The following is a 288,358-nucleotide window of genomic DNA, read 5'->3' as shown; positions in this document are numbered from 1 at the left end:
TTTTGCAAGGGATAACATATAAATTTATGTTTATAAATCAACCTAGCTTCAGCTTTGAGAACTTTACCCCCCAGGGGTGGGGAATGATTTCTTAAAGAAGATACAAAGAAACACATGAATAGATGATAACAGTGATTAATTCATCTACATGAAATTAACATTTTTATATGCAAAAAGCATCATAAAAAAAAGAGGCAAGGAGTGATGGTATTATGGTGGAATAAAACGTTCCTGGTTTTTGCCCTCCCCCACAACAAAAATAATTTGGTACCCATCCACAGACAAAAGTGTCTTTGTGGGAACTATGGGATCCAGCAACATATACCAAGGGACCCTGGAGGAGTCTCACCCACCTGTGCATTAGGTAATAGGCATAAAGACCTCGGTCCTGACTGTGGACCTGGCAGTGTCCCGTGAACCAGCTCCAGCCCCTCTCAGCCACAGTCCAAAAGCCCCTGGAAAATACTGCCCTAGATAATAACCCACAGATGGGAGAACCTTTGTGGAAGTCCAGGTTTACAGAGGAGAAGTTCCAGCACACCACTGGAGCAAAAAAAAAAAAAAAAAAAAAAATTGAGTTTGGACACATTGGAGAGGGTAAAAGGAGCAGCTTGACTTAACCCACATCACCCCTCCCCCAAAGCGGCGCAGCTTAGGGCCAAAAGACACATTCTTGGCCCATGATTTCTCTCAAAGGGAAAAGTGAGAGCATGTGAGTGAGCACCTGACTTCCCCAGCTGTGCGGGAAGTTGACAAAGAGGCTGATTACTCTCTTACCGCATCCAGAGTGCGGAATTATGAGATGCATGACTGGGGAGCAGGAAGAGGCTGGGAGAGTGGCAGATAGGACTCTTAGAGGGCATTAAAGGGATGCAGATCCTACTAACTACATCACAGACTCCACCAAGAAGCCTACCAATGAGCCTCTGGAAACACCTCACCCACAGATCCCCCAATAAGCCCATGGTATTCCCAGTGCTCAGAGCACCTAATCCAAAACCACCCCCACCCTGTGGCTAGCTCCCTGTGTGCATTCCCAACCGAGACAGTGAGAGAGAGCTTTGGCAGATGGCTAGTGAGCATGCACAGAAAGCTGACCCAAATCTGCAAGCCAAGAAGAGATGGCAAACTTGAGCTTTAGCGCCACCTTTGGGAAAACAAAAAGGAGGCTGTCAGCATCCAGGTTGGTGAATTTCAGGATTGAGAAGGCATAAAGCGTAGGAATTCTGCCACAAGAGGGAGCAAGAAGCATGGAACAGATCTGAGAAGAAGGTCTGAGAAAGCCTTAGAATCCCTAACAGGGCTGGCAGAGGTGTTTCTCTCCCGAAGGCAGTAAGTGAAAACTGGAGGAGGTGACTGCTATTTCAAATGCTAAGACAGCAACACAAAACTTCAAGGAATATTAACAATCAAGGGTACATTACACCACCAAAGGATCACAATAATCTTCCAGTAACCAACCCCAAAGACATAGAGTTCTGAGATTTATCTGATAAAGAATTCAAAATAACTGTTTTAAGGAAACTCAGTGAACTACGAGAAAACACAGAAAGACAGTTTAAAGAAATAAGGAAAACAATTCATGAACAAAATGAGAAGTTTAACAAAGGGATAGAAATCATAAAAGAGAACTGAACACAAATTCTGGAGCTGAAGGACACAATGAATGAAATGAAAAATGCAATAGAGGGCAACAACAGCAAAATAGATCTAACAGAAGACAGAATCTGTGATATAGAAGTAAGGAACACTGAAATTATCCAACAGAGGAAAACAAAACAAACAAACAAAAAAGAATGGAAAAGAGTGAAGAAAGCCTACTTGATCTATGGGATACAATCAAAATAACCAATTTTTGTGAATTATTGGAGCTCCAGAAGGAGAAAAGAAGGAGAAGGGGTCAAAAGGCTTTTTCAAAGAAATAATGGATGAGACTTTCCAAAATCTGGGGATAGATTTTGATATTCAAGTTTGCAAATCTCATGGGTCACCAAACAAACTTGACATAAAGATATCCTCTCTGGGAGTGCACCTAACCACTGGTTCAAATCAATTTTTGTTCAAGTAAACTCTTAGGAAAAAAAAAAGACAGAAAGATCCTCTCCAAGACACATTATAATAAAACTGTCAGAAATAAAAAGCAAAAAGAGATTTTAAGCAGCAAAAGATTAAAAAGCTTGAAACTTACAAGGGAACCCCATAAGATTATCAGCATATTCCTCAGTAGAAACCTTTGAAGGCCAGAGTGGGATGATATATTCAAAGTGCTGAAAGAAAAGAAACTTCCAGTCAGGAATATTCTATCTGGCAAAGTTATTCTTCAGAAATGAAGGACTTTCCAAGATAAGCAAAGCTGATGGAATTCATCTCAACTGGACCTGCCTTACATGAAATGCTGAAAGGAATCATTCAAGTTGAAATGAAAGGATACTAGTTAGTAATATTAAAACATATAAAAACATACAACACACTGGTAAAGGTAAGTATATAGTCAAATTCAGAATACTCTAATATTGTAATATGGTGGCATATTAATACTTAATTCTAGTATAAAGGTTAAAGGATAAATATTAAATTTAACTATACCTACAGTTATTTGTTAATGAATATTCAATTTAAAAAGAGGTAAATTGTGAAATAAAATACATAAAATGGTTGAGCGTAAAAGGGTAGAGTTTTTGCATTCGTCAAAGTTAAGTTATCAACATAAGATAGATTATTATACTTATAAGATGTTTTATGTAAGCCTCATGGTACCCACAAGGCAAAAACCTATAAGAGATTCACCAAAGATAAAAGAAGGGAATCTAGGCATATCACTATAAAAAATCATCAACTCAAAAAGGAAGGTAACAAGAGAGGAAGAAAGAAACAAGGGAACTACAGAACAGCAAAAAATAATTAATAAGATGGCATTAGGAAGTCCTCACCTATCAACAATTACCCCAAATGAAAATGGGTTAAATTCTCCTATCAAATGGATAGTGTGGCTGGAATGGAAAAAGAAACAAGAACCAATTAGATGCTGCCTACAAGAGTTTCCCTTCAGATTTATCGATACAGATAGGCTCCAAGTGAAGGGATGAAAAAACATATTTCATGCAAGTGGAAACTAAAAGAGAGCTGAGTAGCTATCCTTATATCAGACAAAATAGACTTTAAGCAGAAAATAGTAACAAGAGACAAAGAAGGCTATTACATAATGATAAAGGAATCAATTCATCAAAAAGATATAACAACTGTAAATGTATTTGCACCCAATACTGGGGTACCTAAATATATTAAGCAAATATTAACAGATCTGAAGAGAGAAGTAGACAACAATACAATAATAGTAAGAGACTTCAATATCCCACTTTCAATATCCTGGCAGGAAGTATGGACTTGAACCATACTTTAGATCAAATGGACCAAACAGACATATCCAGAGAATTCCATCAAATAGCTTCAGAATATACATTCTTCTCAAGCACATATAGAACATTCTCCAAGACAGAACATAAGTAGGTCACAAAATAAGTCTTAGCAAATTTCAGAAGATTGAAATCACACCAAGTATCTTTTCTAACCACAGTGGTACAAAACTAGAAATCAATAACGTGAGGAGACCTGGAAAATTCATAAATATGTAGAAATTAAACAAAACAATCCTAAACAATCATTGGGTCAAAGGAGAAACCAAAAGACAAAAGAAATTATAAACAACTTGAAAATACAGTATATCAAAACCTATGGGATGTAGCAAAAGCAGTTCTAAGAGGGAATCTTATAGTGATGAATGCCCCTACATTAAAAAAAAGAGAGATATCTCAAATAAACAACCTTACACATCTTGGCTATTGAAAATAGTGCTGCTATGAACATTGGGGTGCATGTATCCTTTTTAATTAGTGTTTTCCTTTTTTCCAGATATATACCCAGGAGTGGAATTGCTGTATCATATGGTAGTTCTATTTTAGTTCTTTGAGGGAACCTCCGTACTGTTTTCATAGTAGCTGCACCAATTTACATTCCCACCAACAGTGTAGGAGGGTTCCCTTTTCTCCACATCCTTGCCAGCATTTGGTATTTGTAGACTTTTTGATGATAGCCATTCTGACAAGTGTGAGGTGATACTTCATTGTAGTTTTGATTTGCATTTCTCTAATAATTAGCAATGTTGAGTATCTTTTCATGTGCCTGTTAGCCATCTCTATGTCTTCTTTGGAAAAATGTCTATTTAGGTCTTCTGCCCATTTTTTGATTGGGTTGTCTTTTTGATATTGAGTTATATGAGCTGTTTATATATTTTGGCTATTAATCCCTTGTCAGTCATATCATTTGCAAATATTTTCTCCTGTTCTGTAAGTTTTCTTTTCATTTTGTTGATGGTTTCCTTTGCTGTGAAAAAGATTTTAAGTTTAATAAACTCCCATTTTTAAATTTTTTCTTTTATTTCTTTTGCCTTAGGAGACAGAGCAAAACAATATTGCTATGATTTACATCAAAGAGCATTCTGCCCATTTCCTCGTTTAGGAATTTTATGGTTTCAGGTCTTACATTTAGTTCTTTAATCCATTTTGACTTTGTTTTTTTTTTTATATGGTGTGAGGAAATGTTCTAATCTCATTGTTTTACATGTAGCTGTCCAGTAGATATGGAAGTAGCCCAAGCGTTCAATCACAGATGAATGGATAAAGAAGATGTGGTGTGTGTGTGTGTGTGTGTGTGTGTGTGTGTGAACGTACACATGCACACAATGGAATATTACTCAGCCATAAAAAAGAATGAAATCTTGCCATTTGCAGCAACATGGATGGACCTAGAGAATATTATGCCTAGTGAAATAAGTCAGACAAAGAAAGACAAATGCTGCAGGATATCATTTATATGTGGAATCTACAAAATAATACAAATGAATGTATATAGCAGAACAGAAACAGACTTACAGGTATAAAAAACAAATTAGTGGTTACCCAAGAGAAGAGGGAAGGGGGGAGGGACAAGTTAGGGGTATGGAATTAAGAAGTACAAACTACTATGTACAAAATAGATAAACAACAAGGATATATTGTATAGTACAGGGAATTATAGCCATTATCTTATAATAACTTTTAATGGAGTATAATCTGTAAAAATACTGAATCACTATGCTGTACACCTAAAACTAATATAATATTGTAAATCAGCTATACTTCAATAAAAACACTACCTTTATACCTCAAGGAACTAGAGAACAAGAACAAACTAAGTCCAAAGTGAGCATAAGGAAAGAAATAACAAAGATCAGAGCAGAAATAAATTAAATACAAAAGGAAAACAAAAGGAAACAAAAGGAAATACAAAAGGAAAATACAAAAGGAAATACAAAAGGAAATATTGACAAAACTAAGAACTGGTTTTTTTAAAGATAAACGAATTTGACAACTCAATAGCAAGACTAATTAGGAAAACTAATTGAGACTAAATAAATAAAATCAGAAATGAAAGAGAAGATAAAATTCAACGTCTATTTATGATAAAAACTCTCAGCAAATTGGATATAGAAGGAACATACCTCAACATAATGAAGTCCATACATGAGAAACACACAAATGACACCATACTCAAGGTGAAAGACTGAAAGCTTTCCCTCTAAGATCAGGAATAAGACAAGGGTTCCAACTTTCGCCACTCAGGTTCAACATAGTCCTGGGAGTCCTAGCTAGAGAAATTAGGCAAGAGAAAGGAATAAGGCATCCAAATTGGAAAGGATGAAGTAAAATTGTCTCTGTTTGCAGATGATATGACCTTATATAGAGGAAATCCTAACGAATCCACTAAGAAAAACATTAGCACTAATCAACAAATTTAGTAAAGTTGCAGGATATAAAGTCAACATACAGAATTCAGTTGTGTTCTATACACTAACAATGAAATATCTGAAATAGAAATAAAGAAAACAATCCCATTCACAATAGCATCAAAAAGTATAAAATACTTAGGAATAAATTCAACCAAGGAAATGAAATATCTGTACACAGAAAACTACCAGACTTTGATGAAAGAAATTGAAGATACAAACAATAAAAAAAGATCCCATGTTCACGGATAAGAATTAGTTTTTGTTAAAATGTCCATGCTACTCAAAATCATCTATAGATTCAATGCAATCTTCATCAGAATTCCAATGATTTTTTAGCAGAAATAGAAAAAGTTCTTCTAAAATTTGTATGGAACCCCAAAAGACTGAATAGCCAAAGCAATCCTGAGAAAGAAGAACAAATATGGAGTCCTCACACTTCCTGGTTTCAAACTATGCTGCAAAACTAAAATAATCAAAACAGTATGGTTTTGGCATAAAGTAGACACATAGACCAATGGAACAGAATCAAGACCCTAGAATTAAACCCTTGCATATACAGTCAACTAATTTTACAAGGGAGTCAAGAATACTTAATGGGGAAAGAATATTCTCTTCAATAAATTATGTTGAGAAAACTGGATAACCACAAGCAGAAGAATGAAATTGTACCTCTAACTTATGCCACTCACAAAAATTAACTCAAAATGGATTAAAGACTTAAACATAAGACCTCAAATTATAAAAATCTTAGAAAAAAATTTAGGGGGAAAGTTCCCTGGCATTTGTCTTGGCAATAACTTTTTTGAATATGAGACCAAGAGTATGAGCAACAAAAGCAAAATTTAATGTTAGCCTGCCTCAAAAGAAAAATCTTCTGTACAGCAAAATAAACAACCAACAAAATGAAAAGGCAACCTACAGAATGGGAGAATATATTTGTGACCCATGTGTCTGAAAAGGGGGTAATATCCAAAATATATAAATAACTCATATACTCAATAGCAAAAAAAAAAAAAAAAAAAAATCCCAATTTAAAAATGGGCAAAGTACTGGAATAGACATTTTTCCAAAGGAGACATACAAATGGCCAACAGGTGCATGAAAAGATGCTTTATATCATTAATATCATGGCAATGCAAATCAAAACTTCAGTGAGGTATCACCTCACACCACTTAGAAGGCTATTATCAAAAAGACAAGTGATAGGGCTTCCCTGGTGGTGCAGTGGTTGACAGTCCACCTGCTAATGCGGCGGTCATGGGTTCGATCCCTGGTCCGGGAAGATCCCGCATGCCATGAAGCCTAGAAAAAAAAAAAGCCCTCGCGCAGCAACGAAGACCCAATGCAAGCATAAATAAATTAATTAATTAAAAAAAAAAAGACAAGTGATAACAAGTAATGACAAGGATGTGGAAAAGATGGAACGCTTGTACCCCGTTGGTGGGAATGTAGACTGGTGCAGCCACAATGGAAAACAGTATGGACATACCTCAAAAAATAAAAATAGAACTACCATATGATCCAGCAATCTAACTTAGGGGTATTTATCTGAAGGAAATAAAATCACTATCTCAAAGAGATATCTGCACTACTGTGTTTGTTGCAGCATTATTTACAATAACCAAGACATGGAAACAACCCTAGTGTCTATTGACAGGTGAAGGGATAAAGAAAACGTGATATACATATATATACACGGATATATATATATATATATATATATATATATATACACTTGAAAGTTTCTAAGAGAGTAGATCTTAAATGTTCTCACCTCAAAAGAGAAATGTTAATCATATGATGTAATGGAGGTGTTAGGTTATCCTACATTGGTAATCGTTACAATATATGTGTGTCAAATCAACAACACCTTTGTACCTTAAACTCAAATAACGTTATGTGTCAATTATAGCTTAATAAAGCTAAAATAAAAATAAAGGCAAGGAAGTGACAGCGAATAGAAACATATTTGCTGCATTTATGCATGGAAAGGATACATATCAAGTATATATAAACAATTCTTTCAAATACATAAGAGATAAATAACAAAAGAAAAAGGGGCAAAGTCTATGAACAGGCAATTCACAAAAGGGGAAATACAGTTGATTCTTGTTATTTGTGGTATTTATGTCCTATGAAGCTGACGCAAACACTGCATTAGTGAACAGTGATTACAGGGTTAGGCTCTTTCAAGCCTCTGGTCACAACATTTTATCAACTGATCAACACATAACCTTGTTATACGTGTGTCTCCATTTAAAGATTAATTTGATATATATGCTTCTTACAAATAATTTATTCACTATTTCTTTTTTTTTCACATCTTTATGGGAGTATAAATGCTTTACAATGTTGTGTTAGTTTCTGCTGTACAGCAAAGTGAATCAGCTATATGTATACATATATCCCCATATCCCCTCCCTTCACTATTTCTTTATAATAAAATACTAGCCAAAGGGTTTAACATTTTCCTGACCCTGGGTAACATGACTGTAAATTTGTTTGGTCTTCAGCCTTAAAATAATGCTGTGCACTATGCTTTTATTTCATCAGACGTCACATGATGAATCTACAAATTTAGCAATTTTTTCATCTTTTCCATAACTTCATCATTCATAAAAGATATTGTTTAGGGCATGTTTGAGTCTAGTTCAGTGCCTGAAATTAGTAGGCATTCAATAATTATTTTATTGATTTTATAAATATATATATATTTTAAAGCAAGTAACTAAACAGTCATAAACACGTCTTACTCTTATAAAATTACTACCTGGCTATCCCACTGTATCCTTACCATGATCACTGGATACCTGAGTGTTCACTGGTTAGAGTAATTAAGTGAAACCCTCACAAGATGATGAAATTTTAGGAATGCGCACCTGAGCTATACGCACACAATATATATACACATATATGGGCGTGCACACACACACAGTAGTTGACCTTGGATACCAAGAGTATGAGTGATTTTTCCCATTATTTTACTCTTCTGTATGTTCTAAATATTCATGTACAATAATGATATCTAACATGTAAAAGGTTTCTATGTGCCAGATCTTGTTCAGTGTTACATGTGCATTATCTTATTTAATCTTCCCCTGAACTCATAAGGTAATATTTTTTTTTTGCTATTTTATACATCAATGAAACTGAGGCACAGAGAAGTTAATTAATTTTCCAATGTTCACACAAACATTATGTGCCAGAGATGGGCAGATTTCACTTCAAAATCCATGCTCCCAAACTCTACATTATGCTTTTTTTCTAAAGAACACAAAGTTTTAGAAAAACTACAACAACTAATAAACTTGTTACAATGCTTACATTTTATACATTGCTGGAATCTCATTTACATTTCCAGGTATTTATCAGAGAATCTAGCTTTGATTGGACTTCTCTACAGAATGAAATCTTTGATGTTTTTATAAACATTGTAGAAAAGGGCTGTTTATTTGTGTCCAATGAATGTCTCTATGACAGAGGAGGAAACTAAAACTCCAGATGGGTCTGGGAGGAATACTCTAAAGTAAGAGGTTTCTTTTATGTCTTCTATTTTATCTTTAACATTCTTGTGTATTTTATATTCCACGAAAACTTGCACCTTTAAAAATATAAATTTATTTTAAATTACCCATGAAATTGCTTTAAAACATCTCCCCCCTGAAAGGTTCAAGGAAACTGACTCAAAGAAGTCACTTCTTTGTATGTGTATCCTGTGGCTTTGCAATCGACATGCTGTATGGCACAAGTTTGAAATTTGAAAAGAGTGTTTGAAAGGATTCCTAAAGTTTCCATTCCTTTATGCTTTCTAAGTATAATGATTATTTGCTTTCAGGGTAACTTGCTCAGAGAAGGGACAGAGGTGGTGACAGAAAACCCTTGGGCTCAATAAGAAGGATGATCCCCTGCCCACCGGCCTGCTCCCCGAACACCCACAACTCTCTTCTATGGCCTTTGCTTTTGATGGGTCAATAAAAGAAATGGCTTTTAAAATATTGCATCTGCATATTCCATGGTAAGACTAATTTATCCAAAGTCCTATACTTATGTATATATATATATATGAACAGGCTACCCTATAAAATATTTCTAGAGTTTAGAATAAGGAAAATGCTTACCTTTTGGGGGGGAAAAGGATTTTTTTTAATCAGATAATGAGAACTCTATGGTACACTTATGAGTTCTTCTCAAAGAGCTCACAGTCTGAAACTTACTTGCCTATATGCCTAACTTTAAACCAGACTTAATATAAAAACAAAGAAAATTTCCATTTAGTTTGAAGACTTTCAAGTTATACTGCATTGTGTTTCCAGGTTTCCTATTCCTGAATGAATGAGGGTTTGGTGACCATGTTCTCTCTCTGCATGGAATAGGAAAAGGGAGCAAAGATGCTGGAACCTGACAAATTTCTTGGCATCTGACAATAAAAAACTTTATATCAACATGTCAATAGACAGGGACTACCCTGGTGGTCCAGTGGTAAAGAATCCGCCTTCCAATGCAGGGGACGCGGGTCCGATCCCTGTTCGGGGAACTAAGCTCCCACATGCCATGGGGCAACTAAGCCTGCACGCCACAACTACTGAGCTCTCGCACCTCAATGAGAGAGCCCGTGTGCCGCAAACTACAGAGCCCACGCACCACAACTACAGAGACGCCCGCACGCCACAAAGAAGAGCCCACGCTGCAACTAAGACCTGAAGCAGCCAAAAACATAAAATAAATAAATATTAAAAAAAAGTGTCAAGAGACAAAATAAACTTTTCTCCTACATTAACCCCCACAACTAAGAGACTAGTTTGATTCTGACAATATCAGATCTTGTTTGTAGAGAAAGTTTACTTTACCATTAGCAAGGCAATTCAATGGGGCCACTCGTTTATGTTGATAATATCATTAATACATAGCTCTTCATTTTAACACCTTCTATCTTAGAAGGATCAATTGAACTGTATAGATATTAGTCCAATAAGACCACAAATGAATAAATGTGAATTGTACTTGATAGTCTCTCTAATAAGTAATTTGATTTCTCTAAAACTATAAAGTCATTAAAGTTATCTCTAGGATAAGAACCTAAGTTTTTCTGACTACTATTTCCCTTGACTAAAACACAATAAAACATTGAATTAAAGCACTGATTCTCCATTGTTTTTCATTTACCATAGTTGTATCAGTAAGTATAGCTCAGTAAAAGATCCCTCTAGGCTTCCACTATACCCTCATCTCTTTGCCCCTGTACACACACACACCCAGCTATGTCGTTTACATGTTGAAAAGCTATGTTTGCTTATTAATGTGACTTTTTTTTAACGTGACTGTTGTTAATTGATAAGCTAGGGCCATACACTTTTCTCTCTTTCGTGTTACTTCAAGGAATATATCACTAAATGTATAAATGAATAACACTATAGGTAAGAAGTAAGGATAGCAGCAGTGTCAGGCAGGGTATCTGGTTAGATTTATTTCTTCGTTGATTGTTTAAGGTAATGTATATGGTAAAATATAATGAAGAATCACTTCAACTTTCCATTTATAATTTTTCCCATTTTATTTTTATGTACAAAAAATGCCAAAAACTGCTTGGACTGGTATGTTTCTATTCTCCTAAGCACCAGTCAATGTTCTAGGTGCTAGAGAGACACCTGTAAATAAAACACATAAGAATCTTTGTATTTGTGAAGTTTATATTGTAGTAGAAGATATAGAAAATTAAAAATATAAATACAGTTGACCCTTGAACAAAACAGGTTTGAACTGTGTGGGTACACTTAAAGACAGATTTTTTTCAACAGTAAATACTACAGTACTACACGGTCTGCAGTTGGTTGAATCCTCAGACGTGGAACCACAGACATGGAAGAACCACGGATACAGAGGGCCAACTATAAGCTAGATTACACAGAGGGTTGGCACCGCTAACCCTGCATTGTTCAAGGGTCAACTGTAAGTAAAATATATAGTGTACTAGATAATGATAAGTGATCAAGAGGAAAAAATAAGGAAAGGGATATGAATGAGTAGGCACATTTTAGTTACGGTGGCCAAGGATATCCTCACTGAAAAGGTAAAATGTGAGTTAAGACTTGAAAGAAGTGAGGGATTGAGCCATGCACGTATCTAAGGGAACAGCATCTCAGGCGGAAGAAACAGTAAGTGCAAACATAGAGGCAAGATGATGGCAGCTTCCAGGAATAACCAGTAGGGCAGTGTGTCTATGGAAAAGTGAATGAGAGGTAGCCGTGGGAGTTCAAGCCAAGGAGAAACTGGGAGAGAAGTCAGGCTGGGCCTCGAGGGACAGTGTATGGATTTGTATTATATTCTGAATGAGATCAGAAGCCATTATAAGGCTTTGAGAAGTGTAATTACATGATCTGACTTACATTTTAATAAATCACTCATTGCTATATTGATATAGATTGAAGGAGGCTAGGGAAGAAGCTTATGAAACCAATTAGGAGATTATTGCAATGAGATGATAGTTGTTTGGAACTGAACTACAGGGGTGTGGACAGTAAAAAGTGGTAGGATTCTGGATATATTTTGATGGAATTTACTGATGACATGAGGCATGAGAGGAAGAGAGAAGTCAAGAACGACCTCTACATATGTATCCTGAGCTACTGGAAGAATGAAGCTGCTATTTGTTGACATATGAAAGACTATGGGAAAAGCAGGTTTGAGGGATGGAAATCAAGATTTTGCTACTGAGACATGTTAAGTTCAAGCTGCCTATAAGACATCTCAGTAAAGATGTTTAGTAGGTATTTGAGTATATGAGTCTAGGGTTCTTGAGAGGGGCCTGAATTGACAATACGAATTTTATAATCATAAACATAAAGACGGTATTTAGATCCACAGGACTGGAAGAGATACAAATTAGTAAGTAAGTATCAAAGACTGAGAACTGAGCCCTGAGTCACTGTTACATTAAAAGTCTGAAGACAAATGAAAGATCCGACACAGGAGACTAAGAAAGAGCAGCCAGTTATGTAAGAGAAAAATGAAGTGTGTGGCATCCTGGAGCCCAAGTGAAGACAGTGTATCCAAAAGAGGATATGAGTCAAATGCTACTGATGGGCCAAGAAAGGTGAAGACTGAGAAATGATCAGTGATTTTAGAAACATTAAGGTCATTAGGGTTGTTGATAAGAGCCATTTTGGTGAAGTGGTTCTAAGAGACAATGGAGAAGGGCTAATGGAAACAGTGAATATAGACTTTGGTTAGATATGAAGTCATTGGAGGATTTTGATCATATAAGTGACATAATCTGGCTCTTATTTTATTAGTATTCCTGGGGTTTCTCTGTAGAAAATAAACTAAAGAGAGGCAATTGTGGAAGCAGGAAGTCTAGTTAAGAGGCTTATTAAAATAATCCAGGTGAGAGAAGATCGTGGTTCCGACCAGGATACTAGCAGTGAAGGTGGTGAGGAGTGGTTGGATTCTGGATGTATTTTGAAAGTAGAAACCCCAGGATTTGCTGATGGGTTGGATGAAGAATATGAAAGAAATAGAGGAGTCAACTGGAATGAAGGAGTTACCATCAACTGAGGTGGAGAAGATTTGGGCAGAAGGTTGTGGGGAAATGTCAATATAATATAATTAGCAGAGGTATGAATGTGAGAAAATATAAAGACCACACAGGGAATTATAAGTACTAGCGGTACCATAGGGTAGTAACAAATAATGGTCTTCAGAGTGACAAGACAAAACTGGATTCAAATCCAACTTGGTAATGTTCTGTTTAATTATTTGAAATATATTCCAGACAAAAGAAGAGAAGATTGTTACGATGTGAGGCAGGAGTAGCCCCGGTGTCTCAGCGAAAAAGCCCAGAAACCTGTGTTGCTGGAGCAAAGTGAATAAGAGTGAGAAGGGTAGGAGATGCAATCAAAGAGGTAATAAGAGGCCCTTCCAAGGAAACACAAGCTCCAAGTTGGCTGGTACAGCTGCAGTATAAGAAAAGTACAGGGAAGGGTATAGTGATGTTCAGAATTATACATAATTATGTATTATGTATACATAATTAATAGCTATCAGAAATTTTCTTCAGAGGAACCACAAAATCAAGTTTGCTGTTTTAGGTTGATCAACTGGCCTCATTGGAAAGGATAAGATAGGGATGAGAATAAATTCCAAGGGTCTACATTCAGATTCAACAACTATTTAACATATATGATAATACTTTCCTATACTCATTTAATCTTCACAGTATGTCCTCAACCTATTTGCTCTCTTTCCCTTCCCTGTACCAGATGGTAAAACTATACTTTGGTAAAATCATTAGATCGTATGCCCTGTTTTGTCATTCAAGGTCTCTCTCAATTGCTTCTCAACCAAATTCACCAATTGTTCCTTACCCTGCCTGCCACAAATCCACATTCCACCCATTCAATGAACATACCATGCAATGCCATGCCTCTTTGTTTTTGTTTCTGCTATTGCTATTTCAAAATGTACCTGGGATTTGTTTTAATCAGGGATAGTAAGACACACAGACATGGAAATGACTGTCATGAAGGAATAAGGTTTTATTCACAGTTCCCTAGAAATAAGAGGCATGGTACACCATCTAGGGCTATATGGGGAAGCATCTGGGCCACTCAGGAGCAGAGGGAGTGGGGAAAACACAGGCAAGAACCTTTATGGTGGCTTCTGTGAGAAAGGCAAGACAAGGCAGGGTAAGGAAGTTTAGGATTGGCTAGTTTGAATAATTTCAGTGGGTTCTAGGGTACAGGGGCTTTCTCTAATTGATACCTGGCCCTGGAGTGATTAAGAAAGATGGATAGTGACCTAGAGTATAAGAACTAGATAAAGGAGGTAGTTGGAGAGTATAGGTTTGGGATTTGTTGGTTTGCATACAAAAGGCATGCTTCTGGGTGAGCTGTCTGATCTGTAGGAATTAGCTAACCTTGGGAGGGGCAGTCCCTCCTCAGTGGTCAGCAAGGTCCCAGATACCAGAGCATCAGAATATAGAAAATAAGGAAATATAGTTAATACAATTTCCTCAGCTACTCTTTTTTTTATTTTTTTATTTTTTACTATGAATGAATTGATTCTTGATTCAAGGTTCAATTCAGATGTGTCAACTTCTGTCAAGTCCTTCCCAATGCTGCAGTCAAAATTAATCACACTCCCCTCCTCATTGCTAAAGTCTTTGTTTAAAGTTCTCTTTAAGTACATACAACAGTTCTGATCTAATAATTAAGGTCTATATGGGTTACCATCCCCCATGTTTTTGAGAAAATAGAAAAGGTATCTTTGGTAACAAATATTTCTAGTAAGAAGTAATGTGACATTATCAAGTCCATTAAAATTATTTTTAAAGTAAACTCAGAATGAGAAATAACTGTTGGCAGTTTCTTATCAACAAAGCAGGATATTAACTTTACAGAGAAAGAGTACAGTTTTCTTTAGATCTATAAGTGTAAATGGAAAAATCAAAGCAAACAATGATATAGTCAATGAAATGCTTAACTGAAAATATAATGCCTACCTAGGAGTAAAAAATTAACTAATAAGGTTTTCAGCAACTATGACATCCAACTACTGACTCCACAGTTGTTTGTTTGCTTGTTAATTACTGAACTGAGTGATTTTGGCATTAAACAGACACAACATTACCTGTTGACCACACTACACTTGAGATGTGGTCAACACTTAGAGCAATGAATTGAACATATCTAGTAAGCTTGATTTAAAGAGACTTAATAGTATTTACTAGCTGTGATTCTAGTCGGGGATTACAGTTATTTTCATACTATTGAATAAGGAATATTCCTTCATGATGTGGGAAAGCTGTCCTCTTTGATAACATGGCTTCAGAAGGGATGTACATAGAATAGTGCTCAACAGTGTGACACATGTGGAAGACATCTGCCTGCCCAGAATCTGACCAGTGCTTTCTAATGAACAAGTATATGGCACTAAAATAATAATAATAGTAATAAGCCCCATATACATCAATCTGGTTAGCTATAAGGATAGAAACTTTCTATAAATACTGAAGATTTACTAGATGTTAAGCCAAACCCTGTCTTACACATAGTTATATTTGATCTGTAAATTCATATTAGTAGTGTACATTTATAATGAGGTTTTTAACTTTTACAATCATTTTCACCACCTATTATTTTCCTTTTCAGTTGGCTACATATAACAGTTTAGAATTTATGCCAATTAGCCACGATCCATACGGATGTCTTGATGTGCCATGTTTGTAAGCAAGTAGGGATCGTAAATGATATACCTCCTGTGTCACTGCAAGACATTTAATGCTAAATATCATCTGCCATTATGGCAATGGCTTGTTCTTGGTCAGGAGATAGTTAGCTGAATTATTTATTCTTTCCTAATTCAAGGTGGTACAGAAGAGGCTATTGCCAAGGGACAGACTTAGCATGAAAACATGTGTAGGGGAAGCAAAGATCTATGACATGAGTTTTTTCATTAGTATTGGAAGCACAAGTGATTCTTGGCCTGAAGGTGAGTCACAGATGGACAGGGCTCAGATGGCACATGAAGACACAGAACTGAGTAAGATTCCCTAGTGAGAATTGAAAGTGCATTTTGGCAAGAGATGAACTTGTCCCCTATATAGTAGGGTCATTACACACAACCATTGCTCATTCCTCCATCTGGTTTCTATGTCAAATAGCATTAATTCAGTTTTTAGTGGTCTGATTCTCAACCAGTTCAAATATAGCAAGTATCCCAGACATCTCCTGAAATGTACATGCATATGGTTCCATTTTTATGTAATTATTTGAGAATGGGTAAGGGGTAATGCTCACATCAATGAAAACAATAAATGTGTCATAGAAAAATTCAAATTACTGTAGTGACAATTTTCCAATGACAAGTGTAAAAAGAAAGTTCATTCTTTAGAAGCCTTTTCCAATTTCCTTGTTATTTTATTTTCAACATTGAACTCTTGTCATTGAAAGAATTACCAGCTTTAGTGAAAAATGCTTAGATAAGAAAGAGAAATTAAGAAGTGACTCAGTGTTTACAAAAATACTGGCTGATGAATCACTGTTTAAAGGAAGAACAGTTTACTTTCCTCAAAGAGAATAAGCACCCAGAACTTAATGGTGACCATACTTTATGTTCTCTGGATTGTTCGACAATTGATATATAGCCATTCTAACCAAGGAATAATATCAAGGTCATGTTACCATTAGTGCTCCTAGATCATTAAGAAATGGAAGGTGATAAACTCAAAGTAATGTACTTTATTGAATTGTTTTCAGTCTCTGCTTAACTTTGTGCTTCATTGTTGGATCAGTTAAAAATGAGGGACAAATCCACTGAGAGAATCCTCGGACCTAGGTTTCTCCCAAAGAAATAAGCAGCTACTTTAAAGTTAGCTTTATATGCTGATCAACCTGAAGGGGAAAATCAGCCCAACAAGATTTTGTACATTTAATTAATCACTTTGAAATTTTGGAGACAGACTAATAATTGCAAATTATTATTAAGGTTTCAGTTCATTGACTATAGAAAGCTGTCCTTTGATAGTATCTCTACGACCTAAGCAAATTACTCTCCACAACAAAAAAAAAAACAAAAAACCCTGTAGCAGTTGCACTCAGAGACTAAGTATATACTGGGAAAAATTGGCTGACAGAATGCGTATTCACAGTATACTGTGAACATACATGGGCTGACAGGCAACTGTGTTTGTTGAGTTCCTATTGTATGTAAAGCATTGTGCTAGTTACTATGGGGAGATACATGACACAGAAAATGTACTTCCTCTTCTTTGCACTTTCAGTCTCATTGAGTTTCATAAGAATATATATTCATGGGGAAAATAGACTTTGGAATTAGTATCAAGCAAAATACTAATAAGCACTATAGAAATGGTCCAAAGTAAGAAGGAAAATGGTGAGATGTAAGGAATGATCAGGAGTGACTCACCTTTTATTGACAGAACTAAACCCTAAATGGAGTACAGTACACCTCCATCAATACTTTTGAGCTAACGGAAAGGAACAGCAGAGAGCTACGCTGGCAGTCCTTCAAACGAAAATGTGTTCACTGATGACATGGTCCACCTCGTATCTAATGTGAACAGACTGTGGAAGGTCAGAGGAAAAAAAAGAATGATGGCAAATAACATGGATAGAACTAGCTAGAGACCTTAATTAAAGCAACTCTACTTGGCTTTCTATTTCAAAAAGTAAGAAGCTACCTAAAAGAAAGAAAAAATGTTTCTATAACGAAGGTCCCTTTAAACAATAACAACTTTACCAAGAATGTAATCTAACATTAGCCTAACAGCATAGAATTTTGTCACACAACAGTATATCCTTAACAGTTTTATTGAGAAACATGCTGATTTTGTGCTAACCAAATACAAATAATCACAAGCATAATGTTCTTCTAGAGTTGGTCCTGTGTTAAATAAATGCACTTGGTCAGTCATTTTTCCTTGTTAGTGGCATACTCCTGAATGTAGACAATTGAGAATGGATGTAATTACAAACTATTCAAATAGACTAGCTCTACAGAACTATTTTTAAGCATTCATATTTCAATAAATAGTGCAGAAGGGAATTCTGGTAGAAGTATTTTCTATTCTGACTATATTTGCATATTTGTGTTAGTTGCTTGATTCAAACCAATTAGACTACAGTTATCTATGAAAACCATATGGTGCACAAATAAAGCATACAAGACCAGTTAAACATCAGAAGTATATCATTTGCATAGTTAGAAAGGAACACTGACAGAGAATATATTTATTATTCGAGGAGTATACTACCTAATAGAAGGTACTATCCTTATATGTTAAATCTATATGTACTGAAGCAACTGATTACTCTTCAAATATTTGTCAATGTTGTATTAACTTGGGGCAAAGAGCATAGAAAAGGAGTGATGTGAGGAGCAGAGTTCAATTGTTTAAATAAGCTTGTGAAAATGGTGGTTTTTGTAGGTAAATCAACGACAGAATGACCTTCTAATATCCTATTTGAATTTCTAATTTAAACTTTCCTAGTAGGACTATTCTTATCAACACTTAAGGACATAATCATTACTAATTTATTTAATTATGGTCGTGACATTTTACTTTTTAAAAAAGTTTGACTTAAAATAAACATATAAATATCTTATTACTTTCTTTGGGGGACTGCTTTTTTTTTTTTAAACACACAATTACTACATTTGGGTCATCTGGGTCATACACCCACATTCAGGCAGATGGAGACTGTGGTAGCCAGAATAATGGCTCCCAAAGATGTCTATGTCCTAATCCTCAAAACTTGTGAATACGTTAATTTAATGGTAAAAGGGACTTTGCAGACATGATTAAGGTTAAGGATTTTGAGATGGGGAGAGTAGCCTGGATTATCCACATGGGTCCAATGTAATCACAGGGTCCTTTTAAGAGGGAGACTGGAGGCTCAGAGTCCAGAGTAGGAGATGGGAAGATGGAAGCAGAGGGGTGTGTGTGTATGAGAGGGGGTGAGGGAGAGGGAGAAGGAAGAAGAAAGGGAGAGGGAGAAGAGGGAAAGTGAGAAAGAGAGAGATTAGAAGATGCTATGCTGCTGGCTTTGAGTATAGAGGAAGGGGCCATGAGTCAAGGAATGTGGACAGCCTCTGGCAGCTGGAAAAGCCAAGGAAATGGATTCTCTCTTAAAACCTCCAAAAGGAACACAACACTGTTGACCTATTTCAAATTTCTGATCTCCTTAACTGTGAGATAATAAATTTGTGTTGTTTTAAGCCTGTAAATTTGCATCAATAGGAACTAATTCAGAGTCCCTACCCATGAAAGTTCTAAGCTACCACTTAAAACTTTTCTTGCCTCTTTCAATTGTGCCCTTTTAATAGACATATCATCAGGGAGTGACTTGGTCACTTATCAACACTTTCACCTTGTGGTATCCAATACATCTATATGTCCTCTGGTTCTCCTGAGATAGTAAGTCATAGTTTTTAAATAATTCTTCTTAGTTTGTAATGTGTACAACAACATACTAGACACAAAAATATTACACAAGCCATTATCATTTTCAAATATTTCAGAATTTTGTTTTGCTCATGCCATATTATATGACAGGTCATTTTACACGTACCTGTTTCAAGTTATCTTTGTTAAAGTATATGTGTATAATCAGATTTGTACATTTGAATGTTATCTAGCTTTGAGTGGAGTTATACCTGGAGTTAGATTAATTCTTTAAAATATCGTTCCTCAATAACCAGTGATAAATGTTTGCCAGTAGTCTCCATCTCCCACAGTCTGGAGCACATAGCAGAACTCAGTAAATATTAGTTATAAATAATCAATGAAATAACCATTGAAACACAAACTGAAGAATTTTAAAAATCAAGGCATAGCTTCTTCAGAATTGTCTTGTAATCAAAATGTCTGTAAAATGTAAATAATACATAAAAAATCCAACACACATCATTTTTATCTTTATGACACTATATTAATTTATACAAATTTCTTCCATTGTACCCAAATTCATATAGACTTTAATCGTTCAAAGCACTATTTGTATAAATGAAGCTCACTAACTTTCTTGCTGGATTTAGGTTTGGGGATTGAGTACCTTCTTTATTAGATTGATTAGAGTGTACATTATTATAATATTATTATGGGATGCCTGGTGCCTCACACAGAATGAAGTCAGTGAGCTCCCTTATCACTGAAAGGAGTGGAGTAAAGACTAAATATCAATGTGCCAAATGTTTTGAAAAAGGGACTTCTGATTAGAAAGGAGATTGAATTAGAAATGGCCTCTAAAGTCCCTTCCACCTTGAAGAGTCTATGATTCTACCATATAACTTCAGGATGGCCAACCACATGAATCACACATAGTCAGCTTAGATGGTTCAGCTCTTTTCATTAGTCACCATGGCTGAACTATATCTGTACCATCTTATCATTATATTCATGTAGAGCCAGCCTTGCAGGAGAAATAGTCCCATCAGTAATATATTTAACTCAGAAGGGATTCCCTTAAATTTGCTCTTTAACTTTTGTAAGACAGTTTCAGAATTATGAAATTACATCAAGTACCAGCAACAGCACATTTTCCAGGGCAGGATGAAGAATGTCTTAGAGTGGGAACGCAAATTCAGTGTTACAAAACACTAGAGTATATAAATCGGGCTGTCATTCCCCTCTGGCCTCTATCCTTGCCCACGAGGACATTCCTCAGAGAACATGTCATTTCATAGAAAATACATCATTCTATAATCATTGAATCAGGGAAAGCTAGGGAACATTATCTTGGGTCAAAACAATACAGAATTTCTCTTTTTTGCTGTGGAAGTTCTCAGTATAAAAATTATTCACAAAGAGGGGGTAGTCTGAATTCAGGGAAAAGATGAGATTGCACAAAGTATCCTCATTTATACTCAAGTCTAGGGGTCAGTTTAGGAAGAAGCTATGATCAAAGGTCATCCAGTATCTGAACCCAAAACAGTTTCCATTTGTCTTGGAATTTTACAATCTTTATATAATTTCTTTTTCTTCGGTACAGCACTGTCAAAAATATTTGAATAAATCAATGTACCAAAAACCTAAGTATTTCTCAATTAATTACACTGAAACAACAAAAACTTGGCTGTTAAAACTCTGTAATTTTCTCCCAAAGTTTTTCAGGCTTCTGCCCGATGAAAGGTTAGACCTCTCACTGGAAAGCAAATAAAATAAAATTGAAAAAACAATAAACATAACTAAAACCTATTCAGGATTATTCAAGCATTGAGACAGTAGTAACTAAAATCCCTTTTAACTCTAACCACCTATGTGTGTGGGAAAGCTACCATTTAAATGTTTGGTTTGTTCTAATATATTAATTACATGATATATCATATTAATTATTATTATAATTATCAGGGTGCCCAAGAGCCCTGTTGTTTTATATTTTTAGTGCAGCTTCATTTTGCCTTTCATTACTGACACAAACTTACATACATAAGTCACATATTAATATTAAATTTACTTAGTTTTGTAATGTGGGCTTTTCCTTTGCAAATCTAGCTTTAAAAAGTCGCTCTGAGATAAAAAGCAGACAAGGGTCTATTGGGTTTTTGACCTATTAGCTATATCTGTAGTAGGCTGAGGAAGGTCTAAAGACCCATACTCTTCCTGTCAGTACTGTATACTTAGCAGAGACGGAAGCTAGCAGGGCTGGCCAGGTCTGACTGGCAAAGTCATGGTTAAGCAAAAACATAGTGACTTCACAATCTTCTATGAGTACTAATGGAGGAGCTACTAACAACTACTATTTATTGAGATCTCAATCTCTCTCTATAGATATGGATATAGATGTACATATAGATATAGATAGATATAATTGAGAATAGATATTTTAAATTTACTTCCATTTCAATAATTTATTTTATATATATATAAATATGTATTTAAATATATCTTTATATTTAAAATATATAAATAAATATATATATTTTACATATATTTAGAATATATTAAATATTTTTAAATATTTAAATAATATATATTTATAATATAAATATATATACTTATATTTAAATATAAATATATATAAGTATATATTTATATTTAAATATATATATTCTCATGTAATGAGATACAGAAAAAAATCACAAAATTGGTGAGTACCAGAACTAGTATTTGAAATAAGCCTTCCTAATTCAAACTTCATATCCTATTCAAAACAGCACACTGCCTAGGGCCAGTTCGAGTTTTTGGCAATTTATTTTCTAATTTACATACTGTAAAATTTACTCTTTTTGGTGTGTGAGTTTTGAGAAATGCATAGAGCAATGTAACCACCACTGCAAACAACAGAGGAAACAGTTCAATTATTCCCCCCAAATCTCGTCATAGTGCCCCTTTGGAGAGAAACCTTTCTCCTATCCTAATCATGGCAAAAAGAGAAATGAAGAAAGAAGGCAAGGGAGAAAGAGAGAGAAGAAAGAAAGAAAGGAAAGAAAGAAAGAAAGAAAGAAAGAAAGAGAAAGAAAGAAAGAAAGAAAGAAAGAAAGAACGGAAGGAAGGAAGGAAGGAAGGAAGGAAGGAAGGAAGGAAGGAAGGAAGGAAGAAAGAAAGGGGAAAAGAAAAAAGAAAGAAAGGGGGGAAAGAGAGAAAGAAAGAAGGGGTGGGGGGAGAAAGGGAGGGAGTGGGATGGAGGGAGGAAGGAAGGAAGGAAGGAAGGAAGGAAGGAAGGAAGGTAGGTTGGTTCTACCTCACTTCCCATTTCTCAAGTGCAAAGTTTTCTTGGTCCTCTGGCCATAAAAAGATTTCTCTAGGAGTGTTCTGTGGATTTCTGCAACTTGGGTCAAAGCCAGGAGATAGAGGAGGAAAACAGTAAACAACCAAAAAACCCAGGAATCACAGCATGGTGCTTGTCCTTCACATTTTTACTCCCTCCCCCAACAGCCTGTTATTCCTACTTTTCAAGGTCTTCAGGTAGTTGCTTTTATATTCAGTCCATTTTTTTTAGTAGTAATCAGTGGGAGAGAGAGGCTATAATGGGCTTCCTCCAAGTTGACCAGGATGAGAAGTCCAGTTTGAATTTAAGAAGGGGGCATGGATTCTTTGGTGGAATAGTTCAACTCCACAGTGTAAAATTGGTTCTACTATGCTCTGTCAGTGATACTTAAGATAACATTGGATACAAGCCTGAGCAGGTTAACCTCTATCCTGCAGCTGAAAGTTAAGATTAGTTTTGAGACCTCTGACCAGTAATGAAAGAAAGATATTTGTCACTTGTTCTGAGGTAGGAAGTTCAATAAGTTAAAGATCAGGTTTCTATCATGTGTATGGGAGGTAGGATATCCTCAGGGTGCCTAAGACCCCTGTTGTTCTATATTGAACTCAAAAGTTTTGGTCTACTCAATTATTTCCACAGATTTACTTGATATCTGTATATCCATACTTTTTTTAAAAATTACAAAAATGTCATATTAAAAAGAAAACTGTACTTCAGAGGATATGATTGCCATGTAGTGGGGGCCACCCAAACTGCAGACCACAGTTACCAAGGTTTCTAGGAGGTTCTGAGGAAGAACCTGACAAAATCAACTACATCTAGGACTCTCTTTGTGTTCATCCTAAGGACACAGAATTTTGCTGGATATTTTATTCTCTAAGGTCCATTATTTATCCTATAAATATAATAGTCACCTTCTTCTTAGTTCATAGTTCTAAATAGCAAGCACAGGTATATTTGTAATAAGGAAATAAGCATCTAAAGAGTTGAGAAGTGTTCTAAAAAGTTCCCCAAAATTTGGAGCTCTGGGGCCAGTGTCTTTACTTGAAGAAAACATCAAGTTATATATAATACTTTATTTTGCATTTATGTTGAACTTAATAATATACTGTATTTTTATCTAAATTAATTCAACAAATATTTATTGAGAACCTATAATATTCCATAAAGATAAAAGGAATGCTTCATCGGGAAAAAGTAACAATGTGAATGTGCCTAATAACAGAGCTTCGAAGTACATGGAGGAAAAAAACCAACAAAATTAAAAAGAGAAACAGACAAACTCACAAAGATAGTTGGAGAGTTTAAGATTTTTCACTAAGTAATTGGTAGAACAGTTGGAAAAAGAAAGAGCTGAAGACGTTAACTGAAGCACCTGTTCACTGGCAATATTCTTTGAGGATGGGAAACCATCCTTTAGGTCAAATATATTCACTGAGTCAGAAACCTGTGTCCCTGTGTTAGGCTGACTAGTACCTCTCACCACATGTCCATGTCCTAATGTCCAGAGCCTGTAAATGTTATGTTATAGGGCAAAAGGGGCATTGCACATGTGATTAAGAATTTTGAGATGGGAACGTTATCCCCTTCCACCTGGATTACCCAGGTGGGCCCTAAATGTAAATATAAGTGTCCTTATAAGAGGGAAGCCAAGGAATATTTGACTACAGAAGAGGAGCAACTGATATAATGACAGAAGCGGAAATTGGAGTGATATACCTTAACAATGGAGGAAGAGGCCACAAGCTCAAGTTTGCAGTCTCTCCTTGGCATGTATATTTGATCCAGCATTCTGTGTATGCTCACTAGCCATCTGCCAAAGTTAACTTTTGCTTTTATTGGGAGAATGCACGAGGAGCCGACCACAGGGTATGTGTGTAGGGGGGTGCACGTATGAAGCACGCTGAACACTGGGTGAACCCATGGGCCAGTTGGTGGGATATGCAGGTGAGGTGTCCCCAGTAGCTTGTGGGTGGGCTTCTTGATGGAGTCCGTGATGCAGTTAGTAGGATCCTCAACTCTTTAATGTCTTCTGAGAGTCCTATCTGCCACTCACACAACTTCTTCTCACCCCTGAGTTGTGTAGCTCATGACTCAGTAGCACAACTCTCTAATGCATCCAAACTTGTTTGTTTCCCCCCCTCCAGTAGTGTGCTAGCACTTCTCTGCTGGAAACCTAGACTTCCACAAAGACTCTCTTGTCTGTGGGTGATTGTCTAAGACAGTGTTTTCCAGGGACTCCAAGACTGCAGCCAGGAGGGGCTGGAGTTGGTTCACAGGCCACTGCAGTGTCCACAGCTGGGACTAAGGTCTGTATACCTATTACCCAATGCACAAGCAGGCGAGACTCCTCCAGGGTCCCTTGACATATGGTCCTGGATCCCACAGTTCCCACAATGGCACTTTCATACATGGATGGATGCCAAATTGTTATTGTTGGGGAGGGACAGGATTAGGGACATCTTATTTACTCATGTTGCTGATGTACAATGCCTGACTCTTGACTGTCTCATGCACTAGGAGATAAAAACCTATAAATGGCATTACTGAGACATTTGACAACATTTGAATTTTTATTTTGAATTAGATAATATTGTATAAATGTCAAACGTTCTTATTTTGATAACTTATTGTGGTTATGTAAGAGATGTCCTAAAGAAAAGACACCTAAATATTTAGAGGTAAGTGAGCATGTGTGCAAATTATTCTCACATGATAAGAAGGAGGAAGAAAGAATGAGGAAGAAAGATTGAGAGACAGAGACAGAAAGAGAGAGAGAGGACAAATGATGGAATAAATGGTAAACAATTAGAGAATCTGGGTAAAGTATATTCAGGATTTCTTGTACTATTCTTGTAACTTTTCTGCAAATTTGAAATTATATAAAAATAGAATGGGCAGTACGCCTGGCCATCTGTCTCTTGCTTCAATATTGTTTGGACAGAACAGACACGGGGACTCCCCTTCTTCCAGCTTCCAACCACTCTCCAACCTCCTCTCCAGTCACTACCTCAGGGACCATTCTTTGGCCCATCGTCTGCTTCTGGGACTAGCCAACACTGTTTTTTGTTGTTACCACCTTATTATCAGCCACGAGTTCTCAGATTCATTAGAATTATTCCACTAATGTGGAGACTGCCATCAACTTCCTGGTCACTCTGCATCTGCAGCCCTCCAGGGTCTACCACTCTCTGGGTTTTCTATTTAGAAGGTGACCACATGACCATAGAGAACATGGGCTACTTCTGTGAGATGACCCAGGAGAAGTGCAAGGGCACTGAGTGTCTGCTGAAGGTGCAAAACTAGCACAGTGACTGTGCCCACTTTTAGGACAGGCAGAGCTACCCCAAGACGAGTTGGGTGACAGCCTGGATGCCATGGCAGCTGCCATGGCTCTGGAGAAGAATCTGAACCAGGCCCTTTTGGATCTGCATTCCCTGGATTCTGCCCTCACAGACTTCATCTCTGTGACTTCCTGGAGAGCCACTGCCTAGAGGAGGAGGTGAAACTCATCAAGAAGATGAGCAACCATCTGACTGATCTTGACAGGCTGGTCAGCCCCCAGGTTAGGAGCCCTTGAATCCCAGCAGACTTTGAGAGGGCCGTCTCAGCTACCTGGTAACAGGGCTTCTGCCTGAGCCTCTCTCTCCAGCCACTAGGCAGCTTTTTAACCAACGTGGATCCTTATCCTAGGCCATGGACCAAATGGAAACAATAACATTATTTTGCAGCTTAAAATAAAGTATTACCCCCAAATATATTAATACATGGTGCTACGAGAGCATATAGGGGCCTAACCTAGTTTGGGGGGTTAAGAACACTTTTCCTGAGGAATTATTCATGATCTGCCCCCTTTGGGCCAGTCATAAGTCCTTGATGTTCAGAGTCTTCACTTGGTGTTTCTAAAATATTACTGAATTATTCTCACTTTTGGAATGTTGCCAACTCTTGAGGTGTCAATGCAGAATTCATATTTATAGCTGAAAATGGAAGTGATTTAATGAAAGCAAAATGACACTATTTCTACTAAGTAAATTTTTACCTAGAAGAATTCTACTTGGCCGCATAATAATCAATACTGAAAAAAAAAGAATAGGTTAGATGCGAGCCTTCATCTCTTGCTTGTTCTCTGACTTTCTGTGTCTGATAGGGGCTATTCTCATCTCATCATGGTTGAAGGTTAAACCCCATTCACAGATGCAGAGATGGGAAAACCCAAGCTTCAGTAAGCCTCATAATCTAGAGAGTTGAGAAACAGTCTTCAGGGTTCTGCCTGATGAGTGGTTTCTGACACTGCTATTCACTAACTTCATATAGGTTTTATTGCTATATAGCTATATGTAACTATATATATGTGTGTGTGTGTATATATATATATTTCTCTATATAACAGTTCAAGCACGGTTCCAGAAGTTGTGGGAGATAAAAGGAAACATGAAATGATCTTTGATTCCCTCCCCAAAAACCGGGCAGTCTAGTGAGAGCAACAGAAATGTATATAAAGACTATACAATGTAATCCCAGATAAGGCAAATTGAGATTAGAGCTGGTCTGGGAGTCTATTTTGCCCTTTTGTTTCTCAGAAGGTGATCCTACTTATAGGACATACTTATAAGGTAGTACAAGAACCACTCAGAAGTGTACCACTGAAGCATTCTGTTTTGTATGTCTAAAATATTTGCTATTCCAGAAGAGACATTTACTGTCTGAGATAATCTGAAAAGAGGAGCAAATTTGGGTAGTGGAAGGAATATTGTCAGCACCTGAGAAGAAACTAAAAGTTACCTCCTGGCTTGCTTGAACAATATTTTAATGTTGTAGTAGTTTAAATAATTTATGTTCTTTTTAAACTCTTTGTTACAAATGTCAGCAAAAGACAGCAAATATTTCAGAAATCAATACTTCTCCCAAATTATAAGTAAAAACATAAGTAATCCTTAAAGAATATTGTGTCAGGAATATGATATGTTCTAAGATAAAATATCAATTAAACATTTTAAATATCGAGGTGCTAAAATACTTGATTACATAAAAAAATCAGAAAATGTAAATCAAGAGATAACCCATTCAATCTTCTTTTGCATTCAGCTTTAAATTGTCTAAATAACTATGACAGAGACTTTAATAAATTATCCTATCTATATTATCACTTATATGTGCAATCTTAAAAAATGATACAGATGAACTTATTTACAAAACAGAAATAGACCCAGAGACATAGAAAACAAATTTGTGGTTACCGAAGGGGAAAGGGGGGAAGGGGTAAATTATGAGTTTGGGACTAACCAGATACACAGTGCTATATACAAAATAGATAAACAACAAGGATTTACTGTATAGCACAGGGAACTATATTTAATATCTTGTAATAACCTATAATGGAAAAGAATGTGCAAAAGAATATATATATATTTATATTTATAACTGAATCACTTTGCTGTACACCAGAAACATTGTAAATCAACTATACTTCAATAAAAAAAAATTATCCTATCTATAGATCAGAGCAACTCTGTGAGGATGTATTAGTATTTCCATTGTACAGATAAAAAACTGATGCACAACATGGATAAACAATTTCTCAACATCTCATAGCATATAAAATTTACATACATGTAGATATAGCCTCTTACTCTTATGAAAATAACCCTTTAGATAATGAAATGAATGTTCCTTTCAGATTTCTCAGCAGGGGAGATTTACTTCACTTTTAGGGCCCAACTTTTATTTTTAAATAGAATAAGGAGGGCCTATTTATTTTCCCCGGCATGAATTTTGTAATTATGCTATTTTATTTACTCAGTAAATATCCTCTAACTTCTTTTTCATCCCTACATATATTTTCAGAACTCCCCTGCTTTGAAAAATTATTTTCCTTTAAGTTCCTGAAATAATAAATTATATTCCCAGTTGTTGAAAGAACTTGTGGATAAAGGTTTCAAGCCACTCTCAGTAATCATTAAAGGATCATAAAAAATGAGAGAAATGATGGAAAAATGATGATAGGCAAATCAAGTCATAATTTTCATAAAGACAGAAGAAAGCATATTCCCCAGATTATAGTCCAAAGTATTTGACAGCAATACTAGATACATTACTTGAATGTTAAAGAGATGTCTTGAGAGCATTTGGAAATAATTGTAGGAGCACTAGTGGACACTCATAAAAAACCATGGCAGAAAAACTCATTTCCTTTGTTAGAAAGATCACTGCAGTGGTGGACCAGGAGGTGGCTGCCAATAGAGCCTAACTCTTGTCATCAATGCCCCTAATGATGTACTCCATCCATTCCACAGACTGATGCCAAATTAAATGTCCAGTTTTTAATGATAAGAATTTGCATGATTTCAATATTAATAACAAACCAGGAAAACCCCACAATATTAAAATTATAACCCAAATGAGAATCATCAACAGCAATCTCAAAGGGGTTCATTAGCTACAGCAAACTTTTTACTATTCCTTTTCTCTGGGTAGCGTAATATTGGTCAGCATTAATTTAACAGATTGGGATTTTAAAAAAACATTTTCAAGATGATTTAGGGACTTATTGACTCATGAAATTGTGATAGGTTTTATCAGAAAAACCCTGCATCCAGGTGATCCATAATTGGTTTTCAAACACCCATAGCATTTCTAAATCAAGCCCTGGTTGTTAATTAACATGTGGAAAAGGGAAGGATATCATTATTCTCTCTATATGCAAATTGTTTCCACTGTAGTCTGTGTTGCAATTCTACTTGAGAAAGGATCTGAAACATTCATGAATGTCTTTAAGGCTTGTAAGCCACTCATTATTTTCGTACTGTAGAGAATGGAAATGAAAAAATCCTAAATCTGCAACTACATCTTAGGACCTTGCCAAGTTTCCCCCAAGACATTATAGAATTACTGACAAATCCCTATGAAAGCAATTTCTATTACTGTAGCATTAAAGTAATTCTACTCATAATGAACCCCATTACAAAGCTAGCACTGAATGTTGGGGAAAGTATCAGCATATCTTTGTAACAGATATCAGGTTTTTCTATATATAATTTCTATTTTTAAAAAAACTTTAAAAAATATAACTTTTACCTCTGGTTATAAAAGCAACACTAAGAATAATAAACTAAGAAAACATCTCTAGTTTCATGACCCAAAGATGAAAACTGACATGATTGTATGTTTTCTCACTGTTTTCTCTACTTGAATGTATTACATGCCTACATTTTAACCATAAATTGGGATCCTACTTTATTGGCTTCTACTTCGGAGGACTTCTTCTCTTAACAATATGCCATCACCATTTTCCCATGATATTAGATGTTCTTCTAAAATATTATTCTTAGAGCTAACATAGTTGCTATATGTTTAAGGTCATAGCTTTATAATCTAGCTGAAACTGCATAATGATTTATTTAGATTGTTTAATTTATATGTTATGAAGTCAATCTCTTAGAGATTTGTGTTTTAGTTAATTGAACCTAAAATATTTTCCCAAATTATTTCTTTCTGAATAATACATAACTTATATATGTTTTACCTGTCATCATTTTTAGCACTAAAGTACAAAAGACCTTGAAAGAGATACATTATTTCAGAGAATTTTTTTAAGTAAGTACAGTTTTTCTACCCAAATTATCTGACAGAAAGCATGTACAAAACAAGCATTCCTGGCTGCTCTGTAACTCTTTCTCTGGAGAAACAGCAAAATTCAAGTATGTGAGATTCACTTTTAATGATTATCTATTGTCATTTTACGGATAGCAAAGAAGGAATTTCTCATCCATCACTCTCCATACTATTCATGTATATTCTTAAATATAAACAACATGATTAGAGAAATCACAAGTATATGAATAGGAGACTAGAAGAGTCTGGCATCCAGACAGAAGAGTCTGTTTATATTTAAGGAATATATTCAGAAGACCCCAACATCTCCACCTTCAAGAATAACACTATTATAACACTGTAGTACATAGTTTTCCTAAAAAATTCCTACTACTACTACTAATTACAACTAATATGTATTGAATAGTAACCAGGTGATATACTTTAACTACCTCTAATCTCACAACAAGCCCATATGGTAGGGACTATGACCATCACAAAATTTAAAAAAGAAACTTTCCATTGTCAGTAAAGGACAAAACTCAGATCTTGAATCCAAGTATCCAGAAGTAAAATACAAGCCCTTAACCAGTGCATTATTAACACCATCTGCTATGGACTGAATTGTAACCCCTCAAAAATGTATATGTTGAAGTGTGATGGTATTGGATATGCCCACCAATGTGGGCGTATCCACCAACCCACCAATGTGATGGTATTGGATACGGGGCTTTTGGGAGATAATTAGGGTTAGATGAGGTCATAAAGATTGGTGACCTTATGGGAAGAGGTAGAGATGTTTCTCTTTCTCTCTCTCTCCTCCTCCCCACGTGCATGCAGTGAGGAAAGGCCATGTGAGCACACCACAAGAAGGCAACCATCTGCAAGCCATGAAGAGAGGTCTCACAAGAACCAACCATGTCGGCTTCATGATCTAGGACTCCAGCCTCCAGAACTGCAAAATAAATTTCCACCTTTTAAGCTACCCAGTCTATGGCATTTTGTTATGGCAGCCCAAACTGACTTAAGACACCATCAGAAAGCAAAGAATGGGTTACAGTTGTGCTATTATTGATCCTCTCAAAAGTTGGGGTGGCTGGAGCCTCATTCCACCTTCTCTCCCCACATCAGCTTTCTCCAGCTTTAAGTATCCCTCTGGTTTGGAGAGTAGACAATTTTTTAAAGATGGTATTACAGAGACAGTGACATCAGCATCATTGCCACGTAAAAATATCCCTCCTTTTGGTCTCCCATTTTTAACAACTAAGTTCGGTATCCATCCACAAACAGAAGTACCTCTGTGGGAGTTGTGGGATCCTAGATCCAGGGATCCAGGCCAAGGGACCTGGGATGACTCTTACCTACCTCTGCATCAGGTATTAGGCAGACAGACCACAGCATGAACTGTGGAACCAGCAAGAGCTTGAGAACCATTCAGGGACTCTCTCAGCCACAGTCAGGGGAACACCAGGAGATTGCTGACTTGGGCAGACACCCACTGATGACAGCAATTGGAAAAGTCCAGCCTTCCCAAGGAGAGATTCCAGCATTCTGTTGGAGAAAAAAAAAAAAATGCAAGTTTGGATGCTGTGGAGAGGGTAAGAGGAACTCTGCCAGCACCACCCCTCCCCCAAGGCGGCACAGTGCTGGGTGGAACTAGATGGCGGTGACCCCCCGATGTGGGAAAGGGAGAGAGGGGAGTGAGTGCTCGGCTACCCCAGCTGTGTGGGATGCTGCTGGAGAAGCACGCTTCTCTCCAGCAAAACCCAGAGTACTAAGGCAGGACCTCCATGACTGGGGGAAGGGAGGAGATCAGGAAAGAGACAGATAATATCAAAGGGTATTAAAGGAATGCGGTTCCTGCTGACAGCTTTCAGGACCCCAGCAGGAAGCCTGCCATTTAGCCACTGGGAGAACCTCACCTGAGGATCCCCCCACCTGGAGCATGGACACCCCAATGCCCTGAGTTCTAAACCCACACCTCCCCGCAGCCTGTGCTTGGCCCCTAGTGTGTCCTCTCAAATGCGGCAGTGAGAGTGAACGCTGGTAAACAGGGAGTCCCTCGGAAATCAGGCCAGCGTCTGTGGGCGTGAGAGAAACCACAAACTTGAGTTGCAGTGCCACCTTCTGTAAAACTAAAGAGAGGTTTCCAGCAGCCAGTTTGGTGAGTTGTAAGAACCAGAGATTTACAAGCTTAAGAATTCTGCCACAAGAGGGAGCAAGAAGCGTGGAGCATGTGTATCCACACAAGGCTGGAGAAAGTCCCGGATACAAACAACAACCAACCAAAAAATATCTCCCACCTGAAGACAACAGGGAAAGATTTAAGGAGGTGCCTGATACTTCAAATGCAAAAACAGCAAAGCTCCAACAAACTTCTCCTTCAGATATGAAGGGGAAGTAAAGACTTTCCCAGATAAAGAAAAGCTGAGGGAGTTCACAATCACTAGACCTGCCTTACAAGAAATGCTGAAAAGACTCCTTCAAACTGAAATGAAAAGAGGCTAATTAGTAACATGAAAATATGTGAAAATATACAACACTTTGGTAATGGTAAATATAGAGTTAAATTTGGAAATTTCTAATTCTGTAATATAATGGTGTATTAAAATTTTAACTATGGTATAAAGGTTAAAGAAAATAATATTAAAAACTATAGCTACTATAATTTGTTAAAGAATACATAATATACAAAGAGGTCATTGTGATATCAAAACCTAAAAGGGGGAGTAAAAGTATAGAGCTTTTGTATGCAACTGAAGTTAGGTTCCTATCAGCTTAAAGTGGACTGTTTTATCTATGAGATGTTTTATGTAAGCCGCATGGTTACCACAAAGGAAATACCTAGAGTACATTTTGCAAAAGGCAAAAGAGAGTGGAATCAGAGCATACCACCATGGAAAATGGCTGATTCATAAAGACAGGCAGAAAGAGAAGAAAAAACAACACATTATGCCTATAGTGTGAAGAATGGAAGGTTTAGGGCAGGAAGAGCAGCTAAGAGGTTGTAGTAACCTAGGTGAGAGATGAGAAGCTTGAACATTGAGGGTAGGAATAGAGAGAAGGGGACAGATTAAAAATATATTTAGGAGAAAATGGTGATTGATAGAAGACATGAAATAAAGTAACTTTCATGTTGCTAATCCTTTAGGGAATTAACCTTTATACTGTCTCACTTTCTGTCCATTTCTACTGCACATCATGGACACACCAGTGTGGTCCCACCCTACCTCTCATACTCACAAATCATTTTTCTAATTTATATATCATCTGCTCAATGTCTCCCTCTCCAAATACAATCTCACTTCCCCTCATTATGACCATATCCATCAAATCTACTATTTAAATCACCCTTTCAATAAGAATTTAACATTTAACATATAGTAGGCAATGTAGAAGATAAAGGATATATTAAGTATCATCTCTCAGCTCCTAGAGGTTACAAGCCAGGGCACTGATCACTTCACATCACAGACTTGTCTCAGGCCATCATTTTCCTCTGACCATGGTGAATTCTCTCCATACCTTGATTTGCTATTTCCCTAATCTTCCCACGAAAAAAATATGGGAATATCATATTCCTTTTCTGCTGATGCACCAAAGCAATACCCTCTGTCGAGCATTTACATGGTGCCTCACATAAGTGTTTTACATGTTATCTTAATGAATACTTTAAAACTCCTACAAGATGGATATTATTTTCTGCATTTGAAAAAATGTGTAACCCAAAGCACAGAGAGATTAAGTAAGTTGCCAGTGTTATATAACTAGCAAGTACTACTGTGATTCTGAACCCAAAGTTAATTATTTCTGTCTACTTATTCCAAGTGGTTAAATGATCCTTTTATTTGTGGTTTAGGGAGTGGATTAATAGGAGGGGGCAGATTTGAGAAAGAGAACTGCAGTATTAAATGTGATCATTCCCAAGTCTACATTGGACTGTTTAGGATACCAAGTAATTAGAATACAGTATATTTCTAATAAATATTATCTTTTTTTTTTTTTTTGTTCCCATATCTCTTCCCTCTTGCATCTCCCTCCCTCCCACCCTCCCCATCCCACCCCCCCAGGCTGTCACAAAGCACCGAGCTGATCTCCCTGTGCTATGTGGCTGCTTCCCACTAGCTATCTATTTTACATTTGGTAGTGTCTATATGTCCATGACACTCTCTCACCCTGTCACATCTCACCCCTCCCCCTCCCCATATCCTCAAGTCCATTCTTTAGTAGGTCTGTGTCTTTATTCCCGTCTTGCCACTAGGTTCTTCATGACCTTTTTTTTTTTTTTTTCCTTAGATTCCGTATATATGTGTTAGCATACTGTATTTGTTTTTCTCTTTCTGACTTACTTCACTCTGTATGACAGACTCTAACTCCATCCACCTCACTACAAATACCTCCATTTCATTTCTTTTTATGGCTGAGTAATATTCCATTGTATATATGTGCCACATCTTCTTTATCCATTCATCCGATGATGGACACTTTGGTTGCTTCCATGTCCTGGCTATTGTAAATAGAGCTGCAATGAACATTTTGGTACATGACTCTTTTTGAATTATGGTTTTTTCAGGGTATATGCCCAGTAGTGGGATTGCTGGGTCGTATGGTAGTTCTATTTGCAGTTTTTTAAGGAACCTCCATATTATTCTCCATAGTGGTTGTATCAATTTACATTCCCACCAACAGTGCAAGAGTGTTCCCTTTTCTCCACACCCTCTCCAGCATTTATTGTTTCTAGATTTTTTGATGATGGCTATTCTGACTGGTGTGAGATGATATCTCATTGTAGTTTTGATTTGCATTTCTCTAATGATTAATGATGTTGAGCATTCTTTCATGTGTCTGTTGGCCATCTGTATATCTTCTTTGGAGAAATGTCTATTTAGGTCTTCTGCCCATTTTTGGATTGGGTTGGTTTTTTTTTTTGTTATTGAGCTGCATGAGCTGCTTGTAAATCTTGGAGATTAATCCTTTGTCAGTTGCTTCATTTGCAAATATTTTCTCCCATTCTGAGGGTTGTCTTTTGGTCTTGTTTATGGTTTCCTTTGCTGTGCAAAAGCTTTTAAGTTTCATTAGGTCCCATTTGTTTATTTGTGTTTTTATTTCCATTTCTCTAGGAGCTGGGTCAAAAAGGATCTTGCTGCGATTTATGTCATAGAGTGTTCTGCCTATGTTTTCCTCTAAGAGTTTGATAGTGTCTGGCTTTATCTCTGGGCTTTCTATCCTGTTCCATTGATCTATATTTCTGTTTTTGTGCCAGTACCAAACTGTCTTGATTACTGTAGCTTTATAGTATAGTGTGAAGTCAGGGAGCCTGATTCCTCCAGCTCCATTTTTCGTTCTCAAGATTGCTTTGGCTATTCAGGGTCTTTTGTGTTTCCATACAGATTGTGAAATTTTTTGTTCTAGTTCTGTGAAAAATGCCTGTGGTAGTTTGATAGGGATTGCATTGAATCTGTAGATTGCTTTGGGTAGTAGAGTCATTTTCACAACGTTGATTCTTCCAATCCAAGAACATGGTATATCTCTCCATCTATTTGTATCATCTTTAATTTCTTTCATCAGTGTCCTATAATTTTCTGCATACAGGTCTTTTGTCTCCTTAGGTAGGTTTATTCCTAGATATTTTATTCTTTTTGTTGCAATAGTAAATGGGAGTGTTTTCTTAATTTCACTTTCAGACTTTTCATCATTAGTATATAGGAATGCAAGAGATTTCTGTGCATTAATTTTGTATCCTGCTACTTTACCAAATTCATTGATTAGCTCTAGTAGTTTTCTGGTGGCAGTTTTAGGATTCTCTATGTGTAGTATCATGTCATCTGCAAACAGTGACAGCTTTACTTCTTTTCCGATTTGGATTCCTTTTATTTCTTTTTCTTCTCTGATTGCTGTGGCTAACACTTCCAAAACTATGTTGAATAACAGTGGTGAGAGTGGGCAACCTTGTCTTGTTCCTGATCTTAGTGGAAATGGTTTCAGTTTTTCACCATTGAGGACAATGTTGGCTGTGGGTTTGTCATATATGGCCTTTATTATGTTGAGGAAAGTTCCCTCTATGCCTACTTTCTGCAGGGCTTTTATCATAAATGGGTGTTGAATTTTGTCGAAAGCTTTCTCTGCATCTATTGAGATGATCATATGGTTCTTCTCCTTCAATTTGTTAATATGGTGTATCACGTTGATTGATTTGCGTATATTGAAGAATCCTTGCATTCCTGGAATAAACCCCACTTGATCATGGTGTATGATACTTTTAGTGTGCTGTTGGATTCTGTTTGCTAGTATTTTGTTGAGGATTTTTGCATCTATGTTCATCAGTGACATTGGCCTGTAGTTTTCTTTCTTTGTGACATCTTTGTCTGGTTTTGGTATCAGGGTGATGGTGGCCATGTAGAATGAGTTGGGGACTGTTCCTTCCTCTGCAATATTTTGGAAGAGTCTGAGAAGGATAGGTGTTAGCTCTTCTCTAAATGTTTGATAGAATTCGCCAGTGAAGCCATCTGGTCCTGGGCTTTTGTTTGTTGGAAGATTTTTAATCACAGTTTCAATTTCAGTGCTTGTGATCAGTCTGTTCATATTTTCTATTTCTTCCTGGTTCAGTCTCGGTAGGTTGTGCATTTCTAAGAATCTGTCCATTTCTTCCAAGTTGTCCATTTTATTGGCATAGAGTTGCTTTTAGTAATCTCTCATGATCGTTTGTATTTCTGCAGTGTCAGTGGTTACTTCTCCTTTTTCATTTCTAATTCTATTGATTTGCGTCTTCTCCCTTTTTCTCTTGATGAGTCTGGCTAATGGTTTATCAATTTTGTTTATCTTCTCGAAGAACCAGCTTTTAGTTTCATTGATCTTTGCTATCGTTTCCTTCATTTCTTTTTCATTTATTTCTGATCTGATCTTTATGATTTCTTTCCTTCTGCTAGCTTTGGGGTTTTTTTGCTCTTCTTTCTCTAATTGCTTTAGGTGCAAGGTTAGGTTGTTTATTCGAGAGGTTTCCTGTTTCTTGATGTAATCTTGTATTGCTATAAACTTCCCTCTTAGCACTGCTTTTGCTGCATCCCATAGGTTTTGGGTCGTCGTGTCTCCATTGTCATTTGTTTCTAGGTATTTTTTGATTTCCCCTTTGATTTCTTCAGTGATCACTTCGTTATTAAGTAGTGTATTGTGTAGCCTCCATGTGTTTGTATTTTTTACAGATCTTTTCCTGTAATTGATATCTAGTCTCATAGCGTTGTGGTCGGAAAAGATACTTGATACGATTTCAATTTTTTTAAATTTACCAAGGCTTGATTTGTGACCCAAGATATGATCTATCCTGGAGAATGTTCCATGAACACTTGAGAAAAATGTGTATTCTGTTGTTTTTGGGTGGAATGTCCTATAAATATCAATTAAGTCCATCTTGTTTAATGTATCATTTAAAGCTTGTGTCTCCTTATTTATTTTCATTTTGGATGATCTGTCCATTGGTGAAAGTGGGGTGTTAAAGTCCCCTACTATGATTGTGTTACTGTCGATTTCCCCTTTTATGGCTGTTAGTATTTGCCTTATGTATTGAGGTGCTCCTATGTTGGGTGCATAAATATTTACAATTGTTATACCTTCCTCTTGGATCGATCCCTTGATCATTATATAGTGTCCTTCTTTGTCTCTTGTAATAGTCTTTATTTTAAAGTCTATTTTGTCTGATATGAGAATTGCTACTCCAGCTTTCTTTTGATTTCCATTTGCATGGAATATCTTTTTCCATCCCCTCACTTTCAGTCTGTATGTGTCTCTAGGTCTGAAGTGGGTCTCTTGTAGACAGCATATATATGGGTCTTGTTTTTGTATCCATTCAGCCAGTCTGTGTCTTTTGGTGGGAGCATTTAATCCATTTACATTTAAGGTAATTATTGATATGTATGTTCCTATTCCCATTTTCTTAAATGTTTTGGGTTTGTTATTGTAGGTGTTTTCCTTCTCTTGGGTTTCTTGCCTGGAGAAGTTCCTTTAGCATCTGTTGTAAAGCTGGTTTGGTGGTGCTGAACTCTCTCAGCCTTTGCTTGTCTGTAAAGGTTTTAATTTCTCCATCAAATCTGAATGAGATCCTTGCTGGGTAGAGTAACCTTGGTTGTAGGTTTTTCTCCTTCATGACTTTAAGTATATCCTGCCACTCCCTTCTGGCTTGCAGAGTTTCTGCTGAAAGATCAGCTGTTAACCTTATGGGGATTCCCTTGTGTGTTATTTGTCTTTTTTCCCTTGCTGCTTTTAATATGTTTTCTTTATATTTAATTTTTGATAGTTTGATTAATATGTGTCCTGGCATGTTTCTCCTTGGATTTATCCTGTATGGGACTCTCTGTGCTTCCAGGACTTGATTAACTATTTCCTTTCCCATATTAGGGAAGTTTTCAACTATAATCTCTTCAAATATTTTCTCAGTCCCTTTCTTTTTCTCTTCTCCTTCTGGGACCCCTATAATTCGAATGTTGGTGCGTTTAATGTTGTCCCAGAGGTCTCTGAGACTGTCCTCAGTTCTTTTCATTCTTTTTTCTTTATTCTGCTCTGCAGTAGTTATTTCCACTATTTTATCTTCCAGGTCACTTATCCGTTCTTCTGCCTCAGTTATTCTGCTATTGATCCCGTCTAGAGTATTTTTAATTTCATTTATTGTGTTTTTCATCATTGCTTGGTTCCTCTTTAGTTCTTCTACATCCTTGTTAAATGTTTCTTGCATTTTGTCTATTCTATTTCCAAGATTTTGGATCATCTTTACTATCATTATTCTGAATTCTTTTTCAGGTAGACTGCCTATTTCCTCTTCATTTGTTAGGTCTGGTGTGTTTTGACCCTGCTCCTTCACCTGCTGTGTGTTTTTTTGTCTTCTCACTTTGCTTATCTTACTGTGTTTGGGGTCTCCTTTTCACAGGCTGCAGGTTCGTAGTTCCCGTTGTTTTTGGTATCTGTCCCCAGTGGCTAAGGTTGGTTCAGTGGGTTGTGTAGGCTTCCTGGTGGAGGGTACTATTGCCTGTGTTCTGGTGGATGAGGTTGGATCTTGTCTTTCTGGTGGGCACGTCCACATCTGGTGGTGTGTTTTGGGGTGTCTGTGGCCTTATTATGATTTTAGGCAGCCTCTCTGCTAATGGATGGGGCTGTGTTCCTGTCTTGCTAGTTGTTTGGCATAGGGTGTCCAGCACTGTAGCTTGCTGGTCGTTGAGTGAAGCTGGGTCTTGATGTTGAGATGGAGATCTCTGAGAGATTTTCGCCGTTTGGTATTACGTGGAGCTGGGAGGTCTCTTGTGGACCAGTGTCCTGAAGTTGGCTCTCCCACCTCAGAGGCACAGCCCTGATGCCTGGCTGGAGCACCAAGAGCCTTTCATCCACACAGCCAAGTACGTGGGGAGTTTCTTTCCTTTTGGGAGGTCTGACGTCTTCTGCCAGCATTCACTGGGTGTTCTGTAGGAGCAGTTCCACGCATAGATGTATTTCTACTGTATCTGTGGAAAGGAAGGTGATCGCCGCGTCTTACTCTTCCGCCATCTTGCCCCTCCATCGCATTTGCTTTTCTGCCTGCCCTGTGCCATGAGGTTCCTGTGCCATGCCGCCCCTGCCAGAGCTCCTTCCTGGGTGCTGGAAGGAAGAAGGGAGAGCACGTGAGCGGCTATACCAACCCTGATCTAAATATTATCTTAATTATGTTTCATGGAATTAAATAGTTTTATAATTTTTATACCGACATAAATGCATTTTTTGGTTTTTATTTTACTTTTCTGTTGTTATCTGTTTTTTTTTTCCTTTAGTTATGGGATGTCCAATTCTTTCAAGGAGACCTAAATATTTACAAGTTTCCAATTGTTCTAATTCTTCAACAGTTAGCTTTTTTGTACATAATGAAATATGTCTGTCCTTTCAAATTTTATGTTGATTTGCAGTGTAAAAAAACAAGCTCTATCTTACCATAATTGCTAAAGTATCTGATAATTGTAGGTAGTTTATGAACCTTTTTTCAGAATTGGCATTTTTATTGATTATTGTCATTATCTTTAATAACATGTTAATTCCTCTTGGGACACACATGATATTTTGATATATGCACATTTCACAGAAGTATTGCATCTCAGAGTTTGAAGAAATCTTACAGGTCAACTAACCAAACTTAAAATTTAAATTTTTAAAATAATCCCTAGTCATAACATATATGACCCAAACCACTACCAGCAAAACATAAAATGAAGGACATTTTCCAATAGTAGCCATGGGAGGGAAAATTATCACTTTTTAAAGTTTAGCTAAAAACAAACCAACCATCTCAACGATGCTTAGTAATAAGAGAACTCACTATATGCCAAGTACTGTTCTAAGCACCTTAGATGTATGAACTCGTGTAATTCAGGATGAAGGTTTTATTATTCTTCCCGTTTTATAGATGATGAAACTGAGGTGCAGAGGGGTGAAATAAATCTGCTCAAGGTCACACAGCTAGTTAATGGCAGAGCTAGTTTTCAAATTCAGGCAGTCTGACTCTACAGCCCGTGAATTTAAGGGCTACACCAACCTTTCCTCTTTAATCTGGTAAGAAATCTTCAGAACGTTTGTTCAGGGATGGAGTTTAGCCTTTCTACTTTGATTTTCATCCTTTCTTTAGATTTGATGGACTTTGTGGATTGCACTAGGAAGTCCACAGGGCTTTGTAGCCAGATTATTCTAATTGACAAGAAAAAAAAAATACAGGATGCCTGCCGTTTACTCACAGAATATCTGTGTTCTACACTCTGTTGGAACTTTTGTTTTTTGAAGAATGTATTTATTCTTACCATTGGAAATGCACAGCTTCAGCTGTGAGTGAAATCAACCTCAGTCATTCTGCTACACTCAATGTATGAAAAGAATATGCATCATTTCTTCAGTCAGCTGGATTTCTTTCCATAATGATATGCTGCATTGATCAGCTGAGAATATTTATAACCCTCCTCATTTTAATAGGACTATTAATACTCCTGATGTTGCAACAAACAGCATTAATCGCTTTAGCGCTGACATATTGACAAATGATTTGATATGTGGAAAAGAAAAATATAATCAAAGACAACCAAATTACATCTTTCAGAGGCTCATGGGAGAAAATAATGTTAACATAATTTAAAGTTTCAGAGGATTAACAACTATGCTGGTGAGAATGTACCCAACAAAAACAATCCAGTCATAAGTTAGCAGTAGATACTGGCAATAAAATAAGATGCTCCAGTTAAGAATATTTTATCATCCCAGAACGAAGCATCAATCCTAAATTTGTGAAATTAAAGGCATAATTCTGAAGCTTTACTTATCACATTAGTTTGGCTTGCCAAGGTTATAGTTTAGTTTGACAGAGAGACTTGGCGAGGATTTTATAGGCTAGGAGTCTTCAACAAATGATTGCACTGTGTACTATAACTGTGATGAAAAATCTCTAGAATTTGGTTTACATTAATACCATGAATAGATGACAGAAATGGTAGATACTGATTTCATTTTATGAAACAAAAGCCCATTCTAAAATATAATCACAAAATATAAAATAATTTAACCCTTATATGTATACATATAAGAATTTACACATTCTTTACCAAGTAAAGATACTGATTTTAATATATAGTAAAGCCTTATATATCCAATGAAGGTGTTGCTTCAAAATAACACTTATTCCAATACTATTGGTAGTGTTCAGAACAGGTTTGAAATTCACCATTTTGAATTTTCTTAGAAGCCAGCTGAAAGCCACTTGAGAAACTTACCTAAGTAATTATTACACCTGTTTTAGACCAAAATATTTGTCAATCTCACACTTATGAGAGTAATTTCACATTACTTTTTAGTCCTGCAAATGATGGGAGTAATACAAAAATGGTGACTGGTACATGGAAGATGCTAAATTAATGTTTCATGGGCAAATGAATGCGACACAGGCTCCAAAATATCTCCAAGAATGAAGCTTCATGAATTATTTGAGCAGTAGCTTCATCACTGAAATAAGGTTACGTTCTCCCATGTGGACTCCTTAGAAGGGGATAACACTTATTTGGATGGATGAGTTCAAATCTTCACATTATGAAATCAATCACGCAAGAGGGAGGGGATATGGGGATATATGTATATGTATAGCTGATTCACTGTTATACAGCAGAAACTAACACAACATTGTAAAGCAATTATGCTCCAATAAAGATGTTGAAAAAAATAAAATAAAATCAATCACCTTATTCTTAAGTCACACTTCGTATATCCAGAGTTTAATTTCTATTCCAAGATTTTTCAGAATTTGAATTTATTCAAATGTATGTTGTGTTTTATAAGGCAAATCAGAAGTTATCCACTGTTCTATAAATAATGCATAGGGAATAGGAATAGATGTAATAACATGGAGTTGGTCTATTATGAGTGAAGAAATATTTAACATCAGTTCTGTTCCAATACAACTGAAAAACATGAGCAATCTTTTATATTCTTTGCCCTCTCTTTATGATAGTTACCACATTAGCAGGCTACCATTGTAGCAGCGCTACCATGAGGTCCACAGGCAGATTTTTCTATGCAGATAATCAAGGAAAAATTAGCAAAACTCGCTAACTAATGGATTGACTTCAGTAAAATGGCCAGGAATGTGAGATAACGACTTTGTTTGAATTTTTCCAATTTTCAACCAATTTCTTGGGTGCAATATACCAAGAAATATATTGGGCAAAACAGAAATATACCAAGAAATATATCAGGGCAAATATACCAAGAAATATATCAGGGCAAAACAAAACAGAACAAATAGAATGAAGCCCTGGAATTCTGCCAAACCCAGGAGCATAGTATAATGAAAAGATGACTGTTCTAGGAGTTTCCACTACAAGGACATCCTGAGGCTAAACTTAATGTATTTCTAAGGCAGTTATTGTTGCCATGGTTCCTTCTCCAAGGTACCCAGGAATCCCAGGGGGAGAGTAAGTGAAGTAAACAGAGTCATCCTTTCTCTTGTTGCCAATTCAGGGATTATAGTATAAGCAACTTCCTTGATCTCAAAACTTTGGTATGGAAAGGGCACTTTTTGCTCACAGAATCCATGGGGTCTGTTGTCCTATAGGTAATTTTGAAAATGGATATTAACTAGCTAATGAAACTCTTGATAGCATGCTGAATTGCTTGTTATTTCTTTCTGTCTGATTATCCTTTAATATTCAGATTTGCACTTGCAACCTGAAAAATGCATTTCTTGATGCTAAGGTCATATAGAAACCAGACTTTCTGATTACATGAGCACCATAAAATAGTCATACTTTATGTAGTAGCTTTGCTCCAAGGAGGTTGCTAATATGGCTGTGAATTATTTGTGTTTTATCCTGAGAGGGCAATAGCCATTATAATTTCCTACAACTTAGAATAAATAGAAAAACATGAGAAAATGATTTGTCCAAAGTTCACTAACAAACACATGGAACTGAAACTGGAATGTATTTTGTCCTAACATAGAATGTCTCTGAAGACTGAGAAGCATTGAATTAAAAATCAGAGGACTTGGGAACCTGTATCCGGCGTTTTGTTTGATAGGGTGGAAGCATGTCACGGAGGACAGAAGTAAAATTCTCAAAGATGATAAATTCTCAAAGATCTCCTGGATAAAGTAATACCTAAACTATTGCCTTGAATTCAATAGCAGATTTTTTAAAACTGTTAAAAGGCCTGTTTACTCATTCTCTTACATTCATTGTTATATTGTATCCTCACTGTCATCAAATTCATCTAAGCTTTCATCATTCTTAGTTGGGCATTTGAGGATTAAATGAATTAATATCTGTAAAGTTCTTAGAACAGTAGGCATTACAGGAAACACAGAGATAAATTAAAAAATGGTTTAAGCACTTTAAGTACCCAGAATCTAGTGGGCAAGACAGAAATGAAAGTGCCTGCATTGTGAGGCAGACTATAGCCAGCACCATAAAAAAGCCACAAGTAAGAATGAGAGGGGTAGGAAAAGTTATCTTTATTGTTACCCACACATTCATTTATATAAATTAACCACACTTTTCTCACAACCTTTTAAGGTAAGCCGGATAGACATTCTTTTGAGCATTTATGTAGTATGTAATAGTTTACAAAGTGCTTTCACATACGCTGTCACATTTATTGTAACCCTCACAACAGCTTCGAAATGGAGATATTAGCATTATTTTTATTGTATGGAAAAGAAACTGAGGTTCAGAAAGAATATTTTATACATCTGGTCAAATGTCAGAGGTGTTCTGATGCCAAAGAGGAAACTGAGCTCTAAGGACATAGAGACTGGCCCAAGCTCACACAGCCAGTGAGCAGGAGAAGCTCAATTCAAGATTGTATTTTGTAAAGGCATATTATGGATAGTAAGTCCACACCTCAGCTGGGATGGAATGATCTGTGTAGCTATTTCCCCCACCCTCTAGTCCCTGGGATATATGTGAATATCTATTTTAAAAACTTATTACATAGGACTTTTCAAAAGATGCACTGACATTTGCCTTAAAGTGCTTTCAGGGCCTATCTTCATAGCATATGAGTCTTGTTTGGCATCCAGTACAGCCTTTACAAATAAGAAAAATTGTGACAGCAATTGACATTTTAAAAAGTGTTTTCAAGAAGGGATTGGCAAATAAGTCATTAATGTCATTCTGGAGGGTCACCCTTCCTCATGTAGTATTTATATGAAGAGCGTACTTTCTCAGAGCACATTGTTTCACATTAAACGTTGAGGGAATATTTCAAATTAGTCTCTTATTTGGACTCATTATGAGAATGCCAGAAATATATTCAAGTATGGCCTTGTGAATCAGAATAAATTTCTCTGCCACTTGTTTTGCTCTAAGTCCTACAATACATGGGTGGGCTGACGGAACAATTAGGGAGATAAGTGATTTTTTTTTTTTCTAAATAGTCAAATGAATTACAATTAAAGGAACAGAATGGTGAAAATAGTTAGGTATTAACTTGAACTTGTCTCCTATTTAGGGTGTTTCAAAATTCATTTAAATCAGGTTTGAAGAAAAAAATATTACTGCTAAAATTATAGAACCAGATCTCTGAACCTGATGTGAATATATAATATTTAAAAAAGAAAGTTAAAATGTATGAATATTTTGGTTAAAACCACCATTATTTTAGTCCTTTGGACTAACTTTTAGTAAGGCAAGATGTTTGGGTTTTTTGAGGGCTGTTAGTTGCTGACATCATATGGTGAGATGCAACAAACACTACGATGAGGTAGGTGCCCTGGGGGCAACTACTTTGTATGCCTTTTTAGGAGATGGCACTTCCACTCCACACATAACACCACTCCCCAGCTAAAAGTCCCCTCTCCTGCACACACACACAGAAACACTAAGTCCTTGTCTTCTTGTCCCATGGGAAGTGTATCTTTGGGGCTCAGTCCTGACCTAGTCCTTCTCCCCACTTTCTGGCTAACTGGACCTTCTGGTCCGACCCCCAACGCTGCAGCACCCATCTCCCTCCCTCTTCACATACTTGCTTCTTCCCTTCCTTCTCTGCTCCCCACCATCAGAGAACTCTGACACACACATTTTCAAATCAGGTGGATTTTATTTAATTTTCACAATTAATGAACCCTGTCGGTGTAAGATTCAGGGTCTATACAGTTGGCCATTTCTCAGTGGTGAGACCCCTGGAGATTTCTGAGGTCTCTGGCCCTGCTCTGAAGTTACTGGCTGCCCACTGTTTCACTTGGAACAGCGGCCTCCTCCACCATCTCTGGGACCTGCATGGGTTCCTCTTGATCCAGCTCTTCATTCACCTTGGAAGAGCAGTTGCAAAGCACTAACAATTTGACTTTCTTATGCTTCTCTGATGGGGCGTGAGCTTTTGGAGAGGCTTTTTTGGTCCGACTCCCTGGAAGGCACCTCTTTAATCTCTTGGTTGCCTTGGCCACCTAGAAAGACAAGCGGGTGAGCACAGAAGGGCACTTGTTTGGGGAAGAGGGTGGGGTATGGATGGGAATGGGGGCTTCAGGAGAAGGGATATGGGCTGAGACAGGGTATGTGCCAGGCAAGGACAGGGGAGGGGTTCTTATGGGGGGTGTCAATGGGCAAGAGGAGCTTGGGTGGGTTCAGCTCACCTTGACACTGCTTTTGGGTCTCTGTTGATGGGGAGTCTTCTCCTTCTTTATCCCTTTGGTGCTTCGAGTCAGCTTGGAGTCCATAACTGCCCTAGGGCCTCGTGGCTTCCTAGTCACCCTGGTCATTCCGAAGACTCCCAGCAGTGTGCCCCAGAGCCCCTGACCACCCTTATATACCCCTCCCCAGTGTGATGCGGGGCCACGTCCTTCAGCTTTATGAGGTCAGCAAGTCACTCCCCCAGCCAAAGGTGGCTCTGGGTGGGCCTTGACATCACAAAGCCCCATCCTGACACCTCTAGGGGAGGATGGGAAGCAAGCCAGATGTTCTGGTGGGAGAAAGGGGGCATTTTTAGCACCCCTAAAGAGCCCTCCAAACTCACCTACCATCCTCATCTCCCCATGTCAGTTCTGATGGGTCACATGGCAGGGAGAAGGTGTCTCCTCAAAACCTTGCCCCACTGCCACACGATTCGGGGGTTCTTTCTGTCCTCTCCCATCTTTCACCATTACCTAGTTTTTGTATGTCTTGCCTAAAATCCCTCCATGGTAATGAGGCTGTATTTAAGTGTCTGTGGAAATGATAGTCCTTCCACTTTCCTCCTACAAGGTGCTCTTATGCACCTTGAAGACCATTTACTTCTGGGCCACCTACAAGGAACCATTTCCATCCCACCTCCTTTTCTCAGTGTTCACGTAGCTCTCCTCAGTTTTCTATTTTCCATTCTGAAACCACTGTCAACTTTATTCTTCAATGTTTAGGTTGTTCTATTTAATAGAGATACACTTTTTAAAGCATATTATCCAATTTTCAGATCTCTTTAAACGTTAATACCCAACACTGCAGGCTTATATCTTCTCCAGTATTCTTATATGCAGACTACAGGCTATTAATATGCAATAGATAAATGTACTGAGCATTAACTATAGCTACTATCTATTGCTAGAATAACTATTGTACTATTTCTTAAAGGAATCTAGTACAATTACGTGGTCACCAAATTTATAATTATTTTTAAAACAACTTGTATTCCCAATTCACCTTTATTGATTTTACACACACACACACACACACACACACACACACGTAGTTTTCTTGTCTAACTCTAGCTCCTTTTAACACCTATGGAGCAAAACTGCTTCATGACATAGAGGACAGATTATGAACTCTGGATAAGTTGTATTTGTACTTACATCCTGGCTCTTCTACTTAACTAATCTTGAACAATTTGCTACAGCTTTCTAGGCCTCAATTTACTCATCTATAAAATGACTGTAGAGTTTGTATTAAGATTTGGAATAATATATGCAAAGCAACTATCACAATTATGGTGTATAGCTGATGTTAATAGGTAATGGCTATTAATACTATTATGATTACATCAAAAGGAATGCCATTTATGATGAGTCAAGGTGGTGATTTTGTCAATGGATAATATAACTAGTTCTATATTTCCTCACCAGAGAAAATTTCAAAAGCTGTTTATCAATATTGGAGACAAAGCATATTTTTGAACAATACCTAAAGAAAATTTCTAAAACTCTTATTAGCTTTTCATCTGTCAATTTCTTTTTTTCCACCTTTATTGAGGTATAATGGACAAATAAAATTGTAATACATTTAAAACATACAACACAATGATTTTATATATGTATAGATTGTGAAACGATTCTCACAATCAAGTTAATTAACCTATCTATCATCTCACAAGACTACCTTTTTTCTTTTTTTTCACCTGTAAATTTCTGATCTTGGGATTATTCTGACTTCAGATGCCACATGTATATGAATACCTGACAGCAAACTTTTAGACACCCCAGCTCCGTCCCTCACCACTCTCTTCTCTAAACACGGTCCTGCTCACAGGTTGCATGTAGGTCAACATGTCTTATTTACCCTCTGAAAGAGGATGTGACTTGGAGGGTTTGGGTTGTGTGTTTCTTTAAAGATAGCAATGATGACTGGACCTCACTCATCCTTGAGTCATTCATCCAGTAACTCTGTGATTACCATGTGCCATGTACTATACTGGGACCTAAAAATCAAAACATAGATAGGTATATCCTCTTCCTTGAGAGATTCACAATTTACCAGGTATAAAAAGCATAATACACTGTAATAAATACAACAAAAGAAGTAAGTATAAAGAGCCATGTGAGCTGGAGGAGAGAGAAAAATGGGATGAGGATGTTTGAGGAAGCCTTCATAGAACATGTGCTATTTTAGTTGTTCCTGGAAGGATAAACTGAGTAGTGTTAGCCAAGGGAACAACATATGCAATGAATGTAGTTTGAGAGAGCTTTGATTTCTTAAGAGGTGAGTGTGGCTGGAGTATAGTACATGGATGGGGTGACAGGAGATGACACTGCAGGAGGAGGTTGAAATGAACTTGTAACAGGTCCCATGGACTTGATAATGAGTATGGACATCATTTTGTGGCTACAGTGAGTGTTATGGAGTGGATGTTTCAGCCCCCCACCCAAATCCATATATTGAAATCCTATCCTCCAATGTGATGGTATTAGGAAGTGGGGCCTCTGTGAGCTAATTAGGTCATGAATCCTTCATGAATGGGATTAGTGCCCTTATAAAGGAGAGCACTTTCACCCTCTTTCCACCATGTGAGGACACAATGAGAAGACAGCAGTTTGCAACCTGGAAGAGGGCCCTCACCGGAAGCTGACCATGTTAAATGAAATGAAATAAAATAAAATAAAATATGACACAAATGAATATAACTACAAAACAGAAACAGACTCACAGACATAGAGACAGACTTGTGGTTGCCAAGGGAGAGGGGTTGGAGGAGGGATGGATTGGGAGTTTGGGATTAGCAGATGCAAACTATTATGTATAGAATGGATAAACAACAAGGTCCTACTGTAGAGCACAGGGAACTATATTCAATGTCCTGTGATAAACCAGCATGGAAAAGAATATGAAAAAGAATATATATATATATGTATAACTGAGTGACTTTGCTGTACAGCAGAAATTAACACAGCAATGTAAATCAACTATACTTTAATAAAATTTTTTAAATTAAAAAAAAAAAAGAAGCTGACTATGCTAACACCCTGACCTTGGACTTTCAGCCTTCAGAACTGTAAGAAATAAATTTCTGTTGTTTATAAGTCACTCAGTCTACGGTACCTTGTTATAGCAGCCAGAACAGATTAAGAAAGTGAGCCAATGAGTTCAGGATATCATGGTATCATGTTTCTGAAATGTCTAAAGCTGCTAAACTCCACTGACATTAAACTCTCAGCAAATACCTCTTAAGAGGAATAAAATAAAGACTACTGGCTCTTTTATGCTAAATATTATCTGAAAAACAAAGATTAACAAATCAGACATGGCTTCCTAACTCAATAAAATTGATGTGGGTTTATGCTTTCACTTGTAAATATCTTTTATTACACAATATACTATTTTCATGGGTCTTCATTAAATTAAGTGTCTGAGACTTAAAAGGATTAAGTAGTTTTTGTAACTATTCCTCAGGTGTTCAAGGGCAGAATCAGGCAATGATTCAGCTCTGGTGCCCTAATAGGACACAGCTCATTTCATAAAAGCTCTTACAGAGCCACCAAGGCATGGTGAGTGATAATATTTATTGGTTATTGATATAAGTATAAGAATTAGCAAAACATTTACGCATTTAAAAATTATTAATTCTAGATGCAACTAATATCTTTTTCCTATATTGTAACAAGCTTACAAAATATACTTTCATTCTCTCCATTCATTGTGCTATTATTTTCATATCTTTTACTAAGACATGTATAGAAAGCCTTCAAAACATTATTAATTTTTGTTTTAAGGTGTTAATTTTATTTTGAATTTTTTACTAAGATATAATTTACATAGAGTAAAATTCACCCTTTTTTGAGTACAGTGCTGTGGGTTGTAACTAATGCATATAATTATGTAACCATCACCACACCACAGTCAAGATAAAGAACAGTTCTATTACTCTCCAACCTTCCCCTGTCCCTTTGTGGTTGACCATTCCCTTTCTTTCCTAGTCACTTGCAACCACCAGTCTGTCTTCTGTCCTTATAATTTTGCCTTTTCTAGAGTGTCATATAAATGGACTGATACTGTAAGTAGCCTTTCTGATCTGGTTCTTTTACTTAATTTGGAAAACATCCAAGTTCTTGTATTCACCAATAGTCTGTTCCCTTTTATTGCTGAGTAGTATTACACTGTATGGATGTACCATTTGTATATTGGTTTACCAGGTGAATGACATTTGCGCTGTTTCCAGTTTGGGGCTTTTATTAGTAGAGCCACCATAAACACTGGCATGCATGGTTTTGTGTGAACAGAAATTTACATTTTACTTGGGAATTATTTAGGAATGGGATTACAGAGTTTTATGGTATGTAGATATTTATAAGCAATGAAAAATTTTCCCAAAGTGACTTTACCATTTTGCATTTCATGAGCAATTTATGAGAGTTCAAGTTTCTTTCTTTTATTGAGTGTAGTTAGTGTTGTCACTTTGTTTCTTTTAACCTTTCTTAAAAAATGTGAAGAGACAATTGTGTACTTAACTTGCATATTCCTAATGACATTATTTTAATCCATTTTATGTGTTTACTAGTCGTCTGTATATCTTATGTCAATCAATTGCTATTCAAATATTTTGCCACATTTTTATTGGTTATTTGTTCTCTTATTAATGACTTTCGAGAGTTCTCATATATATTCTGGATATAGTACTTTATCATATATGTGACCTATATAACACATATATTTGCATAACCACATCAAGATATAGAACTATTCTATAACCATAAAGGAATTCCCTAACACCACAACCTTGTAATTGCATTCCTTTCCCCCAACCCTTTACAACTACTGATTTGTTTTCTATGTTTATAATTTTGTCATTTTGAGAATGATATATACATGGAATCATAAAGTATGAACCTTTTTGAGATTGGCCTTTTTTTTTAACTTTGGCATGCACTTGAGATTCATCCACATTGTTATGTGTATTAATATTTGCTTCCATTTTATTGATGAGTAGTGTTACTGGTATGGATATACCACAGTTTAACCATTCATTCACCCATTGAAGGACATCTAGCTTGTTTACATTTTGGTTATTACAAATAAAGTTTCTATGAAAATTCATGTAAAAGTTTTTATGTGCATAAACTTTCATTTCTCTAGAATAAACACCCAAGAGTACAACTTGTCAAATTGTAGTTGCATGTTTAGAGCATGTTGTATAAGAAAGTGCCAAACTGTTTGCCAGGATAACTGTACCATTTTATATTCTCACCAGCAATGTATGAATGATCCAGTTTCTGTGCATCCTTGCCAGCTTATTGTGTTGTCACTTTTTTAAAAATGTTAGCCATTCTGATAGATGTGGAGAGATTAGAACTCGGTGTAGTTTTAATTTGCATTTCCCTAATGGCTAATGACGCTCATCATCTTTTCATGTGTTTATTTGCCGTTGCTGTAACTTCTTTGGCCAAGTTTTTGTTCAAGTCTTTCAGTGCTCTTGACCATTTTCTAATTGGAATGTCTTTGTCTTTACTTGCTGATTTTGTAGAGTTCTTCATAAGTGTTTTTCCTTCCCACTTAGTTTCCATACAATTATATGTATTTGGGTTTTGCACATGTAAAATTATTTTATGTTTAGGCATTCAGATAAAATGAATTTAGTCCATAGTCCAAATTTGAGAAATAGTAGTTTTCTTATCGCTTTGTTCTAGAAATATGTGATATTTTTACATTTTTCTATGTATGTTTGGCTTTCCACAAATATGCCAATATATAAATTTATAAGTATCTCTGTGTGTGTAAGTCATAATAGTATACATAGCATACATCCTATGTACAGGATACATCCATGGAAAATATTCTACTTGTTTTGCTCTTTCGGGAGGACCCTATCTCAGAGAAATAATTTTAACAAAGGAAATGCAGGGGAGTGGACTACTGACTTACAGAATAGAGAGGGTTTCTTGGTAAGACAACCAATCAAAACTCTGGCAAGTATTGGTATTGTTATGCAACTGAATCTACACATTTTACATACCCAAGGCTAAATTTTTATTAATGTTTAATTATGGAGCATCTATAAATAAGAAAGATTATTATTATTTATTTAAATGCCTACATTTAGAGCTTTGGAAAAAAGTTCAATCGGAAAAGCATAGAATGTACTGATGATATTGCCATCATTGCAGGTTGGAGCAGACATTCATCAATCAATACGATATGGAACTGCTGTGTTCAAAAGTTTGGGGATGAGATTATGGAAAGAATCAATATCATTCTTAGTACTGATCTACACTGAAGAATAAAGTATGCATCTTTAGGTGTATCAGTATAATTAAAACTAGACCCAAGTCTGCAGAAAAAAATATTGATGTCTACATTATATATCACAAACTAGAAATCTATCTTCCATTTTAGTCATGCTAGACCTTCAGAACAGAATAGCCTTTCAATGACAAGTGGAATTAGGGACTGGTAAGAAGGAAAAATATTTCATCATTCCACTTGCTCCATCGTGACTGAGGACAAATCCTGAAAGTCCTATACAGTAGTGTAGAGAATATGAACTTGAAATTCATATAGCTCTGGATCAGAATTCAAATCCTGGCTTCAGGTTATAACTCCAGGCAACTTAAAGTTTTTAAGTTTTAGTTTCCTCGCCTGTACACTGGGTAACATATCTAATTTGTAAGAGTATTGTAAGGGTTAGATAATATAATGCTTGTAAATGTTTCTATCCCTGATGTTGCTCTTGTTAGTTCATTTTAACTGTTGTATAGTAGTCTGCATTTTGAATAAATTCGACACATTTCTCTATTCTTGTACTCTTTTTTGTCTAGCTTCGTTTGTTCTACATCACACGATTTTGATATTTACCCATGTTGCTGCATGCAGCAGTTCTTTTCTCTTAGTTATGTTATATTCCATTATATGACTATCTTACAATTTATGTATTCATTCTACTATTGTTGCATATATATGAGTTGTTTCCAATCTTTGACTGTTATAAATAATGCTTCTGCATTCTTGAACATGTCTTTAAGTGCATATGTACACATTTCTTTAGGATATATACATAACACTAGAAATATTGAGTCATAAGGAATGCATATGTTCAGCATTCATAGATATTTCAAAATAAATTTACATATTTATTGTAATGATACATAGTCATATAACTCATGAATTGTCTTGTTGCTGTGTATCTTCATCAACATTCAATACTGTTATTTTGTTTAACCTGTCTGGTATCTGTATAGTGGTACTATATCAAGTGCTTAATTTGCATTTCTTGTTTGACAAATGTGGTTGAGCACTTTTTCATATATTTATTGTCCATTTGTATATTCTTTTGACTCAAGTACCTGTTCAAGTATTTGGCTCATGGTGTTGTATCTGTCTTAATGCTGTGCACAAATGTTTTATATATTCTGGATATGAGGCCCTTGTCCAATATATGTATTGCAAACATCTTCTCTCACTCTGTCACTTACTTCTTGCTCTTGATGTCGTTTGATAAACAATTCATAATTTTACCACAGTTCAATTTAAATTTTATTGTATAGTTAGTTCTTTTTGTGACCACTTTAAAAAATCTTTGCCTACTCAAAGATCAAAAGTATGCTTTCCTATATTTTCCTTAAAGAAAGATCATTTTTTCACCTTTTACATTTAGGCTTATGAATCATATAGATTTGATTTTGTGTATCCTATGAGGAAGGGCTCAAGCTTCACTGCTTTCCATATGTGTGTTCAATTGATCTGGTACCACTTACTGAAAAGATCATCTAATCTTCACTGCATTGCAGTGGCACTTTTGTCATAAATCAGGTGATTTTTGTGTATGGATCTCCTTTTGGTACATCTATTATTTTCCATTGGTCTATAAGTTTATCTTTACACCAAAATCAAAAATTTTATTACTTTAGTTGTGTAAGTCTTATATCTGGTAGTAGAAGTTCTCTAAATTTGATCTTCATGATTGTCTTGCCTGTTCTTAGCATCTGCATTGCCATGTATGTTTTAGAATTATTTTGTCAATATCCACAAAGAAACATGTTCAGATTATACTTCGAATTGCATTAGCTCTATATATCAATATAGAAAGAATATCTTTACAATATTGAGAATTTAAAACCATGAACAAAGTTTCTTCCTCCATTTATTTAGGTCTTTAATTTACTGCAGTCATGTTTTACAGCATCCTATCTAGAGGTCTTATGCATCTTTCATTAGAGTTATTTCTAAGTGTTTGATATTTTTGATGCTATCATAAATTGTATTTCTTTTAAATTCATTTTTAAATCATTTGTTGTAAGTATATAGAACCAAGACAAACTTTCACATACTGACTTTATATACAGTAAATATGATAAATTCACTTATTAATTCTAATAGTTCTTATGCAAGTTTTTTGCATTTTCTAAATACACAATCATATCATCTTCCATTTCCACTTTCATATGTTTTATTTTAATTTCTTACCTAATTGCACCAGTAATTCCTTTGATAGAAGTGTTGGTAGCACAGATCTTTGTCTTATTATTTATCTTAAATGGAAAGATTCCAAGATTTTACCATTATGAATGATGACTACAACAGTTTTATACACATACATGCACACAAAAATATTGTTAAGTTGCCACATATCAAGGTATTCAATTAGGACAATGAGCCAAACTGAAAGAAACAACCAAATCTCTGTTCACTTACCATGACAGTACAAGCAAGAAGTAGAAAGAGGCACCAGCTCCTCAGTTTTCCATTTTCCCCCCACAGAATGGCACCAGGTGAGGGTCAGATGACATGAGGGGTACACAGGGGGATTGTCTCACTGCTCAGGCGCTGCAAATTAAGGGTTCCTGCCTCTTTACGAACCCAGGGCCTTGGAGAAAAGGGAAGGACTGAAAATGGAAAACTACTGAGTCAAGATGGAGAAAAGTGCCTCAGCCAAGGCCCCAAAATCATTAGGTCTTTTCTAAGGCACCTGGAAAGTGCCTCGGTTAAGGCCCCTAATAAAGTCTCTGAATAGTGGCACCTGGGCTAGGAATGCAGCTATGCATATAATCAAGGCTGACCCAGGAGGGTCTGAGCCCTCGGCTACAACTCCCTTGATGAATTAACCACTGCTGAGGTATATGAGGAAATAAGCTCATAAATTTCATATAAATTGCCCTTCGTCACACATAAAATTGCAATGATGCTAGTACATGACATATCACATTTTTATTAGGGTTGGTGTAAGTTGGAATTCCACAATTTTATGTTAGTATCAAGGACTGAAATAAATAAAATCAGAAATCAGATAGGAGATGCAACACATGATACCACAGAAATACAAAGGATCATGAGATTACTATAAACAGTTACATGCCAACAAACTGGATAGCCGAGAAAAAAGAGATACATTCCAGAAACATACAACCTACCAAGACCAAATCATGAAGAAATAGAATATCTGAGCAGACCAATTACTAGTAAGGAGATTAAATAATTTATCAAAAACCTCCCAACAAGGAAAATCCAGGACCAGAAGACTTCACTGGTGAGTTCTTCCAAAGACTTACAGAAGAATGAATACCAATCCTCAAACTCTTCCAAAAAAATAGAAGAGTAATGAACACTTCCAAACTCATTTTATAAGGCAAGCATTACCTTGACACCAAAGCCAGATAAGACACTGCAAGAAAAAAATTATAGGCCAATATCACTGATGAACATAGATGCAAAAATCCTCAACAGAATATTAACAAACTGAATTCAACAATACATTAAAGGGTCATACACCAAGATGAAATGGGATGTATTACAGGGATGCAAGGATAGTTCAACATCTGCAAATCAATCAAAGGTGACATACCACATTAACAAAAGGAAGGAAAAAAATCATATGACTATCTCAATGATACAGAAAAGCATTTGACAAAATTCAAAACCCTTTCATGATAAAAGCTCTCAAGAAACTTAGTATAGAGGATACATACCTCAACATAATAAAGGCTCTATATTATAAGCCCATAGCTCACATCATACTGAATGGTAAAAAGATGAAACTTTTCCTTCTAAGATCAGAAATAAGACAAGGATGCCCAGTATCACCACTTTATTCAACATAATACTTGAAGCCCTAGCCAGGGTAATTAGGCAAGAAAAAGAAATAAAAGGCATCCAAATTGGAAAGTAAAATTTTAATTGTCTCTATTTGCAGAAGACATGATATTTTATACAGAAAACCATAAGACTCCACCAAAACACTGTTGGACCTAATAAAAAAATTCAGTAAAACCTCAGAATACAAAATTAAAATACAAAAATCACTTACATTTCTATACACTAACAAAAAACTATCAGAAAAAGAAATTAAGAAAACAATTCTATTTATAATAGCATCAAAAAGAATAAAATATATAGGAATAAATTTAACCAAGAAGGTGAAAGATCAGGACACCAAAACTATAAAAATTTGTTGAAAGAATTTGAAGACACAAATAACTGAAAATATATTCTGTGCTCAAGGATATGAAGAATTAACTTTGTTAAAATGTCCACACTATACAAAATGACCCACAGATTCAATGCAATCCCTACCAAAATTCCAATGGCATTTTTTACAGAAATAGAAAAAACAACCCTAAAATTTGTATGAAACCACAAAAGACCCCAAATAGCCAAAGCAATCTTGAGAAAGAATAGAGCTGGAGGCATCACATTTCCTGATTTCAAACACCATTACAAATCTATAGTAATAAAAATAGTAAGGTATTGGCATTAAAAACTGACACATAGATCAATGGAACAGAATAGAGACCCCAGAAATAAACCCATGTATATATGTCAATTAATTTTTGACAAAGGAACCAATAATATACAATGAGGAAAGGAAAGTCTCTTCTGTAACTGGTGTTGGGAAAACTGGATGACCTCAGGCAATATAATGAAACTGGACCTCTGTCTTACACCATACACAAAAATCAACTCACAATGGATTAAATACTTGAATGTGAGACCTGAAACTGTAAGACTCCTGGAAGAAAACATAGGGAATAATATCCTTAACAATGTTGTTATCAAAGATTTTTGGCTTTGACAACAAAAGCAAAAATAAACACGTAGGAATACATCAAATTAAAAAGCTTCTGCACAGCAAAGAAACCATCAACAAAATTAAAAGTCAACATACAGAATGGGAGAAAATATTTGCAGATTATATATCTGATAAGGGACTAATATTAAAATATATAAAGAACTCAGGGGGGACCTTCAAGATTGTGGAGAACACATAGAGATCACATTCCTCCTGACAAATGCATAAAAAAATACATCTACATGTGGAACAACTCCGACAGAACACCTACTGAACGCAGGCAGAAGACCTCAGACTTCCCAAAAGGCAAGAAAATCCCCACGTACCTGGGTAGGGCAATAGAAAAAAGGAAAAACAGAGACAAAGGAATAGGGACAGGACTTGCACCTCTGGGAGGGAGCTGTGAAGGAGGAAAAGTTTCCACATACTAGGAAGCCCCTTCAATGGTGGAGATGGGGGGTGGGCGGGGGGGGAAGCTTCGGAGCCATGGAGAAGAGCACAGCAACAGGGGTGCAGAGGGCAAAGTGGAGAGATTCCCGTACAAAGGATCAGTGCCAACCAGCACTCCCAGACTGAGAGGCTTGCCTGCTCACCCGCCAGGGCGGGCGGGGGCTGGGAGCTGAGGCTCGGGATATGGAGGTCGGATCGCAGGGAGAGGACTGGGGTTGGCAGCGTGAACACAGCCTGAAGGGGGCTAGTGCACCACAGCTAGCCGGGAATGAGTTCAGGAAAAAGTCTGGACCTGCCTAAGAGGCAAGAGACCATTGTTTCTGGGTGTGCGAGGAGAGGGGATTCAGAGCACCGCCTAAACAAGCTCAAGAGATGGGCACGAGTCACGGCAATCAGCGCGGACAGCAGAGACAGGCATGAAATGCTAATGCTGCTGCTGCAGCCACTAAGAAGGCTGTGTGCGAGCACAGGTCACCATCCACACCTCCCCTTCCGGGAGCCTGTGCAGCCCGCTACTGCCAGGGTCCCATGATCCAGGGAAAACGTCCACTGGAGAACACACTGCGTGCCTCAGGCTGGTGCAAAGTCACCCGAGCCTCTGCTGTCAGAGGCTCGCCCCACATACTGTACCACTCCTTCCCCCTGGCTTGAGTGAGCCAGAGTCTCCTAATCAGCTGCTACTTTAACCCTGTCCTGTCTGGGCAGGGAACAGATGCCCTCAGGCAACCTACACGCAGAGGCGGGGCCAAATCCAAAGCTGAACCCCAGGAGCTGTGCAAACAAAGAAGAGAAAGGGAAATCTCTCCCAGCAGCCTCAGAAGCAGCGGATTAAATCTCCACAATCAACTTGATGTGCCCTGCATCCGTGGAATACCTGAATAGACAACGAATCATCCCAAAATTGAGGTGGTGGACTTTGGGAGCAACTGTAGACTTGAGGTTTCCTTTCTGCATCTAACTTGTTTCTGGTTTTATGTTTATCTTAGTTTAGTATTTAGAGCTTATTATCATTGGTAGATTTGTTTATTGATTTGGTTGCTCTCTTCCTTTTATATATATATTTTTTTCCCCTTTTTCACTTTTTGTGAGTGTGTAAGTGTATGCTTCTTTGTGTGATTTTCTCTGTATAGCTTTGCTTTTACAATTTGTCCTAGGGTTATGTCTGTCCATTTTTTTTTTCTATAGTTTTTAGCACTTGTTATCATTGGTGAATTTGGTTTGCTCGCTCTCTTCTTTCTTTCTTTCTTTTCTTTATTTTACTACTTTTGTTTTACAGAAGAATTCTAGCTAATAAATTATTAAATTAAAACATCATCCTTTACAACCACTAATGAAATGTAGATCTAGGCCATAATCTTTAAGGGGCTACAAAAGCCATGAGTCAAAAGGCAGATGGGAAATTTCATAATGGGTGGACCAGGATGATAACACCTGGACCCAGTGATCAGTCTCAAGGGCACAGGAGGAAAGACAGCCTGACATGATGAGGCTCCTGACGTAGGGCTATAGGAAGTACAACACCACTTCTCAGGTACTCTTTCCACAAACCTGAATCTGAGCAAGCCTCTATATGTACAGTAATTACCAATTTAAAGGAAGTAGGATGGGCCAGAGGAACAGAACCAACAGCACAGTAGAGATACAATCAGCATAATCCAGAATGCAAACTTTCACATGAAAAAGATCCAGTTGAAGTAAATAAATGGAAATTAAAAGAAGACGAGGGTATTTGGATGTAAAGAGACTTAAGATTTTAGAGAAATTAAACTTTAAACCACAAAATATTCCACCACGTGCCTACAAGAACAAAAAAAAAAATGAGAAAGATGGAAAATGGCAAGTGTTGGCAAGGATATGGAGCAGAAGAACTCTCACACACTGCTGGTTGGAATATTGATGGGAATCAATCACTGTGAGAAACCATTTGGCAGGATCTACTGAGCTCAACATACAAAAACCCTATGACTTAGAAAAGCCATTCTTAGGTACAGGCCCAAGAGAAAGGAAATGAAATGTCCATTCAAAAGGTATATACAAGATCATTCATAGGAACATTATTCATAATTAGTCAAAGCTGTAAAAAACCCAAATACTCATAATGGATGGCTATATTACAAAACACCCACATGATGTAATACTGTATACCAATGAGAATGAACAATCTACAGCTGTGGACAACAGTGATATAAAACACACATTATGTTCAGGAAAGGAGCCATACTGAAGAGTATATGCTGCATGATTCCAAGAATTTTTCTTCTAATCTACCAGAAGAGTTTAGGGAAAGAGAGGAAAATTAATACCTCACTTCCTTTTATTTGAAGGTACTTAGTGTCTTCTTATATTACCTGCTGGTTAACCTCAGAGAAGCGTGTATCCTCTGAGCCCTTGAAAAGTGATTCACTACACATAGGAACATAGGCTAGTGCCATGTATAATGGACAGAAGACTGGGTAGTAGACAGGAGACACACCTGGCCCAAGGGCCAGACCTAACCCACTGCGATGGTCCAGCCACCGCAGAGGGTCTTCCAGGTCCCGACGGAGAGGGGCAAGGGACTGAATAGCACCGCGAGTATGGGATCAGAAGGACCAAGACAACTGATGGTTGCAAGGCACTTTATTTAGAATCTACTGAATCTTATATAGACAGAAGAGGAACCCATTATCAGACAATGAACCCATAAAATTGTTTATCGTCTCAGTTCAATCCATCACCACCACGGACGTCAGCAAGTTTACAACGATCATTCCTGAACAATAACTTCCCTTAACCAGGCACGCACAGCCCCCAGCCATAAGGAACAACCAGGACCCTCAGTTCCCTGAGGTCTCCTGGCTTGAGATAGCTTCGCTAATCTCTTTTACATCCCTCAGGCCTGGAACAAAGAGTGCACTCCAAGTCAAGGGGGCAAAGCCCTTAAGTGACTTGGCTTTTTGTGAGAGACATACTGTCTCCACCAGGAGTTACCTCCGGCTAAGACTGCATGCCTCCCACAGGTCCCCCTTTTTTCTTTTTTAAAGTATGTTGTTGTAAACGCAAACCATGGAGCTCAGTACTGAGATGAACATATCTTTGCAGAACAAATTTTACAAAGCATGGGGTAATTGCCAACATAAGAAAACACATAATGGCTAGAGATAAGCCACCCTGAATCCAGTTTTGGGGATTGAGCCAATGTAGTTGACTAACCAACCCTTTTATAATTTCTGTTGGATGATTTTCATCTAGATGTGATTCTTGTATAGCTTGAATTTCTGCATTTAATTTACGTATATCTAAACTAATCTTGCTGTCAGACCATACACTAAGAATATGCATTTTGATTCTTTCCCAATCCCAGTCAGATTCATTGTACTTATGCGCCGTTACATAGATCCAAGTAGAATTACAAACCTCAAAACTTGACTGAGGAAAAGCAGTAGGGATCAATGAAGGCAAAAGACCCGGCGAATGCCGGGAAAACACGGTCACTTGATGACCCACCAGTAAGGTGCCTTGCCCTCCTGTAGAAGTTTCTACACATAGATAATGTCCAGAATCAGAAGGTTGTAAATTCTTAATAAGTATAGAATGATTAAAAGGATCTTTAGGGTTAACTCGGGTAATACGTTCCTGAATGTTAATTAATTGATGATCTTTATACCAATACACAAATGTAGATGAATCTCCTCGTTTTACTATCTGCCTACAATATAAAGTAAGAGAAGAACCAGTAAAGCGATACGCAACTCTGTTATTAGTTGCATATTGTGATTCTGCCTTTCCAGCATATTGCACAGTATGTTCGAAAGCTATAGCTTTAACACATCCTGATTTCAAATTTAGCGGACTTAAACATACAGGAAAATAACTAAACCAATTGGAATAATTCACAGACATATTTGCCATCTTAATATTTCCAATAAAATCCCCCCAAATGGTATCATTATAAAATACAGGGGCTTCCCTGGTGGCGCAGTGGTTAAGAATCCGCCTGCCAATGCAGGGGACACGGCTTCGAGCCCTGGTCCCGGAAAATCCCACATGCCGCGGAGCAGCTGGGCCTGTGAGCCACAATTACTGAGCCTGCGCATCTGGAGCCTGTGCTCCGCAGCAAGAGAGGCCGCGATAGTGAGAGGCCCGCGCACTGCGATGAAGAGTGGCCCCCACTTGCCACAACTGGAGAAAGCCCTCGCACAGAAACGAAGACCCAACACAGCCATAAATAAATAAAAATAAATTTAAAAATAAAATATAAAATAAAATACAGGGAAATCGGCATCCATCCAGGAAACAGGTTGTAGCAAAGGGGGTCAGGAACATAAGCCCAGTATAAATCATCAGCTTGAACAGAAGAGGTAGAAAGAACAGCCAACATAGCCAAAACCATTGTCATAGGGGTAAAAGGAGTCCTTTGAGCAGTCACTAATTCCTGAGCTTGAGCCACCAATTTCTTCAATTGACCCCAAGTCGGAGGATCACTTTGCCGAGTCCTTCGTGCTGGACGCTTCCTTTTCCGACCTCTTCTCTTGGAATCCATCCCTGGAACAGTCTTCGCATTCAGCGAGAGGCGCCGCATCTTCCGAACCAGCTGCGGGGTCTTTCTTGTCATCTATCTGTCTAACAAGACGTTCAGGAAGCCACCGAGGGGAGTCAGCACTTCTAGGAAAAACACAAACATGACCTCGACCCCAGATTAAAACTGGATCAGGTCCATTCCATATATTTGTCAGAGGGTCCTTCCACAGCACCTGTGCCGAAGCTCCTTGAGCTGTGGAAGCGGCCATCAGACGTTCAAAAGCTGTGTTACCTGCTCGATCAACTGTCAAAAAATTTAAAATAAACAAGGCATGATTTAATAAGGCATGGGGTGTCTTAGTATATTCCCCCTTTTGTATTTTAGAAAGAGTGAGCTTCAGAGCTTGATTTGCACGTTCAACAATGCCCTGTCCTTGAGGATTATAAGGAATACCAGTAAGGTGAGTGATGTTAAAAGTAGCACAGAAAGAAGCAAAAGAGGTACTAGTGTATCCAGGGGCATTATCCGTTTTCAGTATTTGGGGAATTCCCATGAAGGCGAAACAATGAAATAAGTGGGTAATAACGTGCTTTGTGGCTTCTCCAGTCTGGGCAGTAGCACAAAGGAAGCCAGAATAAGTGTCAATAGTCCCATGAACAAACTGAAGCTTTCCAAAGGAAGAAACATGAGTAACATCCATTTGCCATATATGAGCAGGGCGAAGACCGCGAGGATTGACTCCGCAATGAGGAACTGGGAGATGTGGAGCACATTGGGAACATTGTTTAACAATGTGTCTAGCAGCCTCTCGAGAAATAGCAAATTGTTTTTGTAACGTGGCTGAAGATTGATGATGTAAAGAATGAGAATTTTGAGCGTGTTGCACAGCAGCAGGCTGGGTCACAACACCTGCTAAAGATTTAGTGAGAGAATCAGCCAAAGTGTTACCAAAAGTCAATGGTCCAGGCAGGGAAGAATGTGCTCTGATATGAAGCACCGTGACGGGACCTTGATGTGTGCGAATTAAATGCTGTAAAGTCATAAAGGTATGAAACAACTGAGCATCATTAGTATGGCCAAGTGTGGCAGTTTCCAAAGCTACTAGGACCTCAACTGAATAACGACTATCAGAATATAGATTAAAAGATACCGTGGAAAATTTTTGAAAGGCCATAATAATGGCATGTAATTCAACTCGCTGAGCAGAGCGCAGGTTAGTGTGTTCTGTAATTTGGATGCCAGTATCTGTGATTATAGCTGCAATGCCATTAGATGATCCATCTGTCAAAACAGTAAAGGCATTTGGTAGAGGGAAACGTTGAATAATTGTGGGGAAAATGTAAGGAGTAGTGAGACTAAATTGTATTATTTTATCAGCAGGCTAATGGTTGTCTATAGGGCCAGAATAACCACAAAAGGCTAGTCCCCATAGATCGCTGTGTTGTAAGAACCAAGTGAAGCGTTCTGAATTATAAGGCAAAATTATGTGCGTAGGGTCATAGCCAAAAAGTTGCATACATCGAGTTCTTCCCATCTGTACTAAAGAAGCAATCAATTCATAATAAGGAGCAATAACTTTGGAAGGAGTTACCTTCATATGAAGCCATTCAAGAATCCCCACAGGTTGCCACAAAACTCCCGTAGGAACATGTGGAGTAGGACAAATGATTAATTTTACAGGCAAATCTAAATGTACACGAGTTAATTGAGCTTGCTGTATAGCAGCATTGACCAATTGTAAGGCCTTGGCTCCCTGAGAAGTCAGTGTACACGGAGATAAAGGGTTAGAATCGCCTTTTAAAATATCAAACAAAGGTTGTAACTGGGCAGTAGTTAATTTTAAAGAAGGTCTCAGCCAATTAATGTCTCCTAAGAGTTTTTGAAAATCATTTAATGTATGTAACTGGTCAGTACGTATCTCAATTTTCTGTGGAATAATTTTCGTGGCATTGATAAATTTTCCCAGATAAGCAAAAGGGGATGTTTTTTGAATCTTATCATCTGCTATTACTAGGCCAAAACTTTGAAGTGATCTTTGTAGTTGTTCAAAAGCATGTTGTAACATAGTAACATTAGAATGAGCTAATAATATATCATCCATATAATGAATTAAATATAAGGCAGGAAACTGAAGATGGACAGGTTGCAATGCCTGAGCAACATATTTCTGACATAGGGTAGGACTATTAGCCATACCTTGAGGTAATACCTTCCACTGATATCGTTTCATAGGCTCTCGAAAGTTAACAGCAGGCACACTAAATGCAAAACGCTTTTTATCTTCAGGATGTAAGGGAATAGTAAAAAAACAATCCTTTAAATCTATAACAATAATATGAAAAGTATAAGGAATGGCCGAAGGAGAAGGAAGACCTGGTTGTAATGCTCCCATAATTAACATAGTTTGATGGACGGCCCTTAAATCTTGTAATAGTCGATATTTTCCTGACTGTTTTTGTATAACGAATATTGAAGTGTTCCAAGGACTAATAGAAGGTTCTAAATGTCCTAATGATAATTGCTCATTGACCAATTGACGAGCAGCTAATAATTTCGCCTGAGTCAGGGGCCATTGGTCCACCCACACAGGTGAATCACTCAACCATGTTATGGGATCAGCAGTGAGTGGAGGAGACTCCAAGGCCCCTAAGAAAAACCCAGTCCCTGTCTATTAGTGAAAGTCCTTGGAACAACAGGTTCAGCAATTCCCTGTTGATTAATGCCTAAGCCTCCATTAGGAAGAAAACCTTGGTTTAATAACATATTAGTCACAGTAGAGTTAGGGCTACACAATAACACTCCCATATCTTTAAGTATATCACGGCCCCATAAGTTAATGGGTAATCCAGGAATCATGTAAGGTTGAAAATAACCCATATGTCCTTCTGAATCCTGCCATTTTAACAATTGAGCACTTTGTAGAGGAGCCGTTGTTTGCCCTATTCCTTGTAGCTCCGAAATGGATGAATGAACAGGCCATTGTTTTGGCCAATGGATTTGTGTCATAACTGACACGTCAGCTCCAGTATCCAAGAGCCCCAAAAACCGTTTACCATTAATCATCAATTGCATCTGTGGGCGTTGCCTTCCTATTTTTTGAACCCAATAAGCTGCGTTAGAGGAGCCAAAAGCTTTAGTTCCCCTCTTCTGATGTTGTAATATGTTTCCCTCAGGCACATATGGAAACGGAATAAGTTGAGCAATCTTATCACCTGAGTTAATAGTAATAATTTTCTTCAATGTGTAAGCCATAATTTTAATTTCTCCCTCATAATCAGCATCTACAATTCCTGGCAGGATAGTTAATCCTTTCATAGAAACACTACTCCGGCCTAAAACAAGGCCAGCTGTCCCCGGAGGTAAAGGCCCAAAAACTCCTGTAGGTAAAGCTTGAGGCTCCATTCCAGGTGTTAATACATATCTGGAGGAGGCACTGAGGTCCAATCCTGCGCTATCAGGCGTGGCTCGGAACAGGGAGGAGATACCGGGCCGAGATTTTGCTTCATAAAACTCTTGGGTGTAGTCTGAGGAGGACAAATAGGCAGGTTTCCTAGACTCTTGGGGACACTCTGTGGAGGGCAGATGGTCATTGCCCCTATTGTTTGGCGGGGCCGGGGAGGGCCCCGCAAGAAGTTTTCCGACAGAGGAGTTCCATCTGTATGGGTCTGAGATCGACGTTCCTTAGCCCAATGTTTTCCTCTCTGACATCGAGGACACAAACCAGGTGCCCTGGGTCCTGTAGGCGCCTCCACCCCTAGGCCAGCCTTGGCACCGGGGGGAGCCCTACAGTCTTTGGCAAAATGACCAGGTCTGCCACATTTAAAACGTGGACCCCTTTTTCTAGTAGGTTGGACTATGCCGGCTTTTGTAAGTGCGGCAGCAATAGCAGCTCCTTGTACATAAGCAGGTCCAATATCTGAGCAAAGGCGAATATAATCCTCTAGGGTTCCTTTTTTTCCCCCAAGGTCTAATAGCCGCTTGGCAAGCACTATTAGCATTTTCGACAGCCAATTGTTTCACTATAATAGTTCCAGTAGGGCCATCCACTCTCAAGCGCCCCACTGCCTGAAGCAGCAGAGCCACAAAATCTGCATAAGGTTCATCGGGCCCCTGTCTAATCTTCGAAATATCTTCTGTTTTTTGAGTGGAAGGCAATTTTCTCCAGGCTTGTAGAGCTAAATGATTAATTTGAGGATAGGCCATTGCTGGATAAGTGAGCTGATCTTGCAAAGATATATATTGTCCTTCTCCTACCAACATGTCATGACCAATAGGAATATTGTGAGCAGCGTTCTCTTCAGCGTGCTCAGCAGCCCTCTCATAAAAGTCTGATTTCCACATGAGATAATCCCCCCCATTTAAGCAGGCTCGTGCAATAGATTTCCAATCCGAGGGAGGTAAAGCCTCCCCGGCTATAGTATCAATCAGAGCTGTTGTAAAAGGGGCTGTAGCCCCGTATTGGGCACATGCTGCCTTTAGGTCTTTCAAAACTTTAAAAGGGATAGCCTGATGTTCCCTAATACCCTGCTGAGGATTATTAGGATCCGGTCTTTCAATAACTGGGCAGCAAAACAAAGGATCTTCTCCTCTCTGCATTGCCCCTTGAACAGCCCTCTGCAGCGGGCTCAAAGGGACAGCATCATGTGACTTACTCACATTCAATTTTTTAAGAGACTTTTCCACCAGAGCTAATAAAACATCATCATTAGGATATTTATTCTTTTCATATCGTGCAGCTTCCTCAGCAAGATCAAAAGGCACATCCTCATCTGAAAATGGAGGGCTGATTGCAACCTCCGCAAGTGGCGGAGCAGAAGAAATAGGCTTAATGTGTTTCCCTTCATAAAGGGGTTCCAAGCATTCCTTGATCAAATTCCATATACTAAAAGTCATAATCGGAACTTGAGCTGGGCCATTGACCTTATAATGATTGCAAAGATCTTCCCCTACTTTCTCCCATATAGCGGCATCTATAGAACCTCCCTCAGGAAACCAAGGAGAAACCTCATAGACATGCTGTAAGAACTCAGAGATCTGTGAGGTAGATACTTTTGTGCCCCGTGCCTTTAACATAGACAACAGCACTTGGGCGAATAACTCACGCTCCTTTAGAGCCTTTTTGTCCCATCTTATTTTACTTCTGACTCTATCTGCCTTATGCTTCCTGTTTCACTTATTATATTCGTGGCGGCCACTTACTCTTCTATATTCTGCATAAGGATCCGCTTACCTCTTTTTCTGTACTTCCTCAGCCGTCAGGTCCCTGTGCGGGCGCCACTTGCGATGGTCCAGCCACTGCAGAGGGTCTTCCAGGTCCTGACGGAGAGGGGCAAGGGACTGAATAGCACCGCGAGTATGGGATCAGAAGGACCAAGACAACTGATGGTTGCAAGGCACTTTATTTAGAATCTACTGAATCTTATATAGACAGAAGAGGAACCCATTATCCGACAATGAACCCATAAAATTGTTTATCGTCTCAGTTCAATCACCACCACGGATGTCAGCAAGTTTACAACGATCATTCCTGAACAATAACTTCCCTTAACCAGGCACGCACAGCCCCCAGCCATAAGGAACAACCAGGACTCTCAGTTGCCTGAGGTCTCCTGGCTTGAGATAGCTTCGCTAATCTCTTTTACATCCCTCAGGCCTGGAACAAAGAGTGCATTCCAAGTCAAGGGGGCAAAGCCCTTAAGTGACTTTGCTTTTTGTGAGAGACATACTGTCTCCACCAGGAGCTAACTCCGCCGAAGACTGCATGCCTCCCACACCCACTAACTCTAGGTGACCTTGAGTAAGTCACCACACCTCTTCTGCCCTCACCTATCAAAGGGGGTCAGACCATCCCTGATGCCCAAGAAGGGAGGCCTCAGACACAGAGCAATGAGATCCCATCTGAAAAGCACTCTGACTTCATGACAAAAAGAATTCACCAGGGGAGTCCAAGACAATTTTTTAATGAGAAAATTATCTAATGCATAGAAATTATAACAGTTAATACCTTTTTGCTTTATAATTCTTATCTTTTCATTTTTCTTAAATAAATACCCCCATGTGTGTGGGAAAATGCCCACTGATGCATAGTTTCCACTAAAAGAGATAGGGCCCTAACTTAACATCACTGTCCATGGGCTGACACAGCTCAGCAAATGTCTCTTTCATCTTCCTAGGTGTACCATTTAGAAGTGAGGGCTCTGAAGACAGATAGGTCCAAACCCTATTTCTGCCACTTACAAACTGTGTGAGTTTGAATACTTTTACTTCACTTTACAGTCACTTAAATTGTCTCATCTGCAAAATGCAGTTCTACAATACAGTACTGACCATAGAAGAAAAAAGGTTAGAAGAAAAATCTTGCCTAGTGTTTTGGTTTTTACAAGGATGAATGGTCAGGAATCACATCATTTAAAAAATTCTACTATATAAGATATTGATGAAGAAAATTGAAGATAATACAAATAAATGGAAAGATATTCCATGTTCATGGATTGAAAGAAAATTGTTAAAATGTCCATACTACCCAAGGCAATCTACAGATTCAATGCAGTCCCTATCAAAATACTGTGGCATTTTTCACAGACCTAAAACAAATAATTTTAAAATTTCTATGGAAACACAAAAGACACTGAATAGCCAAAACAATCTTGAGAAAGAAGAATGGAGCTAGAGGAATCACACTTCCTGACTTCAGACTATACCACAAAGCTACAGTAAATGAAAACAGTATGGCACTGGCACAAATACAGACACAAAGATCAACGAAACAGAATAGAGAGCCCAGATATAAACCCACTCACCTATGGTCAATAACCTATGACAAAGCAGGCAAGAATATACAATGGAGAAAAGACAGCCACATGAGACAGAAGAACAGGGATAACACCACGTGACGATGTAGGCAGAGGTTGGAGTTACACAGAACCAAGCTAAGAAATGCAAAAATTGCCAGCAATCCACCAGAAGCTACAAAGAAGTGCAAATAGATTCCCCAACTGGTTTCAGAGGAAGCACGGCCCTGGTAATACCTTGATTTCAGGCTTCTTGCCTCCAGAACTGTGAGACAATACATTTCTATTGTTTACGCCACTCAGCTTGTGGTACTTTGTCATGGCAGCCTTAGGAAACTATCGCAGTCCCTCCCATATAAAACACTGAGTATTACTGAAAAGAAAGAATTGTTCCCTTTGTGACCCACTGAGAGGAGACACAGATATTTAAAGCCAAGTTGCAGATAAAATTGACACCAAAGATAGACATTAAAGGATTCAAAATTATATACATACTACTATATATACAAATAGATAACTAATAAGGACCTACCGTGTAGCACAGGGAACTCTACTCATTACTCTGTAATGGCCTATATGGGAAAAGAATCTAAAAAAGAGTGGGTATATGTATAATTGATTCAGTTTGCCGTACACCAGAAACTAACAAACACAACACTGTAAATCAACTATACTCCAATAAAACTTTTTTTACAAAAGGATTCAAAATTGTAAGAACACCTTCTTGCAGGGACTTCCCTGGCAGTCCAGTGGTTAAGACTCCATGCTTCCACTGCAGGGGGCATGGGTTCAATCCTTGGTCAGGGAACTAAGATCCCGCATGCCACGTGACATGGCCAAAAGAAAAAGAAAAAGAAAAAAAAAAAAAGACCACCTTCTTGCAAATTCACAGCAGTGCCTTTCAAACTTGGATGATACCACAACCAACAGGAGAAATTGTTCCAACATGTAGACTCCTCCGAATGCACCTCCCTCTTTTGGATTCAGCAGACCTAGAGTGAGCCCAGGAATCTGCTATTTTAACAAGTACCCTCTGATGATTTTGATGAGGTAGTTCATGGACCACTTGGAAAAATCCCGACTTAAACATGGTGATGTTTGATTAACATTAATTTAATGCCTACCATGCAGAGTTCTATGATATCCACAGTGTGTCTGTTAATGTAATTACTGGAAAGTGCACTGGTTCTTCAACCCACCTACAACCACAGATTGCTTTCCCACATGGGATCACACTTAAATCCACAATATTCCTGGGTGGTTGGGAGCATTGGGTACTGTTAGCCTGTTGTATAGATGAGGCATGGGAAAAGGTAGTGAGGTACCTGAAGCGTCCCAATGACGGGGCCCGATCTCTTCACTCTTGCTCCAGGAACCCGTCTAGCAGATTCAACATCACACTTGGTTCTTCTCTATCGGCTCTTGTTTCTGGGGCTCAGTGTCCACATCCTTCTCTGATGTTCCACTGCAGGGAAGAGTAAGGGGGAAAGACAGCACATGGAATAGAGAGGAAAGTGAAAGGAAGGGAAAGCACATGAAATACAGGGGGCAGGAGTGAGGATGAACTTGCCTGTCCCCGCTCAATTCACTGGAAGCTGTGCAGTGATGCTTTTCCTCTTCCCCAGCTCCATCACACAGCCCCCTCCACACACAGCAGTGACACTGAGGCTCTCACATCATGGACATGCGGGCTTATCCCTGCTGTGTTACATGTCTAAGTATTCTCTCTGGAGGTCATGCTATTATGGTAATGTCAGAGGCATCACACTAAACAGGATGAAGGAGGTAAAGTTGGAAAGGGAAGCTTAAATGTCTGAGGGACTACTAAATGCCACACAGTGTAGGTTGTTCTTTTCCGCCTTTTTCTCTCTAAATCCTCAAGGTAACGCTCTGAAGTGGACATCATTACCTCCTTTTTACAGGTTGGGATACACTAGGCTCAGAGAGCCCAGTACATGCTAAAGAATTCTAGAGAGGCATTAAATGGACACAGAAGCCAACTTGACGGGTCTAACACTGGCCAGTTCTGGGACAATTTAGCATCGAAATACGTAATTATAAGGATAGATGGTAACTCTTTGAGGAAAATAGGAACCTGTGAGCCATACTCATAAAATAAATACATGAGTAAATAAATAAGTGATGGGGTGAAGAGAAACTCCACCGTACATTTGAATGTCTATTAATCTAGAAGGGATGACAGAATTATAAAAGCAACACTTAACAACTAACATAGTCATGATGGATTCAGGTAAGAATCAGGAATGTATTTTCAGTCTGTACCAAATCCTATAGCAGTCACTGAGTCACCATGGTAACCATGCTGACCAAGGAAAGCTGGGATAAAACAAACAGCAACCATCCTGATTTGTTTCCTAACATGTGCCCAGAACTGAGCAGGACTGACATAACACACAGTAATTAACCTCAAATATTCCTCACAGTAAATATTCCTCACAGCTTCACCAATATACACACACATACTCACAAACACACACACGCACATACATGTGTACCCACATTCATAATGCTCTCTCCCACTTTTTCTTACCACCCAACAACCCAAGAATTCATCGAGATGGATTTGCTTGAGGATAAAGAAGAAAACTCCACAATTCAATTCTAACCACACAGTAAAGTTGAAAGCTACTAAACTATTTCATTTTAGTGACTGATTTTCTGGAGATGACCTGTAGAATTTTCTCTCAGACATTTTCCTCCCTAGTTTAAATACATTGTCAGTAACATCCAACAGCTGATATGGAAATATAGGCATTAATATTGTGGTTGTCAATTTTACGTGTCTAATTGACCAGGGTCACAGTCTCCGGATTTTGATCACACATTATTCTGGATGTTTTTGTGAGAGTGTTTTGGGATGAGATGTTACTTGTTTTTTAATTGTATGGGGTTATTTGTTTGTTTTTTTTTTTTCTGGCTGCGTGGCTTATGGGATCTTAATTCCCCAAACAGGGATTGAACCCGGGCCCCAGCAGTGAAAACACTGAGTCCTAACCACTGGACCACCAGGGAATTTCCGAGATGTTACATTTAAATATGTAGACTTTGAGTAAATCAGTTAGACCTCCATAATGTGGGTGGGTCTCATCTAATGAGCTGAAGGCCTGAATAGACCAAAGGGCTGATCTCCCCTAAGCAAGAGGGAATTCTGCCAGGAGACTGCCTTTGGACTTCACCTATAAGATCGACTCTTTGTGGCTGATCAGCAGACTGCCTTCAGATTCCAACTGTATGTAAGTCTTTCCTGAGTCTCCAGCCTGTTGGCCTTCCTCATCAGATTTTTGACGTGTCGAGCCTCCATAGTCTCATGAGTCAATTCTATAAAATAAATATCTATATATAAACATCCTATTGGTTCTGTTTCTCTGGCGAACCTTGACTAATACAGGTGTTAAGCATCAAGTATCTTTTCTGTCCTACAGTAAGCCTGTGCTTTCAGCCAAAAAGATTCCCCAGCAACATCTGGCTACTGAAAGTTCAGTGAAAATATATGGCTACTGAAAGTTCAGTGAAAATATAACACCTGGAAATTGTATAAAAAATACAATGGAGAAAAGACAGTCTGTTCAATAAGTGGTGCTGGAAAAACTGGACAGCTACATGTAAAAGAATATTCGAACATTCTCTAACACCATATACACAAATCAACTCAAAATGGATTAAAGGCCTAAATGTAAGACTGGATACTATAAAATTCCTAGAGGAAAACATAGGTAGAACACTCTTTGACATAAATCGCAGCAATAGGTTTTTGGATCTGTCTCTTAAAGCAAAGGAAAGAAGAGCAAAAATAAACAAATGGAATCTAATAAACTTAAAAGCTTTTGCACAGCAAAGGAAACCACAAACAAGACAAAAAGAACCTATGGACTAGGAGAAAATATTTGCAAATGATGCGACCAACAAGGGATAATTTCCAAAATATACAAGCAGTTCATGCAGCTCAATATCAAAAAACCAAACAACCCAATCAAAAAATGGGCAGAAGATCTAAATAGACATTTCTCCAAAGAAGATATACAGATTGCCAACAAACACATGAAAGGATGCTCAACATCACTAATCATTAGAGAAATGCAAATCAAAACTACAATGAGGGGGCTTCCCTGGTGGCGCAGTGGTTGAGAATCTGCCTGCTAATGCAGGGGACACGGGTTCGAGCCCTGGTCTGGGAAGATCCCACATGTCGCAGAGCAGCTGGGCCCGTGAGCCACAATTACTGAGCCTGTGCGTCTGGAGCCTGTGCTCCGCAACAAGAGAGGCCGCGATAGTGAGAGGCCCGCGCACCGCGATGAAGAGTGGCCCCCGCTTGCCACAACTAGAGAAAGCCCTCGCACAGAAACGAAGACCCAACACAGCCATAAATAAATAAATAATTTTTAAAACAGTCCTCCCCTCTTTCACTAGTGTCTTAAAAAAAAAAAAAAACTACAATGAGGTATCACCTCACACTGGTCAGAATGGCCATCATCAAAAAATCTACAAACAATAAATGCTGGAGAGGCTGTGGAGAAAAGGGAACCCTCTTGCACTGTGGGTGGGAATGTAAATTGATACAGCCACTATGGAGAACAGTAAGGAGGTTCCTTAAAAAACTAAAAATAGAAGTACCATACAACCCAGCAATCCCACTACTGGGCATGTACCCTGAGAAAACCATAATTCAAAAAGAGTCATGTACCACAATGTTCACTGCAGCTCTATTTACAATAGCCAGGACATGGAAACAACCTAGTATGCTTTTCAAAAAAAGAAATTGACAGGTTTATTCTAAATGTCATGTGGAAACGCAAAGGACCTAGACTACGAAAACAACTCTGAAAAGAAGAACAACATTGGAGGATAAGCACTATCTTATTTCAAGACTCATTTTATTTATTATTTATTTTTTGTGCAAGTACTTTTTGTTTAATTTTTATTTTATATTGGAGTATAGTTGATTTACGATGTTGTGTTAGTTTCAGGTGGATAGCAGAGTGATTCAGTTATACATATATATATATATATCCATTCTTTTTCAGATTCTCTTCCCATATAGGTTATTACAGAATATTGAGTAGAGTTCCCTGTGCTATACAGTAGATCCTTGTTGATTACCTATTTTATATATAGTAGTGTGTATGTTTTTTCTTCTTCATTATAACTTTATTTTTTAGTTAGTAGTGTGTATGTTAATCCCTAATTCCTAATTTACCAACACCCCCACCTTTCCCCTTTGGTAACTGTTTGTTTTTGAAGTCTGTGAGTAAAGAGTCATTTTAAATCTACAGTAATCAAGACTCAGTGTAGTATTGGGATGAAGGTAGAAATGTATATCAAATGTATATCAAAGAGTCTAGAAATAGATCCACACATATATAGGCAACTTATTTTTGACAAATCTACAAAGGCAGTTCAGTGGAGAAATGATATCTTTTCAACAAGTGGTATTGGGACAAGTGGGTATCCATATGCACAAAAGTAAACTGTATCCATATAATGTACCAGATACAAAAGTCCACTCAAAATGAATCACAGACCTAAATATTAAACCTAGACTATGAAACTTCCAGAAGAAAACACAGGATAAAATTCTTGTGACTCTAGGTTAGGAGAAGATTTCTTAGTTATAACATCAAAAGCAAAATCAAAAACATAAATGAACAAATTGATACACCAGACTTCCTCAAAATTAAACACTTCTATTCTCCCAAAAACACAGTTGAGGGAATTAAAAGACAAGCCATTGACTGGGAGAAAATATTTGCAAATCAGCTATCTGATAAAGGATTTGTATCCAGAATTTAAAAGACTCACAAGGGTCAGTAAGATAAAACAGACATGGCAATAAATAAGTAGGCAAACAATTTGAACAGATCACCAAAGAAGATATACAAATGCCAAATAAGCACATGAAAAGTTGCTCAACGTCATTAACCATAAGGTAAATGTAATCCCACTACACCCCTCTGAGAAGGGCCAAAATTAAAAGGGCTGACCATTCCAAGTCTTGGCAAGGTTTTGGAGGGTGGAACGCTCATACACTGCTGGTGGCAGCGAAAAATGGTGAGAACACTTTGGAAAACAGTTTAGCAGTTTCATATATGTTAATCTTACAACTACCATGCAACCCAGCCATTGCAGTCCTAAGTATTCACCCAAGAGAAAGAAAGCGTATATCCAAGCAAAGGCTTAACACGTAAATATTCATAGCGGCTTTTTTTACATGAGCCTCAAATTGGAAACAAATATCCTTTACCAGGTGCATGGAGAAAACAAAGTGTGGTATATCCATTTGATAAAATAGTAGTCAACAATAAAACAGAAGGAACTAGTCATACATGCAACAAATGGGTAAATGTAGAAATGATTAGGTTGAAGAAAACAAGACAAAAGAGAATATAGTATGATTCTATGCACATAAAATTATAGGAAAGGAAAACTAATCTACAGTGACAGAAGATCACTGGTTGCCTGGGAAAGGGGTAGGGTGACATGGAGAAGGAGGCACAAGGGGGCATTACAGAGGGGCACAAAGGAGCTTTTTGTTCATTATCTTGACGGTATGTTCATTATCTTGATGGTAGTATTGGATTCACAGGTGCATACATGTATCAAAACTTATTAGAGCACACAGTTCAAGTATGCACTGTATTGTATGTTAACAAACCTCAAGAAAGAGTTTGAAATATATATATATATTCGTAATTCTTCAATGCAGTTAATCATTTGAAAGATTCCCAAGATTATGCCTTTGTAACACTGACAGATCCACATGGTCTTATCAAATTGGTCCATACTACATATACCCAAAATAGAAATAATCACTTGCAAAGAAATATATCCAAATATTTAGAGAAAGTTGATTTCTATTTCCATCTGAAGTACATGAATAAAAATATTATATCCTAGAGAAATCATCATAATGATGTTAAGAGTAAGTGGTTTTTTAAGGGAACATGGCTGAGTACCATTTTTATAGGGTAAACTCTAGGGTAAAAAACATTTTTTTAAGTATTAAGATATTTAAAATATTAAGATCTAGTAACTGACATTTTTACCTAACACTTGGAAACTTGGAAACTAGCTCTTTAAAATTACCTTATATAATGGAAAAGAAAATGTGGTCACCAGGGAAGAAGTACATTACAATGCCAGATTGCTAAAAGAATAACCAACTGCATATTTGCATCCTCATCTGAAAGATACACGGGAATCACTGATTATTATTTATACAGTGAGAACAAATTAGGTATATTTATTGCAAATGCATGTTAAAGCCCAGTTTCCTTCTCCAACTGGACTAGTCATTGCTTTTTGGCAAAAAAAGTCTTCTTTAAGATGGGCCTCAAGGGCTACTACAAAGCATGTAGCTGCTGATGGAATGACATTCCACCTGCTAAACCTCTTCTTCCATGATGAGATCAAAGTAGCTTGTCTACTTTTAGGTTAGTTTATGAACCTCAAGGAGCTATTCCACAACATGCTTTTGTTCAGATCAATGAACTCACTTGAGTCAGGTGTCATCTCCAGCTGAAGACGCAAAGTGTTGTGGTCTCCTGGAAGCTGCTGCCCTTGAACCTGGAGTAGAAGCTCCAGCAGCCATCAGGACACTGATCCTTAGAAGCTGCCTCCTTCAGACACCTGATATGAGCAAGGCCATTGGCATGAGGAGCTGCACAGGGAGAGACAGATCCAGCAATTACCATGCTTTACTGGTGTTAACTGTGGGCCCCGCACCATGCTAGGCAATGGGTTAGTGACAATGACACTGAAACAACTGGATAGTGCTGCGAACGAGGAAAAGGTACAATGAGCTTCCCACCAGGGCCTTTTTCTTCTCCTTTCCTCATATGTCCCCTAAGAACAAAGTGGGAAATGGAATAAGAAGTGGCCTGAATTCATACAAACATTCATGATCCCGGAATAACCACAGGGCCTTCGGCTTATTCATGTGTTATCACTGAATGTTCACAGTGACACTGTGGGGAAAGCGTTCTTATCCCCATTTTACAGAGGGGAAAGCTGAGGCTCAGAGAGAGTCGTTACCTGTCTCACCTCCCACGCCCCTGCCTTTAGAAGGAAAGTGGCTCGAGGACACCCCTGGAGCAGGACACCGCACCCACTGGGGCCGGGCAGGACCCCAATGGCTTTGCCTACGAGACAGCCCGGGCACCGAGCCCCCAAAGCGGGAAAGAAGTGACCTGGATGTGGATCCCTTTGTCTCCCCACACTGCAGGGTGGTCCAGCCCCCGTCGCGGGTACCCACTCTCCCAACTCAGTTCCAAACACCTAAAGGAGAAACCTGCTCTCCTTGCCAGGCCGCTTCTGTCTCCATTAAAAAGTCGTCAAGGTCGCCTTATTGACGTCACGTTTCTATAGTATAGTAACCGCCTGGCTCAGGCAGGTCCTCCACCACCTTAAATACCTCCCCACCCTCCTCCACCCCCTTGTCTTTAGCTTAAAGCAAAACACCGTAGCTCTTCAGGCTGCCACTTGGAAAACATACTAATTTGAAGCACTAGACTGGGACCCCGGCAACTGGCAAAAAAATCTGTCCAGTTTCGTGGGACAAAACATGTGCTTGTCGTCAGGAATTGTGTTTGCTTTAAAGAGACAGTAGGGGTGTATTATCAGAACACAGAGACCCAGGGAAGTATGTAGGGTTCCTGCAGATGAGTTAGCCCTCCCTCTGAGGGTGAACGTGTACTATCACAGCCCATGCTAAGCAGTTAGCCATCTGTGGCAGAGAACTAAGAACTCTCTATAATCATGTAACCCAATGATCTTGATACATATGCAAAAATGTCATTTACAAATCTCAGAGTTATTCCAGGGAGGCAGGCCTAAAACATCATAGTCACTTAATAGGCAGAAACCTGGGTCAATTGAACGATACCTTGTTTTTTCCTGGGGAATTCCTAGCCTCCATGCCCAATATTTTCTTCCACGTGGAGGGACAGCCACGGCCAAACCCATGTAACCTCTCTAGACACTCACTCCTCTATCTAGGGAATCACTTAGCTGATTAGTGAGGTTGGTTGAACAAACAGGTTGCACAGCCCAGGCCCTCTCCCTTCAAAGTTCTTGAACCAACCTGCCCTTATGGAGCACATGTTTACTCTGCCCTCAGGAGTGGGTCTACAAATAGATCCACAGCTCCTTTCCCTTTTCTGTGTCTCGCCGGGTCCCAAACTATTCCTATGGTCTTGCTCTAAAATGACTGAGTCTTTAAGGGGCCTTGAAAATACACCCCTTCTCCATATCTTGACTCTAAACCAACTAAGAAATATGAAAAATAAGGTGAAAATACATCAACGTTATTCCTTATAAAGGTGATACTGTAGAATGTGGCTCAGATTTCCACAAGGGTAGTGGTCTTCGTATTAACGAACCCCAGAACTGCACAGACGTATCCACCCAGCAGTGCTGCACTGGGACAGTCAGAAAGGACCAGGACTGCAATGCATATGTCTCTGAGGTCTGGTGAAGGCATCCTATGTGTACTCGAGAAGAGTGGCTTCCTTGCAAGGCTATCCTTGTAGCAGGAGAAAGTGTTTCAGGACACCGTCTTTGAGAAACCCTTCGCGAAATGAGTAAACAGCCCTTGTTCTGACAACGTACTCACCAAGGCACCTTCTGAGGATACGGCTTTCCATGTGCCTCAGGGAGCAGTTTGTAGCAATACCTCTCCATCCCTTCACAAGCATGACTGCAGTGGAGCCTCGTCTGTGGAAGGGAATTCAGGAATAAATTTCTAAAATTCCAAGAGTATGATGAAAATCGTACATCGTGAAAATGTACCTTGGGAATCCCAGAAGGAACTGAGGAAATTTCAAAATCTATACCCACATATAAACCCACACGGAGACTATAGCCAAAATTATCACGACGTCCTATCGAACCTTCAAAGAGCAGCAAGTCCCTATCTTATCCAAAGATTACAGACTATAGAAAAAGAGAGTTCACCAAAACTACATGGTTCAGATATCCATTTCTGTTTAACAAACACCACCAAAACAATAGCCATTTTTTAATTTCTCGGGATAATGTGGGTTGACTGGGTTCAGCTGGAGAGTTTTCTGCTCCATGTGGTGTCTCACCTGGGGCTGCCATCAGCTGGAGGCTCCGTGAGGCTGGTACATCTGAGAGAGCTCACTCACAGGGATGAGCATGGGTTCTGGCTTCTGCTAGGGGCTCAGCTGCGGTTGTTGACTGGAGCACCTTGGTTCCCCTCCAGACCCCTCCATGTGTAGGGTTACCAGGTTATATTTAAACCATTTACATTTGAATTTAAAATAAACAAAAAATCCTTTTTTGTGTAAATTTGTCACATGCAATATTACTTTGTTCATCTGAAATTCAAGTTCAGCTGGGCATCCAGTATGTTTCTTTGCTAAATCTGGCAACCCTAGGGGAGGAGCCTGTGAATTTATAACATCAAGGACAGACCTTCTGAGGTGACTCTTCCACTGGGACTGGTCTGGAAGAAAGAAGAGATCATATTTAGCAATAAAGACAAAAGCTGTTCATAACTGATGCTGGTGGAATGAAGGGGAAATGGACACTGCCACACACTACGGGTGCCAAATGGGCATATCTGTTTTTTAAGGCCCATGTTATCATGGCTGAATAACTTGAATGGCTTTTGATACAGAAGCCCTCTTTCCACCACCAAGGGAAATTCATATGAGGGTTTAGAAAAAGATCCCCAAGGTGATTCTGACCTGCAATCTGGTGAAGGGGCCCCAACTGAAGGGGCGGGTGAGGACCACATGAGCTCTCTGATTGACGGAGGAAAGGGCTACTATTTATGAAGCAGGTTGTTTAGAGGGGCCCAGATCTAGGTTCTTCATGTTAGTGACTGGATTTAATCTCACAACAGCCCCACTAGTGATGTATCACTATCCTCTCTTCATGGATGTGTGTGACTACAAAGCAAGTGCTCTTGAGCACAGAGACAAATGGCAAAGAGGTTGTTCCCCACGCCAACAGCCAGAGCCAGGGGTGGGACCTGGCAGCCTGGTCCCCTTTAGTTGCTGGTGGCAGATCTTTAGCAAAGGTATCAGGACATGTACTGCTGAGGTGGTTAATCTCTGTTCTCCCTGTGTTAACCCTCCCAGCAGCAGGAAGCCAAGCCTGGTGTTCCTTCCCCCTGCCGCATGGGAAGTTTGTGACCAGGCTGGAAGCAGAAGCTGTCCGAAGCCAGTGTTTCTTCTGTCCTTTGTGAAAACTTATGGAAATGATTAGGCTGCTTGTACCTGCTAGGGAGGAAAGGGCATCTGAGGACACAGAGAGGAAAGTGAAATTTCTCCCAGAGAGGGATGAGGGTGGCTCCATGGATGCTCTATCAAGGCTGGGCATCTAATCATGACAGATTTTCTAGTGTGGATCGAGGGATGTATGGAGCAGGAATGGGATTCCAGCTTTTGCCCTCATCACAATATACCATGCATTCTCAACAGATGACATCACCCCCAAGAGGTCAAAGATTGGTTCTTGTGGTTAGGGTTTTCATAGATATTACAGCGGTCTGTGAGCTTCCAAAGGACCACCGTACATAAACAGATAAACTACATCTGGAGTATTAACAATTTCACATTCCGCTGGGGAGTGGGGTTGGGGGTAATTAGGCAAAAAATGTCTGAAAGGGCTCCTGGAGGGTGATAATGAAAGAAGACTGACAAACGCTTCATATACACAGTGACCTCTTATGCAGATGTTGGTGTTGGTGATGATGATTGATGATGATGAGAATTAAGTATGGGGATTATGTGAATGACTGCTTTCTAAGATGGTGGGTAGAAAGGGATCAGTCCGAACAGACGTCTCCTCTGAGAAAGAAATGAATGTAAACAAATGGTACTCTAAATTGTATCTCCTTTACTCTTAACACTTACTCAGTTACCTATTTAATCCTATAATTTAAACATTTCTTTTAATTTATGTATTTATTTATTTAATTTTTGGCTGTATTGGGTCTTCGTTGCTGCGCGTGGGCTTTCTCTAGTTGCAGAGAGTGGGGGCTACTCTTCGTTGTGGTGTGTAGGCTTCTCATTGCAGTGGCTTCTCTTATTGTGGAGCACTGGCTCTAAGCATGTGGGCTTCAGTAGTTGTGGCATGCAGGCTCAGTAGTTGTGGCTCATGGGCTCTAGAGTGCAGGCTCAGTAGTTGTGGCTCATGGGCTTAGCTGCTCCAAGGCATGTGGGATCTTCCTGGGCCAGGGCTTGAACCCATGTCCACTGCACTATCAGGCGGATTCCTAACCACTGCACCACCAGGGAAGTCCCTATTTAATCCTATAATTTAGATAAGGGTAAGAAGTCAGGAGAGGTGAAGTAAATCAGGGGAACTGCTATGGGTACCTGCTCAGTACGTGAGCTTGAAATTACTCTAAAGCTTTTCCTGTTGTATCCTGAAGCCACCAGGGCTCTAAATGCTCTAATTTCTCTGGACACTGGCATTCAATGCTGTCCAAGGTATTGCTTAATTTATTAATAATGACCTATATTACTTTTTTTTTTTACTGAAGTATAGTTGATTTCCAATGTTGTATTAATTTCTGGCGTACAGCAAAGTGATTCAGTTATAGATATATATACATATATTCTTTTTCATGTTCTTTTCCATTATAGTTTATTACAGGATATTGAATACCGTTCCCTGTGCTATACAGTAGGTTCTTGTTGTTTATTTTACATATGGTAGTGTGTATATGTTAATCCCAAACTCCTAATTTATCACTCCCTCCCCCGCTTCCCCTTTGGTTACCATAAGTTTGTTTTCTATATCTGTGAGTCTGTTTCTGTTTTGTAAATAAGTTCATTTGTATCATATTTCAGATTCCACATATAAGTGATATCATATGGCATTTGTCTTTCTCTTTCTGACTTCACGTAGTATGATAATCTCTAGGTCCATCCATGTTGCTGCAAATGGCATTATTTCATTCTTTTTTGTGGCTGAGTAGTATTCCATTGTATATACATACCACCTCTTCTTTATCCACTCATCTGTCGATGGACATTTAGATTGTTTCCATGTCTTGGCTATTGTAAAGAATGTTGTTATGAACAGTGGGGTGCATGTATCTTGAATTAGAGTTTTCTCTGGATATATGCTCAGAGAGTGGGATTGCTAGATCATATGGCAACTCTATTTTTAGTTTTTTAAGGAACCTCTGTACTGTTTTTCATAGTGGCTGTACCAATTTACATTTCCACCAGTTTAGAATTCATGGAGATCTAGGGAGAAAGTGAATATGAAGATGCAGCTGAATGGGTTTCCAAAATCATGGTAAATAGTGGAAAATCACAGCAAAATATAACATTAACAGATGGAGTTTTCAATAAAGTAGCTATAGTAGGTATCTATGTAGATTTCAGTGTAGTTATAATACATAAGGCAAATGTAATGTAAAGGGGGGAGGGTAAGGGGATCCATTAAGGTGAGGTTTCTACATATCAACTGAAGTGGTAACATAATGATTCTGAGTATTGATTCTGAATAGACTGTGGAAAGTTAAGTAGGGAGTTTGTAATCCACAGAGCAACCACAAAAATATTATACAAAGAGATATATTCAAATTCAGAACAGAAAATTAAAATGAAATACTAAAAGGCATTCAGATAAGCCAAAGAAAGGGGAAACAGGGTAACGAAAAACAGAGAGGACAAACAAAACATGCAAAATAAAGTGGTAGATCGAAATAGAAACATATCAATAATTAATTGTCAATGGTCTAAATACATAACTAAATGACTTAGATCGTCAGAATGGATTTATAAAACAACAAAAAACAAAAATGGCCCAACTCTATGTTGTCTACAAGAAACTCCCTTCAAATATAATGATATAGGTAGCTTAAGAGTAAAACAATGAATAAAAATACACCATGCAAACACTGATCAGAAGAAAGCAGGAGAATCTATAGATTCTTTACATTATCAGACAATGTCGACTTGAAAGCAAACACAGTTACCAGGGATAAATAGAGTCAGTCAATTCACCCGGAAGATACAACAATTTTAAATATGTATTATATCTAACAATGGAGTCTTAAAATACAAGAGGCAAAACTGACAGAACTGAAAGGGGAACAGACAAATCCACAATTATAATTTGGGTCTTCAATACTCCTCTCTCAGTAATAGAATTAGTAGACAAAAAATTAGCAAGGTTATAGATGAACTGAACACCACCATCAACCAACTAGATCTAACTGACACTTATAGAACAGTCCACCCAAAAACAGCAGAATACACACTCTTTTCAAATGCACATGGAACATTCAGCAAGATAGACTATATCCTGAGTCATAAAACAAACCTTAACAGCTTAAAAAAATTGAAACCAAACAGAATGTGTTATCTGACAATAATGGAAAAAAATTCTAGAAATTAATAATAGAAAGATAACAGGAAAATCTCTGAGAACTTGGAAACTGAGCAACACATATCAAGTTAATTCATGGGTCAAAGAGGAAGTCTCAAGGGAAATCAAAAATACGTAGAACAGAAATCAACTATACTTCAATTAAAAATACATAGAACAGAATTAAAATGAAAATAAAAGTGAAAACCTACAGCTATCAAAATTTGGGAGTCAGAAAACAAATAGGTCGTTGTCAGGGTTGAGGTGGGGAGAATGGGTTGACTACAAAAAGGCACAGGAGAATTTTTTGGCATAACGGAACTCGTATATCCTGATTGTGGTGCGGTTATACAACTGTATACAAGTGTACATATACAAGTGTATGTACTTTTCAAGACATAGAACTGGACACTGAAAGGAGTGAATTTTATTTTCTCTAAATCATACCTTAATGAAAACAATTTAAAAAGCACACATCTTATTAAATGAAGAACATAGGTAGCAGATCAGTGTTATTCTGTGATTCCAATTTCATATCTAACAAACAAATCAGTTAATGTGTAAACCATTGTATCTATTTACGTATGTGTATTTCAATATGCACAGAAAAATGCATGCCAAATACAAATCAAACAATAGCAGTGGTTACCTTTGGGGAGTGGGATGCAGGAATATTGATTAGAAAAGAGACTTTCACTTTGTCCGGCTGTGAGGCATTTTAAACCACACATAAATTATTTATATTTATAACCCATTATGAAACAATATATATGGGAGATATTCTGATAGACAGTGAGGGTACTGAGGAGAATAAAAATAATATTCATTATATACTTAAAACACATTTGTCTAACTCTCCCTTCCACTAAAATTAATTCAGGAACGATAATTAACTCCATATGGTTTATGATCTAAAAATGCAAAAGATAAAATCAAGTTCAGTGGATACAGCTAAAAATTTAAATAAATGTGAACTATGTTCCTTCAGAATTATAGTTCATTAAGGGAAGATGTTATGCCCTTGGTGAATAATAATGGTATCTTTTTTTTTTTTTAAATTCACCAGTTTGTTGTTGTTGTTTTTGTAAGTAATTTATTTATTTATTTATGGCTGTGTTGGGTCTTCGTTTCTTCTGTGCGAGGGCTTTCTCTAGTTGTGGCAAGCGGGGGCCACTCTTCATCGCGGTGCGCGGGCCTCTCACTATCGCGGCCTCTCTTGTTGCGGAGCACAGGCTCCAGACGCGCAGGCTCAGTAGTTGTGGCTCACGGGCCTAGTCGCTCCGCGGCATGTGGGATCTTCCTGGACCAGGCCTCGAACCCGTGTCCCCTGCATTGGCAGGCAGATTCTCAACCACTGCGCCACCAGGGAAGCCCAATGGTATCTTTTAAGAACACCAAATGATCAGGAACTGTGACTGGGTATGATTATAATAGGGAAAATGTTATAGGGGAATATGGACCTCTTGTCATGAACAATTTCCAGGTAGGTTCTAACCGCTTTTTTTTGGTATCCTCTTCTTCCCAATGGCTGTCATTCTTTTAATGGTTGTGCCCTGCCTCCTTCCTTCCTGTCTCAGTTAGAACCTACTAGGCTAGGCCCTACTCCCTGATTTCAAAGCTTACTACAAAACTACAATAATCAAAACAGTGTGGGGAATTCCCTGGCAGTCCAGTGGTTAGGACTCCATGCTTCCACTGCCAAGGGCGTGGGTTCAATCTCTGGTCCGGGAACTAAGATCCTGTCTCAGTTAGAACCTACTAGGCTAGGCCCAAGATAGGCCCAGTTAGAACCTACTAGGCTAGGCCCAAGCCTCATTATATGCTCATTGTAATATATTAGCATACGCCAAATGACACAGCCACCTGCACCATGACAGTTCCCAGGCCATAAAAGGCCAAAAAGTGGGCAGTGGCCCAAGTCCTGGAATCCCCACCCCTTCTCCAAAATAGTTGGAATAATCCTCCTACTTATTAGCCTGTGAAATTACCCAGCCCATAAAAAACTAACCACTCCATATGTGGGGGCCCGTTCTCACCATCTGAGATGGCCCACACTCTGTCTGTGGAGTGTGTGTCTCTCTCAATAAATCTACTTCTTACCTATCACTTTTCCTCTCACTGAATTCCTTCTGCAGTGAGACATAAAGAACCTGAACTTCATTAAGTCCTGAGACCAGGTGTGCAGTTTTACCTGGGAGACTGTGGAATTGAGTACCTTCCTAAGCCAGAGATTGTGGGTTCAAGTCCCATCTGAGGTGCAAGTCAGGTGGGTTCGAGTCTCATCTGAGGTGAGATTAGGTTCAAGTCCCAATCTGAGGTGCACGGTTTCAAAAACTACGATGAGGTATCACCTCACACTAGTCAGAATGGCTATTATCAAAAAGTCTACAAATCATAAATGCTGGAAAGGGTGTGGAGAAAAGGGAACCCTCCTACACTGTTGGTGGGAATGTAAATTGGTGCACTATGGAAAACAGTATGGAAGTTCCTTAAAAAAATAAAAATAAAGTTACCATGTGATCCAGCAATCCCACTCCTTGGCATATAACTGGAGAAAACTCTAATGTGAAAAGATACATGCACCCCAATGTTCATAGCAGCACTATTTACAATAGCCAAGACATGGAAGCAACCTAAATGCCCATTGACACGAATGGATAAAGATGTGGAATATATACAGTGGAATACTACTCAGCCATGAAAAAGAATAAAATAATGCCATTTACAGCAACATGGATGGACCTAGAGATCATCATACTAAGTGAAGTAAGTCAAAGAAAGACAAATACCATATGATATCACTTACATGTGGTATCTAAAATATGATACAAATGAACTTATTTACAAAACAAACAGACTCACAAACATAGAAAACACACTTATGGTTACCAAAGGGGAAAGGAGGGGGGAGGAGTAAACTAAGAGTTTGGGATTAGCAGACACAAACTACTATATATAGAACAGCTAAACAACAAGGTCCTACCATATAGCACAGGGAACTATATTCAATATCTTGTAATAACCTGTAATGAAAAAGAATATGAAAAAGATTATATATATATATATATATGTATAACTGAATCACTTTGCTGTACACCAGAAACGAATACAACGTTGTAAATCAACTATACTTCAATTAAAAAAAAGAAAAAGAAAACCTCCTTAATATCTCTTCTAATATGTCTGTTGAATTCTTATACATGTTCCTGCACTTAATTTGTTGTCATTACGGTACATAATGAATCTCTGGAAAATTTTGCCATACATTCATGAGAAAATGAGAGTGAAAAAGGTAAATAACTTTATCTTACAGACCCTGTGAAAGGTTGACCTAGAAAAATAAAAGAACTCACTCTTTAGTAAAGTGGTGTAATGCAACATTATTGAACAAAACTCACTATTTCATTTTGAGCAAATTAGACCATAGATATATTAAAATGTAGTTGATAATATTTAGTTCTTTTCAAAAAAGATGTTTAAAAATTAGCAGGATGACACACTTTAAAAAATAAAGTCGATCAAAGTTTGTTAGAATACAGTTCTTATTAAGAAAACTGAGGTGGCTCTGAAAAGATCCTTTGGTTTGCGATGCTCAGGTGGTCCGGAGGCAGCTCATTTGCCAGTGATGTATCGAATTACTGCCTTGGTGGCGCTGGATATGGCGTGCTTGCCCCTCTTCCCAGGCAGCAGCAGGCGCACGGAGGTCTGCATGTCTCTGGAGGTGAGGGTGGAGCGCTTGCTGGAGCGGACCAGGCGCGCCGCCTCGCCGGCGATTCGCTCAAAGATGTCCTTCACGAACGAATCCATGACGTTCACGGCCTCCTGCGAGAGGCTCAGGCCCTCCTGGACCCGCTGCAGCACCCTTCCGAAATAGGTGGCAAAGCTGTCGAAGCCGTCAGAGAGGCGGCGGCGGCTGCAGCGGCGGCGGCGGCTGCAGCGGCGAAGGCGGCTGCAGCGGCGAAGGCGGCTGCAGCGGCGAAGGCGGCTGCAGCGGCGAAGGCGGCTGCAGCGGCGGCGGCGAAGGCGGCTGCAGCGGCGACGGCGGCTGCAGCGGCGCTTCGGCTTCTTCGGCTCGGCTTCCTTGGTGCCCGGGCTTTCTTCAGACGTCTCCTTGGTGCCCGGGCTTTCTTCAGACGCCTCAGACGAAGGCTCAAGCATGTCGGAATCGTCTTCCCCGCAGCTCAGAGGGAAGGACAGTGCGGCCGTCGAGGTCCCTTCGACCGGTTTCTACTCCCTGCCTTCTATGACGTCACGGGCAATGCTCCCATCTGATTGGATAAAATGCAAAGCAGGGCGGTCTGTCACTAAGGAACCCCATGTCACCTGTGATTGGATGGCCCCCTGCTTGGCCTCCAGTCAGCGAATCACAGTGGAAATCTGCTGACTTTAAACTTTCCGTGACCTCTACCAGAAAATCTTTGAACTATGCCCCATGTAGGCAAAGTTCACCTCAGCTGATTTATGCCTACTATTTATGCATGAGAACTCTGAAAAGATGTCACCCAAGTCACCTACACTGAAGAAAAATCAGTTTGAGCTTCCTGAGCGAGTCTGACCTCCCTAACTCAAGTCGTCGCCGCCATCAGAATGACTTTAGCCACTTGGCGGGCCATTTTACTGCCACATAGTATCTTGTCTTTCCATGGCTGAGCCTCCGTGGCTTGAGCCGGAAGTCTCTGACATGGTCGGCAGAGTGCTCCCCGAAATCATGGGACATAATTGACCATCTACTGCCTCCAATTATGATCAAAACCCCCAGTGAATTAGAAAAAGTTGAAATCTCAAAGCCACATTGTCCAAAGTTGGAACACAAACAGAAATGGGAATACTTTTAAAATTAGTAAAAATACTTAAACATTTCTCAAATATAAAATTTTCTTAACATTCCTTAGGTCCTCAAAATACCCCACATGCTTGAATTTGTGAACAAACGTAAGAGTTGTTGATTGAAAACAATGATTAATTCTCTAAGAAAACACCATAGGAGGAATGGAAGGAATAAATGGGAAGTTCTTTAAAATAAAAGCGTATTTCTTGCAAGAATACATGACAATACAGAGAAAGGCATTTCTTTAATGTGTTTCCTTACCAATAAATTGCAGAATTGGAATCAAAAAAGGACTTAAGAAGAATTGAAAAAAAGGGGGGGGGGTTCATCAATGTGGTTTCATCTGAAATGGTCAAGATTCCAAAGCTGTGTCCATTTGCACTTTTAAAGAACTGCTATTTCTACTGCTCATGAAATGTTTCCAATTATGAAAGCGGAAGGCTCATCTTTATTACCAGAAAACGTAATATGGTGATAAAACCAGTGAAGGAAGCTTGCCGTTCCTTATTTCTAAAGAATCCCATTTACCAATGAAAATACAAAAATCCCACTTGATGTGTTAGTAGTCAAATCCTTCCCTTACTTGTATACAAGGGACAAGAGACACATACAGTACAATCTCTGAATTCAAATCATTAACTTACAGTGATTAAAAACAAGCTAGCAAGCAAACAACAGGGAAGGAACCCCTCCAGTTTCCTCCACAATCTCCAAGTCTGAACCTCCCAAGAATGCTTTTATTTGTTTTTCCCTGGCCACTTTCCCACACTGGGCCAAAGGCTGTGGCTCACAAGCTTCCAGTCCATCACTGGCCGAACCAGTGAACAGGACGTGAGCTGCTCTCATTGGACACTCTTATCATCCAAGTGTTGCATAACTGCGGTATTTAGCTATGTCTTGTTTACTTGATTCTTCAAAGGAACTGTAATCATTATTGCAACTTTTGTGTACAGTCATTGTTTTACATTTACCTCTACTTGCTAATTTATTCTATTAACATTCCTACCTGCATCTCAGATCATCTGCTGTGATCTTTTTCCATCTTCCTAAATTACATTCTTTAGAAGTTCCTTTAACATGGTGTCAGTTGATGTAAACACGATAAGATTTCATTTTTCTCAAAAGTCTTTATTTCTCAGTTAAGCTCTAGAAGGAAGCCAGCACTGAGATGGGGTTAATTACGTGGGAATGTTAATCAGGATTACCATCTGAGGATGGGATGAGACATATATTCATACCCTCCCCTTGTTCAGACATTGGATGTGACCGTCTCAGGAAGTCCCTAACTTTGGGCAAATTAGCTCTCTGAAGCTGAGGAAATACCTGAAAGGGTCAATGGCTGAGGATTAGCACCTGACTGTACTCTCAGCAGCCGGTGGAGCAAGTCTACATTTGAGTGTGGTTTGGGGAGGCCCATCTTCATGTGTAGCATAGCTTCACTATTAAATGATACCTTGGCTAGATATGCAACTCTAGGGTGACAGTTACTTTCTCTCAGCACTTGCTTTTGGCTTCAATTTATTAAGACAAAGAGGTCTGCAGTCACACTATTTGGTATTCCTTTTTTAGGCACTGCGTCTTTTTGTCTGCTATTTTGATCTCTAGGGTTACCTTGAAGGTTTACTATGATTTGTCAGGTCTGCTTCCTGCATGGAGGAACTTATGGCTTCCCCTAACTCTGGGAATTACCAGCCATTTCCCTTTGAATAGTATTTTTCCAATATTCACCCAGTTTTACGCTTCTGGAATGCCTATGTGATACTTATCACCTACTTACTCCATTCCTTGAGTCTCTTTGCCTCACCTTTATCCTTTTTTTTTTCTTTTACTTTCTGTGAAGTATTCTAAATTATTTCTATCATTTTATCTGTCTTCTAGTTCACCAATCCTCTGTCCAGCTATATCTCATTGGTTATGTAAAATTTCTTTAATCTTTTGTTCATACAATGAATGTTTGCATTTTCACAAAGAATACATTACAAACTTGGAAGGAATAGAATCAGATTCATCTGAATGACTTAGAGTAGCATCTCCAGATATTAGGGAACGGGGAATAGGTTTTTTTCTTGAACTTTTTGATTTTGATATTTCTGTACCATTTTTGGCTTTTCTCTTATGTTTTCAATGAATTCTGTAACACAGATAATGTTGAATAAGTTTGATTGGGATATGTTTGCTATATTAATACTATTTTCCAGGGTTGCTTATAATTTCTTATTGAAGTAGTAAACCTGTTTCCCTCAATTAGTCTTTTTTATTGAGATATAATGGACATAAAACATTAGTTTCATAATGATTCGATATATGTATATATTAGGAAATGATCACCCCAATAATTCTAGTTAACAGCCACCACCACACACAGTTACACGTTTTTTTTCTTGTGATAAGAACTTTTAAGGTCTACTTTCTTAGCAACATTCAAATATACAATACAGTATTTAACTATAGCCACCATGCTGTATATTACATGTCTGCGAATTATTTAATTAAAATTGGAAGTTTGGACCTTACTTCAATCTTTACTGTTAACCATACCATTAGATCATAATTGCCCCTTTTCTTCAATCACCTTCTGAAGTGAATGATCAGATGTACTCATTTTATCTTCCAGTCTTCAACATCAAAACCCATTTTTCCTCTCTCTATCCTAGATTTCATATCTGTCATTCACCTTTGCACTCCCAGTCTTCACTGTCTATATGGTATATTTTAAATGGCATTTCACTAATCCTTCTATTCTATTTCTGAAATTTTAGGTGCAAAACACCCAAAGAGCTATAAAAATGTCCCAACAGATTCATTTTCTTAAAATAACTTCTCACATAATACAATATGTATGAGACTAGTATGCAAGATCAAGATTGGCAAAACATTTGTATGTCATACGGACAAACACTAGGATTTTGAAGCAGCGGTAGTGAGCATGATGGAAATAAAATGACTTACGCTGTGCATTCCAACTGGTTTACAGTTCTATCTTTGAAATGAGCATGGTTTCAAAAGAGGCTTTGGCTCCCAAAGTTTTGTCCCCTATGTGTATGACGATCTCAAGGCACTATTCAGAGGGATTTACTTGTAGTTGATCTCCTGACAATTTTCCTGATCACCTTGGAAAGAAAATTCTTTTTTTTTTTCAAGTTCTTTAATGAGATTTTTCTAATATTCCCGAATAATTTTAACTAATGACCCTCATGAAGGGGGTCCAAATATCCTAAATCCTTACTCTAATTTCCCAAGGACAACTCTGGAAGTATAATGGCTCATCAAAGATCTTCCACAGTGGGCTGAAAAACAAACAAAGAAATTTGTACCCAGTCCTGGATCAGGCGTTTCCTCCCTTCGTGCTGCACTACTTAGGAAAACAATTTCTAGTTTCTTGCCCTGCCCACAACCTTTCTCTTGAGTTCATACAGTTCTGCTAAAGCTACATAGATTTGTCTCTCCTGGAGGTTCCTGTCCCTCTTCTGATGGGTTCAAGGAAAGTTTTTTTTTTTTTTTCACACACACACACTGTATTTTATTTTTACAAGAGATAAATAGACTGACACCAAGCATTGTACATGGCTGACCACAACAAAAGCAACAATGATTGCAATTACCAAACATGAAACACACTCATACTATGTCATAATATTGACATTCAGTCCAGTAATCCTCCACTGTAACAGCTGCTTTACTTTGCAGTGAAAACTGATTTGTATATTCTTTGCCTCTGAGTCCTTATGGGATTTTTTTTTTTTAATTCAAACAGAAAGTCACAAAAATTATACTCATCCTCATCAGTTCACTCAGTCCCATGTAATTAATTTTTTTTCATCTTGATCTTTTGTTAGCACTTTTATGAGTTCATCAGTTATTCATTAGAGTTCTGAAAATGCTTATTCATTCAGTTCAGCAGTAAAGTCAGTTACCAGAAACCTGTACTTGTCAGAGTCTTTTCCATGAATTTCTTGAAGATGAAACCCTTTTATAGGAACATATTTGCAAAAGCATCAGAGTACACCCAGAACTGTCTGTAAATGACAAAAGACTTAAGAATGACCACGGTTAAAGATTTGATGAAAGTTCATAATAACGCAGTTGACAAGAAAATTAGTTATTTCTGAGATATACATTTTAAAGTAATAACTAGGATTATGACCTATAACATTATACCAGAACATATAAGGTTTTTAGAAATTTCATGTAATGTCTGAAACATTTATATTAACATATTTCCATACAAGTAACCCAATGAAAGTTTAGTATTCGTTGTTTTGTTTGTTTGTTTGTTTATACTGCAGGTTCTTATTAGTCATCAAGGAAAGTTTTGATTTTTGCAGATTATCCAGCTTTTGCCTCTTTGTTTGGCTCAAAGTGATATTCTTCACAGAAGAAATGACAAATTATTTTAAAAGTACAAATACAGTCCTTTAAAATATTGAACTAATAATGGAGTTTAAAGAAAGTCATAAACAAGTCCTAAGGGTTGAAATCACTGAGTATCTTCTCCCTTCACAGAAGTAAGAAGCTAAAAATAAAAAAATTAAACTAAGCAATGAATAGTCGGAGTGAAAAGAGGATGAATGAAGTCACCTTTTTTCTCTTAATGGGAAACTAAATAATCAATATGATGGAAGAGTCAGCACACGTGGCAATCTACAGCTCAGGTTTCACATCACATATACTTTGAATTGCGTCCCCTGAAATTCTTATATTGAAGTCCTAAACCCCAGTACCTCAAATGTAATCTTACTTGGAGTTAGGGTCATGAATGAGGCAATCAAATTAAAATCTGATATCCAGACCAGGTTCTGGTAGAGTTCTTTGAAGCATGTACTCACTCGAAACATTCTCCTTTCTGTCAATCTGTGTGTCTGTATTTCTATGTCCAGGGGCCCAGGAGTAGGGGGATGGTATGTCTACAATGGTCAGAAACTTCATGCCACCAGAGGGAAAGGTTTGCCCTGGATTATAGGGATTCACTGCATGCAGGAGTTCACCCAGATAAGAGTGAGCCAAGTGGGAAAGTATTCCATAGTTTAACAACACTGTGGCCCAAGGAACCCAGGACCTTGTGCTACGGACATATCATGTGTGTGGCACCCAGCAGCATCTCAAAAAGCATGTGTGGTGTGGCACTATTTGTTAGATTTGTGAAAGCTGCTCATTCCCAGACACTTCTCGGATGGATTAAGCATGTCTGTTCCCCTTCCTCTTGACTCTGGCAGGCCTATAATTGCTTTGACCAATGGAGTATGAAAGAAGTGATGTTATGCCCATTACAGAGCTAATCTTTAAGAGGACACATAGCTTCTGCTTTGCTGTTTGAGAGTTCTGAGCCGACAAGTAAAAATCTGCCTATCCTGCTGGACAACCCCTTGGAGAGGTACCTCCATGGCACCAGTATGAGTGTTAGTTGTCTTTTACGTTGCAGAGTAGTTTAAAGGGTCAGTTACACTTCTGTTTTGGTCAATAAATGGAATAGAAAATGGGGGAAATTTCCATTCAAGACATGAAAAATAACTTGACAAAATTATTTATATACATTATTGAAAATGCTCACCTCTGTGTGAAAAGTGACAGAAATTAATACTTCATTGAGATCTTTAATAATTGTGGTTGCTTGAATGGCTGCACCCTTAATGAAAAACTGGACTTTTTCTAATGGAAAGGGAAGATGCCAGAAAAGAAGAATTCTACACCATGGCCTAGATTTGGGGTCAGGAAAAGTCTCCTTGAGAATTTGTAATCACAAAGGTGTCCTCCTGTAGCTTTGGGGTTCATGTTAACACTATCATTATGGTCCAAAGAATTCCCTGTTGTAAACTTTCTTCCATGGTTTGATCATCGTATTGTATTTACCAGTAATAAAAAATAGCATTTATCCTTTCATGATTGGAACTATTTTGTTAGCAGTAGAATTAGCCGCTCCTTGAAGCCCTCACAGGAAACACACTTGGAAACCTGACCATTAGGATCTTAGCTCATTGAAGACCTCCATTTCTTCAAGTCTTCCTAAGTCCTTCTTGGTTCAATGTCTGTAATTTATTTTTACATAAATACATTAAAGATATACTTTGCTTGAGTTACGTAGGTTTTTGAAAGGAATGTGTTTCTAATTTTTAAATATTTCCCTTTTACTGATTAGTTTCTTCTCACTCGGAAGGTTTCTAGGGAATTAGAAAAATAATTTCTTTCAGCTAACACATATTTTTTCATCAGTTCCAGGATGTGTGGTATTTGGGGTACCTAAGTAATGTTAAAAAAAATTAAAATTTGCTAAATGTTAAATATTTTTAGTATTTAGGTACAAGTATCCGATTTCTGTTTGTGGCCTGTCTTTGGAGAATGTGGTTTTACTGTTCTTTCTGATTCCCTGTAAGTTTGATAAGAATTGGAGGTAAGGGCTGGTCAGTTATGTCCTATGACTGATTTTGAGGAGCACTCTGCTGACCAAGTCAGAGAGTTCCTGCTCAAGCCACGGTGGCTCAGCCATGGAAAGAGAAAATTCTGTGTTGAGAAAAATGGCCCCCAAGTGGCCAGAGTCATTTTGATGGTGGCAAAGGTTTGAGTTATAGAGACTCTCTCAGGGAACTCAAACTGATTTTTCTTCAATGTAGGTGACTTGGGTGACATCTTTTCAAAGTTCTCATGCATAAATAGTAGGCATAAATCAGCTGAAGTGAACGGATGACCTTTTCCTCCATGGGGCATAGTTCAAAGATTTTTCTAGTGGAGGTCACGGAAAGTTTAAAGGTCACCAGATTTCCACTGGGATTGGTTGACGGGAGGCCAAGCAGGGTGGCATCCAATGACACGTGACATGGGGTGCCTTAGTGACAGGCCTCCTTGCCTTGCATTTTGTCCAGTCAGATATGGACGTTGCCTGTGACATCAGAGAACGCAGGGATTATAAACCCGGCCACTGGCCCTCAGCAGCCTCATTGTCCTTCCCTCTGAGCTGTGGGGAAGGTGGCTCCGACATGGCCGAGCCTTGCCGTGAGACTTCTTCTGAGGAAAGCCTGGGCACCAAAGAGCCCACAGAGGCCTAACCAAAGAGCCCAAAGCAGAAGATGCCAAGGCGTTGTCGCCGCTGCTGCCCAGACAGTTTCATCACCTGTTTCCCCAGGGTGCTGAAGCAGGTTTTCACGAGGGCCTGGACATCTTCGAGCCCGTCGCCGAGGAGGCTGCACCCCTGGCCAGCTCCACCAAGCGCTCCACCATCACCTTCAGAGAGATCCAGACCTCCGTGCCCCTGCTGCTGCCCAGGGAGACTGGCAAGCACGCCATGTCCTAGGCCACCAAGGCAGTCATCAGGTACACCATCCTCAAATGAGCTGCTTCAGAACCACCTGAGCCTCGCAAACCAAAGGGTCTTTTCAGAGCCACTCACTTGTCAGGAAAAGACCTGTAGCACTGAAGAGTCAGGTTGACTCTATAGTTTTTCGACCTGTGCCATACTACTGCCCATCACTAAAACATTTTGAAGTTGAAGTAAACATCAAACATTATCAGTTCTACTTGAATATATGTCTGTAGTGCAGTTTGTTCCAACAAAAATTGTGACTATTCCTTAACCATACTGCATTTCATAACTTACCTGAACAGTCATTTTAGTTCTAGGTCAGCCTTTATAGAGTTCCTTAAGGTCTAAATTATTTTTGTATTAATTTTATTTTGCATTTTAATTCTCATTCCCTGGGAGGATGTTGTGGAATTTACTAGAGATACTTTATGTGTGATATAGCCAGAGATAAAGTGAGGAAGCAAATAAGCCCACCAATACATCCCTCTTCAACCTTTTTCGACATGTCCCATAATATTAAGTCATTTAAATGCACACATGAGTACTCAAACATATTACAAAATAGCTACCTGAAACTTCCAAGAAACAATTCACTTTTTTAAGTCACTGGTTTCTGAAATTACTACTGGAATTCATTCAGATTCATACAATTTATTGTTTCCCAATCGAGAATTTTTTGATTTTTAGAACCTTCAGGACCTTGCAGGAACCTTCAGACCTTCAGGACCTGCAATTTTGCATCACTGGATGATGAGAGTATCCAGTGAGAGGAGCTCAGGCCCCACCCTCCACTGATGCAGCCGAGGAGGGACTGGCAGCCCGTGAGCCACAGCTATTGGTCCAAAGAGTGGTGGAGTGACCAGGCCTGAACCAATAACAGCCTTCCTGTGATACTCAACCCCGAGATAGGGTAGGAAGGAGGTGTGATAGCTTCCCTGTTGTTTCTCTGTTCAAGTACTTGCTTTGCACCATGGTGATTTAAGTACAGGCATCCAGATTTGGTAGTGGGACATGTCTCCATCTCCTTGCATCAAAATAAGAGGAGGATGTTCAGCAGTTAAAGAGAAGTAAGATGACTCCTTCTCCTACCTCAAGTCATTTGAGTGTTAATGCTTATGATAATATTTATTTAATTTAACATCTGTTGTGTTCTCTTCTTGGTGCATTGACTTTTTTAGATGTGGTTTTTCTATAGGTATATTGCTGAATTTCAAGATAGTTAATAATGTTCCAATTCTTTTTCTTTGAATTGACCTCCAGTTTCCTCCATCATTCAAGAGAGAACACACAGCCAGTCATGATGACCACCTACAGAGATGGGAAAGAACGCCATGCTTTTAAGAAGTTACATTGCTAGTGTCAGAAGAAAGGTAACAAAACAATTTTTATGGTTGAGCAGACATTCCCATCTTTAAGGAGATCTAGTAAATGTGAAATGCATATGTACACTACACATTAGGGAGGGAAGGTGGCGGCCCAGATGGACACAGTGAGAGAATTTTATCTTGAAATTTTCTTGTCCTGCTTTAAAATATAAATTTGGTTTCATCATATGATAACTTTCCTAGATTTACTGTGCAGCTAACTCAGTTTTCCTAAATGCTGTATAAGCTTTTAAAAATATTCCATAATAATAATAAGCTAAAATCTTGATAAGGAGGATTATTTGTCCTAATTCCTGATCTATTGCTATCAAAGAGAGCTCTGGAAGTAAAACTGACCCTGGCATGCATGCAATTCTCAATGAAGCTCTTTCCAGTTTCCTGACCTGCCCTCATCTTTCTCTACAGCAAGTGGTTCTCTGTCAGATGCAGAATTCTACATGTGGGGTCTCTTCTGTGAGAGTCTTATCTCTCTTTTGATGAGTCCATGAAATTTTTGTAGTTTATTCAGCTTTAGTCTCATTGTTTGGCTAAGGGTGATATCCTTCCAAGGTTTTTACATCCAAATCAATTGTTATTTTAACCTATCATATATCTTCAAATAAAACTCTTAACACTGGTGATAAAATACTGAACTTTAAAGCAAATTATAGAACATTTCAAAGGACTGAATCCCACAATATGTTCCTGCTTCACAAAGTATGAAGCTAGAAATCAATGTTTTTAAAAGAAACAATTAGAAAATCATCAACTTTGTCAAAAATCAGCAATATATTTTTAGAAAAATTATACAAGTAAAGAGGCACTGTGCCAAGAAAAACACAATGATAATATTAATATATTAACATTCACTTGAATATTCCCATTCAAATTCTAGAAGAAAAAGAAAAATCTTTATTTGCTGACCATCATCTTCTTCTTCGATGCAATTGTCCAGAGACACGGGGCACTATGTGCTCTGGATTTATATCCTTAAATCACCAAGATGAAAAACAAGTAAAGTAACAAGACCAGCTGACAGAGAATGCTACACTTTCAGCCTCAATTTTCTGGCTGAATATCACAGGACGGCTGTGATTGGTTCAGGCCTGGTCACTCCACCACTCTTTGGACCAATAGCTGTGGCTCACCGGCTGCCAGTACCTCAGTGGCTGCATAAGGGTGGGGCCTGAGCTGCTCTCGCTGGATACTCTCATCATCCAGTGATGCAAAATTGCAGGTCCTGAAGGTCTGTGTTGTAAAAATCAAAAAAATTCTGGATTGGGAAAGAATAAATTGTATGAATTAAGAAATAAGGAAACAATCCCATTTACGATTGCAGCAAAAAACACTGAAATACCCAGGAATAAACCTATCTAAGGAGGTAAAAGACATATACTCGGAAAAGTATAAGACACTGATGAAAGAAAGTGAAGACAGGAGAGAGTGATCAAGATGGTGGAGTAGTAGGATGTGAAAGTCACTCCTCCCACAAGTACACCAAAAATACATCTACTTGTGGAATGACTCTCACAGAATATCTACTGAACACTGGCAGAAGACCTCAAGCTTCTGAAAGTTCAAGAAAATCTCCACATAAATGGGTAGGACAAAAGAAGAAAAGAAAGGAATCAGGACGGGACCTGTGCCCCGGGAGGGACCTGTGAAAGAGGAAAGGTTCCTATACCATGGGAAGTGCCCTCACCAGCGGGGAGATCGGCTGGGACTAATGGGAAGCTTGGAGGTTCGGAGCAGAGCACAGCAACTGGTTTGTGGCAGCCAGAACAGAGAGAGAACTGCCCAGATGGTCAATGCCACAACCCTGCACTTGCCTGCCTGAGATGTGCATCCACCAGTGTGGGCAGGAGCTGGGTGCAGAAACTTGGGCTTTGGAGATCAGACCCGGGGAGACGACTGGGGTTGGCTGTGCAGAAACAGTCTGAAGGGGCTGGAGTCTGCTGCAACCGCTGCTGAGCGTGTACCTGGAGGAAACCTGGGCTCACCTTAGAGGCCAGGCACCATTGTCTGGGGGGTGTGCGAGGAGAGGGAAAGGACCCACCTTTGCAGCCTTTTCCCCTGCGTGTGCTCTCAGGTGACAGAACACCACCTACAGAAGCTCCAGGAGCAGTTGTGAGCCACCTCCTCTACCATTGCAGGCTCCGGGGGCACACACGAGCAGCCACCACTGCCAAGAGCCCCAGGATCTGGCACCAGCTGCCGTATCTGCCCACCCCGTATCAAGGGGATAACGGCCAGCACATGCTGAGGAAAGAGGCAGCAGGCATCCATGCTAAAACCAGCCCTCGCAACAAAAATATCAAACCCACACCAGCTACACAGGGATGCTCCCACATATAAATAGCCCTCCAAGAACACAGAAGAAAACTGTTTCCCCTAAACTCATAGGGTAAGAGAAATATAAGTAAAATGAAGAAGCAGAACCACTCCCAGTTAAAAGACCAAGAGAATTTTCCTGAAAGAACAAACAATGCAACAGACCTCTTCAGTTTAATAGATACAGATTTCAAATAGGAGATAACGAAAATACTGAAGGCATTAAGAAAGGCTATTGACAGAAATGCAGAGTACTATCAAAAGGAGCTAGAAACTATAAGGGGGAGCCAAGAAAAATTTGAAAACTCATTTGCTGAGATGAAAGCTGAGCTAAAGGCAATGAATAGCAGAATGAATAACGCAGAGGAACAAATAAGTCATCTGGAAGACAGAAGAATGGAAATCACAAAATCAGAAGAGCAGACAGAAAGCCAAATGAAAAAAGAAATGAAAGCAATATCAGAGATCTATGGGATCACATAAAGCGTGCCAATCTACACATAATAGGGATTCCACGTGGGAACGAAAGAGAAAAGGGGATGGAAAACGTATTTCAAGATATTATGGCTGAACACTTCCCAAAACTAAAGAAGGAAACAGAAATCCAGGTACAGGAAGCACAGAGGGTTCCAAACAAGATGAACTCAAACAGACCTACACCAAGACATATTATAATTAAATGGCAAAATTTAAAGGTAAAGAGAGGATTCTAAAGGCAGCAAGAAAAAAACAAAGACTTAATTACAAGGGTACCCCCATAAGGCTATAAGTTGATTTCTCTACAGAAAAGTTGCAGGCCAGAAGGGAGTGGCAAGATATATTCAAAATCCTAAAAGGGAAAAATCTGCAACCTAGGATACTCTACCCATCAGGATAATCATGTAGAATAGAAGGAAAGATCTCTCAGACAAGCAAAATCTAAAAGAATACAGCAATCCTAAATCTATTCTAAAAGAAATATTAAAAGGTCTTCTCTACACAGAAAAGAAGCAAGAATCTATAGGAAAGAGAAAATCACAATTGGAAAATAAACCACTTAAATAAGCCCATACACAGATTTTTAAAAATCAAAACACTTTTGGGAAGAGGATGATAACCACAATGAACAACAAAAGGACAAACAAGAAGATGCAAAAGAGGACATCAAAATCATAAAAGGTTGGGGAGAAGAGTAAGAAAATGTAGAGTTTTTTCTTTTATTAGAATGTGTTTGAGCCTATATGACTCTCACTCTAAAGCAAGTAGATATAGGAAGGGGGTTAGACTCGAAAAACAGGGTAACCACAGATCAAAAACATCCAATAGATTCACTAAAACCAAAAAGAAAAAAACACAAGCATAAAATAAAAGGAAATTATCAAACTACAAAAAGACAAAGAAAGGAACAGAGAAGAAGCACAGAATCAACTGGAAAACAAGGTTTAAAATAGCAATAAATTCATATATATATATATATATATATATATATATATATATATCTCAATAATTACCTTAAATGTCAATGGACTAAATGCTCCAGTCAAAAGACATAGAGTGGCAGATTGGATTTAAAAAAAAAACAAAACAAACAAGAGCCTATAATATACTGCCTACAAGAGACCCACTTCAGGGTAAAGGACACACATAGATTGAAAGTGAGGGGATCGAGAAAGATGTTTCATGCAAATGGAAATGACAAGAAAGTGGGGGGTGCATAGTCATGTCAGACAAAATAGACTTTAAAACAAAGGCCATAAAGAAAGATAAAGAGGGACACTATATAATGGTGAAAGGATCAATACACGAGGAGGATTTTACACTCGTCAACATACATGCACCGAATATAGGAACACCTGAATACAGAAAACGACTACTAACAGACATAAAGGGAGAAATCAACAGGAATACAATAAGAGAAGGAGAATTTAACACCCTTCTCACAGCAATGGAGATATCTTCTATACAGAAAATCCACAAGGCAAGAGAGATCCTAAATGATACAATAGAACAGTTAAACTTAATTGATATTTTCAGGACATTACATTAAAAAAACCAGAATGAACATTCTTGTCAAGTGCACATGGAACATTCTCTAGGACTGACCACATGCTAGGGCACAAAACAAAACCTCAAAAATTTAAGAGTATAGAAATTATTTCAAGCATCTTCTCTGACCACAAGGACAGGAAACTAGAAATCAAACACGGGAAAAGAAATGAGGGAAAAAACGACTACATGGAGCCTAAACAACATGCCACTAAAAAACTGTGGGTCAACAAGGAAATCAAAGACGGAATTAAAGGAATTAAAAAATACCTTGAGGCAAATGACAATGAAAACACAACCATACAAAATCTATGGGATGCAGCAAAAGCAGGTCTGAGAGGGAATTTCATAGCGATACAGGCCTTCCTCAGAAAACAAGAAAAATCTCAAATAGACAACTTAACTAACCACTTCAAAAAATTAGAAAAAGAAGAATAAATAAAACCTAAAGTCAGCAGAAGGAAGGAAATAATAAAGACCACAGAGGAAATAAATAAAACAGGTATTAAAAAAATAGAAAAAAAAAACAATAAAACCAAGAGCTCGTTCTTGGAAAAGGTCAACAAAATTGACAAACCTCTGGCCAGGCTCAGCAAGAAGAAAAGAGAGAGAACCCAAACAAACAAAATAAGAAATGAAAAAGGAGACATAACAACTGATACCGCAGAAATACAAAAAACATAAGGGAATACTATGAACAATTATATGCCAACAAATTTGACAACCTAGAAGAAATGGACAAGTTTCCAGAAACATACAGCCCACCAAAACTGAATTACTAAGAAACAGATAATTTGAACAGACTGATCACTAGAAGTGGAATAGAATCTGTAAAAAAAAAAAACAAACAAATCACCCTGATACCAAAACCAGACAAAGACATCACCAAAAAAGAAAATTACAGGTCAATATCTTTGATGAATATAGATGAAAAAATTATCAACAAAATATTAACAAACTGAATCCAACAACACACACACAAAAGATCATACACCACAACCTAGTGGGATTCATCCCAAGTTCACAAGGATGGTTCAACATACACAAATCAATCAATGTGATACACCACATCAACAAAAGAAAAGACAAATACCACATGATCATCTAAATAGATGCAGAAAAAGCATTTGAAAAATTCAACAGCCATTCATGAAAAAAACTCTTACCAAAGTGGGTATAAAGGGATCACATCTCAACATAATAAAAGCCATTCGTTTATGACAAACCCACAGCCAATATAACACTCAACAGGGAAAAGCTGAAAGCCTTCCAGCTAAAATCTGGAACAAGGCAAGGATGCCCACTCTCACCTCTTCTATTCAGCATAGTATTGGAAGTCCTAGCCACAGCAATCAGAGAAGAAAAAGAAATAAAAAGTATCCAAATTGGAAGTGAAGAAGTAAAATTGTCATTATATGCAGACGACACGATACTATATAGAGAAAACCCTAAAGACTCCACACAAAAACTACTAGAGCTGATAAACGAAGTCAGCAAGGTAGCAGGATGCAAGATTAACATACAGAAATTGACTGCATTTCTTTACACTAACAATGAAATATCAGAAAGGGAATGTAAAAAAAAAAAAAATACCTTTTAAAATTGCACCCCCAAAAATAAAATACTCAGGAATAAACCTGAGCAAGGAGGTGAAAGACTTATACACTGAGAACTATAAAACATTAATAAAGGAAATTGAAAATAATTAAAAATATGAAAAGATATCCCATGCTCTTGGAGTGGAAGAATCAATATTGTAAAAATGGCCATACTACCCAAAGCAATCTACAGATTTAATGCGATCCCAATCAAATTACCCATGACATATTTCACAGTACTAGAACAAATAAACCTAAAATTTATATGGAACCATAAAAGACCCAGAACTGCCAAAGAAATCCTGAAGAAAAAGAACAAAGCAGGTGGCACAACCCTCCCAGACCTCAGACAATACTACAAAGCTACAGTAATCAAAATGGCATGGTTTTGGCACAAAAAAACATATATGGATCAATGGAAGAGAATAGAGAGCCCAGAAATAAACCCACACACCTACAGTCAATTAAACTTCAACAAACGAGGCAAAAGTATACAATGGGAAAAAGACAGGCTCTTCTGCAAGTGGTGTTGGGAAAGTTGGACAGCTGCATGTAAATCAATGAAGTTAGAACACACGCTCACACCATACAGAAAAATAAACTCAAAATGGCTTAAAGACTTAAACAGAAGACATGACACCATAAAATTTCTACAAGAGATCATAGGCAAAACGTTCTCTGACATAAATCATACAAATGTTTTCTTAGGTCAGTCTCCCTAGGCAATAGAAATTAAATAAAAAATAAACAAATGGGACCTAATGAAACCTACAAGCTTTTGCACAGCAAAGGAAACCATAAACAACATGAAAAGACAACTTATGGAATGGGAGAAATTTTTGCAAATGACCTACAAGGGCTTAATTTCCAAAACATACAAACAGCTCATACAAATCAACACCACCACCAAAAACACAAATCAAACAATGGGCAGAAGACTTAAATAGACATTCCTCCAAAGAAGAAATACAGATGGTCAATAGGCACATGAAAAGACGCTCAACATTGCTAATTATTAGAAAATGCAAATCAAAACTACAATGAGGTACCACCTCACACGGGTGAGAATGGCCATCATCAAAAAGTCTACACACAATAAATGCTGGAGAGGTTGTGGAGAAGAGGGAACCTGGAAATTCCCTGGCAGTCCAGTGATTAGGACTCTGTGCTTTCACTGCTGAGGATGTGGGTTCAATGCCTGGTAGGGGAACTAAGATCCCACAGGCCACGTGGCGTGGCCAAAAAAAAAAAAAAAGAAATTTTAAAAGGAGAAAACGGAACCCTCCTACACTGTTGGTGGGAATGTAAGTTTGTACATACATTATGGAGAACAGTATGGAGATTCCTAAAAAACGAAAAATAGATCTATCATATGATCCAGCAAACCCACACCTGAGCATATATCCAGAGAAAACTCTAATTCAAAAAGATACATGCACACCAATGTTCATAGCAGCACTATTTACAGTGGCCAAGACATGGAATCAACCTAAATGTCCATCAACAGATGAATGGATAAAGAAGATGTGGTACATATATACAATGGACTATGACTCAGCCATAAAAAGAATGAAATAATGCCTTTTGCAACAATATGGATAGACCTAGAGATTATCATACTAAGTGACGTAAGTCAGACAAAGACAAATATAATATGATATCATCTATATGTAGAACCTAAAACTACATGAAGGGAAAAACAACAAGTGAGCTATCACACCTCTTTCCAACTTGATCTCCGGGCTGAGTATCACAGGAAGGCTGTTATTAGTTCAGCTCTGGACGCCCCACCACACTCTGGGCCAACTGCTTTGGCTCGCGGGCTGCCAGCCCCTCGTGGGCTGCTGCTCTGGAGATGCTGGTTACACCTGCTGTCAGTGGATGATCCCTTCATCCGTGCACAACTGCAGTTCAGTCAAGATTTTTGGATGAAAACCGAAAAGGGAAAGACTGCAAAAAGTAAAAATGCAAAAAAAAAATTCGGAGAAATATGAATTAGGTACAAAGAAATTTCACAAGTTATGGTGCTTGACTCTAGAAAATTAGTTTTCTCTCAGTTTACACTGCTCTGGGGTCCTATTTTATGTATTTAACTGAATTAGGATTTGAGATATGTTGAAGGAGAATAAACGGGTAGGTGTGGTTTTTATATCTGTCACTGCATTTTATCGGTTACTATATCCCACATAAGAATCTCTGGATGATACTGCTATATACAGGTGGAAGAAATGGCAATATCACAGTCCTCACACGGAGAACACAAATGAAAAATGGTTACTCATAAAATGATTAAAAATAATTCATCGTTAACAAATTTAAATTTCTTTTATTTAGCATGATTTGGTTTCCTAAAATACCTCGCATGGAGGATAAATATAAGAGAGGTTGGTTGGGGGAAAAAAAAAAAAAAACACTCAACAATGTCCCTATTCTTTAAGAAACCACCAGAGGAGAGAAAAGGAATCAATTGGAAATACTTAAAAATTAAGATCAAATTACTTTCAAGAGCCTAAGATAATACAATCAAAAGCGTACTTAAATGTATTCATGGAGAAATAAGTTACAGAAATTGAACCAAAAAGGGACTTTAGAAGAATTGAAGAAATGTGGGTCATCAGTGTGGTTTCCTCCCCAAATGACTAGGCTTCCCATAGTGTTTCCTCTTGGACTTTTAAGGGACAGCTAATCCTACCGCTAAGAAAATGGTTTCAATCATGAAGGGGAAAAAGCTAATTTTTATTACTAGAAAATGGAATGGAATGATACAACCAGTGAAAATAGCTTACTACACCAAATTTCCGAAGAGTTCTTTTTACAAATGAGTTTATAAAAAAATCTTACTTGAAATACTCGTCATTAACTTCTTGCCATATTGTTGTTTTTTTGTTTGTCTTCCTTTTTTAAAAAATTGGGCCCGCTGCCGGTCAAGCTTCTGCTGCCTCAGGTTGCTGCCCTCATCATCTAAGACACTGTAGGGAATCCAGTCGGAACGCGGCTTGCAAGTCATGTCTCTCGGGGGCCGGGCGGCAGCTGCGGCTCCGGAGGCCGGGGCCCGCGGGGGTCGGCGCGGGGGCCCTGCTCAGCTCCCGGGCCGCCCAGGGCCGCATCCTTCCGGGCCGGGGCCTTGGGCCCCGCCGAGGCCCGCGCTGCACGCCAGGGTCCCGGCCGCGGGCTCGGCGAGCGACCGCCTGCGCGGCGCGACGGGCGAAGCGGCGGAGTGCGCGGTGCCGCCGCGGGCGGGCGTGCGCGCGCGCGCGCGCGTGCAGGCGGCAGGAGAGGCCGTCCGCACCGCCCGGCGCCGCTAGAGGGCGCTCTTGCCACAATTTGATGCACGGGACAAAAGACAGGTCCGGTACAGTCTCTGAATTCATATCATTAAATCACCGTGATTAACAGCCAACCAGCAAAGAAACCACAGTGAATGAAACGTTCCGGTATACTCTATAATCTCTAAAGGCCGAATTTCCCAAGAAGACTCTTATTGCTTTACGCTGTGCCACAGTCTAATATTTTGGCCCAATGGCAAGGAATCACACCCCTTTCTCCCCTCAATCTCAAAAGCTGCACGTGCCGGGAAGACTCTTTTTTGCTTCAAGCCCAGGACAACTCTTCACACTTTGAGTCCATGGCTAGGCCTCAGGAGCTGCAGGACTTTCATTGGCTGAGCCGATCCCGAGTGGCCCTTGAGCTGCTCTGATTGGATGCTTCCAGCATCCTCCCCAGGATGCCACTGTGCATGTCAAAAAGGTTTCTGTTTTCAAAAACAGGAAAATGCACTCTTGGGGGGGGGGGGGGGGGAAACCAACTAAGATTAATCTGAACCAGTCAGATTAGTAACTTCAGTTTCTTCCACCTTGGATAGGTATTTTTTTCTTGGACATTTTGCTTTCATTATTTCCGTGCTGTGTTTGGGTCCTCGATTCTGCTTTTAAATGATTTCCCTGACACTGGTCATGTTGAAAAACTTTGAATGGGTTATGTTTGTCCTTATAATACTATTTTCTCAGAGTTGAGGCTTATCATTAGTTGTTTAAGCAGTAAAGCTCTTTCCCTTAGTTTATCATTTGAGTAAACCACACTGTTAGATCATGTTTACTCACGGGGTGCCCTTTCTCCTTAATCACCTTTTGAAATCAGTAATCACATGTACTTCTTTGGTCTTACCCTCTTCAACATCATACCACTGTATTCCTCTCTTTCCTACATTTCCTGTGTGTCAGTCGTCCTTGAGCTTCTCCTAGAGCGCTTCTCATCCAAAATTTTGTTTCCGGTGTGTGAGATCATCCTGAGATACCGGAGAGAGGGATTTACCTGAAGGTCCTTTGGTGGTAGTTTGTTCTGGTCCCCTTGGGTGTCTAATCCTTTTTTGTCTCTGAAATATTTTCCTACGATTCTTATCATATTCAACAATCTAAATACATAACATTCCCATACCGGTGGCTCATTTACCATAAATCCTTCGTCTGATGGCCCCAAGAACAGTTTCTCAGGGCTAATGGTCCGACAGAGTTCTCCACTGGACCAGAGAAAAAAGAATTTTAGAGCTCTCCTCGATCAGGCAATGGCCCCCTGCATAGCCACACACCTCAGAGTGGTCACGCTCTCTCTAGTATCCTGCCCTGTCAAATTCTTTCTCCTGAGTTTGTGGGTTTCTGAAAACATTAAGAAAACATTTCCTGTTTTGTCTCCCACGACGGTGCTGTCCCTTTTCTCAGGGCCTGATTTCAGTAGGTTGTCCATAATATGTCTCACTGGGTGCGTGACGTACTTTTCATGTTTTCACATCCTAATCAACAGGGAATTTTACAAATTATTTTCAGAGTACAAAACGAAGGCCAAACGTAACTGAAGAAACATTGGTGTCTAAAACAAATCACAATTCACATTTTAAAGCACTTGTAAGGACTGAAATGATAGAATATCTTCCCTCTTCACAGTGGTGGAAAGTCAGAAACTTTGTAAGAGTGATAAAAACTATTCACTCTTCAAATTCTTGAGGAAAATTACATGGAATGTGTCACCTTATTTTCCCATACACAGTCAGCAGTGTTCTCTTTTTTATTATTATGGTGATAGGAGTATCGACGACAAAACATTGCTTACAATCAAACATCAATTTTAGCACACAGACAAAAGTCCTTTCTATACACTATTAAATTTGAAGCAATGGGATACGAACTGTACCAGGGATGATGAAAAAAGAAAGGAGGGCTACACGAGAATCCTGACCAGCACCACCCATAACGGCAGAAGCATTCAGCTGGCCCGTAGATACATGAGAAATAATAAATAATTGCTGCGTTAGTCCACTAAGCTTGAAGTCATTTACAATGCAGAAATTGGTAAATGATGCACTATTATGAAAAAATTCAGTATTTTCCAGATAGCTCAGGGATTGAATGCATTAATTCACCAAACACATCTGCTTAAGTAAGACTTTCCATCAATATTCTATGCTTACATGTGTTGGAAGAACTCAAATCTGTTACTATACCACCTCGTAAGCATCAAACCAGTGTTTATGTGTGAACAGAACCAGTCTTCTCTTAATAGAAGAGTCAGGAGATATGCCCACCTATATCTCAAAATTCATGTCTTTGTGGGTTGAATTCTTTCTCCCTAAAGCTCCTATGTTGATGTGCTAAACCTCTGCACCTAACAAGCGATTCTATACAGAGATAGGATCTCTACAGAACAAATCAACTTAAACTGCCTTCATTAGGATGACCCCGAATACAAAATGACCTGTATCCATATTAAAAGGGGAAATATGGGCATAGACACCCTCATAGAGGGAGACAACTGGGAACAGATGGAGGGGTGTCTCTGCCATCTCCACAAGCCAAGGAGAGAGGCCTGGAACACAGGCTTCCTTCACACCAGTCTGAAGGAACCAAACCCGCTGACATCCTGATATCGACTTCTGACCTCCAGAAGTGTGAGACATTATGTACGTGTCCTTCAAGGAAACCAATCTCTGGCATTTTGTACATCAGCCCCAGGTAACCAGCACCATTAGAAACATACAATGAAGCAAGCAAAGAGCAAGCAAATAATCACACCTGATACCCTCTTTGTTACCAAGGCTGAACATCCACGAAGGCACTTACCCCTTCAGCCCACAAATCCAGCTTGAACTTTGGACCCACGGTTGTGGCTCACCGTTGCTGGCCTCTCATTGGCTGGCTCAGAGGCGAGTGGTGCTTCAGCTTCTCTGATTGGATCTCCCATCCTCCGAGGCCTGTATCAACAAGGTGGTTTGTTTTTGTTTTTTTTTTAAATTTTATTTATTTATTTATTTATGGCTGTGTTGGGTCTTCGTTTCTGTGCGAGGACTTTCTCTAGTTGCGGCAAGTGGGGGCCACTCTTCATCGCGGTGCACAGGCCTCTCACCATCGCGGTCTCTCTCGTTGCGGAGCACAGGCTCCAGACACACAGGCTCAGCAACTGTGGCTCACGGGCCGAGTAGCTCCGCGGCATGTGGGATCTTCCCAGACCAGGGCTCGAACCCGCGTCCACTGCATTGGCAGGCAGATTCTCAACCACTGCGCCACCAGGGAAGCCCCACAAGGTGGTTTTTAAAAAGAGTAAAGACTGAAAAGGATAGAAGCAGATTACCGGAACAAGTTCGAGCAGACCCTTCAGTTCCAACATTAAATTTTTTCTCGGTAGATTAGAATCTGCGATCGATTTTTCTCCTGGAACTTTCACATTTAGTTATTCGTTTACCATGTTTGGATCCACACTTTAAATGAATTCCATAATACGGGTAGTGGAGAAAAGAGTTTGAATGCGATATAATTGTCCTAGCAATACTATTATCCACGCGGTGATAGTTCTCATAAGTTGATTAGGCCGTGAAGGCTCTCCCTCAGTTTGTCTTTACAGTAAATCACACCGTTAGATCGCGATTGAGCAATCTAGGTGCCCTTCTTTCCTCAAGCACCCACTGAAGTGGATAATCACAATCGCTCACTCCCCCTTCCCAAATTCAACGGCATAAATAACTAAATTCCCATTATCTTTGTTTCTTTCTCGATTTCCCACGTGTTGCTCACCCTTGCACGCCCAGTCTTCACGCTCCAGCTCTATTGTGCTGAATTTGTAATATGCTACAAAAATGATCCTATTTCATTTCTGAATCCACAGATGCAAAGCACACAAAGCACAATAGCAGTGTCCTGGTGTACCAGATCTCTTAGAATGTTTTTACAGAGACCATAGCCTTGAGACCAGCACGCTAAAATAACCTAGGTAATGCATCTCTGTTTCATATGGAGAGAAACTGGCATTTTGATGCAGCAACCATTAACATGATAGACATTAAGGGATTTTCTGTAGTCAGCTCTTTTCAAAGTGGTCCACACTTGTTTCTCAGAAAAGGCACCTGGCCCTACCAAGAGTTTTGAGTTCTGAAATTTTTTTTTCCCAGTGTGTACAACAATTTGTAGTTCCTACACAGAGGAAGGTATGCACTTGATTTCATGGTAGATTTTAATGGCAAGTTGTGCAGCAAGCGCTCCTTTTTTCAAACCCTTTTAAGTTTCACCTTTCCCGAATAATAGTAAGTAATGAACTTCATGAGGGGGCTTATTTGCCTAAATCCTATTTCTAGAGATCTCAAAGAGATCGCTGGAGGCAAGATGGGCCCCCTTCTTACTTGCAGTTGTGCGTGAACTCTCTCTAGTGTCCTGTCCTGCCCCCCATTTTACTCTTCAGCAAGTGGTGCTCTGTCCTAGCTGGAATATTTGGTTTCTGGTCTCTCCACAGAATGACTCCAAATTTTTTTTGAATTTTGTAGTTGATATGCCTTTTGTCTCATTGTTTGCCTGAGAGAGACATCCTTTACCAGCTTCTACATCCTAGTCAAAAGGGTTATTTACAACTTACTTTACATGTTCAAATGAAACACTGCACAATCATGATAAAGTATTGGGCTTTAAAGCAAATCGGAATATATTGCACAAGACTGAAATCCCACAGATCGTCCTCTCTCAACAGTCGTAGGAAGCTAGAAATCTGTTTAAAAAAAATAGTAAATCGGTAACCTCTTTGTAATTTGGCAATACACTTAGAGAAAAATGACACAAATAAAAAGCTTCCTGGGCCACGAAGATAAAACAAGGGAAAAGAACAGATATGAACCTTAACATTCAAACCACTTGAGGTAAAAGCAGATATAATAGGTCTTCTATTGCTGATAAACCTCCTGTAAATGGATGCAAAGGGCTGAAGAAATGACTTCCTCTGGATTTAGCTCCTTGAATCCCCATGATTAAACATAAGTAAGGAACCAAAAGAAATAAAATAAGGTAAATTATCACAGTTCCTTTCCCCTTAATCTCCAGGTGGATGATCACACAAAAGCTATTATCTGTTCAGCCCTGGTCACTGGACACCATTTCGAGCCAATGGCTGTAGCTCACAGGCTGCCAGACCCCCAGTGGAGACCGGAGCACGAGCTGCTCTCCCTGGACATTCTCCAAAGGCTGTAAAATTGCAGGTCATGAAAGTTTTCCTTTTAAAGATGGAAAGATTCTCTGCTAGGGAAGAATTGATTAGATGCATCTGTGGGAATTCTTTCAACAGTTTCAAAAACCAGGTAATCAGAAACGTGAAATGTTTGTGAAAATTTTGTTTTGCCACTTCTGTAAGCTATTATCCGTCCCCATTTATATATTTAGATGTATGCTTACACTGGGATATGTTGAAACTGTATGATAGGGGTAGTTGATGCATATAACTGCTCCTCCACATTTTCTATTGCATGTCACACATAAAATACTTCTGAAAAATTCCATAATACGCTCACGGGAGGATAGGAATAAATTGGGAAATGAAATTCATAGGAAAATAAGTTAGACCTCATAAAACTCTATAAAGCCCGACATAGAGAAAGCACTGAAACTGGGTTCAAGAAAAGGTTGGAATATTGTAGTTTATCTAGCTTTTCTCTCTTTGTGTGGCTGAGAGTGACAGCCTTCACAGGTTGGTACATCCTACTCCAGGGGCACTGAGAATTTCTTTTTCATTTTTCAATTTTTTCTCAAAGTATAGGGGAGTTACAATATTATATCAGTTCAGGTTTATAACAAGTGATTCAAAAGTTTTATATATTATACTCTTTTTAAAGTGATTATTAAAGAACTGCTATATTTCCCTCTGCTGTACAGCATATCCTTGTTGCTTATTTTAAAATGCCAAATGAATAATTTTAAATATGTGAAATATTAATCTCTAATGAAAACCAGAGTACGTTACAAAGGATTGCAATCATGGAGTGCCTTCTCTCTCTCCAGCGTTGTGGGAAGCCAGAAATACATTTTTTGAGAAAAGGAATAGGAAAATCAACAAATCCTTGGAAATTCAGCAACATATTTATAGAAAAAGAAAAGAAGAGAAGTCAATGCACCAAGAAGAAAACACAATGGATATTAAATTCCATAAATATTATTAGAAGCATTGACATTCAAATTACTTGAGGTAGAGGAAGGAGTCATCTTAGTTACCTTAATTGCTGAATACCCTCCTGTTATTTTCATGCAAGGAGATAGAGACATGTCCCGCTACCAGATCTGGGTGACTGTACTTACATCACCATGGTGAAAAGCAACTACGTGAAGGGAAAACCAACAAGTGAGCTATCACACCTCTTTCCAACTTGATCTCCGGGCTGAGTGTCACAGGAAGGCTGTTATTAGTTCAGCTCTGGACGCCCCACCACACTCTGGGCCAACTGCTTTGGCTCGCGGGCTGCCAGCCCCTCGTGGGCTGCTGCTCTGGAGATGCTGGTTACACCTGCTGTCAGTGGATGATCCCTTCATCCGTGCACAACTGCAGTTCAGTCAAGATTTTTGGATGAAAACCAAAAAGGGAAAGACTGCAAAAAGTAAAAATAAAAAAAAAAAGATTCGGAGAAATCTGAATTAGGTACAAAGAAATTTCGCAAATTATGGTGCTTGACTCTAGAAAATTAGTTTTCTCTCAGTTTACACTGCTTTGGGGGTCTTATTTTATGTATTTAACTGAATTAGGATTTGAGATATGTTGAAGGAGAATAAACGGGTAGGTGTGGTTTTTATATCTGTTACTGCATTTTATCGGCTACTATATCCCACATAAGAATCTCTGGATGATACTGCTATATACAGGTGGAAAAAATGGCAATATCACAGTCCTCACACCGAGAACACAAATGAAAAATGGTTACTCATAAAATGATTAAAAATAATTCATCGTTAACAAATTTAAAATTGTTTTTTCTTAACATTATTTGGTTTCCTAAAATACCTCGCATGGAGGATAAATATAAGAGAGGTTGGTTGGGGGAAAAAAAAAAAAACACTCAACAATGTCCCTATTCTTTAAGAAACCACCAGAGGAGAGAAAAGGTATCAATAAATTGGAAATACTTAAAAATTAAGATCAAATTACTTTCAAGAGCCTAAGATAATACAATCAAAAGCGTACTTAAATGTATTCATGGAGAAATAAGTTACAGAAATTGAACCAAAAAGGGACTTTAGAAGAATTGAAGAAATGTGGGTCATCAGTGTGGTTTCCTCCCCAAATGACTAGGCTTCCAATAGTGTTTCCTCTTGGACTTTTAAGGGACAGCTAATCCTACCGCTAAGAAAATGGTTTCAATCATGAAGGGGAAAAAGCTAATATTTATTACTAGAAAATGGAATGGAATGATACAACCAGTGAAAATAGCTTACTATTTCAAATTTCTGAAGAGTTCATTTTACAAATGAGGGTATAAAAAATCTTACTTGAAATACTCGTAATGAATTTCTTGCCATAGTTTTGATGCAAGGGCCAAAAACATATCCGGTACAGTCTCTGAATGCATATCATTAAATCACCGTGATTAAACATCAGCCAGCAAAGGAACCACAGTGAATGAAACGTTCCAATATACTCCATAATCTCTAAAGGCCGCATCTCCCAAGAAGGCCCTTATTGGTTTACACTGTGTCACAGTTTAATATTTTGGCCCATTGTCAATTAATCACATCCCTTTCCCCCCTCAATGTCAAAAGCTGCACGTGCCGGGAAGACTCTTTTTGCTTCAAGCCCAGGACAACTCTTCACACTTTGAGTTGATGGCCATGCCTCAGGAGTTGCAGGCTTTTCATTGGCTGAGCCGATCCAGAGTGGTGCTTCGGCTGCTCTGATTGGATGCTTCCAGCATCCCCCCAAGATGCCAAGGTACATGTCAAGAAAGTTTCTGTTTTCAAAAACAGGAGAATTCACTCTTGGGTTTAGAAACCACCTAAGATTAATCTGAACCAGTCAGATTAGTAACTTTAGTTTCTTCCACCTTGGATATGTATTTTTTCTTGGACATTTTGCTTTAATTATTCCTTTGCTGTTTTTGGGTCCTCGATTGTGCTTTTAAATGATTTCCCTGACACTAGTCATGTTGAAAACGTTTGAATGGGGTATGTTTGTCCTTATAACACTATTTTCTCAGAGTTGATGCTTATCATTTTTTATTTACGCAGTAAAGTTCTTTCCCTTAATTTATCATTTCAGTAAAGCACACTATTAGATCATGATTGCACACTAGGTGCCCTTTCTCCTTTATCACCTTCTGTGTGTGTGTGTATATATATATATATATATATATATATATATATATATATATACACCACAACTTCTCTATCCATTCATATGTTGATGGATATTTGGGTGCTTCCATGTATTGGCTATTGTAAATAATGTTGCTATGGTCATTGGGGTACATGTATCTTTTTGCTTAATGCTTTTATTTTTTCCAGATATATACCCAGGAGTGAAATTGCTGGCTCATAAAGCAGTTTTCTTTTTAGTTTTTTAAGGAACCTCCATAGTATTTTCCATAATGGCTGCACCAATTTACATTCTCACCAACAGTGCAGAGAGGAGTTATTCTGAATCTATAGGAAATCCACTATGCCTGATGGTCAGTTAAAACATGGTCCCCAATCCCCAGGCCACAGACCAGCACTAGCCCGTGGCCTGTTAGGAACTGGGCCTCAGAACTGGCGGTGAGTGTTGGGCGAGAGAGCGAAGCTTCATCTGTATTTACATCCACTCCCTATCACTTGCATTAAGGCCTGAGCTCCGCCTCCTGTCAGTTCAGGGGCGGCGTTAGATTCTCATAGGAGCGCGAACCTACTGTGAACTGCACATGGGAGTGATCTAGGTTCCGTGCTCCTTATGAGAATCTAATGCTTGATGATCTGATGTGGAGCTGAGACGGTGATACTAGTGCTGGGGAGTGGCTGCAAATTCAGATTATCATTAGCAGAGAGGTCTGACTGCACAGAGACCATAATAAATCAACTGCTTGCAGACTTATATCAAAACCCTAACAGTGAGTGGCAAGTGAAAACAAGTTCAGGGCTCCCACTGATTCTGCACTATGGTGAGTTGTATAATTTTTTCATTATATATTACAATGTAATAATAATAGAAATAAAGTGCACAATAAATGTAATGCCCTTGTATCATCCCGAAACCATGCCCCCAGCCGGTTCATGGAAAAAATTGTCTTCCACAAAACTGGTCCCTGGTGCCAAAAAGGTTGGGGACTGCTGAGTTAAAATGTATTTCTAAAAGGAAAATAGGCAAGTTGAACAAATTAGTATGGTATTTTCAAAATTGGTTTCTAAGAGATCTGTATTATGGTATAGGTTATAAAATTGCAAATAATAAAATAGCTTTTTGGTGCCTATCTGTTGGGAAGGGAGGTTAAATAACATAGTTGCTGGCATTCAGAAAAATCCCTCTTATATGATTGGAAAAATGGCAAACAAGGATGAGACACATATGTATGCATGAGGGTAAGTAGAGGTTGTTAATATCAATCCTTCTTCTGCTACCCTGAAGTCACTAGGCCTAGGCCATGAGGCTTATTACCTAGATAAGGGAAGAGTTGCATCAAAGATCATGGATTAGGAAAAAAGAAGATATGACATCAAGAAACTCTCACCTGACAAGAAGAGAAAGTAGAAAGCTATTCGGCTTCTAGGAAATTATGTACAACTTAACCTAACATCTCCATAACAATGAGCACACCTAGTGCCCAGATCTTGATTTCTAAAACCAGTTTCCAATGAAAGGACCCAGGACTCCTTAGAAAAAGGGTTGATTCTAGAACTGGAACAGAAAATATACAAGATGATCCTAGAGTATCTTGTAGTGCCAGTAAGTAACAAGGTGCTCAAAAAATCCCACAAAATTTAGAGTATGTCAACGGGATACAGGGGTCAATTGAAAGAGTTCCCAATGGCCAGAGCTAGAGTAATTTGAGCAAGAAAATAAAGAAAGGAGTATTGGATTATAACTCAAAGTATAAAATAAATATCCAGGAGTCCATACTACTATAAATAAATAATGAAAATAAATAATTGGGAAGAAGAGATAAATCTCCCATGTGGAGGAATCCAGATATTTTAGATACTCTTCCCTCAAAGAAGTGAAGCATATTTCCCTATGACTTAAGTATGGGATATGCATAGTGACTTCCTTCCAAATTGTACAGTATGGAAAGAGGGTAAAAAGGATAACTTTACAGTGAAGAAACCCGACACATAATAACTCAGCCAGGTGATCAAGGTTAACATCAATAGGAGTAAGTCGTGATACTATACACCTTTAATATGTTGTGATGAAAGTGGCACTTTACCTCTGTGGTCTTCTTCCCCAAAACACATAACCCCAATCTAATCATGAGAAACACATTAGACAAATCTAAGTTGAGAGATATTCTACAAAATACCTGACCAGTACTCCTCAAAACTGTCAAGGTCATCAATAACAATTAAAATCTGAGAAAAACGTCACAGCCAAGAGGAGACTAAGAAGACATAACAGCTAAATGTACTGTGATATCCTGGATGGTATCCTGAAACAGAAAATGAACATTAGGCAAAACCATAGAAATCTGAATAAAGTATGGACTTTATTTAATAATAATGCATCAGTATTTGTCCATTACTTAGGACAAATGTACCATACTGATGTAAGATATTAATAATAGGGAAAACTGGGTGCAGGGTATATAGGAACTCTGTACTATCTTTGTAATTTGTATGTAAATCGAAAACTTTTAAAATAGAAAGTTTATTTTTTAAGTTAACCTATATTTCATCCTAACACACTCTTTGCTAACAATGACCCCACTGAAATATCTTTCTTGTTATATTTGCCTATTAAAAATCCTACCTATCTTTCAAAGTCCAGCCCTTATGGTTCCACTTCCATGAAGCCTTCTATGATCTACAGAACCAGAAGTGATAGTTTCTTTCTTCTGAATCCCCAAAGCACTTTGGACCCTTGTTATGCTATTCATTGTATACTGTCTTCTAGTACAGTTAGTTATGTGACTCTCTTAGCTCCCCTTTGGCTTATAAATTTCTGGAGGGAAGAGAGTATATCTTTAATTCAGCAAACACTGATTTATATGCCCAATGCATGCCAGACACTCTGTTAGGGTTTGAAAGGTACAAGGATGAATGGGATTCTCCCTGTGAGTTACTTAAGGAACTCACAATCTAAAGGGGGAGGTAGAATGTACACAATTATAATATAAATCACACTGTGATAAGTTCTGTGGCGAATTAAGCTATTGCCTGCCTTCTATGTACCAGGAACTTTAAAGGCATTCCTTTATTTAATCCTCATACAACCTGAAAGATAAGCATTATAATTACATTTTACAAATGAGGAAATTGAGACTTAGAGAGGCTAAATAACTTGCAGAAGATCAGGGATTCAAAGACAGGTATATTAATGTACAAAGCCCATACTCTTTCTATTATACCATGATTTAGCACAATGCCTGCCATCTAGTAGAGGTTCAAGAAATATTTGTTGAATGAATGACTAAAGCACTAGCACCCGCTATCCTCTAATTATACATATTACATATGCACACTACATAGAACAATTTAAAGAAGTGTAAACAAAAATATTAAAATTTTTTGTACCTACTTATTAATCCTCAACTGCAATCCTCAGCTGGTCCGTCACTACCTAATCTGGTCTTTCAATTATTTGGTAATTCACCTTGACATCTACCGGGCTCCTCCATGTCCATAATTCTCAATTGCTGAAGAACTGTGATCCCTTACATCATTAAAGAATGGTTTTCCAGGCTTCCCTTGTGGCACAGTGGTTAAGAATCTGCCTGCCAGTGAAGGGGACTCGGGTTCGAGCCCTGGCCCGGGAAGATCCCACACACCACAGAGCAACGAAGCCTGTGTGCCACAACTACTGAGCCTCCTCTCTGGAGCCTGTGCGCCACAACTACTGAAGCCTGCGCGCCTAGAGCCCGTGCTCCGCAACAAGAGAAGCCACCGCAATGAGAAGCCTGTGCACCACAACGAAGAGTAGCCCCCCTCGCTGCAACTAGAGAAAGCCCGCGTGCAGCAGTGAAGACCCAACACAGACATAAATAAATAAATAAATAATTTATTTTTAAGAAAAAAGAATGGTTTTCCACAACTGTTTCCTACAACAAACTTCTGAAGGCTTGCTGAAGACAACTGAAGAGTTACAAACAGAGGTTCATTCAATAACAAATATTCATTTAACACCTCATATATGGCATATGCTCTGCCAGCAACTGTCAAGTAAACAAAGTTTAATTAGTGGCATGCTTATCAAGCCATCATCCTAGTTAGTTTCTTCAGGCCTCAAAATCCTACAGCAGCTACTTCGTTGGTCATGAGGGAAATACAAATTAAATCCAATTAAATCCAATTAAATATCATTACACACCCAAAAAAATGCCTAAAATCAAAAAGACCGACAACACCCTGTGTTGGCAAGGATGTGGAAAAACTGGCACTCTCAAACACTGCAGGTGGGAGTATAAATTGGAACAATCACTTTGGAAAACTGTTTAGCAGTATCTACTAAAGCTAAGAATATCTGTGTCCAGTGATCCAGAAATTCTACTCCTGAGTGTATACCTAACTAAGAAATGAGTGTATAGGTGCACAAAAAGACATGCACAAGAAAGTTTATAGCCACACTGCTCATGATAGCCCCAAATTGAAAACAATTCAACAGTAAGATGGATAAAAAAATTGTGGTATGTTCACATAACAGAGTGGCAACTAAAAAAGACCAATTTTCATTCAGACAGCAACACAAATGAATCTCACAAAAATAATGTTGAGTGAAAGAATCCAGGTAAAAAGGAGTACACGGTGTTTCATTTCATTTACATAAAGTTCAAAAACAGACAAAAATAATCAATGCTGTTAGAAATGAGGTTTATGGTTCCCGTTAGATGAAGTAGTAATTGGGAGAAGGCACATTGGAGAGCTTCTATGGTCCTGCTAATGTTCTGTTTCTTGATTTTGGTGCTACTTGTACCAGTGTGTTCACTTTGTGAAAAATGCATGGATCAATTTGTGCACTTTTCTGTGTGTTATACTTCAATTTAAAAAAAAGCTTACTCTAAACCAAACCCTTCAGCATCTTCCATTCTTTTAGCAGAGTCTCCTAAACTTGCCTGATCATGAGAGTCACTTGGGGTCCTTGCTTAAAACATAAATTTCTAGTCCTGATCTCAAACCTACTGAACAAAGATCTCCGGAGGCAGAGGAGTGCTGAGAATCAGCATTTTAAAAACAATCTTCTAAGGATATTCTCTTTTTTAACCCTTTACTGGTGTATAATTGACATGTTAACACTGCACATACTTAGTGTATACAACTCTGTGAGTTTGGAGATAACTATTCACCCATGAAACCATCAACACTATCAAAGCCATAGACATATCCATCACCACCCAAAGATTCCTCTCACTCCTTTATTATTATCTGTGTGGGCATGTGTGTGTGGTAAAAACACAATGTAAGATCTACCCTCTTAGAAAAACTTTAAGTGTACAGAAAGACAAATCTTGAGTAAGTTAATTCTTAACTTACCCAAGACTGTAATGTCAAAAAAGAAATAAGATATAACATAGCTATGTATGTATTCGAAAAGGTAAGAGATCCAATTTATGAATATATATGCCCTTGAAAAGATCTATGGCAGGGAAAGTAATATATTCCTCCAATATATAAAAAATGCCAAGAGTTAGGGAGGAATTTTCAAATGTGTTGGGAAAGAGAAGTAATCAAAATGAGTTATGCAGCCAAATAGTTAACATTAGTAAGATAAAGGATTAGAAGAACTGATTGAGATAAATTCATACCATCTGTCCAGTTTATACTTAACCAAAAAAAAAAATGAAAGATGCCATAAAATTGATAGGACTTAAGTGAAAGAAAAAATAGAAGTCATGCAAAATGAAGTGAAAGATGTCATCACTTCTTATCATGCTGTGGCAAGAACCTAAATTAATTCCTGAAAAGATTAGAAAGTTGGAAAAGATGTATAGAGGTTATCTTAGAGGAATTAGAAATATGGTAAAAGGAATAATTGATGATATATAAATCCTGTTCGTCTTTCAAGGTGTCCAAACAGTGTGTGTGTGTGTGTGTGTGTGTGTGTGTGTGTGGTATTTAATGTATGTGTGTGGGGGTGGTTGATAAAAAGATTATTTTCAAGGAAAAAGTAAAGTCAAAGTCTAAAGAGAAAATAAATCCTCTCTTCTGTAGAAGCAAATCGAGGGATCTCGGAAATCCACAGATGAAGAAGGGAAGAATGTGTAAGGCAAGGAAAACGTATTACCTACAGACCTTATAGAGCTGTGATTTTCAAACTTTAGTGTGTATTAGAATCAACAAACTCTAAGGAGTTTATGAAAATGAAGAATCCTGGACCCCCTCTCCGAAGGATACTGATGAAGCAGAGCTATGTAGGACCCAGGAGACTGCACTTTAACAAGAACACCGCCCCCCACATGCACACATACATCACACTGAGTTTCTGATGTACACTAAAGTTTGAGAACCACTAAACCATGCTATAGCCTAAGAAGAGTGGCGAAACTATGGCTAGTGAAAAATTTCCAAGTGCCTCTGTATCCACTTCCTCCATATTAAAAGTCACTGCTGTATTTAAAATGGATAACCAACAAGGACCTACTGTATAGCACAGGGAACTCTGTTCAATATTATGTAACAACCTAATTGGGGAAAGAATTTAAAAAAGAATAAATACATGTATATATATAACTGACTCACTTTGCTGTACAACTGAAACTAACACAACTTTGTTAATCAACTATTCTCCAATATAAAATAGAAAGTTAAAAAAAAAGTCCTGGGAAGGAGCTAAACACCTAGGTCATGTGGCTGAGCCTAGGTCATATGTCTGTATCCTAGCTGTTGAGAGCAGGAAGTAAGAATGTTTGGCCCCTCTTGAGCTCTGTAGTGAGAGGCAGGGCACTTTCTTCCACCAAGATACACACAATAGACAACTCCCCCATACATGAAGGGGGTTCAGATGCTATGCAACCATAAAAAGATTGGCAAATATTCACCATAAGACATCACTTGTGGGCTTCCCTGGTGGCGCAGTGGTTGAGAATCTGCCTGCCAATGCAGGGGACACGGGTTCGAGCCCTGGTCTGGGAGGATCCCACATGCCGCGGGGCAACTGGGCCCGTGTGCCACAACTACTGAGCCTGCGCGTCTGGAGCCTGTGCTCCACAACAAGAGAGGCTGCGACAGTGAGAGGCCCGTGCACCGCGATGAAGAGTGGTCCCCACTCACCGCAACTAGAGAAAGCCCTCGCACAGAAACGAAGACCCAACACAGCCAAAAATAAATAAATAAATAATAAATTTAAAAAAAAAAGCATTGCCTTGCTAAAAAAAAAAAAAAAGACATCACTTGTGAAAATCTTGATTAAGCTATTGAAGAAAAGGGCTCCTAGGTTGGGTGGCCTCATTGCTGAGCCACTTTGAGATCAGTTAGTATTAGTAAGTATTTTGAGATCAGTAGAGCAGCAACTGATATGAATTTCACAGTTAAGGGCACTGACTCAAAGAAGTTAGCATGACTCACTGAAGGTCACCTAACTAGAAAGTGGCAAGACTGGGATTAGCCAGACTCTATAGAGAAGGGAGGATTTCAGCTGGGCCTAAAGGAAAGAGAAGAGTGAAACTACCATAGAAGGAGATAGAATGGGGTGAGGAGAGTAGGCTTGGGGTGCCTTATGAGTAGAATGATAAAGTAGGACTAATATCATATGTTTGGGGAAAACTGAAGAGTCCAGTTTAACTTGATTGGAAGGCTTGTACAGAGGGAAAGTATAGGGGAGATAAAAGGTAGATAGGAGCCAGATCTTAGAGGGCCTTACATGAATGTTTTAGGAGGAATAGTCTGGCCATAGTGCATCAGATGGCTTAGAGCCTGGATGCAGGGATATTATTGGAGTGGGAAAAAAAAAAATAACATGTATAGAAGCTGAAGCCCCAGAGTCAGAAGGTCCTCAGAGAAGTTACTTAACCTCTCCTTGCCTCATATTTTCACACCTGTAAAACAAGGTTAATAGTAATATCTACTTCATAGAGTAGTGGTGAGAATTAACTAAGATAATGGATGTAAAGGCCTAATGAGTGTATTAGTCAGGGTGCCAGCAAAAAAAAGGGAGGGAGTCTTAACAAAGTTGTGAGTAGGGTGTAGGGAGATCACAAGGAATGGTAAAGTACCCAGGGACAAATAACAGCAGGGTTATTACCCCTCCTAGAACTGCAGGAGTGGAGGAGGAAAGAGAGGGAGAAGTGTGAGAAGTTAGTTGATGAGAGAGAGGGATGTTGAGAGGGTCATCTATCAGGTACTGTGCTTAGCCATCCCACTGTGACCCTACAGGGAATGAGTTGACTGAATAAATACCCTGACCTCACTCTCCTCAGATCTCCTACCAGGGCTTCTCAATGGTGGAACCCAACAGAAAGCCATTATATAAGGAAGCCCATTCATGATGTCAATATAGGTCGATTTCCTCCTTGGACACAAAGCACGGGGAAAGTGAGGAGGGATGAAGAGTGAAACTGGAAGAGCAGTAAGTAACCAACAGTCCGGGGTAGTGTGATAAAGACTCAGGCCCTGCAAGGCCCTAAGCCTCCTGGCTTGCTGGGGTAATTGTGCCCTTTACGATTTAGGAGATTCTGGGGAAGGTTTGATGCTTATGTTAATTCTGGTCACCAATGTCTGTGAGTTTCTGCTTCTACTATGTTCTCATTCTCTTCCCATGCCTCTTGGATATATGGTTCCTTTTCTGTACTGTGTTGCCTCCCTGCTCACTCCTTGATTTCTTCACTTTCCCATATACTACCAATAGCTGTGAGCTCACAGATTTTACTGAAGGACCAAGTATTTACAGTACAGCAGCAAACAACTTAAAATTAAATATTAAATATCTCTCACATTGAAAGTTCCTTAGCCATTCTAATAGGGCTTGAGTTTTCTCAGTGCTGCTCAATTCTCCTTCTCCATCTTTCTATCTTTTCCCTAGTTTTCCTCAGATCACAAATACCCAAACTCTGGCATTACTGCTACTTTCTCAAGCAGAGATGTTTAGCTCCAGGTTTATTCCAACCATGCCCCAAGGGTAATCTTTGAGCAATCAAAATGATCCATCAGAGCATTTGCTAAAACAAACACAAATCTCTTCCCCTAAGAGGAAATCTGTAGTTAGTTAGCTCTTAAACAGACACTTTTATTTTCTCCCCATTAGTTAGTTCAGTTGTTTTTCCGGCGTGAGTTGATGAGCATCTGGTCTGACAGAGTGGTAAGAGGATTGAAAACAGAGGGACAGATGTGAGGTACATTAGATGAGAAACATAAATCAATAGACCATGATGACTAGGTAGATATGGATGAGAGCCCAGGAGAGGGAAGAGGGCCAGCTTAACAACAGGGTTTGCAGTCTGGGTGACTAAGAATCTTGATGCTTTAGGCTTAGATTTGCTGGAGCCTGCTGAGAGCCATGCCATCATTTTCTCCAGCAAAATAATTAATTTGGTCATCATAAAATGTTGGGTTCTGTCTCTCTCTCTCTCTCTCTCTCTCTCTCTCTGTGTGTGTGTGCATGTGTGCGTGTGTGTGTGTGCTTGTGTGAACTCAGTGGAACTCAGTAGATTTAGGGTGAAATGAGAAAATTCTGGTCAGGCAATCCCTAACAACAAGATCTGCCTATCTTTGGCCTTGCTGAGAAATGTACTTTGTTCATGCTCTATTATTGTTGGAAAGACACTATTATCAGGATGATCTCTGATGTCTCACAAAGACAGATGGAAGCTCTATGACCTCATCTTTTTCATCCATTGAGAGCAAGGTAGTTTCAACCCCCGGGTAGGCTTCTCACTTTGGACTCCTTCTCTCCAACTTTCCCATTTTTCCTTCCTGCCAGTTGTCCTCTCCCCTAGCTTACTGCCCTCCAGAAGAGAGGGAAGGTGGTCTTGGCCACAGCCATAGCTGCTTTAACCCACATTCCATCACCCATAAATTGCTCACACTAAACCATATTCCTTAAATATTAAAAAAGTGATTTTCTTACAGTTGATCCTAAAGCCCTGCAGGAGATTAATAGCTAATGTGCCCTCTTAAACAATAACAATTTATTGAGACATAATTCATATACTATAAAATTCAACCTTTGAAAGTATATAATTCTGTTGTTTACAGTATATCCCTTGAGTTATTAAACCACCACTACTATCTAATTTCAAAATATTTTCATCACCCCAGAAAGAAACCCTTTACACTTTAGCAGTCACTCCTGATCTCCCTTCCTTGTAGAGCCCTGGCAACCATTAACTTACTTTCTGTTTCTACATATTTACCTATTCTGGACATTTCAAATAAATAGAATCATTTTGTGTCTGTCTTCTTTTATTTAGCATAATTTTTCAAGGTTTATCCATATAGTAACACGTTTGGTACTTCATTCCTTTTTGTAACTGAATACTATTCCATGTATGGCTATTCTACATTTTGTTTATCCACTCACCAATTAATGGGCATTTGGGTTGTCCCACCTTTTGGCTATTGTTGATAACACGGCTATGAATATTTGTGTACAAGTTTTTGTGTGGACATATGTTTTCTTTTCTCTTGGTTATATATCTAGGAATGGCATTGCTAGGTCACATTTTGAGGAATACCCAAACTGTTTTCCAAAGTAGCTGAACCATTTACAATCCCATCAGCAATGCTTGAGGGTTCTAATTTCTCCACATCCCTGTCAGCACTTGTTATTGTCTGTTTATTTTTTAGCCATCCTATGCAGAGTAAGATGGTATCTCATTGTGGTTTTTTTTTTTTTCTCATTGTGGTTTTGATTGCATTTCCCTGATGACTAATAAGGTTGAATGTCTTTTTATATACTTATTTTCTATTTGTATATCTTCCTTACAGAAACGTCTATTTATATCCTTTGACTTTTTTTTTTAAATTAGGTCATTTGTTTTTTATTGTTCAGTTGTAAGAGTCCTTTATATACAAGTTCCTTATGAGACATATGATTTGCAAAAATTTTCCCCCATTTTGCATGTTGCCTTTCCATTTTCTTGATGATATAATTTGAAGCACAAAAGTTTTAAATTTTGATGTTTGATGAAGTCCCATTTAACTACTTTTTCTTTTGCTGCTTGCACTTTGGGTGTCATGTCTAAGAAACCATTGCCTAATCCAAAGTCAGAAAACATTTACTCTTGTATCTTCTTTTAATAGTTTTAAAGTTTTAGCTCTTACATTTAGGTCTATGACTTATTTTGAGCTCATTTTTGTATATAGTGTGGGGAAGAGGTTCCCAACAAGTGGCTGCAAGCCAGCTTGCCCTACCTCTCAGTTTCAGGATTATTTTGCTGGTAACTAGCTATTCCATTCATGCCTTCTAAATTCTTGCTGCACACAATGGGCTACTTCTCACTACTGATACTAAATCCCTCTCTCACCACTTACTTTGTCAAATTATGGCTCAACTAAAATATAATGACCTTAGGGTTTTTTTCCCCTTTTTCTTTTTTAAATTTTAATTTTTATTTCATTTTTTAAAATTTTAATTTCATACTGGAGTATAATTGATTAATAATGTTGTGTTAGTTTTAGGTGTACAGCAAAGTGATTCAGTTATACATATACATGTATCTATTCTTTTTCAAATTCTTTTCCCATTTAGGTTGTTACATGGTATTGAGCAGAGTTCCCTGTACTATACAGCTGGTCCTTGTTGGTTATCTATTTTAAATATAGCAGTGTGTACATGTCAACCCCAAACTCCCAATCTATCCCTCTCCCCACCCTCCACGCCCCCAGTAACCATAAGTTCATTCTCTAAGTCAGTGAGTCTGCTTCTGTTTTGTAAATAAGTTCATCTGTATCATTTTTTTTAGAATCTGCATATAAGCAATATCATATGATACTTGTCTTTCTCTGTCTAACTTGCTTCACTTAGTATGATAATCTCCAGGTCCATCCATGTTGCTGGAAATGGCACTATTTCATTCTTTTTTAAGGCTGAATAATATTCCATTGTGTGTGTGTGTATATGTATGTAGGTATATATATATATATATATATATATATATATATATATATATATATATATATATATATATATATGTATATGTATATATTTATACACACACACATACCATATCATCTTTATCCATTCATCTGTTAATGGACATTTAGGTTGCTTCCATGTCTTGGCTATTGTAAACAGCACTGCAATGAACACTGGGATGCACGTATCCTTTTGAACCATATTTTGCATCTATGGAATCTTCCCCTGACCCAAGGTCACAAGGATTTTCTCCCGTGTTTTATTCTAGAAGTTTTACATTTTATAGTTAGGTCTGTGATCCATTTTGAGTTGACTTTTGTGTATGGTGCAATACATGGATCAAAGTTTATATTTGTGCATGTGGCTATCCATTTGTCCCAGCCCCATCTGTTGAAAAGACTATCTTTTCTCCACTGAATTGCCATTACGACTTTTGTCAAAAATCAGTTGTCTGAGTCCAGAAATGGACTGCTTATTCTATTCCATTGATCTACTTGTCTTCCTTGATGCCAGTAAGTACCACACTGTCTTGATTACTGAAGGTTTATAATGATTCTTGAAGTCAGGTAGTTTTGATCCTCTAGCTTTGTTCTTCTTTTTCAGAGTTGTTTTTCATAGTCTAGGGCCTTTGCATTTCAACATGAATTTTAGAATCAGCCTGTCAATTTCTTTTTTGTTTGTTTGTTTTTGCCACACCCTGTGGCATGCGGGATCTTAGTTCCCCCATCAGGGATCGAACCTGCGCTCTCGGTAGTGGAAGTGTGGAGTCTTAACCGCTGGACTGCCAGGGAAGTCCCGAGCCTGTCAATTTCTTAAAAAAACAATATCTGCTAGGATTTTTATTAGGATTGCACTGAATCTATAGATCAGTTAGAAGAGAATCTACATCTTTACAACATTGAGTCTTCTGACATAGGAAGATGGTATGTTTCTCCATTTATTTAGATCTTCTTTAATTTCTGTCAGCAATGTTTTGTAGTGTTCAATGTATAGACCTTTCACATATATGGAGAGATTATTCCTAAGTATTTCATACTTTTTAGTGCTATCATGAATGATAGTATTTTTAAATTGCAATTTACATGTGTTTACTTTTCACTAAACTGTTCAGTGGCCAAATGTCAAAAAGTAGCCATTGAGGAATTTTTTGGTTGAAAGCTTAGGGTACTTACTCTAGGTTGAAAATGATTCTTTTTTTTTTTTTAAAGATTGATTGATTGATTGATTGATTGATTGATTGATTGCTATGTTGGGTCTTTGTTTCTGTGCTAGGGCTTTCTCCAGTTGTGGCAAGCGGGGGCCACTCTTCATCGCGGTGCGCGGGCCTCTCACTATCGCGGCCTCTCTTATTGCGGAGCACAGGCTCCAGACGCGCAGGCTCAGTAGTTGTGGCTCATGGGCCTAGTTGCTCCGCGGCATGTGGGATCCTCCCAGACCAGGGCTCGAACCCGTGTCCCCTACATTAGCAGGCAGATTCTCAACCACTGCGCCACCAGGGAAGCCCTGAAAATGATTCTTGATGTATAACATGCATATGCTTATATTTCCATATCAGCTTTTAGAGGTTATTGGCAATGTACTGAAACTAGGGAGGAAAATGTCCCAGAGACAATTCTACAGTTCATCTCCATCACTAGAATAGCTTAGTACCTTTCAACTATATATGTATATGTGTGTTTAGAATTGAATCTGTTGAACTGTTGTATATTCCTTTCTCACCCACCCCCCAGCTATTCACCACAATGAATTACTGGGATCTTGAGTGGGGAGAGGAGAAGAAGAGAGCATGTATGTATATGGGTATGTATGCATGTATGTGTATATTGCTAAAGCTGCCAGGGATCTTTATTGTCAGTAATACTTTAGGTTAATTACTGTGTGTTGTTATGTCAGTCCTGCTCAGTTCCTAGCACATATTAGGAACCAAACCAGGGTGGTGGTTGTTTGCTTTTCCCTAGCTTTCCTTGGCCAGCATCGTTACCGTAGTGACTCCATGACTGCTGTGGGATTTGGTGCAGACTGGGCATCCATTTGGGGATCTTGCCTGAATCACTTGTTACTATGGTATTTGTCAAGTGTTGTTTTTCCAATTTTGTTATTCCTTCTAGATTTATTCATTGGCTTTCGACTGTGTGGCAGACCTTTTCCTTCTCCCTATGATTTATTTATTTATGCATTTATTCAAGTATTTATATCAGTATGAGTCATAGATTCCTATTTTGCTCAGAGGGTTTATTATTATTGTGTATTTTGATGCTCAAATTGTCCCAGAATTGGCCTGTCTTATCCCCTTCAACTTGGATTTTGTGTCCATTTGATGTCTCCTTAGGATTCTTTGAACATGTACTTTGCTTTCTGAGCCGGAGTATCTCCTAATCTGTAGAAAGGAAGTAATGAGGCCCACAGAGCATTGCTTTGAGAATTTGAAGATAAAAAATAACAACCTACAGCATGTGGCATCTAGTAGGCATCCTCAGCAATGTTAGTTCCCATTCCAAATTTGCAACCTTCATTCTGTTTAGTGTGATGCCTCTGACATTACCATGATAGCATGACCTCCAGAGAGAATACTTGGACATGTAACACAAGCAGGGATAAGTGCACATGTCCATGACGTGTGAGCCTCAGTGTCACTGCTGTGTGTGCAGAGGGGGCTGTGTGATGGAGCTGGGGAATAGGAAAAGCACCACTGCACAGCTTCCAGTGAACTGAGAGTGGGCAGGCAGAACATCCTCACCTCTTCCCCGGTGTTTCATGTGCCTTCCCGTCATCTCGCTTTCCTCTCTATTCCACGTGCTGTCCTATCTCCTTACAGTGGAACATCAGAGAAGGGTGTGGACTCTGAGCCCCAGGAGCATGAGCTGATAGAGAAGAACCAAGTGTGTTGTCGAGTCTGCTAGACAGGTTCCTGGAGCAAGAGTGAGGAGATCGGGCCCCATCGTTGGGACACTTTAGGTAAGTCACTACCCTTTCACATGCCTCGTCTGTACAGCAGGCTAACAGTACACAATGCTCCTGACCACCCAGGAGCGTTATAGGGTTTGTGTATGTTGAGCTCAGTAGGAATTGCCAAGTAGTTTTCAAAGTGGTTTTTTCAGGCTATATTCCCTATCCTCACCAACACTTGATATTTTCCATCTTTCTCATTTTTATTGTTCAGGTGAGCATGCTGTAGTATCTCATTGTGGTTTTCATTGTAATTTCTCTGAAGTCTGAAGTGTCATGTATGTAAAAAAGGCCTCCTTGTTTTTTTTAACCTTCCAACTATTTGCTTAAGAAATTGCATCTTTTGTCCTGTGGAGTTTGCGTTCTTGATTCTGCTGATTGTATCCTTATCGTGTTGTTTATGTTCTTCTGCCTTCCTCCCCTATTTCTGTAACAGTGATGATTAGATTTAGAGGCTTGATCCAGTTCACATTTTTTGGCAAGAATGCTCCAGATGAGGTGTTGTACTACTTTTAGCCTTACACCAGGAGGCTCATTCTGTCTGGCTGTCTCTTCTGACACTAAATTGATCACTGGGTTCAGGTGTTGTCAACCTGATCTATCCATTATTAAATTTCCCCATCTGCTTTTTACCTCATTTTTTTTGCAGCCTCCCAAAATAGTTGCCTAGATCTGCTTGTCATTAAAGTTTGTAAAAAGGTGATGTTCTAATTCTGTAATTTCTTTTGCATCTATTAGCCAGAATTCTACTGTAAAAGGAACCTCCCCCCATCAACAGTTAGGTTATGCGGAGGTATAGTTTGCACAGGAAGGGAAGGATGAATGTTTTTAATTCTTTTGCAGTATTTCCACTTTTTAAAAGAATGAGAGTCATTTCCCTGGGATCCTCCAAAGGTGAGCAGTGAGTTGGTTTTATTTGTGGTTTGCTTTTCTTTTAGAATGTTATCATGACTCATAGACATTTGTATATTTGTCCATTGTAGTCATTATTTAACTTGATGTCAAATTGTTCTATCTTTGGCCAGTGGGAGACCCTTCAAGCTGGTTTATGAGTCCTTTTGACGTGCTTTCTGGTATGAGAGTGCGGTCTAGACACATGTGGTACAATTCCTTCTTTGGAGCTGGAATCAGCCGTTTCTCCAAAGGAGTCTGGTCTCTTTCAGTGGGATATGTGTTTAGAGGATTCAGTCTGGGGACTAGAGTCATTCATTGCTACTTGATTGCTCAGAGATGTTACGTCCATCCTGAGAAACCCATTGTAAGTTGAAAATGCATTTAATACACCAAACCTACCAAATCTACCAAATCTAACCTACCTTAAACATGCTCAGAGCACTTATATTAGCCTACAGTTGGGCAAAATCATCAAACACAAAGCCTATTTTATAATAAAGTGTTGAGTATCTCAAGTAATTTATTGAATACTGAACTGGAGGTGAAAAGCAAAATGGTTGTATGGGTACAGGATGGTTGGAAGGGTATCGGTTGTTTACCCTAGTGATCTTGTGACTGACCAGGAGCTGTGGCTCGATGCTGCCGCCCAGCATTGCAAGAGAGTATCATATCGCATATCACTAGCCTGGGGAAAGATCAAAATTCAAAATTTGAAATATGGTTTCTACTGAATACACATGATGCTGTCTCACATCCTTTGGTTTCAACTTGAAGGACTCCCTTTAGCATTTCTTATAAGGTAGGTCTAATTATGATGAACTCCCTCAGCTTTTGTATATCTGGGAAGGTCTTTATTTCTCCTTCATTTTTGAAGGAAAGTTTTTTCAGATAAAGTATTCTTGTTTGGGATTTTTTTTTTTTCTTTCAGCACTTTGAATATATCATCCTACTCCCTTCTGGTCTTCTGAGAAATCCACTTATAGTTTTTGGTACGTGGTCATCCACTTTCTCTTGCTTCTATCAAGATTCTCTCATTGTCTCAACTTTTGACAGTTTGATTATAATGCCTGTTTGTGTTCATCCTAGTTAAAGTCATTTGAGCTTCTTGAAGCTGGATGTCCATTTGTGAAATTTGTGGCCATTATTTCTTCAAATAAACTCTCTGCCCCCTTTTCTCTGTCTCCTCCTTCTTGGAATCCTGTAATGTATATATTGATCTTCTTGTTGGTGTACTGTAAGTCCCTTAAGCTTTCTTCACTTTTCTTCATTCTTTTTTCTTTTTGTTCCTCTGACTCCATAATTTCAAATGACCTATCTTCACATTTGCTGATTCTTTCTTCTGCTTGATCAAATATTCTGTTGAACCCCTCTAACGAAATTTTCAATTCAATTATTATATTCTTCAGCTGCAGAATTTGTTTGGTTCTTTTTTATAATTTCTATCTCTGTTGATATTCTCATTTTGTGCATGCTCATTTTCCTGATTTTGTTTAGTTGTCTTAGACGATTATTTTGAATTCGTCAGATAATTTGTAGATCTTCATTTCTTTATGATTGGTTTCTTGAGATTTATTTTGTTCCTTTGATTGGGCCAAGTTTCCCTGTTTCTCTGTATGCCTTATTACTATTTTCTGGGATTTGTGCATTTGAAAAAGCAGTCTTCTCTCTCAGTCTTTATGGACTGGTTTTATACAGGGTAAGATCGTCTCCACTCAGCCTGGCTAGAGATTCTCGGGGCCTTGCAACCCTGTTTTGATGATGCAGCTTCTCTGGACTTGTTCATGTAATTTCCTAATTTGAGAGATTTGCTGGGCTTTTTTTTTTTTTTGAGTTTCTAATGTCTTTCTCGCTCTGGTGTCTGTCTGTGGTACTGCAGGTTCTCTGGTTGGACAATAGGCTGCAGCGCTCTCATTCGTTCTCAGTAGCCCCCAGGCATCCAAGGTATACTGGTTCCCTGTCAGTGCCTCCGGTCAGGTGAGACAGCAACTAGTCCCTTGGGAAGCCCCTGAAGAGCCAGAATATTTGATGTATGAATCACTCTACTTTTCCTCCTGACAGATAAGCTGCAAATTGGGCTTGGCTAACTGTGTGGTTAAACCAATGAACCTGGTTTCAGTTCAAGGGGCTTTATTTGGGAGAGAACAGAAGGAAGCATGTTGTGAAACTACTTTCATCTCATGACCTTAACTAGAATCCTGGGAAGTGGAGACATTGTCTGACTGCTAAATGTAAGGTTTATTTGAGAGACATACTTGCCCCTCTCCTAGGCATCTGTAATGTCCCTGAAGCTGCCCAATTGGGACTGTCATGTGGTAGATTCATGAACTACTTCTGGCACTATGTTATTACCTAATTCCCTTGGCTTAAGGATGTTCCTCACTCTGATGCTGAGCCACTTTCCTGTGGAAAGGGCTAGGGATATTTATTTATTCTTATATTTTTTTTCCCTTCCAAAATCAAGACACTTTTGATACAGATAAAAAATGGATAAAGCAGGAGAGGGAAAAATCATTAGAAACCCTTAAAAGTCTATTACTCATGGATAAGCACTGTTATCATTTGAATATTTATTTTCAGAAATTTTATTATGCAAATATAACTGCATATTTAAAGAATAGTTATGAGATGATATCCTAGTTACAGTTTTGTAAGCTGCTGTTTTTGACAAACATGATATTATGAAGGTCATTATAAGCCCACACAATAAAAATGGCAGTAGAAACACTAATGTTCAATTTAGGTATGATAAGAATGATTAATATTTATTGCCGACTTCCTCAGTGCCCAACACTGTTGTAAAGGCTAAACTTATACCTACTTGTTTCATCCTCACTATAACCTATGAGGAGACTTTAAACAGAAGGGGACACTGAGGCACAGCAAGGGCAGGACTAGCAAGTGCTGAGGCTTAGATTTGAACACAGGCTTGTGGCTCTTGAGCCCTTCATCTAACCAGTGTACATTACTGCCTTTCAGATGATAAGACCTTCAACCCTACTTTCAATCAGGGTAAAGCAAAATGAAACACAGTAAGATACCATGCTTTTTTCCTAGTTAACTAAGCAGAGATTTAAATACTGATAATAATTAGTGTGGTTTGGAATATGGGGACCTGTGACCTGTCCTACCAGTAGGGGCTCCCCCAACATCTTGTCTCCCTTCCTGTGCCCCTGGATGTTCCTTTTCTAAAGTTGAGTGGCTTTCTTGTAGGCTTCCTGTAGGGCTGAGAATGCTTAAATTTCTCTGCATTTTATTATTTTATATAAGTGAAAGAATGTGTATTGTGGGGTGTGTATTATAGTAAAAAATAAATAACATAAAGCATTTTTATACTAAAAATTAATTAACACAAAAAGGAAATAAAATATCCTCAAACATACCACCAAAAGAAAAGCCCTGCTAAGGTTTTCACCTGTATTACATTCTTTCAGAAATTTTCTTATGCTGGTACTTATACATTTACACATGCATGCCTGGGTTTACATATTTATGTACAAAAGATAAGCTCTCATCCTACATATGGTTTTGTGACCTGCTCATCTTCTATCAGCATACCTCCAAGGGTCAGTGATTGTGATTAAAAATCGGTCTATACCATAGGGATAGTAGAAATGCTCATACCCAATAAAGATAGAGACAAAGAAATAAAAATGACTAAAATGCATTATAACCAAGTGTTTTTTAGGCATTGACTCATTTATGCTCTCAGGTGTATTATGAATTAGATATGGTGTTTCATAGATGAAAAGCTGAGGGACAGAGACATAAGGACTTGGCTCAGGACAGCATAGTTTGGGAACAGAGCATTTTGGGTTTGTTCCCAGCTCCTCATGCTCCAGAACCTGGGAAACTGTCAAAGATTTGTTGTTATGTGAAAGGAGCAGTCTATACAAGCATACATATGTTAGATGGTCATTAAAAGTAATAGTATTCATATATTAATATATTTATATAAAATATCTGGACTTAGTGACAAAAAGGTAGCTTGTGACCTTGGTGAGAACACGTTCATTGCAATCACGGAGACAGAAGCTACTGCGCAGTGAGATAAGGAGACAGTGGGAAATGGAATGTTAACAGGGAATGCAGAAAACTCTTTCTGGAACTTTGATGAGGGAACAAAGAGAGAGCTTTTAAAAAACTCAATTCTTTGAAACTTCAACAACTTTAAGAGTTAATGTGAAGGAGCCAGCTCATCTCAGAAATAACCCCTGAATTTGCCCATACATGCATTTCTCTTTCTACCCTCTCATTTGAACCATAGAGTTAATAAGGCACTTTCAGTGGAATAGTATGGGCTCTAAAGCTCAATGTATATTTAGTTATTAGTGAATGGAAGAATGGATAATTGTGTGTCAAAGAAATGTTAGTAACCCTCGGAATTTTGCCTCTCAGGGAGACAGCAGATGGCTGCAGTCCTGGTGTGATGTGGCTGGATGATGCATGATCTGAGGACCCCTGCACTGGTGAATGTGGGGTGAGTCCCAAATTTTCCTATAAACATATTAGCGTACAGAGCAGTCCAGGAGCAGCAGTTAGGCAAACACCACACCTCGCTGCTCTGGTGCCACCTCTCACTGAGCTCATCAGGTGAGTCAAAGGCAAACCTGTCTTCCCAGCGTGGGGAACCGGATTGGGATCAGCACACAGGTATGACGTGGAGCAGCTCTTAGGAGCTTCTGTAACACCAGAGAATGAAGAGAACCTACTATCTCAAACTCTTCAAGTCAACATATGTCAGAGAGATATTTGCTCCCTTCCTCTAGATGTATGTAATCTCTGTAGGAGAAACAGAGAGAAATGACTTTTCACAATGCCTGTCTTAGCCCCGAGGCTCAGGCAGCCCCTACTTCTGTGCCCCAACACTTAAAGGGCACTGAAGTCCCACCACATGCCATATACTCTGGACAGGTTTCCTCATTCACCCCTCAGGACAGCTCTGTGACACAGGTATCATGAGTCCCACGTCACAGATGCCCAAGCTCAGGCTGACAGAGCCTAGGTCACCTGGCCACATAAGTGGCAGGATGGGATGAGGTTCTATCCCTCGCCCTCCCTAGAGGACACAGAGCAGCCTCCCTTTTAGAAGATGGGCTTCCAGGGCTGAAGAAGTGGTCGATCACACTCCCTGCTATTGTGGCCCCATGGGTACTCACTCACCAAACCCTCAGGGTGAGGAAGATGACAGAGGAGATGAAACTCTGCCCCTTGTGCCAAGAGACCTGGGTGTCTGGGCCACATCCATTGGCTGATCCCTGAAGCGGGGAGGAGGGCTCAGACAGAAGCTCAGGTGTTGCCATTGAGACAGGTGATCTGGAGGGAAGGAAAGTGATATGTAAGGAAGTGCTTTAAGAAATTGTACTTTTTTTTATTAGAGTATAATTGCTTTACAGTGTTGTGTTACTTCTGCTGTACAGTGAAGTGAATCAGCTGTATGTATACCTATATCCCCTCCCTCTTGGACCTCCCTCCCAGCGACCCCCCCATCCCCCCCATCTAGGTCATCACAGAGCACTGAGCTGAGCTTCCTGTGCTTTATAGCATGTTCGTAATAGCATGTTCCTGCTAGCTATGTATTTCACGCATGGTAGTATATATATGTCAATCCTAATCTCCCAATTCGTCCCACCATCCCCTTCCCCCACTGTGTCCACATGTCCGTTTTCTATGTCTACGTCTCTATTCCTGCCCTGCAAATAGGTTCATCTGTACCATTTTTCTAGATTCCACATATATGTGTTAATATACATATTTGTTTTTCTCTTTCTGGCTTACTTCACTCTGTATGACACACTCTAGATCCATCCACATCTCTACAAATGACCCAGTTTCATTCCTTTGTGTGGCTGAGTAATATTGCATTGTATATATGTGCCACACCTTCCTTACCCATTCATCTGTCGTTGGACATTTAGGTTGCTTCCATGTCCTGTCTATTGTAAATAGTGCTGCAATGAACATTGAGATACATGTGTCCTTTTGAATTATGGTTTTCTCAGGGTATATGCCCAGTAGTGGGGTTGTTGGGTCATATGGTAGTCCTATTTTTAGTTTTTTAAGGAACCTCCAAACTGTTCTCCATAGTGGCTGTATCAATTTACATTCCCACCAACAGTGCAAGAGGGTTCCCTTTCCTCCACACCTTCTCCAGCATTTATTGTTTGTAGATTTTTTTGATGATGGCCATTCTGACTGGTGTGAGGTGATACCACATTGTAGTTTTTTTTTTTGTTGTTTGTTTTTTAAATTTTATTTATTTATTTATTTTATTTATTTATAGCTGTGTTGGGTCTTCGTTTCTGTGCGAGGGCTTTCTCCAGTTGTGGCAAGCGGGGACCACTCTTCATCGTGGTGCGCAGGCCTCCCACCATCGCGGCCTCTCCTGTTGCGGAGCACAGGCTCCAGAAGGGCAGGCTCAGCAGTCGTGGCTCACGGGCCCAGTTGCTCCGCGGCACGTGGGATCCTCCCAGACCAGGGCTCGAACCCGCGTCCCCTGCATTAGCAGGCAGACTCCCAACCACTGCGCCACCAGGGAAGCCCCCACATTGTAGTTTTGATTTGCATTTCTCTAATAATGTGTGATGTTGAGCATCTTTTCATGTGCCTCTTGGCCATCTGTATGTCTCCTTTGGAGAAATGTCTATTTAGGCCTTCTGCCCATTTTTTAATTGGGTTGTTTGTTTTTTTGATATTGAGCTGCATGAGCTGCTTGTAAATTTTGGAGATTAATCCTTTGTCCGTTGCTTCCTTTGCAAATATTTTCTCCCATTCTGGGGGTTGTCTTTTTGTCTTGTTTATGGTTTCCTTTGCTGTGCAAAAGCTTTTAAGTTTCATTAGGTCCCATTTGTTTATTTTGGCTTTTATTTTCATTACTCTAGGAGGTGGGTCAAAAAAGACCTTGCTGTGGTTTATGTCAAAGAGTGTTTTTCCTATGTTTTCCTCTAAGAGTTTTATAGTGTCCGGTCTTACATTTAGGTCTTTAGACGATTTTGAGTTTATTTTTGTGTATGGTGTCAGGGAGTGTTCTAATTTCATTCTTTTACATGTTGCTGTCCAGTTTTCCCAGCACCACTTACTAAAGAGGCTGTCTTTTCTCCACTGTATGTTCTTGCCTCCTTTGTCATAAATTAGGTGACCATATGTGCGTGGGTTTATCTCTGGGCTTTTTATCCTGTACCACTGATCTATATTTCTGTTTTTGTGCCAGTACCACACTGTCTTGATTACTGTAGCTTTGTAGTATAGTTTGAAGTCCGGGAGCCTGATTCTTCCAGCTCTGTTTTTCTTTCTCAAGATTGCTTTGGATGTTTTGGGTCTTTTGTGTTTGCATACAAATTGTAAATTTTTTTGTTCTAATTCTGTGAGGAATGTCATTGGTAATTTGATAGGGATTGCATTGAATCTGTAGATTGCTTTGAGTAGTACCGTCATTTTCACAATACTCATTCTTCCAATCCAAGAACATGGTATATCTCTCCATCTGTTTATGTCATCTTTGATTTCTTTCATCAGTGTCTTCTAGTTTTCTGCATACAGGTCTTTTGTCTCCTTCGGTCAGTTTATTCCTAGGTATTTTATTCTTGTTGTTGCGATGGTAAATGGGATTGTTTCCTTAATTTCTCTTTCTGATTTTTCATTGTTAGTGTATAAGAATGTAAGAGATTTCTGTGCATTAAATTTGTATCCTGCAACTTTACCAGATTCATTGATTAGTTCTAGTAGTTTTCTGGTGGCATCTTTAGGATTTTCTATCTATAGTATCATGTCATCTGCAAACAGTGACAGTTTTACTTCTTCTTTTCCAATTTGTATTCCTTTTATTTCTTTTTCTTCTCTGATTGCCGTGGCTAGGACGTCCAAAACTATGTTGAATAAGAGTGGTGAGTGGATATCCTTGTCTTGTTCCTGATCTTAGTGGAAATGCTTTCAGTTTTTCACCATTGAGGAAGATGTTGGCTGTGGGTTTGTCATATATGGCCTTTATTATGTTGCGGTAGGTTCCCTCTATGCCCATTTTCTGGAGAGGTTTTATCATAAATGGGTGTTGAATTTTGTCAGAAGCTTTTTCTGCATCTATTGAGATAATCATATGGTTTTTATTCCTTAATTTGTTAATATGGTGTATCACACTGATTGATTTGCGTATATTGAAGAATCCTTGCATTCCTGGGATAAATCCCACTTGATCATGGTGTATGGTTCTTTCAATGTGTTGTTGGATTCTGTTTGCTGGTATTTTGTTGAGGATTTTTGCATCTATGTTCATCAGTGATATTGGTCTGTAATTTTCTTTTTTTGTGATATCTTTGTCTGGTTTTGGTATCAGGGTGATGGTGGCCTTGTAGAACGAATTTGGGAGTGTTCCTCCCTCTGCAATTTTTTGGAAGAGTTTGAGAAGGATAGGTGTTAGCTCTCCTCTAAATGTTTGATAGAATTCGCCTGTGAAGCCATCTGGTCCTGGACTTCTGTTTGTTGGAAAATTTTTAATTACAGTTTCAATTTCATTACTTGTGATGGGTCTGTTTATATTTTCTAATTCTTCCTGGCTCAGTCTTGGAAAATTGTACCTTTCCAAGAATTTGTCCATTTCTTCAAGGTTGTCCATTTTATTGGCATGTAGTTGTTTGTAGTAGTCTCTTATAATCCTTGGTATTTCTGTGGCGTCAGTTGTAACTTCTCCATTTTCATTTCTAATTTTATTGATTTGCGTTCTCTCCCTTTTTTTCTCGAGTCTGGCTAAAGGTTTATCAATTTTGTTTATCTATCTTCTCAAAGAACCAGCTTTTAGTTTTATTGATCTTTGCTATTGTCTTCTTTGTCTCTATTTCATTTATTTCTGCACTGTGATATGTTAGGAAAGTGTGATATGAAGGAAGATGTTATGTAAGGAGGTGCTTTAAGAAATTGTACTTTATATTCATGTCCTTTAATCCTAACAACTATTCAAGTTATCCATTACTATGACCATTATTCAGACCAGAGTATTGACTGTAGTGGATTTTAATTAATCAGGGATACAATTTTTTTATCTCCTGATCAGCAGCTAATTCTGGAATTAAAGTTTTTTCTATTTTGCCTTGAAGCCCATAGAGAAGTATAAATGGTTTGTTAGCCTTTAGTCATATAGTTACGGACATTTAGATTGCTTCCTATATTTTACCTTTTTTCTTTTCTATTTCATGCAATGCTGCAGCAAATATCCTCTTACCAGCTTACTTTTGTCCATGTGAAAAAATTTCCCTGCAATGCTAAACATCTTCCCTGGGACTTCACTTTTTTTTTGGGGGGGGGGGGCGGATTTTTTTTTTTTTTGATGTGGACCATTTTTAAAGTCTTTATTGAATTTGTTACAATATTACTTCTGTTTTATGTTTTGGTGGTTTGGCTGCAAGGCATGTGGGATCTTAGCTCCCTGACCAGGGATCGAACCCACACCCCCTGCATTGGAAGGCGAAGTCTTAACCACTGGACTGCCAGGGAAGTCCCCCTGTGGCTTATTTCAGTAGTTTAAATTCCCTCATAAAGCATCGGGGCATTCTCGTTTCTTACCCACCTCTAAACTGTTGTCCATAATATTTAAATTTATTTCTAACAGCGTTCTGTATCCTGGACTTGTACTGAAGTTGCTTCTCCGCCTCCACACACAGAGCCAGTTTTCAAGTTTTTATTTGTGATTTTTTTGTTGATTTTTATTCGTTTTTTTCTATATTTGTCAGATGATAGGTGATAAAAGGATATTTAAATGCTTTCATTTGCATTCCTTAAATTATTGGTGAGTTAGAACATATTTTCTTGTGATTATCGGCCATTTCTTCATCTGTGAACTGTTTACAGATCGTTTTGGTATTTTGTTGTAGGAGCTCTACATGCATTCACCGATCCATGGATTCGTGATTTCAATGCATTTTTACTGGGTGAATATTATTTGCCAGACACTCCAGCGGAAAGCCATGGCCCAGATCTCTTTTTGAGATCTAGATGCTTATATTTACTGAAAGTGTCCACTTGGAGAAAGAAAAGTATTAGTATCCATCCATACATGCATGACTTGTCAAGGAAAGCATACTCAGTTCAAAACACTTATCCCAAAGCCTTGCATGGCCACCAAGTAAAAATGAGGAGAGCACTGCCTCAGGATTAGGATTTCTGTGATCTCTACACTTATGGCAATAGTCTTAGAAATTACACAATATTTCTGAGTTTGCCTTTTCTAATTTATAAAATGGAAACATTTATAGCTATATGAGACAGTTGTTCCGAGGAGCAAAAGAACAAAATATATCAGGTGTCATACACAGCATATGGTACACAGGGCACTCAATAGATGTTAGTTCCTCTCCTATCCCATACCCATTCTTCCTTTATAGGAGATTCTTTCCCTTGACGTAATCCAAATAGCATGACTGAGCAGGGGGGAAGGGTGGAGGGAAGGGATAGTTAGGGAGTTTGGGATTGACAAATAGCATGACTGTATGATGATAATTGGAAGTGTTAAGCAGAAGGGAAATGTATAAGTTTCCATTATGTATTAACTTCTGTGTCCTATCTCTTTGCTGGAGTAACTTGTCAGTTAGCGTAGGAAGAAGGTAAACAATCACTGGATCAGCTCCATAGGGTTTGAAAAAGAAACCATCAAAACCATTACCCCATTTCACTTTATTCATATACTTTCGCGTTCCACTTTTTATCTTCTGCGTTAATTTTTCAAGAACAGTACGTGCAACATCACCCAAAAAGAGGAGGCTTTACAAAGGAACAATGCAATAGGACACTGGGGCCAGGCACATCATCCAGCTTTGGGTAAGTCATTTCCCTTGTGCTCGTTGTTTTTTGGATAAAATCTCTCAGATATAGAGGTAAATGAGATCCCATTTAGGAAAGAGCCTTTCCATTTAAGACTGTAGTTGGGAAGGAAGAAGCAGTGATTTCCAAGTAATAACTTTCCAGTCTTCACTACAGCTCTTATCACACTCTGTATCAGATGAACTCAATAAGTCCTTGTACTATTTCATAATTGAATGACCATTTATGCAAGGTCATAGGATGGTTGGAAGTTAAAACTTGCAAAAAGCAGGACTCTTGACCTCAGGAAACCATGGAGAACTCAGCTTTCCTGAATGTGTGCTACTTTTTAATCTCATATACTTCCCACAACATTCCTGGTAGGTAGAGAATATGATTCCTACACCATTTTGTAGCTGGTGGAATGACGATGGACAGAGATTAGGTAACCTGGCTGGGGGTCATCCTGCTACTAAGAGGAAAAGCAGAGACCAGCACCTTACATGTCCAAACACAGACTGCATGATGCTCAGCCACACATCACACCAAAGTCAAGTAAATTTTGCTCTCCTGCTGACCTGTGTCACCTTTATAATCTGTATCTTCGTTTCTGATTCCAGGATGCTAGGTCTGCCTGTATTTTTACAAGTCAGCAAACCTGATTCGACCTCAATTTCCTACTCTGTAAAAACAGGGGAGTGTGAAAAGAACACAGGGAAAATTTTGGAGGTGATGGATATGTTTAGAATGTTGGTTGTAGTGATTGTATTATGGGTGTATGCATACGTCCAAATTCAAGAAGACGTATACATTGAACATTTGTAATTTTTTGGTATATCAATTATACCTCAATAAAGCTAAAACAAACAAACAAGGGAGTATGTTTGAACCGTTATTTTGAAAGCAGAGTCCCCAGACAACCTATGTCATAAGGAATATGCACTCTCTAATAGAGGGACAGTTGTCATGCTGAGGATTAATACTTGAAGGAGCAGGCCCCAAATGCATACAGACTGCAAGTGCACAGACTCTTTAATGCACACTGACAAATCAACCCGGAAAGACGTACTGACTGATGCCCCCACCAGCAATATCAGAATGTGTAGGCTTCCCCACATGCTCACCCACTGGAAATCCTCAATAGTTTATTGTTATACTTTCCGACGTGATAAGTGGAAAATCTGTTGTCATCATATTTAACTAGATACCAAAGTTATTTAAAATAAAAGCTTTTCTCCTATACAAAAGACTCTGTTAATCATAATTGTCCTTATTTTTTTAATGCAAATGGGTCTAGTTACCTAGGCAGCCTAACAATGAGCGACAGCCGCATGAGCCTGCAGGTTCTCCTAATGCTACTGCCTGCTTGTAAGCTCCAGTGTGTGTGTGTGTATGTATGTGTGTGGACTCTGGGGGCTCCTAATGATAGTGTGTATGCCTAGAAGGTAAAAAATATCTCTGTTATATATGTTGAATTCAAGTTTAGAGAGGTGCCAAATCTATACTTTCTTAAATCTTTCCAAATGGCACAAGAGCTAGACCACAACATGCTTCTGAGCAGACAGTAGTCCCGTTCCCCCAGGTGGAAGGCAAGCCTGTCTGTGAACTCACCTGCTCAGGTCAGGGATGGATCCCTCCAGGACATAAGGTGTGGCAGTCTGCCTAAATGCGCTTCTGAACACTGACGTTGAGGGCTCCCATCTTGCAGCCGTCAGTTGCAGAGTCCTGAGAAGCCGCATCCTCTCAGCCACCCACCACCATGGGTTCAATCATCTGCATGAGGAGCTCTACACCTGGAGATAAAAGTCAGTGAATTCCCAGCACATTTTTGACAAATCCTGCATCCATCTATCCATCCACTCATACAGTTAACAGGCATTAAGATCAAACTCCACACCATCCCTTTGGTTAAGTTTTAGGCTTCTCCAGATGGCAACTAGGAAGTAAAATGTGGAAAGACTGGTGCGGTAAATTCAGATGTTAAATCTAAAAAGAGATGGCTCCTTCCCATTAAGATTTCAACCTGCTCAAGTCCCTTATAATTGATGATTTGAAAACATAATTTAATGCCTCAAACCCCTCTTCACATCTCTAGTTACTGTCCTCTTTACATAGATTCTTCCCTTTGTACCAAAGTTCTACAAAGAATTCTTGATACTCAACTCACATCTCCCTGCATCTGCCCTCTGACTCAGACTTCATCCCTTATCTAACGGGGCTGTGTTCTCCCACACGTCCACTGAAATTTACCTTGACAATGTCAACATCCCCCTCTTTGTCAAATTTATAGACCATGAGTGTTGAAATGAAGGTTCAAATGGAGACAAATAAGTATTTCTCCAGGAGGTATTTCTGTCCCCAGGACAGAATTCATTTGCTTGTATATAGACAAGGATTATGTTGTAATGCTACCAGTTGCTAAAAAGCTCAAATTGTAAAATACCTTCCATAGAATCAGTCAGACAATTTGAAGGCTGTGCTTTAGACATTGGACTTTCAAATGAAGCACACATTTTCCCTTACATCCCATATTTTTGCTTCATTGAAAAGGATTTTGCAAATAAATTTAAGGCACGTTAGCAATAATTTTTATGGTCATTTAAATAAACTCTGTCTTACCTGTTTTTATTTCTTTCTTAATGGATTTCCGAGTATGCAATGAAATCATCTAAAATGATGTCTCACACTCTGCCATGGTTAAATATATTGCCTAAAGTATGGTCTAATATACCACAATTAGACATATAATATACTAGTGCTGAAATATAATGGTGGTGGTAACTCTTTGGCAGGTTCCTGACTCAAGTCAAAATACTTGTACCGCATCACAGAATTCACATTTTTAGGATGTATCCATTCAGTAAAATAACACAAACTTTATAATAAAAATATACATGAATCCATACTAATATAAATAATTGAATTAATAAAGAAGTGGGAGAGGAGATAAATTTTCTTTATTGAACAATTCAAAATAATATATATAGATACCTTCCCTCCATGAGGTGAACCTTCCCCCTTCCACCTCTGAGGGCAGGGCTGACTTAGTGAGTCACTTCTAAAGAATTGAGCAGGTGAATGGAAAACAGTTACTGTACGCTGGAGAAACTCGACAGCATCTTAACCCAGGGATGAAGGTCAGCCTTTCCAGTGACCCAGTGGTGTCACATGGGTACCATGTCCTTTCAGATATGAGGTGATGAGAAGGGCACTTCAACTCCTTGGTATTTTTTCTCAAAACCCACAACCACAGTCTAATCACGAGAAGATAACAAAGTATGCCTGTACTCTTCAAGACTGTCAGAGTCATGAAAACAGTCTGGCAGTTCGTCAAACAGTTCAACAGAGAGTTACCATATGACCCAGCAGTTCCACGCCTAGGTACACAGCCAAGAGAAAATATGACAATTTGTCTACATAAAAATTAATAAAGGATGGTAAATAGGATTGTTTCCTTAATTTCTCTTTCTGATACTTTGTTGTTAGTGTATAGAAATGCAAACAATTTCTGTATGTTAATTTTGTATCCAGCAACTTTACTGAATTCATTGATGAGCTTTAGTAGTTTCCTGGTGGCATCTTTAGGATTCTCTATGTCTAGTATCATATCATCTGCAAACAGTGACAGTTTTATTTCTTCCTTTCCAGTTTGGATTCCTTTTATTTCTTTTTCTTGTCTGATTGCTGTGGCTAGGACTTCCAAAACTATGTTGAATAAAAGTGGCATGAGTGGGCATCCTGGTCTTGTCCTGATCTTAGAGGAAATGCTTTCAGCTTTTCACCATTGAGTATGATGTTAGCTGTGAGTTTGTCATATATGGCCTTTATTATGTCGAGTTATGTTCCCTCTATGCCTGCTTTCTGGAGAGTTTTTATCATAAATGGGTGTTGAATTTTATCAAAAGTTTTTTTCTGCACGTACTGAGTTGATCATATGGTTTTGATTCTTCAATTTGTTAATGTGGTGTGTCACACTGATTGATCTGCGGCTATTGAAAAATCCTTGCATCCCTGGGATAAATCCCATTTGATCATGGTGTATGATCCTTTTAAAGTATTGGATTCAGTTTGCTAGTATTTTGTTGAGGATTTTTGCATCTCTGTTCATCAGTGATATTGGCCTTTAATTTTCTTTGTGTGTGTGTGTGTGTGTGTGTGTGATATCTTTTTTTTTTAACATCTTTATTGGAGTATAATTGCTTTACAATGTTGTGTTAGTTTCTGCTGTATAACAAAGTGAATCAGCTATACATATGCATATATCCCCATATCTCCTCCCTCTTGCATCAATATCACAGGATATTGATTATAGTTCCCTATGATATACAGTAGGACCTCGTTGTTTATCCATCTTATATATAATAGTTTGCATCTGCTAATCCCAAACTCCCAACCTTCCCTCCCCACCACCCGTCGGCAACCACAGGTCTGTTCTCTGTGTCTGTGAGTCTGTTTCTGTTTTGTAGATATGTTCATTTGTGTCATGTTTTAGATTTCACATATAAGTGATATCATATGGCATTTGTCTTTCTCTTTCTGACTTACTTCGCTTAGTGTGATCATCTCTAGGTCCATCCATGTTGCCACAAATGGCATTATTTCATTCTTTTTTATGGCTGAGTAGTATTCCATTGTACATGTACCATATCTTCTTTATCCATTCATCTGTTGATGGACATTTAGGTTGTTTCCATGTCTTGGCTATTGTAAATAGTGCTGCAGTGAACATTGGGGTGCATGTATCTTTTCAAATTAGAGTTTTGTCTGGCTATATGCCCAGGAGTGGGATTGTTGGATCATATGGCAACTCTATTTTTAGTTTTTTTGAGGAATCTCCATACTGTTTTCCGTAGTGGTTGCACCAATTTACGTTCCCACCAACAGTGTAGGAGGGTTCCCTTTTCTCCACACCCTCTTCAGCATTTATTATTTGTACTACCATTTCTTTGATACACAATTATCCACTCTTCCATTCACTAATAACTAAATATATATTGAGCTCAAAACCCATACTATTCCATTAGAGGCATCTCATTAACTCTAAAGTGGAGATAAGAGGGAGGGAAATATGGGAAAATTCAATGGTTAAATCTGAGATGATATGGCTCCTGCATATTAACTTTGAAACTTTCAAGGAACTGAAGATTTTGAAAGAATCCTTCCTTGGCACCCTCATCCCCATGCAGCCACAAGCCTTTCTGTCTCCATCTCTGTCCCTGTCTCTATCTCTATGTCTCTCGCTCTCTCTTTTCCTCTTTAAAATCAAACTTCCAGAAAGAGTTTTCTGCATTCCTTATTAACATCAGAAAGTTTTCTGCTTTCCCTGTAAACATTCCTCATTCCCACTGTCTCCTTATCTCACTGTAGATCAATTCTGCCCCCATGATTACAATCAACATGCTCATGTTGTTGATACAATGAACAACACCAAGGTCACAAGCTACTTTTTGTCACTAAGTCCAGATATTTTATATAAATATATTAATATATGAATACTACTACTTTGAATGATGCCCAAAATAAGTGTGCTTGTATAGACTGCTCCTGTCACTGAACAAATCTTTGACAATTTCCCAAGCTCTGGAGCAGGAGGTGCTGGGTACAAATCCAAGCTGTCCTGCTCCCTAACTGTGCAGTCCTGGGCCAAGTCCTTGTTCTCCCTGTTCCTCAGTTTTTCATCTATAAAATGAGATTGGTGGGACTTCCCTGGTGGTCCAGTGGTTAAGACTTTGCCTTCCAATGCAGGGGGTATGGATTCGATCCCTGGTCGGGGAGCTAAGATTCCACATGCCTCGTGGCCAAAAAACCAAAACAGAAAACAGAAGCAATATTGTAACAAATTCAATAAAGACTTTAAAAATGGTCCACATCAAAAAAAATCTTTAAAAAAAAATGGAGATTAGCAACAATATAATCAATACATAAAAATCAATAGCACCTAAGAGAAATTTAGTCATATTAATCTTTAAAATATATCTTTTTTGGCATTACTGTCCCCATAGACATGAAAAAATAGGATACAGTCTGATGTTTATTCAATGACATTTGGGATATGTAGTTAGTGAGTGTATTCGTTTCCTTAGGGCTGCTGTAACTAATTATGTACCAGGAACTTCGTGGCTTAGAACAACAAAAATTCATTATCTCTTGGGGCTTCCCTGGTGGCGCAGTGGTTGAGAATCTGCCTGCTAATGCAGGGGACACGGGTTCGAGCCCTGGTCTGGGAAGATCCCACATGCCGCGGAGCAACTAGGCCCACGAGCCACAATTGCTGAGCCTGCGCGTCTGGAGCCTGTGCTCCGCAACAAGAGAGGCCGCGATAGTGAGAGGCCCACGCACCGCGATGAAGAGTGGCCCCCGCTTGCCGCAACTAGAGAAAGCCCTCGCACAGAAACGAAGACCCAACACAGCCATTAAAATAAAAAATCTAGATATAATTGACATATAACATATTAGTTTCAGGTGTACGACATAATGATTAAAAAAAAATTCATTATCTCGTAGTTTTAGAGACCAGAAATCTGAAAGCAAGGTGTTGGCAGGGCCAAGCTTCCTCTGAAGCTTCCAGAGGAGAATTCATCCTTTCCTCTTCCAGCTTCTGGTGGCTCCTGGCTTCCCTTGGTTTGTGGCAGCATAACTCCAGTCTCTGCCTCTCTCTTCACATAGCCTTCTTCCCTGTGTGTGTGTGAAATCTCCCTCCTTTCTCTTATAAGGACATTAGTCATTGGGTTTAGGGACGATCCCGAATCCAATCATCTCTCGAGATCTTTAACTTATTTATATCTGCAAAGACCCTATTTCCAACTAAGGTATGGGGGTGTTATGATTTGGAAATATTGGGGGGCACACAATTCAACCCGCTACAGTGAGATAAGTTACAAAATTAAATGTAAGGTGAGATCTTATGCTTTGTATGTAAATATATAAATGTATGCATACATGTATAAATATATAATACCTGCATAAGAATAATTCTGGAGGAATGTAATGCAGATGAAAACATTAGAAGAGCTTTTCTTTCCGTGGTGGGCTTTGAGGTACTATTATTTTGTTTGCCTTTCTATATCACCTATTTTTTTTGTTAATTTTTATTTATTTATTTATGGCTGTGTTAGGTCTTCGTTTCTGTGCGAGGGCTTTCTCCAGTTGCGGCAGGCGGGGGCCACTCTTCATCGCGGTGCGCGGGCCTCTCACTATCGCGGCCTCTCTTGTTGCGGAGCACAGGCTCCAGAAGCGCAGGCTCAGTAGTTGTGGCTCACGGGCCCAGTTGCTCCGCGGCATGTGGGATCTTCCCAGACCAGGGCTCGAACCCGTGTCCCCTGCATCGGCAGGCAGACTCTCAACCACTGCGCCACCAGGGAAGCCCCTATATCACCTATTTTTAACTATAATAAATACCTATTGCTCTTGCAATTACATAAAATATTCAAATGGCTGGAGAAACAAGCACTTTCTGCCCCAAGCACAGGAAAAGCCATTCACTTTAGAATAGGAACATCCCAGAGACACAGGAAGGGAGCAAGATCTGGAGGAGCCCCTTCCACAATGTAACAGGACACAGGTCCTCAAATTCCAAACCACACTGATTAAAATCAATATTTTAAACTTTTGCCTAGTTAACTGAGAACAAAACCATGGGACCTTAATTAGTTTTATTTTGCTGTGCCCTGATGAACAGTAAGGTTGAGTGTCGCATGAGATGAGAAGCGCTCGTGTACACTAGTTAGATGTGGGGCTCAGCTGCCACCCAGAATTGGTTCATAGCTTCATCTTGTGTCTTAGTTTGGGAAGTGAAAAGAAAAAAAACTCCAGCCCAGGAAACTGGTCAGTGTCAGAATGAGGAACATCCCTAAGCCAAGGGAATTAGGTAATAGAATAGCATGGTTCCAGAAGTAGTTCATGAATACACCACATGACAGTCCCAACTGGGCAGCTTCAGGGACATAACAGATGCCTAGCGGACGGGCAAGTATGTCTCTCAAATAAACCTTACATTCAGCAGTCAGACAATGTCTCCACTTCCCAGGATTTTAGTGAAGGTCAAGAGATGAAAGTAAATTTCACAACACGCTTCTTTCTGTGCCCTCCAAATAAAGCCCCTTGAATTGAAAGCATGTTCATCAGTTTTGCCACCCAGTTAGCAAAGCAGGGAGTGCCACAGGGGAGGGAAAGGGTGAGGAACTGCATGAGATCACCCAGCACTCGGCCCCACAGTTTCCAGAAGGGAGAATTCAGGGCAAGTTTAGTCACAGGATCATTCAGGTAAGTCCCCAGAAACAATCAACACAGGTGAATGAAAACACCTTTGAAGTACTTCCTTGTGCAAATAAAAATAATAAAAGGAAAGGAAAATATACACATGCCCAACACGTGTAATACAAATTCAGCTCAAGTTCTCTACAGCCTGCATCCCTAAACCAACTGAGGGATCTGGGTATTAATCTGGACACAGGAAAACTAACTCCCTTCAATCACTGTCTTCTTTCATCCGGTTGGCTCATATTAGGTTCTAGATGTACAGGCCTAGATAAGCAACAGTGTGAATGAAAGACAGAAAATTAGGCCTGGGTAAAGGGAAGAAGTTTCATGTTCAGGAGACACTGCGTCATTGTTTTGGGCTACCTGGCACCTGGGAACTCTAAGATTTTGACACACTGGATAAAAAAGTGACTGAAAATAGTATGTGGTGGATAATAATATTCTATTGGTGCCACCTACAGCATATAAAGTGAGACAATGGGTGTGTCCATTTTAGAAACTCTAGAAAGAGGATTCACATGGCAAGGAAGCATAAACGGCAGGTCACACTGTTGAGAGGTGAATGTGGATTTGTTCTCCTTATGTTTCTTCCTTTCTCCTTTTCCATTAGGGAGCCAGGCATCTATGAGTAAAACATGCAACAAAACAGTACTATACTTCACTTGAGGAGAAAATGCAAAGAAAGATTTCAAGAGTAAAACCCTCCATATCTTGATAATGGTTACCTCTGGGAAATCATAGAAGGGTGCACCAGTGACTTTCACCTCTACACGTAATGTTTTATTTCTTAATGTGAGTATACTGAAGTCTGATATACTATTTTCTTGTTTTTTTTAAAGAAGTTTTATTTTTAATTTTTATTTATTTATTTTTAAATTTTTCTTACAGTTCTAGAGGCCAAGATCATGGTGCTAGCATGGTTGTTTCTGGTGTGATGAGAGATCCCCAGTGTCTGTTTTTGTTTTGTTTTGTTTTGTTTTGTTTTGGCGGCACTGCACAGGTTGTGGGATCTTAGTTCCCCGATCAGGGATTGAACCCGGGCCACAGAAGTGAAAGCGCAGAGTCCTAACCATTGGCCACCAGGGAATTCCCTGATATACTATTTTCTATACTATCTCTATGTCTGAAATATTTCCTACCAGCCACTGTTTTCATGAGCTTTATTTTGTTATTTTTTATCTTTTTGGCTGTGCCGCATAACATGCAGGATCTTAGTTCCCCAACCAGGGATCGAACCCGTGCCCCCTGCAGTGGAAGCACAGAGTCCTAATCGCTGGCCCACCCGGGAATTCCTCCATAAGCTTTAATTCTGATTTTGAAGGTGGCCCATGCTAATTTAGAAAAAGTGGAAACTATAGCCAAACCCAGATATTAATAAACAACTTGCCATCTGCCACTCAGTAAGTTTTTGAAAAAATATCACGTTTGTGCATTTCCTCCCTATATTAGATTTCTAGGGCTTTCTTAACAAAATACCACAGACTGGGTGGCTTAAACAACAGAAATTTATTTTCTCAAAGTTCTGGAGGCTAGAAGCCCAAGGTAAAAGTTTCAGTAGGTTTGGTTTCTCCTGAGGCTTCCCTCCTTGGCTGACAGATGGCCACTTTCTCGCTGTATCCTTACACGGTCATTCCCAGGTCTGTGTTTTCTGTGTCCTAATCTCCTCCTTTAAGGACACCAGCTATATTGGTTTAGGGCCCTTCCATATGAACTTATTTTACCTTAATAACCTTTTTACAGGCCATATCTCCTCAAACAGCCACATTCTGAGGTACTAGGGGTTAGGATTTCAACATGAATTTTGGGGAGATACAATTCAGTCCATAACCCTCTCCTTATAGTCTCCATGTATGCATAAGTCATGCATAGACATTACATTTGGGTCTCATCTATATGGGGGCTCAACATTTGCTCAAGATCATGAAACCAGTAATTAAATGTGCCCAAGTTTTCCCCCCACTCTAACCATTGGGATATGCAATGCTTTTCTGTGTTAGGGCTGAGACCAGACAGGGAAGATGACTACCCATGGTCCTGTAGGCAAAGACCAATCTGATATTTGGGACTCAAGTCTCCTGTTTCCAGTCTATTGTACAGCAGACCCATCCTTATACTCTGTTATTGTCCTTTCTCCTTCCTGGGGATCAATGGGAAGCTGCTATTCCAATGTCAAAATGAAAGGTAAAAAAGATCAGCAACCATCAAATAAAAAGTAATGATATCTGATAAGGGGTTAATATCCAAAATATTTAAGCAACTCATACAACTCAACAGCAAAAAATCCCAAACGACCTGATTTTATAAAAAAAAGGATGTGAAAAGAAAAATTTCCAAAGAAGACAGAGAGGGTAACAAGTACATGAAAAGATGCTTAGCATCATTAATTATTAAGGAAATGCAAATCAAAACCACAATGATATATCACCTCACACCTGTCAGAATGGCGATTATCAAAAAGACCAGAAATAACAAGTACTGGCGAGGGTGGGAGAAAAGGGAACCCTTTGGCACTGTTGATGGGAATGTTAATTGGTGCACATACTATGGAAAACATTATGGAAGTTCCTCCAAAAATTAAAAATAGAATTATCACACGTTCCAGCAATTCCACTTTCTTGGGATATTTATCCCAAGAAAATGAACACACTAACTCAAAAAGATATCTGCACCACCATGTTAACCTCCAGTATTGTTTACAATACCCAAGACATAGAAACAATCTAAGTGTCCATCGATGGGTGAATGGATAAAGAAAATGTTTATATACAACGGAAAATTACTCAGCTTTAAAAAAGGACGAAATCTTGCCATTTGGGACAAAATTGATAGACCGTGAGGGCATCATGCTGAATGAAATAAATCAGATAGAGAAATACAGATACCATAAGAACTCTCTTATATATGGAATCTGAAAAACAAAAAATGAAAACAAAAAGCAAGCAAACAAACAAACCTGAGCTCATGGATATAGAGAACAGATTGGTGGTTGCCTGAGGTTGGGGGTGGGGATGGGCGAAATGGGTGAAGGGGGTCAAAAGGTACAAACTTTCAGTTGTAAAATAAGTAAGTCAGGAGATGTAATGTACAACATGAAGACTACAGTTAAAAATACTGTATTGCATATTTGAAAGTTGCTAAAGAGAATGGATCTTGAAAGTCCTTATCACAAGAAAAAAAATTGTAACTATGTAAGTTGATGGATGTTAACTAGACTTATGTTGTGATCATTTCACGAGATATATATATATATTTATATATATAAAAATATTGAATCATTATATTGTACATACACACACACAAAATAATGAGGGGATGATTTGCTTCTTCCTCACCATAATTAGCTAACTCATCTACAACGAAGTGGCACAGAAGCTAATCCATCATATAAATATGTATACATTTCTTTTCCTGCTACTGCAAATCCCAATGATCTCTATGAATTGTTCATGTGTAAGTCATCTCTTTTGTTGGGGGAGAACACAGGAGAGACCATACATACATTTGTTGAAGTTTTACATTAGTATGTGTTAGATATCATCTATTGGTTTTTTTTTTTTTTTGAAGTATAATTGATTTACATTATTATGTTAGTTTCGGGTATACAGCAAAGTGATTCAGTTATATATATATATTTTTTTCAGATTATTTTCTATTATAGGTTATTATAAGATACTGAATATAGTTCCCTGGCCTATACAGTAAAACCTTGTTGCTTATATATTTTATGTATATTAGTTTGTCTCTGTTAATCCCATACTCCTGATTTACCCCTCCTCTCCCTCCCTTTCACCTTTGGTAACCATAAATTTGTTTTCTACATGTGTGAGTCTATTTCTGTTTTGTATATAGATTCATTTGTAGTATTTTTTAGATTCCACATATAAGTGATATCATATAATATTTGTTTTTCTCTTTCTGACTTACATCACTTAGTATGATAATCTCTGGGTCCATCCATGTTGCTGCAAAAGGCAATATTTCATTTTATTTATGGCTGAGTAATACTTCATTGTATATATATACCACATCTTCTTAAACTAATCATCTGTTGAGGACACGGGTTCTTTTTTTAAAAATTTTTCTTATTGAACTATAGTTGATTTATAATGTTTCAGGTGTACAGCAAAGTGATTCAGTTATATATATATATATATAAATATATATATATATTCTTTTTCAGATTCTTTTCCATTATAGGTTATTACAAGATATTGAATATAGTTTCCTGTGCTATACAGTAGGTCTTTGTTATTTATCTATTTTATATATAGTAGTGTGTATCTGTATCTGTTAATTTCAAAGTCCTACTTTCTTTCTCCCCCCGCTTCCCCTTTGGTAACCACCTGTCTGTTCTCTATGTCTGTGAGTCTGTTTCTGTTTCATAGATAAGTTCATTTGTGTCATATTTTAGATTCCACATATAAGTGATGTCATGTGATATTTGTCTTTGTCTGACTTCACTTACTATGATAATCTCTAGATCATCCATGTTGCTGTAAATGGTGTTAATTTCTCTTTTTTATGGCTGAGTAGTATTCCATTGTATATATTCCACATTTTTTTAACACCTTTATTAGATTATAATTGCTTTACAATGGTGTGTTAGTTTCTGCTTTATAACAAAGTGAATCAGCTATACATATACATATGTCCCCATATCACCTCCCTCTTGTGTCTCCCTCCCACCCTCCCTATCCCACCCCACTAGGTGGTCACAAAGCACCGAGCTGATCTCCCTGTGCTATGCGGCTGCTTCCCACTAGCTATCGGTTTTACATTTGGTAGTGCATATATGTCCATGCCACTCTCTCACTTCGTCCCAGCTTCCCCTTCCCCTTCCCCGTGTCCTCAAGTCCATTCTCTAGTAGGTCTGTGTCTTTATTCCCGTCTTGCCCTTAGGTTCTTCATGACAAGAAGGAAATAAAAACAAATAATAATAAAACGACAACAAAACAAACAAAACATTAAAAAATAGTAATAATTATATTTTCCTGGGGTCTCAGCTGTCAGTATCCTTGCCCCCACCGTGAGTCACAGCCACCCTCCACCTCCCTGCCAGGCCCTCCAAAACCTCTAGGTAGGTGTCTGGTCCCTCTGTGGGCACTGTGGGGGCAGCTCAGACTCTGACCTGGCCCATCTCCTGTGTGTACTAGTCCCCAAAGCCCACAGCTGCTAGAACTAGACCGGTTTCAGTTTGGGGAACACTCATTGTCCATTCAGATATTCCATAGATGCAGGGTTTACCAAGCTGATCATGGGGATTTAATCTGTGGTTTGTGCAGCTTCATGGAAAGATTTTTGTTCCTCTTCCTTAATCACCCTGCCCCTGGGGCTCAGCTGTGGGTTTTGCCCCACCTCTGCCCGTGGGCTACCCACATTAGTCTGCTCCCGAGGCTGCCCTGGAGCACTCAGGTCTGCCCCGGCAAGGGCAGGGTGTGGAGATGGCACAACTGCCTGGGTCGCAGGTGCCCCGGTGGCGACAGCTGCGTAAGAAAGCCAGCAGCCACGTGTGCGAGAGCTCCGGCCCTAGTGGGAGCCTTTCCTAGTGCCTGGCAGCAGGTGTGGCAGCAGGCACGAGAAGGCCAGCCCTGGTGGGGGCTTTTCCTAGCACCTGGCGGCAGGCACGAGAAGGCCAGCCCTGGTGGGGGCTCTTCCTAGCACCTGGCGGCAGGCACGAGAAGGCCAGCCCTGGTGGGGGCTTTTCCTAGCACCTGGGTGGGGGAGGGGCCGGTGTGTGGAGAGAGAGGCTGCAATGGTGGCTCCACCCCCTGCGTGTCATTCAACAGTGGAGCCTTGCTTCTATGGCAGTCTGGGTTTCCTCCACAAGCATTCCTGGTTGTGGATTTCCTCCCTCCCATCCCGTCAGGCTGTCTCCTCACAGCCAACAGCAGTCCTCCCCACAGTTTGCTCTCCAATCCCCAGGTTCCAGCTCTCAGCCCCCATGTATGGTGGACACACATCCCAGTCTGGGGCACACAGGGCTGTGGCATGGACCATCTATGTAAGTCTCACTCTGTCCTGTCTGCCATAGACCGGCTGTTTCACCCTCCTCCAACAGCCTCAGATACTCCCCCTTCTGTCCCAACTGATTTCCCCATTGGTGAGGGGCCTTCCTCGGATGCAGGAACCTCTCCTCTGCTTTAGCTCCCGCCCCCCTAGGGGTGCAGATCCCGTCCTGCTTCCTCTCCTCTTCTTTTTCCCTTCTTTCTTTCATCCTACCCAGTTATGCAGGGATCTCTCTTGTCCTTTCCAGTGTCCAAGGTCTTTTGCTAGTGTTCAGCTGATGTTCTGTGAGAATTGTTTAATCTGTAGATGTATTCTTTTTTTTTTTTTTAATTCTATTTATTTATTTATTTTTGACTGTGTTGGGTCTTCGTTTCTGTGCGAGGGCTTTCTCTAGTTGTGGCAAGCGGGGGCCACTCTTCATCGCGGTGCGCGGGCCTCTCACTATCGCGGCCTCTCTTGTTGCGGAGCACAGGCTCCAGACGCGCAGGCTCAGTAGTTGTGGCTCACGGGCCTAGTTGCTCCGCGGCATGTGGGATCTTCCCAGACCAGGGCTCGAACCCGTGTCCCCTGCATTAGCAGGCAGACTCTCAACCACTGCGCCACCAGGGAAGCCCTGTAGATGTATTCTTGATGCATTTGTGGGGAGAGGTGAACTCCACATCCCCCTACTCCTCTGCCCTCTTGGTTTCCTTCATGATTACTGTTTTTGATATCATATTTTACACTTAAGTGTTTTGTGTAGCCCTTAACTGCTTATTGTGGATACAGATGATTTTAATACTTTTGTCTTTTAACCTCCCTACTAACTTTGTGTGTGTGGATGATTTCCTACCTTTACTGTTTGCCTTTACCAGTGAACTTTTTCATTCCATAATTTTCTTGTTTCTACTCGTGACCTTTTTTTTTTCACCTAGAGACGTTCCTTTAACATTTGTTGTAAAGCTGGTTTGGTGGTACTGAATTATTTTAGCTTTTGCTTATCTGTAAAGCTTTTGATTTCTTCATTAAATCTGAATGAGTGCCTTGCTGGGTAGAGTATTCTTGGTTGTAGGCTTTCCCTTTCATCACTTTAAATATATTGGACCACTCCCTTCTGGCCTGCAGAGTTTCTGCTGAAAAATCAGCTGATAGCCTTATGGGAGTTCCCTTGTATGTTACTTGTGACTTTTCCCTTGCTGCTTTTAGTCTTCTCTCTTTATCTTCAATTTTCATCATTTTGATTACAATGTGTCTTGTTGTGTTCCTCTTTGGGTTAATCCTGTATGGGCCTCTTTGGGCTTCCAGGACTTGGGTGACTATTTCCTTTCCCAGATTAGGGAGGTTTTTGGCTATTATCGCTTCAAATAGTTTCTTGGGACCTTTCTCTTTCTCTTCTCCTTCTGAAACCCCTATAACGTAAATATTCGTGTGCTTGATGTTGTCCCAGAGGTCTCTTAAACTGTCCTCATTTCTTTTCATTCTTTTTTCTTTTTTATGTTCTTCAGCAGTGAGTTCCACAACTCTGCTTCCTGATGGATGGTCTTCCTGCTCACTGATCCGTTTTTCTGAATCATTTAGTCTACTTTTGAGTCCTTCTAGTGTATTTTTCATTTCATTTATTATATTCTTCATCTCTGTTTGGTTGTTCTTTATATTTTCTCTTTGTTAAAACCTTCTAACTTCTCACTCTGTGCATCCATTCTCCTCCCAAGTTCTTTGATCATCTTTACAATCATTACTCTGAACTCTTTCTCAGGTAGATTGCCTATCTCCACTTCACTTAGTTCTTCTAGGGTTTTAACTTTATCCTTCGTCTGGAACATATTCCTCTGCCGCCTCATTTTGTCTAAGTTGCTATTTGTATTTTTATGTATCTGGTAGGTTAGTTATGTTTCTCAACCTTGGAGAAGTCACCCTCTGTAGGAGGCATCCTATGTGTCCCAGCAGTGCACTCCCCTCTAATCACCCAACGTATATGCTCTAGGGGTTCCCCCTAAGAGGGCTGTATGGGTCCTTTTGTTGTGGTGGGCTGACTTTGTGGGTGGCCTTGTAGGCTTGGTTGGCCCTAGTCTGGTTGGTTGCCAGGTTCTGCCTTGTACTGATGCTGCTGGCTGCTGTTTAGCAGGGCCCGATCATGAGGTGGCTCACTGAGGAATCCTAGAGGGCCCCAGGGCTAGTGCTGGCTCACTGGTGGGTGGAGCCAGTGTCCCAAAGCCTCTGGGGCTATTGCTCACCCATTGGCAGGTGAAGCTAGATCCTGGGGTTAGTGCCACACTAGTGGCAGGCAGAGCTGGTTTCTGGAGTCTGTCTGCAGGACCCAGGGATCCCAGAACTTGTTTCAGATCATTGATGGGGGAGGGTGGTTCCTGACACAGTTGGGTATGGGGCCCGGGGTGTCCTGAAAGTTGTGTAGGCCTGCTAGCATGCAGGATCAGGGCCCAGCTGGCACTAGGGTAGGGTCTGGCCTGCATGGTGGGATTGTAGTTTTCTTACTTCTGCTGTCTACCCCCTGGTGGTTGAGGATGGTCTAGAGGCTTGTGTAGGCTTCCTGCTGGGAGGGTCTGATGCCTGCCCACTGCTCAGTGGAGCTTGATCTTGGCACTCTGGTGGGCTAGGCTGTGTCTAGGGGTGTGCCCAGAGGTGGCTATCGGCTCTTTATCCTTTAGGCAGCCTGTCTGCTGATGGATGGTGCTGTGTCCCCACCCAGTTGGATATTTGGCCTGAGGTGTCCCCGCACTGGAGCCTATAGGCTGTTGGTTGGCACCAGGTCTTGGAACTAATGAGCCAATATGTCAGCTGCCAGGAGTGTTCACAGGGTTGAATATTCCCCAGTATGTCTGACACCATGTCCATGTCCCCAGGGTGAGCCACAGCCACTCCCCCCCCCCCACCCCGTCACCTCTACAGGAGACTCTCCAAGCCCAGCAGGTAGGTCTAGCCTAGGCTCCTATCAAGTCAATGCTTTTGTCCTGGTCCTGGCACATGTGAGATTGTGTGTGCCCTTTAAGAGTGAAACCTCTATTTCTGCCAGCCCTGTGGGGCTCCTGCAATTAAGTCCCATTGGCTTACAAAGACAAATTCTGGGGACTCGTCTTCCTGGTGCCAGACCCATGGGATGGGGAGCCAGACGTGGGGCTCAGGACTCTCACTCCTGTGGGAGAACCTCTGCAATATAATTATTCTCCAGTTTGTGGGTCGCCCACCCATGGGGTATGGGATTTGATTATATTGTGAATACGCCCCTCCTACCCATCTTGCTGTGGTTCCTTATGTCTTTAGTTGTAGAAGATCTTTTCTGGTAGGTTCCATTCTTTTTTCCAATGATGTTTTTTCTGCAGATAGTTGTGATTTTGGTGTGCTCATGAGAGGAGGTAAACTCAGGGTCTTTCTACTCCACCATCTTGGGTGCTCTCCTCGACCCTGGGTTGTTTCTATGTCTTGCCTATTGTAAATAATGAACAATGTACTATGAACATTGGGGTACATGTATCTTTTCGAATTAGTGTTTTCTTTTTTCTGGCTATATATCTAGGAGTAGAATTGCTGTATCATATAGTAGTTCTATTTTTAGTTTTTTAAGGAACTTCCATATTATCGACCATAGTGGCTACACCAATTTATATTCCCACCAACAGTGTATGAGGGTTCCCTTTTCTTATTGGTTTGTTAATTTCTCCTCACAACAGACCTGTGAGGTAGGTATCAATGTACCATTTTATAGATAACCCACTATAGTGTCACACAAATCTACTTAGAGGCTGTTGTGTAATCCCACTGCTCCTTGAAGAATTTATGTGTATAAAAAGAATGAAAGGACATATAGGTAGCTTTCATTTCCTGCTTACTCCTGCATCTACATCTCATTTCTTTATTAAATGTGAATTAGGTGTCTACTGTGTACCAGGCATGGTCAGTCCAATTCCACATCTGCATCCCATACCTTCCCCCTCCTGATCAGTAGACCTGGGTAACTAGAGACATCCACAGGCAGCAAGGTGGACGTTAGTGCGCACGCCATAGGGTGGTGAGGTATGACCTCAAAGGGACTCCATTCCAAACAAGTTTAGTTCAGGCTTCACCCTGAGTCCTGGAAACCTGGCATCTAAACAGGAAATAATGCAGTTGAGAGGGGAGAGGTTGTACTTGGGAAACCGAGGCAACTCGTAACCCACACCTTTGTTCTCTTGAAGAGCCCTAAGAGGCTACTACTTTCTCCTGACAAGATTTCCCTCCCAGAAGGACAGTGAATGTCAAGGTAGTAACACTGTGTGGTTTCAGTCTTGGTTCTGTCATGGGTGCGAGCTAGAGGGTTATTTTCTCTTAGCTCTTGGCCAGGTTGCATGATAGATGTCGAGAGTGATTTTGTGTCAGTCTTATCCCTAGGAGGGTGGTCCCTCCCATTTAGTTATCTGAGGGGGTCCATCAGAGGTGACATGGAGTTTCTTCTTCATTTAGGACCTTGTCTCCCAGTGGTGGGGGCCTGGACCCAGATCCACAGGAGACAGAAAGCATAGAGACCAAGTTCTCAAAGACAAGCCCAGACCAGGACCCTGATCTGCACATCTAAGTCTCCTGATTTAGTGGATACTTTTCACAGATTTCTCACAAGATGGACCTCCCCTCTGGGTTGCTCTTATGCCTGACATGTCCACCAACAGAGGGCTGGATGATCACCTATGGTCCATCTACATCTGGTGGATTATGCAGTTATAGAAGCAATGAGGACTCCCTCTCTGTACTGGTACGGAGTCATCTCCAGGATATATTGTTCAGTGAAAAACCAAGGTGCACAAAATTGTGTAGAGCTGCTGCTGTCTAATACAGTAGCCACTAGCCGTACTTAACTATTTAAAATTTAATTAGATTAAATTAAATAATTTAAAAATTAGTTCCTCAGTCACAGTAGACACATTTTAGGTGTTCAGCCTCTTAGGTAGCCAGTGGCTACTGTGTGGGGCACACAGATACACAGCATTTTCATTTCTGCAGAAATTTCCATTGCACAGCACTGGAGTAGAATATGCCACCTTTTATGTATGAAAAGGGGAGAAAACTAATATACATGTTATAATTGATTATATTTTTTGGAAAGGTTAAAACAAAACTGATATGAATGATTTCTTATAGGTGACAGAAGAGCAGCCCAGGATGGAAGGACATGATATATAGTCTCATAACAAATATAATACGTATTTACCAGCTCCATGCACTTAAAGGACAAGAAACAAGACCAACCCAGTAGCAATGAGCAACTCTTGTCCCAGACTGAATGTTATAAAAACATTGCCCACTAAAAGGAACCAGGCTTCCTTAGAGAAATGGCTGATACCAGGTCTGGATAGGGATTGTACCAGATGAGTCTAGACAAGATTCCATTACCAGAAAGTATGTCAAGGACACAAAAGACACAAAAGATGGGGGTTACAGAGACTGAGGAAGGAGAAATTTGAACACCAAAAACATTAATGACTGCAATGTATTAAAACATGAAATATATGAACATCTATGAAAGAACAAATAAAACCAACTCGCTGTTCACCTTTGGAGGATCCCAGGGAAACAAATCACTATTTTTGAAAGTGGAAATAGTGTAAAAGAATTAAACATTCATCCTTCCCTTCTGTGTGGACCAGACCTCAAGGTAACCTTGTAATTAAGGAGGGGAAGTTTGTCTTACAGAAGAATTCTAGCTAATAAATTATTAAATTAAAACATCATCCTTTACAACCACTAATGAAATGTAGATCTAGGCCATAATCTTTAAGGGGCTACAAAAGCCATGAGTCAAAAGGCAGATGGGAAATTTCATAATGGGTGGACCAGGATGATAACACCTGGACCCAGTGATCAGTCTCAAGGGCACAGGAGGAAAGACAGCCTGACATGATGAGGCTCCTGACGTAGGGCTATAGGAAGTACAACACCACTTCTCAGGTACTCTTTCCACCAACCTGAATCTGAGCAAGCCTCTATATGTACAGTAATTACCAATTTAAAGGAAGTAGGATGGGCCAGAGGAACAGAACCAACAGCACAGTAGAGATACAATCAGCATAATCCAGAATGCAAACTTTCACATGAAAAAGATCCAGTTGAAGTAAATAAATGGAAATTAAAAGAAGACGAGGGTATTTGGATGTAAAGAGACTTAAGATTTTAGAGAAATTAAACTTTAAACCACAAAATATTCCACCACGTGCCTACAAGAACAAAAAAAAAAATGAGAAAGATGGAAAATAGCAAGTGTTGGCAAGGATATGGAGCAGAAGAACTCTCACACACTGCTGGTTGGAATATTGATGGGAATCAATCACTGTGAGAAACCATTTGGCAGGATCTACTGAGCTCAACATACAAAAACCCTATGACTTAGAAAAGCCATTCTTAGGTACAGGCCCAAGAGAAAGGAAATGAAATGTCCATTCAAAAGGTATATACAAGATCATTCATAGGAACATTATTCATAATTAGTCAAAGCTGTAAAAAACCCAAATACTCATAATGGATGGCTATATTACAAAACACCCACATGATGTAATACTGTATACCAATGAGAATGAACAATCTACAGCTGTGGACAACAGTGATATAAAACACACATTATGTTCAGGAAAGGAGCCATACTGAAGAGTATATGCTGCATGATTCCAAGAATTTTTCTTCTAATCTACCAGAAGAGTTTAGGGAAAGAGAGGAAAATTAATACCTCACTTCCTTTTATTTGAAGGTACTTAGTGTCTTCTTATATTACCTGCTGGTTAACCTCAGAGAAGCGTGTATCCTCTGAGCCCTTGAAAAGTGATTCACTACACATAGGAACATAGGCTAGTGCCATGTATAATGGACAGAAGACTGGGTAGTAGACAGGAGACACACCTGGCCCAAGGGCCAGACCTAACCCACTGCGATGGTCCAGCCACCGCAGAGGGTCTTCCAGGTCCCGACGGAGAGGGGCAAGGGACTGAATAGCACCGCGAGTATGGGATCAGAAGGACCAAGACAACTGATGGTTGCAAGGCACTTTATTTAGAATCTACTGAATCTTATATAGACAGAAGAGGAACCCATTATCAGACAATGAACCCATAAAATTGTTTATCGTCTCAGTTCAATCCATCACCACCACGGACGTCAGCAAGTTTACAACGATCATTCCTGAACAATAACTTCCCTTAACCAGGCACGCACAGCCCCCAGCCATAAGGAACAACCAGGACCCTCAGTTCCCTGAGGTCTCCTGGCTTGAGATAGCTTCGCTAATCTCTTTTACATCCCTCAGGCCTGGAACAAAGAGTGCACTCCAAGTCAAGGGGGCAAAGCCCTTAAGTGACTTGGCTTTTTGTGAGAGACATACTGTCTCCACCAGGAGTTACCTCCGGCTAAGACTGCATGCCTCCCACAGGTCCCCCTTTTTTCTTTTTTAAAGCATGTTGTTGTAAACGCAAACCATGGAGCTCAGTACTGAGATGAACATATCTTTGCAGAACAAATTTTACAAAGCATGGGGTAATTGCCAACATAAGAAAACACATAATGGCTAGAGATAAGCCACCCTGAATCCAGTTTTGGGGATTGAGCCAATGTAGTTGACTAACCAACCCTTTTATAATTTCTGTTGGATGATTTTCATCTAGATGTGATTCTTGTATAGCTTGAATTTCTGCATTTAATTTACGTATATCTAAACTAATCTTGCTGTCAGACCATACACTAAGAATATGCATTTTGATTCTTTCCCAATCCCAGTCAGATTCATTGTACTTATGCGCCGTTACATAGATCCAAGTAGAATTACAAACCTCAAAACTTGACTGAGGAAAAGCAGTAGGGATCAATGAAGGCAAAAGACCCGGCGAATGCCGGGAAAACACGGTCACTTGATGACCCACCAGTAAGGTGCCTTGCCCTCCTGTAGAAGTTTCTACACATAGATAATGTCCAGAATCAGAAGGTTGTAAATTCTTAATAAGTATAGAATGATTAAAAGGATCTTTAGGGTTAACTCGGGTAATACGTTCCTGAATGTTAATTAATTGATGATCTTTATACCAATACACAAATGTAGATGAATCTCCTCGTTTTACTATCTGCCTACAATATAAAGTAAGAGAAGAACCAGTAAAGCGATACGCAACTCTGTTATTAGTTGCATATTGTGATTCTGCCTTTCCAGCATATTGCACAGTATGTTCGAAAGCTATAGCTTTAACACATCCTGATTTCAAATTTAGCGGACTTAAACATACAGGAAAATAACTAAACCAATTGGAATAATTCACCGACATATTTGCCATCTTAATATTTCCAATAAAATCCCCCCAAATGGTATCATTATAAAATACAGGGGCTTCCCTGGTGGCGCAGTGGTTAAGAATCCGCCTGCCAATGCAGGGGACACGGCTTCGAGCCCTGGTCCCGGAAAATCCCACATGCCGCGGAGCAGCTGGGCCTGTGAGCCACAATTACTGAGCCTGCGCGTCTGGAGCCTGTGCTCCGCAGCAAGAGAGGCCGCGATAGTGAGAGGCCCGCGCACTGTGATGAAGAGTGGCCCCCACTTGCCACAACTGGAGAAAGCCCTCGCACAGAAACGAAGACCCAACACAGCCATAAATAAATAAAAATAAATTTAAAAATAAAATATAAAATAAAATAAAATAAAATACAGGGAAATCGGCATCCATCCAGGAAACAGGTTGTAGCAAAGGGGGGGTCAGGAACATAAGCCCAGTATAAATCATCAGCTTGAACAGAAGAGGTAGAAAGAACAGCCAACATAGCCAAAACCATTGTCATAGGGGTAAAAGGAGTCCTTTGAGCAGTCACTAATTCCTGAGCTTGAGCCACCAATTTCTTCAATTGACCCCAAGTCGGAGGATCGCTTTGCCGAGTCCTTCGTGCTGGACGCTTCCTTTTCCGACCTCTTCTCTTGGAATCCATCCCTGGAACAGTCTTCGCATTCAGCGAGAGGCGCCGCATCTTCCGAACCAGCTGCGGGGTCTTTCTTGTCATCTATCTGTCTAACAAGACGTTCAGGAAGCCACCGAGGGGAGTCAGCACTTCTAGGAAAAACACAAACATGACCTCGACCCCAGATTAAAACTGGATCAGGTCCATTCCCTATATTTGTCAGAGGGTCCTTCCACAGCACCTGTGCCGAAGCTCCTTGAGCTGTGGAAGCGGCCATCAGACGTTCAAAAGCTGTGTTACCTGCTCGATCAACTGTCAAAAAATTTAAAATAAACAAGGCATGATTTAATAAGGCATGGGGTGTCTTAGTATATTCCCCCTTTTGTATTTTAGAAAGAGCGAGCTTCAGAGCTTGATTTGCACGTTCAACAATGCCCTGTCCTTGAGGATTATAAGGAATACCAGGAAGGTGAGTGATGTTAAAAGTAGCACAGAAAGAAGCAAAAGAGGTACTAGTGTATCCAGGGGCATTATCCGTTTTCAGTATTTGGGGAATTCCCATGAAGGCGAAACAATGAAATAAGTGGGTAATAACGTGCTTTGTGGCTTCTCCAGTCTGGGCAGTAGCACAAAGGAAGCCAGAATAAGTGTCAATAGTCCCATGAACAAACTGAAGCTTTCCAAAGGAAGAAACATGAGTAACATCCATTTGCCATATATGAGCAGGGCGAAGACCGCGAGGATTGACTCTGCAATGAGGAACTGGGAGATGTGGAGCACATTGGGAACATTGTTTAACAATTTGTCTAGCAGCCTCTCGAGAAATAGCAAATTGTTTTTGTAACGTGGCTGAAGATTGATGATGTAAAGAATGAGAATTTTGAGCGTGTTGCACAGCAGCAGGCTGGGTCACAACACCTGCTAAAGATTTAGTGAGAGAATCAGCCAAAGTGTTACCAAAAGTCAATGGTCCAGGCAGGGAAGAATGTGCTCTGATATGAAGCACCGTGACGGGACCTTGATGTGTGCGAATTAAATGCTGTAAAGTCATAAAGGTATGAAACAACTGAGCATCATTAGTATGGCCAAGTGTGGCAGTTTCCAAAGCTACTAGGACCTCAACTGAATAACGACTATCAGAATATAGATTAAAAGATACCGTGGAAAATTTTTGAAAGGCCATAATAATGGCATGTAATTCAACTCGCTGAGCAGAGCGCAGGTTAGTGTGTTCTGTAATTTGGATGCCAGTATCTGTGATTATAGCTGCAATGCCATTAGATGATCCATCTGTCAAAACAGTAAAGGCATTTGGTAGAGGGAAACGTTGAATAATTGTGGGGAAAATGTAAGGAGTAGTGAGACTAAATTGTATTATTTTATCAGCAGGCTAATGGTTGTCTATAGGGCCAGAATAACCACAAAAGGCTAGTCCCCATAGATCGCTGTGTTGTAAGAACCAAGTGAAGCGTTCTGAATTATAAGGCAAAATTATGTGCGTAGGGTCATAGCCAAAAAGTTGCATACATCGAGTTCTTCCCATCTGTACTAAAGAAGCAATCAATTCATAATAAGGAGCAATAACTTTGGAAGGAGTTACCTTCATATGAAGCCATTCAAGAATCCCCACAGGTTGCCACAAAACTCCCGTAGGAACATGTGGAGTAGGACAAATGATTAATTTTACAGGCAAATCTAAATGTACACGAGTTAATTGAGCTTGCTGTATAGCAGCATTGACCAATTGTAAGGCCTTGGCTCCCTGAGAAGTCAGTGTACACGGAGATAAAGGGTTAGAATCGCCTTTTAAAATATCAAACAAAGGTTGTAACTGGGCAGTAGTTAATTTTAAAGAAGGTCTCAGCCAATTAATGTCTCCTAAGAGTTTTTGAAAATCATTTAATGTATGTAACTGGTCAGTACGTATCTCAATTTTCTGTGGAATAATTTTCGTGGCATTGATAAATTTTCCCAGATAAGCAAAAGGGGATGTTTTTTGAATCTTATCATCTGCTATTACTAGGCCAAAACTTTGAAGTGATCTTTGTAGTTGTTCAAAAGCATGTTGTAACATAGTAACATTAGAATGAGCTAATAATATATCATCCATATAATGAATTAAATATAAGGCAGGAAACTGAAGACGGACAGGTTGCAATGCCTGAGCAACATATTTCTGACATAGGGTAGGACTATTAGCCATACCTTGAGGTAATACCTTCCACTGATATCGTTTCATAGGCTCTCGAAAGTTAACAGCTTGCACACTAAATGCAAAACGCTTTTTATCTTCAGGATGTAAGGGAATAGTAAAAAAACAATCCTTTAAATCTATAACAATAATATGAAAAGTATAAGGAATGGCCGAAGGAGAAGGAAGACCTGGTTGTAATGCTCCCATAATTAACATAGTTTGATGGACGGCCCTTAAATCTTGTAATAGTCGATATTTTCCTGACTGTTTTTGTATAACGAATATTGAAGTGTTCCAAGGACTAATAGAAGGTTCTAAATGTCCTAATGATAATTGCTCATTGACCAATTGACGAGCAGCTAATAATTTCGCCTGAGTCAGGGGCCTTTGGTCCACCCACACAGGTGAATCACTCAACCATGTTATGGGATCAGCAGTGAGTGGAGGAGACTCCAAGGCCCCTAAGAAAAACCCAGTCCCTGTCTATTAGTGAAAGTCCTTGGAACAACAGGTTCAGCAATTCCCTGTTGATTAATGCCTAAGCCTCCATTAGGAAGAAAACCTTGGTTTAATAACATATTAGTCACAGTAGAGTTAGGGCTACACAATAACACTCCCATATCTTTAAGTATATCACGGCCCCATAAGTTAATGGGTAATCCAGGAATCATGTAAGGTTGAAAATAACCCATATGTCCTTCTGAATCCTGCCATTTTAACAATTGAGCACTTTGTAGAGGAGCCGTTGTTTGCCCTATTCCTTGTAGCTCCAAAATGGATGAATGAACAGGCCATTGTTTTGGCCAATGGATTTGTGTCATAACTGACACGTCAGCTCCAGTATCCAAGAGCCCCAAAAACCGTTTACCATTAATCATCAATTGCATCTGTGGGCGTTGCCTTCCTATTTTTTGAACCCAATAAGCTGCATTAGAGGAGCCAAAAGCTTTAGTTCCCCTCTTCTGATGTTGTAATATGTTTCCCTCAGGCACATACGGAAACGGAATAAGTTGAGCAATCTTATCACCTGAGTTAATAGTAATAATTTTCTTCAATGTGTAAGCCATAATTTTAATTTCTCCCTCATAATCAGCATCTACAATTCCTGGCAGGATAGTTAATCCTTTCATAGAAACACTACTCCGGCCTAAAACAAGGCCAGCTGTCCCCGGAGGTAAAGGCCCAAAAACTCCTGTAGGTAAAGCTTGAGGCTCCATTCCAGATGTTAATACATATCTGGAGGAGGCACTGAGGTCCAATCCTGCGCTATCAGGCGTGGCTCGGAACAGGGAGGAGATACCGGGCCGAGATTTTGCTTCATAAAACTCTTGGGTGTACTCTGAGGAGGACAAATAGGCAGGTTTCCTAGACTCTTGGGGACACTCTGTGGAGGGCAGATGGTCATTGCCCCTATTGTTTGGCGGGGCCGGGGAGGGCCCCGCAAGAAGTTTTCCGACAGAGGAGTTCCATCTGTATGGGTCTGAGATCGACGTTCCTTAGCCCAATGTTTTCCTCTCTGACATCGAGGACACAAACCAGGTGCCCTGGGTCCTGTAGGCGCCTCCACCCCTAGGCCAGCCTTGGCACCGGGGGGAGCCCTACAGTCTTTGGCAAAATGACCAGGTCTGCCACATTTAAAACATGGACCCCTTTTTCTAGTAGGTTGGACTATGCCGGCTTTTGTAAGTGCGGCAGCAATAGCAGCTCCTTGTACATAAGCAGGTCCAATATCTGAGCAAAGGCGAATATAATCCTCTAGGGTTCCTTTTTTTCCCCCAAGGTCTAATAGCCGCTTGGCAAGCACTATTAGCATTTTCGACAGCCAATTGTTTCACTATAATAGTTCCAGTAGGGCCATCCACTCTCAAGCGCCCCACTGCCTGAAGCAGCAGAGCCACAAAATCTGCATAAGGTTCATCGGGCCCCTGTCTAATCTTCGAAATATCTTCTGTTTTTTGAGTGGAAGGCAATTTTCTCCGGGCTTGTAGAGCTAAATGATTAATTTGAGGATAGGCCATTGCTGGATAAGTGAGCTGATCTTGCAAAGATATATATTGTCCTTCTCCTACCAACATGTCATGACCAATAGGAATATTGTGAGCAGCGTTCTCTTCAGCGTGCTCAGCAGCCCTCTCATAAAAGTCTGATTTCCACATGAGATAATCCCCCCCATTTAAGCAGGCTCGTGCAATAGATTTCCAATCCGAGGGAGGTAAAGCCTCCCCGGCTATAGTATCAATCAGAGCTGTTGTAAAAGGGGCTGTAGCCCCGTATTGGGCACATGCTGCCTTTAGGTCTTTCAAAACTTTAAAAGGGATAGCCTGATGTTCCCTAATACCCTGCTGAGGATTATTAGGATCCGGTCTTTCAATAACTGGGCAGCAAAACAAAGGATCTTCTCCTCTCTGCATTGCCCCTTGAACAGCCCTCTGCAGCGGGCTCAAAGGGACAGCATCATGTGACTTACTCACATTCAATTTTTTAAGAGACTTTTCCACCAGAGCTAATAAAACATCATCATTAGGATATTTATTCTTTTCATATCGTGCAGCTTCCTCAGCAAGATCAAAAGGCACATCCTCATCTGAAAATGGAGGGCTGATTGCAACCTCCGCAAGTGGCGGAGCAGAAGAAATAGGCTTAATGTGTTTCCCTTCATAAAGGGGTTCCAAGCATTCCTTGATCAAATTCCATATACTAAAAGTCATAATCGGAACTTGAGCTGGGCCATTGGCCTTATAATGATTGCAAAGATCTTCCCCTACTTTCTCCCATATAGCGGCATCTATAGAACCTCCCTCAGGAAACCAAGGAGAAACCTCATAGACATGCTGTAAGAACTCAGAGATCTGTGAGGTAGATACTTTTGTGCCCCGTGCCTTTAACATAGACAACAGCACTTGGGCGAACAACTCACGCTCCTTTAGAGCCTTTTTGTCCCATCTTATTTTACTTCTGACTCTATCTGCCTTATGCTTCCTGTTTCACTTATTATATTCGTGGCGGCCACTTACTCTTCTATATTCTGCATAAGGATCCGCTTACCTCTTTTTCTGTACTTCCTCAGCCGTCAGGTCCCTGTGCAGGCGCCACTTGCGATGGTCCAGCCACTGCAGAGGGTCTTCCAGGTCCCGACGGACAGGGGCAAGGGACTGAATAGCACCGCGAGTATGGGATCAGAAGGACCAAGACAACTGATGGTTGCAAGGCACTTTATTTAGAATCTACTGAATCTTATATAGACAGAAGAGGAACCCATTATCCGACAATGAACCCATAAAATTGCTTATCGTCTCAGTTCAATCACCACCACGGATGTCAGCAAGTTTACAACGATCATTCCTGAACAATAACTTCCCTTAACCAGGCACGCACAGCCCCCAGCCATAAGGAACAACCAGGACTCTCAGTTGCCTGAGGTCTCCTGGCTTGAGATAGCTTCGCTAATCTCTTTTACATCCCTCAGGCCTGGAACAAAGAGTGCATTCCAAGTCAAGGGGGCAAAGCCCTTAAGTGACTTTGCTTTTTGTGAGAGACATACTGTCTCCACCAGGAGCTACCTCCGGCGAAGACTGCATGCCTCCCACACCCACTAACTCTAGGTGACCTTGAGTAAGTCACCACACCTCTTCTGCCCTCACCTATCAAAGGGGGTCAGACCATCCCTGATGCCCAAGAAGGGAGGCCTCAGACACAGAGCAATGAGATCCCATCTGAAAAGCACTGTGACTTCATGACAAAAACAATTCACCAGGGGAGTCCAAGACAATTTTTTAATGAGAAAATTATCTAATGCATAGAAATTATAACAGTTAATACCTTTTTGCTTTATAATTCTTACCTTTTCATTTTTCTTAAATAAATACCCCCATGTGTGTGGGAAAATGCCCACTGATACATAGTTTCCACTAAAAGAGATAGGGCACTAACTTAACATCACTGTCCATGGGCTGACACAGCTCAGCAAATGTCTCTTTCATCTTCCTAGGTGTACCATTTAGAAGTGAGGGCTCTGAAGACAGTTAGGTCCAAACCCTATTTCTGCCACTTACAAACTGTGTGAGTTTGAATACTTTTACTTCACTTTACAGTCACTTAAATTGTCTCATCCGCAAAATGCAGTTCTACAATACAGTACTGACCATAGAAGAAAAAAGGTTAGAAGAAAAATCTTGCCTAGTGTTTTGGTTTTTACAAGGATGAATGGTCAGGAATCACATCATTTAAAAAATTCTACTATATAAGATATTGATGAAGAAAATTGAAGATAATACAAATAAATGGAAAGATATTCCATGTTCATGGATTGAAAGAAAATTGTTAAAATGTCCATACTACCCAAGGCAATCTACAGATTCAATGCAGTCCCTATCAAAATACTGTGGCATTTTTCACAGACCTAAAACAAATAATTTTAAAATTTCTATGGAAACACAAAAGACACTGAATAGCCAAAACAATCTTGAGAAAGAAGAATGGAGCTAGAGGAATCACACTTCCTGACTTCAGACTATACCACAAAGCTACAGTAAATGAAAACAGTATGGCACTGGCACAAATACAGACACAAAGATCAACGAAACAGAATAGAGAGCCCAGATATAAACCCACTCACCTATGGTCAATAACCTATGACAAAGGAGGCAAGAATATACAATGGAGAAAAGACAGCCACATGAGACAGAAGAACAGGGATAACACCATGTGACGATGTAGGCAGAGGTTGGAGTTACACAGAACCAAGCTAAGAAATGCAAAAATTGCCAGCAATCCACCAGAAGCTACAAAGAAGTGCAAATAGATTCCCCAACTGGTTTCAGAGGAAGCACGGCCCTGGTAATACCTTGATTTCAGGCTTCTTGCCTCCAGAACTGTGAGACAATACATTTCTATTGTTTACGCCACTCAGCTTGTGGTACTTTGTCATGGCAGCCTTAGGAAACTATCGCAGTCCCTCCCATATAAAACACTGAGTATTACTGAAAAGAAAGAATTGTTCCCTTTGTGACCCACTGAGAGGAGACACAGATATTTAAAGCCAAGTTGCAGATAAAATTGACACCAAAGATAGACATTAAAGGATTCAAAATTATATACATACTACTATATATACAAATAGATAACTAATAAGGACCTACCGTGTAGCACAGGGAACTCTACTCATTACTCTGTAATGGCCTATATGGGAAAAGAATCTAAAAAAGAGTGGGTATATGTATAATTGATTCAGTTTGCCGTACACCAGAAACTAACAAACACAACACTGTAAATCAACTATACTCCAATAAAACTTTTTTTACAAAAGGATTCAAAATTGTAAGAACACCTTCTTGCAGGGACTTCCCTGGCAGTCCAGTGGTTAAGACTCCATGCTTCCACTGCAGGGGGCATGGGTTCAATCCTTGGTCAGGGAAGTAAGATCCCACATGCCACGTGACATGGCCAAAAGAAAAAGAAAAAGAAAAAAAAAAAAAAGACCACCTTCTTGCAAATTCACAGCAGTGCCTTTCAAACTTGGATGATACCACAACCAACAGGAGAAATTGTTCCAACATGTAGACTCCTCCGAATGCACCTCCCTCTTTTGGATTCAGCAGACCTAGAGTGAGCCCAGGAATCTGCTATTTTAACAAGTACCCTCTGATGATTTTGATGAGGTAGTTCATGGACCACTTGGAAAAATCCCGACTTAAACATGGTGATGTTTGATTAACATTAATTTAATGCCTACCATGCAGAGTTCTATGATATCCACAGTGTGTCTGTTAATGTAATTACTGGAAAGTGCACTGGTTCTTCAACCCACCTACAACCACAGATTGCTTTCCCACATGGGATCACACTTAAATCCACAATATTCCTGGGTGGTTGGGAGCATTGGGTACTGTTAGCCTGTTGTATAGATGAGGCATGGGAAAAGGTAGTGAGGTACCTGAAGCGTCCCAATGACGGGGCCCGATCTCTTCACTCTTGCTCCAGGAACCCGTCTAGCAGATTCAACATCACACTTGGTTCTTCTCTATCGGCTCTTGTTTCTGGGGCTCAGTGTCCACATCCTTCTCTGATGTTCCACTGCAGGGAAGAGTAAGGGGGAAAGACAGCACATGGAATAGAGAGGAAAGTGAAAGGAAGGGAAAGCACATGAAATACAGGGGGCAGGAGTGAGGATGAACTTGCCTGTCCCCGCTCAATTCACTGGAAGCTGTGCAGTGATGCTTTTCCTCTTCCCCAGCTCCATCACACAGCCCCCTCCACACACAGCAGTGACACTGAGGCTCTCACATCATGGACATGCGGGCTTATCCCTGCTGTGTTACATGTCTAAGTATTCTCTCTGGAGGTCATGCTATTATGGTAATGTCAGAGGCATCACACTAAACAGGATGAAGGAGGTAAAGTTGGAAAGGGAAGCTTAAATGTCTGAGGGACTACTAAATGCCACACAGTGTAGGTTGTTCTTTTCCGCCTTTTTCTCTCTAAATCCTCAAGGTAACGCTCTGAAGTGGACATCATTACCTCCTTTTTACAGGTTGGGATACACTAGGCTCAGAGAGCCCAGTACATGCTAAAGAATTCTAGAGAGGCATTAAATGGACACAGAAGCCAACTTGACGGGTCTAACACTGGCCAGTTCTGGGACAATTTAGCATCGAAATACGTAATTATAATGATAGATGGTAACTCTTTGAGGAAAATAGGAACCTGTGAGCCATACTCATAAAATAAATACATGAGTAAATAAATAAGTGATGGGGTGAAGAGAAACTCCACCGTACATTTGAATGTCTATTAATCTAGAAGGGATGACAGAATTATAAAAGCAACACTTAACAACTAACATAGTCATGATGGATTCAGGTAAGAATCAGGAATGTATTTTCAGTCTGTACCAAATCCTATAGCAGTCACTGAGTCACCATGGTAACCATGCTGACCAAGGAAAGCTGGGATAAAACAAACAGCAACCATCCTGATTTGTTTCCTAACATGTGCCCAGAACTGAGCAGGACTGACATAACACACAGTAATTAACCTCAAATATTCCTCACAGTAAATATTCCTCACAGCTTCACCAATATACACACACATACTCACAAACACACACACGCACATACATGTGTACCCACATTCATAATGCTCTCTCCCACTTTTTCTTACCACCCAACAACCCAAGAATTCATCGAGATGGATTTGCTTGAGGATAAAGAAGAAAACTCCACAATTCAATTCTAACCACACAGTAAAGTTGAAAGCTACTAAACTATTTCATTTTAGTGACTGATTTTCTGGAGATGACCTGTAGAATTTTCTCTCAGACATTTTCCTCCCTAGTTTAAATACATTGTCAGTAACATCCAACAGCTGATATGGAAATATAGGCATTAATATTGTGGTTGTCAATTTTACGTGTCTAATTGACCAGGGTCACAGTCTCCGGATTTTGATCACACATTATTCTGGATGTTTTTGTGAGAGTGTTTTGGGATGAGATGTTACTTGTTTTTTAATTGTATGGGGTTATTTGTTTGTTTTTTTTTTTCTGGCTGCGTGGCTTATGGGATCTTAATTCCCCAAACAGGGATTGAACCCGGGCCCCAGCAGTGAAAACACTGAGTCCTAACCACTGGACCACCAGGGAATTTCCGAGATGTTACATTTAAATATGTAGACTTTGAGTAAATCAGTTAGACCTCCATAATGTGGGTGGGCCTCATCTAATGAGCTGAAGGCCTGAATAGACCAAAGGGCTGATCTCCCCTAAGCAAGAGGGAATTCTGCCAGGAGACTGCCTTTGGACTTCATCTATAAGATCGACTCTTTGTGGCTGATCAGCAGACTGCCTTCAGATTCCAACTGTATGTAAGTCTTTCCTGAGTCTCCAGCCTGTTGGCCTTCCTCATCAGATTTTTGACGTGTCGAGCCTCCATAGTCTCATGAGTCAATTCTATAAAATAAATATCTATATATAAACATCCTATTGGTTCTGTTTCTCTGGCGAACCTTGACTAATACAGGTGTTAAGCATCAAGTATCTTTTCTGTCCTACAGTAAGCCTGTGCTTTCAGCCAAAAAGATTCCCCAGCAACATCTGGCTACTGAAAGTTCAGTGAAAATATATGGCTACTGAAAGTTCAGTGAAAATATAACACCTGGAAATTGTATAAAAAATACAATGGAGAAAAGACAGTCTGTTCAATAAGTGGTGCTGGAAAAACTGGACAGCTACATGTAAAAGAATATTCGAACATTCTCTAACACCATATACACAAATCAACTCAAAATGGATTAAAGGCCTAAATGTAAGACTGGATAATATAAAATTCCTAGAGGAAAACATAGGTAGAACACTCTTTGACATAAATCGCAGCAATAGGTTTTTGGATCTGTCTCTTAAAGCAAAGGAAAGAAGAGCAAAAATAAACAAATGGAATCTAATAAACTTAAAAGCTTTTGCACAGCAAAGGAAACCACAAACAAGACAAAAAGAACCTATGGACTAGGAGAAAATATTTGCAAATGATGCGACCAACAAGGGATAATTTCCAAAATATACAAGCAGTTCATGCAGCTCAATATCAAAAAACCAAACAACCCAATCAAAAAATGGGCAGAAGATCTAAATAGACATTTCTCCAAAGAAGATATACAGATTGCCAACAAACACATGAAAGGATGCTCAACATCACTAATCATTAGAGAAATGCAAATCAAAACTACAATGAGGGGGCTTCCCTGGTGGCGCAGTGGTTGAGAATCTGCCTGCTAATGCAGGGGACACGGGTTCGAGCCCTGGTCTGGGAAGATCCCACATGTCGCAGAGCAGCTGGGCCCGTGAGCCACAATTACTGAGCCTGTGCGTCTGGAGCCTGTGCTCCGCAACAAGAGAGGCCGCGATAGTGAGAGGCCCGCGCACCGCGATGAAGAGTGGCCCCCGCTTGCCACAACTAGAGAAAGCCCTCGCACAGAAACGAAGACCCAACACAGCCATAAATAAATAAATAATTTTTAAAAAAGTCCTCCCCTCTTTCACTAGTGTCTTAAAAAAAAAAAAAAACTACAATGAGGTATCACCTCACACTGGTCAGAATGGCCATCATCAAAAAATCTACAAACAATAAATGCTGGAGAGGCTGTGGAGAAAAGGGAACCCTCTTGCACTGTGGGTGGGAATGTAAATTGATACAGCCACTATGGAGAACAGTAAGGAGGTTCCTTAAAAAACTAAAAATAGAAGTACCATACAACCCAGCAATCCCACTACTGGGCATATACCCTGAGAAAACCATAATTCAAAAAGAGTCATGTACCACAATGTTCATTGCAGCTCTATTTACAATAGCCAGGACATGGAAACAACCTAGTATGCTTTTCAAAAAAAGAAATTGACAGGTTTATTCTAAATGTCATGTGGAAACGCAAAGGACCTAGACTACGAAAACAACTCTGAAAAGAAGAACAACATTGGAGGATAAGCACTATCTTATTTCAAGACTCATTTTATTTATTATTTATTTTTTGTGCAAGTACTTTTTGTTTAATTTTTATTTTATATTGGAGTATAGTTGATTTACGATGTTGTGTTAGTTTCAGGTGGATAGCAGAGTGATTCAGTTATACATATATATATATCCATTCTTTTTCAGATTCTCTTCCCATATAGGTTATTACAGAATATTGAGTAGAGTTCCCTGTGCTATACAGTAGATCCTTGTTGATTACCTATTTTATATATAGTAGTGTGTATGTTTTTTCTTCTTCATTATAACTTTATTTTTTAGTTAGTAGTGTGTATGTTAATCCCTAATTCCTAATTTACCAACACCCCCACCTTTCCCCTTTGGTAACTGTTTGTTTTTGAAGTCTGTGAGTAAAGAGTCATTTTAAATCTACAGTAATCAAGACTCAGTGTAGTATTGGGATGAAGGTAGAAATGTATATCAAATGTATATCAAAGAGTCTAGAAATAGATCCACACATATATAGGCAACTTATTTTTGACAAATCTACAAAGGCAGTTCAGTGGAGAAATGATATCTTTTCAACAAGTGGTATTGGGACAAGTGGGTATCCATATGCACAAAAGTAAACTGTATCCATATAATGTACCAGATACAAAAGTCCACTCAAAATGAATCACAGACCTAAATATTAAACCTAGACTATGAAACTTCCAGAAGAAAACACAGGATAAAATTCTTGTGACTCTAGGTTAGGAGAAGATTTCTTAGTTATAACATTAAAAGCAAAATCAAAAACATAAATGAACAAATTGATACACCAGACTTCCTCAAAATTAAACACTTCTATTCTCCCAAAAACACAGTTGAGGGAATTAAAAGACAAGCCATTGACTGGGAGAAAATATTTGCAAATCAGCTATCTGATAAAGGATTTGTATCCAGAATTTAAAAGACTCACAAGGGTCAGTAAGATAAAACAGACATGGCAATAAATAAGTAGGCAAACAATTTGAACAGATCACCAAAGAAGATATACAAATGCCAAATAAGCACATGAAAAGTTGCTCAACGTCATTAACCATAAGGTAAATGTAATCCCACTACACCCCTCTGAGAAGGGCCAAAATTAAAAGGGCTGACCATTCCAAGTCTTGGCAAGGTTTTGGAGGGTGGAACGCTCATACACTGCTGGTGGCAGCGAAAAATGGTGAGAACACTTTGGAAAACAGTTTAGCAGTTTCATATATGTTAATCTTACAACTACCATGCAACCCAGCCATTGCAGTCCTACGTATTCACCCAAGAGAAAGAAAGCGTATATCCAAGCAAAGGCTTAACACGTAAATATTCATAGCGGCTTTTTTTACATGAGCCTCAAATTGGAAACAAATATCCTTTACCAGGTGCATGGAGAAAACAAAGTGTGGTATATCCATTTGATAAAATTGTAGTCAACAATAAAACAGAAGGAACTAGTCATACATGCAACAAATGGGTAAATGTAGAAATGATTAGGTTGAAGAAAACAAGACAAAAGAGAATATAGTATGATTCTATGCACATAAAATTATAGGCAAGGAAAACTAATCTACAGTGACAGAAGATCACTGGTTGCCTGGGAAAGGGGTAGGGTGACATGGAGAAGGAGGCACAAGGGGGCATTACAGAGGGGCACAAAGGAGCTTTTTGTTCATTATCTTGACGGTATGTTCATTATCTTGATGGTAGTATTGGATTCACAGGTGCATACATGTATCAAAACTTATTAGAGCACACAGTTCAAGTATGCACTGTATTGTATGTTAACAAACCTCAAGAAAGAGTTTGAAATATATATATATATTCGTAATTCTTCAATGCAGTTAATCATTTGAAAGATTCCCAAGATTATGCCTTTGTAACACTGACAGATCCACATGGTCTTATCAAATTGGTCCATACTACATATACCCAAAATAGAAATAATCACTTGCAAAGAAATATATCCAAATATTTAGAGAAAGTTGATTTCTATTTCCATCTGAAGTACATGAATAAAAATATTATATCCTAGAGAAATCATCATAATGATGTTAAGAGTAAGTGGTTTTTTAAGGGAACATGGCTGAGTACCATTTTTATAGGGTAAACTCTAGGGTAAAAAACATTTTTTTAAGTATTAAGATATTTAAAATATTAAGATCTAGTAACTGACATTTTTACCTAACACTTGGAAACTTGGAAACTAGCTCTTTAAAATTACCTTATATAATGGAAAAGAAAATGTGGTCACCAGGGAAGAAGTACATTACAATGCCAGATTGCTAAAAGAATAACCAACTGCATATTTGCATCCTCATCTGAAAGATACACGGGAATCACTGATTATTATTTATACAGTGAGAACAAATTAGGTATATTTATTGCAAATGCATGTTAAAGCCCAGTTTCCTTCTCCAACTGGACTAGTCATTGCTTTTTGGCAAAAAAAGTCTTCTTTAAGATGGGCCTCAAGGGCTACTACAAAGCATGTAGCTGCTGATGGAATGACATTCCACCTGCTAAACCTCTTCTTCCATGATGAGATCAAAGTAGCTTGTCTACTTTTAGGTTAGTTTATGAACCTCAAGGAGCTATTCCACAACATGCTTTTGTTCAGATCAATGAACTCACTTGAGTCAGGTGTCATCTCCAGCTGAAGACGCAAAGTGTTGTGGTCTCCTGGAAGCTGCTGCCCTTGAACCTGGAGTAGAAGCTCCAGCAGCCATCAGGACACAGATCCTTAGAAGCTGCCTCCTTCAGACACCTGATATGAGCAAGGCCACTGGCATGAGGAGCTGCACAGGGAGAGACAGATCCAGCAATTACCATGCTTTACTGGTGTTAACTGTGGGCCCCGCACCATGCTAGGCAATGGGTTAGTGACAATGACACTGAAACAACTGGATAGTGCTGCGAACGAGAAAAAGGTACAATGAGCTTCCCACCAGGGCCTTTTTCTTCTCCTTTCCTCATATGTCCCCTAAGAACAAAGTGGGAAATGGAATAAGAAGTGGCCTGAATTCATACAAACATTCATGATCCCGGAATAACCACAGGGCCTTCGGCTTACTCATGTGTTATCACTGAATGTTCACAGTGACACTGTGGGGAAAGCGTTCTTATCCCCATTTTACAGAGGGGAAAGCTGAGGCTCAGAGAGAGTCGTTACCTGTCTCACCTCCCACGCCCCTGCCTTTAGAAGGAAAGTGGCTCGAGGACACCCCTGGAGCAGGACACCGCACCCACTGGGGCCGGGCAGGACCCCAATGGCTTTGCCTACGAGACAGCCCGGGCACCGAGCCCCCAAAGCGGGAAAGAAGTGACCTGGATGTGGATCCCTTTGTCTCCCCACACCGCAGGGTGGTCCAGCCCCCGTCGCGGGCACCCACTCTCCCAACTCAGTTCCAAACACCTAAAGGAGAAACCTGCTCTCCTTGCCAGGCCGCTTCTGTCTCCATTAAAAAGTCGTCAAGGTCGCCTTATTGACGTCACGTTTCTATAGTATAGTAACCGCCTGGCTCAGGCAGGTCCTCCACCACCTTAAATACCTCCCCACCCTCCTCCACCCCCTTGTCTTTAGCTTAAAGCAAAACACCGTAGCTCTTCAGGCTGCCACTTGGAAAACATACTAATTTGAAGCACTAGACTGGGACCCTGGCAACTGGCAAAAAAAATCTGTCCAGTTTCGTGGGACAAAACATGTGCTTGTCGTCAGGAATTGTGTTTGCTTTAAAGAGACAGTAGGGGTGTATTATCAGAACACAGAGACCCAGGGAAGTATGTAGGGTTCCTGCAGATGAGTCAGCCCTCCCTCTGAGGGTGAACGTGTACTATCACAGCCCATGCTAAGCAGTTAGCCATCTGTGGCAGAGAACTAAGAACTCTCTATAATCATGTAACCCAATGATCTTGATACATATGCAAAAATGTCATTTACAAATCTCAGAGTTATTCCAGGGAGGCAGGCCTAAAACATCATAGTCACTTAATAGGCAGAAACCTGGGTCAATTGAACGATACATTGTTTTTTCCTGGGGAATTCCTAGCCTCCATGCCCAATATTTTCTTCCACGTGGAGGGACAGCCACGGCCAAACCCATGTAACCTCTCTAGACACTCACTCCTCTATCTAGGGAATCACTTAGCTGATTAGTGAGGTTGGTTGAACAAACAGGTTGCACAGCCCAGGCCCTCTCCCTTCAAAGTTCTTGAACCAACCTGCCCTTATGGAGCACATGTTTACTCTGCCCTCAGGAGTGGGTCTACAAATAGATCCACAGCTCCTTTCCCTTTTCTGTGTCTCGCCGGGTCCCAAACTATTCCTATGGTCTTGCTCTAAAATGACTGAGTCTTTAAGGGGCCTTGAAAATACACCCCTTCTCCATATCTTGACTCTAAACCAACTAAGAAATATGAAAAATAAGGTGAAAATACATCAACGTTATTCCTTATAAAGGTGATACTGTAGAATGTGGCTCAGATTTCCACAAGGGTAGTGGTCTTCGTATTAACGAACCCCAGAACTGCACAGACGTATCCACCCAGCAGTGCTGCACTGGGACAGTCAGAAAGGACCAGGACTGCAATGCATATGTCTCTGAGGTCTGGTGAAGGCATCCTATGTGTACTCGAGAAGAGTGGCTTCCTTGCAAGGCTATCCTTGTAGCAGGAGAAAGTGTTTCAGGACACCGTCTTTGAGAAACCCTTCGCGAAATGAGTAAACAGCCCTTGTTCTGACAACGTACTCACCAAGGCACCTTCTGAGGATACGGCTTTCCATGTGCCTCAGGGAGCAGTTTGTAGCAATACCTCTCCATCCCTTCACAAGCATGACTGCAGTGGAGCCTCGTCTGTGGAAGGGAATTCAGGAATAAATTTCTAAAATTCCAAGAGTATGATGAAAATCGTACATCGTGAAAATGTACCTTGGGAATCCCAGAAGGAACTGAGGAAATTTCAAAATCTATACCCACATATAAACCCACACGGAGACTATAGCCAAAATTATCACGACGTCCTATCGAACCTTCAAAGAGCAGCAAGTCCCTATCTTATCCAAAGATTACAGACTATAGAAAAAGAGAGTTCACCAAAACTACATGGTTCAGATATCCATTTCTGTTTAACAAACACCACCAAAACAATAGCCATTTTTTAATTTCTCGGGATAATGTGGGTTGACTGGGTTCAGCTGGAGAGTTTTCTGCTCCATGTGGTGTCTCACCTGGGGCTGCCATCAGCTGGAGGCTCCGTGAGGCTGGTACATCTGAGAGAGCTCACTCACAGGGATGAGCATGGGTTCTGGCTTCTGCTAGGGGCTCAGCTGCGGTTGTTGACTGGAGCACCTTGGTTCCCCTCCAGACCCCTCCATGTGTAGGGTTACCAGGTTATATTTAAACCATTTACATTTGAATTTAAAATAAACAAAAAATCCTTTTTTGTGTAAATTTGTCACATGCAATATTACTTTGTTCATCTGAAATTCAAGTTCAGCTGGGCATCCAGTATGTTTCTTTGCTAAATCTGGCAACCCTAGGGGAGGAGCCTGTGAATTTATAACATCAAGGACAGACCTTCTGAGGTGACTCTTCCACTGGGACTGGTCTGGAAGAAAGAAGAGATCATATTTAGCAATAAAGACAAAAGCTGTTCATAACTGATGCTGGTGGAATGAAGGGGAAATGGACACTGCCACACACTACGGGTGCCAAATGGGCATATCTGTTTTTTAAGGCCCATGTTATCATGGCTGAATAACTTGAATGGCTTTTGATACAGAAGCCCTCTTTCCACCGCCAAGGGAAATTCATATGAGGGTTTAGAAAAAGATCCCCAAGGTGATTCTGACCTGCAATCTGGTGAAGGGGCCCCAACTGAAGGGGCGGGTGAGGACCACATGAGCTCTCTGATTGACGGAGGAAAGGGCTACTATTTATGAAGCAGGTTGTTTAGAGGGGCCCAGATCTAGGTTCTTCATGTTAGTGACTGGATTTAATCTCACAACAGCCCCACTAGTGATGTATCACTATCCTCTCTTCATGGATGTGTGTGACTACAAAGCAAGTGCTCTTGAGCACAGAGACAAATGGCAAAGAGGTTGTTCCCCACGCCAACAGCCAGAGCCAGGGGTGGGACCTGGCAGCCTGGTCCCCTTTAGTTGCTGGTGGCAGATCTTTAGCAAAGGTATCAGGACATGTACTGCTGAGGTGGTTAATCTCTGTTCTCCCTGTGTTAACCCTCCCAGCAGCAGGAAGCCAAGCCTGGTGTTCCTTCCCCCTGCCGCATGGGAAGTTTGTGACCAGGCTGGAAGCAGAAGCTGTCCGAAGCCAGTGTTTCTTCTGTCCTTTGTGAAAACTTATGGAAATGATTAGGCTGCTTGTACCTGCTAGGGAGGAAAGGGCATCTGAGGACACAGAGAGGAAAGTGAAATTTCTCCCAGAGAGGGATGAGGGTGGCTCCATGGATGGTCTATCAAGGCTGGGCATCTAATCATGACAGATTTTCTAGTGTGGATCGAGGGATGTATGGAGCAGGAATGGGATTCCAGCTTTTGCCCTCATCACAATATACCATGCATTCTCAACAGATGACATCACCCCCAAGAGGTCAAAGATTGGTTCTTGAGGTTAGGGTTTTCATAGATATTACAGCGGTCTGTGAGCTTCCAAAGGACCACCGTACATAAACAGATAAACTACATCTGGAGTATTAACAATTTCACATTCCGCTGGGGAGTGGGGTTGGGGGTAATTAGGCAAAAAATGTCTGAAAGGGCTCCTGGAGGGTGATAATGAAAGAAGACTGACAAACGCTTCATATACACAGTGACCTCTTATGCAGATGTTGGTGTTGGTGATGATGATTGATGATGATGAGAATTAAGTATGGGGATTATGTGAATGACTGCTTTCTAAGATGGTGGGTAGAAAGGGATCAGTCAGAACAGACGTCTCCTCTGAGAAAGATGATATGGAGGGTAGGAAATGAATGTAAACAAATGGTACTCTAAATTGTATCTCCTTTACTCTTAACACTTACTCAGTTACCTATTTAATCCTATAATTTAAACATTTCTTTTAATTTATGTATTTATTTATTTAATTTTTGGCTGTATTGGGTCTTCGTTGCTGCGCGTGGGCTTTCTCTAGTTGCAGAGAGTGGGGGCTACTCTTCGTTGTGGTGTGTAGGCTTCTCATTGCAGTGGCTTCTCTTATTGTGGAGCACTGGCTCTAAGCATGTGGGCTTCAGTAGTTGTGGCATGCAGGCTCAGTAGTTGTGGCTCATGGGCTCTAGAGTGCAGGCTCAGTAGTTGTGGCTCATGGGCTTAGCTGCTCCAAGGCATGTGGGATCTTCCTGGGCCAGGGCTTGAACCCATGTCCACTGCACTATCAGGCGGATTCCTAACCACTGCACCACCAGGGAAGTCCCTATTTAATCCTATAATTTAGATAAGGGTAAGAAGTCAGGAGAGGTGAAGTAAATCAGGGGAACTGCTATGGGTACCTGCTCAGTACGTGAGCTTGAAATTACTCTAAAGCTTTTCCCGTTGTATCCTGAAGCCACCAGGGCTCTAAATGCTCTAATTTCTCTGGACACTGGCATTCAATGCTGTCCAAGGTATTGCTTAATTTATTAATAATGACCTATATTACTTTTTTTTTTTTACTGAAGTATAGTTGATTTCCAATGTTGTATTAATTTCTGGCGTACAGCAAAGTGATTCAGTTATAGATATATATACATATATTCTTTTTCATGTTCTTTTCCATTATAGTTTATTACAGGATATTGAATACCGTTCCCTGTGCTATACAGTAGGTTCTTGTTGTTTATTTTACATATGGTAGTGTGTATATGTTAATCCCAAACTCCTAATTTATCACTCCCTCCCCCGCTTCCCCTTTGGTTACCATAAGTTTGTTTTCTATATCTGTGAGTCTGTTTCTGTTTTGTAAATAAGTTCATTTGTATCATATTTCAGATTCCACATATAAGTGATATCATATGGCATTTGTCTTTCTCTTTCTGACTTCACGTAGTATGATAATCTCTAGGTCCATCCATGTTGCTGCAAATGGCATTATTTCATTCTTTTTTGTGGCTGAGTAGTATTCCATTGTATATACATACCACCTCTTCTTTATCCACTCATCTGTCGATGGACATTTAGATTGTTTCCATGTCTTGGCTATTGTAAAGAATGTTGTTATGAACAGTGGGGTGCATGTATCTTGAATTAGAGTTTTCTCTGGATATATGCTCAGAGAGTGGGATTGCTAGATCATATGGCAACTCTATTTTTAGTTTTTTAAGGAACCTCTGTACTGTTTTTCATAGTGGCTGTACCAATTTACATTTCCACCAATTTAGAATTCATGGAGATCTAGGGAGAAAGTGAATATGAAGATGCAGCTGAATGGGTTTCCAAAATCATGGTAAATAGTGGAAAATCACAGCAAAATATAACATTAACAGATGGAGTTTTCAATAAAGTAGCTATAGTAGGTATCTATGTAGATTTCAGTGTAGTTATAATACATAAGGCAAATGTAATGTAAAGGGGGGAGGGTAAGGGGATCCATTAAGGTGAGGTTTCTACATATCAACTGAAGTGGTAACATAATGATTCTGAGTATTGATTCTGAATAGACTGTGGAAAGTTAAGTAGGGAGTTTGTAATCCACAGAGCAACCACAAAAATATTATACAAAGAGATATATTCAAATTCAGAATAGAAAATTAAAATGAAATACTAAAAGGCATTCAGATAAGCCAAAGAAAGGGGAAACAGGGTAACGAAAAACAGAGAGGACAAACAAAACATGCAAAATAAAGTGGTAGATCGAAATAGAAACATATCAATAATTAATTGTCAATGGTCTAAATACATAACTAAATGACTTAGATCGTCAGAATGGATTTATAAAACAACAAAAAACAAAAATGGCCCAACTCTATGTTGTCTACAAGAAACTCCCTTCAAGTATAATGATATAGGTAGCTTAAGAGTAAAACAATGAATAAAAATACACCATGCAAACACTGATCAGAAGAAAGCAGGAGAATCTATCGATTCTTTACATTATCAGACAATGTCGACTTGAAAGCAAACACAGTTACCAGGGATAAATAGAGTCAGTCAATTCACCCAGAAGATACAACAATTTTAAATATGTATTATATCTAACAACGGAGTCTTAAAATACAAGAGGCAAAACTGACAGAACTGAAAGGGGAATAGACAAATCCACAATTATAATTTGGGTCTTCAATACTCCTCTCTCAGTAATAGAATTAGTAGACAAAAAATTAGCAAGGTTATAGATGAACTGAACACCACCATCAACCAACTAGATCTAACTGACACTTATAGAACGGTCCACCCAAAAACAGCAGAATACACACTCTTTTCAGATGCACATGGAACATTCAGCAAGATAGACTATATCCTGAGTCATAAAACAAACCTTAACAGCTTAAAAAAATTGAAACCAAACAGAATGTGTTATCTGACAATAATGGAATAAAATTCTAGAAATTAATAATAGAAAGATAACAGGAAAATCTCTGAGAACTTGGAAACTGAGCAACACATATCAAGTTAATTCATGGGTCAAAGAGGAAGTCTCAAGGGAAATCAAAAATACGTAGAACAGAAATCAACTATACTTCAATTAAAAATACATAGAACAGAATTAAAATGAAAATAAAAGTGAAAACCTACAGCTATCAAAATTTGGGAGTCAGAAAACAAATAGGTCGTTGTCAGGGTTGAGGTGGGGAGAATGGGTTGACTACAAAAAGGCACAGGAGAATTTTTTGGCATAACGGAACTCGTATATCCTGATTGTGGTGCGGTTATACAACTGTATACAAGTGTACATATAAAAGTGTATGTACTTTTCAAGACATAGAACTGGACACTGAAAGGAGTGAATTTTATTTTCTCTAAATCATACCTTAATGAAAACAATTTAAAAAGCACACATCTTATTAAATGAAGAACATAGGTAGCAGATCAGTGTTATTCTGTGATTCCAATTTCATATCTAACAAACAAATCAGTTAATGTGTAAACCATTGTATCTATTTACGTATGTGTATTTCAATATGCACAGAAAAATGCATGCCAAATACAAATCAAACAATAGCAGTGGTTACCTTTGGGGAGTGGGATGCAGGAATATTGATTAGAAAAGAGACTTTCACTTTGTCCGGCTGTGAGGCATTTTAAACCACACATAAATTATTTATATTTATAACCCATTATGAAACAATATATATGGGAGATATTCTGATAGACAGTGAGGGTACTGAGGAGAATAAAAATAATATTCATTATATACTTAAAACACATTTGTCTAACTCTCCCTTCCACTAAAATTAATTCAGGAACGATAATTAACTCCATATGGTTTATGATCTAAAAATGCAAAAGATAAAATCAAGTTCAGTGGATACAGCTAAACATTTAAATAAATGTGAACTATGTTCCTTCAGAATTATAGTTCATTAAGGGAAGATGTTATGCCCTTGGTGAATAATAATGGTATCTTTTTTTTTTTTAGATTCACCAGTTTGTTGTTGTTGTTTTTTTAAGTAATTTATTTATTTATTTATGGCTGTGTTGGGTCTTCGTTTCTTCTGTGCGAGGGCTTTCTCTAGTTGTGGCAAGTGGGGGCCACTCTTCATCGCGGTGCGTGGGCCTCTCACTATCGCGGCCTCTCTTGTTGCGGAGCACAGGCTCCAGACGCGCAGGCTCAGTAGTTGTGGCTCAGGGGCCTAGTCGCTCCGCGGCATGTGGGATCTTCCCGGACCAGGGCTCGAACCCGTGTCCCCTGCATTGGCAGGCAGATTCTCAACCACTGCGCCACCGGGGAAGCCCAATGGTATCTTTTAAGAACATCAAATGATCAGGAACTGTGACTGGGTATGATTATAATAGGGAAAATGTTATAGGGGAATATGGACCTCTTGTCATGAACAATTTCCAGGTAGGTTCTAACCGCTTTTTTTTGGTATCCTCTTCTTCCCAATGGCTGTCATTCTTTTAATGGTTGTGCCCTGCCTCCTTCCTTCCTGTCTCAGTTAGAACCTACTAGGCTAGGCCCTACTCCCTGATTTCAAAGCTTACTACAAAACTACAATAATCAAAACAGTGTGGGGAATTCCCTGGCAGTCCAGTGGTTAGGACTCCATGCTTCCACTGCCAAGGGCGTGGGTTCAATCTCTGGTCCGGGAACTAAGATCCTGTCTCAGTTAGAACCTACTAGGCTAGGCCCAAGATAGGCCCAGTTAGAACCTACTAGGCTAGGCCCAAGCCTCATTATATGCTCATTGTAATATATTAGCATACGCCAAATGACACAGCCACCTGCACCATGACAGTTCCCAGGCCATAAAAGGCCAAAAAGTGGGCAGTGGCCCAAGTCCTGGAATCCCCACCCCTTCTCCAAAATAGTTGGAATAATCCTCCTACTTATTAGCCTGTGAAATTACCCAGCCCATAAAAAACTAACCACTCCATATGTGGGGGCCCGTTCTCACCATCTGAGATGGCCCACACTCTGTCTGTGGAGTGTGTGTCTCTCTCAATAAATCTACTTCTTACCTATCACTTTTCCTCTCACTGAATTCCTTCTGCAGTGAGACATAAAGAACCTGAACTTCATTAAGTCCTGAGACCAGGTGTGCAGTTTTACCTGGGAGACTGTGGAATTGAGTACCTTCCTAAGCCAGAGATTGTGGGTTCAAGTCCCATCTGAGGTGCAAGTCAGGTGGGTTCGAGTCTCATCTGAGGTGAGATTAGGTTCAAGTCCCAATCTGAGGTGCACGGTTTCAAAAACTACGATGAGGTATCACCTCACACTAGTCAGAATGGCTATTATCAAAAAGTCTACAAATCATAAATGCTGGAAAGGGTGTGGAGAAAAGGGAACCCTCCTACACTGTTGGTGGGAATGTAAATTGGTGCACTATGGAAAACAGTATGGAAGTTCCTTAAAAAAATAAAAATAAAGTTACCATGTGATCCAGCAATCCCACTCCTTGGCATATAACTGGAGAAAACTCTAATGTGAAAAGATACATGCACCCCAATGTTCATAGCAGCACTATTTACAATAGCCAAGACATGGAAGCAACCTAAATGTCCATTGACACGAATGGATAAAGATGTGGAATATATACAGTGGAATACTACTCAGCCATGAAAAAGAATAAAATAATGCCATTTACAGCAACATGGATGGACCTAGAGATCATCATACTAAGTGAAGTAAGTCAAAGAAAGACAAATACCATATGATATCACTTACATGTGGTATCTAAAATATGATACAAATGAACTTATTTACAAAACAAACAGACTCACAAACATAGAAAACACACTTATGGTTACCAAAGGGGAAAGGAGGGGGGAGGAGTAAATTAAGAGTTTGGGATTAGCAGACACAAACTACTATATATAGAACAGCTAAACAACAAGGTCCTACCATATAGCACAGGGAACTATATTCAATATCTTGTAATAACCTGTAATGAAAAAGAATATGAAAAAGATTATATATATATATATATATGTATAACTGAATCACTTTGCTGTACACCAGAAACGAATACAACGTTGTAAATCAACTATACTTCAATTAAAAAAAAGAAAAAGAAAACCTCCTTAATATCTCTTCTAATATGTCTGTTGAATTCTTATACATGTTCCTGCACTTAATTTGTTGTCATTACGGTACATAATGAATCTCTGGAAAATTTTGCCATACATTCATGAGAAAATGAGAGTGAAAAAGGTAAATAACTTTATCTTACAGACCCTGTGAAAGGTTGACCTAGAAAAATAAAAGAACTCACTCTTTAGTAAAGTGGTGTAATGCAACATTATTGAACAAAACTCACTATTTCATTTTGAGCAAATTAGACCATAGATATATTAAAATGTAGTTGATAATATTTAGTTCTTTTCAAAAAAGATGTTTAAAAATTAGCAGGATGACACACTTTAAAAAATAAAGTCGATCAAAGTTTGTTAGAATACAGTTCTTATTAAGAAAACTGAGGTGGCTCTGAAAAGATCCTTTGGTTTGCGATGCTCAGGTGGTCCGGAGGCAGCTCATTTGCCGGTGATGTATCGAATTACTGCCTTGGTGGCGCTGGATATGGCGTGCTTGCCCCTCTTCCCAGGCAGCAGCAGGCGCACGGAGGTCTGCATGTCTCTGGAGGTGAGGGTGGAGCGCTTGCTGGAGCGGACCAGGCGCGCCGCCTCGCCGGCGATTCGCTCAAAGATGTCCTTCACGAACGAATCCATGACGTTCACGGCCTCCTGCGAGAGGCTCAGGCCCTCCTGGACCCGCTGCAGCACCCTTCCGAAATAGGTGGCAAAGCTGTCGAAGCCGTCAGAGAGGCGGCGGCGGCTGCAGCGGCGGCGGCGGCTGCAGCGGCGAAGGCGGCTGCAGCGGCGAAGGCGGCTGCAGCGGCGGCGGCGAAGGCGGCTGCAGCGGCGACGGCGGCTGCAGCGGCGCTTCGGCTTCTTCGGCTCGGCTTCCTTGGTGCCCGGGCTTTCTTCAGACGCCTCAGACGAAGGCTCAAGCATGACGGAATCGTCTTCCCCGCAGCTCAGAGGGAAGGACAGTGCGGCCGTCGAGGTCCCTTGGCCCGGTTTCTACTCCCTGCCTTCTATGACGTCACGGGCAATGCTCCCATCTGATTGGATAAAATGCAAAGCAGGGCGGTCTGTCACTAAGGAACCCCATGTCACCTGTGATTGGATGGCCCCCTGCTTGGCCTCCAGTCAGCCAATCACAGTGGAAATCTGGTGACTTTAAACTTTCCATGACCTCTACCAGAAAATCTTTGAACTATGCCCCATGTAGGCAAAGTTCACCTCAGCTGATTTATGCCTACTATTTATGCATGAGAACTCTGAAAAGATGTCACCCAAGTCACCTACACTGAAGAAAAATCAGTTTGAGCTTCCTGAGCGAGTCTGACCTCCCTAACTCAAGTCGTCGCCGCCATCAGAATGACTTTAGCCACTTGGCGGGCCATTTTACTGCCACATAGTATCTTGTCTTTCCATGGCTGAGCCTCCGTGGCTTGAGCCGGAAGTCTCTGACATGGTCGGCAGAGTGCTCCCCGAAATCATGGGACATAATTGACCATCTACTGCCTCCAATTATGATCAAAACCCCCAGTGAATTAGAAAAAGTTGAAATCTCAAAGCCACATTGTCCAAAGTTGGAACACAAACAGAAATGGGAATACTTTTAAAATTAGTAAAAATACTTAAACATTTCTCAAATATAAAATTTTCTTAACATTCCTTAGGTCCTCAAAATACCCCACATGCTTGAATTTGTGAACAAACGTAAGAGTTGTTGATTGAAAACAGTGATTAATTCTCTAAGAAAACACCATAGGAGGAATGGAAGGAATAAATGGGAAGTTCTTTAAAATAAAAGCGTATTTCTTGCAAGAATACATGACAATACAGAGAAAGGCATTTCTTTAATGTGTTTCCTTACCAATAAATTGCAGAATTGGAATCAAAAAAGGACTTAAGAAGAATTGAAAAAAAGGGGGGGGGGTCATCAATGTGGTTTCATCTGAAATGGTCAAGATTCCAAAGCTGTGTCCATTTGCACTTTTAAAGAACTGCTATTTCTACTGCTCATGAAATGTTTCCAATTATGAAAGCGGAAAGCTCATCTTTATTACCAGAAAACGTAATATGGTGATAAAACCAGTGAAGGAAGCTTGCCGTTCCTTATTTCTAAAGAATCCCATTTACCAATGAAAATACAAAAATCCCACTTGATGTGTTAGTAGTCAAATCCTTCCCTTACTTGTATACAAGGGACAAGAGACACATACAGTACAATCTCTGAATTGAAATCATTAACTTACAGTGATTAAAAACAAGCTAGCAAGCAAACAACAGGGAAGGAACCCCTCCAGTTTCCTCCACAATCTCCAAGTCTGAACCTCCCAAGAATGCTTTTATTTGTTTTTCCCTGGCCACTTTCCCACACTGGGCCAAAGGCTGTGGCTCACAAGCTTCCAGTCCATCACTGGCCGAACCAGTGAACAGGACGTGAGCTGCTCTCATTGGACACTCTTATCATCCAAGTGTTGCATAACTGCGGTATTTAGCTATGTCTTGTTTACTTGATTCTTCAAAGGAACTGTAATCATTATTGCAACTTTTGTGTACAGTCATTGTTTTACATTTACCTCTACTTGCTAATTTATTCTATTCACATTCCTACCTGCATCTCAGATCATCTGCTGTGATCTTTTTCCATCTTCCTAAATTACATTCTTTAGAAGTTCCTTTAACATGGTGTCAGTTGATGTAAACACGATAAGATTTCATTTTTCTCAAAAGTCTTTATTTCTCAGTTAAGCTCTAGAAGGAAGCCAGCACTGAGATGGGGTTAATTACGTGGGAATGTTAATCAGGATTACCATCTGAGGATGGGATGAGACATATATTCATACCCTCCCCTTGTTCAGACATTGGATGTGACCGTCTCAGGAAGTCCCTAACTTTGGGCAAATTAGCTCTCTGAAGCTGAGGAAATACCTGAAAGGGTCAATGGCTGAGGATTAGCACCTGACTGTACTCTCAGCAGCCGGTGGAGCAAGTCTACATTTGAGTGTGGTTTGGGGAGGCCCATCTTCATGTGTAGCATAGCTTCACTATTAAATGATACCTTGGCTAGATATGCAACTCTAGGGTGACAGTTACTTTCTCTCAGCACTTGCTTTTGGCTTCAATTTATTAAGACAAAGAGGTCTGCAGTCACACTATTTGGTATTCCTTTTTTAGGCACTGCGTCTTTTTGTCTGCTATTTTGATCTCTAGGGTTACCTTGAAGGTTTACTATGATTTGTCAGGTCTGCTTCCTGCATGGAGGAACTTATGGCTTCCCCTAACTCTGGGAATTACCAGCCATTTCCCTTTGAATAGTATTTTTCCAATATTCACCCAGTTTTACGCTTCTGGAATGCCTATGTGATACTTATCACCTACTTACTCCATTCCTTGAGTCTCTTTGCCTCACCTTTATCCTTTTTTTTTTCTTTTACTTTCTGTGAAGTATTCTATATTATTTCTATCATTTTATCTGTCTTCTAGTTCACCAATCCTCTGTCCAGCTATATCTCATTGGTTATGTAAAATTTCTTTAATCTTTTGTTCATACAATGAATGTTTGCATTTTCACAAAGAATACATTACAAACTTGGAAGGAATAGAATCAGATTCATCTGAATGACTTAGAGTAGCATCTCCAGATATTAGGGAACGGGGAATAGGTTTTTTTCTTGAACTTTTTGATTTTGATATTTCTGTACCATTTTTGGCTTTTCTCTTATGTTTTCTATGAATTCTGTAACAAAGATAATGTTGAATAAGTTTGATTGGGATATGTTTGCTATATTAATACTATTTTCCAGGGTTGCTTATAATTTCTTATTGAAGTAGTAAACCTGTTTCCCTCAATTAGTCTTTTTTATTGAGATATAATGGACATAAAACATTAGTTTCATAATGATTCGATATATGTATATATTAGGAAATGATCACCCCAATAATTCTAGTTAACAGCCACCACCACACACAGTTACACGTTTTTTTTCTTGTGATAAGAACTTTTAAGGTCTACTTTCTTAGCAACATTCAAATATACAATACAGTATTTAACTATAGCCACCATGCTGTATATTACATGTCTGCGAATTATTTAATTAAAATTGGAAGTTTGGACCTTACTTCAATCTTTACTGTTAACCATACCATTAGATCATAATTGCCCCTTTTCTTCAGTCACCTTCTAAAGTGAATGATCAGATGTACTCATTTTATCTTCCGGTCTTCAACATCAAAACCCATTTTTCCTCTCTCTATCCTAGATTTCATATCTGTCATTCACCTTTGCACTCCCAGTCTTCACTGTCTATATGGTATATTTTAAATGGCATTTCACTAATCCTTCTATTCTATTTCTGAAATTTTAGGTGCAAAACACCCAAAGAGCTATAAAAATGTCCCAACAGATTCATTTTCTTAAAATAACTTCTCACATAATACAATATGTATGAGACTAGTATGCAAGATCAAGATTGGCAAAACATTTGTATGTCATACGGACAAACACTAGGATTTTGAAGCAGCGGTAGTGAGCATGATGGAAATAAAATGACTTACGCTGTGCATTCCAACTGGTTTACAGTTCTATCTTTGAAATGAGCATGGTTTCAAAAGAGGCTTTGGCTCCCAAAGTTTTGTCCCCTATGTGTATGACGATCTCAAGGCACTATTCACAGGGATTTACTTGTAGTTGATCTCCTGACAATTTTCCTGATCACCTTGGAAAGAAAATTCTTTTTTTTTTCAAGTTCTTTAATGAGATTTTTCTAATATTCCCGAATAATTTTAACTAATGACCCTCATGAAGGGGGTCCAATTATCCTAAATCCTTACTCTAATTTCCCAAGGACAACTCTGGAAGTATAATGGCTCATCAGAGATCTTCCACAATGGGCTGAAAAACAAACAAAGAAATTTGTACCCAGTCCTGGATCAGGCGTTTCCTCCCTTCGTGCTGCACTACTTAGGAAAACAATTTCTAGTTTCTTGCCCTGCCCACAACCTTTCTCTTGAGTTCATACAGTTCTGCTAAAGCTACATAGATTTGTCTCTCCTGGAGGTTCCTGTCCCTCTTCTGATGGGTTCAAGGAAAGTTTTTTTTTTTTTTTTCACACACACACACTGTATTTTATTTTTACAAGAGATAAATAGACTGACACCAAGCATTGTACGTGGCTGACCACAACAAAAGCAACAATGATTGCAATTACCAAACATGAAACACACTCATACTATGTCATAATATTGACATTCAGTCCAGTAATCCTCCACTGTAACAGCTGCTTTACTTTGCAGTGAAAACTGATTTGTATATTCTTTGCCTCTGAGTCCTTATGGGATTTTTTTTTTTTAATTCAAACAGAAAGTCACAAAAATTATACTCATCCTCATCAGTTCACTCAGTCCCATGTAATTAATTTTTTTTTCATCTTGATCTTTTGTTAGCACTTTTATGAGTTCATCAGTTATTCATTAGAGTTCTGAAAATGCTTATTCATTCAGTTCAGCAGTACAGTCAGTTACCAGAAACCTGTACTTGTCAGAGTCTTTTCCATGAATTTCTTGAAGATGAAACCCTTTTATAGGAACATATTTGCAAAAGCATCAGAGTACACCCAGAACTGTCTGTAAATGACAAAAGACTTAAAAATGACCACGGTTAAAGATTTGATGAAAGTTCATAATAATGCAGTTGACAAGAAAATTAGTTATTTCTGAGATATACATTTTAAAGTAATAACTAGGATTATGACCTATAACATTATACCAGAACATATAAGGTTTTTAGAAATTTCATGTAATGTCTGAAACATTTATATTAACATATTTCCATACAAGTAACCCAATGAAAGTTTAGTATTCGTTGTTTTGCTTGTTTGTTTGTTTATACTGCAGGTTCTTATTAGTCATCAAGGAAAGTTTTGATTTTTGCAGATTATCCAGCTTTTGCCTCTTTGTTTGGCTCAAAGTGATATTCTTCACAGAAGAAATGACAAATTATTTTAAAAGTACAAATACAGTCCTTTAAAATATTGAACTAATAATGGACTTTAAAGAAAGTCATAAACAAGTCCTAAGGGTTGAAATCACTGAGTATCTTCTCCCTTCACAGAAGTAAGAAGCTAAAAATAAAAAAAATTAAACTAAGCAATGAATAGTCGGAGTGAAAAGAGGATGAATGAAGTCACCTTTTTTCTCTTAATGGGAAACTAAATAATCAATATGATGGAAGAGTCAGCACACGTGGCAATCTACAGCTCAGGTTTCATATCACATATACTTTGAATTGCGTCCCCTGAAATTCTTATATTGAAGTCCTAAACCCCAGTACCTCAAATGTAATCTTACTTGGAGTTAGGGTCATGAATGAGGCAATCAAATTAAAATCTGATATCCAGACCAGATTCTGGTAGAGTTCTTTGAAGCATGTACTCACTCGAAACATTCTCCTTTCTGTCAATCTGTGTGTCTGTATTTCTATGTCCAGGGGCCCAGGAGTAGGGGGATGGTATGTCTACAATGGTCAGAAACTTCATGCCACCAGAGGGAAAGGTTTGCCCTGGATTATAGGGATTCACTGCATGCAGGAGTTCACCCAGATAAGAGTGAGCCAAGTGGGAAAGTATTCCATAGTTTAACAACACTGTGGCCCAAGGAACCCAGGACCTTGTGCTACGGACATATCATGTGTGTGGCACCCAGCAGCATCTCAAAAAGCATGTGTGGTGTGGCACTATTTGTTAGATTTGTGAAAGCTGCTCATTCCCAGACACTTCTCGGATGGATTAAGCATGTCTGTTCCCCTTCCTCTTGACTCTGGCAGGCCTATAATTGCTTCGACCAATGGAGTATGAAAGAAGTGATGTTATGCCCATTACAGAGCTAATCTTTAAGAGGACACATAGCTTCTGCTTTGCTGTTTGAGAGTTCTGAGCCGACAAGTAAAAATCTGCCTATCCTGCTGGACAACCCCTTGGAGAGGTACCTCCATGGCACCAGTATGAGTGTTAGTTGTCTTTTACGTTGCAGAGTAGTTTAAAGGGTCAGTTACACTTCTGTTTTGGTCAATAAATGGAATAGAAAATGGGGGAAATTTCCATTCAAGACATGAAAAATAACTTGACAAAATTATTTATATACATTATTGAAAATGCTCACCTCTGTGTGAAAAGTGACAGAAATTAATACTTCATTGAGATCTTTAATAATTGTGGTTGCTTGAATGGCTGCACCCTTAATGAAAAACTGGACTTTTTCTAATGGAAAGGGAAGATGCCAGAAAAGAAGAATTCTACACCATGCCCTAGATTTGGGGTCAGGAAAAGTCTCCTTGAGAATTTGTAATCACAAAGGTGTCCTCCTGTAGCTTTGGGGTTCATGTTAACACTATCATTATGGTGCAAAGAATTCCCTGTTGTAAACTTTCTTCCATGGTTTGATCATCGTATTGTATTTACCAGTAATAAAAAATAGCATTTATCCTTTCATGTTTGGAACTATTTTGTTAGCAGTAGAATTAGCCGCTCCTTGAAGCCCTCACAGGAAACACACTTGGAAACCTGACCATTAGGATCTTAGCTCATTGAAGACCTCCATTTCTTCAAGTCTTCCTAAGTCCTTCTTGGTTCAATGTCTGTAATTTATTTTTACATAAATACATTAAAGATATACTTTGCTTGAGTTACGTAGGTTTTTGAAAGGAATGTGTTTCTAATTTTTAAATATTTCCCTTTTACTGATTAGTTTCTTCTCACTCGGAAGGTTTCTAGGGAATTAGAAAAATAATTTCTTTCAACTAACACATATTTTTTCATCAGTTCCAGGATGTGTGGTATTTGGGGTACCTAAGTAATGTTAAAAAAAATTAAAATTTGCTAAATGTTAAATATTTTTAGTATTTAGGTACAAGTATCCGATTTCTGTTTGTGGCCTGTCTTTGGAGAATGTGGTTTTACTGTTCTTTCTGATTCCCTGTAAGTTTGATAAGAATTGGAGGTAAGGGCTGGTCAGTTATGTCCTATGACTGATTTTGAGGAGCACTCTGCTGACCAAGTCAGAGAGTTCCTGCTCAAGCCACGGTGGCTCAGCCATGGAAAGAGAAAATTCTGTGTTGAGAAAAATGGCCCCCAAGTGGCCAGAGTCATCTTGATGGTGGCAAAGGTTTGAGTTATAGAGACTCTCTCAGGGAACTCAAACTGATTTTTCTTCAATGTAGGTGACTTGGGTGACATCTTTTCAAAGTTCTCATGCATAAATAGTAGGCATAAATCAGCTGAAGTGAACGGATGACCTTTTCCTCCATGGGGCATAGTTCAAAGATTTTTCTAGTGGAGGTCACGGAAAGTTTAAAGGTCACCAGATTTCCACTGGGATTGGTTGACGGGAGGCCAAGCAGGGTGGCATCCAATGACACGTGACATGGGGTGCCTTAGTGACAGGCCTCCTTGCCTTGCATTTTGTCCAGTCAGATATGGACGTTGCCTGTGACATCAGAGAACGCAGGGATTATAAACCCGGCCACTGGCCCTCAGCAGCCTCATTGTCCTTCCCTCTGAGCTGTGGGGAAGGTGGCTCCGACATGGCCGAGCCTTGCCGTGAGACTTCTTCTGAGGAAAGCCTGGGCACCAAAGAGCCCACAGAGGCCGAACCAAAGAGCCCAAAGCAGAAGATGCCAAGGCGTTGTCGCCGCTGCTGCCCAGACAGTTTCATCACCTGTTTCCCCAGGGTGCTGAAGCAGGTTTTCACGAGGGCCTGGACATCTTCGAGCCCGTCGCCGAGGAGGCTGCACCCCTGGCCAGCTCCACCAAGCGCTCCACCATCACCTTCAGAGAGATCCAGACCTCCGTGCCCCTGCTGCTGCCCAGGGAGACTGGCAAGCACGCCATGTCCTAGGCCACCAAGGCAGTCATCAGGTACACCATCCTCAAATGAGCTGCTTCAGAACCACCTGAGCCTCGCAAACCAAAGGGTCTTTTCAGAGCCACTCACTTGTCAGGAAAAGACCTGTAGCACTGAAGAGTCAGGTTGACTCTATAGTTTTTCGACCTGTGCCATACTACTGCCCATCACTAAAACATTTTGAAGTTGAAGTAAACATCAAACATTATCAGTCCTACTTGAATATATGTCTGTAGTGCAGTTTGTTCCAACAAAAATTGTGACTATTCCTTAACCATACTGCATTTCATAACTTACCTGAACAGTCATTTTAGTTCTAGGTCAGCCTTTATAGAGTTCCTTAAGGTCTAAATTATTTTTGTATTAATTTTATTTTGCATTTTAATTCTCATTCCCTGGGAGGATGTTGTGGAATTTACTAGAGATACTTTATGTGTGATATAGCCAGAGATAAAGTGAGGAAGCAAATAAGCCCACCAATACATCCCTCTTCAACCTTTTTCGACATGTCCCATAATATTAAGTCATTTAAATGCACACATGAGTACTCAAACATATTACAAAATAGCTACCTGAAACTTCCAAGAAACAATTCACTTTTTTAAGTCACTGGTTTCTGAAATTACTACTGGAATTCATTCAGATTCATACAATTTATTGTTTCCCAATCGAGAATTTTTTGATTTTTAGAACCTTCAGGACCTTGCAGGAACCTTCAGACCTTCAGGACCTGCAATTTTGCATCACTGGATGATGAGAGTATCCAGTGAGAGGAGCTCAGGCCCCACCCTCCACTGATGCAGCCGAGGAGGGACTGGCAGCCCGTGAGCCACAGCTATTGGTCCAAAGAGTGGTGGAGTGACCAGGCCTGAACCAATAACAGCCTTCCTGTGATACTCAACCCCGAGATAGGGTAGGAAGGAGGTGTGATAGCTTCCCTGTTGTTTCTCTGTTCAAGTACTTGCTTTGCACCATGGTGATTTAAGTACAGGCATCCAGATTTGGTAGTGGGACATGTCTCCATCTCCTTGCATCAAAATAAGAGGAGGATGTTCAGCAGTTAAAGAGAAGTAAGATGACTCCTTCTCCTACCTCAAGTCATTTGAGTGTTAATGCTTATGATAATATTTATTTAATTTAACATCTGTTGTGTTCTCTTCTTGGTGCATTGACTTTTTTAGATGTGGTTTTTCTATAGGTATATTGCTGAATTTCAAGATAGTTAATAATGTTCCAATTCTTTTTCTTTGAATTGACCTCCAGTTTCCTCCATCAGTCAAGAGAGAACACACAGCCAGTCATGATGACCACCTACAGAGATGGGAAAGAACGCCATGCTTTTAAGAAGTTACATTGCTAGTGTCAGAAGAAAGGTAACAAAACAATTTTTATGGTTGAGCAGACATTCCCATCTTTAAGGAGATCTAGTAAATGTGAAATGCATATGTACACTACACATTAGGGAGGGAAGGTGGCGGCCCAGATGGACACAGTGAGAGAATTTTATCTTGAAATTTTCTTGTCCTGCTTTAAAATATAAATTTGGTTTCATCATATGATAACTTTCCTAGATTTACTGCGCAGCTAACTCAGTTTTCCTAAATGCTGTATAAGCTTTTAAAAATATTCCATAATAATAATAAGCTAAAATCTTGATAAGGAGGATTATTTGTCCTAATTCCTGATCTATTGCTATCAAAGAGAGCTCTGGAAGTAAAACTGACCCTGGCATGCATGCAATTCTCAATGAAGCTCTTTCTAGTTTCCTGACCTGCCCTCATCTTTCTCTACAGCAAGTGGTTCTCTGTCAGATGCAGAATTCTACATGTGGGGTCTCTTCTGTGAGAGTCTTATCTCTCTTTTGATGAGTCCATGAAATTTTTGTAGTTTATTCAGCTTTAGTCTCATTGTTTGGCTAAGGGTGATATCCTTCCAAGGTTTTTACATCCAAATCAATTGTTATTTTAACCTATCATATATCTTCAAATAAAACTCTTAACACTGGTGATAAAATACTGAACTTTAAAGCAAATTATAGAACATTTCAAAGGACTGAATCCCACAATATGTTCCTGCTTCACAAAGTATGAAGCTAGAAATCAATGTTTTTAAAAGAAACAATTAGAAAATCATCAACTTTGTCAAAAATCAGCAATATATTTTTAGAAAAATTATACAAGTAAAGAGGCACTGTGCCAAGAAAAACACAATGATAATATTAATATATTAACATTCACTTGAATATTCCCATTCAAATTCTAGAAGAAAAAGAAAAATCTTTATTTGCTGACCATCATCTTCTTCTTCGATGCAATTGTCCAGAGACACGGGGCACTATGTGCTCTGGATTTATATCCTTAAATCACCAAGATGAAAAACAAGTAAAGTAACAAGACCAGCTGACAGAGAATGCTACACTTTCAGCCTCAATTTTCTGGCTGAATATCACAGGACGGCTGTGATTGGTTCAGGCCTGGTCACTCCACCACTCTTTGGACCAATAGCTGTGGCTCACCGGCTGCCAGTACCTCAGTGGCTGCATAAGGGTGGGGCCTGAGCTGCTCTCACTGGATACTCTCATCATCCAGTGATGCAAAATTGCAGGTCCTGAAGGTCTGTGTTGTAAAAATCAAAAAAATTCTGGATTGGGAAAGAATAAATTGTATGAATTAAGAAATAAGGAAACAATCCCATTTACGATTGCAGCAAAAAACACTGAAATACCCAGGAATAAACCTATCTAAGGAGGTAAAAGACATATACTCGGAAAAGTATAAGACACTGATGAAAGAAAGTGAAGACAGGAGAGAGTGATCAAGATGGTGGAGTAGTAGGATGTGAAAGTCACTCCTCCCACAAGTACACCAAAAATACATCTACTTGTGGAATGACTCTCACAGAATATCTACTGAACACTGGCAGAAGACCTCAAGCTTCTGAAAGTTCAAGAAAATCTCCACATAAATGGGTAGGACAAAAGAAGAAAAGAAAGGAATCAGGACGGGACCTGTGCCCCGGGAGGGACCTGTGAAAGAGGAAAGGTTCCTATACCATGGGAAGTGCCCTCACCAGCGGGGAGATCGGCTGGGACTAATGGGAAGCTTGGAGGTTCGGAGCAGAGCACAGCAACTGGTTTGTGGCAGCCAGAACAGAGAGAGAACTGCCCAGATGGTCAATGCCACAACCCTGCACTTGCCTGCCTGAGATGTGCATCCACCAGTGTGGGCAGGAGCTGGGTGCAGAAACTTGGGCTTTGGAGATCAGACCCGGGGAGACGACTGGGGTTGGCTGTGCAGAAACAGTCTGAAGGGGCTGGAGTCTGCTGCAACCGCTGCTGAGCGTGTACCTGGAGGAAACCTGGGCTCACCTTAGAGGCCAGGCACCATTGTCTGGGGGGTGTGCGAGGAGAGGGAAAGGACCCACCTTTGCAGCCTTTTCCCCTGCGTGTGCTCTCAGGTGACAGAACACCACCTACAGAAGCTCCAGGAGCAGTTGTGAGCCACCTCCTCTACCATTGCAGGCTCCGGGGGCACACACGAGCAGCCACCACTGCCAAGAGCCCCAGGATCTGGCACCAGCTGCCGTATCTGCCCACCCCGTATCAAGGGGATAACGGCCAGCACATGCTGAGGAAAGAGGCAGCAGGCATCCATGCTAAAACCAGCCCTCGCAACAAAAATATCAAACCCACACCAGCTACACAGGGATGCTCCCACATATAAATAGCCCTCCAAGAACACAGAAGAAAACTGTTTCCCCTAAACTCATAGGGTAAGAGAAATATAAGTAAAATGAAGAAGCAGAACCACTCCCAGTTAAAAGACCAAGAGAATTTTCCTGAAAGAACAAACAATGCAACAGACCTCTTCAGTTTAATAGATACAGATTTCAAATAGGAGATAACGAAAATACTGAAGGCATTAAGAAAGGCTATTGACAGAAATGCAGAGTACTATCAAAAGGAGCTAGAAACTATAAGGGGGAGCCAAGAAAAATTTGAAAACTCATTTGCTGAGATGAAAGCTGAGCTAAAGGCAATGAATAGCAGAATGAATAACGCAGAGGAACAAATAAGTCATCTGGAAGACAGAAGAATGGAAATCACAAAATCAGAAGAGCAGACAGAAAGCCAAATGAAAAAAGAAATGAAAGCAATATCAGAGATCTATGGGATCACATAAAGCGTGCCAATCTACACATAATAGGGATTCCACGTGGGAACGAAAGAGAAAAGGGGATGGAAAACGTATTTCAAGATATTATGGCTGAACACTTCCCAAAACTAAAGAAGGAAACAGAAATCCAGGTACAGGAAGCACAGAGGGTTCCAAACAAGATGAACTCAAACAGACCTACACCAAGACATATTATAATTAAATGGCAAAATTTAAAGGTAAAGAGAGGATTCTAAAGGCAGCAAGAAAAAAACAAAGACTTAATTACAAGGGTACCCCCATAAGGCTATAAGTTGATTTCTCTACAGAAAAGTTGCAGGCCAGAAGGGAGTGGCAAGATATATTCAAAATCCTAAAAGGGAAAAATCCGCAACCTAGGATACTCTACCCATCAGGATAATCATGTAGAATAGAAGGAAAGATCTCTCAGACAAGCAAAATCTAAAAGAATACAGCAATCCTAAATCTATTCTAAAAGAAATATTAAAAGGTCTTCTCTACACAGAAAAGAAGCAAGAATCTATAGGAAAGAGAAAATCACAATTGGAAAATAAACCACTTAAATAAGCCCATACACAGATTTTTAAAAATCAAAACACTTTTGGGAAGAGGATGATAACCACAATGAACAACAAAAGGACAAACAAGAAGATGCAAAAGAGGACATCAAAATCATAAAAGGTTGGGGAGAAGAGTAAGAAAATGTAGAGTTTTTTCTTTTATTAGAATGTGTTTGAGCCTATATGACTCTCACTCTAAAGCAAGTAGATATAGGAAGGGGGTTAGACTCGAAAAACAGGGTAACCACAGATCAAAAACATCCAATAGATTCACTAAAACCAAAAAGAAAAAAACACAAGCATAAAATAAAAGGAAATTATCAAACTACAAAAAGACAAAGAAAGGAACAGAGAAGAAGCACAGAATCAACTGGAAAACAAGGTTTAAAATAGCAATAAATTCATATATATATATATATATATATATATATATATATATATATATATATATATATATATATATATATATATCTCAATAATTACCTTAAATGTCAATGGACTAAATGCTCCAGTCAAAAGACATAGAGTGGCAGATTGGATTTAAAAAAAAAACAAAACAAACAAGAGCCTATAATATACTGCCTACAAGAGACCCACTTCAGGGTAAAGGACACACATAGATTGAAAGTGAGGGGATCGAGAAAGATGTTTCATGCAAATGGAAATGACAAGAAAGTGGGGGGTGCATAGTCATGTCAGACAAAATAGACTTTAAAACAAAGGCCATAAAGAAAGATAAAGAGGGACACTATATAATGGTGAAAGGATCAATACACGAGGAGGATTTTACACTCGTCAACATACATGCACCGAATATAGGAACACCTGAATACAGAAAACGACTACTAACAGACATAAAGGGAGAAATCAACAGGAATACAATAAGAGAAGGAGAATTTAACACCCTTCTCACAGCAATGGAGATATCTTCTATACAGAAAATCCACAAGGCAAGAGAGATCCTAAATGATACAATAGAACAGTTAAACTTAATTGATATTTTCAGGACATTACATTAAAAAAACCAGAATGAACATTCTTGTCAAGTGCACATGGAACATTCTCTAGGACTGACCACATGCTAGGGCACAAAACAAAACCTCAAAAATTTAAGAGTATAGAAATTATTTCAAGCATCTTCTCTGACCACAAGGACAGGAAACTAGAAATCAAACACGGGAAAAGAAATGAGGGAAAAAACGACTACATGGAGCCTAAACAACATGCCACTAAAAAACTGTGGGTCAACAAGGAAATCAAAGACGGAATTAAAGGAATTAAAAAATACCTTGAGGCAAATGACAATGAAAACACAACCATACAAAATCTATGGGATGCAGCAAAAGCAGGTCTGAGAGGGAATTTCATAGCGATACAGGCCTTCCTCAGAAAACAAGAAAAATCTCAAATAGACAACTTAACTAACCACTTCAAAAAATTAGAAAAAGAAGAATAAATAAAACCTAAAGTCAGCAGAAGGAAGGAAATAATAAAGACCACAGAGGAAATAAATAAAACAGGTATTAAAAAAATAGAAAAAAAAACCAATAAAACCAAGAGCTCGTTCTTGGAAAAGGTCAACAAAATTGACAAACCTCTGGCCAGGCTCAGCAAGAAGAAAAGAGAGAGAACCCAAACAAACAAAATAAGAAATGAAAAAGGAGACATAACAACTGATACCGCAGAAATACAAAAAACATAAGGGAATACTATGAACAATTATATGCCAACAAATTTGACAACCTAGAAGAAATGGACAAGTTTCCAGAAACATACAGCCCACCAAAACTGAATTACTAAGAAACAGATAATTTGAACAGACTGATCACTAGAAGTGGAATAGAATCTGTAAAAAAAAAAAACAAACAAATCACCCTGATACCAAAACCAGACAAAGACATCACCAAAAAAGAAAATTACAGGTCAATATCTTTGATGAATATAGATGAAAAAATTATCAACAAAATATTAACAAACTGAATCCAACAACACACACACAAAAGATCATACACCACAACCTAGTGGGATTCATCCCAAGTTCACAAGGATGGTTCAACATACACAAATCAATCAATGTGATACACCACATCAACAAAAGAAAAGACAAATACCACATGATCATCTAAATAGATGCAGAAAAAGCATTTGAAAAATTCAACAGCCATTCATGAAAAAAACTCTTACCAAAGTGGGTATAAAGGGATCACATCTCAACATAATAAAAGCCATTCGTTTATGACAAACCCACAGCCAATATAACACTCAACAGGGAAAAGCTGAAAGCCTTCCAGCTAAAATCTGGAACAAGGCAAGGATGCCCACTCTCACCTCTTCTATTCAGCATAGTATTGGAAGTCCTAGCCACAGCAATCAGAGAAGAAAAAGAAATAAAAAGTATCCAAATTGGAAGTGAAGAAGTAAAATTGTCATTATATGCAGACGACACGATACTATATAGAGAAAACCCTAAAGACTCCACACAAAAACTACTAGAGCTGATAAACGAAGTCAGCAAGGTAGCAGGATGCAAGATTAACATACAGAAATTGACTGCATTTCTTTACACTAACAATGAAATATCAGAAAGGGAATGTAACAAAAAAAAAATACCTTTTAAAATTGCACCCCCAAAAATAAAATACTCAGGAATAAACCTGAGCAAGGAGGTGAAAGACTTATACACTGAGAACTATAAAACATTAATAAAGGAAATTGAAAATAATTAATAATATGAAAAGATATCCCATGCTCTTGGAGTGGAAGAATCAATATTGTAAAAATGGCCATACTACCCAAAGCAATCTACAGATTTAATGCGATCCCAATCAAATTACCCATGACATATTTCACAGTACTAGAACAAATAAACCTAAAATTTATATGGAACCATAAAAGACCCAGAACTGCCAAAGAAATCCTGAAGAAAAAGAACAAAGCAGGTGGCACAACCCTCCCAGACCTCAGACAATACTACAAAGCTACAGTAATCAAAATGGCATGGTTTTGGCACAAAAAAACATATATGGATCAATGGAAGAGAATAGAGAGCCCAGAAATAAACCCACACACCTACAGTCAATTAAACTTCAACAAACGAGGCAAAAGTATACAATGGGAAAAAGACAGGCTCTTCTGCAAGTGGTGTTGGGAAAGTTGGACAGCTGCATGTAAATCAATGAAGTTAGAACACACGCTCACACCATACAGAAAAATAAACTCAAAATGGCTTAAAGACTTAAACAGAAGACATGACACCATAAAATTTCTACAAGAGATCATAGGCAAAACGTTCTCTGACATAAATCATACAAATGTTTTCTTAGGTCAGTCTCCCTAGGCAATAGAAATTAAATAAAAAATAAACAAATGGGACCTAATGAAACCTACAAGCTTTTGCACAGCAAAGGAAACCATAAACAACATGAAAAGACAACTTATGGAATGGGAGAAATTTTTGCAAATGACCTACAAGGGCTTAATTTCCAAAACATACAAACAGCTCATACAAATCAACACCACCACCAAAAACACAAATCAAACAATGGGCAGAAGACTTAAATAGACATTTCTCCAAAGAAGAAATACAGATGGTCAATAGGCACATGAAAAGACGCTCAACATTGCTAATTATTAGAAAATGCAAATCAAAACTACAATGAGGTACCACCTCACACGGGTGAGAATGGCCATCATCAAAAAGTCTACACACAATAAATGCTGGAGAGGTTGTGGAGAAGAGGGAACCTGGAAATTCCCTGGCAGTCCAGTGATTAGGACTCTGTGCTTTCACTGCTGAGGATGTGGGTTCAATGCCTGGTAGGGGAACTAAGATCCCACAGGCCACGTGGCGTGGCCAAAAAAAAAAAAAAAGAAATTTTAAAAGGAGAAAACGGAACCCTCCTACACTGTTGGTGGGAATGTAAGTTTGTACATACATTATGGAGAACAGTATGGAGATTCCTAAAAAACTAAAAATAGATCTATCATATGATCCAGCAAACCCACACCTGAGCATATATCCAGAGAAAACTCTAATTCAAAAAGATACATGCACACCAATGTTCATAGCAGCACTATTTACAGTGGCCAAGACATGGAATCAACCTAAATGTCCATCAACAGATGAATGGATAAAGAAGATGTGGTACATATATACAATGGACTATGACTCAGCCATAAAAAGAATGAAATAATGCCTTTTGCAACAATATGGATAGACCTAGAGATTATCATACTAAGTGACGTAAGTCAGACAAAGACAAATATAATATGATATCATCTATATGTAGAACCTAAAACTACATGAAGGGAAAAACAACAAGTGAGCTATCACACCTCTTTCCAACTTGATCTCCGGGCTGAGTATCACAGGAAGGCTGTTATTAGTTCAGCTCTGGACGCCCCACCACACTCTGGGCCAACTGCTTTGGCTCGCGGGCTGCCAGCCCCTCGTGGGCTGCTGCTCTGGAGATGCTGGTTACACCTGCTGTCAGTGGATGATCCCTTCATCCGTGCACAACTGCAGTTCAGTCAAGATTTTTGGATGAAAACCGAAAAGGGAAAGACTGCAAAAAGTAAAAATGCAAAAAAAAAATTCGGAGAAATATGAATTAGGTACAAAGAAATTTCACAAGTTATGGTGCTTGACTCTAGAAAATTAGTTTTCTCTCAGTTTACACTGCTCTGGGGTCCTATTTTATGTATTTAACTGAATTAGGATTTGAGATATGTTGAAGGAGAATAAACGGGTAGGTGTGGTTTTTATATCTGTCACTGCATTTTATCGGTTACTATATCCCACATAAGAATCTCTGGATGATACTGCTATATACAGGTGGAAGAAATGGCAATATCACAGTCCTCACACGGAGAACACAAATGAAAAATGGTTACTCATAAAATGATTAAAAATAATTCATCGTTAACAAATTTAAATTTCTTTTATTTAGCATGATTTGGTTTCCTAAAATACCTCGCATGGAGGATAAATATAAGAGAGGTTGGTTGGGGGAAAAAAAAAAAAAAACACTCAACAATGTCCCTATTCTTTAAGAAACCACCAGAGGAGAGAAAAGGAATCAATTGGAAATACTTAAAAATTAAGATCAAATTACTTTCAAGAGCCTAAGATAATACAATCAAAAGCGTACTTAAATGTATTCATGGAGAAATAAGTTACAGAAATTGAACCAAAAAGGGACTTTAGAAGAATTGAAGAAATGTGGGTCATCAGTGTGGTTTCCTCCCCAAATGACTAGGCTTCCCATAGTGTTTCCTCTTGGACTTTTAAGGGACAGCTAATCCTACCGCTAAGAAAATGGTTTCAATCATGAAGGGGAAAAAGCTAATTTTTATTACTAGAAAATGGAATGGAATGATACAACCAGTGAAAATAGCTTACTACACCAAATTTCCGAAGAGTTCTTTTTACAAATGAGTTTATAAAAAAATCTTACTTGAAATACTCGTCATTAACTTCTTGCCATATTGTTGTTTTTTTGTTTGTCTTCCTTTTTTAAAAAATTGGGCCCGCTGCCGGTCAAGCTTCTGCTGCCTCAGGTTGCTGCCCTCATCATCTAAGACACTGTAGGGAATCCAGTCGGAACGCGGCTTGCAAGTCATGTCTCTCGGGGGCCGGGCGGCAGCTGCGGCTCCGGAGGCCGGGGCCCGCGGGGGTCGGCGCGGGGGCCCTGCTCAGCTCCCGGGCCGCCCAGGGCCGCATCCTTCCGGGCCGGGGCCTTGGGCCCCGCCGAGGCCCGCGCTGCACGCCAGGGTCCCGGCCGCGGGCTCGGCGAGCGACCGCCTGCGCGGCGCGACGGGCGAAGCGGCGGAGTGCGCGGTGCCGCCGCGGGCGGGCGTGCGCGCGCGCGCGCGCGTGCAGGCGGCAGGAGAGGCCGTCCGCACCGCCCGGCGCCGCTAGAGGGCGCTCTTGCCACAATTTGATGCACGGGACAAAAGACAGGTCCGGTACAGTCTCTGAATTCATATCATTAAATCACCGTGATTAACAGCCAACCAGCAAAGAAACCACAGTGAATGAAACGTTCCGGTATACTCTATAATCTCTAAAGGCCGAATTTCCCAAGAAGACTCTTATTGCTTTACGCTGTGCCACAGTCTAATATTTTGGCCCAATGGCAAGGAATCACACCCCTTTCTCCCCTCAATCTCAAAAGCTGCACGTGCCGGGAAGACTCTTTTTTGCTTCAAGCCCAGGACAACTCTTCACACTTTGAGTCCATGGCTAGGCCTCAGGAGCTGCAGGACTTTCATTGGCTGAGCCGATCCCGAGTGGCCCTTGAGCTGCTCTGATTGGATGCTTCCAGCATCCTCCCCAGGATGCCACTGTGCATGTCAAAAAGGTTTCTGTTTTCAAAAACAGGAAAATGCACTCTTGGGGGGGGGGGGGGGGAAACCAACTAAGATTAATCTGAACCAGTCAGATTAGTAACTTCAGTTTCTTCCACCTTGGATAGGTATTTTTTTCTTGGACATTTTGCTTTCATTATTTCCGTGCTGTGTTTGGGTCCTCGATTCTGCTTTTAAATGATTTCCCTGACACTGGTCATGTTGAAAAACTTTGAATGGGTTATGTTTGTCCTTATAATACTATTTTCTCAGAGTTGAGGCTTATCATTAGTTGTTTAAGCAGTAAAGCTCTTTCCCTTAGTTTATCATTTGAGTAAACCACACTGTTAGATCATGTTTACTCACGGGGTGCCCTTTCTCCTTAATCACCTTTTGAAATCAGTAATCACATGTACTTCTTTGGTCTTACCCTCTTCAACATCATACCACTGTATTCCTCTCTTTCCTACATTTCCTGTGTGTCAGTCGTCCTTGAGCTTCTCCTAGAGCGCTTCTCATCCAAAATTTTGTTTCCGGTGTGTGAGATCATCCTGAGATACCGGAGAGAGGGATTTACCTGAAGGTCCTTTGGTGGTAGTTTGTTCTGGTCCCCTTGGGTGTCTAATCCTTTTTTGTCTCTGAAATATTTTCCTACGATTCTTATCATATTCAACAATCTAAATACATAACATTCCCATACCGGTGGCTCATTTACCATAAATCCTTCGTCTGATGGCCCCAAGAACAGTTTCTCAGGGCTAATGGTCCGACAGAGTTCTCCACTGGACCAGAGAAAAAAGAATTTTAGAGCTCTCCTCGATCAGGCAATGGCCCCCTGCATAGCCACACACCTCAGAGTGGTCACGCTCTCTCTAGTATCCTGCCCTGTCAAATTCTTTCTCCTGAGTTTGTGGGTTTCTGAAAACATTAAGAAAACATTTCCTGTTTTGTCTCCCACGACGGTGCTGTCCCTTTTCTCAGGGCCTGATTTCAGTAGGTTGTCCATAATATGTCTCACTGGGTGCGTGACGTACTTTTCATGTTTTCACATCCTAATCAACAGGGAATTTTACAAATTATTTTCAGAGTACAAAACGAAGGCCAAACGTAACTGAAGAAACATTGGTGTCTAAAACAAATCACAATTCACATTTTAAAGCACTTGTAAGGACTGAAATGATAGAATATCTTCCCTCTTCACAGTGGTGGAAAGTCAGAAACTTTGTAAGAGTGATAAAAACTATTCACTCTTCAAATTCTTGAGGAAAATTACATGGAATGTGTCACCTTATTTTCCCATACACAGTCAGCAGTGTTCTCTTTTTTATTATTATGGTGATAGGAGTATCGACGACAAAACATTGCTTACAATCAAACATCAATTTTAGCACACAGACAAAAGTCCTTTCTATACACTATTAAATTTGAAGCAATGGGATACGAACTGTACCAGGGATGATGAAAAAAGAAAGGAGGGCTACACGAGAATCCTGACCAGCACCACCCATAACGGCAGAAGCATTCAGCTGGCCCGTAGATACATGAGAAATAATAAATAATTGCTGCGTTAGTCCACTAAGCTTGAAGTCATTTACAATGCAGAAATTGGTAAATGATGCACTATTATGAAAAAATTCAGTATTTTCCAGATAGCTCAGGGATTGAATGCATTAATTCACCAAACACATCTGCTTAAGTAAGACTTTCCATCAATATTCTATGCTTACATGTGTTGGAAGAACTCAAATCTGTTACTATACCACCTCGTAAGCATCAAACCAGTGTTTATGTGTGAACAGAACCAGTCTTCTCTTAATAGAAGAGTCAGGAGATATGCCCACCTATATCTCAAAATTCATGTCTTTGCGGGTTGAATTCTTTCTCCCTAAAGCTCCTATGTTGATGTGCTAAACCTCTGCACCTAACAAGCGATTCTATACAGAGATAGGATCTCTACAGAACAAATCAACTTAAACTGCCTTCATTAGGATGACCCCGAATACAAAATGACCTGTATCCATATTAAAAGGGGAAATATGGGCATAGACACCCTCATAGAGGGAGAAAACTGGGAACAGATGGAGGGGTGTCTCTGCCATCTCCACAAGCCAAGGAGAGAGGCCTGGAACACAGGCTTCCTTCACACCAGTCTGAAGGAACCAAACCCGCTGACATCCTGATATCGACTTCTGACCTCCAGAAGTGTGAGACATTATGTACGTGTCCTTCAAGGAAACCAATCTCTGGCATTTTTGTACATCAGCCCCAGGTAACCAGCACGATTAGAAACGTACAATGAAGCAAGCAAAGAGCAAGCAAATAATCACACCTGATACCCTCTTTGTTACCAAGGCTGAACATCCACGAAGGCACTTACCCCTTCAGCCCACAAATCCAGCTTGAACTTTGGACCCACGGTTGTGGCTCACCGTTGCTGGCCTCTCATTGGCTGGCTCAGAGGCGAGTGGTGCTTCAGCTTCTCTGTTTGGATCTCCCATCCTCCGAGGCCTGTATCAACAAGGTGGTTTGTTTTTGTTTTTTTTTAAATTTTATTTATTTATTTATTTATTTATGGCTGTGTTGGGTCTTCGTTTCTGTGCGAGGACTTTCTCTAGTTGCGGCAAGTGGGGGCCACTCTTCATCGCGGTGCACAGGCCTCTCACTATCGCGGTCTCTCTTGTTGCGGAGCACAGGCTCCAGACGCACAGGCTCAGCAATTGTGGCTCTCGGGCCTAGTCGCTCCGCGGCATGTGGGATCTTCCCGGACCAGGGCTCGAACCCGTGTCCCCTGCATTGGCAGGCAGATTCTCAACCACTGCGCCACCGGGGAAGCCCAATGGTATCTTTTAAGAACATCAAATGATCAGGAACTGTGACTGGGTATGATTATAATAGGGAAAATGTTATAGGGGAATATGGACCTCTTGTCATGAACAATTTCCAGGTAGGTTCTAACCGCTTTTTTTTGGTATCCTCTTCTTCCCAATGGCTGTCATTCTTTTAATGGTTGTGCCCTGCCTCCTTCCTTCCTGTCTCAGTTAGAACCTACTAGGCTAGGCCCTACTCCCTGATTTCAAAGCTTACTACAAAACTACAATAATCAAAACAGTGTGGGGAATTCCCTGGCAGTCCAGTGGTTAGGACTCCATGCTTCCACTGCCAAGGGCGTGGGTTCAATCTCTGGTCCGGGAACTAAGATCCTGTCTCAGTTAGAACCTACTAGGCTAGGCCCAAGATAGGCCCAGTTAGAACCTACTAGGCTAGGCCCAAGCCTCATTATATGCTCATTGTAATATATTAGCATACGCCAAATGACACAGCCACCTGCACCATGACAGTTCCCAGGCCATAAAAGGCCAAAAAGTGGGCAGTGGCCCAAGTCCTGGAATCCCCACCCCTTCTCCAAAATAGTTGGAATAATCCTCCTACTTATTAGCCTGTGAAATTACCCAGCCCATAAAAAACTAACCACTCCATATGTGGGGGCCCGTTCTCACCATCTGAGATGGCCCACACTCTGTCTGTGGAGTGTGTGTCTCTCTCAATAAATCTACTTCTTACCTATCACTTTTCCTCTCACTGAATTCCTTCTGCAGTGAGACATAAAGAACCTGAACTTCATTAAGTCCTGAGACCAGGTGTGCAGTTTTACCTGGGAGACTGTGGAATTGAGTACCTTCCTAAGCCAGAGATTGTGGGTTCAAGTCCCATCTGAGGTGCAAGTCAGGTGGGTTCGAGTCTCATCTGAGGTGAGATTAGGTTCAAGTCCCAATCTGAGGTGCACGGTTTCAAAAACTACGATGAGGTATCACCTCACACTAGTCAGAATGGCTATTATCAAAAAGTCTACAAATCATAAATGCTGGAAAGGGTGTGGAGAAAAGGGAACCCTCCTACACTGTTGGTGGGAATGTAAATTGGTGCACTATGGAAAACAGTATGGAAGTTCCTTAAAAAAATAAAAATAAAGTTACCATGTGATCCAGCAATCCCACTCCTTGGCATATAACTGGAGAAAACTCTAATGTGAAAAGATACATGCACCCCAATGTTCATAGCAGCACTATTTACAATAGCCAAGACATGGAAGCAACCTAAATGTCCATTGACACGAATGGATAAAGATGTGGAATATATACAGTGGAATACTACTCAGCCATGAAAAAGAATAAAATAATGCCATTTACAGCAACATGGATGGACCTAGAGATCATCATACTAAGTGAAGTAAGTCAAAGAAAGACAAATACCATATGATATCACTTACATGTGGTATCTAAAATATGATACAAATGAACTTATTTACAAAACAAACAGACTCACAAACATAGAAAACACACTTATGGTTACCAAAGGGGAAAGGAGGGGGGAGGAGTAAACTAAGAGTTTGGGATTAGCAGACACAAACTACTATATATAGAACAGCTAAACAACAAGGTCCTACCATATAGCACAGGGAACTATATTCAATATCTTGTAATAACCTGTAATGAAAAAGAATATGAAAAAGATTATATATATATATATATATGTATAACTGAATCACTTTGCTGTACACCAGAAACGAATACAACGTTGTAAATCAACTATACTTCAATTAAAAAAAAGAAAAAGAAAACCTCCTTAATATCTCTTCTAATATGTCTGTTGAATTCTTATACATGTTCCTGCACTTAATTTGTTGTCATTACGGTACATAATGAATCTCTGGAAAATTTTGCCATACATTCATGAGAAAATGAGAGTGAAAAAGGTAAATAACTTTATCTTACAGACCCTGTGAAAGGTTGACCTAGAAAAATAAAAGAACTCACTCTTTAGTAAAGTGGTGTAATGCAACATTATTGAACAAAACTCACTATTTCATTTTGAGCAAATTAGACCATAGATATATTAAAATGTAGTTGATAATATTTAGTTCTTTTCAAAAAAGATGTTTAAAAATTAGCAGGATGACACACTTTAAAAAATAAAGTCGATCAAAGTTTGTTAGAATACAGTTCTTATTAAGAAAACTGAGGTGGCTCTGAAAAGATCCTTTGGTTTGCGATGCTCAGGTGGTCCGGAGGCAGCTCATTTGCCGGTGATGTATCGAATTACTGCCTTGGTGGCGCTGGATATGGCGTGCTTGCCCCTCTTCCCAGGCAGCAGCAGGCGCACGGAGGTCTGCATGTCTCTGGAGGTGAGGGTGGAGCGCTTGCTGGAGCGGACCAGGCGCGCCGCCTCGCCGGCGATTCGCTCAAAGATGTCCTTCACGAACGAATCCATGACGTTCACGGCCTCCTGCGAGAGGCTCAGGCCCTCCTGGACCCGCTGCAGCACCCTTCCGAAATAGGTGGCAAAGCTGTCGAAGCCGTCAGAGAGGCGGCGGCGGCTGCAGCGGCGGCGGCGGCTGCAGCGGCGAAGGCGGCTGCAGCGGCGAAGGCGGCTGCAGCGGCGGCGGCGAAGGCGGCTGCAGCGGCGACGGCGGCTGCAGCGGCGCTTCGGCTTCTTCGGCTCGGCTTCCTTGGTGCCCGGGCTTTCTTCAGACGTCTCCTTGGTGCCCGGGCTTTCTTCAGACGCCTCAGACGAAGGCTCAAGCATGTCGGAATCGTCTTCCCCGCAGCTCAGAGGGAAGGACAGTGCGGCCGTCGAGGTCCCTTGGCCCGGTTTCTACTCCCTGCCTTCTATGACGTCACGGGCAATGCTCCCATCTGATTGGATAAAATGCAAAGCAGGGAGGTCTGTCACTAAGGAACCCCATGTCACCTGTGATTGGATGGCCCCCTGCTTGGCCTCCAGTCAGCCAATCACAGTGGAAATCTGCTGACTTTAAACTTTCCGTGACCTCTACCAGAAAATCTTTGAACTATGCCCCATGTAGGCAAAGTTCACCTCAGCTGATTTATGCCTACTATTTATGCATGAGAACTCTGAAAAGATGTCACCCAAGTCACCTACACTGAAGAAAAATCAGTTTGAGCTTCCTGAGCGACTCTGACCTCCCTAACTCAAGTCGTCGCCGCCATCAGAATGACTTTAGCCACTTGGCGGGCCATTTTACTGCCACATAGTATCTTGTCTTTCCATGGCTGAGCCTCCGTGGCTTGAGCCGGAAGTCTCTGACATGGTCGGCAGAGTGCTCCCCGAAATCATGGGACATAATTGACCATCTACTGCCTCCAATTATGATCAAAACCCCCAGTGAATTAGAAAAAGTTGAAATCTCAAAGCCACATTGTCCAAAGTTGGAACACAAACAGAAATGGGAATACTTTTAAAATTAGTAAAAATACTTAAACATTTCTCAAATATAAAATTTTCTTAACATTCCTTAGGTCCTCAAAATACCCCACATGCTTGAATTTGTGAACAAACGTAAGAGTTGTTGATTGAAAACAATGATTAATTCTCTAAGAAAACACCATAGGAGGAATGGAAGGAATAAATGGGAAGTTCTTTAAAATAAAAGCGTATTTCTTGCAAGAATACATGACAATACAGACAAAGGCATTTCTTTAATGTGTTTCCTTACCAATAAATTGCAGAATTGGAATCAAAAAAGGACTTAAGAAGAATTGAAAAAAAGGGGGGGGGGTTCATCAATGTGGTTTCATCTGAAATGGTCAAGATTCCAAAGCTGTGTCCATTTGCACTTTTAAAGAACTGCTATTTCTACTGCTCATGAAATGTTTCCAATTATGAAAGCGGAAAGCTCATCTTTATTACCAGAAAACGTAATATGGTGATAAAACCAGTGAAGGAAGCTTGCCGTTCCTTATTTCTAAAGAATCCCATTTACCAATGAAAATACAAAAATCCCACTTGATGTGTTTAGTAGTCAAATCCTTCCCTTACTTGTATACAAGGGACAAGAGACACATACAGTACAATCTCTGAATTCAAATCATTAACTTACAGTGATTAAAAACAAGCTAGCAAGCAAACAACAGGGAAGGAACCCCTCCAGTTTCCTCCACAATCTCCAAGTCTGAACCTCCCAAGAATGCTTTTATTTGTTTTTCCCTGGCCACTTTCCCACACTGGGCCAAAGGCTGTGGCTCACAAGCTTCCAGTCCATCACTGGCCGAACCAGTGAACAGGACGTGAGCTGCTCTCATTGGACACTCTTATCATCCAAGTGTTGCATAACTGCGGTATTTAGCTATGTCTTGTTTACTTGATTCTTCAAAGGAACTGTAATCATTATTGCAACTTTTGTGTACAGTCATTGTTTTACATTTACCTCTACTTGCTAATTTATTCTATTCACATTCCTACCTGCATCTCAGATCATCTGCTGTGATCTTTTTCCATCTTCCTAAATTACATTCTTTAGAAGTTCCTTTAACATGGTGTCAGTTGATGTAAACACGATAAGATTTCATTTTTCTCAAAAGTCTTTATTTCTCAGTTAAGCTCTAGAAGGAAGCCAGCACTGAGATGGGGTTAATTACGTGGGAATGTTAATCAGGATTACCATCTGAGGATGGGATGAGACATATATTTATACCCTCCCCTTGTTCAGACATTGGATGTGACCGTCTCAGGAAGTCCCTAACTTTGGGCAAATTAGCTCTCTGAAGCTGAGGAAATACCTGAAAGGGTCAATGGCTGAGGATTAGCACCTGACTGTACTCTCAGCAGCCGGTGGAGCAAGTCTACATTTGAGTGTGGTTTGGGGAGGCCCATCTTCATGTGTAGCATAGCTTCACTATTAAATGATACCTTGGCTAGATATGCAACTCTAGGGTGACAGTTACTTTCTCTCAGCACTTGCTTTTGGCTTCAATTTATTAAGACAAAGAGGTCTGCAGTCACACTATTTGGTATTCCTTTTTTAGGCACTGCGTCTTTTTGTCTGCTATTTTGATCTCTAGGGTTACCTTGAAGGTTTACTATGATTTGTCAGGTCTGCTTCCTGCATGGAGGAACTTATGGCTTCCCCTAACTCTGGGAATTACCAGCCATTTCCCTTTGAATAGTATTTTTCCAATATTCACCCAGTTTTACGCTTCTGGAATGCCTATGTGATACTTATCACCTACTTACTCCATTCCTTGAGTCTCTTTGCCTCACCTTTATCCTTTTTTTTTTCTTTTACTTTCTGTGAAGTATTCTATATTATTTCTATCATTTTATCTGTCTTCTAGTTCACCAATCCTCTGTCCAGCTATATCTCATTGGTTATGTAAAATTTCTTTAATCTTTTGTTCATACAATGAATGTTTGCATTTTCACAAAGAATACATTACAAACTTGGAAGGAATAGAATCAGATTCATCTGAATGACTTAGAGTAGCATCTCCAGATATTAGGGAACGGGGAATAGGTTTTTTTCTTGAACTTTTTGATTTTGATATTTCTGTACCATTTTTGGCTTTTCTCTTATGTTTTCTATGAATTCTGTAACAAAGATAATGTTGAATAAGTTTGATTGGGATATGTTTGCTATATTAATACTATTTTCCAGGGTTGCTTATAATTTCTTATTGAAGTAGTAAACCTGTTTCCCTCAATTAGTCTTTTTTATTGAGATATAATGGACATAAAACATTAGTTTCATAATGATTCGATATATGTATATATTAGGAAATGATCACCCCAATAATTCTAGTTAACAGCCACCACCACACACAGTTACACGTTTTTTTTCTTGTGATAAGAACTTTTAAGGTCTACTTTCTTAGCAACATTCAAATATACAATACAGTATTTAACTATAGCCACCATGCTGTATATTACATGTCTGCGAATTATTTAATTAAAATTGGAAGTTTGGACCTTACTTCAATCTTTACTGTTAACCATACCATTAGATCATAATTGCCCCTTTTCTTCAATCACCTTCTGAAGTGAATGATCAGATGTACTCATTTTATCTTCCAGTCTTCAACATCAAAACCCATTTTTCCTCTCTCTATCCTAGATTTCATATCTGTCATTCACCTTTGCACTCCCAGTCTTCACTGTCTATATGGTATATTTTAAATGGCATTTCACTAATCCTTCTATTCTATTTCTGAAATTTTAGGTGCAAAACACCCAAAGAGCTATAAAAATGTCCCAACAGATTCATTTTCTTAAAATAACTTCTCACATAATACAATATGTATGAGACTAGTATGCAAGATCAAGATTGGCAAAACATTTGTATGTCATACGGACAAACACTAGGATTTTGAAGCAGCGGTAGTGAGCATGATGGAAATAAAATGACTTACGCTGTGCATTCCAACTGGTTTACAGTTCTATCTTTGAAATGAGCATGGTTTCAAAAGAGGCTTTGGCTCCCAAAGTTTTGTCCCCTATGTGTATGACGATCTCAAGGCACTATTCACAGGGATTTACTTGTAGTTGATCTCCTGACAATTTTCCTGATCACCTTGGAAAGAAAATTCTTTTTTTTTTTTCAAGTTCTTTAATGAGATTTTTCTAATATTCCCGAATAATTTTAACTAATGACCCTCATGAAGGGGGTCCAAATATCCTAAATCCTTACTCTAATTTCCCAAGGACAACTCTGGAAGTATAATGGCTCATCAAAGATCTTCCACAGTGGGCTGAAAAACAAACAAAGAAATTTGTACCCAGTCCTGGATCAGGCGTTTCCTCCCTTCGTGCTGCACTACTTAGGAAAACAATTTCTAGTTTCTTGCCCTGCCCACAACCTTTCTCTTGAGTTCATACAGTTCTGCTAAAGCTACATAGATTTGTCTCTCCTGGAGGTTCCTGTCCCTCTTCTGATGGGTTCAAGGAAAGTTTTTTTTTTTTTTTTCACACACACACACTGTATTTTATTTTTACAAGAGATAAATAGACTGACACCAAGCATTGTACGTGGCTGACCACAACAAAAGCAACAATGATTGCAATTACCAAACATGAAACACACTCATACTATGTCATAATATTGACATTCAGTCCAGTAATCCTCCACTGTAACAGCTGCTTTACTTTGCAGTGAAAACTGATTTGTATATTCTTTGCCTCTGAGTCCTTATGGGATTTTTTTTTTTTAATTCAAACAGAAAGTCACAAAAATTATACTCATCCTCATCAGTTCACTCAGTCCCATGTAATTAATTTTTTTTTCATCTTGATCTTTTGTTAGCACTTTTATGAGTTCATCAGTTATTCATTAGAGTTCTGAAAATGCTTATTCATTCAGTTCAGCAGTACAGTCAGTTACCAGAAACCTGTACTTGTCAGAGTCTTTTCCATGAATTTCTTGAAGATGAAACCCTTTTATAGGAACATATTTGCAAAAGCATCAGAGTACACCCAGAACTGTCTGTAAATGACAAAAGACTTAAAAATGACCACGGTTAAAGATTTGATGAAAGTTCATAATAACGCAGTTGACAAGAAAATTAGTTATTTCTGAGATATACATTTTAAAGTAATAACTAGGATTATGACCTATAACATTATACCAGAACATATAAGGTTTTTAGAAATTTCATGTAATGTCTGAAACATTTATATTAACATATTTCCATACAAGTAACCCAATGAAAGTTTAGTATTCGTTGTTTTGCTTGTTTGTTTGTTTATACTGCAGGTTCTTATTAGTCATCAAGGAAAGTTTTGATTTTTGCAGATTATCCAGCTTTTGCCTCTTTGTTTGGCTCAAAGTGATATTCTTCACAGAAGAAATGACAAATTATTTTAAAAGTACAAATACAGTCCTTTAAAATATTGAACTAATAATGGACTTTAAAGAAAGTCATAAACAAGTCCTAAGGGTTGAAATCACTGAGTATCTTCTCCCTTCACAGAAGTAAGAAGCTAAAAATAAAAAAAATTAAACTAAGCAATGAATAGTCGGAGTGAAAAGAGGATGAATGAAGTCACCTTTTTTCTCTTAATGGGAAACTAAATAATCAATATGATGGAAGAGTCAGCACACGTGGCAATCTACAGCTCAGGTTTCATATCACATATACTTTGAATTGCGTCCCCTGAAATTCTTATATTGAAGTCCTAAACCCCAGTACCTCAAATGTAATCTTACTTGGAGTTAGGGTCATGAATGAGGCAATCAAATTAAAATCTGATATCCAGACCAGATTCTGGTAGAGTTCTTTGAAGCATGTACTCACTCGAAACATTCTCCTTTCTGTCAATCTGTGTGTCTGTATTTCTATGTCCAGGGGCCCAGGAGTAGGGGGATGGTATGTCTACAATGGTCAGAAACTTCATGCCACCAGAGGGAAAGGTTTGCCCTGGATTATAGGGATTCACTGCATGCAGGAGTTCACCCAGATAAGAGTGAGCCAAGTGGGAAAGTATTCCATAGTTTAACAACACTGTGGCCCAAGGAACCCAGGACCTTGTGCTACGGACATATCATGTGTGTGGCACCCAGCAGCATCTCAAAAAGCATGTGTGGTGTGGCACTATTTGTTAGATTTGTGAAAGCTGCTCATTCCCAGACACTTCTCGGATGGATTAAGCATGTCTGTTCCCCTTCCTCTTGACTCTGGCAGGCCTATAATTGCTTCGACCAATGGAGTATGAAAGAAGTGATGTTATGCCCATTACAGAGCTAATCTTTAAGAGGACACATAGCTTCTGCTTTGCTGTTTGAGAGTTCTGAGCCGACAAGTAAAAATCTGCCTATCCTGCTGGACAACCCCTTGGAGAGGTACCTCCATGGCACCAGTATGAGTGTTAGTTGTCTTTTACGTTGCAGAGTAGTTTAAAGGGTCAGTTACACTTCTGTTTTGGTCAATAAATGGAATAGAAAATGGGGGAAATTTCCATTCAAGACATGAAAAATAACTTGACAAAATTATTTATATACATTATTGAAAATGCTCACCTCTGTGTGAAAAGTGACAGAAATTAATACTTCATTGAGATCTTTAATAATTGTGGTTGCTTGAATGGCTGCACCCTTAATGAAAAACTGGACTTTTTCTAATGGAAAGGGAAGATGCCAGAAAAGAAGAATTCTACACCATGCCCTAGATTTGGGGTCAGGAAAAGTCTCCTTGAGAATTTGTAATCACAAAGGTGTCCTCCTGTAGCTTTGGGGTTCATGTTAACACTATCATTATGGTGCAAAGAATTCCCTGTTGTAAACTTTCTTCCATGGTTTGATCATCGTATTGTATTTACCAGTAATAAAAAATAGCATTTATCCTTTCATGTTTGGAACTATTTTGTTAGCAGTAGAATTAGCCGCTCCTTGAAGCCCTCACAGGAAACACACTTGGAAACCTGACCATTAGGATCTTAGCTCATTGAAGACCTCCATTTCTTCAAGTCTTCCTAAGTCCTTCTTGGTTCAATGTCTGTAATTTATTTTTACATAAATACATTAAAGATATACTTTGCTTGAGTTACGTAGGTTTTTGAAAGGAATGTGTTTCTAATTTTTAAATATTTCCCTTTTACTGATTAGTTTCTTCTCACTCGGAAGGTTTCTAGGGAATTAGAAAAATAATTTCTTTCAACTAACACATATTTTTTCATCAGTTCCAGGATGTGTGGTATTTGGGGTACCTAAGTAATGTTAAAAAAAATTAAAATTTGCTAAATGTTAAATATTTTTAGTATTTAGGTACAAGTATCCGATTTCTGTTTGTGGCCTGTCTTTGGAGAATGTGGTTTTACTGTTCTTTCTGATTCCCTGTAAGTTTGATAAGAATTGGAGGTAAGGGCTGGTCAGTTATGTCCTATGACTGATTTTGAGGAGCACTCTGCTGACCAAGTCAGAGAGTTCCTGCTCAAGCCACGGTGGCTCAGCCATGGAAAGAGAAAATTCTGTGTTGAGAAAAATGGCCCCCAAGTGGCCAGAGTCATCTTGATGGTGGCAAAGGTTTGAGTTATAGAGACTCTCTCAGGGAACTCAAACTGATTTTTCTTCAATGTAGGTGACTTGGGTGACATCTTTTCAAAGTTCTCATGCATAAATAGTAGGCATAAATCAGCTGAAGTGAACGGATGACCTTTTCCTCCATGGGGCATAGTTCAAAGATTTTTCTAGTGGAGGTCACGGAAAGTTTAAAGGTCACCAGATTTCCACTGGGATTGGTTGACGGGAGGCCAAGCAGGGTGGCATCCAATGACACGTGACATGGGGTGCCTTAGTGACAGGCCTCCTTGCCTTGCATTTTGTCCAGTCAGATATGGACGTTGCCTGTGACATCAGAGAACGCAGGGATTATAAACCCGGCCACTGGCCCTCAGCAGCCTCATTGTCCTTCCCTCTGAGCTGTGGGGAAGGTGGCTCCGACATGGCCGAGCCTTGCCGTGAGACTTCTTCTGAGGAAAGCCTGGGCACCAAAGAGCCCACAGAGGCCGAACCAAAGAGCCCAAAGCAGAAGATGCCAAGGCGTTGTCGCCGCTGCTGCCCAGACAGTTTCATCACCTGTTTCCCCAGGGTGCTGAAGCAGGTTTTCACGAGGGCCTGGACATCTTCGAGCCCGTCGCCGAGGAGGCTGCACCCCTGGCCAGCTCCACCAAGCGCTCCACCATCACCTTCAGAGAGATCCAGACCTCCGTGCCCCTGCTGCTGCCCAGGGAGACTGGCAAGCACGCCATGTCCTAGGCCACCAAGGCAGTCATCAGGTACACCATCCTCAAATGAGCTGCTTCAGAACCACCTGAGCCTCGCAAACCAAAGGGTCTTTTCAGAGCCACTCACTTGTCAGGAAAAGACCTGTAGCACTGAAGAGTCAGGTTGACTCTATAGTTTTTCGACCTGTGCCATACTACTGCCCATCACTAAAACATTTTGAAGTTGAAGTAAACATCAAACATTATCAGTCCTACTTGAATATATGTCTGTAGTGCAGTTTGTTCCAACAAAAATTGTGACTATTCCTTAACCATACTGCATTTCATAACTTACCTGAACAGTCATTTTAGTTCTAGGTCAGCCTTTATAGAGTTCCTTAAGGTCTAAATTATTTTTGTATTAATTTTATTTTGCATTTTAATTCTCATTCCCTGGGAGGATGTTGTGGAATTTACTAGAGATACTTTATGTGTGATATAGCCAGAGATAAAGTGAGGAAGCAAATAAGCCCACCAATACATCCCTCTTCAACCTTTTTCGACATGTCCCATAATATTAAGTCATTTAAATGCACACATGAGTACTCAAACATATTACAAAATAGCTACCTGAAACTTCCAAGAAACAATTCACTTTTTTAAGTCACTGGTTTCTGAAATTACTACTGGAATTCATTCAGATTCATACAATTTATTGTTTCCCAATCGAGAATTTTTTGATTTTTAGAACCTTCAGGACCTTGCAGGAACCTTCAGACCTTCAGGACCTGCAATTTTGCATCACTGGATGATGAGAGTATCCAGTGAGAGGAGCTCAGGCCCCACCCTCCACTGATGCAGCCGAGGAGGGACTGGCAGCCCGTGAGCCACAGCTATTGGTCCAAAGAGTGGTGGAGTGACCAGGCCTGAACCAATAACAGCCTTCCTGTGATACTCAACCCCGAGATAGGGTAGGAAGGAGGTGTGATAGCTTCCCTGTTGTTTCTCTGTTCAAGTACTTGCTTTGCACCATGGTGATTTAAGTACAGGCATCCAGATTTGGTAGTGGGACATGTCTCCATCTCCTTGCATCAAAATAAGAGGAGGATGTTCAGCAGTTAAAGAGAAGTAAGATGACTCCTTCTCCTACCTCAAGTCATTTGAGTGTTAATGCTTATGATAATATTTATTTAATTTAACATCTGTTGTGTTCTCTTCTTGGTGCATTGACTTTTTTAGATGTGGTTTTTCTATAGGTATATTGCTGAATTTCAAGATAGTTAATAATGTTCCAATTCTTTTTCTTTGAATTGACCTCCAGTTTCCTCCATCATTCAAGAGAGAACACACAGCCAGTCATGATGACCACCTACAGAGATGGGAAAGAACGCCATGCTTTTAAGAAGTTACATTGCTAGTGTCAGAAGAAAGGTAACAAAACAATTTTTATGGTTGAGCAGACATTCCCATCTTTAAGGAGATCTAGTAAATGTGAAATGCATATGTACACTACACATTAGGGAGGGAAGGTGGCGGCCCAGATGGACACAGTGAGAGAATTTTATCTTGAAATTTTCTTGTCCTGCTTTAAAATATAAATTTGGTTTCATCATATGATAACTTTCCTAGATTTACTGTGCAGCTAACTCAGTTTTCCTAAATGCTGTATAAGCTTTTAAAAATATTCCATAATAATAATAAGCTAAAATCTTGATAAGGAGGATTATTTGTCCTAATTCCTGATCTATTGCTATCAAAGAGAGCTCTGGAAGTAAAACTGACCCTGGCATGCATGCAATTCTCAATGAAGCTCTTTCCAGTTTCCTGACCTGCCCTCATCTTTCTCTACAGCAAGTGGTTCTCTGTCAGATGCAGAATTCTACATGTGGGGTCTCTTCTGTGAGAGTCTTATCTCTCTTTTGATGAGTCCATGAAATTTTTGTAGTTTATTCAGCTTTAGTCTCATTGTTTGGCTAAGGGTGATATCCTTCCAAGGTTTTTACATCCAAATCAATTGTTATTTTAACCTATCATATATCTTCAAATAAAACTCTTAACACTGGTGATAAAATACTGAACTTTAAAGCAAATTATAGAACATTTCAAAGGACTGAATCCCACAATATGTTCCTGCTTCACAAAGTATGAAGCTAGAAATCAATGTTTTTAAAAGAAACAATTAGAAAATCATCAACTTTGTCAAAAATCAGCAATATATTTTTAGAAAAATTATACAAGTAAAGAGGCACTGTGCCAAGAAAAACACAATGATAATATTAATATATTAACATTCACTTGAATATTCCCATTCAAATTCTAGAAGAAAAAGAAAAATCTTTATTTGCTGACCATCATCTTCTTCTTCGATGCAATTGTCCAGAGACACGGGGCACTATGTGCTCTGGATTTATATCCTTAAATCACCAAGATGAAAAACAAGTAAAGTAACAAGACCAGCTGACAGAGAATGCTACACTTTCAGCCTCAATTTTCTGGCTGAATATCACAGGACGGCTGTGATTGGTTCAGGCCTGGTCACTCCACCACTCTTTGGACCAATAGCTGTGGCTCACCGGCTGCCAGTACCTCAGTGGCTGCATAAGGGTGGGGCCTGAGCTGCTCTCACTGGATACTCTCATCATCCAGTGATGCAAAATTGCAGGTCCTGAAGGTCTGTGTTGTAAAAATCAAAAAAATTCTGGATTGGGAAAGAATAAATTGTATGAATTAAGAAATAAGGAAACAATCCCATTTACGATTGCAGCAAAAAACACTGAAATACCCAGGAATAAACCTATCTAAGGAGGTAAAAGACATATACTCGGAAAAGTATAAGACACTGATGAAAGAAAGTGAAGACAGGAGAGAGTGATCAAGATGGTGGAGTAGTAGGATGTGAAAGTCACTCCTCCCACAAGTACACCAAAAATACATCTACTTGTGGAATGACTCTCACAGAATATCTACTGAACACTGGCAGAAGACCTCAAGCTTCCGAAAGTTCAAGAAAATCTCCACATAAATGGGTAGGACAAAAGAAGAAAAGAAAGGAATCAGGACGGGACCTGTGCCCCGGGAGGGACCTGTGAAAGAGGAAAGGTTCCTATACCATGGGAAGTGCCCTCACCAGCGGGGAGATCGGCTGGGACTAATGGGAAGCTTGGAGGTTCGGAGCAGAGCACAGCAACTGGTTTGTGGCAGCCAGAACAGAGAGAGAACTGCCCAGATGGTCAATGCCACAACCCTGCACTTGCCTGCCTGAGATGTGCATCCACCAGTGTGGGCAGGAGCTGGGTGCAGAAACTTGGGCTTTGGAGATCAGACCCGGGGAGACGACTGGGGTTGGCTGTGCAGAAACAGTCTGAAGGGGCTGGAGTCTGCTGCAACCGCTGCTGAGCGTGTACCTGGAGGAAACCTGGGCTCACCTTAGAGGCCAGGCACCATTGTCTGGGGGGTGTGCGAGGAGAGGGAAAGGACCCACCTTTGCAGCCTTTTCCCCTGCGTGTGCTCTCAGGTGACAGAACACCACCTACAGAAGCTCCAGGAGCAGTTGTGAGCCACCTCCTCTACCATTGCAGGCTCCGGGGGCACACACGAGCAGCCACCACTGCCAAGAGCCCCAGGATCTGGCACCAGCTGCCGTATCTGCCCACCCCGTATCAAGGGGATAACGGCCAGCACATGCTGAGGAAAGAGGCAGCAGGCATCCATGCTAAAACCAGCCCTCGCAACAAAAATATCAAACCCACACCAGCTACACAGGGATGCTCCCACATATAAATAGCCCTCCAAGAACACAGAAGAAAACTGTTTCCCCTAAACTCATAGGGTAAGAGAAATATAAGTAAAATGAAGAAGCAGAACCACTCCCAGTTAAAAGACCAAGAGAATTTTCCTGAAAGAACAAACAATGCAACAGACCTCTTCAGTTTAATAGATACAGATTTCAAATAGGAGATAACGAAAATACTGAAGGCATTAAGAAAGGCTATTGACAGAAATGCAGAGTACTATCAAAAGGAGCTAGAAACTATAAGGGGGAGCCAAGAAAAATTTGAAAACTCATTTGCTGAGATGAAAGCTGAGCTAAAGGCAATGAATAGCAGAATGAATAACGCAGAGGAACAAATAAGTCATCTGGAAGACAGAAGAATGGAAATCACAAAATCAGAAGAGCAGACAGAAAGCCAAATGAAAAAAGAAATGAAAGCAATATCAGAGATCTATGGGATCACATAAAGCGTGCCAATCTACACATAATAGGGATTCCACGTGGGAACGAAAGAGAAAAGGGGATGGAAAACGTATTTCAAGATATTATGGCTGAACACTTCCCAAAACTAAAGAAGGAAACAGAAATCCAGGTACAGGAAGCACAGAGGGTTCCAAACAAGATGAACTCAAACAGACCTACACCAAGACATATTATAATTAAATGGCAAAATTTAAAGGTAAAGAGAGGATTCTAAAGGCAGCAAGAAAAAAACAAAGACTTAATTACAAGGGTACCCCCATAAGGCTATAAGTTGATTTCTCTACAGAAAAGTTGCAGGCCAGAAGGGAGTGGCAAGATATATTCAAAATCCTAAAAGGGAAAAATCCGCAACCTAGGATACTCTACCCATCAGGATAATCATGTAGAATAGAAGGAAAGATCTCTCAGACAAGCAAAATCTAAAAGAATACAGCAATCCTAAATCTATTCTAAAAGAAATATTAAAAGGTCTTCTCTACACAGAAAAGAAGCAAGAATCTATAGGAAAGAGAAAATCACAATTGGAAAATAAACCACTTAAATAAGCCCATACACAGATTTTTAAAAATCAAAACACTTTTGGGAAGAGGATGATAACCACAATGAACAACAAAAGGACAAACAAGAAGATGCAAAAGAGGACATCAAAATCATAAAAGGTTGGGGAGAAGAGTAAGAAAATGTAGAGTTTTTTCTTTTATTAGAATGTGTTTGAGCCTATATGACTCTCACTCTAAAGCAAGTAGATATAGGAAGGGGGTTAGACTCGAAAAACAGGGTAACCACAGATCAAAAACATCCAATAGATTCACTAAAACCAAAAAGAAAAAAACACAAGCATAAAATAAAAGGAAATTATCAAACTACAAAAAGACAAAGAAAGGAACAGAGAAGAAGCACAGAATCAACTGGAAAACAAGGTTTAAAATAGCAATAAATTCATATATATATATATATATATATATATATATATATATATATATATATATATATATATCTCAATAATTACCTTAAATGTCAATGGACTAAATGCTCCAGTCAAAAGACATAGAGTGGCAGATTGGATTTAAAAAAAAAACAAAACAAACAAGAGCCTATAATATACTGCCTACAAGAGACCCACTTCAGGGTAAAGGACACACATAGATTGAAAGTGAGGGGATCGAGAAAGATGTTTCATGCAAATGGAAATGACAAGAAAGTGGGGGGTGCATAGTCATGTCAGACAAAATAGACTTTAAAACAAAGGCCATAAAGAAAGATAAAGAGGGACACTATATAATGGTGAAAGGATCAATACACGAGGAGGATTTTACACTCGTCAACATACATGCACCGAATATAGGAACACCTGAATACAGAAAACGACTACTAACAGACATAAAGGGAGAAATCAACAGGAATACAATAAGAGAAGGAGAATTTAACACCCTTCTCACAGCAATGGAGATATCTTCTATACAGAAAATCCACAAGGCAAGAGAGATCCTAAATGATACAATAGAACAGTTAAACTTAATTGATATTTTCAGGACATTACATTAAAAAAACCAGAATGAACATTCTTGTCAAGTGCACATGGAACATTCTCTAGGACTGACCACATGCTAGGGCACAAAACAAAACCTCAAAAATTTAAGAGTATAGAAATTATTTCAAGCATCTTCTCTGACCACAAGGACAGGAAACTAGAAATCAAACACAGGAAAAGAAATGAGGGAAAAAACGACTACATGGAGCCTAAACAACATGCCACTAAAAAACTGTGGGTCAACAAGGAAATCAAAGACGGAATTAAAGGAATTAAAAAATACCTTGAGGCAAATGACAATGAAAACACAACCATACAAAATCTATGGGATGCAGCAAAAGCAGGTCTGAGAGGGAATTTCATAGCGATACAGGCCTTCCTCAGAAAACAAGAAAAATCTCAAATAGACAACTTAACTAACCACTTCAAAAAATTAGAAAAAGAAGAATAAATAAAACCTAAAGTCAGCAGAAGGAAGGAAATAATAAAGACCACAGAGGAAATAAATAAAACAGGTATTAAAAAAATAGAAAAAAAAAACAATAAAACCAAGAGCTCGTTCTTGGAAAAGGTCAACAAAATTGACAAACCTCTGGCCAGGCTCAGCAAGAAGAAAAGAGAGAGAACCCAAACAAACAAAATAAGAAATGAAAAAGGAGACATAACAACTGATACCGCAGAAATACAAAAAACATAAGGGAATACTATGAACAATTATATGCCAACAAATTTGACAACCTAGAAGAAATGGACAAGTTTCCAGAAACATACAGCCCACCAAAACTGAATTACTAAGAAACAGATAATTTGAACAGACTGATCACTAGAAGTGGAATAGAATCTGTAAAAAAAAAAAACAAACAAATCACCCTGATACCAAAACCAGACAAAGACATCACCAAAAAAGAAAATTACAGGTCAATATCTTTGATGAATATAGATGAAAAAATTATCAACAAAATATTAACAAACTGAATCCAACAACACACACACAAAAGATCATACACCACAACCTAGTGGGATTCATCCCAAGTTCACAAGGATGGTTCAACATACACAAATCAATCAATGTGATACACCACATCAACAAAAGAAAAGACAAATACCACATGATCATCCAAATAGATGCAGAAAAAGCATTTGAAAAATTCAACAGCCATTCATGAAAAAAACTCTTACCAAAGTGGGTATAAAGGGATCACATCTCAACATAATAAAAGCCATTCGTTTATGACAAACCCACAGCCAATATAACACTCAACAGGGAAAAGCTGAAAGCCTTCCAGCTAAAATCTGGAACAAGGCAAGGATGCCCACTCTCACCTCTTCTATTCAGCATAGTATTGGAAGTCCTAGCCACAGCAATCAGAGAAGAAAAAGAAATAAAAAGTATCCAAATTGGAAGTGAAGAAGTAAAATTGTCATTATATGCAGACGACACGATACTATATAGAGAAAACCCTAAAGACTCCACACAAAAACTACTAGAGCTGATAAACGAAGTCAGCAAGGTAGCAGGATGCAAGATTAACATACAGAAATTGACTGCATTTCTTTACACTAACAATGAAATATCAGAAAGGGAATGTAACAAAAAAAAAATACCTTTTAAAATTGCACCCCCAAAAATAAAATACTCAGGAATAAACCTGAGCAAGGAGGTGAAAGACTTATACACTGAGAACTATAAAACATTAATAAAGGAAATTGAAAATAATTAATAATATGAAAAGATATCCCATGCTCTTGGAGTGGAAGAATCAATATTGTAAAAATGGCCATACTACCCAAAGCAATCTACAGATTTAATGCGATCCCAATCAAATTACCCATGACATATTTCACAGTACTAGAACAAATAAACCTAAAATTTATATGGAACCATAAAAGACCCAGAACTGCCAAAGAAATCCTGAAGAAAAAGAACAAAGCAGGTGGCACAACCCTCCCAGACCTCAGACAATACTACAAAGCTACAGTAATCAAAATGGCATGGTTTTGGCACAAAAAATCATATATGGATCAATTTATTTTTTTATACTACAGGTTCTTATTAGTCATCAATTTTATACACATCAGTGTATACCTGTCAATCCCAATCTCCCAATTCATCCCACCGCCACCCCCCCCACCCGCCCGCAGCTTTCCCCCCTTGGTGTCCATACGTTTGTCCTCTACATCTGAGTCTCTATTTCTGCCCTGCAAACTAGTCTATCTGTACCATTTTTCTAGGTTTCACATATATGCGTTAATATACGATATTTGTTTTTCTCTCTCTGACTTACTTCACTCTGTATGACAGTCTCTAGGTCCATCCACGTCTCTGCAAATTGCACAATTTCGTCCCTTTTTATGGCTGAGTAATATTCCATTGTATATATGTACCACAACTTCTTTATCCATTCGTCTGTTGATGGGCATTTAGGTTGCTTCCATGACCTGGCTATTGTAAATAGTGCTGCAATGAACATTGGGGTGCATGTGTCTTTTTTTTTTTTCTGCTTTATAACAAAGTGAATCAGTTATACATATACATATGTTCCCATATTTCTTCCCTATTGCATCTCTCTCCTTCCCACCCTCCCTATCCCACCCCTCTAGGTGATCACAAAGCACCAAGCTGATCTCCCTGTGCTATGCGGCTGCTTCCCACTAGCTATCTATTTTACATTTGGTAGTGTATATATGTCCATGCCACTCTCTCACTTTGTCACAGGTTACCCTTCCCCATCCCCATATCCTCAAGTCCATTCTCTAGTAGGTCTGTGTCTTTATTCCCGTCTTACCAATAGGTTCTTCATGACCTTTTTTTTTTTCTTTTTTTTTTCCCCTTAGATTCCATGTATGGCATGTATCTTTTTGAATTATGGTTTTCTCAGGGTATATGCCCAGTAGTGGGATTGCTGGGTCATATGGTAGTTCTATTTTTAGTTTTGTAAGGAACCTCCATACTGTTCTCCATAGTGGCTGTATCAATTTACATTCCCACCAACAGTGCAAGAGGGTTCCCTTTTCTCCACACCCTATCCAGCATTTGTTGTTGGTAGATTTTCTGATGATGCCCATTCTAACCGGTGTGAGGTGATACCTCATTGTAGTTTTGATTTACATTTCTCTAATAATTAGTGATGTTGAGCAGCTTTCTTTCATTTTTTTTTAAAAAAACAAAATAAAACAAAGAAAGCTGTGTGGCTTAAGCATTGACTTGACGAGGAGCTTGCTGAGAGTTTTGTGGATGATATGGTTAGGGGCCAGTCCACGTATGCTTTTAAAATCAATTCCAAGTATTTTTCTATTTATTTCAAAACCAACGGGGATTCTTTGAAATATTTTTCTGAAACCTGACTTTTGTTATACTGGTGGTTCAGCATAGGCTCTGTAACTCTTCCTAGATAACATTTATTCTTAGGGCTCCCTTTCCGATTACCTATAATCTGGCTCCACTGATACGTGGAAATAGATGGCTCACTGATCTCCTATATACCTTTGTCTTCATTCAACATATATTGAGCACCCACTGTGTGCCAGGGACTGTTCTAGGCACTTAGGGTACATCAGTGAGCACACCAAATACCTCTGCTCTCACGGGGCTTGCATTCTAACCACACTTGAGTCAGTTTTATGTGCATACTGTACCACAAGTATAGCATAATTACCTGTGCAATTTGAGAGTAGGAAAACCAAAAATGACTTTAAAAGTTTCTAGTTGTATGGGACAGGAATTATGCAGTAGGTAACTAAGTTTTGCTTTAGCTGGCTTAAGAAAAGGGAGAAAGATTTACTATTTAAGGATAGTGGGACATCTTATAGAACCAGTGACTGTCTTTTTCGTACTCTCGTCTTTTTGCTACATTGCTTGTCTTCTTGGTTCATCAATCTTTATACAAACTAGCTCTTTCATTTTTGCACCACTCTTGGGTTTTACTTTCCCTTTCTTCCAGAGACCAATCATACTGAGACTGGAATGTCATAATTCTAGTTCAAATTAATGTGGGAGGGGTTCTCATTTTTGGTTCAGGTACCCCCAATTCTGGGACAAAACATTGTGGTAAAAGAAGATGGGTTGATCTTGTGGAAACATGGCTGCTCCCTCTATAACCCTGTATACTACAGAGGGGAGTGAGGGGCAGAGAGAAGGGGAAATTTTCAGAAAACAGTAGATTTGGGAAATGGTTCAGCAGATAAATGTGTCTATTGTACTAATATAGCCACCTCTTTCAATGCAAGGAAATTGGGGTCTAGAGAAGGACAGGAATTCACTAAGATCGTAGAATGGAGCTGAGTGGTCTCGTCTCAGCCTTCCTGCCTGCATTTACTTGTTTTGTTCCCCTCACCTGAAATTTCTTTTACATTCTTCACTATGACTTTCAAGGTCAGTCCCTTCAACATTATGGAATCTCCGTTTCCTCCTCTGTAGTTTTACAAGCCTTAAAATTTGTATCACCCAATTTTAGCACACCTACAGTCACGTTACATAGATTTATTTCCTAGATCTTTTGTTAACTGTTCTCTTTGGTTGCACTTACTATCACAACTTTAACCTTCTCCATTTCCATATAGTAATATGCTACAATTTGCAAGAGTAAGGCTGACTTTTGTAGTGTTTATTGGGTGCATTGTAGGTTGACTGATTCCAAATGATACCTACTGGTGCACCTTAATTTTACTAGTGCCACGTAAATAATATTACAGGACACACAGTTTCAGTGAATTTGTGTGGACAGTGCAAACATTTTTCTAGTCAGATACTTCTGGTTCCAGTCTATATTGCCCATGTGATATTGTGCAAATTACCTGATCTCTCCACTATCCCTCTATCATCATCTATTTCAAAGGATTATTTGGAAGATTGAGAAAATGCATTCAGTTATTCCTTCATTTAACAAATATTTAAATGCCAACTATGCACCAGCTACTCCTCTAAGTACCAGGGATGAGGCAATTAACAAAAACAGGCAAAAGTCCTCAACTTCATGTTCTTTGCACATAACTTGGTCCATAATACAATTTCAACAAGCAAAGCTTACTTATTCCCTTCTAGAAAGGTTGTCTGTAGCTACATAACCTTATTCCTTAATATTTTGAAAGAATAGCATCTTTACAGACCTGGTTGTCTTGTCCTTTTTCTGATCTTGATCACCGTTTCTTTGTATTTCATGTACATAGACTAAACTCACATTCATGAGATCACCTAGGTATCATACATCTTCCCATATATTTTTGCGTTTATTTTCTTACAATTAACCTTGATTTCACAGATGATATATATTTGTTGAAGAAATTTTGAAATGTAAAGCAAAGAAGAAAATGTCTCAGTATAAAGACATACTACTCTATGAAGAGAATACTACTCTTGCCATTTGGAGTATTTTCTCATCATCTTTTGAATTGCAACCAGATTGGACTCCATATTACCACTACCCTCTATCTATTAATACTATGCCTCTATTTAAAAATGCCATTGACATTTCTTGCATTTTTACGTTTTGGTAATGAAATCTTGTTTGACTCTGTGTCTGCACAAACACACTTTTCAGTGCTTTGACCTGTCTCTGACTTCTTGATAATCAACAGCTCTTTGTCTTTATATGACGTTGAGTATTCGAGATTTGAACAGATATTGATAATTTGATTAACATGAGCATTCATACACAGAATGAAACACAGATCCTTTCCTTTATAATGGGAAAACAGGAAATGACTTTACTGAATGTAAGGCTAGCTTATTGACTATTTAGTAATTAATGACTAGAAAATTGAGCCAAAATACTGGGTAATTTCAAATTAAAAATAGCATACTTGATTGTATGTGAACATAGCATATAAGCTCATCCAATTCAAAACCAGTCTCATTTTGTTCACTTTCTATATTGAGGGTGGTTTACTTGGTTTTGCCAGTCTGGGTACCAGCATTTTAAAGTCTTTATCCCCCAAATTGTCTAACATACACAAAATTAGAACAAATAATAATACTGTAATGAACTCCCATGTATCCATTAATCAGTTTCAACAATTTCCAACATTTTACTCTGTTGTGTCACTGTGTCTCCCATTTTTTTATTGGAGTATTTTACATTAAATCCTATACATATGTCATTTAACACAAATACTTCTGTATGAATCTCTAACTTATAAGGATATTTTTTGCATACCCATTACATCATTATCACATCTAACAATAATTACTTAAAATCATCAAACACTCAGCCCGTGTTTAGATTCCCATGATTGTCTCAAAATGTCTTTTTACAGTTGGTTTGCATTTGATTGATCTGCGTCTTAAGTCTCATTTATTCTGTAATAATCCCCAAGTCCCTCTTTATCATGCAATTGATTTGTTAGAGAACATAGGTCCTTTGTCCTGTAGAATGGCTCACATTCTAGCTTTGGCTGATATTTTGTGGTATGTTCAGCTTGTATTTCCTCCAAACTATGAGTTAGATCTGGAGGCATGATTAGATTTAGGTTAAATTGAATTTTATGTAAGAGTACTTCATATGTGGTTTTATGTACTTTCTCTTGCAAGAAATCATAAGACATATAATATGTGGTCCCATTTTTAGTGATGTCAAGAGTGATCAGTGCCTTCAGGTATATCAATCTGATCCCTCCTGCTTGTTTAAGTTCCCATTAATATTTCATCTGATGATTTTAAAACCAGGATGATAATGGCTTTGCCCTATTATGATATTCAGGGTTGCAAAAATGTTTTTCCTAATACCATCCTTCATTTTGCCTTTGTTAGCTAGAATCCTGTGTAAAAAATACATTTGTCCCTCTTCAAATATTTGGATACCCTGAGGTATAGTTGTAAAAAAAAAAAAAAGTAAGGTAAATGTTTCTCTTTATCATTTTTTTTATAGTAATGAGTTGGTGGGTGTCTACAACCTCCAATGTTGTCCAATGAATTATTGTTTAGTATTATTATGAACTCTTAGATGTTTGTGTATTTGCTATATATCAATCCAATTGCACTTATTATCCTCCTTGATAATCAAGTTGTAGCATCCTGGATCAGTGGAAACCCATCAGAGTTGGCTTTTGTGGGCAACAGAGGCTTAACTTTAATAATCAGGTAGGTCTGAAAAATGTAGATATCAATATTTAATTGCACTCAAGGTGGCTTTTTGACTCATGACTTTATGAAGATTATAAAAGCATCAGTTGAGAATGGCTAATGTCATGCTCTGGAATGAGAAACATAGGAGATAGAGGAGGTCCTCATTCTCATTCCCTGATTCTTCCTCAGAAAGGAATTTCTGATAACCCTTAATCAGCATTGTCAAGGGAAGGGTTATGGTTTCATATGGCCTCTAGTTTGTGTGTTCTAATGCTCTTGTCCCACTCATACTTAGTAATGAGGTTTCAGGGATATTATTGCTAAGAATGAGTTTTTGCTTATGTACTGGCTCAGAATAGATTTTCTTATAATCTGAGTTTTTATCAATTGTACAAAAGGCTTAATTCCATCTGTGGAACTATGCTGCTGCAGCTCTGTATTTCAAACCAGAATATTATGTAACCATACTTGTATTTTTTGGTGGCTCCATTGCTCTGTGTGAGCAGAGTTCTTTGGTTTTTTGCAATTGGAGGCAATTTTTATATCTTCTTGGTGGGAAAAGTCACTTCCAATATGAGCTTGATCTAAAGACACATTTTCTATAGGTTTTTGGCAGTACAATTCAACAGCTTTCTGCTATCATTTTTTGTCATTACTTTATCCATTTGACACATAAACGTGTAGATTATACGTTTACACTATCTTGTATCTTAATTTATGTAGACCATCTATGTATATTCTATTTAAATGTAAAATTAACTCACTTCATCTGATAATCCATTTCTAATCAATTAAGTTTTTTTCCTTTTAACTTGAAAATGGTCAAGATAAGGACTCAAACTAGGCCCATGGGCCAAATTCAGTCAACCACCTAATTTTGTGTTAAAAAAAAAAAAAAGTTATATTGGAACATATTATTTATGGCGGCTTTGGTGCTACAAGGGCAAAGTCGAATATTTGCGACAGAGAACATATAGCCTGCAAAGATGAAAATATTTACTATCTGGACATTTTCAGAGAAAGTTTACTAACCCCTGGTCAAGACTAATGAAATTTGCTTTGTACATATTCATAATGATACTTTTCTCAGGAAGCTGCTATGGAAATACCACTCACTAATAAGGAAAAGAGAAATTATTTTCCTCAAATACAATTCTTGCATTGTTAGCTAGGAAGAGAAGAGATTTTTGTCTGTTTTTTTTTTTTTTTTTTTTTTAACTTCTCTATCTCCATCTCATAGTAAGAGATCAATAAATGTTTGTTGAGTGAATGAATACATGGATGGGTTATAGTTAAAGTCTTTAATGATTGACCAAATACAAGAAACGTACACTACATTCCTATTTCTATAGCTGTGTAGCTGTGGTGATTGTATAGCTATCATGGGAAGACTATACAATTGATCACAAACTAAGCGGCCAAACATATATTAACAATATTTTATACACAACCATTTGACATATCACTTATTAAATACTAACTTGCTTGTAACAAAGACCAAGTGAGGTTAGGTATCCATTTTCCTTGTTTGTGTTTTTGGTGGAAAGTAACTTTTCTGAAACATTTCTAATCATGAAGAAAGATGTCTGGGTTTATCTTCAGTCACTCATTTTTACTGTGAACTCTAAAAGAGTTTATGAATCGATTCCCATTCATTCTGTTTGACAGACATTACCTTTAATAAGGTTGGTGGTTGTGTTGAGATCTCTGAGACTTATTTTTTTATATATAAAGAACCTCATATAAGCACAAAGAGCAATTGGCTACTTGACTCTAACAGTTCAGAGAATTCAGACCAATTCAGGGTTCTGAATCTTAGAACCTGGAGAGTTTAGCTCATTCAAAGTAGCATTTCAAAATTTACCTGAAGAACCCTTCCTACAAAGTTATCAAGGGGCTAGATTCGTTTCCTATGAAACTGTCCTTTTATCCCCACAATGAAAAATTTTTGAAAATGTATTATTTCACATATTTTGTCCAGTTTACCTTTGCTTCAATCCAGTTATTCTGTATTTCTTGTGATAATTCATCAGTTTTTGTTTTCAATAAAATCTGAGGCACATATTAAATACTTGCCTGATGAAACCTGAGTTTAATTCCTGGGTCAGTTCATCATCTTGAGCCAAAAGAGACTTTGGTACATCTTCACAGGTATGTCTTTAATAATGTTTTCAGTATGTTTAACAGATGACAAATCTGATCCTGTTGGTCGTCTGTGATTGGCTTCTGGTTGTGGCAGCCTTTGATCAACTTGTTGACAACTTATGCCTTACTTAGCTGGCTTATCTCTTCTAGAAGTTTCTGTGTCCTTAAACTCTTTCTGGTGCCTATTAGTTTACAACCAGGTATTGTTATGGGCCTCAATATTTACCCAGTGTGAAGTGTCCAGTTCTAATATATATAATATAGAATGCCGAGATTAAAGAGTTCACAGGTTTTGAAGATTTGTGACATTAGACTAGTCATTTTATTTTTTAAGTCTCAGTTTTCTCACCTGTAAAATAGGGTGTGATAACAGTAACAAACTCAGAGTAGGTGAGAGGATTAAATAAGTTAATACAAGTAAAAGAGGCACTTGGCACATTTCTTGGTACATAGAAAGAACTTGATAAGTGTTGGTTATTATTACCATGCTACCCAACTATCTATTGGCTTAATAGTGTACCTATACACGAACAGTGATCTCAGTCCCCCCACCCAAGATACGCCTTGGTTATTTCTACAAGTTCTCAAATAAAGATGTCTCACATGTAATCACAACCAAGTCTGACTGTCTGGCAGCTGTAGTCACTACAGAGCCTCCACATTGACCTTGTTTTCTTGTTCTGTTTCCTTCACTGCTAGAAAAACCTCCTGGAGAAACCTCACTGATTCCACTACCTTCCATGGGCATATCCGTGTCCATATCAAGGGTTGTCATCTCAGGAGACTCCCGTAGAATGAAATCCACAAGGTGCCCAAGAGTTGCTCAGTTCTATTCTGGGTACTCTGTGGCGGGAGATCAACTGTGATATACATTTTTTTTAACCTGGTCCCTGGAGGAGCTCTGCTTATGCCCAGAGTCTCACAAATTACCTCTTGAATTAGTGCCTTATTACCTTATGCCTTTACCTCTTTCCATAAAGGGTGATCTAAGAATCTGAATGTTAAATGCTCACTTTTTAATCATGCTGAAGCAGTTCAACAAAGTTTGATATACCTGCTGAACTTTTTGTCTGTATCTTTATAGATATGATCTATTGAAGGGCAGGTTCTCTTTCACTATTCATTATAGTGGAGGGGTGGAACAAGAATGGGGAATGTGTTATTTGAGAGGATACCTATTTCTCTGAGAGAATTTGGAGGAAGTCTACTAACCTGAAGTTGCTAGGTGGAGATCAGCATATAGCCAGAGTGTGTCTGTTCGACACATACAGATGGTGGGTGAGAATTAACCTTGACCACTGTCAGCTTCCAGCTCTAGAAGAAGCCATGTTGATGCAAGCTTGTCTTGAGGGGGCTTGCAAGCTGAGTTGAACTAATCCATTATATTACCATAAGGAGAGGTATTCCACTTGTACTCACAGTGCCTCACTAGCTACTGACTCACCACTGCCTATGAGAGTTCAACAGCTTGACATGTAGAGACACTGAAGGAACTCACTCCAGTTGATTAACGGGTAGGCAGGACTGTTTATGCCCTCAAATGAGCAAGAAAAATAAATTGTTTCACCTTTAAGGGGAATCAATAGCTTGAAGAAGGGGGGATCACACTGAACATTCAGTACAGAATTGAAACAGATTTAATGGAGACAAGATGAAACACACTAAGGTAAATTCTAGATTAGAATTGAAAAGTTACCACAAAAGTATAAATATAAAGATTTCTTGGATAAATGCTTGCTTAAATACAAAATTCTTTAGAATCAGGGTAAAACAATGAATATAGTTGACCTAGAAGATAAACTAGAAGACGTATTCTATAATCCAGAGCAAATTTTTTAAAATGTTAAAATGGGAATAATGAGTGAAAAGATACGATAAATAGATGACAGAACCAGATGGTCTATAATAATAGGAGCGATAAGAGAGGAAAAAACAAATGGAGGAGAAACCATAGAAGAAAAGTACCTGTAAGCTACAATAGAAGCTTGATTTTTGGGATCAAAAGGGCCCAGCAAGAGCCAGCAGAGTGAAAGAAGAACAACAAATAGCCATACACCAGTGAGATTTCTGAACTTCAAAAATCAAGAAGAAATATTTAACAAGTAATCAGTAAATTATGAGATATTTCAAACTTATGGAAAATTATGTAACCTGTGTACCCACCATCTATTTTGAACAAATGTTAGCATTTTTGATATATGCTTCAAATATTTTTTAAACTGAGGTATAAATTTCATATACGTAAAACTCCTCTCACCATCCTACTTCTCTCTCTCTCTCTGCAGAGATGACCACTTTCCTGAGTTGATATTCAGCTTTTCCACTTACTTTTTAAAAAATATTTTTACTACATATATAGGTGTTTGTAAATAATATATTTATGCTATGTTTTATATTTTTTAAATGGACAAAAATGTCATACATTACATATTACTTTGTGTCTTGCTCTTTTTTAACTTAATTTTTTTTAAGATTTATCCAGGTTAAAGTATAACTAGATAGATAGCTACATAGCTAGATATATATCTAGTTCATACTTTTTAACTGTAATCAACTTTAGATATCCCTTATGTCAATGTTTCCGTGTAGAACATTTAAAACCAGTAAATATTAATTTCTGAAATTAATACATAAATTTAATGCAATTATAGTTAGAATCCCAACAAATTTATGTTTTGAGAGACATATAAAATCATCTTGAACTTATATGAATGTATATGTTCTAAAATAGCTAATAAAAATAAAATAAGTGCTTTAATCAATATAAGAACAAAGAATTTCTATAGTGAAATAAATATGAGTTTAGTAAAGAAATAGAAAACATATCACTAGAACATACTAGGAATAGAGAGATATATATTAGTATATATGATATTTTAATATATTAGTTATATGTAGTTCACTTCTGTCAGAAAATAATTTTTTAACAGTCCTGACACAATTGTCAATCCATCTGAAAGATACAGAAAATGGATCTCCACATTATAAGATACTCCCAAATAAATTCCAATGTATTAAATACATATGTAATTAATCCATGAAATCTTATAAGAAAATAAATGAGATTAAATGTATAATTTGGGATTCATGGAAACTTCTTAGCTAAGACTAGAAATCCAAGGACTGTAAAATAAAAGGTAAACATATTTCACAATGAAATTAGAAATTTTGATTGCAAAAATACCATAAACAGAATTCATAAATAAAATTCATAGACAAATGATAGAAATGGAAACAAATATTTGTAAAACTATAAGAACTCTTACAAACTGATATGGAAAAGATAATCCAAAAGGATAATGGGCAAAAAATGACTACAAGACACTTCACAAAAAAGCAAATGCAAATGGCCAACAAATATATGAAAAAATGATGAAATTTTACTTGCAGTTAGGAAATCTAAAAGAAACAGTTAAATACCATTTTACACCCATTAGATGGGCAATATTAAAAAGACAATCACCTGTTGATAGTGGAGATGTGAAGCATTACAAGTATTTTAGAAAGCGACCTGGAGATTTATATTTATACTTTATATTTACATTTACATATATGTATATTTATATTATTTATGTCTTTGACTTGGCAATCCCACCAGTATATAAGGGCATACTTAATAGGATGTTTATTTCAGTATTGTTTATAAAAAAACTGAAAATAAAGTAAATGCCCATTAATAGAAGAATGATCAAATAAATAATAACGCATCCATATGATAGAGGATAGTTTACAGTCATTAAAGACACTGAAATAAAGCTATACTGGGGGCTTCCCTGGTGGCGCAGTGGTTGAGAATCTGCCTGCCAATGCAGGGGACACGGGTTCGAGCCCTGGTCTGGGAAGATCCCACATGCCGCGCGGAGCAACTGGGCCCGTGAGCCACAATTACTGAGCCTGCGCGTCTGGAGCCTGTGCTCCGCAACAAGAGAGGCCGCGATAGTGAGAGGCCCGCGCACCGTGATGAAGAGTGGCTCCCGCTTGCCACAACTAGAGAAAGCCCTCGCACAGAAATGAAGACCCAACACAGCCATAAATAAATACAATTAAAAAAAAAAAAAAAGCTATACTGGGACTTCCCTGGTGGCACAGTGGTTAAGAATCCTCCTGCCAATGGAGGGGACACGGGTTCGAGCCCTGGTCTCAGAAGATCCCACATGCCACGGGGCAACTAAGCCCGTGCGCCACAACTACTGAGCCTGTGCTCTAGAGCCCACGAGCCACAACTGAGCTGGCGTGCAACAACTACTGAGCCCACGAGCCACAACTACTGAAGCCCACGCACCTAGAGCCTGTGCTCTGCAGCAAGAGAAGCCACTGCAGTGAGAAGCCCTCCTACCACAACAAAGAGTAGCCCCCATTTGCCGCAACTAGAGGAAGCCCACGCGCAGCAACGAAGACCCAACACAGCCAAAAATAAATAAAATAAATAAATTTATAAAAATAAATAAATAAAGCTATACTGATTGTACGTCCTCAGATAAATTTCTCTCATCCAAACTTTCTCCCTATCTGCCATATACAAAGCAAACACATTTAAGCATATAAATAAACTGTTGTGTGTCTGTGTGTTGGGAGGTGGCAGGTGTGTTCTGTAGTCATAGCAACTAAACCCTAAGTCTGGACTGAGACTGTGGAATCTCACCTGTCGGGCCAGCCATAAGGGATACTGTCTGAGTGTGGATCCTTGGAGGTGATTGTATCTGAGGAGTTTCAAATTATTAGGCACAGCCATGGGAATCCCATCAGTTATTGTTAGCAGCTATCACAAAAGGATCAAGAATCCGGCCCTCAAGAAAAAGTTATTAAGGGTTTCCATAAGCCATGAGGAATAGGACTGATAGTCAGAAAATAAGGTAGGAATAGAGAGCAGATTAGCTTGGTAAGGTCAAGTTACTTTTGGTGTACCCCGAATTGTTGAGGGTTTCTTCTGGGTATATTGGATGGTGGCCTATAATGATGCAACAGATTTCAAATTCCGCCTGTTATTTGGATGTAGGTTTCCAATGTTTCCCATTTAGGCAGGTTGATTTCAGGAGCCCCTCAAGTAAGACTATCTGGGGAACATGCCTAAGTACCAGATTAAAACAGTATGAGAATAGGGTGAGGTTGAGCAAGCCTGAGGAGATAACTAACTAGATACAAAGAAGTAGATGAATTGATAACTTAACTCTATGACCTGTTTCTTTAGTACTAGTGAATAGCTTCCAACTATAGCATGCTACTGTTCCAACAGTAGGCCTTGACTCTTTGCATTTAAAGAACACTTATATTTGAGTTTTCAGTTCTTTAGGAAAATTGTATGCATTTTCATTTTAGCATGTTTTTGTTCAACTTCCTTTACTGTAGATGGTTAACAAGACTTCTGGGCTAGTCCATACCACCATCCGTTTCTTGGGCAGAAAGTTCTTCTGTTTTTTTTGAATTTTATTTACTTTTTTATACAACAGGTTCTTATTAGTTAACCATTTTATACGTGTTAGTGTATATATGTCAATCCCAATCTCCCAGTTCATCCCACCACCACCCACCCCCCCGCCACTTTCCCCGCTTGGTGTCCATACACTTGTCCTCTACATCTGTGTCTCTATTTCTGCCCGGCAACCAGTTCATCTGTACCGTTTTTATAGGTTCCACATATATGCGTTAATATACGACATTTGTTTTTCTCTTTCTGATGTACTTCACTCTGTATGACAGTCTCTAGGTCCATCCACATCTCTACAAATGACCCAATTTCATTCCTTTTTATGGCTGAGTAATATTCCATTGTATATATATACCATATCTTGTTTATCCAGTCGTCTGTTGATGGGCATTTAGGTTGCTTCCATGACCTGGCTATTGTAAATAGAGCTTCAGTGAACATTGGCGTGCATGTGCCTTTTTGAATTATGGTTTTCTCTGGGTATATGCCCAGTAATGGGATTGCTGGGTCATATGGTAGTTCTATTTTTAGTTTTTTAAGGAACCTCCATACTGTTCTCCATAGTGGCTGTATCAATTTACATTCCCACCAACAGTGCAAGAGGGTTCCCTTTTTTCCACACCCTCTCCAGCATTTATTGTTTCTAGATTTTTTGATGATGGCCATTCTGGCGGGTGTGAGATGATATCTCATTGTAGTTTTGATTTGCATTTCTCTAATGATTAGTGAGTTGAGCATCCTTTCATGTGTTTGTTGGCAATCTGTATATCTTCTTTGGAGAATTGTCTATTTAGGTCTTCTGCCCATTTTTGGATTGGGTTGTTTGTTTTTTTGATATTGAGCTGCATGTGCTGCTGGTAAATTTTGGAGATTAATCCTTTGTCAGTTGCTTCATTTGCCCATATTTTCTCCCATTCTGAGGGTTGTCTTTTCATCTTGTTTATGGTTTCCTTTGCTATGCAAAAGCTTTTAAGTTTCATTAGGTCCCATTTGTTTATTTGTGTTTTTATTTCCATTTCTCTAGGAACTGGGTCAAAAAGGATCTTGCTGTGATTTATGTCATAGCGTGTTCTGCCTATGTTTTCCTCGAAGAGTTTTATAGAGTCTGGCCTTACATTTAGGTTATTAATCCATTTTGAGTTTATTTTTAATCCATTTTGAGTTTATTTTTGTGTATGGTGTGAGGGAGTGTTCTAATTTCATTCTTTTACATGTAGCTGTCCAGTTTTCCCAGCACCACTTATTGAAGAGGCTGTCTTTTCTCCATTATATATTCTTGCCTCCTTTATCAAAAAATAATGTGACCGTATGTGGGTGGGTTTATCTCTGGGCTTTCTATCCTGTTCCATTGATCTATATTTCTGTTTTTGTGTCAGTACCATACTGTCTTGATTACTGTAGCTTTGTAGTATAGTCTGAAGTCCGGGAGCCTGATTCCTCCAGCTCCATTTCTCTTTCTCAAGATTGTTTTGGCTATTTGGGATCTTCTGTGTATCCAAACAAATTGTGAAATTTTTTGTTCTAGTTCTGTGAAAAATGCCAGTGGTACTTTGATAGGGATTGCGTGGAATCTGTAGATTGCTTTGGGTAGTGTAGTCATTTTCACAATGTTGATTCCTCCAATCCAAGAACATGGTATATCTCTCCATCTGTTTGTATCATCTTTAATTTCTTTCATCAGTGTCTTCTAGATTTCTGCATACAGGTCTTTTGTCTCCTTAGGTAGGTTTATTCCTTGGTATCATATTCTTTTTGTTGCAGTGGTAAATGGGAGGGTTTCCTTTATTTCTCTTCCAGATTTTTCATGATTACTGTATAGGAATGCAAGAGATTTCTTGGCATTAATTTTGTATCCTGCTACTTTTCCAAATTCATTGATTAGCTCTAGTAGTTTTCTGGTAGCATCTTTAGGATTCTATATGTATAGTATCATGTCATCTGCAAACAGTGACAGCTTTACTTCTTCTTTTCTGATTTGGATTCCTTTTATTTCTTTTTCTTCTCTGATTGCTGTGGTTAAAACTTCCAAAACTATGTTGAATAATAGTGGTGAGAGTGGATATCCTTGTCTTGTTCCTGACCTTAGAGGAAATGCTTTCAGTTTTTCACCACTGAGAGCGATGTTGGCTGTGGGTTTTTCATATATGGCCTTTATTATGTTGAGGTAAGTTCCCTCTATGCCTACTTTCTGGATGGTTTTTATCATAAATCGGTGTTGAAATTTGTTGAAAGCTTTTTCTGCATATACTGAGATGATCATATGGTTTTTCTCCTTCAATTTGTTAATATGGTTTATCACATTGTTTGATTTGCATAAATTGAAGATCCTTGCACTCCTGGGGTAAGCCCCACTTGATCATGGTGTAGGCTCCTTTTAATGTGCTGTTGGATTCTGTTTGCTTGTATTTGTTGATGATTTTTACATCTATGTTCATCAGTGATATTGGCCTGTAGTTTTCTTTCTTTGTGACATCTTTGTCTGGTTTTGTTATCAGGGTGATTGTGGCCTTGTAGAATGAGTTTGGGAGTGTTCCTCCCTCTGCTATAGTTTGGAAGAGTTTGAGAAGGATAGGTGTTAGCTCTTCTCTAAATGTTTGATAGAATTCGCCTGTGAAGCCATCTGGTCCTGGGCTTTTTTTGTTGGAAGATTTTTAATCACAGTCTCAAATTCAGTGCTTGTGATTGGTCTGTTTATGTTTTCTATTTCTTCCTGGTTCAGTCTCGGAAGATTGTGCTTTTCTAAGAATTTGTCCATTTCTTCCAGGTTGTCCATTTTATTGGCATAGAGTTGCTTGTAGTAATCTCTCATGATCCTTTGTATTTCTGCAGTGTCAGTTGTTACTTCTCCTTTTTCATTTCTAATTCTATTGACTTGAGTCTTCTCCCTTTTTTTCTTGGTGAGTGTGGCTAATGGTTTATGAATTTTGTTTATCTTCTCAAAGAACCAGCTTTTAGTTTTATTGATCTTTGGTACCATTTCCTTCATTTCCTTTTCATTTATTTCTGATCTGATCTTTATGATTTCTTTCCTTCTGCTAACTTTGGGGTTTTTTTGTTCTTCTTTCTCTAATTGCTTTAGATGTAAGGTTAGGTTGTTTATTTGAGATGTTTCTCGTTTCTTGAGGTAAGATTGTATTGCTATAAACTTCCCTCTTAGAACTGCTTTTGCTGCATCCCATGGGTTTTGGGTTGTCGTGTTTCCACTGTAATTTGTTTCTAGGTATTTTTTGATTTCCTCTTTGATTTCTTCAGTGATCTCTTGGTTATTTAGTAGTGTATTGTTTAGCCTCCATGTGCTTGTATTTTTTACAGATTTTGTCCTGTAATTGATATCTAGTCTCATAGCATTGTGGTCAGAAAAGATACTTGATACGATTTCAATTTTCTGAAATTTACCAAGGCTTGATTTGTGACCCAAGATATGATCTATCCTGGAGAATGTTCCATGAGCACTCGAGAAGAAAGTATATTCTGTTGTTTTTGGATGGAACGTGCTATAAATATCAATTAAGTCCATCATGTTTTTTGTATCATTTAAAGCTTGTGTTTCCGTATTTATTTTCATCTTGAATGATCTGTCCATTGGTGAAAGTGGGGTGTTAAAGTCCCCTACTATGACTGTGTTACTGTCGATTTCCCCTTTTATGGCTGTTAGCATTTGCCTTATGTAGTGAGGTGCTCCTATGTTGGGTGCATAAATATTTACAATTGTTATATCTTCTTGGATTGATCCCTTGAACATTATGTAGTGTCCTTCTTTGCCGCTTGTGATAGTCTTTATTTTAAAGTCTATTTTGTCTGTTATGAGAATTGCTACTCCAGCTTTCTTTTGAGTTGCATTTGCATGGAATATCTTTTTCTATCCCCTCACTTTCAGTCTGTATGTGTCCCTAGGTCTGAAGTGGGTCTCTTGTAGACAGCATATATATGGGTCTTGTTTTTGTATGCATTCAGCCAGTCTATGTCTTTTGGTTGGATCATTTAATCCATTTACATTTAAGGTAATTATCGATCTGTATGTTCCTATTACCGTTTTCTTAATTGTTTTGGGTTTGTTATTGTAGGTCTTTTCCTTCTCTTGTGTTTCCTGCCTAGAGAAGTTCCTTTAGCATTTGTTGTAAAGCTGGTTTGGTGGTGCTGAATTCCCTTACCTTTTGCTTGTCTGTAAAGGTTTTAATTTCTCCGTTGAATCGGAATGAGCTTCTTACTGGTAGAGTAATCTTGGTTGTAGGATTTTCCCTTTCATCACTTTAAATATGTCCTGCCACTCCCTTCTGGCTTGCAGAGTTTCTGCTGAAAGATTAGCTGTTAACCTTATGGGGATTCCCTTGCATGTTATTTAGGGCTAACATTTTAAACTTTAATTTCTTTGGACTTTTAATTTGAGGAGATTTCCTTTTTGTTCTTTAATTTCTCCTTGGGAAAGAAATAATTGAGGGGGATTCAGAGTGTTCTAATTTGGGACATCCTTCATGTTGTAGTTATTTGGGCTGATTGCATAATCTCTGGTGAGCTATGTTAAACAATGCAGATGGGCCTAATTTGAAAGGAAAATAGAACAAAGAGAAACTACTTTGCTTAGGGTAAAATGCACCATAGAAGTAATTTTACTTATGTCTTATTTTGACCTATTTTATAGTCTTCTGAGGGCAAAAATTTGAACTGCCTTCATAGCTGGTCCCAAGAGGATATATAAAATAGAAGTGGTTGATACTAGGGATGCAAGAGTGAGCTACCTCATCAGGTTTGGAACAGTACTGCTCTGAAATATTACTAGTTTACTTTCCCAAGGGAATGGCCACACCATATGCTTCATTACTAAGCTCAATGTGTTAAGACAGTGGTTTTCATCCCTAGCTGCACATTAGAATTATCTGGGGAGGGTTTAAAATACTTAAGCTTTACCCTAGACCAATTAAATCAGAATCTCTGTGTTGGGTCTAGTGTTCTTAAAAACCTCCTGAGTATATCCAGTGTGCATTTGTCTTGGGCTGAGTTCCCTAGGAAACAGTCTCTGTGATAGAGATTTGAATAGAGGAAGTTTTTTGGGAAACTCTCAGCAACAACACTGGTGGACAAAGGAGGATTGGGCAAGGTTGAGCTTCAGTGGTTACAGCAGAGGTCTCTGCCACAGGGAGGTCTGCAGCTGGGACAGCCCTCCATATTTATCCCAAATTAAGGAAAGGTAGCTGGACATCTTTATACCCTTAAATCCATACAACTTTAAATTTGGGCTGCCCTTGGAGAATGAGTGTGACCTTGGGAATGGAAGCTCTTTTCCACTTAATTGAATTTACAGGAGGCACTCAGCTCTAACCGTCGCAGCAGCCAACACTACACATGCACAGTCAGATTCCAGAGCCCATAGCACTTCCCAGAAAGATGAAGTATTGGAGTTAACCTTTCTGGCCCCTCTTTAAATCCCATAGACCAGGCCTCCCCACAAGAGGAAGAAGTATGTGTCTGATTAGTGAAAACAGGTAGGTCCTAATGCCCAGGTGGTTATGTCAATCAGTGATAGAGTCACTGGGGAAAAGTCAAGCATCATGGGCGTGTCTCCCTCTCCTTCCCTCTCACACATGGAAGCCCTCAAAAATATGTACTTTGCTTCCTGTCTAATCCTACTACCGGGGTTGGTCCACACCTTTTAGCCACTATCCACCTTTTGTGCATGCATATGACTGGCTATGTAAGTTCATACCAGGAAAAGGATAGGAGACTTTGGTACATTGTCTGATGCACCTCTAGCTACATTCAGGTTCCAGTATTGTAACTCCATCCACATTTGTATTCTTATAATGTTTCTCGGTTGCTTACAACCTAGAGAGGTGAGGAAAAGAAACTAGTCTTCCTCAAATCATTTCCTCAAGAATTTTGAGGAAGTAAATCGTACAGAAACAGAAAAAAGTAATGAAAAATTTAGTGAATGAATAATCAAGATCGTTTGGGGTGGAGGGCAATAAAGTAAAAAAAAATCTCTGCAACGTATAATGATGATGAAAAAAGACAAAGTATGTGGAAAGTAGTTTTTATGGCATATAGCCACAGAAATGAATCTATGGAGAGAGAGAGGGAGGGGGAGGAAGGGGATTGGAGGAGGAGATGGGAGAGAATGCTGTGTTCAGTTGTATGCTTACAAATTAGAAAATCGAACTGAAATCAATAATTTTTCAGAAAATATAAATAACTGAAATTCTCAAAAGGTAGAAAATACTAATACATCATTAACTATGAAAGAAAGTTTAAAGAAAGTCATCAGAAAGCTGAAACCAAAAAACTCTAGAACAGACAATTTTATGAGTGATTCATTCGTGCTTTGCTCTATAAAATGTCTCAAATCGTAGAAAATATATAAAATTTCTCAGTTTGTTTTAAAATTATAATACAAGCTTGGCATACAATTCTTTTAAAAATAAGCACAATAAACTAAAACTAAAGACCACTCTTAAAGTAGGATCCTAAATAGAAAACTAGAAAACATAAATCAGTTCCTAATAAGATTAAAAATATGTGACTCTTAAAAAGCCAGCATCATACTGAAACCATAGAGGTGTCTACATTAAAATCAGGATAAATATAACAGTATTGTCTATCAATTCTAATATTTAGTAGTAGTCTATAAATTTTAGTCATCGCAGAAAGATAGAACATTGAAGTGTAGGAAAAGAGATGGGTTATTATTGACAGATCATATAACTATTTAGTGAAGCTAAGATAACCAATTAAAAACTATAATACTATGTAAATTAATATAAATAATGAAAGCTCACTAAAATGGTCATGTCATACACATGCACACACAAACATATCCATAACATGGATATAGCTATAGCTATATGTCTATATTTGTTTTGGAGATATGTATATATGTTTTGGAGATATGTATATATGTTTTGGAGATATGTATATATGTTTTGGAGATATATATATATATATATTTATATTTATATATATATCACTTCCATTTCTATTCCTCTAGAAACAACTTAGTCCCGTGGCCATGCCTGACTAGATGGGCAGCTGGGGATTTTGATGGATAGCTAGCAGCTTTTGCTACATATGTGATTTTATATATTTGTGATTGGTAATTCTGTATGGGCAATAATCTTTTAAAGCATGTAGTATAAGAAAATAATCTTAGAGTAATTACAAAACATTACAAAATTATAAAAACATTAGAATGAGTTTAATTAAAGCATACATTTTATTTATTTTAAAGAATCATATTAAGTGGATATAAACAGCTTATTAATACACTAGAAAAATGAATAAAGTGAATGTATTAAGTATCCCCAATTAGTTTAATAACAATCCAATCAAAAATCCCTTATAATTCTTTTAATTTGACAAAATGATTCTAAAATCCATCTGGAAAAACAACTCTAGATATTTATAGAAAAGAAGAGTAACAAAGTAGCATTCAGTCTACAAGATATTAAGGAATACAGTATAGTTTACAGTATTCAAAATGTTTTGATGTTATGAGAATTGGCAAGGTCACGAAGCAGAACATACAGACAAGCAACTAATATCTGATACCTCATATCTACCTGTATTTGTACATTTCTTATCTGGCTATGTATCTATACTGTTTAGGCTTTTATCGTGTGCTAATTAGTTACGCTATTCATCAAGTCATATGTGATATTGCAGTTGGTTAGGCTGTGGTAACAAATACACCCAGGCATATAATAGCTTGAAAGAATAGTTCGTATCTTGTTTATATAATAGTCTTGAGTAGAGATTCCAGATTAGTGGTTGCTGTAGTCTATGTAAATCAGGGACCCAGGCTGCCAGAGTTTGTCTTTTTTCAAAATGTGACATAAGTGGTTTCCAAGGTTCCCATGGTTACCACCAACACAATCAGCCAGAGACAGAAAGAGCATGGAGGAGGTTTATGTAGGCCAGATCTGGAAGTTTCATATATCATTTAGTTCCATGGCCGTGCCTAACTGGATGGGCAGCTGGGAAAAAGTAATCCAACTGTGGGCTTGAAGAAGGGGAAGATGGATTTTGTTGGACAGCTAGAAGCTTCTGCTACACGTTATCTCTCTTTTAATCCACACATATTATGATCCAGTACTATTATTATTCCCATTTTATATACAAGGAACTATGGCACAGAGAATATAGGGAACGTGTCCACAGTCACATGGCTAGTAAATGATTGACGTAGTAATCCAATCCAGTTTACTAACTCCAGAGTCCATGTACGTCACTAGTCTCACAAGCAATAGTATAACCACCACCACCACTATTACTATACACACACACAGGTGTGCATGAATTAAATTTATGAGAAATGTATTAAAAATACTAGAGAATTAGTGCCTATTAATCAAATGCACTATTTGAAAACATGGATAATTTCCTTGTACTTTATAACAATATCAGGCAGATTAAATAATATAGAACGTAAAATCACTTAAACTGAAAGCATATTAGTGACTATTCATCGGCACTCTGGAATTTTTAAATGTAATATGAAGTATAACTTTAAGTATACAGTAAGTGGCAAAGGAAAAGACTGGTATATTTGACTACATAAGGATTAAATATTTCATGCACCAAAAATCAGTAAAGGTAAACAACAAACTAGTAAAATATGTGCAACATATTTGACAAGTACTAAGTATCTTTAAGAAGTCTTATGAGTAAGAGCGCTGGTAACCTATAAGAAAAACTAAAGGACATGAAGCATTTATTTCACTGTAGGAATAGAATATTGACAGAACTATAAATAGCTACTACGTATATGAAAAACATTCAGTTCTGTGAGAAAACAAAGTAATGCAAGTTAAAGCAATGAGATACCTTTCATCCAGTTGGATAAAGTTACTAAAAATATATTTAAGCAAAAAGAAGTTTAATGAACAACTATGTGTCAGGTATGTTTTGAAATTTTGGGAATGCCTTTTAAAGCAAGGCATGTAGGAGCCATGCTTCCATGGAAATTGCTTTCAGTGGGAAGAGCTTAGACTAACAAAAATAAGAAAATAAGAAAAGTATTAGATGTAGATAAATGCTATGCCAAGAGTTAAAGTAGGATATCAATATAACTGGATGACTTCTTTTTTTTTTTTTTTTTTTTTTTTTTAAGATTTTTAGAAATTTTGGATGACTTCTTAACAATGCGTGGTTAGGGAAGGCTCCTGATGAGATGGTATTTAATTGAGGGTCTGGATAGCAAGTCAATCATGTAAAGATGGAAGAGGACTACAGCACGAGGTAAAGCTAGCTGGAAAGTTAATATGGCCAAACTATATAGGCTTGTAAAATAGGGTAAGAAGTAGATTTTACTTAAAGTGTCCCTGAGACACCCTTTGAGGGTTTAAAGCAGGGCGGTAGTATCACATGAGCTGAGTTTACCAAAAAATTATTCTGGCTGCTTTTTGGAGAATTGTTTCCAGGAAGGAGCAAGATTAAAGGCAAAGAGATCCGTTAGGAAGCTTTGCAACAATCCAAGTGAGAAAAGATGATGACTGAGACCACAGTGGCAGCAGGGAAGATGGAGATCAGTTAACAAATTTGGGATAGATTTTGGAGGTAGCGTTCATAGCGTGTGGTAAGAATTGCCTATGGAAACCTGAGGAAACAAGAAGAAATTGAGCATAACTCCTAGATTTTGCAGTGTGTGATGTGGGGAGACATCATTTACTGAAATGGAGAAGACTGGGAAAGAAAAAGTTGGTTTATGGGGGATTAAATAGTTCTTTTTTACTTTGTTAAATTTGAGATACCTTTTTATGAACTATGCGGAGATGACAAATAGGCATTTGAATGTATGAGTATGAAGTTCTAGAGAAAATTTAGGGCCTGTCAGAGATTCAGATTTATGATTGAATTTATAAATATGTGTGTGTATACATATATACATTTATATTATGTATTATTTTTACATTTACATTTATTATATATTTTACATGTAGAGGTATGGCACTATATGATTTTACCAGGATTAATGTGTCAATAGAAAAGAGAAGAGGATCTATGAATACTATTGAATGTGAGGAGACATAACATACTGCTTGATGGGAGTTCAAAATTTACAATTTTTCTTTAGTGCTCTTTAACAATCTGAATCAAAAGGTCTTATGGTCCATATTTATTGAAGCATTAATCCAAATTCTGGAAATATTTCCAAAAGAAATATACACTGAAACCGTCAAATATTTACAGATAAAGATGTCCTTTTTGGTGTTATTTATAAAAAAGAATATGGGAATAAGCCTAAAGTGCCAGAAACTGGGGAATGGTTATATATATATATAAACTATGAAATATTTGACGGCAATTAAGTTTTAATATGTTTCAAAAATATTTAAGGATTTGAGAAAAATAAGGCAGGTGATAGCTTTAGAGAACTGATCATATAGTAGGGATGTAGACACAAATAAATAATTAAAAGTTAATGATTAAGCTCAGAGTAGAAGGATCTACAAAGGACATAAACAGAACAATAAATGCTTATTTATGTTTAGGGTTAGGGTGTATAGGGGCAGTCCCTCAGAGGAGATGGCATCTGAGTTGAACATTTGAAGGAAGAATAGGAAAGGTTCAAACAGAAGAAACAACACGTGCCAAGGTAGAGAGTTTAGAACAGCCTGGTATATTGAAGAAACTTTAGACAGTTCATATTATTATGGAAGCATTAAGTATAAAAACAAATGAAGATGAGGAAGGGAGGTAGGTAGGGGCCAGACTGCACAGTTCATAAAGTGTCATTCAAAGAACTAGAATTTATAACAAGGTCAGTGGCGGGGGTGGGGACATGACAAGCCAGATTTAAATATAATCCTAACATCTCCATGCATTGCAAGGAAATAAATACTTCTTGGGGAAAGTACTGTAGAGATAAAATCAGATACCCAATTTGACATAACTCTTTACTCCTGACTGTTCTTCCACAATACACTGGTTCTTCTCTACCAGCTGCCTCATCACACCTGCTTCTTCTCTCCTGCAGGGTCTCTAAAATAATGTCTATCATCAAGAGCCAAATAGATATTATATACAGGTTTCCCCCACTATCCAAACATAGAGTGTTCCTATGAAACCTTTGCTTGTCTGAAGTGGTGTAAAGTGAAGAAACAATTACCTTAGGACACATCTTGCTAACGGATCCACAAAATAAATGGAGATAAAGCACAGATGCTCACAGACACAGTTCAAAGCTATGGCAGCTGAACGCTGAGATGCTGAGTGTGGTTTCTGGGGAAGGCGTTCGGTGGTGCCACTCTCACTGCTTGGGGTGTGCACTGCCACTATAATGGCTTGCTGAATACTAGTTTCACTTTTTGCCTGTTTCTCTAAAAGCAAAAAATCCTCTTCAGATTTCTTTTGGTTAGTGAAAACAGGTACTATTGTAGGTCTTCTGTAAAAGCAAAAGGTGGTGTAAAGCAAACTTTTGAAAAGTGAGGAATACGTGTATTGTCCTGCAAGCGAGGCTCTCGTGAAGCCAATCCATTGGTGGCTGGATACTGGAGATGTAATGTGTCAATGCACTCTGTAGTTGTGGAGGACAGAATGGAGATGTACAAGACTGAAGCTCGAGAGACAAGTTATCTAACTACTGCCATGGTCCAGGTTCATATGCCTGGAACTAAGGCAGGGGCAGTAAGGCCTGAGAGGAGGAAATGGAATTAAGAAGTACATACATAGAAGGTGGAATGGGTTGGATGGCTCATTGACTGAGAATCTAGGGTGGCAATGGTAAATTTAGTTCTGGACATGTTCTACTGAACAGCATTTAGAGCAGTAATTTCCAGAGTTGGCTGCACATTGGAATCAGTGGAGGAGCTTTGCAATAGTACATATTCTAGAACATCACTCCAGGACTTTCTGATTCAGTACTCCTCCGGTGCGAGACAGGTATCAGCATTTTAAATAAACTCCAATGGTGATCAGAATGCACAACCAGCATTGGAACGTTTGCTGTAGAATACTGCTCAGTGTAGAGTTAGTGAAGTATTAACTAGCACATAAATGGGTACTGAAAAAATAGCTTGGTTATGGTCCCATGGCTCGTGTTTTTGCAAGTGTATTTAGTAGAGAGCTGATTATTCTCTTCCATTTCTATTCTGAGCAGATGTTCATTCCTCATTCATGAGAAATTAGGGTTTGAATATCCTGCACCTGTTGCCAAATCTTACCAATGGCAGATTCTCAACCTCTTTCTCTATACATCTATTAATCCAGTTCATAATGATTTCTTTTATGTTTAACATGTGCTTTTTCTGGCACAGAAAGATGTCCTCTATATAGCCCAGCTTTCCATGCGCACAAATGATATTAGTTACTCAGCAGATGTCCAAGACAATGGTTTTCTGCAGGAGAACTGTACCCTGAAGATTAAACCATTTGCCTTGAGAAGTGGCCAGAATTTTGTTCTAACTTGCTAAAAACCCTGTGAGGAACCTGCATGTATAATGCACACAGGGTGACCCAGATCACTGACCACATAGAATATTGTGGAAAAAACAAACATCCATTGATGGTATTCCCCAAATGGTGCTTTATTATATAAAAGGTATTATCTCTTTAGGTAAGTTGAACTGGCCAATCTGCTCTTTCTAGACTTTTTACTAGATCTCTACTTCCTTTTGTCTACTGTTCACTGGTTTTGTCACTAGGTGTTTTCTTACTTGGTGTCAACCCTAAGGATCAAGTAATCTCTTTCCAGATACTAATTAGTGATGAATACAGAGATGATAGTTCTGCATCTTAATATAAAAAACTCTCAATATTAAAACATCTTACCAATATCTTAAGCTATATTGAATGATGATCCAAAACTCACATGTTAAAATAACATTGCCAACACAAGACATTCAGACTCCACTGGAGTCCTCTCTGTTGTTTCTACTGTTAAGTTGCGTTGTAACTACACCCTGGAAGCACGTGCTCTGCTACCTTTCTTCATAGTCAGAAATCAGGGGCAGTGTGCTCATCTGGAGACCTCCAGATTTCTAACAGTTTTGCTGACACATGGGTTCGTGACTGGATTTGCAAGTCAAGAAGATTTTAAAATGTCCTTGATAGAAACCACAGAGATGGAAAAACGTATTAGTGGTTGCCAGAAGTTAGAGAAGGTGGACAGGGGCGGGGGAGTGATTACGACTATAAAAGGGTCACACAAGGTATAATAGATCTTTGTGGTAATGGGATAGGTGGTAGTTTCACCAAGCTGCATATGTGATCAAAGGACATAGAATGGGGCTCCGCATTGTATCAATATCAATTTCCTAGCTTTGATAATCGTATTATGTATAAGAGGTAGCTATTGAGGGCAAATGCGGTAAGGATACAAGGTACTATCCTTGCTCCTTTCTGTGAACCTTTAATTATTTCAAAATAAGAAGTTTAAAAAAGAAGTCCTTGTCAGAATCACGGTCCATTAGAGAGCAACAATCTCAAGCAGTGTGGAGGCTGTTTCTTCTAGAACTGGCATCGTATGATTTGCCTGCATTTTGGCTACCACATATGATGAATCTATCACTTTGCTCAGCTTTTTGCCTGGCATTTTGTCAAGGCCTAGCCTTCCCAAATCAGACCAGATTTCTGCCTTTAATATTTGCTCTTATTCAATCTGCAATACCTAGCAGTGTCTGGCACATAGGAGGCATTTTAGCTGAATGAATAAAGGCAGGAAAGATGGTCTTATCTATCCTACTGGAACTCTGAGCTCCTTGAGGGCTGGAACAACAGATTCATCTCTATCAGCAAAACATCTAGCATGGTAGGCAGTCAGTGAATGTTTTAAGAAGTAATAAATGGAATGTTATAAAATCAGTGAGGATTACTGTTATTAATATTTTAAAGGCTCTTGCAATCTTCTGCTAAAACGAGCTTTTCATCATTTCCATCAACCTCACCTTTCTTTATAAGAACTTTTGTATTTTTGAATATGACTGAGGGCAACCTATTTTTAATGAGGTCATATACTTCTGTATGTATGCCTATAAAATGGTACAGTTTTCTAAGATAGAAAATTATATTCAAAGCTTTTCTTGCAAATTACATCCCACAGAGATTCTAGATGGTCGTGGCATCAGCTCTGCTACTTTTTGAAATAAGTTAGTGAGGCACTTGGGATCCAGGAGAATGGCTGCTTGTTAACTGGTTGTTGCACAGATGGAAAAAATGAGAAGCCTCATCAGAAGACCAATGAGCTGCTGAGGCCCCGTGCACAGGCCTTTCATACTTTGCTTACTGGCCCGTTGGCAGTGTTTGAATCTTCAAGAAAGCAGCCTTTGTGTTTGGGAGGGTGGGGAGAAGATCAAAAAGAGGCAGACCTGGCAAGTGTCTGATGCAAGTTATACCCTAATTTTCTAGATGTCCCTTCTCTTATTCATATTCTAATCCTGCGACTATTAGACAGGACCCCTTGGATACAAGTGACAGAAAACCTAACACAAACAGGCGAAAGGAGATTTTGTTAGCTCACGTAAAAAATTCTTGAGTGAGACCTGAGCTAGGAGCCCAAACACTGTCATCCTGGCATGATTTATCTCCACTCTTAGCTCTGCTCTCACCTGTGTTGCCTTCATTATCAGGCTCCACATGGTGACTTGCAGAATCTTCAGGCTTATGATTTCCCAAATTCAAGTACACTGGAAAAGAGAGTATATGTTTTCCCAGTAAATTATGTACAAGTCCAAGGGTTCACTCTAATTGGACTAGCTGAGGTTACATGTCCACTTGTGGGCTAATCACTGTGGCTGAGGGGATTCTGTGACTCAGTTGGCCAGGCCTGGGTCTTCTGCTCCGTCAGTGGACTCAGTTCATTTCCAATTGCACTAAAGGAACAGAAAGTAGAATATCGACCCCAAAAGGTGTTGGGGGTACCATTACTAGAAGAAAAAGAGATGCTGGCAAGCCCAAGCAATAAATACCAGATATATCCCGTACACTGTGCTTTAGCCCCACTTAGATCAGCTGCCTGCAATTTTCCAGTGTGCTTCTTTCCACTTTAGAGCCATTGCTTCTACCATCCTCCTTATGTCTTCTTGTCAAAATATTATCTGTCCTTCCAGGGAATATCCAGCTTAAGTGTTCCTTTCTTTGTCAATCCTTGGTCAACTGAATTTCTCCTGCTATCTGTGTTCCAATAGTATTTTTGAACCTCTGCTCTAGCATCCATTATAGTCTGTTTGGCATTGTAATGACCTGAATTTATGTCTTTATTTCCCTAGGTAACCAGGGTTGTGAGGTTAGGTACTGAATCGGTTATAGCTTTGCATTGCCCACAGAGTACCAAGGACTCTGCCGTATGTAAATATATTCTTGCTGAATTATTGACTTGAAATTAATTTGAATAATTAATCTTTTTCCCATTTCAGCATGCTACATCAATGGTCTGTGTTCACTCCTGCAAAACTGCTCTAGGGCATGTACTTATTTTTGAAGTTTTTCCACTTTTACTTTGACTTAAAGAAATATATCTATACTTGTTTTTATATAAAATCATCCCTCAGTTGCTTACTTGTCTACACTAAGATTGGCTTTGAGTGAGTTTCTGATTGTCTTGAGGCTGGAGGGCTCCGACCCTTCCTTCCCATCACTTACATACTTCATAGATTTTATATCAGAAACCAAACTCATTATTCATGGCATGGCTTTAGCTATATAATCAGCCAGAATAAATAACAATCAAATGGGGTCTTTATACTGCAAATTATGTTCAGTATTTTATAATTCAACAAAATCTGACTGAAAACTCTTCTGACCGTTTAGAGCAGTTGCTGTTTTGAATGGATACTTAATGACACATCTTCCTTGCTAGTGAAGCTACAAAGACCAGTGGTTAGTCCTACACTAGTGAGATAATTAGAATGAAAATGGGAAAATATTCAGTTCGGTGTCATATAGCTTTACTGAGCACTCACTATAGTTCCCTGTCCTTTGCTATGTGTGGGTGATAAACAGGTGAAGAAGACATGGTAAAAACCTCATGGTTCAGGCCTATGCACAGAACCTTTATTAATAATGTAGTAAGGCCAGTAACAGAGTTCCTCAGACTACTCCGGGAAGATGGAGAAGGTCAACTTAACCCAGAATAGGGACACACGGTAAAAGTTTCCGAATGTAGTTAATTATCTGGATGTTTTCAAGTAGCTCCAGCTTGTGGCTTGGAGAGGTTCAATAACTTGCTCAAGGCTACACATGGAGACAGTTTGCTTGGCATCCATAGACTTGAATCTCCAGTCAGTCTATCTACTCCATTAAATGCTACTGTCCTCCTCACACCATATATATGTGTATTGTTGCCTGGAGTTAATGAAACCACAACTACAGCAGAATCTTTCTATAACATAATATTTTTAAGAGCAAATGTCTTTAGAGCAAAAAAGAAACTTGAAAAGTATCTTATTTGTAAGATGAGGAGAGTTCCATACCTACCATATCCCTGGGGAAAATGGGTATATGTTAAACTGTGTCTGTGCCAGGTATCAAAATTTAGCAGAGTGTGGACAAAGAATAAAGTTTCCAACTTGGGGTCCCTTGACTTTGGAGGTGGTAGTTGGAGTGAAATGCATTTACAGACTTATATGTCATGCTGACTCATTAAACAAATGTGATATAATATTTTCCCTAAATTTCATTTAAACTGTTAACAAACTCCCCTTCCAAATAAAATGAGCTGACACTGATTTGAAAGGCTTGCGCATTCCAGTGCTCCGTAAAGGCAATCAACCTCAACCCATCAAGATAAACGTAGGGCACTACATATTCAAGATGATTATGTATCTTGGCGGGTAATTTTCAAGCATATATGAGACAGACCATATTAATAATAAACTAGCCAAAGATTTGTTTATTTTCAGTGAAAACAAATAAATCATTTAAAGTTGTCAGTCCAAATGTGTTGGTTTCTTTGGTAATTATTTTTCCCCTGAAGTATCCTCTGGGATTTTATTGAATTATACAACTCTTTTATAGAGCTCTTGATAGAGAGTTTCCTAGAGATGGAAAATCTTTTAAGTTAATGAAACTGTACATTTGATGATTATGTATATTCAATCTAGGAAAATGAAAACATAAATATAGCTTCAAACAAAAAGTTTCTTTATTTGAAATTGAGAATTTGCACCAGACTTCTATGCAATGAAACACCTTAAATGCAGTGATTCTTCCACCTGATCCTCTCTCTTCACTTCCCATACATCTACTACACATTTCTACTTGGCCATTTCACAAGTACAGTATTTTCAAATCCCACCATTACCTTACCCATAAACTCGTCCCTCCTGTGTTCCCACCACTGAGCCATTTACTCAAGATTAATATTTATGAGTCGTCCTTGTATTTTCCTCAGTTTTACATCCACACCCTGTTAATTACATTTCATTAATATTCCTAAATACACTAATACTGCCTTATTTTAGACTGCCTGGACTGGTACAGTAGTAACCAAGTTTGTCTCTTTTTGTTAATCTTATCCTTAAAAACCTGCTTACTCTCACTAAAATCTAGATTTGTTCATCACTCCCAGTGATCCCACACTGACTACAGGAAAAAAGCCCCCAACTACTTAGGATGGTATTTAAGACCCTTCATAATCTGACCTCAGCCTCACACTAGTATCAATAAGAAGGTGTATGAAAAAAATAAATACTTTACAGTTGCACTAAAAGTTTCCCCCTTCAACTAATTCTTTCTCTTTTCTTTTAGAGGCAGGCTTCTTAAGAGTTGCCTGTATTTACTATCTTCATTATTTCATGATCTATTTACTTCTTGAAGCCCTCCAGTGTACTCCTATTTCTCCACCATTAATCTTTCCACAAAGTGTCTTACCAGTGACCTCAATGTTTGTCCAGTTAATAGTTTTAGTCTTCTTTGCACTAGACAGCCCTATTACATATGACAGAATTGACCTCTCTCGTGAACACTCCTTCGGATTCTGAGAAACCACCTATTTCTGGTTCTCCTCCTACCTCTCTAGCTGCTCTTTTAAAATTCTCCTTTGCAGACTCATTATCTTTTAGCTGGCCCTTAAATGTTGGCATTCCTCAGGGACTTCTCCTTGTCCCTCTTCACTTCTCACTTTTGCCTTGGGCAATCTCATAAACTCCCTGAGTTCAGTTAGAAGCAGATGACTCACAATCTTATATCTCCAGCACAGATCTTTTCTCTGAATTCCGCAACTGTATACAGTCATCCCTCAGTATCCGCAGAGGAATGGTTCTAGGATGCCCTGCAGATACCAAAATTCATGGATGCTCAAGTCCCTTACATGAAATGGTGTAGTAGCATTGGCTCTTGGTATCCGAGGGCTCCATTTCCAAGGATTCAACCAATGGCAATTTGATCCACGGTTAGTTGAATCCTTTAGTGTGTAACCTGTGGATACAGAGGGCCGACTGTATTCAACTGTCTACTCGATACATATATATCCACTTAAATATAGAATAGGCACTTACAAATAAAATATCCCAAACTGAACTTATCATTGTCTCTACCAAACAGCTCTTCCATCTATATTTCTTGGCACTAATTAGTGATTGGCACTAATTATGTATCCAATATACCTAGCCAGAAATCTGGGCAAGATCCATGACTTCTCCTTTCTGACCTTTTGCATCCAGATAATTACTGAGTCCTGACAATATTAACTCCTGAATATATACCTAATATATTCTGTCCACTACATACATACAATCACCACCCTTATTTTCTCTTGCCAAGAACAGCACAATAGTCTAACATCTCCCTGCTTTCATCATTTATTTCTTATGTTAATTCTCTATCCTGTAGCATATTTAGTGCTCTTTCTCTTGAATTTTGAGGTACTGTTCTCTTTTGGTTATCCTCCCATCTTTGATTTTTTCTTCTTAGCTCCTTTGCTGGCTCCCTTCAGTCTCCTCATCAATTAATGCAGCACTCCTCAGTGGTCTGTCCGAAGCCTCTCTTTTTCATATTTCACTCTCTCCTTGGGTGGTCTCTTCTCTCTCATGGCTTCAAATAACAACTGGATGTTTTAACTATTACAGTCATATCTGCAGGCCAGTTTTCTCCCCTGATATATATACTTTGAGTTTATTCTGGACTTCTCTGCCTATATGTCCCACAAAACTGAGCAATAGCTACATCCAATAGCAATATAAGCCACCTTTAGTGACTTTAAAAATGAAATGCCTTGTCAAAATAAGATCTATACACACACATCTCCTGATTCCTTTTCTCAGCATCTTTCATTGAGTGCATATTTGCTATACTGATTTACTATTTTTATGCTACCTTCAGTTTGGTTCTCTGATAATCCAAGCAAACAAAGTGATGGAATAGAGGTTTACTTAAATGCCTGAATGAATATTTCTCCTTGATTTTTTCCAAGGGTCCCTATATTTGTGCTTAGGCATGCCTTCAACTCTCAGGCAGGCATTTGACAATCCTGTCTCAGCTTTCACTTCCTACCTGTGTAGAACCCTAAGATCAGTCTGAGGTGAAAGTTTTGAGTCTTTTCAGGTTTTCTTTGGGCACTTACAAAACCCTGCACATGTGAATTGACTTCTAAATTTTCACAAACAAAAATTGATCACAAACTAAGCGGCCAAACATATATTAACAATATTTTATACACAACCATTTGACATATCACTTATTAAATACTAACTTGCTTGTAACAAAGACCAAGTGAGGTTAGGTATCCATTTTCCTTGTTTGTGTTTTTGGTGGAAAGTAACTTTTCTGAAACATTTCTAATCATGAAGAAAGATGTCTGGGTTTATCTTCAGTCACTCAGGGAATAGGGAGGCCCAAAGAGAGGGAGAGAGATGGGGGAAGGCCCGGTCCACCGAGCAATCAGATCACACACAGCATTTATCGATTAAGTTTGCCATCATATATCTGCGCAGTTCTTGGCATCCCAAAACAATCACTGTTCACATATCACCATAACAAATATAATAATAATAATGAAGTCTGAAATGTTGTGAGAATTACCTAAATGTGACACAGAGACACAAAGTGAACAAATGCTCTTGGAAAAATGGTGCTGACAGACTTGCTTGATGCAGTGTTGCCACAAACCTTCAATTTATAAAAAAACACAGTATCGTCGAAGCACAATAAACCAAACTCCAATAAAATGAAGTATGTCTGAATCTTCTTTGGTGAGGTGTCTGTTCATATCTTTTACCGATTTTTGAACTGGGTTATTTGTTTTTTTATTTTTTAGTTTTAAGTTCTCTTTGTATATTTTGGATACTAGTCCTTTATCAGGTATATGTTTTGCAAATAGTCCTCCCAGCCTGCGGCTTCTCTTTTCATTGTCTTAGCAGTGTCTTTCACAGTGCAGTTGTTTTTAAATTTTAATTAAGTCCTACTTATAATTTCTTTCTTTGTGGATTATGCTTTTGCTGTCATATCAGAAAGTCATCACCAAACCCAAGGTCATGTAGATTTTTACCTACGTTACCTTCTAGGAGTTTTATAGTTTACATTTTACATTTAGGTCTATCATCTATTTTGAGTTAATTTTTGTGAAAGGTATAAGATATGTGCCTAGATTCTTTTATTTATTTTTTGCATGTAGATGTTCAGTTGTTCCAACAGTATTTGTCGAAGTCTACCCTTTCTCCACCTAATTGATTTTGCTCCTTTGTCAAAGATCAGTTGATTATATCTGTGTGGCTCTATTTCTGGGCTCTCCATTCTGATCCATCGATCTGTTCTTTCACCAGTACCACACTGTCTTGATTACTGTAGCGTTATACAGTCTTAAAGCTGGGTACTGTCAATCCTCTGACTTTGATATTCTTCAATATTGTGTTGGCTATTCTAGGTCTTTTACCTTTCCATACAAACTTTAGAATCAGCTTGTCAGTAACCACAAGTAACTTGCTCTGATTTTTGAGGGGATTGCATTGACTCTACAGATCATATGGGAAGAACTGACATCTTAACAATATTGAGTCTTCCTATTCATGAACATGAAATATTTCTCTATAGATCTTCTTTGATTTCTTTCATGAGAGGTTTGTAGGTTCCTCACATAGATGTGATATATATATTGTTAGGTTTATACCAAAGTATTCCATTTTTATTCATGCCATTGTAAATGGTGTGTTTTTAAGTTCCAATTGTACATTGCTGGTATATAGGAAGACAATTCACTTTTGTATATTAACCTTGTACCCTACAGACTTGCTTAAAACTTGCTTACTAATTCCAGGAGATTTTTGTTGTTGATTCTTTGGGATTTTTGTTTTAAAGACAATCATGTAACCTGCAATCAAAGAAAGTTTTCTTTTTTCCTTTCAATATGTACACCTTTTATCTCTCTTTCTTGTCTTATTGTATTACTTAAGACTTCTCGTATCATGTTGAATAGGAGTGGTGAGAGGGGATGCGCTCACCTTGTTCCCAATCCTAGGGAAAAAGCATCTAGTTTCTCACCATTAAGTATGATGTTAGCTATAGGTTCTTTGTAGGCCTTTTTTTTTTTTTTTATCAAGTTGAGGAATTTCCCCTCTATCCCTAGTTTGCTGCGAGTTTTTATCATGAATGGGTGCTGTATTTTGTCAAATGCTTTTTCTGCACTTACTGATATGGTCATATGACTTTTCATCTTTAGCCTGTTGATCAGATTAACTGAATTTTGAATGGTGAACCAGCCTCGCATACCTGGAATAAATCCCACTTGGTCATGGGGTATAATTCTTTTTACATCTTGTCAGGTTCTATTCTATAATATTTTGATGAGGGTTTTTGCATTTTTGTTCTCAAGAGATATTGGCCTATAGTTTTCCTTTATTATAATACCTTTGACTTTTCTTAGTATGAGGTCAACGTTGACCTCCAGAATGAGTTAGGAAGTGTTCCCTCTGCTTCCGTTTTCTGGAAGAGATTTCTGAAGACAGCTGGTATAATTTCCTTAAATGCTTGGTAGAAATTACCAGTAAACCCATCTTGTCCTGTGCTCTGTTATGGGAGACCTATTCAGATCATCTATATCTTTTGTGTGAATGTTGGTAGATTGTGTCTTTCAAGGGATAAGTTCATTTCATCTAGGTTATATATTTGTGATCATAGAATTGGTCATAATATTCCTTTTAATATCCATGGCATTAGCAGTGATGCCTCTCCTTCATTATGATATCAGTAATTCGTGTCTTCTCTCTTTTTATTACACTGTCTAGAGGTGTCTCAATTTTATTGATCATTTCAAAGAACCAGATTTTGTTTTTGCTGATTTTCTCTACTGATTTCCTGTTTCTAGTTTCATTTATTTCTGCTCTAATTCTTACTATTTATTTTCATCTGCTTACTTTGGATTTAATTTGTTCTTCTTTTTCTAGTTTCCTAAGGTGGATGTTTAGGTTATTGATTTTAGATCTTTCTTCTTTTCTAATATATGCATTCAGCACTCTGTATTTCTCTCTAAGTTTGATGAGTTGTGTTTTCATTTTCATTTAGTTCAAAGTTTTTTTGTTTTATCTTGAGGCTTGTTCTTTAACCCATGTGTTATTTCAGAGTGTGTTCTTTAGTCTCCAAATATTTGAGGATTTTCCAGTTATTTTTCTGTTATTGAATTCTAGATTAATTCCATTATGATCTGAGAACACACTTCGTGTGATTTCTATTCTTTTAAATTTGTTAAGGTATGTTTTATAGCCCAAAATTTCACCTATCTTGGTGTATGTTTTATGTGAACTTGACTAGAATGTGTATTCTGCTGTTGCTGTATGGAGTATTCTATACATGCTAATTAATCAAGTTAACTGATGATACAGTTCAGGTCAACTATACCCTTACTGATTTTCTGCCTGCTGAATCTGTGAATTATTCACAGAGGTGTGTTGATGTCTCCAACTCTAATAGTAGATTTGTCTACTTCTACTTTCAGTTCCATCAGTTTTTCCTCATGCAATTTTGATGCTCTGTTTTTAGGTGAGTATGCATTTAGGATTGTGATGTCTTCCTGAAGAATTGACTCCTTATCATTACGTAATATCCCTCCTTATCCCTGATTTTTTTGGTGTATGTTGAAATCTTCTTTGTCTGAAATTAATACAACCATTCCTGCTTTCTTTTAGTTAGCATGGTATAGCTTTCTCCTTCACTTTACATTTAACATATCTAAGTCTTTGTATTTAAAATGGGTATCTTATAGGCAACATTTGGTTGGGTTTTGTTTTTTTAATCCACTCTGACAATTTATATGTTTTTGACAGACATACCTTTAGACCTTTCACATTTAAATATAGTATTGATATAGTTGTAGAAATATATTCCATACTTATGGCGATTTTATTCTTCAACGCATGCGTTCTTTATTTCTTTGTTTTCTCCTCTTTTACTGAGTTCTCCTGGGGATTTTAATTGAGCATTTTATATGATTCCACTTTATCTCTTCTATTAGCCTATCAATTATATTTATTTAAAAAATTTTAGTAGTTTCCCTAAAGTCTAAAATATACATTTTTAACTAATCCAAGTCCATCTTCAAATAACACTATACTTCTTCACATTCAGGGCAGGTACTTTATAGCAGAGGATTCCTAATTCTTTACTCTCATACCTTACGGCATTGTTATAATTCATTTCACTTAGCCATACACTATAATCACTCAATACATTGTTACTATTATTACTTTAAAGAAAAAGGTATCTTTTGGATCAACTAAGAATAAAAAATAAGAGATTTTACCTCTCCTTCATATAGTCCTCTCCTGATGCTCTTCCTTTCTTTATGTAAATTAATGTTTCTGACCTATATAACTTTCTGTTTTCTGAAGAACTCCTTTTAACCTTTCATGCCAGGCAGGTCTGCTGATACAAATTCTCTCAAGTTTTATTGTCTGAGAAATTATTTCTCCTTTTATTCACCCTTTATTTCTCCTTATTTCACTTTCGATGAATATTTTTTTCTGGATATAGAATTCTAGATTGGCAGGGTTTTTTTTAACACTGTGTATTTCAGTCCACTCTCTTATTGCTTGTTTTTGAGGAAAAGTCTTTTGTACTTCTTACCCTTGTTTCTCAATATAGAAGGTGTTTTCCCCTCTGAATTCTTTCAAGATTTTTTCTTTGTCTTTCTTCAGTTTGAATACGATATTCTTAGGTGTAGTTTTCTTTTGGTTTTTTGGTATGTATCCTGCGTGGTGTTCTCTGAGCTTCCTAGATCTGTGGTTCAGTGTCCGTCCTTCTGTTAAGTTCTCAACCATTATTAATTCATTATTTCCTTCTGCTCCTTTTTTTTCCTAATTACATATATACTATTATATATGTAGTAGATAATAGTATTCCAATTACATATTACTGCACCTTTGAAATTTTCCCATAGTTCTTAGTGTTCTGGTCACTTTTTTTCATTCTTTTCATCATTGCATTACAGTTTGGGGAGCTCCTATTGACATGTTTTCAAGCTCACTGATTCCTTCCTTGGCTATGTCCAGTCTGCTGATGAGACATCAAAGGTTTCTTCATTTCTGTTGCCGTGTTTTTGATTTCTAGCATTTCTTTTTGAATCTTTCTTAGAGTTTCCATCTCTGTGCTTATATTAAGCATCTGTTTTTGCATTTTATCCACGTTTCCCATTAGAGCCCTTATTATATTAATTACAGTTAATTTAAGTTCCTAGTGTGATAATTTCAAACTCTATGTCATATCTAAGTATGATTCTGATGCTTACTTTGTCTCTTCAGAGCATGTTTTTTCTTTCCTTTTAGTATTCCTTTTAATCTTTTTGTTGAAAGGTGGCTATGATACATCAGGAATACAAACTGAGATAAACAGACCTTTAGCGTGAGGTTTTATGTTAATCTGGTCAGGATTTAGGCTGTGTTTAAAGTTTCCTATAGATGTGGATTCCAGAGTCTTCAAATTCTTCTACTGTCCTAGTTTTTGTCCTCACTGTTCACTTTTGACTTCCCCAAGTGCTCCTCAAGAGAGTCCACATTTTGAAGCTCTTCCAGCTCCAAACCACAGTTATTATACTGGAGCCCTGTCAGTGTGGTGGTAAGATGTTGGGTAGCAGAAGAATTCTATAATCTTATGATTAAATCTAAGTTACTGAGAGAACGTGTATCCCTCGGCTGTAACTTTTAAAAGTATTTCTTAGCTATCATCCCTGCCTTAGGTGTTACAAGAAGGCGAGGGGGGGCTGGAGTGGAAAAAATTCCCTTTCCCCAGGTAGGAAAGGGTTAGGTAAAATTTTCCCCTGGAGAGTTGGCCTTTGTTATGGATATATCTCAAAATGGTTTCTGTTCCCTATTTCCTGCCAGAGCTATGAGGGTATCTTTCTCAGCTCTTGGTCATGTGTTATGGGCTGAATTGTGTCCCCTCTAAAATTCATATGTTGAAGACCTAACACCCAATACCTCAGAATGTGACTGTATTTGGGGATAGATAGGGCCTTAAGTGAGGCAATTAACTTAAAATAAAGCCATTAGGGTGGGTCCTAATCCAATTTGACTGGTGTCCTCAAAAGAAGAGGAGATTAGGACAAACAAAGGTATACCAGGGGCGCATTCACACAGAGGAAAGACCATGTGAGGACACAGCCAGAAGGTGGCCGTCTGCAAGCCAAGGAAACAGGCCTCAGAGGAGACCAACCCTATGGTACATTGATCTTGCACTTATAGACCCCAGAACTGTGAGAAAATGAATTTCTGTTGTTTAAAAACTACCCTACCCAATCTGTGGTATTTTGTTATGGCAGGCCTAGCAAACTAGTACATCACCAGAACCTGATGAGAATTAAAACCACAAAAGTGTGGGGGGAAACATAAGACTGTGGCCCATAGGAGTTTCTCACTCTCATACTGGTACACACTCAGAGTCTCTACACATTTGTCCAAGTTTCCATTTAATTGTTACCAGTTATAGCTGCAGCGGCTTGTTCCAGGTAAGGAAACATTGGCTATGACTCCTTGGATTCCCCTTGTCCCTCCAGATTTCAGGATGGCAGTTTGCCTTGAGATCTCAATGCTGTGATGGTTCCAAGAAAATGTATTGCTTTTTACTATGTTCAGCTTTTTCTTGTTGTAAGGATGGAGAGACAACTTCCAAGCTCTTTACATCTTAGAGCTGAAATCAGAAGTCCTGATATTTTTACATAAACTCTATTTGCAAAGGTTTGGAATATAACTTTATATGAGAAAAGCTTATATTTTGTACCTTAATATGACATGTTAGTAGCTTGAGCTGCTATAAAAAATACCATAGACTGGGTGGTTTAAACAACAAGCATTTATTTCTCATAGTTCTGGAGGCTGAAAGTCCCAGATGAGGGTGCCAGCATGTCTGGGTTCTGGTGAAGGCCTTCTTTCTGGCTTGCAGATGGCTGCTTTCTTGCTATATCCACAAGGGTGTGTGTGTGGGGGGTGGGGGGGGGGGTGGGGGTGGTGGGTGGGAAGGAGAGCTCTGGGGTCTTTTCCTCTTCTTAAAAGTGTACTCATTCCACCTTGAGGGTCCAACCTCATGACCTCATCTAAACCTAATTACCTCCCGAAGACCTCTCTGCAAATAACATCACATTGAGGGTTATGGCTTCAAGATATGAATTTGAGGAGGACACAAACACCCAGTCCCTAACATATAATATTCCTCTACTATAAAGATTCAATTACTCTAAAAATTATAAATGTATAATTGATACTATTATTTTTCCCTTTAAAATTCAGTCAGAAATTAACCAATATGCTTTGGGAAAGTTTGCCATCCATTCTAGGATTCTTTAGTGTCTCCTTTTAATCTTACTACTCTTCTGAGATTAGGTCATGAGATACAGAACTAAACTGGGCTTCTGTATATATCCTTCCTTTTCCATCCACCTGTCCTAATCCCAGCTGTTAAATATCATCTCTCTGCTAGCAATGTATGTACAGTTGTTCATAAGCCCCAAGGACATAAGAGGTGACAGAATATTATTTTCTTAGTTCAGAGATGGAAAGATTATTGAAATAAAATTCATCATACTATGGTTGGGACACTGATATTTTCAGTGACCAAATACCTCTCCCTTAGCAATTTTGGAAAAAGCTGTAATCTTACTAATTGTGGTGACAATTTAATATTTCCACAAAATCAGGTCATAAGACAGTGAAATATTTATTGGAGGGTTAAAAAATTAATAGGAGAGGTCCTTGTTCCTTACCTCAAAGTAGTGTTATCCATAAAAGTAAAAGGTCAAATTAATAGTACCAGAAGCAATTCAGGTCTTACACATATTAGATCATATAAAGACTAGACATAATGAATCTCTCAAATGACCTCAGTTTGTGTAATAAATGAAACATCTATCAGTACTTATGTTCAATACCAAAACATGATACATATGCATGAAACGTCTTAGGACAAATGTAGTATATTATTTGATGAAACTCTAAATGAGGAATTCATACGGTAAGTAGTTGGAAAATCAAATAATCTCAAGTAATTTATGAGAATTGATTTGGACTTTGAAAGAGGGGTAAGTTCTGCACGTTCACCATTTTACCCTATTTTCATCCTTCAGTGCTGGAATTCCATTCACTGACTGGGAAATTCTTAATCATCACTTAAGCCACGTTGAGATTTCCCTAAAATTCCAGGTAAAGTTAGTTGCTTCCTCATCTTTGCGCCCATGACACGTCATAGTTCCTCTCTCTTATTGTCTAGATTTTGTTTGCTTGTATGTTCTCCCTAGTATATTGAGCAAGTCTACTACAGAGATGCAGCCTTCTATGGTTGTTGCCCAGTTAGTATTTCTTTGTCTACCTTTTGACACCTGAATTTTCTTTTGGCAAAGTACTCCTCTATCATTTCAGAAAGTCTTGGTGGAATGATCAGTGAAGGTGGTCTGCTATCTCCTGGGCAAGGGGAGAACGTGTGACTCATTGATCTGTCATTTTGCAATGATTTGGATATGGAGTAGTGACACAAGGGTGAAAAACATTTGGATCTTATCTAACTGTGGTACGCTGAGGAGAGTGTCCATTAATCCCTGCAGAATAGCATGTGTGGTATAATGTCATTTTTGTTAAAAATAGAAAAAGAACACTTAGCTACAGAAAGCTGTCGTTATCTACAGAAAACTGTAGTTACCTGTATATGGGTATAAGTAAGCAGATGCCTAGGAGGAGGTCTGGAATATTCCAAACCAGAATATTTTAAGTGATTATCTATGGAGAGAATTTGGATTTGGAATAAAAGATTAAGGTGTATTCTAACTTATAACTCTATATATTTCAGACCTGTTTCATTTGAGGAGGTAAAAATCATGTGTTACCTTTGTAGTTTGTTTACTTTCTTTAAGGAAGTTCACTTTTAAAATTATATTCCCCAAAAAGAAAACATCTGGATTTCTTTCCTATTTATTGACATAATTTATCAGGGTTTGGTGCTTTTCTGTAACACATATAGTCACATACAGAAGGAGAATGACATATAATTGAACAGCTGTTTTAATTTTCTTGAGAGACAGAGAACAGTAACATTCAAGAATCCAAATGTAGTTTCTGTACAACCTAGGAATAAAGTGATCACATCAGCAGATACTAGAAAGCAAGCGGTTTGGGGAGGAAATTGTGCAGCATTTCACAGGATTCTAAAGCTTGCTTTTTCACTTAACCAAGTATCCTGGACATCTTTTGGACATCTGTCACTATATATAGTTCTATCTCATTTTATTTTTTCATGAGACGTTGAATGTGATAGATTGGATATACCATAATTTATTTAGCCATTCCTCTATCTGAGCATTTATGTTGTTTCCAATATTTTTGCTGTTATAAACAATGCTGCAGTAGAACTCCCCTGTCCATATATTTTTCAGCACATGAATCAGTATTTCTGAAGGAAAAAATCAGAAGATAGAAATGGCACATCAAAGGGTTTCTACCTGTGACTTGTTGATACCATCAAACAGTTCTCAAAAAAACAGTTATGTCAATCTGTATGTCCAAAGACACTGTATGGGAGTACTGATTTCCCCATGCTTTGCAAATATGGGATATTGTTGTTTTATCTTCTTAACTTTTGATAATCAGATTGGTTAAAAAAAGAACTGATAGTTGACTGATATTCTGTGCAAACTGCTTTTTTAGCTAAGGAAATTTTCAGTCATTCCATAGTTGTAGTTGCCACTAAGAAAAGGAAAACGCATAGCTGTAGATTTCACAGGCCCTGCACTTCACATCTAGAAGCCATGCTTGGACACATTCATAGGCTAAGTTCAAGGCCTAAGTAAAGTCTGACTTAAGAATACAGTTTTCTAGACTGGAAAGTCCGGCATACGCCGAATAGTGGGTTTGCTAGGCATTATTCCACGCTGAGACTATAAACTAGTATTCAGTACCAGAGAGACAGTAGACCTGCATCTTATGGCCAAAGTTAAGTTCTAAAGCAAGCTAATAAGGCCAAAATTACAGCCATTTCCTTCTCCCTCATTGGAACAGTTCCCTGTTTCTTTGGTTGAGAACCAGATGAAGGAGTTGCCTTGCATTCAGAGGCAATAGTATATGACATGCTTATTTTTAAATCCTTAAATCACACTCAGCACGGTGAGCTGGTTACACCCTAAGAGGCATGTAGGAAACGAGAGGGTCCTAAGAAACAGTGAGTGACATCGACCATGTCGTGCTGACTTAAGGGAATAAGCGTTTTGAAGTGGCTGGTAGGCAGATCATTTAAACTGTAGCTTTGTCCTCTCTTGAACTTCATGCCGAGTGCATACAGTTCTGTGAACCAGCAGTGCTAATAAAAGGGAACGAAAATGAGGATATCCCACGCCAGCATCACTTAGGAAATACCTCTCAAATTCATAGCATAATGCTTATCGTTTAATACATTACTAACTTTATTATTTAACATTAAATTAAAAACAAAATGTTTAAATTAATTTCGGAAATTGCTAATTTTTTTCCTACATAGTACTGGTATATGCCTGTCAAGGAAAAAAAAAAAAAAAAAACAGTTTAAGTGACTCAGACAGAAGCAAAAGACTTGACTGAGCTGACTCACACCAGGAAGCACCTGAAAACTAGGTTAAGTCACCTAATGCATTGCTGAAACTAGACTGTACTTTTATAGGGTGAGGAAAAGAGAGAGATGTATGTGTTTGACTTTTGGCTCAGGTAAGTTTTCATCTCTAACTGCTGCAAGACTTATGGTTGGAACAGTTGGAGATTGTTCCAGTATTCATGCCTCTTGCTCAAGAGCATTTGCACAATCTCATACTGATAACTGTCAAGAACCGTTTCTTGAAAGTCCTGCATTTGTTCTATCAGTCAAGGTTAGGGGCTGGGGAGATAGAAAAAAAAAAAAAAAAAAAAAAAAAAAAAGGGAAAGGGAAAAATAAGGAAAGGAAGCAGTGTTTGGAGACAAGGGAGCTGGAGACGATCATACCTGGTTTAAACCTTTTTACATACCTGGGTTAATAAATTTCCAGTGAAGCCACGTCTCTCTAAAAATGCTGCAACTTTTCATGACTGTTCAGTTTTGTTTCCCCTTTTATCCCAGGTGCTGAGGGTTGTTTCCTTACCTTTAGCAAGGATTTCAACTAAACGTGATATTCAGACTTCCTGATATGACTGGCCAGGAATGCGGGGAGCTGAGAAAAAGAAGAAAGAAAAAGAAAGGCTGCAATGATAAGGGCGCATGGGTACCACATCACGTGTAACGTTAAAGAATTCAGGAAATGACATGGGAAGAGAAAATAATATTCAGGCACCAGAGCTTTAGCATGAGAGGACACTTGGTTATTAGAACTCTGGCTCGTTGATGGAAGAAGGAGCAATTACAGACTGATGCAAAGTCAAATACTTGCCTTAGTTCTTAGTTAAGTTCCGGCTAACAGAAATCAGGATTGGTCCCGGAACCCAGAGGATTCTGAAGGTCGACTGGTGTCAAATGACCCCAGCTGTGAGAAAGGCAAGAGGAGGAAGAAACAGGAAAAGAGGAGGGGGATTCCCAATAAGAAATTAGGAAAAGCATTATCATCAGAGAAGAGTTATCTTCAGGGAAATATCTGCCCTCAGAGAGGCAGCACGGTAACCTGGACTGAGTACTAGATTTGTATCAGATGTTCGAGGTGTGAATCGTCAATCTGCCACACTTCTAGGCAGAAGTTAGTTTTTAATAAATTATACGGTATTAGCAGGTAAAGGTTGATTTTATTCATCTTTATAGCTCCAGAACCTAACATAACACCTGGCTAAAGGGCTGTTGTTTGAGTCTAAGTCAGTGATTTGCAAACTGAAGAAGCAGCAGAATCACCTGGAGAGTTTGTTGACTACAGGTTGCCAGAGTTTTGATCAGGTCAGTGTGGGGAGAGAATTTGCATTTCTATCAACTTCCCAAGGGATGCTACATATACCGCTCCAGGAATCACACTTTGAGAACCGCTGAGCATTGTTTTAAACCTGGGGTCCAACAACTACAGTCAGCCGGCCAGTTTGTGTACAGCCCACGATCTATAAGTTGTTGTTTGTTTCTCTTACAATTTTAAAGGGTTGTTAAAAACAGACACACACATAAAGAATATATGACAGAGACTTGTACGTGCCCCACAAAGTCTAAAATATTTACTATCTGGCCCTTTATAGAAAAGGTTTTACCAACCCCTGCTTTAAACAACAGAACGATTGCAAAAACAAGTGACTTAACCTGGAAAAGGCTTAAACTACCTTCATCACTGGAAGAATAAGAACCAGTCATTTATGTTCTATGTTATATTCTAGCTTACCTAAATCACACAGTATTTCCAATATTGTATCTCTGCCTAATTCTCGTTTGGCTGCTTATGTCCAGTTTAGAAACTGCAAGAACAATTTCAATTATTCCATAGAAGCATTTCATTGAATTAAAATGTAGGTATTTTTAGAAGCACCATTCTGTAGCAATTTGAGGAAAAGAGACATGGCATTAGTGCCTGCAATATTTAAGCTTTCCTCTCTATTTTAACTGCATTTTAAATCTTTAGTTTTTGGAATGTTCTGATAGGCCATTTCCAGACGTCAGATTTCTATCTGGAACATGCAAACTTCAAATACATGTCTAAGGCTTATGGGAGCTCATTACAAACCTTTTAACAACTGTGTATTTTAGCCTTCATATTGTTGGTGCTGCATATTGCTATGTCACAATAGGTCATCAACCCAGATTTCTGCTATTTTTTATCTGTTTGGAACTGCATCCAGGGTCAAGAAAGGAACCATAACATAACTAACCTTTTAAACCTATATGGTACATCCAAAGACTCCTGCCCATCCACATACCCTTAGGATGCCTGTGAATTGATCATTAGCAACACCAATCATGAGTCTTGATTTGAGATAGCCAGACTACCAGTTTAACCGCACACACACGGGTAGTATATTTTACCAATAAACGGATGAAGTGGAATGGCCTAGAGCTGGATGTCAGTGAGCAAGTGGGTGAGGAAGATACACCTGAGGGAGGGGAGCCCATCCCTCACATAGGAGGGGTCAGAGCCTGAGTTGGGTAAGAAGAGAATTCATACACTGCCAGGGTGGGTGGAGCTCAATGCGGGGTGTCAGAGCCAAGCAGGATGAAGAGGGCTTCCATCTGTAAAAGCATCCCAGTGTGAGGTATGAGGAGGGAGAGGGAGGTTTCCATGTGGGGTGGTGGCACCAGCAGTAGTCTGGTTTAAGGTGTTATAACCTAAATGAGGTAAGAGGGGCGTTCATGCAAGAGACTGGCCAGGCACAGTCTGTTGGAGCCCGAAAGAGGTGAAGAAGGCATTTAGACTAATGAGAGAACTGAGGTAGCAGTGATGGGAGATGGGTTCCATATGGAGGGACTGATCACATATGTAAATATATTAAATATAATGGGACCAGAAAAGGCAGTCACAAATATGGATATGTAAATATAGATATACAAATAATATTTAAATGTGTGTGTGTGTGTGTGTGTGTGTGTGTGTGTGTGTGTGTGTGTGTGTGTGTACACTGAGAGATTCTGAGATCACCGATACTCCAATAGCTGTGAGACTGCCCAGTGCTCATATCTTGGTTTCTAATATGATCCTCCACTTAAAGGAACCAGGGGTCCTTGTTGAAATGGTTGACTCTAGGACTGGAAAAGGGAAAGTCAAGATGGTCCCGGAACATGTTGCACCAGAAAGTAAGGAATGCTAAAAAAAAAAAAAAAAAAGAAAGATGGGGACATGTCAAAAGGCACAGAAGCCAGTCTGAAGAGATTTGAAGGGGTTTCTATTGGTCAAAGCTGGGACAATTTGAGTGTTTAAATAATTATAGTTTTGGCTTATAACTCGAATGTAGTAGAAGTCAATAATATGATATGTGATATAAATAAATGAATAAATTGAAAGTTTAATGAAGAGCAAGATATTTACATGGCTTCTGCTATGGTCTGAATATTTGTGTCCCCTCCAAAACTCCCAGCCTCCGGAACTGTGAGAAATACATTTCTGTTGTTTATAAGCCACCTAGTCTGTGGTATTTTGTTAGAACAGGCCAAACTGACTAAGACAGTTTCAAAATACCTTTCCATAAAAAACTTTTTGTTAGAAAAGAGGAAAGAGCAACTTTACAGTAAGGAAGCCTGGGAAAATCTTGAGACTTAAGACACTTTAATAAAATGATCAAAATTAACATTACCAGCAATGGACTAAATAGAAATTGCGTCCTTCCTGAGAGGCTGCACTGAGATGAGCACAACATCATCTCAGTGACATTCTTGCCAAGAGCCAAACTCTGAATCTTATCATGAGGAATTATCAGAAAACTCAAATGGAGAGACATTCTATACAATAACTGGCCTATAATGTTGAAAAGCATCAAAGGTCATGAAAATCAAGAAATGACCAAGGAGCCATCCCAGGCTAAAAGAGACAGATGAAACACACAACTTAATGCAACATGTGATTCTGGACTGGATTTTTTCAGCATTAAGGATATTCAGCAGTGGGACACTGGCAAAATTTGAGTAAAGTCTAAGGATTACGTGATCATAATACATCAAGGTTAATTTCCTAATTTTGTGATTGTACTGTGGTTATGCAGGAGAATATCCTTGATTACAGGAATTACACACTAAAGTATTCAGGGAGAAAGGGAAATGTCAACTATTTACTCTCAGATGCTTCAGGTAAAAAAGTTCTTTGTAGTATATTTGCAACTTTCTGTTGTTCTAAGATTGTGTTAATAAAATATATATATATTTGAAAATATATGTATACATACATGTATATATATTTAATATACAACATATCAGGGCTAGGAATGGTTATACTGCATTACTAATTCTGCTTGCACCAGAGAAGCATTTTGAACTATTTCTGAGAAGTCAGAAATATTGACTTATTTACTTCATAAGAATAAAGGGATTTATGAGATCTCTTTCTGAAAAAAAAAAAAAAAAAACTTGAAAAAATATTAAAATGGCACATGCCTAGCAATCTTTCACTCTAGGATTACGTTTGCTTGAAGATTCCGGAAGGAATGGAATTAACTCTTATAACCAGAACAAGAAGAACAACAAAAAGGAAGAAAGAAGAAGGGACCATGCTGAATGAGCTGAAGGAAAAGACAACTGCATTAGGAACATGCAGAGATCTTAGCAGCAAGTCGAGATAGAAGATAAAGAGAAAATGACATATATTCAAGTCTAAGTGCTATTAGAGATGAGACCGGGAAAGAGGAGGGAAATTTTGGCCGTTACTAGACTAGACAGTGTGATGAGAGATGGAAGAAATGTAACACAAAGCATGAGGAAAGATCTCAGAGAGCTAATTAGAACGACTCCCAGTGGGAGTCCAGATCCAGGAAACTATTGAGAAGTGCTTTAGGAAAGCATCAGATAAGGAGTCAAACGGTTGAACATTTTGAGGGATAAACTCCCTTGAAGCTAGATAAACTGCGCTAGAGGATTACATAAGACCTGGACAGACATAGTTACATAGTGTTACATAAGGATAGGACTGCACTCAGTATAGAATGTTTCAGGTTTTTCTAGGCGGGTTTCAAAAGTGACACCATTACTATAACTGGGAAAGCAGACACACTCTGTACCATAAAGAAACATGCCTGGAAATTTTATGTACTTATGTCTCCATAGGAAGTTACAAAGGCAATGAAACACACAAAAGAGAAGTAATGTAGGATCATTATGGATCCAGTCCAGGCTTTGGTTAGACGTCCACTGGTTGGAAAGGCGTGTCTAGGGTGGAAATGCCGATAGCAACTAACATCTTTTAGTCAGGGGCAGGAGTATACGCCATGGAACAGCTGATAGGAAGGCAAGGAAGACTCAATCCTGTGATACTTATAGACTCTAATAAGCCCCAACTGGGCCACACATATTCATTCATGAATAAGTCATCAGACCAGGAGATGTGATGCTCTGATTTTATTTGGTTACAGTTACAGTAGTTACATGCTTATCACTGGAATCTGTGTCACATGCAATGACAGTTCCAGAGGAGCTGGTTCCCTGGAGAAAAATAAGAGCACTGGTGTTTCAAGAGGGATAATTTGGGTAATAAAAACAACAAATAGATTTTAACAGACATCACACAATCTCTGACAAAATTTCTATCAAGGTCAAATTTAAAAAATGGAATATCCCCACTCCCTTTGTAGGGAAAAATGTTGTGGAAATATAATTACAAACAAAGTCTTCCAATCCAGAAAACCCCTCTGCAAAGGTAGAAGACGGAAAAAAACTCTTCTATTATTTAATAAGCATTAAGCCAGAATGTGATGCATATCACAGGCAAGACTGAAATCCTCTAAGAGATTGCAAAGACAGAAGTCTTACCTTTTCATACAGCCAAGTAGATACAACCTCTTACGTACTGTCCTTAAGATAAACAATAGGGACTTCCCTGGTGGCACAGTGGTTAAGAATCTGCCTGCCAATGCAGGGGACACAGGTTCGAGCCCTGTCCGGGAAGATCCCACATGCCGTGGAGCAACTAAGCCCATGTGCCACAACTACTGAGCCTGTGCTCTAGAGCCCGCAAGCCACAACTACCGAGCCCGTGTGCCACAACTACTGAAGCCCGTGCACCTAGAGCCTGTGCGCCGCAATAAAGAGAAGCCACCGCAATGAGAAGCCCGAGCACCACAATGAAGAGTAGCCCCGACTCGCCGCAACTAGAGAGAAAGCCCGCATGCAGCAACAAAGACCCAATGCAGCCAAAAATAAATAAATAAATAAATAAATAAATAAATTTATATATATATATAAAAAAAAGATAAACAATAACTAGTCCTCAAGTAAGAGGACATGACAGCACACTTTGTCACAGACAGTTCACCCTAAATCCCCTAAACTGGGGGACCATCTGTGTTAGTTAATTGGCCTTATTCAAAGGAAAAACAAACTTCTCATGTCTTTATGACTAGAGGTAGTTTTGCAATATGGAACAAGGCATGAACTAAAGTTAGGCTCCTACTCTCCTCCAGAAATTTGGAGATAGGGATGCTATCTTCCTTGATATTTATCTTCTAAAAGATGCTTCCCAGACCCTTGAGGAAAAGGGTGGGAAAGCTGGCAAGGTTTTTGGTTTGTTTTTTGTTTTGTTTGTTTTTTAGCTTTTAAAAATATTTACACACATTTCAAACAAACAGAGAAAGATTTCACAATTATAAGTTTTCTAAAGTAAATGCTCTGAAAAAAGGGAAGGGGTAGTCTCTTCCCTTATTTTTGACAATGAGAATTAAGCCTTGTATTTTTATTTTGTATTTGCCCTTACACATGCAGCTAGAGAAAAGTCAGTGTTCATATGAAAAGCAGTTCCATAAAAGAGGAACAATCTGAGAAATCACAGCAAACTCACCCTTGTGAAAGAGTTAATCAAGGAATTATCAGAAAAGCTCAGCAAATCTCTAATTCATGTTGTCAGTAAGAATTGGACAGGCACTGTAGCAGTGTAGGGTCATTTTAAGAAATATACTGTAGTAATTTATATTTCTTCCTGTATGGATTGTCTCCTTCCTTTGTATCTACCCAAACATGTAATAGTAACAATAGTAACTAACAATTAGGAATATTCCAGAAACTATGCCAAGCGCTTTATACATATATACTGACTCAGTAACCCTCTCAATCATCTCATGAGGTATGTGCTGTTATTATTGCAATAGCTCAGTAGCTAAGAGCATTGACTGTAGAGCTAGACCACTTGGAATTGAATGCCCTTCCTTCACCGCTTGCTAACTGTGTGAGCTTGGGCAAGTTCTTTCGCCTCTCAGTGTCTCAGTTTACTGTTCCATAACATGAGGACATATTACACTGGTAGCTGTGTGTGTAAATACATACATACATACATAAATGCAACTAAAACAGTATGTGGTACATAAAGAGTGCCATGCACGTGATAACAGCTATTACAGAGAAGGAAACAGAAGCAGCTCGGGTTTGTGTTTCCAGGGCCCTATGGAGGTTTGTTGAGGTTGAGAAGTAACCTAGGGAAGGAAATACACCCAGAGACATTATTTCTAAGACAATTTTTTCCCTAACTTTTGTTTGTCAAAAGTCTAAACCCCTTGGATGACACTTTTACTAAATAGAGAGGAGAGGAAGGTTGGATTTGGGGAACGGAGTGAGGAGTGGGCTAGGGATATAGGAAGAGAGAGAAATATTCCCCATGATTTGGGATTGGGAGATGGATAGAGGGCAACTTATCAAGGAAAAGTGAGGAATCACACTCTAATCCCTGGACTCTCCCTGGGGAGATTGGCAGACCTCAGAGAGGAATGGATACCCAAATGTGGTGCCTCCATGACAGTGACAGTGGGCTAACGATTAGGGGTCAGAGGGACCTTCCATGTGCCTTGATATAAGACCTCAGGACCTCTGAACTTCCCTGATTGGTCTGGGCCTCAAGAATGACAGAAATAGGTTTCCCTTCCTGGCTGGCAGGATGGAGGCTCTAAATTAAACATACATTAATTAAACTAAAGAATGTGGTATATCTTCTACACCCGAGCTTTTGTACTGAAATTTAAACTTGCCCCATGGGGAGAACCTCTTCTTGGATTTCAAAGAATATGTGCCCATTTTCATCACAGCCTACCTCATTAGAGCTCACCAAATTGAAGAAGGTTCAATTAAGACCAAGGCTATGATTGTTAACAAGCTGGCATGCAGAGATGAATGTGGCCTCTCAGAAGTCACTACTACTTCTATATGTGATAGTGGCCTGTGACAGCATGAAGTTTGACAGAGTACTGCAGAATTAGGTTGGCAAGATGATGTTTAGAAGGGCTCCTCAGGAGGAGGAGAGGATGAACGCATTCATACAAGATTTTTCTGATGAGACTGACTTCCCTGAGATTCCCAGGAGAATATGTAGAAAGGGAGAGGGTATGAATTTTTGTTTAATGCCCTGTATTAGATTTTACATTTCTTTAAACTAAAACCAGAAACAGAATAAGAAATTCTTTCCTGAAAAGGAGTGGCATATAGCGGCAGATGTTGGCAGGTCCTGGCGTATAAAAGTTCTCCAACTGCCCCTTGCCTGGACATGCTGCTCAAGACATAGATTATCTTATTTGGACAGAATATTTTGCCTGCTATGGGAATGATAACCTACCCAAACTTGAGGAGGTTTGTAGCAATGTAAATTCTATTCAGGGAGAAAAGACTTTGGGATCTTGCTCAAAATATGCTATAGCAATGGTAGGCATCTAAGGCCAAGAAACTACAGAACCTGATTGAATGCCTAAAGGCACTTGGGCTTTCAAAAAGTATACAAGTGACTTTGGCTGAATCTTTGAGAGCTTTAGAAGAGGCTTACCTTCTTGCTGAAAACCAGAGTGCATACTAGATAGGCCTCTTAAATACACATCAGAGAGCTGGAGAAAAGTTGTCTGCATTTACACAGATGCTAGAGATTCTGTAACAGAGGGGACTGTCCCAGGAAATTTAGACTCAGAAACCATTTAACGCAGATTTTGGCAGGAGAAGAAGTTCTGACAGCCACTTGGCAGACTTTTTGGAAGCCAGGTGGTAGCTTGCTTATGCACTCTTTCTAAGCACAAGTTGCCAGGTGAAAAGGAACTTGATTTCTCACTAGATGGACACGCCCTTGACTCTGCCATTGTCAGGGGAAAATTTTTCCTCTACCCTTCCAGGTTCTTCTGACTGATTTAAGAAATAAATTGACATGAAACATATTAACAGGAGAAAATCAAACAAAGTTTAATAACATGTACACATGGGAGAGACCCAGAAAAACTCAGTAACTTGCCAAAGTGTCTGAAACCTTCACCTTAAATACCATCTTTGGGTAAAGAAAAAAGAGGATATTGGGGACAGAGGCTTGGGACTTCAAAGGGGAGAAAGGCAACTGACATGGAAATGAAAAAGCAAATGTTCAGTAAATAAATATTTGTTGGGCCACATAGAGACAATGGGACACTGAGTGGACTTTGATCTCTAGGCCCTGTTCCCCCACTACACCTAGCCCATATTCTTTGCAGATATCTCTGGTGATAGCTCTATTTGGGGAATAAGCCCTCTATCTAATTTTTATTTTAGGCAGTTAGGGAGAAGGTCAATGTTTCTTCCTGAATCTTTTGGGCCTTGATTGTCTTCAGCTTGAAATAATCTGCATGCCAAAGAGACACTTTGGGGTGGCAAATTTTGCTCCCCTATACCATCAAGATGATAGCCTAGGGCACTAGCATACAAACAGTGATTAATGGCTCTGCTGGGCCATTAACAGTTTAGAAAAATGATAACATCCTTCTTTTTTCCTTGCTTGTAGAGAGTCTGACATTTCATTGTAGATTATGCCGATTAAGAAAACTCACAGGTAGTGACACGGAAGACAAGGCTTTCTGAGGAATTTCAGTTTATCTGGGAAGAACATACTAGTTCCACATTGGTATAACTTCATCCAGCCCCTATAGCCTCCCTCGGGTCAGACAACTGAAACCAAGTAGTAGGGGAGAAAGAGGCATGAACAGTTGCCAGACAAAGGATATTGGGTGGGTAGATAAATGATTCATTCATAAGTCAGCTATCTTCCTGCTCTATACCTTAAAGTTAGACATACACAAAGAAAAACAGAGACGATCAGTAAATCCAAAGACTAGTTCTCCGAAAAGACTAATAGAATTTAAAAACCTAGCAAAACAGATTAAGAAAAATAAAGAAGCAGAGAGTACAAAAATAAGATAAGAGAAAAACTGACATAATTACAGACAGAAATTTTTGCTGATGTGATCAATCAGCCTAATAACGGTCATTTTGTTTTAGTTAATCTGTCTCTTTTCTCTAGTGACTTTTCAGATTAATCTTTGTCCTTTATGTTTTTCAATTTTCCAACAATGTGCCTAAGTGTGCCCTAGATTCTGGGAACAAAATGTTGGGCCTTGATTGTTTTCAGCTCCAAATAATCCGCATGCCAAAGAGACATTTTGGGGTGGCAAGTTTTGCTCCCCTACAATGTAATGGAAAAGAAATGATCCAGTGTTATAATAATTTAAAGTGTAACTTCCCTTGGAGTAAAACAAAAAACATGTAAGAAAAACCTTTAAAGAGAAAAGTATATTACATTTTCAAAGAACATAAAAGTCCTGAAAAAATGGAGAATAAGCTATATTTATGAATGGAAAGCTCAATATCATAAAATTAAAATTCTCCCCCAAATTAATCTCTAGATTTAAATGCCATTCCAGTCAAATTCCTATAAGGAAATTTGGGGTACCAGATAGACAGATTGTAAAATTCATACTGAGGAATAAAAATCCAAGACGCCTTAAAGTAATCCTGGTAAAAGAAAACAATAACAGGAAAAAGACTTGTTCTTCCATACATCTTTAGCACTAAGCTATCTTCGTAATATTGATGCTGATCAATGGAATAGATGACCAATGTATACACTGGTACATGATGTGGTTGGCATTACAACTAAGTGAGGAAATGTGCTTGCCCTGTGTTGAAAATAAAAGATCCGTACTTCATCATACCCCAAATTAACTAAAGATGCTTAACTATGTAAATGTTTAAAATAAACTTTATAACTCTAATAAGAAAATATAATTGATATCTTTGTGAGCTGTTGGTAGGAAAGGATCTCTTAAATGTGGTACAAAAAGCACACATAAAGAAAAATATTGGTGTGGAATTCCCTGGTGGTCCAGTGGTTAGGACTCTGCACTTCCACTGCAGGGTTCCATCCCTGGTTGGGGAACTAAGATCCCACAAGCTTCCCAGCGTGGCAAAAACAAACAAACAAAAAAACACCTATGCTAGGAAGGAGGTTTCCTTGCCTAACAGAGGGGGAAAAAACAAAAAAAAGATTGGTGGAATTGATTGTGTCAAAATCTTAAACTTCTGTATAAAAAAACAGCATAAAGAGAGTTAAAAGACAGATCATAGATTTGAAGAAGCTATTTGTGACATGCATTTAGTATTTAGCATCTGGAATATAAAGAAAATCAAATCCATGAGACACAATAGAAAATGGTTATCTTGCAGAAGAGGGAATTAGAATGTCCAAGAATAAACAAAAGATGAGATGCTCAACCTCACTAGCAATCTGAAGAAAAACAAAACAATCATCTAAGATTTTGAAAAAAATAAACGTCATAAATGTTTGTGAAAGGCGTGTAGAAATGTAAAGCAGAGCAAATTAACAATAGCTGGCCGATGCCAAAAATTTACATTTTAAATAGAGGCAACTACTGTCATGTGAATAAAATTAAGTACTAGATGGATTTAACAAATTCCTGTTAGTGACTGTCTCAGGTTAGAAAAAAGGGAAATTGCACTGTGGAGAGATACAAAAAGGAGATCAACTCTATCTACAAAATTTTAATTTTATTAAAAATAAAATCTGAATCAAATGTTAACATGTATTAATTCCTGGTGGTAAGTATATGAGTGTCGATATTAGCATCTTATGTTTTTTCAGTTTTCTGTGTATTTAAACTCCTTCACACACACACACACACACACGTGCCTGCGCACACACAGACACAACTGTGATTCAAGTGGAAGTAACTGGACTTTTTGAGTAAGGTAGAGAACAACACAGGATTTAGATTGGGAAGCTAGTTCTAGGTTGAGCTGAGGTAGACAGCAATAAAGGAATCAAGAATTCTGGATAGATGGAGAGAAAGACAGAGATTGAGACATACACATACACAGAGAGAGAGAGAGAGACAGAGTCAGTCAGCTGGGGTGGAAAGTGGCATGGTGACTGAGAGGAGAGGACTAGAAGGTACCTTGGATATTAAACAAGATTCATGAAGTACTCGAGAACAACAAAACAATAACACTGAGTGACAGGGAGAGTCATGACACCACAGATGAATCTGTTTTTTAATCTAATAGGCTATCGGGGGTAAAACATCATTTCTGCAGTAGTAGGTGACAAAAGCCACCTCTTAGGAAAATTACTCAGATGGGAGTTATAACCTGGTATGACTCAGGTAAGCCCCCTCCTACTTGCCTCAGAAACAAAAGCAGAACACAACAGGAGCTTTCATTCCTGAATTCCTTCGTCTCCTTGATGCCCTTCTATAGGAAAGGATATAAGACAGGCCCTTCTACATCCTTTCTGCCACTTTTCCATCCAAGGAATCACAGAGTTTAGCAGTTTGGAGACACTTTTCACAGACACTACTCACTGTCTCAGATAGTTCATCTATAGGGTGGCATTTTCAATAAGGGCACATTCCTGTCCAAGAAATATTATGAAGAATAATTTTTCTATGAGCTAGGATGAATTCATTGTTGTCTGGGAGGAAGAAATTTCCCTCTACCCTTCTAGGTTCTTCTGGCTGGTCTAAGAATTAAATTGACATAAGATAGATTAACAGGAGAAAATCACACAAAAGTTTAATAACATGTATATATGGGAGAGACCCAGGAGAACTGAGTAACTCAACAAAATGGCTGAAACCCTCACCTTAAACACCATCTTTAGCTAAAGACAAAAGGGGTAGTGATTTGGGACTTCAAAGGGGAGGAAGGGAATTCACATGGAGATGGAAAAGCAAATGTTTGGTAAACAAATGTTTGCTGGGCCAGGCAGAGACAATAAAACACAGAGAAGAATTTTAACAAATAGACTTTGCTAGGTTCCTCCCTGTCTACACACCTAGTTCATACTACAGTTATATATGTTGATAGTTCCCTTCCTGAAACAGGTCCTCTATCCATATTCTTTAGGCAGTTAGGGGGAAGATCAAAGTTTCTTCCTGAGTTTTCTGGGCCTTGATTGTTTTCAGCTTGAAATAACCTGCATGCCAAGGAGACATTTGGGGTGGCAAATTTTCCTCTCCTGCACTGTCTATCCAGTCTCTTCTGCAAAAAGAAACGAAGCAAAAGATTCTGCATCCTGGGCTCAGGCAAATATCACATCATTTCTACCGAATACTTTAAAGGATTCTGGCTGTTATTTTTCGAATACAGTGCAAAAAGAAAATCAGTGAAGAAATGACTGTTTAAAATGTTGTATGAGTCAAAGGGACTGATATTCTATATAGTATTATTTCTTATTGCTGCCCTGTGGGTACTTGAAAAATAATCAAAGATTAATTAAAGAATAATCTATAGTTCCATGCAGAAGAGAAAACAGATTTTTTTTAACATGAAATTTGGAATAGTTAACACAGGTTTTCAACAAAGCACTGAATTAGGATTTAGGGCATTTGGGATATGGATCCAGCTCCAACAAGATTTGCTGCTGGCCCAAAATGGGGAAATGTCATTCCTGCTCCTCATTTTAACTGTGAAGCTAGGATGATAATTAGCTAATGCTGGATTCATTATAAACTTTCAAATACCATTTGAAGGCCATTTTATACTTCATGATCTTGACAAAGTTTACAATTAAAACAAAAGAATTGAACAGAGGGAATACTCAGTGTGATAAGAGAAAAAGTCCTTGGGTTTTACTGAAACCTGTAGGTCCTCATGATCACTTGAAAAGGACTCAAGCATCTCACCAACAGTAGTAAATTTATGTATCTTTCTGTATAAAATACACTCCATTGTATGCCCATTCAATACAGTGCAGCATATAATATAATTGTAGAGAAGAACATTCACTGTAAGAAAAAATGATAAAAATGATAAAAGCTATTATCTTATAGGTTAAGTGGGATGATAATGGCAGGAAATAATAAAAATCTCCTTGCACAAATAGAAGAATGAGTAAAAGCACTTCATTTCTTCCTCATAAAAGACTTCTCACTAAAGGAGCTTTCCAAGATGAGTTAAACAAATACCATCCACTGAGGTGTTGGAAGACAATAATAAAAATTCTATTTATTTTTATTTTTGATTTCATCACTTTTAATTCCTATGTTTCATTTGTTGTATAACTCACATAATATAGTGATATATATATATAATGGACAGATAGATTAGATAGATAAACAGTACAACAACACCATTTCATGTTGTGGAGGAGGAAAAATAATATCCCCTCTACCCTTCTAGGTTCTTGGCTGAGACTCCCTTATAATTAAAAAAAAAACAGATTAACAGGAGAAAAATGAACAGAACTTTAATAACATGTATCCCTCCTGTACACACGGGAGAGACCCAGGAAAACTGAATAACTTCCCTGAATGGCCCGAGCCACCGCCTTAAATACCATCTCCAGCTAAAGACAAAAGAAGAAGTTGTGGGGAGGGTGACCAGTTATGGGAGGTGACCAGGAAAAGCACAGTGAACAAGAGTAAAGTTGCTATTCAGATTTAGGTCACTGCCTTCTCCATTGATAAGAGTCTCTAGAGATTTAGTCATCCTCCTATTCCTGGTCCAGAGAGGGAGACACCCTTACAAATGGAGATTTCCCTTATAAATGTAAATGCTTCTTACAAAAGGGTAACTCCTACTTGGTTTTCACAGTTTTTCCCATGTCTGCTGTTTCTTAGGAAATAACCAGCTTAAAATAATGACTATGCCATAGAGACATATTTTGGGGTAGCAAATTCTGCTCCCCTTTACCACCAGAGACATCTGATTTTGTTATTCTCCTGCTTCAAATCTGTTGAAAGGCTCCTTGTTGCCGAGAGGGAAAAATCCATACAGAATGTCATGATCTGGTCAGTGCCTACTTCTCGAGGTTTATTTCTCATTGTAGCCCCTTGACAGTCTTCCCTCAAACTGTACTGAACTACCTCAATCCATGTTAAGTTTGTTCAGAGCACACTTCACGTATAACCATATTTTAAATTGGAAGTTTGGACTGAGTGACCACAGTACAATAGACATGGAATTCCAAAGCAAAGTGTCAGAATACAAAGCAGATTTTCACAATGGAAAATCTTTAGAACCAGTTAGAGATTAATTTTAGGTCAGATTTCCTGGAAACAGACTGTGAGATGGGTAGTAGTATTCCAGGGAGATGTACTTGTAGGGAAGTAAGGAAGACAGGGCTGAACAAAGAGAATCTGATCTCCACTGCTTTGCAAATGGGGCCTTAGGGAAAATTGCAGAAATCTCTAGAGCTTGGGTGGCCAGCTTTTCAGAGTTGTATCAAATTGAAGAAAGCTGTTTGGGCCTTTGAACCCTCACATCAGGCAATCATTGT

This window comes from Eschrichtius robustus, chromosome X, assembly GCF_028021215.1.
Source record: "Eschrichtius robustus isolate mEscRob2 chromosome X, mEscRob2.pri, whole genome shotgun sequence".
NCBI classification, from domain to species: domain Eukaryota; kingdom Metazoa; phylum Chordata; class Mammalia; order Artiodactyla; family Eschrichtiidae; genus Eschrichtius; species Eschrichtius robustus.
Note: the sequence above shows the minus strand (reverse complement) of the source record.